Source organism: Papio anubis, chromosome 6 (assembly GCF_008728515.1).
Source record: "Papio anubis isolate 15944 chromosome 6, Panubis1.0, whole genome shotgun sequence".
NCBI classification, from domain to species: domain Eukaryota; kingdom Metazoa; phylum Chordata; class Mammalia; order Primates; family Cercopithecidae; genus Papio; species Papio anubis.
Genome location: NC_044981.1, coordinates 71,044,245 through 71,257,223, shown reverse-complemented (window position 1 = coordinate 71,257,223; position 212,979 = coordinate 71,044,245). Strand labels below are relative to the sequence as shown.

At 38.1% G+C, this 212,979-nt stretch overlaps 2 protein-coding genes and 1 non-coding gene across 3 annotated transcripts; all 3 read right to left on the bottom strand.

Annotated features, from left to right (window-relative positions):
* Positions 1-2,846: 2,846 nt before the first annotated feature.
* Positions 2,847-164,320, bottom strand: MYO6 (myosin VI). The gene is made up of 36 exons (XM_031667243.1): positions 164,078-164,320; positions 94,988-95,151; positions 89,809-89,878; positions 83,953-84,026; positions 81,993-82,122; positions 79,627-79,732; positions 76,284-76,339; positions 71,585-71,682; positions 70,891-71,055; positions 67,221-67,301; positions 63,647-63,827; positions 56,634-56,778; positions 54,679-54,836; positions 52,914-53,005; positions 50,787-50,859; positions 49,154-49,281; positions 45,315-45,410; positions 44,828-45,001; positions 41,527-41,565; positions 38,869-38,962; positions 32,564-32,694; positions 32,397-32,474; positions 30,715-30,844; positions 26,725-26,815; positions 25,818-25,968; positions 22,681-22,889; positions 21,647-21,725; positions 20,268-20,428; positions 18,115-18,141; positions 17,694-17,723; positions 14,267-14,305; positions 10,987-11,090; positions 10,085-10,216; positions 7,769-7,795; positions 5,183-5,401; positions 2,847-4,650 (listed from the first exon to the last, which is right to left on the bottom strand). Exons 2-36 carry the CDS (start codon positions 95,102-95,104, stop codon positions 4,451-4,453), a joined length of 3,885 nt encoding a protein of 1,294 aa, XP_031523103.1. The 5' UTR covers positions 95,105-95,151; positions 164,078-164,320; the 3' UTR covers positions 2,847-4,450.
* On the bottom strand, positions 45,864-45,966 carry LOC116275604. Its single transcript, XR_004184719.1, has one exon. It is a non-coding gene; the product is annotated as a small nucleolar RNA U13 (small nucleolar RNA).
* Positions 164,321-196,402: 32,082 nt separating the features above from the next.
* On the bottom strand, positions 196,403-205,840 carry LOC116268668 (sentrin-specific protease 6-like). Its single transcript, XM_031667241.1, has 5 exons — positions 205,066-205,840; positions 203,245-203,333; positions 201,065-201,133; positions 200,822-200,972; positions 196,403-199,250 (listed from the first exon to the last, which is right to left on the bottom strand). The coding sequence occupies exons 1-5, from the start codon at positions 205,219-205,221 to the stop codon at positions 199,041-199,043; spliced, it is 675 nt and encodes a 224-aa protein (XP_031523101.1). The 5' UTR covers positions 205,222-205,840; the 3' UTR covers positions 196,403-199,040.
* Between the last annotated feature and the right edge of the window lie 7,139 nt (positions 205,841-212,979).

Below are 212,979 nucleotides of genomic sequence, written 5' to 3'. Positions count from 1 at the left end.
AAAAGCTTTAGGGATGAAAAATTACCTATTGGGCACAATGTATGCTTATCTGAGTGTTAGGTACACTAAAAGCCCAGATTTTACCACTGTGCAATATACCCATGTAACAAAACTGCACTGGTACCCCCTAAATCTTTTTTTTTTTTTTTTTTTTTGCAGATGGCGACATTTCGGCTCACTGCAACATCTGCCTCCCACATTCAAGGGCTTCTCCTGCCTCAGTCTCCCGAGTAGTTGGGATTACAAGTACCCACTACCACACCTGGCTAATGTTTTGTATTTTTAGTAGAGACGGGGTGAAACAGGCTGGTCTCGAAGTCCTGACCTCGTGATCCACCCGCCTCGGCCTTCACCCAGGCTGGAGTGCAATGGCGCCATCTCGGCTCACTGCAACATCTGCCTCCCACATTCAAGGGCTTCTCCTGCCTCAGTCTCCCGAGTAGTTGGGATTACAAGTACCCACTACCACACCTGGCTAATGTTTTGTATTTTTAGTAGAGACGGGGTGAAACAGGCTGGTCTCGAAGTCCTGACCTCGTGATCCACCCGCCTCGGCCTTCCAAAGTGCTGGGATTACAGGTGTGAGCCACCACGCCCGGCCCTAAATCTATTTTTTAAAAAACGAATTAGTATTGAAGATTCTCTTTTGAATGTGTTTTAATTATTCCTGATTATCTCTTTAAAAACTTCTGAGGCAGCTAAGCTTGTTTCATATATTAGGTTAGCAATGGGGAAAGAATACACTGATTTGAATTGAACTAAAGCGTACTCAAAGATGCGGTCCCAGCAGAGTAGGCGCTACCTCTGCCAGTCTCTCCATCTTACCCTTCCATGAGGCTTATGAACGGAACGCCTATTTACTGCTGACCTTCTCCAGTGTGGCAGTGCCATTCCTATATGCTAAGAATGTATACACTGAGCATATCTTGATCCAAGTTTTAATAACCATAGGTTCTGATCCTATAAATTACACATTATTCATTCTGAAACTTAGTAGAGATCTACGAGTGCTCTGTGTCCTAAAATGTATCAGGGGTTCCAAACTAGGGGTGCAGAATCTTTAGGGGCACACAACCTGTCTCTTCCACTGCTGCTCTTCTCTTTCCTTATTGTTACAACTGCTCCCCCCACTCCAACATATTCTTATTCTCATGTTTAGATATTCTCTGTCCTTCTGTCCTTGTTAGTTTATCTTCTGGGAGAAATTTTAAAACTCTCAATACTTGTTATTATTGGTAATGATAAATAGGGAAGACCTGTCACACCTTCTCAATTTGTGGAATGTCAGAGAGGCAACCCTTTGTAAATCCACAGGGGCTACTAAAAAGTGTTTGTTTTGGTTCTTTTTATTACATATGATTGGAGCAAAGGCTTTGATATATTTTTCAGTCTAGAACTAAATTACTTGACCGCTCTGGATCTGTTACCTCTTCCATAAAAGGAGGCAGGTCTATCACTAACATGATATTAATTGGCTGACTGATTGACTCAATAAATATTTATTCTACTGATCCAAGTACTCTTAAGCTACTTCAGGTAAAAAAAAAAACAAAAAAAAAACCCAAAAAACAATGATCTTCATGTTTGGATACCCTGAGAACTATAGTAATAACTTGTGAATGAAAATGTCTTTTAAAAAATATCTAATTAATAAAGCTCTACAAACAATACCATTATTCTTGCCTGTGGATTGCTATTCTCTAAGTGTTCACAACCACCACTGATTTTCCACTTAAGATGATCTTTCCTCGGTTGCTTCCAAAACAAAATGGTTCACAAGAATGACCTATGAAAAGTCATGAGAGAAGCAGAATGAGCGTAACAATAGACTGCCTTTGTGTGGCCCTGTGCTCCTACATGCACTATTTTGTTTCTTCCTCATATTTTCACCTTTCTCTGAGAAGGTGCCATCTCCCCAACTTTACAACTAAGAAAACTCAGTATTCTCTTAACGTACGCGAATTAGAGTAACTTCCTTTTCCCAATGAGTTCCCATAACTCATAATACATATCTCAACTGTGTTACCAGAATTAGGAATTACATTATAATTGAATCAAATGTGAAAACATTCTGTCCTCTCATTTTAAATATTTTATGCATGCTGCCTTTGCAAAGCATATGCTATGGAAGGAACTGGTATTAAGAAAAGATTAGTTCTTTAGATACAGTGGTTTAAACTTCTAATTTTAAATCTCACTTAAAATGATTGATTAAAATATGAGTGAATTTACTTTTGACTTCCACAGTTTTAACCTGGCATGCATGGGCTTGACTGTGAACATGGTAAAGCAGCTGCATGAACACCATTTAGGACACCATTCCTGCTGTTTCCTTTAAAAGGCTGACAGGGTCCTAAGTTTCTCCAGCAAAGGGGCATCTCTGTGCATGTGCATCTATTGTACGTAGGTTACTGTAAGTCTATCTGCATTAGGGCAGTTGCCCTGCTGGCCAAAATTAACTCAGGAAACTATTTTAAATAGATAAGTTCTAGGACAGCTATGTGACATGATTAGAAACATTATCGCTTAAAATTAACTATAATTGTATTAATTATTAGAGTCAAAAACTAAGCACCTATAACAATGCTTTGCTGTGATACGTTTCTTACAAATTTCTTAAAACATTAGATTCTCTCATTTAAATAAGTTTAACTCTTTAATTTTCCATCTAGTGCCTATTAATGTACCTAAAAGATTTATAAAACTATTTCTGAAAAACGTACTAAAGAGACACGTCATTAAAAACCAATTTGGCTACTAAATTTTGTTCAAGAACTTTACTCACTACTGGTTAGGAACAAACCTTATATCCTACACAAATAAAAACACCAATTAAAGGCGAGAGATGGAAGAGAGAGAATAGGTCATTTATTTCAGTAGCTACACCTTCTGTCACCAATCACAGGGACTAAATGACCCAAGGGTGGGTGAATCTATGCAGTAATACAGCCTTCAAAAGATAATCACATTTGCATTCTCAATTAATAACACAGACACGACCATTTAACTCAAGACAATCATTTGCATGTATCATAATAAATAAACATTTCTATACTAAGACATTATGAGAGAATCAATTCTGAAGACAGTGTCTGTGGCTCACAAACACTAGTCAGCTGGGAAATACTTCTCTGAGGTAATCTTTCTAGGGAAAAAAGAAATCACTGGAATTTCATTTCAAAGGTTAGGGTCTCTAAAAACTGGAGAAAAAAGCAGTACAGAGAATAATTTTACTTTATAATTTTATTCTAAAATACAACAAAACTCCTTAGAATTATGTCAGCATAACTCCTTTATGTATTTTTGTCTTTAAATTCCTAATATGAAAGTCATAAATATTAGGCTTAAAGCTGCTGACATTTGAATCAATACTAACAGCACACAAATAAAACATTTTAAAATTATCAGTTATGTAAAACAAGCACTTACTAAATACAAGGACTTCTGAATTACAAAGCTTATGAAACAGGTCTACAGTTACCAAAACCTCAAAGGCCAAAAAAGACACTAGGAATTTCTTAAAAAGAAAGATGTAGGAAGCAGAACACTTGCTAAATCAATGAACAACTTGGACAAGATTCTTATACAAAAATCGCTATTGAGATGAAATTGAAAGAGTATTTGAATTCAGTCCAGTTAAGCCATTATGCCACCTAAAATCTATTTCCTTTCCTAATTGAAACAAAACTTATCTCAAAACTTTTAGGCATTTAAACAATCTGAATTTCCTTTATTTTTCCATGGAATATAAAAAGAATATTCTGACAGCAACACACATTTTGCTAGCAAAGAAAAGTAAATCTGTGCTGGATACTATTTAGTACCTCTTATCACAGAATACATCAAATACATTAAGGCTCTTTCTAGAATTGTAGAACTTAGAAGTGTTTCACTCAAACTAACACATTGCAAAGGAGTAAAATAATACATTTTCCACCTTTAATGGAAATTTCCAAAAATTTCTGAAAATGTCCATAACGAAAGTACACAGCTTTTCAGACCAAAACATTAGTGGCTGGATCATTTTAAGTGGCTTAGTTATTGTAAGACTGTAAGCTCATGTTTTATTACTCCAGTTATATGGTACTGTGCCATCCTTAAAAAGTATTTTGAATATTGAAAAAAGTTCTCTTTTCCTAGAGAACAATTATGATGGATTAAGGTAGTCTTCTGGCAAAGGATGAGAAACATGAGAATGTGCCCAAGTGTAATAGTTAGAGAATAATGAGAGTTTTAGGAGTTACAGTGGGATACAGAAAAATAATTTTTAGGTCCAAAATTTGCTACCATAATTAACCTTAAACAAATTCATCAAAAGCCATGATTAATAAAATCTGTTCACTTTATAGAAGTAACTCTAACATGATTATGGAATGGTTAAATCTGGGGGCACACACCCTACCTAAGTACCATGGCAAAGGTTCCCAGCTGTAAGGCTGGTGTGCAACATCTACTTTAACAGATTCTGCAGCATGGCTGTTGCATAGGTGGGCCGAGCCTGTCTGCTCTCAATCGCATTCTGAAGGTACTGGATGCCTCCACAGCGTTCCCAGATTTCTTCAAACTGTCTTGGCAAGATCTCAGCACCACGCTTCCGAGTCAGGCCAGTCTCCTCAAGATTCAGCTCACACATCTCCATGTCGTCCTTACCTGTATCCGTGAGATATCAGAAAATTACCATCTCTCTCTTCAGGACCATTTCTTACCAATTGTATTCCTGAAATACCTATTAATTCTCATAGATCTGAAAACTTCCTAAGACTTTATTTTTCTCTAAGATGGAAATCTGCTTAACAAAATCACTAGAAACAATTAAAATTTGTCCCCCATCAAGGACCCTTTCAATTTTAATAAACACTGCTATTGATCAAATTATCAGAGTTAATAAAAATGCTACATTTCTTCAAGCCATTACAAATCAATGGATATGATAAAACACAAATGGAAAGGTTTTTAGGATACAGACAAGTTTCTATGTGCTAAGAACATAATTTAATCCAAGCAATTTCACATTTATAAATGAGTTAATCCTCAATGAACTGGAAATATGACTTAACCACAAGACTCCATCCCTCAACCCAGAAATTTAATAAATCATTATATTATACATTAGAATGTTTCAGTCAGAGAGTTTATGATCTTTTTTGTTTAATAATTTATTTTTCATGTGAATCATACACACCAGCCACAAGTAGGATGGGTGGCTTGTCAGGATGGAGTTCCATTTGCCGGGCAATCCATGGTCCATCAAAATGGGCATACCACCAGCCTTTTTTCTTATTCTGAGGGTCTTTGTACTGGTCGGCAGGGCGGATGAATGGGATGCGGAAGAAGCGTTGCTGTCGGTTCATTTCAATCTCCTGCTGCCTGGCAGGAATCTGAGCTGCTGGGTTCTGCTGAGCTATTACACAGAACAAGGAAACTTATACCAGCAGCTTAAGGGAAAAGAAAAGAGCCTTTGATCCTAAAATATACCCCCAATAATTTTTTAAAAAGAAGAAAGGTCCCTAATAGTAAATTTAAAACAAAATGCAAATATTTATTGCCTACAAATTAATAAAATTCAGAGTGTTACTTCTTAGAATTGTCTTTCCCTTAAGAAGTTTCTTAGCATTGCAAACACACACACACGCACCCCACCACCACCACCAGCAACAAACCCCTATCAGATTCCCACAAATCACTGTAACAGTAACCTAAAATAAACTCATATATCAGGAAAACAAACTACTATTATTCACTAAATTTATATTCTTCCTCCAAAGAGTTCAAATTTGTCGAGTAACTTTTATTAGACTATTTATGATAGAACAAAGTAAACAGTAATTTCAAAAATCTGAAGGATGTAGACATTTGTCAATTTAATCACTATTTCCACAAAAAGTAGAAGTCATATAAAATTTTTTTCTTTTGCCAACAAATTTTAGGATTTAAAATGACCAAATAACACAGATATTAACAATATTTAGATAACCATATGACAAAAAAAAAAACCCACCTTATAACAGTAAGCATAAACTTTCCCTTAAAGATAATTACTTACTCTGAAATCAGATTTCTTTTGGAATAAAATCCAATGAAGTAAGTGCAAAGTATGTAACATTTGATTCTCCTTGTCAATAGAAAAGAAAAATCCTTGCTTTTCTACTAGTACTGGGCATTTCATTCATATCAATCTTTCATTCCTAGCTCAATTTTCATTACTTAACAATTAGGTTTTTACTTTATCTGCAAATGTAAACATTTCCCTGGGGCAATGACTTTACATCTTTAGCAGTATAAGTTTGGTTAGCCTGTTTAATATGTTTTATACTCACAGAACTTCAAAAGTGGACCAACCATTTACAGCAGCTCAATTAAGAGTCTCACTATGAAAATCTAAGTGTGTCAAAGAAATACTGTAAAATATACATATGATATAAAGTCGAGAACAGCTACATGGCTTCTGTAAGAATTTGCAAATACTGAAAGGATGAAAATACTCTTATTCTACTTTTTATACCAAGAAATAGCAAAAGCTTTATAGCAGTTGAATTTATTTCTTTGCAAACCAGAGAAAGGAAAAAGCAGTTAGCAAAGCTAAATATGCCTATGAAGGAACGAGAGGCCTGGTTTTGTTAGTAACTTTAAAAGTTGCATCACGTATTAACAGACATCTGCTTATCTATTCTTTCGCTCCTGTTTTCCCAGAGCTACTTACAGTTCAGTGTTTCTACTTTAAGTTTTTAAAACTCCCTACATTGTGGAAAATGTACTAATTCAAAAATAAGAATTTTAAAACCTTCCCTCCATCTTAAGTAGTGAATCAGAATTTAATGTCCAGTTTATGGGAAATTTACCATGATACTGATAGTCATTCATTAATTAACCTACTTTTTAATTTGAAGTAAGTCTCCTGTAAGTTAAGATACTGGATAAAATTAAGAAACTAAATAGAAAGTCTTTGATAGCTTCTCTTACTAATGGGAGAACTGAAATTTTGTTGGGGAAGACTAGAAATGAATACTTATCTGGAAAAACACAAAGATACAGACAGACATTAAAAGCTTGAAACTAATATTCTAAACAACTTTCCCTCATATTCAATTGTGTAATCTTCAAATGCAGCCCTATAAATTATAAGTAGCACTTCAAAACATAAGGTCCAATCAGCTGGAAAATGAATGTGACATTATATCCAAATCATTACTGCCCAACTAATTCTATAAGAGATTTACTGTACACTAAGGTGACTAAAAGCTTTTAAATTATCAAAGAATGTGTATCATAAGAAGCTATAAATGTAACAATAATCTCCTCTATTTAAGGAGGTATCATTATTAAACCTGTATACACTATCACATTATCTATAAAACTAAAATACCGTTAGACAGAAATGCAGACACCATCAGTGTTTGAAAATACAGTGACCAAAAACCAGCACCTAAAAGTTAGTCTTTATTCTAAAAGGTCAGCTGCTATGTTAAGAGTTTTGCTACAATAAGAATTGTATACTCTCTCAGCTTAAAATGGTAGTCATTTTCTTAATGCAAGTAATTTGATAAAACATTAATTTCATTAGATTTTTTGTAATACATATACATATTGGAGTGATCCAAATAAAGCATCATCTCAAATTAAAATATATCTTAGTATGGATATAGCAACTTTAACACACTACAATTCCACTTAAAATTGTAGCAAAACAACGTTTAATAGAAGTTAGTACTTTGTAAAGTGTTTTAACCCATCTTCCAGTTAGCTCATGAGTTACCACCCATTGACTTACGTGAACTGTTCAAAAATGGTGCAAAATCTGTGAACAAATATTTTATGTTGAAGAAAAGATAAAAATGCCAAAACTGTTAAATGAGCAGTTTTCTAATTTATAAAAGTCTTCCCATCAATTGAGGTGGTGACTGAAAAGTAAATATCCTATCCACAAGCCAAATATTCTCAGAATTACCTAAAAGCAGGTGCTGCTTTCTGATTTTTTTAAAAGGCTATTTTGACTGATTAGGCTTAGGAAATTTCTGAAAGCAGTAGTTACATTTGATAAAATATATCCTGAAAACGACTCATAATCAAGTTCTCTGAAGGCTTAATATGTATGTGTGGGGTTGTGTTCACATAAATTCCTAAATTTGTTCATAAACCTTATAGAACCCTTAGGAAATTTTCCTAATCTACTCTTTTGTTTTCCCAAATAATATATTACAAACAGAAACAGTAGTTGAACCGGCAAGGTGAGCCACATATTATTTGCATCTTTTTTGGGTAAAGCTAGATGAATAAGGTATCAAAGTTTGAGTCACAAATACAATAAATACGTGTATATTAATTTAAAATGTGTATGCCAAATATTACAAGAACCTCTCTTTGTTTTAAGAAGTGTGATCACTCAGATGTATTAATTTTGAAATACAATATAATGAAAGTCTGTCAAGCTAAAGGTAGTAATTATAACATTTACAGCTAAAAAGAACAGTCCATTGTCATTTTTTGCAAAACAAAGGTAATCTGTGGTCAGAACTCAGTACACAGACAGTGAACAGCTAACGTAATCATTTTGTTGTGTTCAATTCGAAGAGGAGAAACATGAAACTGGAGAAGAGAGTGGTGTCACAGTGTTTAGTGTGGCTTCCACCTGCCACTTCTTGGTTACAAGTGACCTCCCACTGCCCTTGCATAGTCCTATATTCCGACTGCCATCTCTTGAGCAATCACTGGCACTAATATTACCCTTATTAATAATAATATTGCCCTCACTCAATCTATTCTTTGCAACAACTTAGAAACGCTAAAATTCCACTATTAAATTGACTTTATTTAAACATTGCTTTTATTTACTTCGAAGGTAGTGAGGAAGCAAAATATAACCAAGAACTCATTTTTTAAGTCAACTTGGGTCCTGCATTGCTAAACTATGCTATCAACTGTTGGGAATACACCCCTTGGGGGAAAAAAAACCACAAAATATTAAATCTGTTGTCACCTTGATGTTAACCAGAATTAAGCTAATAAATTGTGCCAACTTAAACATAGTAAGTCCAATTATTGCTTTAAAGATTGAAATTACAACTCACATATCACACGTATTCTCAGTTAATGTTCAAGTTCATGCATGCTTTTACTAGGTTATATCTCTCCTGCTCTACTTTCCAATTTCAAGTATACACCTTGGCATTTTGCATAACAAAGTAACAAAATCCATGTTCAGGATCCCAATCAAAAAATCAAATCTTGATCTAGGCAAAACTGTAGTCAGAAGCAAGGTAGTATTTCTCACTTTCATATATTCACAGTATTGTAAAATAATGTTTGCAGTAAAATTCTTTTTGAAACAAAGGAATTAAGAGTGTAAATGGACAATGCATGAATCAATTCCTTTCTTTTTCCAGGCTATAACCCTATTCTGGGAGCAACAGAAAAGTACTTATACTGACATATAAAAAAGATAACAATATTGGGTATTTCAGGGAACTATTTCTAAAAACTGAGCTACATTCAATTTTAAAAATTAGAAAAAGGGGTGGGAGCAGTAGCTCATGCCTATAATCCCAGCACTTTGGGAGGCCAAGGCAGGAGGACTGCTTGAGCCCAGCAGTTTGAGACCAGCCTGGACAAAATAGCAAGACCTCATCTCTATTTATTTAAAAAATAAAAATTATAGAAAATTTAAAAATAAAAACTAACCATCATCCTATTTAGCAACTCATTTTCATATGTAAAATTCATTTCACATCTAAAGTAAAAGATGCATGGCAATCCTGACGTTTTCACATTTAATCTTGTGAGTGTGTGCATGTGTGTGTGTGGGTGTGTATGTGTGAAAATTATACATGCACACCCTCTTCAATACAGACAAGAAAATTATTGTCTGAATTATAGTAAATTCAATATATCTTAACAAGAAAGAGTTTAAAGACATACTCATAAAAATAATGCTATAAAAGGCCATCAAGGCTGTATTAGATTCAATGGCTCACAGTTCTACAGCAGGAGAAAATTTATATGGGACATTTTACCCAAATGTCTTAAGTACAGATACATGCATTTATATGTATATATTTTAAAACATTCAAAAGTACAGATTTGTTTTTACCATAATCAGTAACAGACTTTGGAGCACGTTGCTCTGTTTCAGTATTTCTCTTCTTGTTCTTAGATTTCCAAGCGTGGTACACCTTTAGTCTCCTATGAAATTCTTCTCTGCAAGCTGCCAGGAGCTCAATATCTATTGATTACACAGAGAAAAAAAAATGACATGTTAATTTATTCATCTAACATAATAATATAATTATTCTGTGGCATAAGATTTTTTTATTTTTAAATTAATGATACAAAATCAAAAGTAAGCTAGTTATTCATAAAGATAAGCATTTTATAATATTGTTCAAATTTACAGATCATTTCCTTATGTCATAATATCTTATATCATTTGCTCCACAGAACTCTGAACTAAACAGGTGTATAGGAAGGAATTGAATCAGAAACGTTAAACAACTTGTCGAAGCCCACAAGTCTTGACAATAGAGTAAAAAGTCACTGTGATAAAATACAAACTAGATTTATAAGCAAGACTTTTCTAATTATGTAGATATACTAAATGGAGGGAAAGAATATAGTGAGAAATTATGTACAATTATGATACTTTTGTTTCTAGTCATAGTTTCTGAATTCATCGTTCCTACTTATAGTTTTCTGAATTCAAACACTGTGATTTAAATAACACAACTATGTGGGATCCTCTGGATATAGTATTTTACTCTAATTGTTCTGTGGGAAGAAAAATAGCCTTGAAAAGAAACACTGGATTGTTATTTGTTACTTTGCATTCATGGACGAAAGATTCAGATAATATAGGTATTATATATACATATATATATTTATACACATATATTTATATATACATATATACATACACACACACCCCCATCCCAATCTATGTGTTTATCACCTATCACTATGAACATTTGCTATTATTGATCTTCTCCAAACACTTACCACAAGAAGTATTGATGGTATCACGTAGTTCTGCATATTTCCATTTACTAAGATCATATTTCTTGGTACCAGCAGCTGCTTTGGTAGCTTGTACAGCAGGACCTCTGTAATTATTATACATTTTTACATGTTTAAACCAGAAACATGAAGAAAACATTGACTAAAGAGGCAAGAAAGCATGCATAAGTTTGAAAACCGGAAACAGCTACTAGAAAAATATAATTTTTGTTTCTTTGACAGATGAGATTAAGAATGGCATACTAAAAGACAGCCAAATAAATTAAAATTTTCCAGCATGCCACTTGATAGTCATATTAGATTTTAAGTCCAAACTTTTGATTCTAATATTCTAGTTCCACAAACTTCCCCCAGACTTCAGTTTCAATGTTTTTACTAATGTATATATGAACTAAATTTAAAGTTTAAAAATATACTGACATATATTCCTCAAAATCAAAAAAGAAATCCTCAACACACTTGAAAGATCATTAAAAGCATATCGAAGTTTTGTTTATGAGCCATGAGGCTGCACAGTGCGACCACCCGGAGAGACTGCTGAAAGCTACAGACGGCCAAACTCCATTCACACACAGTGGCTCAGAATATCCCTGGGCCTCTGGATGTTTACGGAGTATATAGGTAAGTAGCCAGACCTGCAACCCACCACATTAGAGTCATTAAAGTCAGCTAAAAGAACGGATGGAATCTGGAAACTCTTACTTTTCTAGGCTTCACTGCTATAAGAACACTTAGAAAAGTCCTATAAGCAGACAAAATCCATACCCTCATAATAAGAAAACTAGTAAATTCAAGAGATTTTAGCTCATGAGGTAAATAACAGAGACTTCAAAGGGCACAAGTATTGTATTATGACCCATTTAGTAGGAACATTTGTATGAGGAAAGAGAAAAGAAATAAAATCCAAAGCACTCAATTAAATGAAATAAATTCAACTTTTTCAAAACAGGGCTACTCAGTACTTTAAGGCCTGCTTTTTTGTTTTTTTGTTGTTTGTTTAGGTTTTTTTTGTTTTGTTTTTTTTGTTTTTTTTTTTGTTTTGAGAAAGGGTCTGGCTCTGTCACCCAGGCTGGAGTGCAGTGGTACTCTTGGCTCACTGCAACCTCCACCACCGGGCTCAAGCAATTCTCCTGTTACATGAGTAGCCTGTTCTACTCTCTCAGTCGCCTAAATAGCTGGGACTACAGGCACCCACCAACCAGCCGGGCTAATTTTTGTATTTTTTGTAGAGATGGGGTCTCGCCATGTTGCCCAGGCTGGTCTCAAACTCCTGAGCTCAAGTGATCTGCCCACCTCAGTCTCCCAAAGTGCTGGGATTACAGGCGTGAGCCACCACACCTGGTCTTTAAGACTTTTATGCATATAATTTGAGATCATTAATCAGAAAATACGGGAACAATTTCTTTTCTGTAATAATACACTTATTTTTCAGCAAAAGATTACACTTGCAAATAGCAGACACGCAGAATAAGCTGCAAGACTTTAAGCTCAATGTAACAAAGGAAGAGTTTAAATACATCACATTTCAAGACATGAAAATAAGGTGGCACAAAATATTAAAATAAGTATTAAAAAACAAAAGTATTGCTTCTTATATATCACACAAGGAAATTCTCCATTATCATCTACTACCTGGAAGATACTTCCTCTTAAAGAGGGTTGATCAAAATATAATACCTGAAAATAAACATGTATTTCCTCAGTCTTTTACATTTTGAAAGATAACAGCCATCCTGGCAAGCAGTGAAGACACATACTTAATTGAAAAATGATGTCTGAGAATATGTTACTTTCTTCCTGAAGTAAAGGAAATTATTTTTTCAATATTAAGCTTAACAATGAAATAAATAAGGTGCCCTCGCTTCTTTAAAAGGCCTGCATATGCTTTCTTTCTAGAGAATAAAAAATGCCATTCTTCATCCTACATACTTAAAATTGTTTGACGTAGTGATTGTTAGTTACACATAAGACTAGCTAAAGAATAATGTGTGGCCATTAGTCCTTCCTGTATTTTTATGATTAAAATCTGTTTTAGCTTTGTTGCAGAATCTATACTTTTCATAAGCGGTGTAAGTGGCAATTTTCCATGTAGCTTTTTGGTCTTAATTGCTTTGCTCAAAAACGGCCAGCTGTGTATCAGCAAGGTCTCTCATTTCCTTAACAATAAATTATGCTTTTACATTTATTCAAATATTCTTTGTCTTTTGTACATCCCTAAACTACCAATCAATAAACCAAAAAAAAAAAAAAAAAAAAAAAATCCCTTTATTTTTAAGCTGTTCTGGGACTCTTTTCTAGGAGGACAGCTGAAAATTTGTTTTGTTCTTGTTGTTTTCTTTTGAAAGAAGAAGTAAACTGACATACAGACAGTTTTATAGATTGTCAATGTATATAAGGTATTAGAATACATGTAAAATGTGTTTTGATACTTTTAAAAATTACATTAAATTCAAATGATTATTGCTTAAAATATGGTTTTAATAACACTAACTTTTCATTCCTATTAACTGAAACAAAAGTACATCTACTAAAAAACATAGCATCCAAAGAAGTACATCAATGCAACACATTTAAAGGTTTCCCCACCTCCATTTCTGGAGTTACTAAAATAGTAAAGGGGTAATTTGCTGATTATTCAGACTTGCTATAAAGACAATCATGTAAAGAATACAACAGTAGCACACTGATTTTTTAAAATATATTAACACTATTAATTATCTTTATAACTTCAAAATTAAGAATTAACATGTTAGTGAATCATATCCATTTATAAAAGTAACGGACCAGATCCTGTTGGTGGCTCAATTTACACCAGTGGTTTTCAAACCATGTGCCATAGTGCAGAGCCCCTCAAGAGCCATGCTCTTCCTCTGCCTCCTCTTCAACGAGGCACAAATTACGGGCAGCACCACCCCAGGGAGAACTGCGAAATACTCATTTTGTCATGATGAGGGGAAGAAATCCCCTACTGAGACTAAGTTGGTGGCAGCCAGAGATAAGCAGTAGAGTTCCACTGCCAAGGGAACTGTCCCATTCAAAATGCCAATGGTATCCCCACGACTTTGAAGGAATACTGCTTTTTAACTTTTTCTTTGTTGGGTGGGGTGAGGGAGAAGTGATATTTCTTGTACAGAAATAAATATCACTTTACATAGAAAAAGCAGGCTACTCATGTAACAGGTTCTGGTCCAAATAATCAAAAGTAATTTTAAAATATGATTTTGAGGTGAACACTCATTTCCCCCAATTACACTGCACTAACCTACTCAAAAATTCTGACATTTCTTTGGCCATTTGTTCCCTACAAGAAAAATGATAACACAATATGGTTACATAAAAGGCATACTACATAAATTAATTAAAATATCTAAAAGTATAATTAAAATATATTTTTTCAATATTATTTAACAACTGTTTATAACTGTTTTACTTTGTCAATGCCTATGATATAGTTTTCAACAAATCCAGCCATAACACATAGCAATATTTTTATTTAAATCCAGTTAAAGTTATCTGAATGCCTCTCCATTTTTGCAGTAGCAACTTTTAGATAAAATCTCAGGAAAGCTTTTATGGTATTCTTTTACATACAGAATACAAATAACATGGTCTAAATCCATACAGGAAACTTGGCAAGATATAGATTCCATATGAGGATTTTTGCACCACAGTTGTTTAGTAAATATTAATTAGATAAGGCACAATGGTGGAAAACCACAAGCGGATGTATTTGACAGCGTCAGAGTTTAAAAAAAAATCTGATGTATTCAAAGCTCTAAAATTCCAAATCGAAGCATGCTCTTAAGAAAAAGAATATCAAAACAGGGACTAATGAAAGATCTGCCGGGCGCGGTGGCTCACGCCTGTAATCCCAGCACTTTGGGAGGCCGAGGCGGGCGGATCACAAGGTCAGGAGATCGAGACCACAGTGAAACCCCGTCTCTACTAAAAATACAAAAAATTAGCCGGGCGCGGTGGTGGGCGCCTGTAGTCCCAGCTACTCAGGAGGCTGAGGCAGGAGAATGGCGTGAACCCGGGAGGTGGAGCTTGCAGTGAGCCGAGATCGCGCCACTGCACTCCAGCCTGGGCGACAGCGCGAGACTCCGTCTCAAAAAAAAAAAAAAAAAAAAAAGAAAGATCTGAGGCATTCTGACCTTCCAAGGATAAACATTTGCCAAAGGCAAAAAACTTACTTTGCTTTTGTTACCCAAAAGAGTGTAACTTTTCTCAAAATTTGTTTAATTCTTTAAAAGGGAATGAAGTTTCATAGTGTTCATCAACACTTCTTTAACTTATTTCCCTGCTCTTTGCTCTTTTCCTTCATAATTATTTTCTCATTCATTCTACTCATCAAACTCTAGTAACCTCAAACCCTTCCAAATCAGTAAAATCATAAGAAAAGAGGATGGGTATATTTGCTTCGAGGTGCAATTTTCTGAACGCCTGCCAAGAGCTGGGACCCTGACTAAAGGAGCAGAAGACTCCTGTATTCCTCTTTTCTCATAATGAACACTGTCTACAATTATGTACGGATGGAGGTCTAAGAAAGCACAGTCAGAGAACAAGATATCCTTCAAAGCTGACAGTGAAGGACAGCAAAAACAAAATATAACACAAATACAATCTAATAAAAATTATCTTTTGAGCAATACATTTATCAATCTCTCTTTAAGCTAGTAGTTTCTCAGAATCTTCTCACTTTCAAATGCAGCATGATTTTGATAGGTATGTTTAATTGTATTATCACTGCACCTCAAGGTTTTTGTCTCAGGAATCAAGAGCATCTGTTTTTACCATCTTTTCCTCCTAAAGCTTCCTCCATTTCTTTTCCCATGGTTAGGTTTTAAGGGAGTCCATGGACTTTCAAATCTCTTTACCACTGGGTCTGTTGATCATACAGGTGTTTTTCTGCGTGCTTTGACAGTACAATGGATGGCAGTCTCTACTGATGCATTATCCTCCTTGACCCTACATCAAGATACACCTGACCTAGACCAATACACTACAACAAATTCACCAGACAGAAATGGTTCCTGCACCCAGGCGCTTTCTTCCTTCTGATTTTACCACACTATATGCAAATACAATTTCACCTTAGACATTGACTGCAGGACTTATTTAATTCAAGCTCAAATGGTTAACTATAAAGCAGTTACGGCAATGGAGGGCAAGAGTACCCACTCAGAGGTATTTTCAAAATTTGGGGCAGTATTGTGGTAACAACGATGTGTAAGTATACTCCTGTCATCTGCTGATGTAAGGGGAAAGGAATGCCAAATGTCCTACCCAAGGAAGAACTGCTCCATGCCCCATTTAACTTTAACATGTCCGTCAGACATACAGAGGTGAAAAACACATACAAACACATATTTTACATGTAAACAAAGTTTTACATGTAAACAATGTATTTTCTGCATGCCTTTAATATTCATAGAATTTTTCTAGGGATTACACAAATACTGTGTAATTGAGAGAATATTGTACTTGGCTCTGTTCAGAACTTCACAAAGGACTGTTCACAATTTCATGGCATGTGAATGCCCAACACAACATCTCTATATCAATTTGTATTTGTAGCTACAGCATTCATGATGATTCTATACATAAACAAAAACATCTGATCACTTATCATGTCTTCTACTGCAGTAATGCACAAGCACTTTCATATTAAATAAGTATGTTTTATTATAAATGACTATCCTTGTATTTCTACTTTATGTATATTGTTTGGACAGTTATTTACATAGGTTGCATAGTTTATTAAAAAAATTGTTATTGGGGCTGGAGTCTGATAGAGTTGAGAACCATCAACATAAATGTTAAGCTGGAGTCCTCAAAGCTATTAAAGATTTTATATATGTTCCAAAATCCTTATATGTAGTATACATAACATACATACAAAATATGTTTTATATTTTATATAACAAAATTTATACTCCAAATGTTACCTGGATTCTTTGTGGGTAGATTTTCATAAGAAAAAGATACATTAGCACCGAAGTTAGCATGACATATGTAATTTCAGATTATGAATTATTTTAGATGTAGCAGAATGAACTATCATATACACTGAAAATCAAATATTTTATTATTATTTATGCCTCCACACCTGCTTCTATAAAGAAGAAGGGGCAGTTTAAAAAAATACATAAAACAGGCCAGGTGCGGTGACTCATGCTTGTAATCCCAGTACTTTGGATCACGAGGTCAAGAGATTGAGACCATCCTGGCCAACATGGTGAAATCCCGTCTCTACTAAAAATACAAAATTAGCCAGGCGTGGTGGTGTGTGCCTGTAGTCCCAGCTACTTGGGAGGCTGAGGCAGGAGAATCGCTTGAACCTGAGAGGCAGAGGTTGCAGTGAGCCAAGATCACACCACTGAACTCTAGCCTGGGCAACAAGGGCGAAACTCTGTCTCAAAAAAAAAAAAAAAAGAAAACACAAAACAAAATGGGTGTTACACTATGGTTTAAGCAGACGATACAAAGAAGGAAACCAAATCATGAGCTACTGTGATTGAGCACCAAACAAGAGCATTCAACATTTTTCCTAGACAAGAAAAAGATGAAAAAGGTTATCGTATTGTCTTTCAACAGAAGAAAATAATTTAAAATTTACTCCAATGTGAAAACTACTCCCAAAAAATATCTACAACCTATTTTTAAAAAGGTAAAGGTAAGTGACATACGGTGTCATTTTGGGTCTTGTTCCATCATTTCTGTGAAAAGAATATATTTTAGTTAATATCGTAACCAATTGTGAACTGTGAAAATCTGGATTGTGCAAATTTGTGTTTCAATTACTTTACTCATTGATTTTAAAAACTCAATTGTTTCTAATCAACACATGAGATCACTCAGAATTTTAATATTTTTTAAGAATTCATTAAAAATGATTGGAAAATAAGGCATGCAGTGAAAATTAAAGAGCCAATACATTACATCTAGATTAGAAAATTCATACATTGTGAGGTTTGTTTTTAATAGAATCTGGATATTATTTTACAATTTTAGGTAATGTGAAACCATCTCTTTGCATCAAGGATCATATGTATAACTGATTGAAATTATATTTTAGAACATATGACATACATCGAAAACAATTCTTACTTAGAAGTTACTGGATAGGAATCCAAGCTGGAAAAGTAACTTAAAATTGCTTATTGAAGCAGAATCAATCTATAATATATATATTTTTTAACACAGCATAGAACCCAACAACATCATGCTATAGATTAAGAACAGTTTACTTGGTTCTTACTCATAAATTTGTTATAGAAAAAACTCAGTGCTAACAAAGGTAAAATAAATATTCAAAAACATTTAGCTACAGCGCATGGAGTAAGATTAAACTATCAAACATGCGATATCTGTACAGAATATCATTCATAATCAAGTGCTAATGCTTGTAGTTCAGAGTATAAAATCACCACGACGTCCAGAAGGGAAGGAGCTCATGAGGACCTGAGGGTCAGAGAAAGCTTCCCGGAGAGCTGACAGAAAGGATTTGGAGGGCATTCCTCATACCATCCCTAGGTCTGAACCACAGAACTAAAACTAGCTCTTCTGCCTTTCAAGTCATAATGATTTGAATACCTCCTCTTTACTTAATATGGTCCCATTATCTAGCTAATTCTGCTTAACTTAAATTACAGGTAATTTGTTTATGCCAAACAAATTTGAATGGTCCACTCTTTCTGAGAGACTACTCAACCTGGAAGAAGTGTACCTGTCTGAAGATGGGAAGGGTCCACATATGAGCCAGTATCTTGTATAGAGTATATGGAATGGCACTGGATATAGCTTGATATTTCAAGTGCATAAACATAAAGCTTGACAGTAAGTACCAATAATGACTACATTAACAAGTCCCTGAGAAATTGACTTCTGCCATAATAAAACCAACTCTGTCAACTGCAGTATTTCCTCACAGACATCAGGGATAGCAGCTGTAAAAGTTTGGTTCATTTAAGAGCCTGCCCTAGGCGGCTAGTCAGTTACACATAAAGGCTCCCAATCATGCTGACATAACACAGGTGGAAGGAATACAACAGCAGCTGAGCTGAGTCTGCATTTATAAAAGCCCTATCTGGGCTAAAATATTTTAATTATAGTGAAATCTTAAAAAGCCCAAATATTAGACTCAAACCCAAGAGCTTAATAATTATAACATCTTTTGTTCATACAGCCATATTCAGTTTATTCACAGTATAATGTATGTTAATATACAAGCAGTCCCAGAGCTCCCCAATACAATCACATACTATTTGGTTGATGCAAAAGTTATTGCAGCTTTACCCATGCCAAAAACCGCAATTACTTTCGCACCAACCTAACAGAAAAAACGTGAAGGCAACTCTATATGCCCCTTTCCTTCCCTGTCTTTTGTTTTTTTGCTAAATACTCCATTACATTGCAATTTGATCCTTTCACAAGGAAACATCGCCATCTAGTGGTTGTACTCTATATTTCGTCATAAACTGCTTTTAAGTTCTGAAAAGCATGCTTACGTGTCTATGTGCCTCTCAATATATACACAACATATATATACCTACATACAAAGGAACCTCACAAATTAGTTTTATTATAAATAATCAAAATAATTAATGCTTCTACATACTAATTTTTTTAAACAATGATTCTATAAAAGCTTTCTCCAAATTTTAATAAGAGCTTCCAAATTCCTACACACTCCACTATAGTGAAGTGCTTAGAGATAATTCAGAAACCCTAGAAGCCAAAATATTTCAATGAATTTAAGTCTCCCTTCTTGGAAAGGGAAACTCATTTATTCTGAGGCACTGCAGAGTGCATTTCTCATTTCAACTAACAGGATGTTTACCATATTAAATTTTTTTGCATTAGAAAAATCTCAACTACAAATACATTAAACTGCATTATATAACACAGTCACTTATTTCGATGCCAGTGTTTGATGACAGGTATTTAGAAATTAGGTGCCTACCTAATATACTACATTCTTAAACAATTTCAGGGTAAAAGTTAATATGTTTTCTTAACAGAGTACTCATTAGTGAAATTTTAGTCTTATTTTTCAATAGTTTATTAATTTGATGAAAAACCAATTATTTCATTCACTTGAGTATGAAAGCTGATACAAATAATTTTAACATTATTTTAGCTCAAATATACCAGGGCCTTCAGAATATGATTTTCTCCTATTCCCTTTTGCATGGAAATGAGAGGCAGAGGTAGAAAAAGCAAAGGAGAGAGCGCTATACCCCACCCAGGGGCCCCAGTACCTCCGCAGTGCCAGGTCGGCCTGGGCCTCATCACTGATGAGCTCGGCTTCACTCTGGGCAATCCTCAGGGCCAGCTCCCGGTCCCTGCGCTCCTGCTCCAGAACCGCTTGCTGCTGGGATTCCTCCTCCTTCTGTCGGGCCAGCTGTGCCTCCACTTCAGCCTGACAAGGGCAGAAAGCCATTTCACCAAGAGTTCTTCACTTGTTTACTTGATCGCTCCCCTTACTACTTAAAATAAAAGGGAAGGCATAACTGCCCCCATACAAGTTCTTTACTAAGGAATTGCTTAAGCACAGATCTCTTCAGTCTCTATTTTCTTCTTTATTATAATTAATGCTTCAAACACATCCCCATTTTGCCTCTTTCCCAAGACCAAGAGAAGGCAGAAGAACCACAGCTTCACAATTCTATGACTATAAATATTAGTGTCCCAAACATCATATGAGTATCTTAGGCATCCCATTAACACTAGCACCTACAGAGCAGATGTCAGGAATTTAAAGTTTGGGTTATGCTTAGGATATATTATGAAAGCCATGACAAACAGAAACTCAAATACATGAGCAATTTATTCTTAACAAGGGACTTTTTAAAAACTAGGGGTGGAGAGAGAATCTCAATCCTAATTTATTAATACCAGTATCTACAAAGTTGTATGATATTTTAAAACTTAACATTTTAAGTGAATTTTCATTTGACTCTCCACTAGGTACAATAACAATTATTAATATTTATTGAGGTACACAGTGTTCAAAATGCTTTAACATGTATTAACTATCAAATGCTCGCAACTATTATCTATCCACATTCTACAAAGAGAAAACTGTGACCCAAGTTACTCACTATAATCTGTACAATGTTACAATTTCTGTCAGTGACTGATCCTGGATTTGAACCCACTTCCCTAGTTCCAAAGTCCATTCCCACAACCACTTCAAAAACTGGCCTTTGGTCTCTGGGATAAACTAGTAACAGCTTATCTAGCGAATCAAGATCTCATTTACACTTCCTTTGTAGGTTCCATTTTATTTTATTTTATTTTATTTATTTATTTTTGAGACAGAGTCTCACTCTGTTGCCCAGGCTGGAGTGCAGTGGTGCCATCTCGGCTCACTGCAAGCTCCGCCTCCCAGGTTCACATCATTCTCCTGCCTCAACCTCCCAATTAGGTGGGACTACAAGTGCCCGTCACCACACCCAGCTAATTTGGTTTTTTTAGTGGAGATGGGGTTTCACCACGTTAGCCAGGATGGTCTCGATCTTCTGACCTCGTGATCCGTCCGCCTTGGCCTCCCAAAGAGCTGGGATTACAGGCATGAGCCACAGCGCCCGGCCTGTAGGTTTCATTTTAATAGAAATTCAATCCAGTAAGTACGTACTTGAATACGTTTTTCATCATCTTCCCTTTTCTTTCTCTCTTCTTCTTCTTGTTTTCTCTTTGCTTCCATCTCAAGTTTCCTAATAAAAAATAGAAAACTCTTCAAAAATTTAACAGAAAATAAGGAATCCTTCAGAAGACAATTTAACTATTATTTACTAATAAAGGCAACAGATTGGGAATGCAAATTAACCTCCTGGCCACATATATCAACTTATTTTGAATAAAATAAAATTTAACTCTATTGACAATAATTCTTAAATAAAACAAATGTAATTGTATTCTATAACTTTTAACATCTCTAGATTAATGTGATTACAAAGCCTGGCTGTAAGGTCCTGATTAAAGCTGCTTCCCTTTACTCCCTCTCCAACTCAACAACTCATCCATTCTCTCTACCCTATCATGGCAATCTTTCAAAATGTTACCAGTTTTAAAACTGCAGAAAAGTAGGAATGTCATTTACCTAGCTTAGAAAACAATAAACAAATCATAGCTTTAAAAAGAAGAAAATCCTCAGGTATAAGAGTCTAACTAAAATTCAGATTATAGTTAAAATTATTTTATGTTATCATTATTATAAAATGAGCTTATTTTCTCAATTTTCAAACTTATTACAAAATTAGTTCATTAAAATAAGAACACCGTTTTAAGAACTGTCAACTTCGCACGGTTGCTCACGCCTGTAATCCCAGCACTTTGGGAGGCCGAGGCGGGCGGATCCCCTGAGGTCAGGAGTTTGAGACCAGCCTAGCCAACACAGTGAAACCCCGTCTCTAATACAAATACAAAAATTAGCCAGGCGTGGTGGTGTGTGCCTGTAGTCCCATCTACTCAGGAGGTGAGGCAGGAGAATCAATTGAACCCGAGAGGCAGAGTGCAGTAAGCCGAGATCACGCCACTGCACTCCAGCCTGGGTGACAGAGCGAGACCCTGTCTCAAAAACAAAACAAAAAAAAGAACTGTCATTAACCACTGTGAATACCAATAATTCACTATTTAAGTCTCTTATTCAAAATAATATAAATGCCTCACATCCGCCTTTCCTCCTCTTCCTTTCTTCGACGTTTTTCATCTTCTTCACGTCTTTTTCTTTCCTTTTCCATTTCTTCTTGAATACGCCTCAGCCTTTCTGCTTCCTCTTCCTGCTGTTTTTTTTTCTGTAATGCACTGAGGAGTTGCTCTGAGCTTTTAACCAGTGCATCATATTCTTTCTGTATTTGTTCCCGTGTCATCATAGTGGACTTTAAAAAATAATAGGTACGTAAAAGCTTATTTCTTCTGTTGCACAACAATGTGAATATACTTAACAATACTGAACTATAAACTCAAAAATGGTTAAGATAAATTTTACGTTTTTATTTTTTTTTTACAATTTAAAATAAAAAACTACTCCAGTATGCAAATACAGCAAAAACTAGGTAAGATGGTAAGCAATATGTCCGTTATCTTTGCTATACTGTTTGTACATTAAATACTATTCAAAAAATCTTTTATGTTATCTCTGCACACAAGTATTAGACATCAATTAGACAGGTGTACTGTGGACAAGGTAATATATTGCAGTTAAAAATTATTTCTAGGCCGGGTATGGTGGCTCATGCCTGTAATCCCAGCCCTTTGGGAGGCCGAGGTGGGCAGATCACCTGAGGTCAGGAGTTCGAGACCAGCCTGGCCAACATAGTGAAATCCTGTCTCTAACAAAAAAAATACAAAAATTAGCCAGGCATGGTGGTACACACCTGTAGTCCCAGCTACTCGGGAGGCTGAGGCAGGAGAATTGCTTGAACCCAGGAGGCGGAGGTTACAGTGTACCAAGATCACGCCACTGCACTCCAGCCTGCACAACACAGCAAGACTCTTGTCTCAAAAAGAAAACAATATTTCTTAAGTAATGATCAGCTAATTTAGCAAGAGTTTACTACTACTTTATAACAATGTTCAAATAGTACCTAGAGAATACTTTTAAAATTACTAAATATATCCAAAATTATTAGATGATTTCGCCTTCAGAAAATGTGGGTGGGTTAATTTATAATACCACATAAACAAGGATGGCCCTTGACAGATTTATAAAATCAGCTGAGTCTATTTATAGCATTTTCATTTTCCTCCAGATCTTTTTTTCCTTTCTACCTCCAAGATTGCCATTGTTTACATAAAGTATCTGCAGAAAACATAAAATGCTCACATTAAGATATTTATTATATCCCACATACTTGCGCTGACCTATGAAACTGAGAAAAAGCATTAAAACTCTAAAATATAATTGAGGAAAAGATACAAAATGTAATTAATGAAATATGAAATATAATTAACAAACACAGAAAAGTCTTCAATTCCACTAGTAATCAAATAAATAAAAATCAAAACAAAAAAAGGGGTCCCATTTTTTTCCCACAAAATTGGAGAGGAAATTGCTATTTTCACAAAATTAAGTAAATTACATTATCGTATCTATGAAGATAATGTATTAACATGGACAAGTATATAACATAATGGTAGAGATAGAAATTGAAATGTGTATTATGATTAAGAACTACGTAAACATTTATGCATAAAATAGTGTAAGGTAAAGTAAAAACAAGTAAAATTATACTGTAAAAATAAAAGTAAAAATATGCTGTGATATACAACAGTATATTAACTGAATTTGTTAATGTGGAGGTATTAAGAGGTTTTCAGTGGTTTCTCCAATTTTTTTTTTTTTTTTTAAGCCACGGGTCTGTCACCCAGGTTGGAGTGCAGTGGTGCAATCTCTGCTCACTGCAACCTCCACCTCCTGGGCTCAAGCAATCCTGTAACCTCAGCCTCCTTGGGACCACAGGCTCATGCCACCATGCCTAACCAATTTTTTGTATTTTTGGTGGAGACAGGTTTTGGCCATGTTGACCAGGTTGGTCTCTAACTCCTGAGCTCAGGTGATCCATCTGCCTGGGCCTCCCAAAGTGCTGGGAATACAGGCACGAGCCATCACATCTGGCCTCCAAATTTGTTATAATATTATATTACTTTTATCATTTATTTATTTAATTATTTTTAGACAGAGTCTCGCTCTGTCGCCCAGGCTGGAGTGCAGTGGCACAATCTTGGCTCACTGCAACTTCTGCCTCCTGGGTTCAAGCAATTCTCCTGCCTCAGCCTCCCAAGTAGCTGCAACTACAGGCGCGTGTGACCACACCCCGCTAACTTTTGTATTTTTAGTAGAGAAGGGATTTCACCATGTTGGCCAGGCTGGTCTCAACCTCCTGACCTCAAGTAATCCACCCATCTCGGCCTCCCAAAGTTCTGGGATTACAGGCGGGAGCCACCGTGCCCTGTCACTTTTATAATGTAAAAATTAGTTTCTCAAAGTAGAAAAGCATGAAACAAATTAAATTATTTGCATTCATCCTCTCTAAGTCATGATTATGCAAGAGCTCACCAATAAAGTATGGTATTTTAGTTGCTCTTTTGTAGAAGAAACATCTGGTTTTTTTTTTAATATATGTGTTTTGTGTTTTCTTTTTGCTTCAACTTTAATTTTTTTTTTTTTTTTTTTTTGAGATGGAGTCTCACTCTGTCGCCAGGCTGGAGTGCAGTAGCATGATCTTGGCTCACTGCAATCTCTACCTCCTGGGTTCAAGCAATTCTCCTGCCTCAACCTCCCCAATAGCTGGAATTACAAGTGCACACGACCATGCCCAGCTAGTTTTTGTATTTTTAGTAGAGACAGGGTTTCACCATGTTGGCCAGGAAGGTCTTGATCTCCTGACCTCGTGATCCCAAAGTGCTGGGATTACAGGCATGAGCCACCGCGCACGGCCTTCAACTTTTATTTTAATTTCAGGGATGCATGTGCAGGATGTGCAGGTTTGTTACACAGGTGAACGTGTGCCATGGTGGGTTTGATGCACAGATCATCCCATCACCTACGTATAAAGTTGTGGGGAATATCTTTCTTAGCAACAGAACAAACGGCATAAAAATTATCTTCTTTAACTTTTTGCTATGAAATTTTTCAAACATAAAGAGTAGAGGTAATATGATGAGCATCTACTTGCCATCATTGGGTCTCAACACATTTTGTAATTTTGAAAAACTAAGGACCTTTTCTATACAATTTCAATACCAGTAACAAAATATATTAAATTATGTAAAAAGTCAAAGTCATTTGGGTTAAAATTACGTACCTTAATTTTGGCCATCAAAGCATCAATAGAAATTTCCAGATCTTTGATCTGTTTATTCATCTCCGGTTTTCCATCTTTCAACACACTGACTACCTCATTAAATTTATCAAGTCGTTTTTTTAGTGTGCCCACCTTAACCAGGCCATCAATGCTGTAAAAATAATACTTCATTAGAGCCTAATTTCATCATTTAGTACTTTTGGCAGATTTTTCATTTATAAAATGCTAAACGGGGTATTTCACTTCCGTTTTCAATATTATCTAGTATTCTCTTTTTCAGATCTTTTGTTGAAGGCTTAAAAAATCAAATATGAGTGTGAATGACACTGATGCCTGCCAACAGGATTAAAGCCTTCTACAACTTTGAGAATTCAAATCACAGAGGACCTTAAAGGAGTTATCTAAGTCTCTTTGAAAAGGTGTGATGGATCAATAGATATTCAGACTTCCAATTTTTAAGTCTAAATTTAAAATGAAAGATTCAAATAAGAAATAAAGACTAATTTATAATGGGACAATGTAATTCCTACAGATAATCTTGAAAATTTTGGTAAATATATTAGTGAGTTTTTTTTAAAAATGTCACCTTGACATTATCAAGAAACTCAAATAACTAAAATAGTCAGAATAAAAGAGCTTCTCTCAACACTTATTTCTTGTTTTATAATCTTTACACATTTTCGTATGCCACTTCAAATCCTTTTATAGAATGAGGCAAGTAATAAGGTAATAAATGAATTAACTAATTTCAAATAAATATTACAAATAGAAGACTAATATATCATCTTACGAAGAACGTGAGAAAACTCCTTGAGTATCCAAACTGCTTTTTATTATGACTTTATTATCATTTTGTATTACAGTAACTAGGTTTTGTAGAGTTATTTTTAGGGACTATTCATCTTACCGAGGTTTGTGTCTCCTCTTGCAAAGCCACATTCGAATAGTTTTTTGCATTTTAATGCAGGCTTCAGCTCGATATTTTATTTTGTTTTTCACTATGTGTAAGAGAAAATGATAGAAAATTATTCAGTTTAAATCTAACATATATTTTTAAAAACTCATTTTCATAAAGTAATTCTCAAGAAACATGAAATCTTGTATTATATATCAGATATCAAAACCAGAAAGTTTTAACATTTTTTTGTTTGTTTTCGTTTTGACAGAGTCTCAACCCAGGCTGGAGTGCAATGGCACGATCCTGGTTCACTGCAACCTCCACCCCCCGGGTTCAAGCGATTCTCATGCCTCAGCCTCCTGAGTAGGTGGGACTACAGGCACACACCACGCCAGGCTAATTTTTGTATTTTTATTTGAGCCAGGGTTTTGCCATGTTGGCCAGGTTGGTCTCAAATTCGTGACCTCAAGTGATTCTCCCACCTCAGCCTCCCAAAGGGCTAGGATTACAGGCGTGAGCCACCATGCCCAGCCAGTTTTAACATTTCTATAATTTCTTATTCTTCTTAAAATAAAAAGATATCGAAACCACCTGTGTAAAATTTACAATGAAGGAAATTATGTAAAAGAAATCTGACCTAACCAAGTCCACCTTGCTTCTAACCTCTAAGCTGTCCTTGTTCATTCCTGGGTGGGGGCCAAACTAGTCTTAGGAAGGAATTTAGTTTATATAGTTTAACTTTGAAACAAACACGTTAATAGCCCTTTCCCAAAATAAACCCACTTCTTGCCTGGGGAACCAGTCAGCCTTTGCAGGACTAACAAATTGGCTCCAAGATTAGTGACAGATTGGATTATGCACATGTACCCTACAACTTAAAGTATAATAATAATAAATAAATTAAAAAAAAAAAAAAAAGAAATTACTGTTTAGGAGCCACACAGCCACCTCCCCAAATTGCTCCCATATATAACATCACATTTGTAAATCCTAACATCAGTGCTTGAGATATTTTGCAGACCTTCCAATGCACCAGCTGATGCCACCCAGATAGGTAATCTGGCCCAGCCAGTTCTATGATCCCACTCAGGAACAGAAGAAAGCAAGAAAAACTCAACTTTGACCCCCTATGATTTCATCTCCAACCCAAGCCCCTACCTACCAAATTATCCTTAAAAACTCAGATCTCCGAGTTTTCAGAGAGACTGATTTGAGTAATCATAAAACTCCAGTCTCCCATACAGCCAGCTCTACGTGAATTACTCTTTCTCTACTGCAATTCCCATCTTGATAAATCAGCTCTGTCTAGGTAGTGGGCAAGGGGAACCCACTGCGTAGTTATAATATCATGTATCTGGTTAGGCTTACATTTTAAATGCATTATTTCCTTATTATGCTACACGGCTACCTCCTAAACTGTCTTAGGCAACATACTGAATAGGTATGTCCTGAAAAAAGGATTTACCTGTCAAATGAGTGTATGAAAAGCCGTACACTACACTTCTGTTTGGAGGTTCACAATGAACACACAGAGTGAAGCCTCTGAGAATCCTACAGCAAAGAAATCTACTTAACTTCAGTTACTCAGAATTTCCTAGGATGATCTGGCCTTCAACTTTTTTTTCAGAGCTTCCTATTAACATTCCGCAAAGATCCCTGCCCGGTTACTGACTTCAGTACCACTGTAGAACACAGTCCACAAATGAATGGTGTAACATATAATTTTATTATAATGTGTTTTCTATCATAATGCAATGTGTAAAGCTGAACGTATTAAACTACAGTAATATATTTATATTTGGAAAATGATGGGAAAAAGAGATTCTGCTTTTTTCTTTTTATATTAATAGTTCTCTTTTTATCTATGTTCACAATTGTCTAACAAAATATCTCAAAAATAATCTCTGTTTGCATGATTCTTTTTCATTAGGCCAAAATAATTTTCCTTTCCTACTAATAAGGAAAAATTTACTGAATCCTTTTCATGTGCCTAGCACTATTTCAGGTACTCTGATGAGTATGAGGGGCAACTGTAAATGTAATCAAGTTACTGATTCCCACACAGTTCCCAACAATTAAAGGTTTGCCACAGATCCTTAGGCAACCCCAAAATGTTCTGTCCTTCACTTTTGTTTTGGGCCAGCTATGTAACTGCTATGACCTGGCCAAACCACACACAAAAGCAGCTTAGCCCAGTATGTCAAAGGGGTTTGAAATCCTAATCCCAAAATCCATAATCTCAAATGTTGAAATCCCAAAAGGTCAAAATTCCTCGATTAAAATCCCTAACATCTAAAATCCCCAAAATCATAATCACAGGGATCATAGAAGAATTTCAAAAAGAGCAATCTCATGAAGAAAATGAATATGAACATATTCTCCAAGAAGAACCATGTCCTAAAAGAAAAAAAGCACCTATTATTCATGGTACAAGATTTCAAAATATAGTTAATGACTGAGAAAGACAGCCAGCTCTTATGGACTATCTCCATGCAACTGTGTATAATCTATTCCTATAATACACTTTTTTGTATGTCAAACTTTCTTTTTAGTTTTGGGGTTTTTTTTTTCTTTTTCTTTTCTTTGGTTTTATTTTCACTATCTTGAATTTTAGCATTTTTTAATTATGTAGAAATTTTTAGAGTTCTAATTTGCTGTATTCATATTTTGCAAATTTAACTCCACGAAAATGCATTATCACAACATTTACTTTCTGGGTAAACATTGCGTATGTATACAAAAACACTGAAACTTCCTCAATCAGTGAACAGATGTCCTCTATCACACATCTGCACTTGTAAAAGATAAAATTTCTCAAGATCTCAGTTCTCTGGGCAACTACAAATGCAGTAGTGACTCACCATCATTTTTGACTGATCTCATCAAAAGACAGCTTGTTCATCACAGTATTTCAGATGACTGCAGTAACAAAGCTGGGTGCACAATTACCAACCACAATAATATGTGTTTATGCATTTCACCTTTTGCCCTGCTTCTTTATGAACATGGTTTGTCTGCTCCTATTATACCCATGCAACTATTGTTAGTATATGTGTTTATACTTTCAAAAATATATATGTTGTTATTTCCAATTTTATTGTGTAAAGTGGCCTATGAAGAGTCCTATCATGTTTTTACATGTTTCTCAAATCCCCGTTTAAAAATGTAAATAAATATCTTTTAAAGAATGTTTTTATTATTTTTTACAGAATCCTAGTTTTGGGACTTTCATCTTTTGAGATTTCAACACTTAGGATTATGGTGTTCAAGACTGTGTCTTTCAGGATTATGATAGACTTCCTTTCAAAGAACAGGAATTAAGAGGGGATGGTAGGGGAAGAGACTGAAACAAAAAACTGACACACCATTTCACATGATTTTGAAAGACATTCAAATAATTCAGATTTCACCTTTTATGAAAGGAAAGTCATAAAAAGCTTCTAGTTTAGAGAGGTATCTCTAAGAAACCAGGAAAACCAGTCTGGAAGCTAATGAAATTATGCAAAAGGCGGAAAAGGACCTCACTAAGGCACTGGCAAGAAAAAGAAAGGAATGTACAGTATTTGGAGGAGGAATCAACAGGATCTGGTGACTGACAATATTTCAGGGATAAGAAAGGAAAGTCAATTACATTTGGAATTTTGGGAGTATGTGTATTGTAGATGCCATGCAGGCAGAAAGAAAAGTTCTGGTTTAAGTCTGAGAGATCAGGGGATGGTGAGGGTTGTGGGGACGAGAGAAAAGAATCAAGACAGTGAATTCCATTTTGTTAGGACACTATGACACTGACACTCTTATAACACATTTGAATAAAGAAAATAAGTATCATACACTCAAAAAACAAAAAAAGAAAGAACATATACAAATAGGAACCTGGGACCCAGTGTGAACAAGTCTCAGTCTCTGTTGCCCAGCATCACCTCTGAGACAGCTTTACAACACTCCACAAACCATCTTTGAACAATGAAAGACCCTATAGGTGTGAAGGAAAACACCTACATTTGATGACTGAGAGTGAGCACCACTGAACTTTCTTCCAGCGACTGCATGTGAGCCAGTGATTGACTCTTTTAACCAACTCTGCTAAGTGGTCAGGGTCAGACTTCATGATCTGATCAAATTCTGCAAACTAGGAAGTGAAATAATTTAATATCAGTATTAAAATATAAATGCATTTAAACACACAAAAGACATAAAATAGAATTCAAATCCAAAATCTAACTGTCGGAAAATGGTCACATGTTAATTACATAAGCCTTGGCAGAGAATACAACAAACCCAAACATACTTGGCCACATTTTGCTTCCTTTCTTTCTTCAGGAGCTTTTTTGGAGGTAAGGGAGGTTACTTAATGCTAGGCAGCATATTCAGTAACAAAAGTGAGGGGGAAATGACTTTTAAATTACAGATGGCTGGCAAGAAGACTTTATTGAGAAAAGAATGAAAAAGGACTACTGTATCTCTGAATTGGCTCACCCACATTCTCACATATCCTTATGGAGCTTTTGATAAGTGCATATTAGCTATATACTACCAGGTACCACCAAAATTATTCTGTCTCTCCTAACTCCCATTACCCACCCCCAACCTGTTTTACAGTGGCACAATCTTGGTTCGCTGCAGCCTCAACTTCCCAGGCTCAAGCAATCCTCCCACCTCAGCCTCCCAAGTAGCTGGGATAACAGGCACGTACCACCACACCCAGCTAATTTTTGTATTTTTTTTGTAGAGATGAGGTTTTGCCATGTTGCCCAAGCTGGTCTCAAACTCCTGGAACCAAGCAATCCCACTGCTTTAGCCTCCCAAAGTGCTGGGAGTATAGGCATGAGCCACAGCGCCCAACCCCCATTTCCATTTTGAACAGAGATGAGAAATTGCTACTAAGTGACAGACAACACAAATAAAACAGCTAATAGCTTCTGAACTAATAAAATACATTATTTCCACTATATACCACAAAATTCCATAATGATTTCAATCCTTTACCAAATATCCCACTGCAATATTAAGAATGTCAAAAACCCATCAACCAATATAATGGCTTCTTATAGTCAAAATTTAAATTAAAGGTAACATAACGAGACTAAAGATATTTAAATCTTTGTCTTAAGCTTTCAATAAATATTTCTAATTTTTCTGTAGTTTAAACAAGAAGAAGTGCTTTCTCTATGAGACTATTAGTTCTCAAATAATTATTAAAGCTCTAAAACAAGACTGTCCAAGCTGCAGTCCATGGGCCACATGTGGCCCAGAACAGCTTTGAATGAGGTCCAACACAAACTCATAAACTTTCTTAAAACATTATGAGACTTTTATTGCAATTGTTCTGTTTTTTTAGCTCATCGGCTATCATCAGTGTTAGTGTATTTTATGTGAGGCCCAGGACAATTGTTCTTCTTCCAATGTGGCTCAGGGAAGCCAAAAGACTGGACATCTGTGCTCTAAAAATAAATGTGGAGTTTAGAATAAATATGTATGATTAAAGCTAAACAAATTATGAACATTATATATTATCTTCAACTTTTTTTTCTTTTCTGGGAAATGGTATGGGAAATGGCAATTCACGTTGTTAGTGACCATATGATTCAAGAATAATATAAATTATTAAATACTTTAAGATATTCACTAACCCCAACTATTTGTTTTCATGATGTTACAGCTTAAAGTAAATGTGTATTTACCTTGCCAGGTCTAAAAAATACTTTGGTTAACCCAAACTTGTAGTCATTCTCATTTAAGCCCAAAGCTTTAAACAAAGCCTGAAAAATAAAAGTTAAAAAGTTAGTCAATTATTAATAGAAAAGACAAGTTTATAGCTAAGAAATTTCAATTTGGGTGGCATTTATACCTTACAAAATAGTCTTGGATCCAATCTTGCAAGTTTATCTGGCATATACTTTTTGTACATGTTGTAGAGTTCATGAAACGAAGCTCGTGATGGGAAACCACCCTGCATCAAGTCCAAAACAGACACCATCCCTAGATTCATGAACAAACACAAAGCACCGTCAATCACTGTTCGAAGTCCAAAGTAACTTGTGAATGATCAATTTTATAAGTTATTATTTAGAAATGGACAATTTATGAGAATTATCAGCAATTAAATATTATATAGGAAATATGTTTATACTCATTATGTCCCAACTTATCCACCACCTAAAACTACTGTAGTCAAATTTCCCCTAAACCCAGTAAGACTCTTTTCTAGAGGCAAATTATTGGTCTCTAGACAGATTTAACTGGGCACAGTGGCTCATGCCTATAATCCCAGCACTTTGGGAGGCCATGCCAGGCAAACTGCTCGAGCCCAAGAGTTAGAGACTAGCCTGGGAAACATGGCAAAACCCCATCTCTACAAAAAAAGAAAAAAATAGAAAAATTAGCCAGGCATGGTGGTGCGTGCCTGTAGTCTCAGCTACTCAGGGCGCTGAGACAGGAGGATCTGAGCCAAAGGAGGTGGATGCTGCAGTGAGCCTTGCAGGACACTGTATTCTAGCCTGGGTGACAAAGTGAGACACTGTATCAAAACAAAACTAAGGAAAGATCAAGTCTAGTTTGTATCTTTTTTTCTGTTAGAAGACTCTGTGTCACAAACGCAGTATATAAGGCAAAGCCCTGCATTAAACCACTTTCAAAGGCCTGAAGTTAATTTTAGAACAAAATTCCTGAAACAATCTCCAAAAAGTAGACACATTCCCAAGTTATCACCAGTGCATAAGGCAAACGGAAAAGAAAGAAGAGCTCACTGTTTCACTATAAAGACTGCCTTTCACTCACCTGTCAAAGCAACTAGACTACTGGGATGATTAATCTATTGGATAAATACCTATTTTCAGTATAACTCTAGTAAGTGGTTAATCTGAATCCGCAGTCAATGCGAGATTTTCAGGTCAGAAAGAGTGTAAAATAGGCAGGGAAAGGCTGAACAGCTATAAGTGATGCCAAGACTTTTATTTACAAGATCTAGATTTCAGTCTCTGGGACTATTCAAATCAACGGAGAAAATAAGATTATTCAATAAACAGTATTATAACAAACGGCAAGCCATGTGGAAAACAAAAACATTAGATCCTTGTCTCACTTCTTACACCAAAATAAATTACTGCTGGCCAAAAATTTAAATTAAAACAAACTCCAAGGCTTTTTAAACCAGTTAATTTTTATTTTAAAGTAATCTCACAGGAAAGATGGCCTTTCCAGGCAGTCAGATTGAATTTTAACCCATTTGACTGGCAAAGTTATAAGATATCAATTAGTACTCAGAGCTGATGACAGTGTAGGAAAACACACAGACGCATTCTTAGTAGCAAAGTAAGCCAGTGTAACAATTTTGGATGGCAATTTGGAAATATCCCTTTGGCTCAGTAAATCTATTCTATGATTTTTCACACTTGTGGGCAAAGATATGCATGTGGACAATGTCCAGATGTCCTCTGGGTCATTGTTGGCAACAGAAAAAAAATCAGAAAAAAACTAAAATATCAATTGATTATGTTACAACCATATGATGGGATGTGAAATATTGATTTAAAAGAATAGAGCAGAGCTTAATCTAACCAGTGTAAAAAAATATATCCAAGATGTAGAGTTAAGTGGTCACCCCTAAGAGCTGAGCTTTTTTGTTACTTATATTATTCTGTACTATTTAATTTGTTACTGTGAATTTTCAACATTAATGAAACACATACAAGAAATCATTCCTATGGGGGAAAAAAAAAAAATCTCCAAAACTAGATTTAGCTCTAGGCTTTGCCTGGAGAAAGAAAAGTAAAGTTTGGTTAGTATCATCACAGTTTTTGGCCATTTGTATCAAATAAACAAGTACCTTTGGAAATGTACGCATCTAAGTCTCCTGGCTTGCCCTGTAGCCACAAACTATAAACTGGCTCACAGTTCATTAAGAATTTCATGGTGCTTAACAAATTACCAAGCCTACAACTGCTTTCTCAGCACTTGAAACTAGTTTACTCTTAAGATGTTTTGAAGCTTAATTTTTTTTTAACCACTAAGGCGAATACTCTGCCTTCTAAACATTTCCATGAACTGGCTTTTACTCTTGGAGTTTGGTGAGTGGCTTCTTGGTGCAGAGCTGGCACCCCTCTTTGCTACAAGACAGGCAGCACAGCCCCAAGGTTACAGAAGAAGGAAACTTGACTTCTCTCAACCTCCCCTACTTTGCCCTGGTGTTTGCCAATCAGAAGATAGTAATTTTAGGCCGGGCATGGTGGTTCATGCCTGCAATCCCAGCACCTCAGGAGGCCGAGGCGGACAGATCACTCGAGGTCAGGAGTTTGACACCAGCCTGGCCAACATGGTGAAACTCAGTCTCTGCTAAAAATACAAGAACTAGTCGTGCATGGTGGTGGGCGCCTGTAATCCCACCTACTCAGGAGGCTGAGGCAGGAGAATCACTTGAACCTGGGTGGCAGAGGTTGCAGTGAGCCAAGACTGTACCACTGCACTCCAGCCCGGGTGACAGAGACTCTGTCTCAAAAAAAAAAAAAAAAAAGTAATAGTAATTTTAGTAAAAGGTGCCTTAAATTTATTAATTCTCTTTAAAATGAAAAAAAAAATGAAAATGGAAAGTTAAAATACAATCCAAATCTTAAATATTTAGAAAGCTTAATAAATATTTTTATTTCTACAACTTATTGATAATTTTTGCATATTCTCATCACCTAGCTACATGAGTGGAACAAATTCTATATCATTATTACTATTACAATATCTATTATTGGTACTTAAAAAAAATTAAAGTATAATGAATTGATATTATCTGTTAAAGTGCCAACATGTCTTAAGATGTTGAAATACACTGCTTATTGAAAGAGGAATCCTAGCTAAAGGATTCATCAGTAGCCCACACTCTCTCCACTAATCTAATAGCATATACAGCTAAACCTAAACAGGTGCAACTTGCCAGGACACTAGGTGTTCACTTAGGAAATAAAGAGGAATCCAAATGGGAAAAAAAATCGACTTGAAGAAAATATTACAAAAACACATCTCTACTTTATGGAAGAACACAAGAGACATGAATTACTTAATTTTCCAGTATTTGTTAGAATTAGTCACAAATAAATCTTCATATTTTCTACACTGTTCATTCCATTCAACAAATATATACTGAGTCTAGTATATGCCAGGGAAGTAGAAATGTATGTGTAAGCCAAAACAGATGCAGTTCCTGCCCTCATGGGGCTTATGGACTAAAGGAGGGGAAAAATAAATAATTATACAAGTATGTACAAAATTTGTAACTACAACTGTGAAATAAAGGCACTTGAGCTCAGCACCCCAAACTCAGGCTCCCCTCCAAGTCAGGAATATCAAGAAAAGCTCTCATAGGAAGTGATGACACAGCTGAGATGTGAAAGATAAAGGAAACGGCGTGGCAAGAACATCCCAAACAAAGGAGGCAGCATGTGCACAGGCCCTGTGCTGGGAAGAAATATTTAGGGAACTAAAATGAAAGTCAGGGTGATTTGAGGACAGAGGGGAGAGAGAGAGTGGAAAGAAATGAAGCTAGGGACACAAGGGCCAGGTTCTATGGGACCTCTTCACCCTAATACTAATCTGAAGCCATCAGAGCATTTTAAGCAATAAAAGGACATGATGATTAGAGATGAGCTGTGGAGTGATAATTCTGGATGTATGTGAAAAACAGAATGAAGAGATAGGAGAACACTTAGGAAGCTACAGCAAAAATCCAGGTAAGAGATGGTGACAGCTTGGATTAGAGACTATCAGGACTCACTGTTTAGGAGGTTACATCAGCAGGACTGGGGAGCCTACCTAAGGGAATATACATCTGTGCTGTTCAACTTGGCAGTCACTAGCCACATGCTCTATAGTGACACTAGCCACATGACTACTTAAATTTAAATCTTTTAAAATCAAAATTAAGGCCAGGCATGGTGGCTCACACCTATAATCCCATCGCTTTGGGAGGCTGAAGGAGGAAGATCACTTGAGCCCAGGAGCTTGAGACCAGCCTGGGCAACATAGTGAGATCCTGTCCCTACAAAAAAATTTTTTTTTAATTAGCTGGACATGGTGGCACACGCCTCTAGTTCCAGCTACTTGAGAGGCTGAAGCAGGAAGATCACTTGAGCCCAGGAGGTTGAGGCTGCAGTGAGCCATAATTGTGTCACTGCACTCCGGCTTGGGTAACAGAGTAAACCCTGCCCCTCCCAACCAAAAAAAAATTAAAATTAAACAAAATTTAAAATTTAGTAACTAACTCATTCCTAGCCACATTTCAAGTACTTAGGAGTCAAATGTGTCTCATGGCTACTAAATTGACAGATATGGAATATTTCCATCATTATGTAAAGGTCTTCTGGACAGTACTGACATAGAATGAGAAGAAAAACAGGTCTAACTTAAATCCTAAAAGATGGTAACAAATATCCAGGTAGAAGAAAATGGGCCTGCAGGGGAATCAAGAATGGTCAGAGAATTCAAAAGAAAAGCATGGGCATAGGTCATGTCAGGAACCTAGAAAGAGTCAAATGTGGCTATGAAGTCCACTAAAATAAGGACTGCAAAAGGGACATTTGCTTCAGAACAAGGCAATCACTGGTGACCTCATCAAGGTGGGAGCTAAATTATCCCGGGGTTAAAGAGTAAGTGGAATGCATGAAGCTGAAAAAGCAAGAATAACCTATTCTTGGAGAGAAAAGAAAAACAGTAAGGAGGAGGAGGTAGCTGTAAGGGAATGTGGCTCAGAGATGAGATTTCAGCATGTTTAAATGGTAATGGGAAAGACCATCTGAAAGGGAATAGTATGACAAACATAAACAATGCTGAAGATTCATGAAAAAGTAGGAAGAGATGGCTTTCAAGGAACTATAAGCCTCAACCAGGAAGAGAGGCAACCCCTACTTTCTTAACAGGAGGGACGGTAAAGTGGTAGGCAGAAGTGCTTGGTGGCAGACAAGAGAAGCTTTAGGATATTTAGTGAAGGAGGAAAGCCCATCTGCTAGCAGACGCGCAGAGATCTGAGGAAAGCAGGATGGGTCTGACCAATCTCTGATGAGAAACAGAACATGCTGACCAGGAAAACTTGGCAGGACAGGTTTGAGAGCCCTTTAAAGATCAGTGATGATGAATTTAACTGATGCCATCCTGTCTTGTCTATCAACCCTATGCAGATAAGAAGAAAAAACAGAATTAGATTCATCAATAGCTATGGTTTTGTGAGAAAGGTCAAGGGTAGATCCAGATTTGTGAGGCGGGGGCTGAAGCTTATACAGCTGGGGAGAGGCCTTTAGGGAAGCAGAAAATTACATGCAGGGCTTTGGAAGGGGTTTATTTAAATTAAGGACCCTGAAGCTTAAGTAACCTTAGCTTCATAGTAAATCTACCTCTCAAAGCAGCAAAATAAGGAGTCAGAGAAGAAGAACGTGTAAGAAGTATCAGGAAGCTGAGCTGGACCAAAAGGTAAAGAAGAAAGAAGGCTGATACCTTGGGAAAAATTAGGGGTAGTGTTGGTGAGGAGGGAGGATGGGCATGACATAAAACAAACAGGGCAAGCCTGGTGCCTGAGCAAGGTCAGACACGGCAGGGTGAGGGGTAGGAAGTGATAGTTTAAGCAAAGGCATGAAGTGTCACAGACACAGAGGGAATTGTGTTTTCTTTTTTTTTTTTTTTAAACAAGTGGTGGAATGGGAAGAAAGGACAACAAAACCTACCTTCTGACCGTCATGTGTGGAATGAGAAATGAACTACTGCTGGATTGAGAAAGCTGCCTACTTAAGGAAGATCCAGTTTTGCTGTTAGAGAGTTTTCATAAATGTTTAATGTGAAATTGTTTATTTCACAATATACAATATCTCAATATTGCTCAAATAATTTGCCATCCATGCTTTTCTTTTCTTTTCTAAAATAGATCTTGCTGTGTTGCCCAGGCTGGCCTTGAACTCAGGCTGAAACAGTCCTCTTGCCTCAGCCACCCAAGTAGCTGGGACTAAAGGTGTAGGCCACCCACATGTGGCTCTATACTTTTCTTACAATTAAAGAAAATAGATGAAAATTTTATTGCACTATAAAATAATCAAGATAATGGTGAATCATTTGAAAATATCCAACCTATTAAATTGTATTTGAGCTACAACTACTAACACACAGTGACAGAGATTATGAAAATACCTGAACACTGAAGCTGAGACAGAATTTGAGCACCTTCAAAGTGGTGACTTGTCATCTTTAAGTTAGGTTTGATGCAACGAATGAAGCTCGCTCCCTAGGAAAATAGAGGTACTTTTTGTTACAATACATATAGCATCCTTATTTTTCTGTTTCTATTAATACCTGCAACTTTCAAAGCATAGTAACATTAACATATGAACCTGTAAAAGTAATTACTAAAGAACTCAAGGCTGGGCGCAACGGCTCATGCTTGTAATCCAGCATTTTGGGAGGCTGAGATGAGCAGATCACCTGAGGTCAGGAATTCAAGACCAGCCTGGCCAACATGGTGAAACCCCGTCTCTACTAAAAATACAAAAATTAGCCAGGCGTGGTGGTGGGCGCCTGTAATCCCAGCTACCTGGGAGGCTTAGGTAGGAGAAATGCTTGAACCCAGGAGGTGGAGGTTGCAGTGAGCTGACATCACACCACTGCACTTTAGCCTGGGTGACAGAGTGAGACTCCATCTCAAAAATACATATATAATAACTCAAAATTTTATAAGCATACTTTTTCTGATTTAAAGTTTACAATGACTTTTTGCATTATTAATGTTACAAAAATGTTACATTTCAGATTTGAATGTCAAAAACTGTAAAATGAAAAGTCACTGTAAAGTTTAACACATTTAATTGTTTAACATATTTAAACAATACAATTTGCAGGATGACGTACATGTGATCTTTTCTATATTTAAATGTATTTATGTATGCCATATTTCTATAAGAAAATTTCCCTATGACAAAAGGAGTAAATAAAATTATGCCCCTTAAGATTTAAGCCAATGTGTAAAAGAAAACGAAACAATATTTTCAATCATTCTATTTCAAAAATACACAGTAGGTCTCTAAGTCACACTGTTGTACATTTTAACATTTTGTTAAACAATATTTTTAAAAGCTTAAAGGCATTCATTTGGAATCAGTATCATATTATGCTGAATGAGGTAAAAAGAATACTGATTATGTATACAATGAAATGTACTGTTGACTACTGAAATAATTAGATATCCAAATAACTGTTTCTCTTCAAAGTAGCTACCCTGCAAAACGGAAGAACTATTTCAACAATGATGCCCCCTACAAACACATTTATTTATTTTTTATTTATTTATTTATTTATTTATTTTTATTTATTTATTTTTATTTTTGAGAGCGAGTCTTGTTCTGTCATCCAGGTTGGAGTGCACTGGCGCGATCTTGGCTCACTGCAACCTCTGCCTCCTGGGTTCAAGTGATTCTTCTGCCTCAGCCTCCTAAGTAGCTAGGATTACAAGTGTGCCCCACCATGCCCAGCTAATTTTTGTATTTTTTAGCAGAGACGAGGGTTCACCATATTGGCCAGGCTGGTCTCAAACTCCTGACCTCAAGTGATCCACCCGCCTCAGACTTCCCAAAGTGCTGGGGATTATAAATGTAAGCCATGGCACCCAGCCCACAAACACTTTTAGAACACGTTTTAGAAATCCTTTTTTTCTATAAATCACAAAGTAATCTCATAATTTTAGAGCAGCACCCTATCTAAGAAATAAAAATAAAATACTCTCTTCATCAGTCTTGGATTTTAAAGATACATGGCCTTAAGAGATAGATATTTGCAGCCAAAGAGGATATTAAAAAGATTTTTAATGGTTCCAAAAATAAATCTGACAGTAAGTTAAGCAACAATAATACTGATATAATAAATGGCTATTCAAAACGACTATTTGAAAAAGCATACGCAAGTTCTAACCAGGTGCCGTGGCTCATGCCTGAAATGCCAGCACTTTGGGAGGTCAAGTCAGGCAGATCACTTGAGTCCAGGGGTTCAAGACCAGCCTGGCAAACATAGCAAAACCTCATATCTACAAAAAATACAAAAATGAGCCAGGACCGGTGGTATATGTCCATAGTCCCAGCTACTTGGGAGGCTGAGGTGGGAGGACCACTTGAACCTGAGAGGTGGAGGCTGCAGTGAGTTGTGATTACACCACTGTACTCCAGCCTGGGCGAGAGAATTGAGACTTTGTCTCAAACACAAAAACAAAATTTCAAGTTCTGTGGATTTCTGTAAAAAATAAGTCTTACTTTAGAATTATGCTTCATTTATATAAACCACATATGAAATTTCTATGATGTTTTTCTCATTTTAGAAAATGGGGTGAATTACTAAAATGTATAGTTAAAAAACAGGCTTCTAATAAATTTTGCCTCTATAGCGGAGCGCAAAAATATTTTGTCCATTTTTTCCACATCAACATTGCCATGTCTGGAGAATGTTACTGTAAGAGTAATAAAATGAGATTGAATTTCATGCCTAATCTTTAATTCTAAAAAAAAAATTCTTCTCCACAATTACTACTTATTTTCACCTTCCTGAAACTGTAAGATAATCTTAATTTTCAAACAGTCAAGAATTCTATATATTTATAAAATAATCTGATTTCACATATATGACATTTCTTCAGAAAAACCTAATCAAAACAATAACCATTTTTAAAACTAATTTTTTAAAATAAGGTAATAAAGTTTAAAACGTATTTTTAATTAGTACAGGGTTACTATGCCTACTTGCATAATTACTATTAATAGTTTTAGATGACCAATAAAAAAAAAAACCTGTTTTTTTAACCGTACTCACAGTACTTCGAAGTTTATCCAGAAGCAAATTTAACTGTGTCTGTGAAAGAAAGGAAATCAGTTTATTATTTCAAAAAGCCAAAGTACACAGTGTCATGAGTTAATATTAGCTTTCCAGTATTGGGATAAAATAACATGCAATAACATCCAAAATCAACACATTTCAGTTTAACAACCACCTGGTACACAAATTCTTTAACAGACAGTATCAGGCAAAATGACTAATGTAAAGCAAGGACAATAACTTATACAGAAGTTGTATAATTAAAAGACTGAAAATTAGCAGTCTAATTTAAAAACATACACTCATATTTGCAGATGGGATGAATGAGGAAAAAATGTACAGGCAATGAAGGAAGTAAATGAAAATACTGAGGATGCATTTAATAAGAGATCAATAGCACAGTATTTGAATGTGGCAAACTGCAGTTTGTGTCACACACATTAAGAATGAAGACATGTTTAAAATATACACTAAAAGTATATATTAGGATTGTTTTATGGAACACTTAGCGTAAACAAAATTGTCCTGCCTAGTTAGAGATATCCTCTTTAATGTTTTAAAACATTTTACATTTCAGTTATTTTTAAACGCTTGGACAATTTTCTCAAAAAAAATTGACAATGAACATTACAAGTTACTACGCTTTCTTGTTTTTATAACATCGATTATAATGTGGTATGGTGCAGTGTATTAAAATCATTTATTTGCCTTACTACTCTGCAAAATAAGTTAATAACGTAAAATTTTTCTATCTGGATTTTATACTGAGATATTTATTATACTACTTACAAAAGACAAACTAATATGTTATTTTTTAAACTAATATATTATATTCATCATAGCTATAATTAATAGTAAGTATAGTTTACCGAATGTCATCTATAAGTCAGGTACCGCTCAAAGCTTTTCACAGGCGTTACTATGTTTAATCTACTTAAGGACAGAACACGACAATCCTAATTAAGGATCTCATTTTACAGATGAAAACATCGAGATTCAAGGAAATAAATAACTTGCCTGAGATTACGGAGCTAATAATGGCAAACATGATTCCAACATCGGCCTGACACCAAATTTCATTCTCCTATGAGTGATACTATTACAGTATACATCACATATACTAAGAGGCTTAAGTTATTAAAATGGAATGGATTTATCATTGAATTACAGTAATACAGTTGTATCTCACTTATCTGGTTGACAGAGTTTTGACAACCTTAATCAATCTTAACCACCATGCCTGAGAAGTATTAAAGTGACTAATTTGTAAAGAAAGCAACTGTCACAAAGTCCAGACTCCTTCATCCACAGACTAAGCACAGTATTCTCCCAAAAAAAAAAAAAAAAAGGAGATAAAATCAGAATAGAAGCATCAAAATAAACTTTAGCAGCTGAGAAGAGAGGGAAGAACGTCAACTATCAAAGAACAGTCAAGGACCATAAGGCTTAAGAGTAAAAAGCCTCAGGCAACTCATGCTTTATTTGTATTTTATTTTTATTAGAAAACATACCAATATTCGTATAATAGAATTGTTTCCATAAAAAAGGATGACTTTTTCTAAAACACTGACAGTAAAGCGTTTATGTTTCAATAACCTGAAAAAGGCACTTCCCAGTAGAAAATTTCCAGTTTCCAGTGATGCTAGATAACTGAAGTACTGCTGTAAACGATAGCCTGTTTTGTGTTTATTGCCTTATATACTTTGATTTTAATTTAATGAGCTATTCTACTATATTTAAAATTAAGAATCTATTACTATTTTATTTCAAGGTATCTCAGAGGAAAATGTGAAATATTTTATTATTAGTATTCAGCTATAACTTTCAGAGGCTTAATGTAAAAAAAGTGTATTAAATATAAGCAATTATAAGAAGTTTCAAGGCTCAACCTAAAAGATTATGTAATACAAAGAAAAACTGTAAGAATTTATTTATATTGTCTAAAATTTCAAGTATGTTCTTATCAGCAATACTACAATAATACTACAGTAGGAAAATAGTGAATGACATCCGTTTCTTATAGGCAAATATACTATTTTTAAACCAACCTATCAAATGTCGATTCAGAAATAGAATATTCAAATAAGAAAAAAAGATTGTTCATTGAGAGAATCAGGAACTCATAATTAATGAATATAACTTATAACAAAATTCAAGGCTTTTTATTCAGTTACCTAAAAATGTATTATGTTTTCCCTATATTCATGTTTAAGCTTTAAAAGAAAACCTAGCTCTTATAAATATTTTATCAATTTAGTTATTTAGAGTCCATTTCAATCCAAAACAAATTTGGGGGGGGCTTATACTATCAGCACCATAACATTCTGACACTTAAATCTTTTTCCTAATTACATTATTTTAAATATTTAAAGTACATATAGTGAAAAGCAAATGTAGAGTTTTATTATAAATATAACAATAATACTTTGTGGAAATATATAATAAATTAATTCTCATATATATTTTTGTTCTACATACTAGTCATTCATTAAACTCATAACATCACACATTTTAACATTAATTTTTCTACACTAAATACTCAACAACTAGAACCAATTAGTAGTGTTTCTAAGACAAATCCTGTGCTATTCCTTGTCAGATCTTAAAGAATAAATTCCTGATCCAAAATTAATAAAACAAATGAAATATTCTTCCATGTTAAATAAGCAATTAGAAGAGTTTGCCACACCTAAGTGCTTATCTTTAACAGAAATTATTAAAAGCTTTAATCAAATTTTAGTGTAATATGCACACCCAAAATGCCACTGTGAGAGAAACACATTGAAAATGAATTACAAACTGAATCATTAACTTGAGATGGGCTCTTTTTAACATGGCAGCCACTTTATAAATAGGAGTCCATGAAGGCGATCATTTACCTGAAGCCCCTGGCTGTGCCTGCTTTCCTCTCTCAACTCAACTAGTCCTCTCTAGCCATCCCGAGCTGGACTACTCCAGCTAAAACAAAACTGCTGAATGAGGAAGGAAACAGAAAACACATGGGAAAGAGAAGGTTTGAAGGTCAACCAGACAGTATGCAGAAGCAAGAACATTAGGAGAAGCAATCAGATATGTTAAGAACCAAGAATGAACACATTCAGAAAATTACAAGCATTTCTGTATGTTCAATTGCTAGGCCTACATTATGATATTTTACATACAAATATCAACAATGCAGGGTCTGCTCTTGAACTTCACTGTGAGATTTCTGACAGTGATCTACATTATCCACTTTAAAATATAAAACAATAATTTCATTTTAAATGTAGTAAAAAAAATAAACAAATAACCTAAATACCTTAAACTTGTTTCCCACGCTGATGAAGCTAAGTTTTCCTGCTTTTTGTTTAGTATCTTTGTTGTTATTTGTGGATGATTCAAATAATTCCCGTATAAACTTATCTCTGGATTCACATATTAAGGATTCAAGAGACATATGTAAAGCATCATTATTTTTCTCCACAAACTGGGTCTGAAAAATAAATCAAACAGGAATGTTTCTGTCCATCTTGTGATAACATCACTTAACATAGCTCTGTCCAAAGGATCTTTCTGTCATGACAGAAATGTTCTATATCTGCACTGTCCAATGCAGTCACCACTAGTCAGTGTGGATGCTGGGCACCTGAAGTGTGGCTAGTGTACTGAGGAACTGAATTTGTAATTTTACTTAAATAATCACATGTGAAAAAATAAATAATCAACCACATGTGACTAGAATCTATCATACTGTACAGTGCAGCTTCAACATGAAATGGTTTTCTCCCTGTAAAAGTTATACTCACTGTTTCATAGCACACTGCCCCCGCAAAATGCCTGATAATGAAGCCTTCATCATCTCTGATGTTCCTATGAACTGCCAGCTTAGATTTTCTGGGAATCTGAAAAACAATACATATGTGAGTTATTAAATGATCAAAAATATATTACATAATCATTCTTTAGAAAACAACTGAGATGTAAAACACTTGAAATTATACAGGAAATTTTCACACTTTTCACAATTATACTGCTTTTATGCATTGAGTATGCCTTAAAGTATCAATAAAATCTAGCAAATATTTGGTATAATCTCTTAGGAAAGAAAATAGGAGTAAGACACACACACACACACACACACTCACACACACACACAGAGACAGAGACAGAGACCCCCCCAAAGAAAAACACACAATTTAAAAGTACATGGTTATAAAAAAAAAATTTTTTTTAAAGCACATGCAAAACACAGTTGACATTTTACAAAGTTAACCACCTATTTCTAAAGCAGTGGTTCTCAACCTTGGTGCTCTATTAGAATTACCTGGAGAACTTTGAAAAATCTATCTCTTTCACATCAGATGAGTAACGCGCCAACACATTAACAAGGCTGAGGGAGGAACATCTCACACATGGGCATGAAAATCCAATCAACAGGCTTATGAACTACAAAAGGATCAACCTGGAGAACTTTTAAACATCCCAAAGTCCATGCCATTTATATCAAATGATTTCCATGTGCAGCTAGTCAAAGAAACACCTGACATCAGCACAGGGACTCTCCTACTGTTTCAAATAATATAGCCTAACATATTTACACAAGGAGCCTGAATCTATTTCAAGAAAACTAAATCAGTTTAGGGTTGTACCATTGAATCATAACATCTCATATTTATATCATAAAGTTTCTAAAATGTTTTCACTTACAAGATCACATCTGACCCTTGAAATAACCTAAGGTTAAGAAAAGTGATGTTGGGCTAGGTGCGGTGGCTCACACCTATAATCCTAGCACTTCGAGAGGCTGAGGCAGGTGGAATGCTTGAGCTCAGGAGTTTGAGACCAGTCTGAGCAACATGGCAAAACCCCATCTCTATAAAAAATATGCAAAATTAGCCAGGCGTGGTGGAGCAGGCCTGTAGTCCCAACTATTCGAGAGGCTAAGGTGGAAGGATGGTTTGAGCCCGGGAGGCAGGGGTTACAGTGAGCCAAGAAAGTACCACTGCACTCCATCCAGAGCAACAGAGCCAGACCCTGTCTCAAAAAAAAAAAAAAACAAAAAAGATATCATTTAAAATTGAGGGTCTACCGCCATACTACCCTGAATGCGCCTGATCTCATCTGATCTCAAAAGCTAAGCAGGGTCAGGCCCAGTTAGTACTGTCCAGGCACGGTGGCTCCCGCCTATAATTCCAGCACTTTGGGAGGCTGTAGCAGGTGGGTCACTTGAGCTCAGTTCAAGACTAGCCTGGGCAACATGGCAAAATTCTGTCTCTACAAAAAAAAGAAAAACAAAAATCTAAAAAACTAAAACTGAGAAAACTGACTTGGGAACCTTAGAGGCTTGCTCAAGGTTGAAGAGGCAGCAGAACAGAGAGGCTCTTCCCTGTGGGAGGCAATACACCAGGACAAGTAAAGTGCAGGCTCCGCAGCCAAAGTGCCTAGCCTGACTCCCAACCTACCATTTCTTCACGTGCTATATTAGGCATGTCACTTAACCTCTCCTTGTATGTCTCCTCATCTGTAGCATACACATCTAACAGGATTAAATAATTCAGTAAAAACATTAGGATAGTGCCTGCCACATCTAAGTGTTTGACAAATGATTATTTTCGAAAAATACAACAAAAGGAATAACCTAAATAAAGTAGGATTTACTGCCTTATTCTTGTTCTTGGTTGACAAAAGCAGCCAAGGCCCATTCTTGATGCTTCAGTTTACCGTCCTTTAAGTCACATGCCTCTGAGACCCTCGTGAAAATTCTGTTGACTAGCAATCAGTGCCCCTGGTAAGTCATCTGCTTGTGACTCTAGGTGCCAACTCCTGGTAAAAGTAGCCACGCATCCACAGGCTGGTCATACAAAGACCAGTGAGCTATGAATGAATAGGATTGGATACGTATCTTCAATTTTAGCAAAAGTTTTGTTGAGGATGCATATTGTTTTATTTCTATCTCCACTGAAGTAACAGAAATAGGTTCCACATTACAAGAAATATTTAGGGATACAGAAGAATTGCAAGTCAATGCAGCAGGTGGTTGTGAGATTTTAGACTCTAGTGAAGGTTAACACAATTATATCAGCTTTTCAGGTAAATTCATTTAACCTATTTACCACTGATTTTGTTAATAATGAATGGAAACAAAACTACCTGTTACCATTCACTTAAGTTTCTGGATTCATCAAAGCAATAATCATTATACTATGTTACAATCTCAAAATAATATACAGTTTGTTTGGGAGGCAATTTTGCCTATTAGTTTCCTAATTCCACGAAGCAACTCTAAACAGCTTTTCTTTCTCACTCTCCTGTTTGTTGTTGTTGTTAATGATGTTATCTATGAGATGACGCAGCACCTATCTTTGTGGTTGAAACTGACATCCATTTGTGTGGCTAGCACATTGTCTGTACTAGCCAAGCTCTTGTGGGTACAAGGATGGAGTTGTGCTTTTATTACCTCAGGTGATGATGACTGAATGAAAAGACAGGCTCAGAAGAGGTGAACACAGGAAACATCTCAATAGCCACACAGTCCACCCCCATGGAGAATGGCTCTACTTTTCATTGCCACAAAGACTCAAGCACAGCTCTAGGACCTAACAGCCGTTCAGAAACCAAGTGTTCTGGGCCAGGCAAAGCGGCTCATGCTTGTAATCCCAGCACTTTGGGAGGTCAAGGTAGGGGGTTCATAAGGTCAAGAGATTGAGATTATCCTGGCCAACATGGTGAAACCCCCGTCTCTACTAAAAATACAAAAATTAGCTGGGCATGGTGGTGCATGCCTGTAATCCCAGCTATTCAGGAGGCTGAGGTAGGAGAATCACTTGACCCCAAGAGGCAAAGGTTGCAGTGAGCCAAGATCGCACCACTGCATTCCAGCCTGGGTGACGAGAGCGAAACTGTCTCAAAAAAAAATAAAATAAAATAAAATAAGAAACCAGGTCTTCTGGCCCTTTTAGAGTGCACCTCTCATTTATTTCTACTGCTGTCTGTGTCTGCTCTTCTCTTTACCTAATCTTTCTATTGCTTCAGATTCAATTTCCCTCTCTGAGTATATTTTCCACTCAAAACTCCTTAGGAAAGAGGGTCAAAATGATTGGCTGATCATTATCTAATATGTATTGCATGCACCAGTCAAGAGTTCTAAGCCACAACCTCAACTGCTGGTCTTACAAATGAGCAGACAGATGGCTGCTTGTGACTCCTGGAATGTGATATCCACTTAGCTCAGAAGGGAGACCATGAAGACAGCAGGTAATCCTCACTGTACTTTTAATTTTTTGACACAGGATCTTGCTCTTTTGCCCAGGCTGGAGTGCAGTGGCATGCTAACAACTCACTGTAGCCTCGACTCCCAGGCTCAAGCTATCCTCCCACCTCAGCCTCCCTAGTAGCTCAGACTACAGGCACATTGTACATATTAGACAGATGAAATGTACTTTTCATCAGAGAAAAAGTCCCTTGATTACATAAAAATCATATATAAATACCCATCTAAGGAAGATACTGTGCTGGATATAATATAGTTGCTCTACACACGCCATAATTTTTATTCTAATTATTTAATAATATCTAATAGCTAATGCACCCTTTTAATAATGTCTCATCCCACCACAGAGTCTCAGTTTCAGAATGGCAAACTCACAGTGAGTCGAAAATGATCCTTGTGCTTTTGGTGAACTGCAGATGTAAAGTGTTGATCACTTGGCTGGGGAAGGCGATTTTCCTCATCCAAAATATCCAGTATTCCCACTAATTTGGCTTCAATTAAATCTATTTCAAAAAATGAAACACTCACAATAGTGTAAAAACATAACATTTTAAAGATATGTGAACAATTCACTGATCACAGATTTCAAGGACTGATCAGAAACAAGATAGCATGTGATTCTATACGTGTTCTCTCAAAAGTTACAGAGAGCTGATGGATTTTTATTTCAAATCTGGCCATTTATAAAAAAGTAACAGTATATAATTAATATAGGTTTTAGAAAAACTATTACATAAAGACAGCAAATGACTATAATAACCATTCCATTTGTAAACCAGGAAAAGAGGCTAAGGAATTTGAAATTCCTCCTTTTCCAAATGATAGCTATATTCAAAGTAAAGTAAAACTACAGAAACTTCTGCATGCATAGCGTTTTAATAATACTTTTAGAAACTGATGTAAATGCTTTCAAACAAAATCTGTAACAACACATTTTTACACTCTTTCCATTCGTTTGAATTTCCTTCTTGTCCAAACTAACTATAAAATGTAAACTGCTTGAATACAGTATGTAACAATTATTGAGTGGAACAAAGCGGTAAGACATAGGAAGAGAAAGATTCTAACTACATTAGTGAGAAAATGATGCTTCTTGGGTAACTAGTGGTAGTGCAGGAGGGGCATGCTGAACTAAGCTACGAATGCGAGTATTTTGATAGATGTAGTAGCAGGTGAAAGTGGGCCAAAACACAAACTGAAGGGAAAGAGTTCCAGCCATATCAAACCACACAGTCAAAGACACAGAGGTTAGAAACGGTCAGTGTGTTAAGGAAACGTGGAGTGGACCAGATGAAATGTGAAAATGCTTTGAAAATTTATACTGAGGTAAAGTAATATTATTATTATACTATTTTTTTTTTTCAAATCTAGCCCATCAGTTACTTGTTGGATTGTCAAATTGTGTTTTAAAAACAAGGCTTGCCCAACGGTCTATTTTAGAGATGGGGTGGGGAAGAAACGAAAGACTGAAAACCGGCTGTGGGGCTACAGGGAAAGGTTTCTTTACCACTAAAATGAAAGCAGAGCCTCTATTCTCCTGCTGCACAGTGTTATCTGGCTGTGACACATGAAGTCAACTCACAACCAGTTAGAGGGTGCTGTCAATGCACAGAGTACAGCAGAACCAAGAGAATCACAGAAAAGCAGGGCAGACCCTGACAAACTTGCCTGGAGCCTGGCCTAACTATGGACTTCCTCAGGTGAATCAATCTCTTTGCTGACTAGGCAATTAAGTTTCCCCTTTAACCAATTCACATGCTAACTATTTAAGTAGGAAAACATCCTTCAAAATAAATAGAAGAGATTATAGAAAACTTCCAACAAAGACACCTTTGACGTCTTGGTAGGAAAAAATAACTTCCAAGCAGTAATAGAGAAGTAACCTTCTCTCAAACACCAGTTTCAAGTCATATAACAAGTCATGTCAATTACAAAGCACAGAAAAAGTACTGAACACATTCACTTCATCTTCCCGTATTTTTCAAAGGTGGAGTTAAAAAACACATACCTATACAGTCCTGATTATCCACATAATGTACTTCATTAACACCTAAACCTTCTTTTTGATAGAGTTCTTGTTCCTAAAAATGAAATAATCATAATCATAGATATGGAAATACAGAGCAATAGTAAATTTTGTGCTGTTTCTGAACATAACATTTACTAATTAGAATGCAAAGGTTTATACAAACTGGTATAGCCTTAAATGTTTTCCAAAAACATACCAGATTTTGAACATTTGCAGACAGGCACTAAAGGCAAGGAAATAGCAATTAACTGCAAATGGACTCTAGTATCAATACAGTGATTCCATACATACGAGGCATACATCACTTGGGGAAAATAAGCGTAATTTGGAAGAACAATATATGATCAAATTTGAGTCCTCAACCATGTCTTGTGTCTTCTTAAAATTTTTAAAGGGATTTTATCATAGATGGGTAAACTACGCAATGAATTTAAGTAAGTATGTTTTAATGTTGTTTCCTGAATGTTTAAATATTTCCTCCCATGAGAGATACTAGAAAAGGTTTCCAACATTCTAGAAGGCACTGTCCACTTTAACACATCTCAATTTGAAATTCACATTTATTTTAAAGGATATTAAAAAGGTGAACATAAATCAAAATACAGTCTCCTTTTTATAATGTTTCTAGATAAAGTTTTTCGGTAGGTTGGTGTAGAAGGGAAGGATTAGCTTATGTTAAATTAGAGGCCTGAAGGTAAAACTTCACATGGTAATAGAACTAATGTGACTGGATAAACATTTTCAGAGAAATTACCTTACTGGTAAATACTTGTTTTACCTGTTTGTTTATGCCAGAATTTATTTAACTATAGAATGTAAGTAAAATGTACAAAAGCTAGAATGTGCTGGGAAGCCCATAAAAACATAAACATAATAAAAATGTGGGAAAGATAGAAAGGATGGGAATAGGAAATAAAATACTGCACATTCCAGCCCAGATACAGTAGAAGCAGCTGACAGTCCACAAGGTGGCGTGACAAGGAAAGTACTGCCCAGAGGCACTCCAGGACAATCGACGCATCAAATCTGCTGACTTGGTGGCTTTGCTGCCAGACAGAGAAAGGTGAGCAGGCAGCAGAGTAGGCAGAAGCAGAGAGACCTGAAGAAGGGGAGGTACAGTAGGGCATGGTGACTCACGCCTTTAATCCCAGCACTTTGAGAGGCTGAGGCAGGCAGATTACCTGAGGTCAGGAGTTCAAGGCCAGCCTGGCCAACATGGTGAAACACCATCTCTACTAAAATTATAAAAATTAGCTGGCCATGGTGGCACGTGCCTGTAGTCCCAGCTACTCAGGAGACTGAGGGAGGAGAATCACCTGAACCCAAGAGGCAGAGGTTGCAGTGAGCCCAGATCGCACCACTGCACTTCAGCCTGGGCAAGACTTCATCTAAAAAACAAACAAACAAACAAACAAACAAAAAACAGAATGAGAGATGCCAAAGGCAGGGGTGAGGGTAGAAAGTTGTTTGGTGTGGTAGAAGTAGAGACAACAGACCAGGCGTGGTGGCTCACGCCTGTAAGCCCAGCATTTGGGAGGCTGAGGCAGGCGGATTACTTGAGGCCAGGAGTTCGAGACTAGCCTGGCCAAAATCGTGAAACCCCGTCTCTACTAAAAATACAAAAATCTGTTGGGTGTGGTAGCCCACGCCTGTGGTCCCAGCTACTGGAGAGGCTGAGGCAGGAGAATCGCTTGAACCCGGGAGACGGAGGCTGCAGTGAGCCAAGATCACACCACTGCACTCCAGCCTGAGCAACAGAGCGAGACTGTTTCAAAATAAAAATAAATTTAAAAATAAATTTTAAAAAAAGTAGAGACAACAAAATCATAAAAAGAAACAGAGCTTCAAGTCTATTAAAAGTCACTAATAAAAATAGATGTTCACTTCTGAGGAAGCCCCCATTAAGAGTTTTTATCAGGTCCCTAAACTTCAGCTGAACCATTAACACTTTTGATGTGCTTGAGCCCCGGGGCCTCTGCCAGGCTTCAGTCACCTTCCATTATACAACATCCGTCCCCACCAATCAGGGTAACTGCAACATATCTCTTCCTTGAAATTTAAAACAGCTTTATGCAGATCTTAAATTTAAGTTATAAGGGCAATTACCTCCTTCAGAATCCTTTCATTAAAAAATTGTTGAAGTTTTTCATTGCAATAGTTGATGCAAAATTGTTCATAACTGTTATGCTCAAAGTACTCTGAAAATATAAAACCAGAACCAAGAGTCATTATGAGATCAACTTCATATAAATTTATCATAGAATAAAATGTAATTGTAATAATGGCCTAATTTAAAATTAGGTTAAAAATATATATATACACATGTGTATATATATATATATATATTTGTTCTATACTTCCCAAATGTTCTCATTTCAAGACAAAACTTTATAGGTATTAAAAGTATTAAAAATACCCTGCTTCAGTTGACAAGGTTGTTTCTCAAATGAGATAAATGTTGTATACTAAAAGATATAAAACGTAAGTCACTTGTAACTATTTATTTATTTTTGAGACAGATTCCCTGTCACACAGGCTGGAGTGCAGTGGTACAATCTTGGCTCACTGCAACCTCCACCTCCCGGGTTCAAGTTATTCTCTTGCCTCAGCCTCCCGAGTAGCTGGAATTACAGACATGTGCCACCACACCCAGCTAATTTTTGTATTTTTAGTAGAGACAGGGTTTCACCATGTTACACAGGCTGGTCTTGAACTCCTGACCTCAAGTGATCTGCCGGCCTCAGCCTCCCAAAGTGCTGGGATTACAGGCATGAGCCACTGCACCCGGTCAACAATTCTTTAAAGCACAGGTATTAAAGCAATCTAAATTAAGCACAAAAATGACTTAAAATACAAGTGCTTTTGAAGATTTTTTTCTGCATAATCTATAAAATTACTTATCAAAAATGCTGTGGATACGAATTCATTTCTAAAATTAAGAGATTATATTACATGATGTCTAAGATACATTAGGCTTTACAATTTTATAATCCTTTGTGTGTTATGCTAAAACTGTTGTAAAAAAGGAAAAAATTAATAATAATAATAATTAATAATTCTCTACCTTTGAACCTAAGGTAGTTCAAAGGTAGAGAATTATAAAGTTTAAAATACATATTGCGTCAAAAGCAATACTCCATCCCTCCCCAAGTGTAAACACTCACACATTTCTTTGGCAAAAACCACAAAGAAGACACTACTCCTTCACAGCCAGAAACAATGCCCCGTCGATAAAGCCCAATACAAAACCCATTAGATTTACACTTCAAGATTTTTATATTTTTGTCATTCAGAGCAAAGCAGCATTTATATGCTGGTGACTCATTTCATTTCTGGTTGAACAGCTCTACAGCTATTTAATTACTTATCTTGATATCTTGTTTATTTGATGGAAAATACAGCTACTTGCTGACAGCAACAGCAATGAATTTCTAAACATACTAATGAGGTTGTCCTGTAAGTTAGGTCAACCTATCCCCAGCTCTACAAATTAGTCAATGGTTTTAGCAAGTCTATTTATCTTTTTTGTTATTTAATTAGTGAAAGTATTATCTTTATTAGTAGCACACAAGGATTTACCTTTATTCAGCTGTATTCCTTTTACAGTACAGAGATATCCTTAACTATAGCAGTTTCAATCAATGTTTTAATCTTAGCATTAGTATCATCAAAACTAATCCCCACGAGTCTTTCCTCTTCTCTTTAAAGTATCAGCTCCCTACCTAGGTCATATTACGAAATGTGAGTGTGGACATATAATTACACATACATCAAGTAAAATGAGTTACAAAGGAGAAAAGATTTAAGAACAAATTCTAATGTGTGAAAAAATATGAAACGAATATATATTCACAAAAGAAACTCTACTTACCAAAACCAGCAATATCTAGGACTCCAATAAAATAAGATGATGTTTCAAAAGGAAAACACTGATTTACTCTGTTTACCACATGATCAAAAAGATGGCTATACACCGTCTTTGCCAGGGCATCACGAGCGTTGTTTGCTTGCTCCACTTTCAGAGGTACCCTATAAAAGAAAACTATACTAGTAAAAATTATTTATGAGTGTATACTGTGAAAATGATACCACAGTCAGAGTGCACCTAAACATACCCACAGGGAGAACAAAATAAATACCAAAGGTCATGTGAGAATAGGACAAAATGGGGCTAAGTAGAAAACTGCTACAAGAGAACTAATGGAATTACCTAAAATTAGATCAAAAGTCTATTATCGGGTTAAAAAAAAGTTAGGCTTAAAAAATCATTTTGACCTTAATTTACATCCTGAATTATTCATCCAAAATTATTCAAAGGAATAACCTTCCTTTTGACTTTCCTTTAAAGCAAAGGAAACAGTGTTTAATTCAGGATAACTTTAAAGTTTGGTAACTTCTTTACACTGTTTAGGATAAAATGTTTACATCTTAAAATTTGAACTGTCCCATTCTACTATTTAATATAACTAACTATTCGGTATAACAGTATTAAATGTTGCAAGTACAGACACACAGCCATTGTCCTCAAGAAAACGATAGTCTGATGAAGAGACACTGCACAGAAGAGAATTTCCAAACACCATGCTAAATACTATCATAAAGATAAGCATGGGGTACCAAGAGAGCACCCAAAAAAAAAAAAAAAAAAGTCAAATTTGGAAGTAGAATTGTAAGTCATTCAGATCAACCTGACACTTGATACTTGAGCCTCTGTAAACAGTGATTTCTCACTTACGTTTTCTGCAATGGAACCCTTTCTTGAAGTGAGTTTCATGTGGACACGCTATACATAGAATACATAAAAGGAGCTGCTTTGGATTCTGGAATGGCATTGATTGAAAAGAAGAAACAACAACAAAAAACTGCTTTGGAACAAGGAGAAAATGGGAAAACGGAGGAAGCAACGCCTGAGAACCACCCACCTGCACGTGTATGGGCTTTCCCTTGGGCCACAGAGATATCTCTAAGGAACCAAATAACTGTAGGCTGTAGGGTGCTGCTCTACAAACTTCTTCCAGAGTTTTTCTTTATAAGAAGAACAATTTTGAATTTGCTTAGCAAAGAATCAGGCTAAGCATACCCTGCTAAAATTTTCAAAAGAGTAAGAGGTAGCCAATTTTCTGAGAGGCTAAAAGCTTTTACAAAAAATTTTTCCTGTTTAAATTTGTTGCAAATTTTTCTGAAATATGTCACTAGAGCTCACTGCCTGTCTTATTTAGTAAGAGATAAAGGGTCTTTTTCCCTTCACAAATGAAGATTCTGCAGTGCCTCAGAATGACAAGGCTGAATGTCAATTTTATTCTACATTACCAAAACCAAAAATATATAAAATACAGGACACGGAGACAAAAGTATACAAATATCCAGGTACAATCTAGAAGTTCTTGGTTACTGATTTTTAAAATCTTGGTTAAGCCCTTATTTCTTGTCATTTGTAATTTCTCCCAAATAAAGAATCCTAAACATAAGGAAAGTGTCATTTGCTGAGTATTTTGCTACAGTGAAATCTGCTTAATACAAGTTTTAGTAAACATTATTAGTAAAATGATCTGTTGCCTAAAACTGTCACATACTGATTTATATCATCAGCTCGTATTTTCATAGTTGTAGAAAAGTAAATCTCTCTTACCTTATAAATTCCAAATATCAACAAGGAACAACTTTAAGAGCTATGTTAACTCCATTTATTTATTTGATGGATCACTACACTGAGATGCACAGAATTTTGATCTATCAAGCTCAGGTTTTAAATGTAATGTAACTTATGTTTTTCCTTGACAAACTGCAAGGCAAAATTTTTGCTGCGCAATTAGTTAAGGAACTTACTTTATAACTGTTCCTTTGGTGCCCCCTGCTGTTGTTAGCATGACTCTTGTGGTCAAACTTACTCGAAGATCATCTTGGTCCAAACCCAGTAATTCAGCACAACATTCCAAAGACTGAGCAGATTTATTCTTCAGATTACAACCACCTAATGGAAATATATTTTAATTGAAATTAATAAGTGTTATATAAACGAGATTTTCAAGACCCATTTCTTACAATTATACTTCACTTACAAAAAACTATATAATGGGCAAGGCTTATCTGTAACTCTTAAATCCACCTCACTTTTTCACCATCCTTGTCAAACACTCATACTGCTAAGATCAACAGACGACCCTCCCTTGGGGAAGTCCATGGTATAATCCTTTAAGCACATCAATATTAAACTGCCACTGTTTCATTTTTTATGACCCTATAAGCAAACTACACTAATGATAGATTATAATCCTTCTTAATATATTAACTCTTTAGAGAAATATAGTATCTCATCATTAAAATTCATATGACTCCAATAAATTTCAAGGAGTAATTTTAGTGCAAACGCTGTAACGCACCTGGATAGATCAATTTGGACGTATATATCTGTCTATGGATGTGTTTATGCATACGTAATAAGCATGTACTCATATTGCTTTGAAGTGGGTTGAAGGGAGTGAAGAGACAATTACTATTACCTGTACAGGTAGAGTATCCCTTATCTGAAATGCTTGGGACCAAAAATGTTTCAGATTTTAGATTTTTTCCAATTCTGGAATATCTGCATGATGAGCTCACTTCTAAACACAAAATTCATTTATGTTTCATATACACATTAATATACATGTATACCACTGTCCAGTTTCTCCAACAGCTTGACTTTCTGTGCTAGAGATCAATACATACAAACGCTTCCTCTTTTACTTATTAATGTTACCCTTAGGGGTATCTGCAAGTCTTTTTGACATTTTCAGTATCTTTACACTGCAGAGCAGAAAATAGTAAAAAAAAAAAAAAAAAAAAAAAAAAAAGGGGGTGGGGGCAATGCAGTTAGGTCTTGACCCATGTGGGCATTTTGAGAAATCTGCCATTGGCACATCCAGCCTGCACATGTGCCATTTTATTTTTTGTGTGCTTGCACAGGGGCATGTGAGGAAAGGATATATTGCAGCAGAAGGCGGCCAGGCAGGTCATTTTTGCCTTAGTACATCATATCTATAGATTTCTATTTATAAGGGCTGTTTTAAAAAATACTATAAAGAAAGACAGTGCTTTAGTCTCAGGGCTGATCAGGCTCTACAACTACTAGCTATGTGACCTTGAATAAGTTACTTATTCTGTGCTCAGTTTCCTCGTCCATAAAACTGGGATAATTACTTTACCTACCTTATATGGTTGTTATTTAGATTAATAAGGTTATGTACGTGAAGTGCTTGGAATAGTGTCTGGTACACAGAAAGTACTAGATAAAGATTAACTATTCTTTGTATTTATTTATTTGCATTATAATAAAAGTAACATTTTCCAAATATTTTCAGATTAATATTAATAAATGATATATTCTAAGACTACCTAACTTAAAAACTACAAAGAATGTGTGAAAATCATGAGAATTTTATGACAAATTCATAAGTTACTTAACATACCAATCTCAGAATATGTATGAGAAAAAAATGTGAAAAATGAGACCTTATAAGAAGATGTTGTTGGGACAATTCATTGAGGAAAGAACAGCTTCTTTAATAAAGGTACTGGAACAACTGGATGTCCACATGCAAAAGAATGAAGCTGGACCCCTTCCTCACACCATACACAAAATTAACTCAAAATGGAATCAAAGACTTAAATATAAGAGTTAAAGCTATTCAACTGTTACAAAAAAACATAGGTATGAATCTTCATTTCTTTGCTATAATACCAAAATCACAAGCAATAAAAGAAAAAACAGATAAATTAGGCTTCACTGAAATAAAAATTTGAGTTTCAAAGAACACTACCAAATGAGTAAAGATAACAAACAGAATGGGAGAAAAGATTTGCAAATTATATATCTGATAAAGGACTTGTACCTAGAATATATTTTTAAAACTCTTACAACTTGGTAATAAAAAGAAAACCCAATTAATAAATGGGCAAAGAATCTCAACAGGCACTTCTCCAAAAAAGATATACAAATGGTCAGTAAGCACACAGAAAGATGCTCAGCATTTTGAGCCATCAGGAAAATGCAAATAAAAACCACAAAGAGATAACACTTCACACCCCCTATGATTGCTATAAGCATACACATAGTACTGGTGAGGATATGGAGAAAATGAAACCCTCATACACTTTTGATGGGAATAGCTCTGTAAAGTGGAAAAGCTACTTTGAAAAAGTCTGACAGTTCCTCAAAAGGTCAGAGTTTGCCATGATGTGATTCAGCAATTCCACTCCAAGGTATTTACTCAAGGGAAATGAAAACACATCCCAACACAAATTTGTCCACAAATGTTCTCGGCAGCATTACTCATAATAGCCAAAAAACAGAAACAACCCGAATGTCTAGAAACTGACATACTGCTAAATGCTATAACGTGGATTAACCTTGAAAACACTATGCTAAGTGAAAGAAGCCAATCACAAAAGACCACGTTATATAATTCCATTTATATGAAATGTCCAGAATAAATTTATAGACAGGAAGTAGATTAGTGGCTGAGAGAAGTGGGCAGTGAGGAGTGACTGTTAATGGGTATGGGGTTTCTTTGTGGGGTGATGAAATGTTCTAAATCTATGGTGGTGGTTGCACAACTCTGAAAATACTAAACACCACTGAAATGTACACTTCAATTGAGTGAACTGTATGGTATATTAATTAGATCTCAATAAAGCTCCTACCAAAAAAAAAAAGAAAGAAAAAAGAGAGATACTTTGAGAATATTTTGAATGTTTCATTCTATGAAAATGTGCTTATTACCCATGTGTAGGTTCTATACATATACATATTGCCTAAAATTATATAGCTCTCAAAAAACCAACCATCAAATAATTCATTTAAATATTTCTTCTTTTTTACTATATTGCAAAGTTTCTTACATAACTCCAAAAATTATGTAAGACTAAGAAAAAAAAACCCAGGATTTTTAATAAGTCTTAAAAGGCAAAATACTATCATGCAAAGTTTTCATATCATTTGTTTCCAAAAAAGAACTTCTTCAAACATTTTGAAAGTTTGTTGTTATAACATTTTATTTGTTATGTGGAATTTTAAAAACACAGGCAGTCCCAGTAAGTGTTCTCTGCATTTTCATCATGCAAAAACTTCTTTATGACAGTTAAAAGTCCTATAAGTGCTTATTGGAGAATAATCTTTCCAGTAGAATAATTATAAAAATACCAAATTTTTTTGGAGACAGGATCTCACTCTCCCAGGCTGGAGTGCAGTGGTGCAATCATGGCTCACTGCAGCCTCGACCTCCTGGGCTCAATCATTCCACCTCAGCCTTCCAAGTAGCTGGGACTACAGGCATGCACCACCATGCCAGCTAATTTATTTTGTGCGTGCGTGTGTGTGCGTGTCTGTGTGTGTGTGTGTTTTGGGGTTTTTTTGTTTTTGTTTTTTTGTTTTTTGTTTTGTTTTGTTTTATGGGGTCTCACTATGTCACCCAGACTGGTCTTAAAATTTCTGAGCTCAAGTAATTCTTCTGCCTCAGCCTCCCATAATGCTGGGATAACAGGCATGAACCACCATGCCCTGCCAAAACTAAGTCTTTTTCAAATTGCTAAGACATGCCAAATTAAGCTCCCTAGGGAAAAAAGAAATCACTTCTAATTAGAAAGAACCCATTTGGACCTATAGGAAGAGTCACAGGAAGGATGAAGACAAATATAAAATCTTAGCTTTTAAAATAATTAATTTAATCATGTATTAATCTTATTAATTCCCTGCCTCTTTTCAATCTTCCTTGATTTCTGTTCACTTTCCCTTCAACAGAAGGAAGTTAGAGAAGAAAAATAAGAGATAATGCAAAGAGCATTACCTTTTGAGCATTTCCTACTCTTCAACTAACGTGATCATGCAACACTTACAATACTCTATACAACTGCATCTTCTACCACAGGGTAATAATAAGAGGTGTGAAGATGCCATTTATCACTTCTAATAACATTTCTAAAGTGTGTATTAATTATTGTAAAGATTTTTGTGTGTGTTAGAATCTCCCACATGTGCTCCTTTGGTATAACAATGCTAGAGAGCAAATGAAATGTATGCTAACATTCATTATATTTTCAAAACAAATCTTCCAATCCTTCAAAAAACAATTAAAAATTTTAATGCACATTAAGAACATACCTAATTTTGCTTGAATTTTTTTTCATTTTAAATTGGGAGCAATCTGTATTTTAATTGTACTTACTCATTTAAAGCACTTATAATGATTACTATGTGCCAGACACAAGTATTCAAATCATTTTACAAATATTTAACTCAGGTATTCCTCTTTATAGCATGAGGTAGGGACTATTATCTTCAGTTTACAGTGAGGGAACTGAGACATGAAAAGGCTAAGTTCCCTGCCTAAGGTCACACAGATAGTATGTGGTAAAGCATCTGGATCAGGAGCACATGCTCCCATCCACTATGTTATGTTGCATCTCACATTATTGATTTCACAGCATTACGGAACATTAAATCAGAAAATCATTAAGACATCTATTTTAGTCTGTTCATTCATAGATCACAAATTTCAGTGGCCTGGGAGAAAGAAGGGACAATTAACACAAGCCTCTGAGTTAGTCAGACATGAGCAGAACCAGCTCTCACATCTACAACTTCATCAATAACCACATGCATCACTTCAATACAGGTTCCACTTTTGTAAAACGGAGATGATATCCCCTACCTCATTCTATTTATGATATACAGATTACAATTATGATGTTATGATGACATACAGAGTAAGAAGGGACCTGCATATAACACTTTTTTTAATCTTCTTTTTTTTCCTGTCTTCTTGTGCTCTTTCCCTGTATGCACACTATTGCTAGTGAGAGGAGGTGCCAGCTGGGCTTCCTGGGTGGAGTCGGGGCTCAGAAAGCTGTGAAACTCACTCATTTCCTGCATCAGGACTTACTTTGGTCCTGGATGAATAATATTAAAGATATGTGCTTAAAATATTCCTCACACCAGGATTTGTACACGTGTTTTCTTCCCCAAGAAAGCTATAAACAGCAAAAATTTTGCCGTAAGCTTCCCTATGTCCTCTCTCCTTCTCTCCCTTTCCCCTCCCCTGAAACTAAAAGAAATATTAAATGCCCATTTTTCTGTGACCAGCTGGCCTTATCTATGCTCCTAATTCCAATTCCTTCTAAACACACTTTGTAAAGTCCCATAAAATCCTGTCTCCTTTGCCATGCTGCGGCAAGGTCATAAAGTAAATAAAACCTAATTCCGGTTTTACTCAAAATCTAAAACATATCACAAAATAATTTACTGCCTTTGTTTCTCGCTCTGGTAACATTTTCCCACTGCACGTATTTCCCGCCTTAAAGAGTTTAAAAGGCAACTGCATAATCTAACTCTGGTTACCCACTCGGGACCCCTTCCACGCTGTGAAAGCTTTGTACTGTCACTCTGCTCAATAAAGTCTACAGCTTTTTTTTTTCTCTTGGTCCCTGTCTCCATCACTCACCGCAGGCAGCTGCCACACCAATTCTTTGGCGTGGCTAAGGCAAGAACCTTTAGCGTTACACTAGCTACTGATTGTACTTTAAAAGTCCTTCTCATGGTTTATTCAATTTTGCAACTGAAGAAACCAAGGCTCAGAGAGCCTCTGGGATCTAACACCAAAGCCCATTACTGACTACTACATTAAATGGTGCTGTAGGTTTCCCTTAACTCATCCTTGGTATAAGATCCTACAATAATGTCTTAACATAGGGGTTGACAATCTTTTTCTCTAAAGGGCCAGACAGTAAATAGTTTAGGCTTTGCAGGACATACAGCCTCTGTTGCAACTACTCAACTCTGACACTAGCACAAAAGCTGGTATAGACCACACATAAATGAGTGGGTGTGGCATTATTCCAATAAAATTTTACTTACAAAAAACAGGCAGTGTGCCAAATTTGGGCCATGGTTCATAGTTTGACATTCCCTGTATTCATAGATGAAATTTCGAATTATGTCAAGTCCTACTGTTTATGTATAGACTGAAACACTAGAGTTGAAAAGTTGCTTTTCTTTTCAATGTGCATAAGATTAAAATTTTCATTTATCATTAATAAAGTACATGGGCTTTTATATATTAAATTGCCCTAATTAATTTATCCAATGATCCTGAACATTTTCAAAAATGCCTTAATAGCTGGCCAGGCGTGGTGGCTCATGCTTGTAATCCCAGCACTTTGGGAGGCTGAGGTGGGCGGATCACGAGGTCAGGAGATCGAGACCATCCTGGCTAACACAGTGAAACTCCATCTCTACTAAAAAGACAAAAAATTAGCCGGGCATGGTGGCAGGCACCTGTAGTCCCAGCTACTTGGGAGGCTGAGGCAGGAGAATGGCGTGAACCCGGGAGGCGGAGCTTGCAGTGAGCCGAGATAACGCCACTGCACTCCAGCCTGGGTGACAGAGCGAGACTCTGCTTCAAAAAAAAAAAAATGCCTTAATAGATGATAGAGAATTAATTAATCTCCTCACCTATTAGGAAAAGTGTAATATAACTGGAAATTTTAAAAAGTGAATATAACTGGAAAATTTAACTAAAAATTACCCTAAATTTATCAGGATAAAATAATCAGTTGTTTATCCTTCAAAAATGAGAAGTTTATTCCTAAGTAGTATCACTGATTTGTTCACTGACTTGTTGATCAGAATTACTGATAATGAAACAGTCTTCATTTGGGAGATTCAACATGTAACCCAGTATATTTTAGATATTTCTTAAGCATTTTTTAAGCAGCTGCACATAAACAGATTCAATTTTCATATTACAAATAAATAACAGAAATTCTATTTAATTTTTTTCCTCTTAAAAAAATAAAAAACAAACCTGAAGTGCTGCCAGCTTCCTCAAAATCAATATTTCCAAGGTGCAGGACACCAGCTACTACCCGGAAGAGATCAAGCTTTTCTTCATCATCCAAACCAATTTTTTTCATAGCCGTGCACATTCTAATAAAATCACCATGGTCATCTAATAGAGGATCTTTCATAGAACCTGCCTTAAGGTACTACAAAACAAGAAGACACCAATTAACTGATTGTTACATTATTTAAGTACACTAAAACTACTACACCAGGTCAATTAATGCACTATATAACATGCAAAAATAAATTCTGTCAATGGGAAAATCTTCACTATTCTAACATTCAAAAACTAAATGACCAGGAAAGGTATACACAGGATCTCTCTGTTCTATTTCTCTATTTGCTACGTGTGAATCTACACTTACCAGCAAAAATTGCAATTAAAATAATGGAATTAGATGTTTTTTCAATTAAATTACAATTTTCACTCTAAAGTCTTATAATCCAAGGATATTAGAAAAAGATAAAAAATTCGGTGGAAAAGGAGGGAATATCAATACTTGTATCAACATTACAGATTTTTTAAAAATTAGGTAATGATAAATATATTCATTTAATTATTCCACAATGTATACATGTATCAAACATTACACTGTACTCCAATGTACAGTATAAATATATACTATTCTTGTCAATGAAAAAAAAGAAAAACTAAGTTAAAAAGTGCAATAAAAAATTTAAATGTGACAATTAGTATGACACTTCTTTAGATTAACTGCCACCAACTGCACCAATATTAAGTAGTAGTAAATAGTGAGCAGGCTGATACAATTTTCATACCTTAGAATTCTTTTTTAAAGTGTTTTATATGCATATATATATATATATATATGGTAAAGTATATTAGTAAGCACTATGCTTACTCTAATAATTTACACAATGACTTAAAACATTTCAGAAAAAATGAGAAGAAAATTTGTTTTCTCTCCTAAAAGAACTTGCATCTAATGTACTCATTTGTTAGACTCTATACCAACTCAGAAGAAAAAAAGAAGAAGAAAGTCAGGTCTGCAGAAACTAGAAGGAGAAACATAAAAGTTACTGGACATGAAAAGATTGTACTAGAAATTTTCCAGAACTTGAGAATACATAATTTAACATTAAGTAACAGGATCACGATTAACTGGTCATTAAAGATGCCTCCCGGAGACGGATTTTTTTTCCTCCCAGTAAACAAATGATTCCCAGCTCAAGCTGTAATTGTCTTTCCACAAAATTATTTAAAATGTTCAATTATGAATGTGCAACATTTCTGGAAAATATCTAAGACAATAAAATTCAATTTATTCTTAAAAGAAGCAAAGGAAACAATCACATGCAGCCAAAACTGTTCAGCAGAAAACACACATCATGCAGAATTTTTAGTCTTGCAGTAGAAGAATTGCTTCATTTAAAAACTGTTTCTAATCAAAAGTTAATGAACATATTTGCTGTATGGCAGACTAAAAATACTGCATTTTTCTAAAAATTACACACAACCTAAAGACACTCAGATGGAACTGGGCAAAGGGTTTAATTAGTCAAAATGATCACCTCATCCTCCTGATAAAGAAGACATAAAAAGTAATTTAAACATATTAATCCATTATTTAACTATACACATAAACACACACTCACTCAATGCGAATAAGATTTCTGACAGAGTATACTGACTCTAGAATAAAAGGGTAATTTTCTTCTTTGGAGAGTACATGCTACTCTTACTCTGAAGTAAACTTCAGTTTTCTTTTCTCTCTACTCCATTTTTTTCCATGGCAAATGATCAAATTTCTATCTTCCCCCCACCCTTCAGAACTGCTGCAATGTCCCACTAGGAAAGGTCTCCATTATCTTAGTGAAAAGAATATAACTACTATATTTTGATATCTCAGAAAAACATAGTCTTATCAAGACAAAGAAAGACACCATAATAAATATTAATGTTGCTTCTTAAAGTACCAACCATGGCTATAACAAAGTTTATAGTTTGTAATTCAGATTCTGTATCTATAATGATACATAAAATATCAAATTAAACAAAAATTAACTGTAGGGTTGTCTGCTTAGAATTTTAAATAAAGGAATATTTTATTTGCTTTCTATCCTTTTATATAAATATACTAAAAACATAAATCATCTCATCCATTTTAAGAGGAGTCAAAAATATCGGGCTTACAAATGTAGAAGCATTAAAAACTGACTATTATAAAAACTTGTTCGCTTACTCAATTTAAATTTTTAACAAAATTAATAAAAGTAACATTAACAAGTATCTATCATTAATCCTTAGTATTTCATAATTTAAGTCCCTTGAGTACATGCAACTTAGTACCACTTACTAAACACTGCATATTAAAATTTAGAAGGGTTGTAAATTTCTAGATTAAGAAAATGTTTTATAAATAATTAATGGTATAATTACATCTATTCTTAGAAATATAATTTACTGAAACCAATATATAAATTTTTCATATTACATAAATATGATGTTTTAAACAGAACTACAATAACATACAAGCTTTTTTTTTTTTTGAGACAGAGTCTCATTCTGTTGCCCAGGCTGGAGTACAGTGGCGCGATCTCTGCTTACTACAGCCTCCGTCTCCTGGGTTCAAGAGATTCTCCTGCCTCAGCCTCCCGAGTAGCTGGGATTACAGGCACATGCCAACACACTTGGCTAATTCTTGTAATTTTTTAGTAGAGACAGGGTCTCATCATGTTGGCCGACCTGGTCTCGAACTCCTGAACTCAAATGATCCACCCGCCTCAGCCTCCCAAAGTGCTGGGATTACAGGCGCGAGCCACTCCACCTGACCAGGTTTTTTTTGTTTTTAACTCTGTTGCCCAGGCTGGAGTACAATGGCATGATCACGGCTCACTGCAGCCTCCACCTCCAGCGTTCAAGCAATCTTCCCACTTCAGCCTCCCAAATAGCTAGAACTACAGGCATACATGACCTCACCCAGCGAATTTTTTTTATTTTTTGTAAAGATGGGGTTTCACTATGTTTCCCAGGCTGGTCTCGAACTCCTGGCTTCAAATGATCCTCCCGCCTTGGCCTCCCAAAGTGCTGGGATTACAGGTGTGAGCCACCACACCCAGCCTATAACATTTCTTCCCAAGAATGCTTAATCTATTTACTGTCTATATCAAGGCTCACTTCAGTCTTGAAATAGACAATAAATTATAAAAGACATATTCTTAAGCTCAAGTGCTAACATAAGAGTAAGTTTCAAAAATGCTAGAAAGAGACTGATTCTTACGCAATTTAATACCTTCATGCTTGAAAACAGAATGAGAGGAGAGCAGTGCAGTGATGCCCAACCAGAAAGAACAGAACCTGTTGCTTCACTAGATACCAACAAGAGGATACCAACAAGAGGTATAAAGCATTACACTGTGAAAGAGACTTAGATGAATATTTAGTTTTTTAAAATATAAGCCTAAAAGTCAGAACTCTTACTTGGGCTCCAAAATAAAAATTATAACACATCTTTCAGTACGTTTTTTTTTTTTTTTTTTACATTAAAGATTTTAAGAAAAATGGTCTACTATACCTCAGGACTTTTGCGGTTCTGTAAAATCTGTTTGTCCGTTTCTTTGTTAGCAAAGTATCTAGTGCAGCCTCGGTTTAAATACTATGAAAAAACAAATTAAATATAATTAACATATATGATCCACAGGGAAATAATACAGGAGAAAACACAACTTATAAAATAGTGCCAACCATGACGAATTTCTGAACACAACCTGAGTACTGTTTAATCTCACCATTAAAATCAATACTTCTATATTTTATAAACATTTTCTTCCTAATAATAAAACCAGGCATATTAAAAATCCTAATCTCTGAAAGGAGATTAAATAAAATGATTAAAATAAAGATCAATGACATAAAAGTTTTCTACTTTTAAAGGGCAACAATTTTATATCTTTTCAGTATCAAAAATCTAAATACAGTGCATAAAATCATGAAAATCAACTTCCTACTAAATATGTAGAATCGCAAGTAACGACCCATACTGTAGTTTAATTTTTCAAGCAGTATTTTAAATTCTGAAAAGTTAAGAAAGATAAATACTATCCTTGATTTTCTTAATTTTTTATTTTTAGAGTCAGTTTTTTAAAACATGCTTTTCACATTTATTGAAAACTAACAATGACTGTACATAAATTACAGTACTTGCTTTATGGATCAAATAATTTAAGGTTTTCTTATTTCAATGATTTACTTTGCTTACCAAAGGCTTTCAAAAGCTAAATGCTTCCAAAATATAAAACAAGAGGAGTAGTTCAAAAAAAGAACATATATCAGTATCAACAAGAATCTACTGCTCACATTTATTGGTCTTGCAACTGAAATCTTGCTTCATTTAAAAACTGTTTCTAATAAAAAGTGAATGGACATATTTGCTATATGGCAGACTAAAAATACTGCATTTTTTGGAAAATTACACACAGCCTAAAGACATTTAGATGGAATTGGGCAAATCTGATCAGGAAGGATGTACACAGAGAACAGGATGGACAAGTTTTTTAAACATCTCAGCTTGTAAACATCTCTTAAATCAGGTGACTATGATTTTATTGTACCATGGCATGAATTCCCAGATTAAATACACCACATCACACATACATCAAAAAAAAATTTATAATAAATTTGAATGATATGGGGATAAATTTAATATTTTAGACAATCAATGCATCTATTGTTCCTTCTCCATTATAATTAAATGCTAAAATACAGTAAAAACAAGACAACTATATACATGTTTTTTTTTTTCATTCTACCCTAGAATATTTGTGAATAAAAATAAAAGAGAAAAGAGGACAGACAATGTTGGTAAGCATTTTCAACGGACTGTTTCAAATAAGAGCTCTTTTACTTAGCAGAATAATAGCTTAAACACATAGAGCCAAAACAAATATGTTCTTTGCTACCAAGCATTTTGTCTCCTCACTCCAATTGTTTTGTCAAATACTTTGTTTCTGGACAGTGGGGCCTAATATTACAACCTTGGATAGAAATGTGTCCTTTTAGTTTTTCTGTAACTAGAACACTACCCCTGCCATCTATTCTTATTCTATCCACCCTTTCTTCACATTCAAGGATCTATCCATGATTACAGCAAATGGCTCCATAAAACATGTGCAGAAATATTTGAAATGTCTAAATAATGCGAACATTTTTAAACCTTTTACTTTTTAAAGTATATGTGTGATTAATACAAATGTTTTCAGACAGGTATACATCTACAATTCTTTACATACTAATTTTGATAGAGGAGTGACCAAAAACATTCAACAATTTTGGAAGTATTCAACCTATTGCATGTCTCCCCTTTGTTTTTAAAACCTGATCTCTCAATTATAACCAGAGGGCTAAACTACAGAAAAACCTGATGAAATCACTAACACACTTTTAAGTCACTTTAAGGCAGAATTATTTGGGAGAAGTGGATATAGTAGTGTGTGCGTGCCGGCATACAAGAGGAATATTCAAGATGGCAGATGTATGCAACGCTATTCCCCTACTTTCCCTCTTACCATCACAAGGGCTCTCCTGTAAGAAAGGAAATCAGGCCTCCTGGTTCACACTGCAGAATCAGGAAACCCTCTGACCAGAAAAATTTCAATAGCTGCCCTTTCAGGATGCCTGCCATTGTACCAGGAAAGGCTGTATATTCTGAAACCCAAAAATACTATGTTCCCAAGCCTCCAAGCAGGAAGAAAAGCTAGATTAAGGCCAGAATAGTCACATCACTTTATTGTCAAATAAGTATTGACAAAACCGTATCATCATTATTACATTTTATGTAGTTCCTAGTAATTTATTCCTTTTTTAAAAACCATAGTAAAAAGAAATGCTTTCTTTACTTTCATGAAAATAATGTGGGCAACTAACTTCAAATTCCAATTAATTTGGAGAGTTCTAGAAAAGACTGGACATTTTAGAAGTATATAGATACATTTATAAAGCGTTTTAAGACAACAGACTTTTAAAATTTGCAAATACACATTAAAAGAAATTGGTTGAAGTAAAAGAAAAGCTGTCTGCAAACACACACACACACACACACACACACACACACACACAACCACAGAGCAATAATTATGTGTGTTATGATTCTCAAATAGAGGGTTTCTGACCAAAAAAGACTATCGGAATCAGCTGGAGAACTCTATACAAATGACATTCCTTACTCACATTCCATTCCTTTGTATAAACAACATTCCCATACTCCATACAAGGACACTGTTTCCTAACCTGAGAATCTGAAAATTGTGTTAACCATCCCCAGTCACCGCTCCTAGAAACTCTACTCCCTTGGCTTGTAATGCTCGGGGATGGGGTGTGTGTGTGTGTGTGTGTGTGTGTGTGTGTGTGCGCGCGCGTATGCGTGTGCGTGTGCGTGCGCTCTTCCCACCACATTCTAAGTTGCTCAGGAGCAGGGACTGGGTATTATTTATCTTTTTAATCCTGGCCCAATGCCTGGCACCCAATGGGTAAGCAATAAATATTTGTTGTTGAAGTGAATTAAGAAATACAATCATCTGTCCTTTATTAATATTAATTCAGTGTTCAAACATTTTTACAGATAAGTCAAAGGTAACTTTAAAGCTAGTATTACAGAGCTATTATAAATTTCTAGTTGAGTTTAAATTGATAATAGGGTTTAACATCTATCCTTTTATCTATTCCATTATGTGCCTCCTCATATAGTAATATATTATAAACTCAGCAGTACACCTTAATAGTGATCTTCTCAGTACAGTGGTCATTCTAACATGTTATACTTGATCCAATGTAAGTTACATACACACAACAAGTAGATTTCAAAATCCACTAAAAAAAGTTTTAGGCCTGATGGCAATTCTGTTTTCAAAAATTGTACAAAAATTTTTTTTTTCTTTGGGACAGGGTCTCACTCTGTTGCCGAGGCTGGCGTGCAGTGGCACAATCATGGCTCACTGCAGTCTCAACCTCCTGGGCTCAGGAGATCCTCCCACCTCAGCCTCCGAGTAGCTGGAACTACAGGTGATTGCCACCATGCCAAGCTAATTTTTTGGTTTTTTTTTTTTGAGACAGGGTCTCGCTACATTGCCCAGGATGCTCTCGAACTCCTGGGCTCAAGCGATCCATCTGCCTCAGCCTCCCAAAGTGTTGGGATTACAGGAATGAGCCACTGCACCCGGCTATATGAAATTTCTTTTCTTCTGACCTACCCGAAAATTATCTGGTGAGCTCAAATGAAGTTTTTCTCTAATATCTTCAGAAGCACCAGCACACAACCTATAAAAGATATGATAATTTCTTTCCTCTTTGCCTTGAACACAGATTCTAGATTTCTCTAGGAGATAATGTGAAACAAATCCTCCAACAACTGAGTTCTAAAAAACAAAACACAGAGAAAATATGTTTTTGCATTTAAAGTCTTAAAAGTATTATTTGCCAATGTTAAATTATTTACCTTTTCTAATACATATTTGTCTATCAAAGAAGTTATAACATTCATCAAATAAAGGGGAAAAAACAACTAAATGTAAGCATAGAGTATTTATAATGGTCATCCTTCATTTTAAACATCCTCATTTAAGTCTCTACCCAAATCCTGCTAAGTTTTGAGCCAATGAAGAATCACAATTGATCCTGCACTGTACTTCAACACAGGTGCTAGAATATCTTACATGACTAGCTATACAGTAATACTCAATGCTGAAGTCAAAATCAGTATCTGGGCTTTAAATTGTGAAAGGAGCTTTTAGATGGTCGTAGTGGACACGTATATTCCTGCAACCATCTAAAGTAACAATAAAACTTAAAGGGATTTATCATTAAGTGCAAGTACAGCACCAACTGACCCTTGCATTTTTACGAACACTCCCCAAAAATATCATTCCAAAGCTTACTCTCACTTACCTTTTCATTGAAATGTATTTCTACAAATTTCCCAAATCGACTGCTATTATTGTTGCGAACAGTCTTTGCATTTCCAAAGGCTTCTAGGAGTGGGTTAGCTATTGAGAAAAAAAAAAAAAATCAATCAAAAAATTAGCATGATGGAACAAAACAAAACATGCATAGTATATCTCCATTTGTTAATGTATATGTCTAGAAAAAAATGTACTAAAAAATATTAACATGCATCAGGCGCAGTGGCTCACGCCTGTAATCCCAGCACTTTGGGAGGCCGAGGCAGGTGGATCACGAGGTCAGGAGTTCGAGACCAGCCTGGCCAAGAGGATGAAACCCCACCTCTACTAAAAAATACAAAAATTAGCCAGGAGTGGTGGCGCATGCCTGTAATCCCAGTTACTTGGAAGACTGAGGCAGGACAATTGCTTGAATCTGGGAGGCGGAGGTTGTGGTGAGCCGAGGTCACACCATTATACTACAGCCTGGGCGACAAGAGCAAGACTCCATCTCAAAAAATAAAAAATAAAATAACATGAAGGAATTCACATGTAATGCCAAATTCCACAAATATTTATTGACTACCCACTATGCTCAGGCACTATTCAAGTCCAGGAGATGTGAAAATTTCTCAAAAATATAAAAAGAAAATATAAATGTTATAGGACTAAATTTTTAAGCTACTATGTTACAAAATGTATAATTCGACTTTAAAATTTTTTCCCTAAGAATTTTACTGTTTTATCAAGTATATTAGGCCCACAAGAGTAATTAGATAAAACAGTAAACCTCTTGTGAGAAAATACAGACAAGGGTTGTATTACTTGACTTACTTTTCTAAAACATCTAAAACATTTTACATATTAATAGTCTCCATATTTAACATTTTTACATGTATATCCAGTGAAATTTAACATATTAAGAGTTTACAGAATTACCTAAGAAAGAGTCTCAGAATAAAAGGTTTTAAAATCCTAATGAACAAATATAACATTTTCACTGTTATTTTATAATCACCTATCCACATATCATGACTGGATAAGAGTTACTAGAGTCTACTCTTATACTCACCTAAGTCTCAATCATACACATACCAAATTAGTGTTAATCTTAGACACATATTCTCCTTCAACAAACTTAAAGTGCTTCATAATGTTTAGTGTTAAAATTTTTTTTATGAAGCATGTTCTTCCTATAATAAACATGAAGCCGGCCAGGCGCAGTGGCTCATGCCTATAATCCCAGCACTTTGGCAGGCCAAGGCAGGCAGATTTCGAGGTCAGAACATCGACACCAACCTGGCTAACATGGTGAAAACCTCATCTCTACTAAAAATATAAAAAAGTAGCCAGGCGTGGTGGCGGGTGCCTGTAGTCCCAGATACTTAGGAGGAGGCAGGAGAATGGCGTGAACCCAGGAGGCGGAGGTTGCAGTGAGCTGAGATCGTGCCACTGCACTCAAGCCTGGGTGACAGAGCGAGACTCCATCTCAAAAAATAAATAAATAAAATAAAAAATAAACATGAAGCCATATTTCTTATGAAGACTTTTCAGGTCAATTTCTCCTATTCTATCCACAGCAGAATGCTTAACTAGTCTCTAAACTCTTTTAAAGATCATTCCCCAGCCATTTCACGTGCCAAAATAAGAAAGAAAACATTAAAACTAAAAGAAATATTAGCATATATCTCTCATGTTTCAGATGCGACAAAAAAACTGAAGCCAACATGGTCAGCCGGGGCGCAGTGGCTCACACCTGTAATCCCAGCACTTTGGGAGGCCAAGGTGGGCGGATCATGAGGTCAGGAGTTTGAGACCAGCCTAACCAACATGGTGAAACCTCGTCGCTAATAAAAATACAAAAATTAGCCGGGTGTGGTGGCGGGCGCCTGTAGTCCTAGCTACTCAGGAGACTGAGGCAGGAGAATCACTTGAACCCGGGAGATGGAGGTTGAGGTGAGCCAAGATCATGCCACTGCACTCCAGCCTGGGTGAAAGAGTGAGACTCCATCTCAGGAAAAAAAAAAAAAAAATGGTCAACTCACTCTTCAAAGGCCACATAACTGTCTGCTGACAAAAAGGACTCAATTACAGGTCTCCCCAACTCCCTTATCGGCAATCTACTAGTTTTTGCTGAAGAACTTAATACAAGTAAAATATCCCAAAATAGGATAAGAACCTCTCCAACAGAAAATCATATTAATGCTACTAATAATATACTCATTCCAAAACCAGCAACCAAACTTCTATTAAGAATGGCATCAAAAGACTCTATGCCCTTCTAGTTACATTTACTATTATCCATTAAGAGGCTACAGAGCTGGGCACACTGGTTTACGCCTGTAATCCCAGCACTTTGGGAGGCTGAGACAAGTGGATCACCTGAGGTCAGGAGTTCAAGACCAGCCTGGCTAACATGGTGAAACCCCAACTCTATTAAAAAATACAAAAATCAGCCAGGCATGGTGGCACACACCTATAATCCCAGCTACTCAGGAGGCTGAAGCAGGGGTATCACTTGAACTCGGGAGACAGAGGTTGCAGCGAGCCAAGATCACACCACTGCACTCTAGTCTGGGTGACAAAGTGACTCCGTCTCAAAAAAAAAAAAAAAAAAAGCTATGGAAGCATTTGGAATAACAGACTTTGCAACTTATCTCCACTATAACACACTACATACTGTACAGCACATTACTGTGGAAGAAACTGGGCTTATATCCAATTGTCAAGTGAGTGTGCTCCTCAAGTGAGCAAATCACAATACTAATTAGTCTTTTACTGAGGTAGCCCATAATTTGTTCTTTTTTATTAATTTGTTCAGTTTTTAAGAATGACTCCCTCGCTAAAGTAAGGCACTTTACTGTGAATAAAGCATTACTTACGAGATAAGTACATATTTGGGTATGTTACAACACCACATAAAAACTATAAATGAAACTAGAAAATTCTTTATATTAAAAAAAACTTTATTGATGCTCAATTTTAAAAATGTTTATTAGAGTTGTATTTAGATTGATCGACATGCAGATTTTACATCATTGTGAAAAATGCACATATCATTTGCTATGATCTAGCAAAATGCATGAACATACAAGGCCCCATTAAGTTTTTGTTCAACTAACATTTTTCTTTAAAATGTCAAGAGCATGTGTGTTGCACTCGTAGAGTCCCAACTACTTATGAGGCTGAGGCAAGAGCACTGCTTGAGCCCAGGAGTTTGAGACCAGCCTCGGCAACATAGTGAGATGCTGTCTCTACTTTAAAAACAAAAAAGGCCAAGAGAGTGTAAAATATGCATTTACTATGGCATGTAGTTAAGATGTCTAGGTTTATACCCGAATTTCACAACTGATGAGCTATATGAGCTTCAGCATATTTAAATATTATCATCTTTAAAGTAGGGATAAAAGAGTTTCTAATTCATTCTGTGAAGATTTAAATTAGATAACAGATTTTTAAACAAATAGGATAATGCCTAATACATCCCATATATGTTATTATCACCATCATTATTAAAAAATGCTTACTGAGTACATAGTGGGGGAAAGTAAGGCAGGGAGAAGGAGAAAGAGTGTTCAGAGAAGCCTGTTTAAGACAGTTCAAAGAACTACAAGGAGCCCAATGTGATTAAAGCATAAGGAGTTAGAAGAAACATGACTCTAGGTGAGATCAGAAGAGGCAGGAGCCAGACCACACAGAGCACTGTGGGTGATGTTACACATCTGGCACATGATGTTAAGAGCAATATGAAGCCATCAGATGATTTAAAGCAAAAGAAATTGTTCTGGCCAGGTGCCGTGGCTCACCCCTATAATCCCAGCACTCTGGGAGGCTGAGGCAGGCGGATCACCTGAAGTCAAGAGTGCAAGACCAGTCTGGCCAACATGGTGAAACCCCGTCTCTACTAAAAATACGAAAATTAGCCAGGCGTGGTGGTGGGCGCCTATAAGCCCAGCTACTCGGGAGGCTGAGGCAGGAGAATCGCCTGAACCCAGGAGGTAGAGGTTGTAGTGAGCCGGGATCAAGCCACTGCACTCCAGCCTGGGTGACAGGTGAGACTCCGCCTCAAAAAAAAAAAAAAAAAAAGGAAAAGAAATTATTCCAACTTCCATACAGAGACTGGATTAAGGAGAAGTAAGAATCTAATTGAAGAGACCAAGCAGGAGTCTATGATGCAGGAGGGCATCATGCAGGAGATTCAACATAATGGTAGTCTAGGCCAGTAGTCTCCAAACTGAGCTACAAGAAGATTTTCTAAGGAGGTATACAAGCATGGATAGCTTAAGGAAATCAATTTACACACTACTGCCTTTGTTAAAAAATGACTTCCCTAAAAAAGCACCTAATGCCAAATAACCCTTCTTCCTCTTCCCTTTACACAAAACAGCTCCACAAAACAAACAGGAAGCTAAAGACATTCCTGTATTTCTTTCATTCATTCAGCAGATATTTACGCTCTGTATCAGTTACCATTCTAGGGGTTTGCAATATGAAACAAAAATCCCTGCCTTCTTAGTGTTTTCATGAGGTGGGCGTGGGGGCAGAAACAATTGATATTAGGTAAATAACAAGATGATATATGAGCAATGATTTGTAGGAGATAAGAGAGTCTTTTGCATCTCTGAGAGAAGAACATTCCAGACCACTGAAAGAAGTCTTGTAACTTAATTTCAGTACATGCATAACAACAGAAAAATTAGCAATACCTTCAACAATTCTGTCATCAATATCTTGACCTGTTCCATAGGATTCAGTCAGGTATCTGTTTAAAATATAGGATAAAAAATGTTGATGACAATAATATGGTATACAATTATTTATAATTTTATTATTTAGTACATATAAAACTGAAACCTAGATCATCGCTATAACAAATGTGTACTTAAATGCAACTATTCTGCGACAGCTTTTTAAATGTATTTAAAATTCTATTTGGGGCCAGGTGCAGTGGCTCATGCCTACAATCCTAGCATTTTGGGAGGTCAAGGCAGGTGGATCACCTGAGGTCAGGAGTTCGAGACCAGCCTGGCCAACATGGTAAAACCCCTTCTCTACTAAAATACAAAAATTAGCCAGGCATGGTGGCACATGCTTGTCATCCCAGCTACTCGGGAGGCTGGGGCAGGAGAATCGCTTGAACCTGGGAGGCAGAGGTTGTGGTGAGCCGAGACTGCACCACTGCACTCCAGCCTGGGTGACAGAGTGAGACTCCACCTCAAAAAAAAAAAAAAAAAAATTCTATTTGGTGGTGCTATGCTCATTACCTCAATGATGAGATCATTCACAACCCAAACGTCTATGTCACAAAATATATTCATAACAAACCTGCACATGTATGGCATGAATCTAAATGCTGAAATTATAAAAATGAAAAATAAATTCTATTTGTATTGCATTTAACATCTAACCTATTACATTTAACATCTAATCTAAAACATTATTTTTAAAATTGTTTTGGGAATGTTCTGATTTTATCCAACTATTTGATTTTAAATATATCATATTCATCAACTACAGGAGATTTCAAAGCCTTTTGTGAGAGCCTATTAATTCAATCTTCGGCTATGGAAAACAAGGCAATCTGCCTCTGAACAACTGGGAAGTTATCACTCTTCATGTTGTTTCACTGAAATATGAAACACAGACAAATAACTATTTGCCTGGCACATTCCAAAACAAAAAGCAATCCTTAATTTAAAATATAAGTTCATATTATAAGTTTATAATTCCTTAACTTTTTGTTCATTTTCATATATTAACCATAGACTCATATAGACTATTACATACAGGAAAGAAAGAAAAAGAAATTGAAACACTTAGAATCCAAGAATACTGGGAAGCATTCATTTAACCAGAATTTTGTGTGTGTGTGTGTGTGTGTGTGTGTGTGTGTGTGTGTATAAAATAGCTGTTAAACTCTTCAGTTGATTTTATATAGATAACTCTGAACAGCTTACATATTTACATAATGAATAGCAAAAGTTCCTAGTACCACTATGCAGCAAACAACTAAGAACTGTAATTCTGTGGGAGTAACACTGGTGAGTATGCTGCTCCTAGCAGTAGTTCAACCACTAGATCTAACCTCATGGGTATGTAAATTAAAAGAACTATACTACAATGAGTGTTACGATGCCTTCCACTTTTAAAATGCTATAATTCTAAACAAAGTGTAAGGCCAGGCATGGTGGCTCATGCCTGTAGTCCCAGCACTTTAGGAGGTCAAAGTGGGAGGGTCACTTGAGTGCAGGAGTTGGAGACCAGCCTGGACAACATAGCCTAACCTTGTCTCTACAAAAAAACAATTAGCCAGGCATGGTGGCACATGCCTGTGGTCCCAGTTACTTGGGAGGCTGAGGTAGGAGGATCATTTGGCTTGGAGGAGGTCGAGGCTGCAGTGAGCTATGATCACACCACTGCCCTACAGCCTGGGTGACGAGGCCACACAGCAAGACCCTGTTTTCAAAAAACAAACCAAACCAAACAAAAAAACACAATGCAGAGAGTTTAAGTTAATGTCAGCAAAGGGAACACGTTCAGAGGCAGGCTATAGGGAAATAGAAATAAGCAGGCCAATTATCATAAGCTTAAGGTAAAAAATGGTCTTTTTTTTTTTTTTCCCCCCCGAGACGGAGTCTCACTCTGTCTCCCAGGCTGGAGTGCAGTGGCCCGATCTTGGCTCACTACAACCTCCGCCTCCCGGGTTCAAGCGATTCTCCTGCCTCAGCCTCCTGAGTATCTGGGACTAGAGGCGTCCACCACCACCCCTGGCTAATTTTTGTATTTTTAGTAGAGACAGGGTTTCACCATATTGGCCAGGCTGGTCTCGAACTCCTGACATTGCGATCCGCCCGCCTCGGCCTCCCAAAGTGCTGGGATTACAGGCGTGAGCCACCACGCCCAGCCAAAAAATGGTCTTAACCATGCTAACAACAGAAATATAGACAGAATGTAAATGTTAGATTCTTAAGGAACATTTCTAGATCACCCTTTGTCTAACCAGTACTGGTCTCCTCCAAGATCCTCATGTGAATAACATGTCAGAGCAGGCTTTCAGTCATCTATAGACTAGCTTCCATATAAGGTGTCTGTATCTTAAAAGGGGTAGAGCCCACCATTCCAAACTATGTCATGAAGTATGCAAAGGTATTAAAAGTCAACCAGTTCAAATTCTCAAAGAAATATTTACACAGCCATGTTCATAACAGCACTATTCACAATAGCCAAGAGGTGGAAGTCACCTAAATATCCATTGACAAATGCATGGATAAACAAATGTACCATATATCTACAATAAAATATTATTCAGCCTTCAAAAGGAAGGATGGGATACAAAATACTAAAAAATAAAAATAAAAGGAAAGAAATTCTGACACATACTACAACATGGATGAATCTTAAGTTGAGCTAAATGACATAGGCCAGTCACAGAAAGACAAATACTGTGTAATTTCACTTACATGAGAGATAGCTATAGTAGTTAAATTCACAGAAAAACTGGAAAGTAGTATGGTGGTTACTAGGTGAGTGGATAAATGGAGTTGTTGAATCGGTCAAGTTTTAGTTTTCCAAGATGAAAGTTCTGGAGGTTGTACAGATTGGCTGCACAACAATGTGAATATACTTAATGCTACTATGCTATACACTTAGAAATGGTTGACAACTTTTACATATGTATTTTTTTTGCCAGAAAAAAGTCAACCTGGGCCAACCGAGCATGGTGGCTCATGCCTATAATCCCAGCATTTGGGGAGGCCAAGGCAGGAGGGTTGCTGGAGCCCAGAAATTCGCAATCAGCCTAGGCACCACAGTAAGACTTCATCTCTACAAAAAAATTAAAAGATTAGCAGGGCATGGTGTCATGTGCCTGCAGTCCCTGCTATTCAGGAGAATGCGGTGAGACAATCACTTGAGCCCAGGAGGTCAAGGCTACAGTGAGCTGTGGTGGTGACACTGCATTCCATCCTGGGTGACACAGTAAGACCCTATCTCAAGGGGGGAAAAATACGATCAACCTGCTCAAATATTTCAAGTTAGCTGAATACTCACCTTAGAACAAATTTTGTATTTTCTGTTTTACCAGCTCCTGATTCGCCAGATACAATGATAGACTGACTCATCTTGAGCACCTTCATGTCTCGAAAAGCTTTATCAGCTAGGGTCAAAATAAGACATTAATGATGGGCAATATATTAAATACAAAGTTAATAATAGAAAGTTCACTTTAGGAGCACTTACTCTTAAAGAAATCATAAACGTTCAACGTTAATGAAATTTTAAAATAAAGTCATTCAAAAGTGTTCAAATCATTTTAGAAGTATTTACTTTAAATATTCTATCTTATTATCCTAAAAGTTAAGTGATATGAAATCCAAACAAACAACTCTTAAGTTTCTGATACAATGTCTTGATATTATGGGCTATGGCTCATCTCTTCGCAATTCCAGAGCTGATCTGCAGAGGGATTTAGAAAATGGTCACTACACATAACTAATGAAGTCCCCAGCGAAAAGCAGGAATTAATGAGCTTCCAATTAAGAAATCTGGCAACCACAAATTCGGCTGGAGAAAACAAAATACATAATGGCAAAATAAATCTGTGGGTTTTTTTCCTATAATACAACTATTAAATTTATGAATCTTGTAGAATTTGTCAACATTTTACAACGACGCAAAATTAACAGCTTTAAGTTTCCTAGATTTGCCACTGTTTATACATATAATTTTTAACTATCTTCATTACACTCCAACAATTTAGGCTATAAACTGTATTAAATGTGAAGTCTACACAGACAAGTTGAAACAATTTAATGCTGTTAAAGCAGTCTCAAATTAAGACAACTGTAATTCAAAATTAGGTCATCACAATTTGGCTATATAAGACTATTTCTCACCTCAGACATGTGCCAAGAAGACTTTAGAAATGGCTTTTACTCTAAGGGGAGAATGCAAACCATATGCAAAAGTACACACGTCCCAATGCAAACCATATGCAAGAGTACACACATCCCTTTGTCCAATTTATCAGCAGCCTGTTCCCCTGTTCCACCCCCGACCCATTTTTGGTTTTTTGGTTTTTTTTTTGAGACATGGTCTCTCTCTGTCACCCAGGTTGAACGTGGTGGCACGATCTCAGCTCACTGCAGCCTCGATCTCCTAAGCTCAATCAATCCTCCCACCACTGCCTCCAGAGTAGCTGGGACTACAGGCAAGCACATGCCTGGCTAATTTTTTCATTTTTTTTATAGAGACAAGGTTTTGCATGTTTGCCCAGGTGGGCATTGACCTCCCAGGCTCAAGCAATCCGCCCTCCCAAGTGCCTGGATTACAGGCATGAGCCATAACACCCATCCTCCACATGTTTTTAAAGAATCATTCCAAACACTTGTTTTTTAGCAGTAAAAAGCTAAAAATAAAAGCTCATCGATTTACATTTTAAACATGTAACTTTTCTCCAGTGATAAGTTTGCACGTATTCAGGTTCTAAGGGATTTTGCAGGCTGAACACACGATGCCTGTCATAGCTTCTTTCAGCCAAAAGTAAATTTGCTGCTGCCCTGGTAGAGTAATTATGTCAGCCATATTTACCCTACTTAGTAGTACACAGCACACAGGTCAACCAAATCTGGAAGTGAAGTCTGGTTAGGCCAACACACAAGCATAAAGAGAAAGCCCAAAGAGAAACAGGCTGCACTACGAACTAGTTCCAACACATGTCACTTAGCTGCTTTATGTCTGAATGCAAAGGGTTAGCTAACACTTCCGTATTTGGTGGGAAGAGGGGTAACTGCTCATTCTGATCAAAAACCTCCACCCCCTAAGCCTCAGATCTGGAGGACTTCAAAATAAAAGAGAAGCTGAGAAAGGCAAAGAGACACTACTATCTTCCCACACAGGTTCTCCAGCAGTATGGAGCATATACTACTTTTAATCCTTTAATTTTATAAACCCCTGATGCAAGATGATGCCCAGAAGTCTGTTCTTATAGCTCAAATCTAGTCCAAGTAACACACTCACAAGGGATGAGCTGGGTAAGAAATGAAGGCCAGGACCTCAAAACTGAGAAGGAGGACACTTTTAAGATGCAGCTGATGGTATTAAAGAGCCTAAAGTACCATTAGGTCAGTTTTATTACATCCTACTTTCAACTGGGCAGACATCCCTTACAGGACACAGGCATTTAACACAGATAATGATGTACAGTATGCCTGCCCCATTAGTTGACTGCAAAAGTATTCTTCCCCACCCTGTGTAAAATACTTGCTCCTAACAATGTTGAGATATCCAAGAAGTATACAGTTCCTCCAAAATACATGTTCAATTTATGGTATCTTTTATTAATCTAAAAGAAAAATTGAGTAAATCTGTACAATATAAAGAAAGACAAGAATTAAAATACAATTAAAATCACTTACCAATTGCAAAGACATGAGGTGGTCTTGTCCCAAGAGATTTTCCTTGGTATGACTTTATTGTTTCTGAAGAATATATTTTAGGTATGTCAAAGTATGGATTCACTGCAATCAGAATGTTGGCGACATATGTCTAAATATGAAAAGCATAAACATAAAATTTTCCAATTACTATTTTCATTTAAAGATAAACAAAGCTCATAGAAGAAATAAAATACAAAAAAATCTCAATTATCTATATAACTAAGACTCCCAAATCAGTCCTAAATATTCCGAGTATTCCCTGATCTTTATAGGACCCATATTTCTCCAATTCTTAATAAATATTTGTATCTTACCAACCCATAGGCACCTCAAGTTCAGCATATCCAAACTCAAAATCATCTCTTCCCACCTACCTCTGCCTCAAAGAAAGTATTCTCCTTCCATGTGCTTCCCCAGGGACATGGCATCACCACCAAGTCACCACAGACAGAAATCTGAGGCTCTAGCTCTATCTCATTCAGCCTTCTTCTGTTGACTCTACTTACGAAATCTACTCCTACACCTAAGTTTTGGTCATTTGTATTCCTTACCTAGTGTATTCACCCTGCTACTGAGGAGTTTAATACAGCTCGTAGCACCTTCTAGGCCCATCCCTATCACTGAATGCCAAGGATTGATTTAGCTCTGTGGTGACCATTTGGTTCCAGATTTCTTCCAAACAATATATGCTAACCATTATCTATAATATTTATGGGTTAAATGTTTAATGAGCAACTTAAGCTTGCTTTTTATTTTGGAATTTAGCACATATTAGATGTTCAACATGAGTCAGTTGATTGAGTAAATTTTGCCTCTAAATATATTTCTAATCAAGAATAGCCACATGTAAACTTAAATATGTTCTTTATTTAGTTGATTTTGAAAAAAATCAGGGAGAGAAGTAAAGTCTTAAAACTATATATAACTAGAAGATGGCAAGTACACTCTTTTGGAATAGAATAAATAAGTCCTATTTCCCAGCTGTTACTACTTGGACAGATGGCAGAGACTAAATGTAATTTAGTCAGAATTAAGTAAGTACAATTAGGCAAACTGATAGTGATATAAAAGATTAAGACTGTCATTTGATCTAGTAAGTGTCAAAGAAGCCATGTGTTTTCTTCGTTCAAAAATAATGAAGAGCCCCATCTTTATAACAGGAGAACTACAATGGGGTAATTCATCTCCAGCTACCAAAGGACTATATGGTTAGGTCATATTGTAATAAAGTCTCATGCATGCCCAAAGAATAATTATAATTAAAACATACTAGGTGAAGTATCCATCTGAATGATTATTTCAGATCATTGTTTCATTCAGAATGAAGCCCTATTTACACTGAAAGCATTTTCTTTCATTTTTGAATATTCTGGACTTTCAAGGTAGAGTATCTAGGGTCTAATGAAATTCAGCAACTAAATATTTAGGTTCTATGGTCAGCATTCCTGTGTTCTTAATATTTCCTCAAATACTACCTTCTATTCTAATTTACATTTTTTTCCTCATTCAAATTTTTAATTTCAATATACATTCCTTACAGGCTGCCTTACATTGTCTTCCAAACAATGTGGAAAGTGAATCAAACATATCTACAGACATACCAAAAGTAAAAAATCAAAACCAAAAACCATTATAGTGCTTTCAAAAACACTCAAACTGGACATTTTTAAGTCCAAAAGATACTAAGCAACACTCTGAATTCGTAATTTCTTTCCACGAACACTGATTAAGTGCCTTCTATGTACCAGGCATATTTTAACCCCCGGAGTTCGAGTTGTAAATTAGAAAAAAATACTTGTCCTCACTAAGCTCATACTCTATTCAAGAGGCTCAGATCAAGCATGATTTTCTGTTAGAAAATTTCAAGTGTGACAAAATCAAAGAGTACCACTTGAAATAATTATCTCCACAAAAACTGACACCATAGGAAAATACTTACATAAATTCTGTCTTTACTATATCGAACTTTGATATTATGGAGCAGTGTGGCTTCATTTAGATACATTAGTGAACCTAAGACATAAAATTTATATATCATTAGAGAGTTGAAGAAAACAAAATAAAACAATACTATCTTAATCTGAATCACTTTGACTTATCCTAAAAATCAATTGTTAGGTTACATTTAACTCCATCTTTTTTAAAACCCAGGCTGATGTAAACCCTAGAAGCTGATTTAAAAGCGATCCAGTTTACATGTGTTACAGTGATATTTTTAAGTAATGAATTTTCAACTAAAGGAGTAAACCTAGTGAGTACCAAGTGAGTACTCATTAATGAAGGTTGATTAAAAAGTACAATTCAAGAGGGAAAAAAGTACTATAATAGATAGCTCTGATTTTAATATACTTCTGACACAACAAACTGATGACACTAATCCAATCTGATACTCAGAATTTCACAGATAAAACACAAAAGATAAAACTTTAGAATGGGAACACACCATCAAATCGTTCAGGGAGTCCCTCACAACTGACATAAGAAGAATCCTGGATAAATTATGTGTGTCTTAACCGAGAATATGAAGCTAATTAATAGCAGAGTTTGAACAGATAAATCTTGTTTCTGTGACATCTGCTCTACTAAAGTGTCAGGGTTGACTCCCAATCTATTCTCCAAGTCCTTCAATCTCCTGAGCTCCATTTCTATCCCATGCTAGAGCAGACAAAAACCACTCCTCTTCTCAGCCACCTTGTTTCTGTTATTAGCACCACCATTTTCTCTGTCACTGAAATTGTAAACCTTAGTCAACACTAAAATCATCTTCTCTCTCCCTCCTTATTCTAAACCAGTTTCCAAATCTTTATGCCATGTAAGAAAGTATAGCATAGTGCCAGTTCATGGCAGGTACTCAAAGCATAATCTGAATCTCTCAATGTATCTCCTTTCTTTCCATTTCTACCATTCCAATACCAGTTTAGTTCTCATTACCTCTTTTGTGATCATGGTAGCCTCTTATTTACCTATTGCCTCAGTCTCTCTCCTCTTTAATCCAGACTTCTCAGCACATTAACTAAAGTAGAGCCCTCATCAAATCTCTCTCCCCATAAAATCATCACTGGGTCTCTATCAACATCCATATTCACGTCTGATCAGGGCTCTTAAGAAACCTACATTCATGACCTTTTCACATAATTTTCCACAATTCACCTTAATACTAACTTACAGGCAGACTGAACTATTTATTAAATGCAGGTATCATTCATCTATCAGCTTCCATGTAGAATATCCTCTACATTTCTAGGTGTCAAAAATCTACCTATTCTTTAAGCTCAGTACAAAGGTTACCTCGCAAATGACACTTCCCCATTCTCACCACCACCACTAGAACTACTATCTTCTTTGTAATTTCTTTATGGCTCTTACCACACACTGCCAGTGTTATGATAATTTTACGTATCTGGTTTTGTCTACTATATCAGATCCTTGGGGGCAAGATGCTGCCTGATTCATTTGTTTGTCCCTCACTGAAATTGCTCATGTGCCTACACTGCATGTATGTTAGGTGTTGAACACACTATTCAACACCTAACCAATGCTGTCAGACAAGAGCCTCTTGCCATATACCTACCTCCACAGACTGCCCATGCATCTATAGTCATTTAATGCAGCCAATTCACTTTCACCTCACTCCTTTTTTTTTTTTTTGAGACGAACTCTCACTCTGTTGCCCAGGCAGGAGCGCAGTGGCACGATCTCAGCACACTGCAACCTACGCCTCCTGGGTTCAAGCGATTCTCCTGCCTCAGTCACCTTATTGCTTTCTAGTGCCACTTAGGGCAGAATAAAAGAGAGTAAGAAGTGGGTGGAGGCTCCTAACAGCTGAATGGCAGCTTTCCTTTGAATTGAGGAAGGATATAGAGAGGGTTAGGCAGCAGAGGTATTAACGTATCTCGTTTGGGTATGAGGTCACCTACCTTTCTATATCCCTAATCTTCTTCCATCCTTGTCCCCTGGAGCCTGGTCTTCATGTTCCTCTTTCTTTATCCAAAGCACTCTGTTGAACCACTCCCCATCTCTCTCACTTTCCTCTGAAATACCTGGTTGCATGATGTTGTCACTGCTTCCTCTAAGTAAAAAATCCTAATCCTACAGTATACTTCCCCTGTGAACGCTAATCATATAAGCCTACACAGACATGGGAATTACTACTTGCTCTCCTATCTTTACTCCTTCCACACTCGCCACCTACCTTTTCAGGGATGTGTGTTTATTAAACCAAATAAATCTCCAACTGATGAAATATCTGCTGAGTACAGTAAGAATTTGGACAGGAGGGTATTCCTCTGAAATCATGCCACACAGGCCATTCCATTTTCAAGAAGACACAGAAAAAGAGAGAGGGAGAGGAAAATATTTGCAACCCTTGTTTTGCCAGAATGTGAAATGCTAAGTCCCAACTGCCTACATCTCCCTAAAGGTATGACCTAGGGATGTTCACGAGGGCCTCTCAAATAGCTTCCTGCTCTACCGAATAATTCCTTCTTCCTTTCCTTTCCTAGTAGTCAGTCCTAGGATTACTTGGCTTGGCTATTTACATGCAACTCTTTATGTAAACTGTTTACCTTTTATGCCTAATTATTAACAGATTTAACTATACCCAAAAGAATATTAAAATGTTGAAACAATTTAACCTAAGACATGTAACAAAATATTTGAATAAACAATTAGTTTCTTTATAAACACTGTTTTAATAAATAAATATATAACAAATATATGTAAACGTTTCTAATGAAGATTAGGTATGACTTCATTATTAAATTTAGATATCTGACTAGAGAGTTGTCTCAGCATTTAAGATCCTGCTTAATCATTACAGCTCTGGCTCACTAAAAGAAAAAAGGAACCCACAAACAACTTCAGTACAGAAGTCAATCAATTCTAAATATATGTTGTTGTAGATGACATTGCACTACTGAAAAAGAGACTGAGGCAACTTTTAGAATTCTTTCCAATTGTATTTATTTATTATTTAGAGACAGAGTTTCACTCTTGTCACCCAGGCTGTAGTGCAATGGCATGATCTTGGCTCACTGCAATCTCTGCCTCCTGGGTTCAAGGGAGTCTCCTGCCTCGGCCCCCCGAGTACCTGGGATTACTGGCGCCCACCACCACGCTCAACTAATTTTTGTACTTTTAGTAGAGATAGGGTTTCACCATGTTGGCCAGGCTGGTCTCAAAGTCCTGACCTCAGGTGATCCACCCGCCTCAGTTTCCCAAAGTGCTGGGATTACAGGAGTGAGCCACTGCGCCCGGTTTCTTTCCAATTTTATGCTCTATACTTTATTATTCTCAAAATCTAATAGACAATAATTCACGAAGAACATTATGTGCCATGAAAGTCATAGTAGCTCAAAATCAGCAGGGAAAAATGCTATTATTTTCCTTTTAATTACTGACTTCACATGCCCAATTTTCCTATCAAGTAAAACAGCAAAATTAACATACTAATTTCTACATATAAAACCCTTCACATAGAAAACTCAGAGATATAGCTCGGTGCAGTGGCTCACACCTATAATCCCAGCACTTTGGGAGCCCGAGGCAGGCAGATCATCTGAGGTCAGGAGTTTGAGACCAACCTGGCCAACATAGTGAACCCCATCTCACTAAAAATATAAAAATTAGCTGGACATGGTGGCGCACACGTGTAGTCACAGCTACTCAGAAGACTGAGGCAGAAGAATTGCTGGAACCTGGGAGGCGAAGGTTGCAGTGAGCTGAGATCATGCCACTACACTCCAATCTGGGTGACAGAGCAAGACTGTCTCAAGAAAAAAAAAAAAAAACTTAGACCTAAAAGTAGGTAACAAATGTTGCTACATTGTTAGGGCACGATTAAAAGACAACACATGGTGGGGTGGGAGTGAAATATCCTCATCATTGTCCCCACTTCCTCCATTAAAAAAAAAAAAAAAAAGACTTAACATGCCTCTGTTTCAGTAGAACCTTCAACACGTACTTCAGAACACTCTCTACAGGCATCAATCATTTAATCTTCACATTATTACCATAATAGAAAGAAGAAAAGAATTTTAGAAATATGCACGTGAGACCCTGTGTGTGTGTGCATGTGTGTGTGTGTGCAAGTGTATAACACAAAGTTACCAGTATAGTAGTAGCTTTGTGTTACAGTGTGTCATTCAGCAGAGGACAGTGGTATGGTGGCATGCCTCAGATGAAAGTACTAAGTGATAGAACCACTGCAGTTGGAAACCCTATATTCTAAACTCAACAATCAAAGCTGTGTTAATGATGTGGTTTCAGAAAAGGGCCTTCAGTAGGGATGGGCTACTATCTTATGAGAATAGTTAACACCCACACATTAACATTGCTGCCATCTGGCATCACCAAGGAAACCACCTGCAAGAGGCAGCAAATACTGAGGTTGTGAAAATTTAAAAGTTAGACAAGTATAGCAAGACAAAGCAAATGGAGAATGTTTTAAAATATTAATTTAAGAAATGGATTAAAAACTATTCAAAACCACTTGTTACATTCAGAGACATACACATTAATATATGAATAGGATTGATTCCCAGTTCTGCATACCCAAGCAAGTTTTAACAGAAGAAAAAAAATTCCATTTTAGATATGGTAGAGTCTCATTCCTTATTATTTTATTCTGACTGCTATCCAAAAATGTATTATTTAATCAGACAAACTCTCCAGCAATTTTGGAAAGGAAGGGAATTCTACATTTTTTTCCTCAACGTCTTGCACCTAATAAAAACAGCTACCATTTATTAAGAGTCATTAGACGCTGTGCAAAGCACTTTATATCATCTCTAATCATACAATATACACATTACTTCGATTCTACAGATGAGAATTTCAGAAGAGAGATGAAATGCCCACGAGCACACAGCCTCCTAATAACATAGTCAGAGTCAGAATTACGCTTGCCTAACTCTACAGTTACAGTCCACGGCTCTCCCACTACTCCCACTATTCTATGCTGCCACCATTCTACATATGGGGGTTTCATAGGTTTACTCAAATGTGAATTCCAGAGAAAATCAATAATAACAAATCTATGCCTTTCTCTTACCTTTTCTTCTCAAATAGAGAGTTTGTAGTATGAGGTACCTTTAATGAAATCCATGACAACTGTACATAATTGTTAACACTACCTTTTTTTGTTAAATGGAGAGTTGTTAGTGTCAAGTACCTTTAATGAAATCCATGACAAGTGCACATAATTTTTAACACTGCTGCCCCCAATATGAAATGATTACTGCTTAATCTTAAAAATGTAAGAATAAACATTGGCCTGTTCCACAGAGAAAGGCTTTTTTCATCAAACATGCCAAGATGTTATAAGTCAAATTAATGCTGTTTTAATATAATCGTTCTGAAATTAATTTTTCAATTAGTAATTATATAAATTTTTTTAAATGCTTGTTTGCTTCAAATAGTGATGTTAAATGCCTCCTACCAACTGAACTTCCAAATTAGTGAACCACACATAGTACTATAAAAACCACCTGACTCTAGATAAGGTTCAATAACTTTCAAAACTGTTAAAAAGAGACCTTTAGCTCAAGCCTCACAGTAATTACCATTTCCCATATTTATACAACTCAAATAACACCAAAAGAATACCCAAGACTCTTTTGCAAATATGAGACAACATGGAGGACTCGAGTTCCTTCATTCACATGAACATTCGTGTCAAAAGACTAGATTGTTTCTGAACCAGCATAGTGTATTAGTAATATAACCACTAATTTATTTTTTTAAAAGAACAGTTTCCTTTTCTGTGCAGAGAGTTGATTTTTAACTTGGTACTTACAGTTATCTTCCACATCTTTTTTACTGTCCTCTTCTGCAGGAAACACTTGGTTTATGAGAGCCAAAAATGTCTAACAAGCAAAACAAATGCTCATTAAACTCAAGGCTTTTAAATAGTAAGAACAATAGAAGGGCTTAATTGGTTGCATACACTGTAATAGTGGCAAGAATATGTTCTATATTAAAATATAATACAGATCCTACTGTTTAACAAGTTATTAACCCCAAAACAGAACAACAACTTTACTCAAAAATATCATCTACTATTACTGTGGATGTGAAATCAACAATAAAAATCAGTAAGTAAGTATCCTAGGCTCTAACACCTAGAGAAGGACAAAAAGAGAGGTACATTAATATTAAATTTACATACATATGCTATTTAACAATTTTTTAAAACAAAATTTTGATGTGGTAGATACAGCAATTTTAGTGTTTTAAAAAAGGAAAAATTGGCCAGGCACAGAGGCTCATGCCTATAATCCCAACACTTTGGGAGGCTGAGGCAGGTGGATCACCTGAGGTCAGGAGTTTGAGACTAGCCTGACCAACATGGTAAAACTCCATCTCTACTAAAAACACCAAAATTAGCCGGGTGTGATGCGGCACACCTGTAATCCCGGCTACTCGGGAGGCTGATGCAGGAGAATCCCTTGAACCTGGGAGTTGGAGGTTGCAGTGAGCCGAGATCATGCCATTGCACTCCAGCCTGGATGACAAGAGTGAAATTCCATCTCAAAAAAAAAAAAAAATTAAAAATTAAAAAGTAACATTCAATCAGATATAACCAGAGGATTATATTAATAGCTATTGTTTCAGTAAAATATATTTGACACAAACTCCTGTACAAAAATCTGTCAGAAATACAAAAAGTACCCAAAAATATTTCGTCTGTAAAATTACAAGTATCCATGAATACTTATATTTATTTTATCACTTAAATGCTCTAGTAGACACTGTAGAATTAAGATAACATCTCATAAGAGAGAACAAATGATCTCAAATGACATCCAAAGAGAATTAAATTTTAATCTATGCCATTCTCACAGTTATTTAGAAGCTGACACAGTACTTCTCAAACAATTACAATTACTCTTGTGGTTGAAGTTTCTAATTGTATCAAAGAAAACTGCAGGGAAAAAATGGTTCAATTATTTCAAAATAATACTTATAGGGGTGTATGTAGTATGTGTTTGTGTGTGTGTGTGTGTGTGTGTGTGTGTGTGTAAAGCTACAACTATAAAGAGTAAAATCCACGCTGCTGGGACTACCTCAACTCTAAAGTCACCCTATGTAGAAAACTGTTATGCCATAAAAACTCTGGAAGTTAATTATTTGGAACCCAGTACACATGTTCTTAATGTTATAAATGTGGAAAAGTTTGTAGGACAGGCCACACAAAAGCAAAATTAACCCATAATGTACATTAAGTATATTAATGGTAATATAAAACAATACATAATAATGATTCTATAGGAAAATGCATTCAGAAATAACTGCTAATGTCATATATGTATGTGACCAACTTTCACAGCCATGGCAAGAGGGTTACGGGCTCCCCAGACTTCAGGGTTTAGTGCTAGCCTGGTAGGAGCCATGTCAAATTAAAAAGGTTCCAAGAAGTTAGATGATGAGGGGAGTGGGGCTGAGGGGAGGCCAATGACAAAGAGCTGCTGGAATGAGAAAGTTAAGAGCAGGCTAAAAGGCCAGTAAGGAGTCCTGAAAGGTGTTTTGTCTCCCTCCTGCTTTATTTCTTAAATTATCACCAGCCCCATCTTCCTCTCTCCTTAAAGAGAAAGTGTTTCATTAATTGTTTTCTCTTAGAGGAAGGAGGCTTTTTTCTGCTAAAAACATATCTTGATCACTCAGCATTAAACACCTACCACAAATCAAATACAGAGCATCAAGCTCTAATAACAGAATAAAATAGGCCCTGCACTTGAGATTACATAGTCTAGTAGGGAGGGGGAGACAAGGTAAACAATTCTCTCCAATAAAGATTAAAGAAGAGCTAAGAATTTATACCACTCCTCAAAGGAAAAAGTAGTCAAAGAGTCAATTCTACCAAATGGGGGGGAGGGAGAGATGGGTATTCATAGAAAAACTTCATCAACAAGGTGACCTCAATCTTAAAGTAAAATAAGTATTTTCTAAGCAAAAGGATATGGAGATTGGTCAGGTGCGGTGGCTCACACCTGTAATCCCTGCACTTTGGGAGCCCCCGGCAGGAGGATCACCTGAGGTCAGGAGTTTCAGACCAGGCTGGCCAACATGATGAAACCGCATCTCTACTAAAAATACAACAAATTAGCCAGACATGGTGAGCACCTGTAAGCCCAACTACTTGGGAGGCTGAGGCAGGAGAATTGCCTGAAACTGGGAGGCAGAGGTTACAGTGAGCCAAGATCATGCCACTGCACTGTTGTTGCCAGCCTGGGCAACAACAGCAAAACTCTGTCTCAAAAAAAAAGAGTGGGTATGGAGAGTGGCACTCCAGGCGGAGGCAATGTGAGCAATGACACAAAGCACATAACATCACCTGGGGCATAGTAAGGACTTAATACTTGCAGAAGAGAAGGAGAAAGAGGAACACAAGAGTAAGAGTATGAAGCGGAGACTTGGTTGACAAAACATAAGACCAGCAAAGCAGACAGGGAAAAGAAAATGCAGACCCTTCTATGCCATAAATTGAGGGCTTCTGCCTACAAGGCTTCAGAGCAGCTTCTTACGACTGCTGCAAATACAGAATATGAAACCAATTTAGTGGATTAAAATAGCTTTCTTTTTTTTGAGACAGGATCTCTCACTCTGTCACCCAGGCTAGAGTGCAGTGGACACAATCACAGCTCACTGCAGCCTTGACCTGCTGGCTTAAGTGCTACTATCACTTCAGCCACCAGAGTAGCTAAGATGGGCATGTACCACCATACCCAGCTAATTTTTTTAATTTTTTGTAGAGACGAGGTCTCACTATGTTGCCCAGTCTAGTCTCAAATTCCTGAGCTCAAGCAATCCTCCCTCCTTGGACTCCCAAAGTTCTAGGATTACAGGCATGAGCCACTGCACCTAGCCTAAAACAGCATTTTTAAAAGAATAAAAGTTATTACAAATTATCAGAATGCATAGCATGTGCTAAGAATGTTTCTTTTGACCAACTGTTTCATTTACAAGTAAACACACACAAACACTACATACACAGTTGTTGAAATGTAAAATTTATTTCTTATAAATTCACACACACACATACCTAATGCAATGTGAAATCTATTTTACTTTGGGTTGCAAACAAAAATCCTGAAAAGCCATTGCTATCATCAAGACATGTTCCTCACTCCCTCATCTACATTTCCACTGTACTTCCACTGCGTACACACTGCACAAAGGTGTGCATGACCAATCCACCCCTTTATGTACTTAATTCCTTAATTATATTTTGAAGCTGATGATCTCTAGGCAATGAATGAGCTAAGCAAAAGATTGCTTCTCTTAAGGATCTTTTTAACTGTCTGGTTATTATGGCAGTATGTTTATTAAGACCCTGATCAGAAAGTAGGGAGGAAAATCAAGATTAAAGGTAATCTCTGAGAACCTGTTAATCTTCAAAAAAATTTTTATGGAAAAAACATACACTTTAGTTCACAGAATTATCTACAGATCCATGAAATTTATATCACTTCCTAATGTAAACAGTTTTTATTGGTTCTACATATGTACCTGAATATTAATAAGGCACAGTATAAGCATATTAAAATATTTAAAATATGAAAAAGTATATCCCCTTAAATCAAGTTTCTTCTATAATTGAACTGAATTGTTCTGTCACCTGTGGATACAATGAAATATACATAACAACTATATATATACACCTAGGAAATACACTCTCAATTTCATTTTGGCCTTTTGATTTACTGTGCTTATAAAACATGTTAAACAAAAATCAAAAACCTTCAAATATGCAAAGTAATCGAGCTTATTTTTTTAAACATGTATTGTAAGTACAAATAGGTACTTGTTAATAAGAGGAAAAAACCTGAAATACTTTGTCTTTCCTGTCCTGAGGGTATCTTTAATTGGCCTCCTCTAACATGGCACATTATACATTATGCATTTCAGTTCCTGGGTTGTTTACAGTAACAGAATAGTTTTCTCTGTGAAAAGACCTCATGAGAGATCCACCTTGTTTTTCTAAGGTTCCCAGAAGGATGGTAGTCATATGGCATTAGTTAACCATGTATCGTACAATATAAATTATTCATGAACATTTTCAGTCTAAAGTAAACAGAAATGACATCTACAAATTTAATTTAGTCAGAAGAACGGTTTACCAGGCATACTTGTTAAACTAAAAATTGTGGACATCTATCATAGGAATACGTATTACTGTGCAAATATAGCTAAGAGTTGAAAAATAAATCAATGGTGGAACCAAAAGAATAAAAAGAGATTATTCCCTCTGGAAAACTTCCCCTCAGTCTCCGAGAATGGAGTGAATTTCCACAAAAACGACTGTATCAGTCTCCATGAAGACTAAAAGAGGTATTTACAATGATGCCTTCTCTGTAAACGATTCACAACTCCTAGTCACCTTTCCCTCAGACTTTCATTTTGTAATGCTGTCTAGTTTATGTCTACGCATACAAAGAAATAAATATCATGTGTACAGAACTAAAGCATCTATCACAAAAATGACAGCAATAACTTTAAGTGAACAAAAAATGTTTTAAAAAGACTTTATAATAGAAGCGAAGGCAAAAAAGCAAAATCTGATAACCTCACATTCACTTTTCATATTTTTACTTTGTGACATGTCGATCACAGACACACTAATAACTTTAGTAATGTGGTACAAGAAATAAAAATGTCATTATTGTTTATATTTTATCATATAGATAGTTCTTAAGAATGAAAGGCTCACTAAGAACTGGATGATCAAAGGGATGTGAAAAAAACAAAGAATGAAAGGCTCACTAAATTTCCATCTGATTTTATCATAGGACACCATTTTTCCCCTAGGGCACAGGCCTCTGATTTAATCAAAGAAGTCAGGAGAAAACAGACTCACTTACCAGAAATACGCTTTCCCAAATACCTACTTCATTAAGAAGACAGACCTATCTCTTGTGAAAAAAACACCTATTTTTGAAAGAAATCACACTTCAACATCTTTCTGAGAAACTCACCTTGCCTTTCTGATTCAAGGGTTCAATTGTTAAGCTGTCGGGGCCAATATCCACAATGTTGCCCATCTGAAATCCATCTGTAGGGTGTGGCGCCCAAACGGGCTTTCCATCCTCCATTTTTGAAGGAGGATCCACTATCTCCTGTTTCCACTCTCCACTGTCACCTGTTTCAAAGGAACAAATACAGCAACATGAAGCATTTTCGAAATATATATAAAACAAATAATGTATCTTTTTCAAAAGTTCACATGTAAATCCCAACTAACAAACACATCTACCCCTGCCACATAAAATCCCCACCTCCTCCCTTGCATCTTGCTGAACTCTGCCCGCCCCCGCCTGGCTTTTTTTTTTTTTTTTTTTTTTTGAGATGGAGTCTCGGTCTGTCACCCAGGCTGGAGTGCAGTGGCACAATCCTGGCTCACTGCAAACTCCGCCTCCCGGGCTCATGCCATTCTCCTGCCTCAGCCTTCCGAGTAGCTGGGATTATAGGTACCCACCACCACACCTGGCTAATTTTTTGTACTTTTAGCAGAGATGGGGTTTCATCGTGTTAGCCAGGATGGTCTCAATCTCCTGACCTCGTGATCCGCCTGCCTCGGCCTCCCAAAGTGCTGGGATTACAGGCATGAGCCACCGCGCCCAGCCGCCTTTATCTACTTTTAGATGAGGCCAAGCAGAGGTTGTTCAACCCTCAGGTACACCTGCTCTACTACTGCCTTCCTTCAGGTATGACTGCAGTAGAGTATAACCTTCTGGCTAGAACAGAAGCAAACAACCATAGTTTTTACCAGTTGAGTGTAATTTATAACAGCACTCCCTTTTGCTACCTAAAGTATTCTGCATTTGTACAATAAATTAAACGGTCATAGGAATAGATATTATTATGGGGAGATAGCTAAGAGTTGAAAAAAATAAATCTACTGCAGAAGTAAAAGGATAAAAAGAGAGAGTATTATCTCTGGGAAACTTTCCCTCACTCTCTGAGAATGAAGTGATGTGCTCCCGAAGCTCATCCTCATAGAACTACTCAGCAGGCCATTTTTGTCGTTTTCTTATTTTCCACTGAGGTAAAACTGACATACAGTGAAATGTACAAATCTAAGTATACAAGCTGATGAAAATGGACAAATGCATATAGCCATTTATGAAACACTCCAATCAAGGTCATGAGTGGCGGCTCACGCCTGGAATGCCAACACTTTGGGAGGCCAAGGCAGGAGGACTGCTTGAGGCTATAGTGAGCTATTACTGTATCACTGCAATCCATTCTGGGAGACAGAACGAGACCCTGTTTCTAAAACAAAACAGTTTTCTCATGATTCCTTTTGGTCAATAACCATCCCCCATGGACATCCCTACTGTTCTGTTAGTTTCTGCCTATTTTTGAACTTCATGTAAGTGACATCACACAGTATGTATTCTTTGGTATCTGGCTTCTTTCATTCAACAAAATGTTTTTGCTTTCAACATATTTAACTTTGTTATGTGTACTAGTCCAATGAATGACTATATCACATTTGTTCACCTGTTGCTCTGTTGATGAACATTTGGACTGTTTCCAGTTTTTGCCTATTGTGAATTCTAACCTAATTTTTCCATTATCCCTGTATGGTTTCTTTCATACTTAGCATTCTGAAATTTAACATTCATAATTCTGTCTATAAAGAGTAGCCAAAACAATCCATGACATGCAAAATACGTTGTTTTAATGAGCCTGGATGCTATGAGACTAATGTGTAACAATGAATCATCTAGTGAAAGATCCCAGATGTAGTTTCAGCATCTTCACAGGAACTTATTTCTTCACTACTTATCTGTATTTAAAAAGAAAAGCTGATTCATGTGCCATAATCCTCCTTTTGTGTGGCATTTTCAAATCTGGGATCCTCAGGTGGATGCTCTCGGGTGCAGTTTCACGCAAGTCAAGGACGTTCGGCATACAGTTCAGTCAAAAAGCAACTAACTATTGGCATGTTTGCAACTTGCTTGTTGGTTAATGTTATCTATGCAGTGGCTACAAAGTGAGTTGCTTTCCCTATTCAGCAAATGCTATCAGGTTTATATATAATTCCAAGTTGACAACTTAGATGAAGAGTCTCCATAGAAGTGAATCAATACCACTACTTCAGACTTACATCACCACACATACTCTTTCCCTAATCATATCTAGTCCCATGGCTTTAAATAACCATTTATATATGAGTCAGTGCTCAAAGTCGGTGCTCTAGACGAAACCTCCATTGAATTCCCAGATGTTTACTTGTCTACTGGACACCTCTTCACAAATGTATCTAATAGGTGTAATATAATTATTATGTTATTATTGCCATGGTCTACCACTCCAGCTTGTTCTTCCCTATATCAGTAAAGGCACTAACAACACTCATTCTAATCAAATCCGAAATCACCCCCAATCCTTGAGCTCCTTCCAAATTCATATCACTTCCTTAATGTTGTCAGCTTTACCTCCAAAAGGCATCACAAATCCACCTCCTTCTCTGCATCTCCTCTACCATCCTAGTTCAAATGAACATCATCTTTTACCCGGACTTCTGTAATCAACTCTACTCGTGCCACTTCATGCATATCACTAGTAATCCTACCAAAAGGTAAATCTAATCATTTAATTTGTTTCATCAGGACTTGGACTACTCCTCTGTGTCCCTAAGGCCCAGCACACAGTAAGCAACTCAATATTCACTGGTAAATGAATGAATTGTTCACACAGTTTGGGAAGAGTAAAAGTAGGTGTAGACTTAGAAGAGTTGAAATATCATTTTCTTTTTTTTTTTTCTGAGACTGGGTCTCTCTATCACCCAGGCTATAGTGCAGTGGTACAGTGATGCAATCATGGCTCACTGCAACCCTGACCTCCCACGTTTAAGACATTCTCCTAGTTCAGCTTCCCAAGTAGCTGGGACCACAGGTGCATGCAGCTAATTTTTGTAATTTTTATTTTTTTTATATACGAGGTCTCATTGTGTTGCCCAGGGAGGTCTTGAACTCCTGGGCTCAAGCAATCAACCTGCCTCAACCATACCAAGTGCTGGAATGACAGGCCTGAGCCACTGGGCTCAACCTGAAATATCTTCAAATCCTAGGCTCAGCCAGGCACAGTGGCTCACACTTGTAGTCAAAACACTTTAGGGGAAGGAGACAGAGCAAGATGGCTTAATAGAAGGCTCCAGCAATCATTTCCCCTTCAGGAACACCAAATTTAACAACTATTCACCCAAAAAAAGGCATCTGCATGAGAACAAAAAATCAGGTGAGCAATGTACCTGTTAAAACCAGTCCCCGGTTTTAACATCACATCAAAGAAAAAGGCACTGGAGAGGGTAGCAAAAACAGTCTTCAACTCTCAGCACCACCCTCTCTCTCCCCACCCCTTGGTAGCAGCAATGGTGGTGTGGTGAGAGAATCTACAGGCCTGTGGGAGGGAGAGTTCACAGAGCATTGAGAGAAGCCCTAGCCAGAGGCAAATAGTTCATCTCAGTAAGCCCCACTGCAGGCTAAATTGCTCTGGGATCCTAAATAAACTTGAAAAGCATTCTAGACCACAAGGACTGCATTTTCTGGGCAAGTCCTGGTGCTATGATAGGCTCAGAGCCACTGGGTTTGGGGAGCATGTGACCTAGTGAGAACACTAGCTGGGTGGCCAGGAGAGCAGCTCAGCGCTCTGTTAAAGACTCCTCCCCTCCACTTCAGAGGAGAAGAGGGAAGGGTAAAGCGGACTTCGTCTTGCAACCTGGATACCAACCAACTCAGTCATAGCAGAATAGAGAACAGGGCAGGTCCTGAGGCCCCCATTCCAGGCCCTAGTTCCCAGGCATTTCTAAACACACCCTAGGCAGAAGATAACTCACTGATTTGAAGGGAAGAACCCAGTCCCAGCAGAATTCATCACCTGCTGACTAAAGAGCCCCTGGGGCCTAAACAGTCAGCAGTGGTAGCCAGGCAATACTCACCATGGGTCACAGGTGAGACTGAGAGCTACGCTGGCTTCAGATGTGACCCAGCACATTCCCAGCTGTGGTGTCCATGGGGTGAGATTGCCTCTGACTGAGGAAAGGAAAAGGAAGAGTAAGGGGGACTTTCTCTGGCAGCCTGGGTACCAGCTCAGCCAGAGTGGGTTAATGAGCACCAAGCGGGCTCCTGGGGTCCCTGATCCCCGGCCTTGACTCTTGGGTGGCATTTCCGGATGTGCCCTGGGCCAGAGGGGAGGCCACTGTTCTAAAGGGGGAGACTGAGGACTGGCAGCATGCACCACGAACTGACTGAAGAACTCTCGGGCCTTGAGTGAACATTTTGGCAGTAGCCAGGCTGTACTTGCCATGGTGCCATGGTGGCCATGGAGAGAGACTCTTTGCTTGAGGAAAGAGGAGAAAGAGTGGGAAGAACTTTGTCTGTGGCTTGGGTGCCAGCTCAGCTTCAGAGAATACAGCAGCAGGTAGATTTCTAAGGTTCCTGACGCCAGGCCCTGCCTCCCAGGTGGCATCAACCCAAAAGAAAAGGACATTAATGAGCAACAAGAAATCATCTGAAGGTACAAAACTCACTGGTAATAGTTAAGTACACAGAATATTCTAAAACTGTAATTGTAAAACCATTTAATACAACTACTATGGAGAACAGTTTGGAGGTTCCTCAAAAAACTAAAAATATAAAGACCATATGATCCAGCAATCCTACTGTTAGGAATATACTCAAGAGAAAGGAATCAGTATATTGAAGAGATATCTGCACTCCCATTTTTACTGCAGCACTATTCTCAATAGCCAAGATCTGGAAGCAACCCAAGTGCCCATGAGCAGAAGAATGGATAAAGAAAACATGGTACATATATACAATAGAGTATTATTCAGCCATGAAAAAGAAAGATCCTGTCATTTACAACAACATGGGTGGAACTGGAGGTCATTACGTTAAATGAAACAAGCCAGGCGGAGAAAGGAAAACTTCACATGTTCTCACTATCTGCGGGAGCTAAAAAAAAAAAAAAAAAAGGAAACAATTGAACTCATGAAGACAGGGAGTAGAATGATAATTGAGGCTGGGAAGGTAGTGGGGTGGGGAGTAGGGATGGTTAATGGGTACAAAAATATAGTTAGAATGAATAAGATCTAGTATTTGATAGCACAAAAGGGTGACTAGTCAATAGTAACTTACTGTCATTTAAAAATAACTAAAATAGTACAATTGGATTGTTTGTGGCACAAAGAAAGAATAAATCCTTGAGTTGCTGGGTACTTCATTTACCACAATGTGACTATGGCACACTGTACACCTGTATCAAAATATCTCGTGTACCCCATAATATATACACCTACTATGTATAAACACACACAAAAAATTTAATTTTTAAAAAAAGCACTTTGGAGAGGCCGAAGTGGGAGGATCACTTGATCCTAGGAGTTCAAGACCAGCCTGAACAACACACCAAGACTTCACCTATACAAAAATCAAAAATTTTAAATATCAGCCAGGAATGATGGCATAGCCCTGTAGTCCTGGCTACTCAGGAGGCTGAGGCAGGAACATGACTTGAATCCAGGAGTTCAAAGTTGCAGTAAGCTATCATTGTGCCACTGCACTCCAGCCTGGCAGACAGAGTAAGACCCTGTCTCTGGGGAAAACAAAAAAAACCTAGGCTTGAAACTCCGCTCCACCACTTTCTGACAAGCTCTTAAGCAAGTTATTTAACCTCTTCGATTTTTATCTTTGTCCTTATCCATACGGTGGGATATCACTTACCTTTCAGAATTGCTGTGAGGATTAAGTGACAAAACTGAGATCACTGTTCTACTGGCACCCAATAGATACTAGTCACACCCCTCCCCCTTTCCCCTTTCCTTCCCCACTATATCCCTTGTTTGAAGCCACCAGTCAGTTTCAAGACAATAGTTGTGGTCATTTTAAATACAAAGAGAAATTACAGAATAGACAAGAGGGATCATTTAGGAAAAATCACCTGATGTCACTGTGTGTAAAATTTGTGACAGTGAAAAAAAAGAAAAGAAAAATCACAGCAAAGCAAAACTCCCAAAGTCCAAAAAAGAATGGCAAATTAAACTTCAAACTACTTTCCTATTTTCAACTGTTAACTACGACTTCCCAGTTAAGGTAACAAATTTAAAGGCACACAGCTAACGATGCTCATTCATCAAAGCCCTCTTTCTACAGTACAGGGATTCTTTACAAATACATCAGCCCACGAGGATGGAGAGAAGCAAAAAGCAGAAAACAGAAGCATTTTCTAATTTGGAAAGCAAATGGTTGAGAGGCAACCAACAGCAACCACAAAAGAGCTGAATTCCAAGGCATGAATTTGAAAATATGAAAACCAACCCAAATTATACTACAGAATCCTCAGAAGATACAAGAAATTCAGTACAAGGTTCCAGAACAAGGGTGAAATCTAGAATAAGGAAAACTAGGTGAAAGTTGTTTGAGAAAGAGATTTCCTAACACCAACCACACAAACGCCATATTAATGGACAAACTGACCCCCCCACCCCGCCCAATCCCCACCACCCCCACCAAGAAAAGTCTAGAGCCTATTCTCTGGAGAAGACTCTGGAATGAGAAACACTAAAAAAAATCATGGGTACGCCAAAAAAAAAAAAAAAAAAAAAAAAAAAAAAACTGCTTAGAAGATAGGATCTCACTTTTTCGCCCAGGCTGGAGTGCAATGGTACAATCACGGCTCACTGCAGCCTCGAACTCCTGGACTCAGGCAATCCTCCCACCTCAGCCTTCTGAGTAACTGGGATTACAGGCATAAGCCATTGCCCCTGGCCGAGACTCTCTCCTTGACCAACCAACTTTAATTAGGCTCCTCTGAAACCTCTCCTCAACAAGGCCTCAACCTTGGCCTTAACTCCATTCTATCCCTGCCAGGCCTGCACAGCCCAGTTTTAGCAAGAATCCTGCTAAATCAATTCAGAAAGACTCCCCAACCCTTGACACTTGATCCAATTCCAATCCCCCACCTTTCACGTCATAAACCAAAAATAAAATCCTAAGCCCCTAACCAACTGAATGGGGATCCCTCTAGGACGGGGGAAACCCAGAGGAACTTGAAAAACTGAATTCCCAGCCAAGACAGGAAGGGAGGTCAGACATGCCTCATTATACCCCCCTCCCTTTTGGAATTTAGGCACAACTGACCAATATTAACATTAAAATCGAGATCATAAGACTCACAAAACAGATGCTTTGCAGCAATAAGACACATTTCAACCTGACTCTGGTACAGTATCCACATGCCAGACAGCAGACCCTGAAGGGAATAAAAATATTTTACCCCAAAATATATTTGACGTATTTTGAAATGGCCCTACAAAGCCGTCTTCTGTGGGGGAAATTTGCATCTGCAGAGAATTTCATAGTAATTAACGCAGCCAGGCATTTCCAGGATGGATCTGGGCGAGATTAACTAAGTCTGACATCTTTTAAGGTCTGAAAAGAGACATTTACCATCATTCTCTCTGTAGCCTGCTACCTATGAAGCTTCCCTACATAACAAGAACCTCAACATCTACGGATCTTTTTTTTTTTTTTTTTTTTTTTTTCTGAGTCAGAGTCTCACTCTGTTGCCCAGGCTGCAGGGCAGTGGGGTAATCTGGGCTCACTGCAACCCCCGCCTCCAGGGTTCAACCAATTCTCCTGCCTCAGCCTCTGGAGTAGCTGGGATTACAGTCACCTGCCACCACGTCCAGCTAATTTTTGCTTTTCTTCTTTTTTTTTTTTTTTTTTTTTAGTAGAGACAAGGTTTCACCATGTTAGCCAGGCTGGTCTCGAACTCCTGACCTTAAGTGATCCACCTGGTTCGGCCTCCCAAAGTGCTAAGATTCACAAGCCTCAGCCAGCGCGCCCGACTGACGTCCCCCTTATCTTAACTCGAGCATTTCTTTCTACTGACTTCGAGTCTTTAGACAAAGCTTAACTCTTTCAACTGCCGATGAGAAAATCTCTGAATCCACCTAGGACCCATAAGCTCCCCATTCCGCCGTCCCCCAACTTCAAGATTTCCCAGTTTTCAGGCAGAACCAACATATACCTTCCATGTATTATGTCTTCGCCTGTAATTCCTGCCTTCCTAAAATGTATAAAACCAAATTGTAACCCAACCACCTCACACACACTTTCTCAGAACTTCCTGAGACTGTTCATCGGGCCATAGTCACTCATACTGGCTCCGAATAAACCTCTTTAAATATTTTACAGTTTGCTTTTTCCATTAACACTCTAAAGTCCCTGACCTGACTTCAGTAAAACTCCTGTTAAGTCAGTTTGGCAAGACTTTCCATGCCCTTGATGTCTTCATGTATAATTTTCCATCCACTGATCCACTCGCTCTATTCCTTGGCTGTAAATCCTGTGAAAAGAAAAAATTCTCGGAACCCCAACACTAAGCCAAGGAAAAAGTCAAGCTGGGGACTATGTCAGGCAGGCCTACCTCCCATTTTATTCCTAAACAAGAGAGCTACAAAGATTTTTTTTTAAAGCTACATACCTCCCTCACAATTTGCCCACAAGGAAACTCCTTGTGGATGAAGGACAGCCAGAACTCAAAGTCATCCCGCTGAGGCTCATGTGAGACAAATGCACATCTCATTGCTTTTTCTACCATATTGTTTCACTAAGCCAGACTAAGGCATAAGATTATTTCCTCTACCCTCCTCTCACATATAAATTGTGTACTCTGTGAAAGGTTAATCAGAGACTCAAAATAATGCAACAGTTTGTCTCTTTTCTACCTAAGATTTGGAAGTCCCCTCCCCCTGCCTCAAGTTTATCCGCCTTTCCGGACGAAATCAATGTACATCTTACACAAATTAATTGATGTCTCATGTCTACCTAAAATACATAAAACCAAGCTGTGCCCTGACCACCGTGGGTACATGTCCTCAGACCCTCCCGTGGCTGTGTCACAGGTGCATCCTTAACGTTGGCAAAATAAACTTTCTAAATTGGTTGAGACCTGTCTCAGATATTCTGGGTTCACAATCCCCAGCTGTCTTTGCCATATTCAGGACTTGAGGCCCATCTCACCACCGCTACTGCAATACCCCTTGATAAGAACTGAAAGTACTGCTATGGACTAAATTTTGTTCCCCCCAAATTCATATGTCTAAGCCTTAACCCTCAATGTCTCTGCATTTGGAGACAGGGCTTTTAGGAGGTAATTAAGATTAAATGAGGTCAGAAGGGTAGGGTTCTAATCAGATAGGATTGGTGGCCATATAGTAAGAGGAAGAGAGAAAAATAAATCTCTCTCCAAGTACATGCACCATGGAAAGGCCAAGTGAACACGCAGAGAAAAGGCAGCCACCTAGAAGCCAGGAAAAGTGCTCTTATCAAAACTCAACCGCGATGACACACTGACCTCAGATATCCAGGTTACAAAACTGTGAAAAAAAATTTCTGTTGTTAGAATACAAATGTTTGTGGTATTTTGTTATGGCAGCCTGAGCAGTCTACACTTCTATCAGACTAATACCACCCCTACCACAAGAGTCTTGAATAAAGTATTCCTTGCTGTTTTAACAAGGGTCAGAATAATTTTTCTTTAACAACATAATAATAGAAATGAAATATTCACTAGAAGCTATAGAAGATAAAGACAAGGGAATCTTTCAGAGAGTTAAAATAAAACGAAAGAGACAGAATCAGAGGCATGTGAACCACAGCAACTCCATCTTGAATAGGTGGTGGGTAAAATAAGGCTAAAACGTACTGGGTTTTAGACATTTAAGGCATCCTAAGTCACAGGATGAGAGAGGAGGTCAGCACAAGACACAAGTCATAAAGACCCTGCTGATGAAACAGGCAATAGTAAAGCAGCTGGCTAAAACCCATCAAAACCAAGATGGCAACAAGAGAGACCTCTGGTAGTATAATCAAGAAGTAAACATAAAAATGGGCAACCAGCAGCCTTCGGGGCTACTCCGTCTGTGGAGCAGCTATTCTTTATTCCCTTACTTTCTAAATAAACTTCCCTTCACTTTATGGACTCGTCTGAAATTCTTTCTTGCGTGAGATTCAAGACCCCTCTCTCTTGGGGTCTGGATCAGGACCCCTTTCCTGTAACAATAGAAAATTGGGGGATAAGAGAAAAAGGAAAATAAAATGTGAACATGAGACTAGTAAAAATAATCCAGCATCAAAATACCAGGAAAAAAAAATCCCTCCACACGCCCACTCCCCAAAAAGAGAGGAAGAAGGCTTTGAAATATCCAAAGAAAATACACCAGAACCAAAAGACATGATTTACTAGCGTCTAGTCAAAATTTCCAGGGAGCCCTCAACAATGTACTAGAAAACAGACACACAGAGACACCACTGTCAAATTTCAGAACACCAGAAATAAATAAAATGTGCTACATATTTCCAGAGAGATTAGTAAGAAGAAAAAAGAACGAGTCCTTCTAAGGATCATTAATCACAATGGCTTCAACAGCACTCAAAGCAGTAAGTAAATAAAACAATGTTTTTAAAATTCTGAAGGAAAGTTAATTCTAACCTAGAACTCTACTATACAGAGGCAAACTCCCAGTCCAGACTGGAACAATATGATCCAAAAGACAGCCACATTGAGCACTGTCATCAAAGACAGTCACTGCCCAAGTGACTGTGGCCCAGTTCAGTTTTTTATCTGTGGAGACCCTAACCCAGCGGTGCTAGAGGAATTAAAGACACACACACAGAAATACAGAGGTGTGAAGTGGGAAATCAGGGGTCTCACAGGCTTCAGAGCTGAGAGCCCAGAACAGAGATTTACCCACGTATTTATTAACAGCAAGTCAGTCATTAGCATTGTTTCTATAGATAAGGATTAACTAAAAGTATCCCTTATGGGAAACGAAGGGATAGGCCGAAATAAAGGGGTGGGTCTGGCTAGGTTATCTGCAGCAGGAACATGTCCTTATGGCACAGATCGCTCATGCTATTGTTTGTGGCTTAAGAATGCCTTTAAGAGGTTTTCCGCCCTGGGCAGGCCAGGTGTTCCTTGCCCTCATTCCAGTAAATCCACAACCTTCCAGCATGGGCATTATGGCCATCATGAACACGTCACAGTGCTGCAGAGATTTTGTTTATGGCCAGTTTTGGGGCCAGTTTACGGCCAGATTTTTGGGGGGCTTGTTCCCAACAATCTGAACATGTCTTATTCTATGTGATAATGATGTACTTCTGCCTGGAAGAAGCCATGGACACTCACTTCCCCCTTCTATTTTTTTTTTTTTTTTTTTTTTTAATGAGACAGAGTCTTGCTCTGTTGCCCAGGCTGGAGTGCAGTGGCATGATCTCAGCTCACTGCAACCTCTGCCTCCCAGTTTCAAGCAATTCTCATGCCTCAGCCTCCCAAATGGTTGGGAACTACAAGCATGTGCCACCACATCCAGCTAATCTTTTTGTATTTTTAGTAGAGAAGAGGTTTTGCCATGTTGCCCAGGCTTAAATTAAGTATTACTTTGTATCTAGTGCAAGGTTTTCACTAGAATAAACCTCTTTTTTTAATGTCTTCATTTAATTGTTTTTGGAATCCTAAATATTTAAACACAAATTATCCTTCATTAATGAAATCTGATTTATTCATCCCACCAAAGGTGACAAAATTCTTTCAGATATGTTAATATCTGTTCCCAGAAAACCTTTCAGAAAATCCATGTGGTCAATATTCATTCTAACTAAACATGTTTGGGTATGAAGAGTACCTAAAAAGACACTCACTATAAGGGAAATTTTTAAAAGACAGTCTCAATTCCCAGTGCTATTGTACTAAAAGTCTTAAACACATTCTAACTTTCTAACTACATATACTTCGCACGAATACTAAAAGAAAAAAATAATTATTATTGGGGTTAAGGAAATTTTAAATCTTGGAAATTCCTACTGTTATTCTAAGAGAGATGATTCCCCATCATTAACTGAAAATTATCTTACTTTTAGTACTTAATTGACAATTGATATGTATTTTTAATGTAAATGCTGTGGTAATGTGTAGAAGTAATCCACAGAAGCACTATGTAATCCACAGAAGGCAATCCGTGGCCTTTCAAGGCTACTACACTAATTTTTCATTTTTTCTGTATCAAAATGTTAAAAACATTCACCAGGAGGCTCCCTGGGGAGCAAACTTATTGCAGGCGAGAGTAACAAAAACATACACAACTATATGCTCTTTTATCTGCATCTCCAATAACTCCAGTAACACCTATGTATTAAATACTACAGGCAGAATAGGCAGATTCATATCACAAAATATGAGCCGTTGCCTGCCACGTCACCATTATCTTCAAAAGTTACCCTTTTAGAAATATAGTTAGGTTAAGGCCGGGCACCGTGGTTCGCACCTCCCAACACTTTGGGAGGCCAAGGCAGGCGAATCACTTGAGGTCAGCAGTTCGAGACTAGCCTGGCTAACATGGTGAAACCCCATTGCTACTAAAAATACAAAAATTAGCTGGGCATTCTGGCCGCACCTGTAATCCCAGCTACTTGGGCAGCTCAGGCACAAGAATCACTTGAACCCAGGAGGCAGAGCTTGCAGTGAGCCAAGATCATGCCACTGCACTCCAGCCTGGGTTGACAGAGTGAGACTCTGTCTGGAAAGAAAAAAAAAAACAATTATATATTTATGTTAGGGTATTAGACATTAAGTACCAGCTAAAAGTAATTTGGGTTTTGGCTGTAAGTGCTAGAATAAGATATCAAAAAGGAGAAAGCATATGGCAAACAGAACCCTTCCAAGACTGCCTTACAGAGTCATTTATTCTGTTAACTATTATTTATTTAGCCACCTACCATGTACCACATACTGCCAGGTGTTGGGGGTATAAAGATGAACAAAAAGAGACAAGGTATCGGGCCTCAGGGAGCCTTCTATCTAATAGGAAAACAATCAATTAGAATAGAAGAGTAAACAGAATTGGCAAAATCCCTGCCCTCAGGGATCTTAAATTCCAGTGGAGGGGAGTATGAAGGGGTAGGGTAGATATATCAAGTTAGCCTTTTAAAAAGATTACTCTTTCATCTGGCCAAGCCCTGGCCTTGCTGATCAAAACAATGTTATGTGCACCTTTGGCACACAAGTTTTAAACTGGCAACTCCTCTCACCTCTATCAGTGTATCCTAAGGCTATTAGCTTCCCTGGTATCCAGATACTGTGAGAAAATGGGGCACCAGGTAACAGCTGGCTGTGGCTAGTGAGTTTTGTGTGTACCTACCACAATCTTTTATCAAGCATTTTGGTTCCTGAACCAAAGTTCAGGAATTGAATCATTCTCAAAAACATTTCAGCAGGGTTCCCTTTAGTCACTAAATTACCTTGAAAAGGCCCAAGGCGGGAGGATTGCTTGAGTCCAAGAGTTCGAAGCCACTCTGGGCAACATAGTGAGACCTTGTCTCTATCAAAAGTACGAACATTAGTCGGGCATGACAGTACACACCTGTAGTCACAGCTACTTAAGAGGCTGAAGCGAACGAATAGCTTCAGCCCAGGTGGCCAAGGCTGCAGTGAGCCATGATCGCGCCATTGCACTCCAGCCTGGGTGACAGAGCAAGACCCTGTGTCAAAAATCAAAATCAAAAACCAAAAAGAAAAAGCCTCCCTGGAAAATTAATCCAAGTTAATCTTCAGCTAGTTGCACAAAATTTGGATATTTTATAGCTATAATACAGTATTAATTGAACATAAGTACTGAAACTTATTGTGAATATCTTGGTTTTATCAGCAATAAACTTTTATTAACAATGGAAAGAAAACACCCATCACTAAGTCCAAACTCAGGACAAAGAAGAAAATATCTGAACATTAACAATATCTAAAAATTAACTATCACAATTTAATTAAGAAGTAATTTTGATATTTATTTTCAATGAATATTTACTGAGTACCTGCCATGTGCCAGGCACTGCTTTAGGCTGAGATACTGATGACAAAATATGCAGATCAATTGTTTTTCAAAATAAGACTGTCTATTCCAGCTATGACACCCCTTCTGAAAGTCTAGTTAATCACGGCCCTGGTCCTGATGTATGACCTTTTTACAAAGTGACTTCCAAGTATAACCTAAGAAACTCCAATGCAGCAATCAATGCTTAAAGCTAAGTCCGCTATCACTTGATTCTTAGAAACAGCAACCACCACCACTAACTTAACTGATATAGCTAAGATTAATGTGCTAACAAAAAAAAAACAGGATTAAAAAAATAAAAGCAAGTATGTCATTAATAAGCTTACTATGAAATATTTTAAAATACATGATTTGGAAACTGATACCAGGAAAATTACTATAAATATTATACAATCTGAATTGTGAGAACTGATTATATAATATATATAATGATTATATAATGTTCTTACAGATTTTTAGGGAAGAAATCATAAACTATATTTCAAATATAAACGCCTACGTAAATTACCATCATAAGCCAGATCTGGATTTAGACATAATTCATATAATATATGCAATCTTTATTACGACACTATGGACAAAAAGCAGACTTTTTCAGAAAAAGCCCTATATTTTTAAGAGACTAAACATTCCAGTTTACCTAGATAATAAAAATTTCTTTCACAGATGTTAAAGTATCAGAATATAATATCAAGATATTCATCCCAGGTGATTAAATATTCCATATGCAGTGACTAATCTTGTTTATTATCCAATGATACACCCAGAAGTTACCTAGTTTTGTAATTTGTGCTAGGTTTAAGAGCTTTTTCCACCAGGTGCAGTGGCTCATGCCTGTAATCCCAGAACTTTGGGAGGCCAAGGTGGAGAGATTGCTTGAGCCTAAGAGTTCAAGACTAGCCTGGGCAACAAAATAAGACCCCTGTCTCTACAAAAAAATACAAAAACTAGCTGGGTGAAGTGCTGCATGCCTGTGGTCCCAGCTGGCGTGGCTGGGAGGGTGAAGTGGAAGGATCACTTCAGCCTGGGAGGTTGAGGCTAGTGAGTCATGATCACGCCACTATACTCCAGCCTGGGTGACAGAGCGAGAGACTGTCTCTTTTCAATGAGACTGAGTCTCTCGCTCTGTCACCCAGACTAGAGTCCAGTGGCATGGTCCCGGCGCACTGCAACCTCCGTCTCCTGGGTTCAAGCAATTTTCTTGACTCAGCCTCCGAAGTAGCTGGGATTACAGGCACGTGCTACTACACCCAGCTAATTTTTATATTTTTAGTAGAGACAGGGTTTCACCATGTTGGCCAGGCTGGACTCAAACTCTTGACCTCAGATGATCCGCCTACCTCGGCCTCCCAAAGTGCTAGGATTACAAGCACGAGCCACCATGCCCAGCCAAAAAAATAGTTTTAAAAGGTAAACATGCTTTATACAGGAAGCTAATTTTGTCTTCTGGTTAGTAGTGCATTTAAATGACTCACTGAGAATCAGAGAGACAATCAAAAGAACTGGAATTTTTCATTTCTTGAATCAATTATAAAATATATTATTCTTTCTTAACTGACATAAAAATTATGCAGTAAGTATATTCAGATATTCTATAAGATGAGAGTCAAAATTTTTTTTTTTTTGAGAGGAAGTCTTGCTCTGTCACCCAGGCTGGAGTACAATGGTGTGATCTCAGCTCACTGCAACCTCCACCTTCCAGGTTCAAGTGATTCTCCTGCCTCAGCCTCCTGAGTAGCTGGGATTACAGGCGCCCACCACCACACCCAGCTAATTTTTGTATTTTTAGTAGAGACAGGGTTTCACCAGGTTGACCAGGCTGGTGTTGAACTCCTGACTTCAGGTGATCCACTCACCTTGGCCTCCCAAAGTGCTGGGATTACAGGCGTGAGCCACTTGCCCAGCCCTCAAATTATTTTTCCAAATGTCCAAGGGCCGCTTTAACTTCCAACCCCACTCCACAACATGCTTTGAAGACAGTATTCTACTAAACTATCTCTGAAAATGCAAATACAAGTTTTCTCATTAAAAAAAAATTTTAAGCTCTCGCCATCACCTCTACATATCAATGTGCATCTGTACCCATACAGTCTTCCTTTCATCCTGTTACTAAGTCCATATTATTCTTACCCCTATCTAAAACCAGTCACTACTCACCCACCAGATCCTATTCCTTCTTAAGCCATGCAAGAACAATCCCTCCTCTCCTCTCGCCCCTCTCTTTCGCTCTTCTCCCCGCTCTTTTCTTTCTCCCTCCTCTTCCCCTCCTCCCTTCTGTGAAGCGCCTTGTGAAGAAGGTGCTTGCTTCCTCTTCGCTTTCTGCCATGATTGTAAATTTCCTGACACCTCCCCAGCCATACAAAACTGTGAGTCAATTAAACCTCTTTCCTTTATAAATGACCCAGTCTCAGGGAAGTTCTTTATAGCAGTGTGAAAACAAAGTAATACATCTAGTTTTAGGGCTTTAAACATTAACCATATGGCTAATGATGGCACCAATGTTATTAATATGCTAATGACACACCATGTGGCCAGGCATGGCGGCTCACACACCTGTAATGTCAGCACTCTGGAAGGCAGAGGCAAGTGGATAACTTGAGCTCAGGAGTTCGAGACCAGCCTGGCCAACATGGAGAAATCCCATCTCTACTAAAAATGCAAAAATTATCCCGGTATGGTGGCGCGCACCTGTAATTCCAGCTATTCAGGTGGCTGACACACGAGAACTGCTTGAACCTGGGGACAGAGATTGTAGTGAGTCAAGATTGTGCCACCACTGCACTTCAGCCTTGGTAACGGAGTGAGACCCTGTCTCAAAAAAATAGTAATAGTAATGCCCCATTTTTTATCTCTAACTGATACCTCTCTCCTAACTCCAGACATCTAGAGCTCATAGCCTATTCAATATCACTACTTAGGAAATCAACAGCCATCTCAAACTTTTCATATCCTAAACTAACCTCGTATCTCCCCGTTTAAATTTGTTTCTTTCACAATTATCTTCTTCTTACTAAATGACAATTTCTTTTTCTTTTTTTGAGACAGGGTCTCACTCTGTCACCCAGGCTGGGTGTTGCTCCAGTAAGAAATCTGATACCTTAGCCTACTTCAGCTTAATCATAGCAAATACAAACCTTCCATCAGGCTTTGTGAAATACTGAAAATACATTAAGGACATCCGCTTGTACGGCCCTTGAGATAGAAGCTTTGGTACTTCTCAGCAGCTCCCAGGTCCCGTCTCCTCTTAATTATGTTAGGGAACACACTGTATGGTGCTTCTGAGTGATTATGTTGACTCATTTACCTTTGTTCAGCCACATAACCAATTTTGAAATTTCTTTTGTGAAAGTAAGGGCTCACTCTTACGACAGGACTGTTTGGGGAGAGTAGAGTGTGGAGGGGGGTTGAACCATGAAGCGAAATTATTACAAATGCATTCTACAAACATTTATTGAATTCCCAATATGTGTCAGGCATAGTACCAGAAAAAAAATTAGTATTTTTCATCCTAAACAAAAAACAAAAGCACATTCTTTCTAAATAAAAAACAAAAGCACACATAGAAATAAGATCCTAGAAACTCCTAAAATTGTAAAGTTACCACCATTGTCATTAAAAGAATTGGAATTAATTATTGGGGGAAGGGGAATAACTAAAGTGATAATATCCCAGGTACTCAAATGCCTGGGGGAAAGCAGGAAATACTCAGAGAAGCAGTGCTATGCTTCTATCCCAAAGCACTATAGCATTGGTAAAGTTAGCCTACACCTACCTTCTCCTTCCTCATCTTCTCCCCATTTGAGAACGCTAACTTAGGCCCAAAAAAACAGGCAAAAATCAAGAAAACAAGAGCTATCTTGTTTCATTTCATTCCTTGAAGTGTAGGTTCAAACTCTAGCCTACACACAAACCGTACCTTGTAGTAAGTAAATTCAGACGGAAAAAAAGAAAGCAAATATTTTCTTGCTTTACAAACAAGTCTATATTTGCTTGCCTTATTGACTCCCTAGGGCTAATACTTTTTAAATATTAATTTTAAAATTTCAAATGTTGATGATAAATTACAAAAATGAGACGCTCTTGCCTATAAACATGTTTGTTCTCCCTTAACCTAGGTGTGCCACATACATAAAGGACCAAAGTAAAATACTTTTTTTTTTTTTGAGACAGTTTTGCTCTTGTCGCCCAGGGTGGAGTGCTATGGTAAGATCGAATCACCGCAACCTCCACCTCTTGAATTCAAGCGACTCTCCTGCCTCAGCCTCCGTAGTAGCTGGGATTACAGGGGCCCGCCACCATACCTGGCTAGTTTTCGTATTTTTAGTAGAGATGGGGTTTCACCATGTTGGCCAGGCTGATCTCGAACTCCTGACCTCCAGTGATCCACCCGCCTTGGCATCCCAAAGTGCTGGGATTACAGGCGTGAGCCACTGCATCTGGCCTTCTGATTTCTTTCAGAAGTGTTTTGTGGTTCTCCTTGTAGAGGTCTTTCACCTCCTTGGTCAGCTATATTTTTAAGTATTTCGTTTTGTCTGTGTGGCTATTGTAAACGGGACTGTGTTCTCGATTTGACTTTCGGCTTGAACGTCACTGCTGTTTAGAAATACTACTCATTTTTGTACGTTTATTTTGTGTCCTGAAACATTACTGAAGTCATTTATCAGTTCTTGGGATAAACTTTAGGGTTTTCCACATATAGAATGTATCATCAGCAAAGAGAGATAGTTTGACTTCTTTTTTCCTATTTGAATACCTTTTATTTATTCTCTTGCCTGATTGCTCTGGCTAGGACTTCCAATACTATGCTGAATAAGAGTCGTATGAGTGGGCATTCTTGCCTTGTTCCTGTTCTCAAGGAGAATAGTTTCAGCTTTTGCCTGTTCAGTAGAATGTTGGCTATGGGTTTATCACAGATAACTCATTATTTTCAGGTATGTTCCTTTGATGTCTAGTCTGTTGAAGGTTTTTATTATGAAGGGATGCTGGATTTTACGGAAAGCTTTTTCTGCCTCTATTGAGATGATCAGGTGATTTTCGCTTTTAATTCTGTCAATGTGGTGAATCACATTTATTGATTTGCATATGTTGAACCACCCTTACGTCCCAGTAATAAAAGACTATTAGATCATAGTGTATTCACACTACCCGACTTCAAACTATACGGAAGGCTACCGTAACCAAAACAGCATGGTAGTAGTACAAAAACAGACAGACCAATAGGACAGAATAGAGAACACAGAAATGAAGCCCCACACCTACAACCATCTGATTTTTGACAAAGTCAACAAAAACAAGCAATAGGAAAAGGACTCTCTATTCAATAAATAGTGCTGGGATAACTAGCTAGCCATATGCAGAAGAATGAAACTGGACCCCTACCTTTCACCATACAAAAAATCAACTCAAGATGGATTATAAAGATTCAAATGTAAGATCTCAAACTATAAAAATCTAGCAGAAAACCTAGGAAATATCCTTCTTGACACTGGCCTTGGTTAAGAATTTTTGGTTCCGTCCCCAAAAGCAACTGCAACAAAAAAATTGAGAAGTGGGACCTAGTTAAACTAAAGAGCTGCTGCAGGGCAAAAGCAACTATCAACAGAGCAAACAGACAAACCACACAAACTATTCACAAACCATGCATTCAACAAAGGATTGAGATCCAGAATCTATGAGGAACTTCAGCAAAATACAAATAATTCCATTAAAAAATGGGCAAAGGACATGAACAAACACTTATTAAAAAAAGACAAAAAAGCAGCCAACAAATATGAAAAAATAATCACTAACCATCAGAGAAATGCAAATCAAAACCACAATGAAATATCATCTCATACCTGTCAGAATGGTTTTTATTAAAAAGTTAAAAAAAAAAAAAACAGAAGCTGGCAAGCCTGCAGAGAAAAGAGAACGCTTATACACTGTTGGTTGGAATGTAAATTAATTCAACCACTGCGGAAAGCAGTTTGGAGATTTCTAAACTTAAAACAGAGTTACCAACCAGGCGCAGTGGCTCACACCTATAATCCCAGCATTTTGGAAAGCTGAGGCAGGCAGATCACTTGAGGTCAGGAGGTTGAGACCAGTCTGGCTAACATGGTGAAACCTCATCTCTACTAAAAATCCAAAAATTAGACAGGCGTGGTGGCAGGCACCTGTAGTCCCAGCTACTCAGGTTTCTAAGGCAGGAGAATGGCTTGAGCCTGGAAGGTGGAGGTTGCAGTGAGCCAAGATCATGCCACTGCACTCCAATCCGGGCAACAGAGTGAGACTCAGTCTCAAAAAAATAAAAATAAAAACTAAAAAATATATATATATATATTAGAGCTACTCTCTGACCCAGCAATCACATGACTGGGTATATACCCAAAGGAAAACAAATCATTCTACCAAAAAGACACATGCATTTTTTGAACATAATATGCCTGATTAAAAACAAATACACACACAGAAAAAGAAAAGACACATGCCCTTTGTATGTTCATCACAGCACTGTTCACAACAGACACGGAATCAACCTCAGTGTCCATAAACAATGGACTGGATAAAGAAAATGTAGTACACATACACCATGGAATACTATGCAGCCATTAAAAAGAATGAAATCATGCCCTTTGCAGCAACATGGAGGCAGCTGAAGGCTATTATCCCAAGTGAAATTAACACAGGAACAGAAAACCAAATACAGTATGTTAACACTTACAAGTGGGAACTAAACATTGAGCACACATGGACATAAAGATGGGAGCCGAAGCCAGGCATGATGGCTCATGCCTGTAATCCCAGCACTCTGGAAGGCCAAGGCAAGAGGACTGCTTGGAGTCCAGGAGTTCAAGACCAGTACAGGCAATATAGTGAGACTTCGTCTCGATTAAAAAAAAAGATGGGAGTCATAGACATTGGGGACTACAAGAGGCGGCAGAGAGGGAGGGGGAAAGGGCTAAAAAACTACCTATTGGGTACTGTCCTTACCACCTGAGTGATGAAATCATCCATACCCTAAACCTCGGCAGCACACAGTATACCCATGTAACAAACCTGTACATGTACTCCTGTATTTAAAATAAAAGGCGAAATTACAATTTTCTTAAAAAAAAAAAAGTCCAAAGATGTGAAACGAAAAGCTGAAATATTGGATATAAATGTTACTTAGTATGACTGGAGGGTGTACCAAGAGGGAGAAGGGGAAAAAAACGTGTGGTGGAAGACAAAGCCTGACAGATAAAGGCAGATCTATGCCAAGGTGTAAACAGACTTAACTCTGTTCTACAGGTAATTAAGGGTCATCTAATTAGATCTGGATATTAGAAAGGTCACTGACCATATTATAAAGGTCTCTGGTAGAAGACAGTGGTAGGCAATAATCCAATATGATGAGGGAAAAAAGCACCAAAAGCAGGGCACCAGATAATAGCAAACAATTAGTGAATTCATAAACAAGGAATTAAGTAATTAATAACTGACTGGGTATTTCAAACAAAATTAAAAGAAAACTTCATACATATGAGAGATTTAATTCTTTATGTATACAGATTGTTGAGTATCCACAGATCTTATGGGACTGTGTCATAAACCCATTAAAAAGCAAATTCAGTACAGCAATCATCGTTTAATAATGCTATTACTCAGCAACTAGATTTTTCTGATTATTTCCAATCTGCTGGAATGAAAATACCCTCAAATCAGATATATTCATCACTTGCCCTCCAATTTAGCATTTTGCACAAATGTGCTAGATTACTAATATTAAAGAAATACAGTAATAAAACAGAATCTCAAAACATGGACAAAAATACGTTTATCCAAACAGTTGGCAAAGTTTTGGTGGGAGTTAGGGTTTTTTTTAAAGTAGATTTCTGTAAAATTCTGCTAAGAAGCCAATAAATCAAACATTATAATGGGAATGTCTCCCAGTGGAATAATATGCCTGGATTTTTTTATTTTCAGACAAAGACTTGAGACAGACACAATTTATGCATTACTGAGATTCTCTATAAAACCTGGTAAAACCATAATGGTTTTGTCAAGGCACTTAAAAAGTTACTCAAACAGTTAACTTTTCACAAACAAAAATAATCGATCACACTGATTATATGATCCAAAGCTCCATATGCCTTCCCAGCTCATAAAGCATGGCAATATCTCAAAGGAATGTTCTTTATAGGGTTAAAAAGCTTCAGTTTCCCCAGAGTTAAAAGTAAGCAAACTTTTTGTTTTTTTTTTTTTAAAGTAGATCTCACAAGAAAAACTCTCTTCTCTACTGTGCTGTGGGCATTTTGCCTTGACTCCTAACCACCAACATACGATGATTTCTTTTAAAGCTGCTGCTTTCTGCCTATACCAAAATTCATTCTTGAGTCTTTACACTACCAACTTTAAGCCCGTAGGTATTTAAGATCAGATAAATCTCAAGTTTCAGAGTAGTACAAGTACTCAGTTGCTATTTTATAATCTCACTCATTCTCTGGAATTAATTACACAGTGATTATTCAACAATTAAAATTCAACTCAGCTACAATTTTGTCTCACTTCACAAGAATTACCATCCTGGAATAGAATCCATTAGAACTACTGAGTATTCTTCATGAAGGATGAATTTCTTTGCATTGAAGGCTTGAGCCTTTTTTTCTTCAGTTTAGTTGTTCACAATGAAGTAGTATTAATTACAATCTTCTCACAAGTCCCATTCAATATTAACAGTGATTCACAAAGATGCATTTTATATTAATTATCTTATTAAGGTAATAAAAGAGCACATTTTGGTTTTTTTGCTCATATAACCAACAACACTGCCTTCCGCCCCTCCTTCCCTTGTTTGGCTGCTCTCTGCAACTACTGCCAGCTATCACTCTGGGGCTTCCCTTCACTGCTCTCTCCTAAGAACATATTTGAGTCCTTTCATGTTCAAGAGGGTCTTTGTTCTACCTTTATACTTAAATTACTGATTGAAAACACACATATTATTGAGTTCTGGGTTGAAAGCCATTTTTCTTCAAGATTTTGAGAACATATATTTTAGCATCCAGAACTGCTATGCCTTTTAGGTTCCTGATTATTCATACCCCTTTTTATTTCTCCCCTATGACTTGAAAGCTTGAAGGATCTTGCCTTAATCCTGGGTGCCCTAAACTTCCACGATAATATGCCTCTGTGTTGCTTGAATTAATCGTGCTACATACACTAAGAACATGTTTAGTCGGGAAGCACAAATCATACAATGAGGAATGTTCTGATATTATTTCTATTTTTTAGATGTCTTCTTACTCAGTTCTTGCCTTCTGAGGTCTATAATTCAATGTTCTCCTTCTAGGAGATTTCCACTCTTACTCTTGCCTCTTTTCTCTTCTATTACCTATGTCTTTATCTCTTTATTCCACCGTCTTGGGAATGTCCTCCACTTGACTTTCTAACCCTTCTACAGAAAATTTTATTTCTGCAGTCACATTTTTATTTTCTCTCCATTGTCTCTGATTCCTTTTGGCTGCTTCTTTCCTTCTATTGCTTTTTTCTTTTTCGTGGAAAGGCTTTTCTCAACTTACTTTCCATTCATCTTTAGAAAGTCACTAAGTAGCTAACTAGCAGCTCTATGTAAGTACATGGAGACCTATGACTTCATTCTAGAGTAACTAGGCCCATCTAACTTTTTGGTAGGGATGTTCCCAACTATAGAACTTTTTTTTTAATTCCTACACTATCATTCTAACGATGTTTCAGAAGAAAAGAAGATATAAATGTACATAGACATTCTCCATGTTTATCAAGAAGTACAATGTTTAACAAGGAAAAACATCTTTATAGAATAATTTGGTGTTAATTATTTTCATCATTGCCTTAGGAATGTTTAATAAAGTTTATTAATCTGACAATTTTACATTTCTCATTTTAATTTTTTTTTTTTTTTAGAAGGAGTCTGTCGCCCAGGCTGGAGTGCAATGGTGTGATCTCGGCTCACTGCAACCTCCACCTCCCAGGTTCAAGTGATTCTCCTGCCTCAGCCTCCCAAGTAGCTGGGATTACAGGCGCCTGCCACTATATCTGGCTAATTTTTGTATTTTTAGTAGAGACGAGGTTTCACCATGTTGGCCAGAGTGATCTCAAACTCCTGACCTCAGGTGATCCACCTGCCTTGGCCTCCCAAAGTGCTGGGATTACAGGCTTGAGCCACGGCGCCCAGCACATTTTAAACATTTTTTAAGCCTCAATCCTTAGTAATATAATTGCCTTGTATAAGAATTGTAACTTAATCTTTAAAAGTTTGCTGTAAAATGCATTTCAGGTAAGTGGACTATGTTGTCACTGACTTGTATTCTAACTTTCACTATAAAATTGGAAATATTTTCCCTAAGGGGAAAGAGGACTAATCCCAGGGTACAGTAACATCTTTTGAGATCTCTGAAACTTTAAAATCATTATGCACAGTGGCTCATGCATATAATCCCAACACTTTGGGAGACTGAGGTGGGAGGATCACTTGGGGCCACGAGTTCAAGACCAACCTGGTCAACATGATGAGATCCTGTCTCTACAAAAAATTTTTTTAAAAAAATTTAGCTGGGTATGGTGATGTATACCTGTAATCCCAACCGTCTGAGAGGCTAAGACAGGTGAATCGCCTGAGCCCAAGAGTTCAAGGCTGCAGTGAGCTATGATCACACCACTACACTCTGGCCCAGGCAACAGAGCAAGACCCTGTCTCTAAAGAAAATAAATAAAATAATTATGAAAAGAAACTAAGTTTCACAGAAACGTTCAAATATATACAATAAAGAAAAAGCACAACAACATAAAAATATGAGTATCTGAAACTATCAGAACGATTACTACTGCTGATCGTTCCTCACATATTATACCCACCACCTAGTGGCAACCCCACAAAAAAAAAAAAAGTACTTTCTCAATATTTGCGAACGTTTTATTCTAAATGAAGAGTTCTACAGCTCGATAAAAGCGGAGGTAGAAATAGGAAACTTCAAAGAAGCTCTACCACTCTGAATAAGCCAGAGAGAAAACACTGTTGTTATTTTTTGGCATAATGACAAAAATAAATGGGATCTTTAGTTTCCACGGCACAAATTCCCCTTTTTTCCCTTTGTAGAAAATAAGTATACACTCCACCTCATATTCTTGAGAATAACTTAACAGCTTCTTTTGTTAACAAGATACTGATAACCCCATCTCATCATCCAGGGTAACTAATTAACATCTATAAAGTGCAATCATTTAAAATGTGCTGGATTGGATCAAGCCATGAAGTAAATCCATCTAAATCTAAAACTTAAAAACTTAGAACCAAGCAGCAACAGCAATTATAACTGACTGATGAACCAATTTTTCGGCAGAACATCAGAATTTAACTGTTTTTATAATATGAACAATCCATAACCAGTGTTATTGCTTTCACTTCCAAAACCGAAAACAGGCAGGAAATTTAAGTGACTCATCCATAGCCACATAACAGAGCACTAGGACAAGGCTCCTCTTTGTCCATCAACTGGCTGTCAACTAAACTGTGCCAACCCCTCTACTTTCTTTAAAAAATCTGTTTCTATCAGAGCTCATGGGTAGAAATATTTTGCCATAGAAAAATTCTGCATTTTAATAAATATTACTTAACATCCAATTTTCTGTTCCAAAAAAATGACTCAAGTATGCACTGTAATACATATTGCTGAAAGCCAGTTTAAAATAGCTAGAATGAGCGTAGCTCAGAAGTAACCAATTTTAAATTGTTCAATTTAAACAATTTTAAAACATTCACAAATAAATAGTAACAATTTTAAAATGTTCATGCCAAACGCTTCTGCTTCACAAGTATTCAAACAGATCCTTATGACACAAGATCAAGATACCTTTTTTCATTCTTACATCAGCTGAAGAAAGTCAAAGTCTCCTTGATCGAGTACTTTTTACTGATGGAATTAACTTAAGACAAAAGGAATACAGCAGAATCTTTGTTTTAAGTCTCGATTTTTTTAACCACTTGGAATAGCACATATTATTAAATTTTTAGCATATATGATTATAATTTTAATAATTTTCAGATAATCAAGTTCCACAACTTTACAATGGTTAGAAATCATGACAATTTTATCCCAGCATTAAAAAGACAAGAAACGTTATACATATTAAATCATAATTCTTTAAAACATTAAATCTCACCTTAAAAATCAACAACTAAGCAACAGATCAAAATTAGAAATTCATAGGACTCCAAAATTTTCTAATTGCATCAATTATTCTTTACAATTAAAAATACAGCTATTAGGCCGGACACGGTGGTTCACACCTGTAATCCCAACACTTTGGGAGGCCAAGTTGAGTGGATCACGAGATCAGGAGATCGAGACCACCCTGGTTAACACGGTGAAACCCCATCTCTACTAAAAATACAAAAACAAAATTAGCTGGGCGTGGTGGCAGGTGCCTGTAGTCCCACCTACTCGGGAGGCTGAGGCAGGAGAATGGCCTGAACCCAGGAGACGGAGCTTGCAGTGAGCCGACATCGTGCCACTGAACTCCAGCCTGGGCGACACAGTGAAACTCCGTCTCAAAAATATATATATATATATAGACACAACTATTACATTACTATGAGGGAAAAAATAAATCTCACAATTAAAAATGTCATTACATCTTCATAATCACATCTGTTCTTAATTTATAATTTACCTATAATCACAAAAAAATGCCAGAAACTTATACACCAACTATCTCCTACAAAAACTAATGTGATCAAATGTTCAATCTAATCAGTAATCCCAAAAATATATATTTAAATGAGATGTCACCATTCTTTTGACATGGTCCAAATAATGAGACACTATTTCTAGCCAGGCACAGTGGCTGACGCCTGTAATCCCAACACTTTGGGAGGCCGAGGCAGGAGGATCACTCGAGGTCAGGAGTTCAAAACTAGCCTGGCCAACATGGTGAAACCCCATCTCTACTAAAAATTTAAAAATTAGCCAGACTTGATGGCACACGCCTGTAATCCTAGCTACTCGGGAAGCTGAGGCAGGAGAACCACTTGAACCCAGAAGGCAGAGGTTGCAGTGAGCTGAGATCATGCCACTGCATTCCAGCCTGGGCAACAGAGCAAGACTCCATCTCAAAAAAAAAAAAAAAAAAAGAGATACTATTTCTGCCTGCAGAATTAGAAAAAAATTTTATTGTGATACTCTGCTAATGAAGGTGGAACTTACACATTTAAGTACTGTAAACAACTTAAATTGGTATAGTAGCTTTGAAAAGTAACATGACTATATGCATGTATATTAAGAGTCATAAGAAAGTTTAGACTTTTTGACCCAGTATTTTCACTTCCAGGCATCTATCCTTAAGAAAATAATCAAAAGTTTATGTATACAAGACTCAGTATCAACCTAAATGCCCATCTACAGGTAAATAGTAAATATTCCACCACAAAGCAGAATGAAATCCTGTCATTTGCAGCAACAAAGATGGACCTAGAAGACAAGACATTATGTTAAGTAAAATAAGCCAGGCACAGAAACACAAACACTGTAAGAACTCACTCATACATGGAACCTAAAAAAGTTGATTTCATAAAAGTAGAAAGTAGAATAGGGGGTGGAGGACAGGCGGAGGATCAGGAGAGGTTGTTCAATGGGTACGAAGTTACAGTTAGGAAGAATAAATTCTGGTATTCTGTTAACACAGTAGGGTGAATACAGCAAATAATAATGTAGGGTTTATTTCAAGATAGCTAAAAGAGATTTTGAATGTTGTTACCACAAAGAAATGACAAATGTTTAAAGTAATAAATATACTTTGATCATTATACTACATATACAAGCATTGAAATATCACATTGTACCCCATAAATATGTACAATTATGTGTCAATTACAAATAAAAATTAATTTTAAAAAAGCTTATATTCTCCGAAGTGGCAGTTAACAAAAAAAAGAGGAGGAGAGGGAGGGGCAGGTGAAAAACAAAACAAAGAAAAAAACTTGGAAATAAATATTTAACAATAAAAGGTAATTAACTAAATTACAATACAGTATAATTGGGCATTTGAAGAGTGAACAACCACAGGTTTGATTATTCAGTAAGAATTACCATGAGAAGCTATGACATACAGTGGATAATACGTACATGAAACCTGTTATGAGGATTAAATGAAAGACCATATATCTCCAATAGGCACTTTTTCACACATTAACATGTTTAAAATTAAGATGTATTTAGCATTTGATGATGTGTCGTTACTTAATTGGCAGTGACTTTCTTCTTTCTTAGCAGTATATAAAATATTAAGTGTGTACCTTAGAATTCATGGTATTTTAGATTCAATGAAACTTGGTACTGTAATGAATTGAAGACCTAAATTTGAAAGGTAGAAAGTACTCTGAGGTTGGTAACCTGAAACTAGACATCTAAATAGCAAGTGAGTCCAGAGACTGCTCAGCATCTCCCTTCATTTCATCAGTAAAACCTACTTGCAGCATACCAAATAATGTTCATTTTTGGGTTTTGTGAAGGGGTTACACTGCATATGAAGGAATATCATGTTGCCTTTGCTTTTCGAAAAATTTGTTTAATAGCATGACAAATGCTTATTTCTTTCCTTAATTCCTTTCTCCCACCTCCTTCCTCAGGTCCACACTCTCCAGCCCTCTCAACTGCTCCAAGTTCCTCCAAGTATTCCAGGTTTATCCCATCTCTACGCTTTAGCTCAAATGGCTTCTTCTGACAAAATCATTCCAAGCTGGAGGCAGTGGTTCATGCCTGTAATCTTAACACTTTGGGAGGTCAAGGTGGGAGGACCACTTGAGGTCAAGAGTTCAAGACCAGCCTGGCCAACATGGTGAAACCCCTTCTCTACTAAAAATACAAAAATCAGCTGGGTGTGGTGGCAGGTGCCTGTAGTCCCAGCTACTCGGGAAGCTGAGGCATAACAATCACTTGAACCTGGGAGGCAGAAGTTGCAGTGAGCCAAGATCGTGCCACTGAACTCCAGGCTGCACAACTGAGCAAGACTCCATCTCAAAACAAACCAACAAACAAACAGTCATTCCAGAACCACGTTCTGGCATCACCTTTCCCTGAGCTTCTCCTGCCTCGGCCCAATCTCCACCCACCAGCCTTTCTCACCTTTATTCCCACTGTGTCCCCCACACACTCTTCCACCAGATCCTGAAAAAAATGATATTGCTTGTATTTACTTACGTTCTTCCCACTAAACTGAAGCATCCTGATGGTGGGGATATCTGATTCATGTATGCATCTATCCCTCAAGCCAAGGACATAGTAAACCCTCTATAAATGCTGCATGCACCAAGGGGTTTAGAGTGCACCACAGACAACTTGCTGAACTAACTATATCCTAGATACTCCAGAAATATTCAAATAGGCATCAAAACCGAATTTTTAGTCCTACATATTTATGCCATAAAATGTGAATTCAACTTTACTTACATATTTTATTTACCCAATATTTTCCCAAAAGAAAATGGTAGAGTAATTAATATTACTATTTGTGTCCATTTTGCTGTATATAAGCTCAAGGGTTTTTAAAATCACAATTGCCTGCCGAATTTTATCAAACTTCTGCACTGTTTTGTTGTTGTCAAGTTTTTTGTTTGAGAGGAGGTCTCACTCTGTCACCCAGGTCAGACTGCATCAGCACAATCTGGGCTCACTGCAGCCTCCACTTCCCAGCCTCGAGCAATACTCCCACCTCAGCCTTCCAAGTAGCTGGGACCACAAGCACCCACCACCACACCCAGCTAATCTTTTGTATTTTTTTCTGCCATGTTTCCCAGGCTGGAAACTTTCGCACTGTTAATGTGCCAAATTCTAATGATTTTTTAAAGTCACATTTATTGAGGTATAATTTACATACAGTAAAATTCAACTTCTTAGGAGTACAGTTCAAGATACAAAATAGGCCAGGCATGGTGGCTCAAACTGTAATCTCACAAGTTTGGGAGGCCAAGGTAGGAGAATCACTTGAGCCCAGGAGTTCAAGACAATCCTGGGCAACATAGTGAGACTCCTATCTCTACAAAAAACCTTAAAATTAGCTGGGTATGGTGGTGCATACCTGTAGTCCCAGCTACTCAGGAAGCTGAAGTGGGAGGATCACTTAAGCCCAGAAGGTTAAGGCTGCAGTGAGCCATGACTCTGCAACTGCACTCCAGCCTGGGAAACAGAGCAAGACTGTTTCCAAAAAAAAAAAAAAAAGATATAGAATAGTTCCATTCCTCCAAAAAGTTCCGTCATGCTCCCTTTGTAGTCAATTTCATTTGCCTTTCTTGGCTCCTGGCCACCACTTATCTGATTTCTGTTATTATGGAGATTAGTTTTGCCCGTTCTAGAATTTCATATATATGGAATCATGTATTCCTGAGTTCTGGTGTCTTTCACTTAGCATAACGCTTGTGAGATTCATCCATGCTATTATGGCTATCAGTAGTTGGGTTCTATTTACTGCTGAGTAGTTTTCCACTGCATGGGGTTATTTGCTTATCTGTTGATTTGCTGATAGGTACTGGAATTGTTTCCAATTTGAGGCAATTATTAATAAAGCTGCTACAAATATTCACACGTAAGTCTCTGTGTAGACATTGCTCTTGGATAAACACCTGGGAGTACGATTCCCAGTAGTACGGTAAGCAGCATATGAGAGTTTCAATTGTTCTACATCCTTGCTAGCATTTAGTAGTGTAAGTGTAAAAAATTTTAGCCTTTCTAATGGGTGTGTAGCACCATGTAATTGAATAGGCATCTTTACAAAATAAATGGGCTGAACTCTTCAAAAATTTTAAGGTCGTGAAACACAAAGAAAGATAAATAACTATTCCAGATGACACGAGACTAAAGTACGTAACAAGTGAATGCAACGCATAATCTGGGACTTATCTTTGCTATGAATGACATGCTTCAGACAACCTGTGAACTCCGAATACAGTCTGCAGATTTTAAATTATAGTAGTGATAACTGTTACCTATGGTCAGGTGAGATGATGATTCTGCTATCAAGAAATACACACTGAAGTATTTAGGGGTAAAGGGGCAGCATGTCAACTTATAGTCAAAAAGTTCGGAAAAATACTTGTTCAAGACATGTATATATGTATGTATATATACAGAGAAAGAGAAAAAGATAAAGAAAATGTGGTAAGGGGTTCATCTGAGAAATCTGGGTAAAAGGTATGCAGGAATTCATTGTACAGTACAGCCCTTGCAGCCCTTCTGGAAATATGAAATTAAGAGCAAAATAAAAATAAGAAAAAATATATAAGAATACTACAAAGAAACTATAAAACATTATTAAATTAACAAAGACCTAAATAAAGTAACACACTATGATTTAAGGTGAGAAGACTCAATACTACTGAAAATGTCAATTCTCTCCAACATGATCTCCAGGTTAAATGCAATCCCGATTAAAATTTCAACAGATTTTCTTCGGGGAACTTGACAAGCTTATTCTAAAACGTACGCAGAAATGCAAAGGCCAAGAATAGCCAAGACATTCTTCAAGAAGACCTAGACAGGAAAAAAAGATTTACTATAAAGCTACAATAAAACAGTGTGGTAACAGTGCATGAATAGACAGACCAAGGAAAAAGAGCAAAGATTTATATATATAAATATGTAGGCTGGGCACAGTAGCTCAAACCTGTAATCTCAGCACTTTGGGAAGCCAAAGCAGGCAGATCACCTGAAGTCAGGAGTTCGAGACCAGCCCAGCCAACATGGTGAAACCCTGTCTCTACTAAACACACACACACACAAATTTAGCTGGGCATGGTGGCAGGTGCCTGTAATCTCAGCTACTCAGGAGGCTGAGGCAGAAGAATCGCTTGAACCTGGGAGACGGAGGTTGCAATGAGCCAGGATCGCACCACTACACTCCAGCCTGGGCAACAGAGCAAGACTCCATCTCAAAAAAAAAAAAAAAAAAGTGTTTTAATTTAAAAAATAAACATACAAATATTTAGTGGATTTAATTTACAACAAAAGTAGGCAATGCAGATAATGGGGAAAGACGAACTCTTCCATAAATGCTACAGAGACAACTGGATATCCACTTAGGGGTAAAAAATAAAATTTGAGTCCTATTGCACAACATATACAAAAATTATACATAGGTGGGTCATAAATTACATGTGAAAAGCAAACAATAAAGCTTCTATAAGTTTGTATAGGAGATCATCTTCATGACCTCACAACAGGAAAAAAAAAAATTAACACAGAACCCAAAAGCCAGGCAGTGGTAGCACGTGCCTATATTCCCAGCTCCACGGGAGGATTGCTTGAGCCCAGGATTTCCAGGCTGCAGTCATGCCTGTGAATAGCCACTGCAGTCTAGTGTGGACAACACAGTGATACCCAGTCTCAAAAAAAAAAAAAAAAAAAAAGACCAAAACACAAAACAAAACAAAAAACCAGGATCCAAAGCAACATTAATCACAAAGGAACCTTTGTATAAATTTGACAAATTAAGAACTTGTATTCTTAATTACTACACTATACTTCTTCCTCCAAAAGAATATATTTCAGCACAATTTCCAGCTATTCTTATGACTTTCTTTTTAAATAGGAGAAAGCTTGCTACTCTGTGCTTCAAAAGATTAGCCTGGGAAAAGCTACATATAAAACCAATGTAACTTGTACATTATACTGAATTCATTCCTCTGTTTGCCCAGCAATAGAACTGACAGCAATTAATATACATCCCTCTCTCTCCCTTTTCCTGAATTGTAAGAGCCTGACATACAGTTGATGCTCGATAAAATATCCCCTGAATAAATGACTAGATGAATAAATGAAAATTTACATTTACGTAATTAAAAACACTATATAAATCCACATTTGGAGAACAAATAAAAGTGCGCACTGAATACTAAAAGCATAATGAATTATAAAGTAACTACTTACATCATTACCCTGCGCCCCACCAATTCCAAGGATTAACAAAGTAAACCACAAATCACTTTCAGTTTCTAACACAGTTTCAAACTAAAGCTACACCCCTCAATCTTCAGCTGATACTTTATTCCTCTGCTCCACAGAGGAATCTTTTTCTTTGCTTTTTTTTTTTTTTTTTTTTAAGACGGAGTCTCGCTTTGTCGCCCAGGCTGGAATGCAGTGGCATGATCTTGGCTTACTGCAAGCTCCGTCTCCTGGGTTCACGCCATTCTCCTGCCTCAGCCTCCCGAGTAACTGGGACTACAGGTGACCACCACCACGCCCAACTAATTTTGTTTTTGTATTTTTTTTGGTAGAGATGGGGTTTCACCGTGTTAGCCAGGATGGTCTCGATCTCCTGATCTCGTGATCTGCCCGCCTCGGCCTCCCAAAGTGCTGGGATTACAGGCATGCGCCACCGCGCCCAGCAAACTTCTCTTTCACTTTGCTCTTCTCCATACTGCCACATCCTATGGAATGCAGGCTTTCCCCAGCCTGATTCTATTACACTCCTAATTCTGGCTTTCAACTTCACCTCCATTCTCTGTGTCCAATCCTATTTTTTTTTTCAAGCTTTCCTCCCAATTCCCAGCCCCTCAAATAAAGTCTCCCCCATTCAGGATCTCTCACGCCACTCATATAAAAAGTCTTGGTTGGGAGCGGTGGCTCACACCTGTAATCCCAGCACTTTGGGAGCCCGAGGTGGGCGGATCACGATGTCAGGAGATGGAGACCATCCTGGCTAACATGGTGAAACCCCGTTCTCTACTAAAAATACAAAAAATTAGCCGGTCACGGTGGCACGCGCCTGTGATTCGGGAGGCTGAGGCAGGATAATCACTTGAACCCGGGAGGCACAGGTTGTAGTGAGCAGAGATGGTGCCACCACACTCCAGCCTGGGTGACAGAGTGAGACTCTGTCTCAAAAATAAATAAATACATAAATAAATAATAATTAAAAAGTCCTTCCACCATGATCTCCCTTAAGGCAAACTCTGATAAACAAGAACTATATTCAAACTTCTTTCCTCATCCCATCAACCATAAGGCAGAAATCTGACCTCTTCCTAATACACAGCCTACCTTTTTGCTCCCCTCACCTTAAAAAATTCACAAATAAATTGTGGTCTAAATGATAAATTTCCAACTGTTTCACAATGCCTGCAAACACTAAATGATCATCAAAATGATAGGCATTAATCCTAGGCATTAATAAAGGAACCTTGACTTAATTGTCAAAATAATCAATGTTATTGACCTTTTAGACACAGCCCAAGGCCCTTACTAATGATAGTATGTGTCAGCACTACTGAAGCAAGTAGGATATTTTTAATGGCAAAAAAAAAAAAAAAAAAAAAAAAGATATCAAATGCCATCTCAGAGGTGGAAACTATCCCTTCTGGAAAATATTTCATTATTAAAATAAAGACCTCTACCCTGTGAGCCATCACCAAAATACCAGAAGAGAAAAAGGGAGAAATGCTGAAAGCCCCACTTAACAAGTCTACTTCAACGTCCTAATTTCCACAAGTTAGGTTACCGGTTCAGTGAACCCAACCAAGTGACCCAGGCAAAATTCCCCATTCAAAATCAAAACAAGACCTTGTACCTATAGGCTATTTTCCAAAGGATAGAGAAATTAAAACTTTAGGAGAAAACTAGAGGCACTCTGAGGAAAGAAAGACTAAAAATCTCTCTGGGAGGCCAGGCTAGGTGGTTAATACCTGTAATCCCAGAACTTTGAGAGGGCAAGGGAAGAGGATCGCTTGAGCCCAGGAGTTCAAGACCAGCTTGGGCAACATAGCAAGACCCCATCTTTAAAAAAAAAATTAAAAATTAGCTGGGCGTGGTGGCGCATGCCTGTAGTCCCAGCTACTCCAGAGACTGAGGTGGGGGGATCACTTGAGTCTAGGAGATCAAGGCTGCAGTGAGCTGCGATCATGCCACTGCACTCCAGCCTGGATGACAAAGCAAGACCTTGTCTTCTCAAAAAAAAAAAAAAAAAAAAGCTAACTAGCTAACTGAGGATTATCAAGGACTATCACATGTTCTTTTGTGAAAAGCTAAATTTGCAACAAGTAAATTTCAGAGAGGTCCCTCCACAAAGACAGTCAGAACCCTTGGCCAGACAGAATTTGTTTTCAGCTTAAGAGATAGTATGCACAGCAATAATAGATAAAGGGCAAGAAAACAAGGACACATGAAAACAGGCTAAAAAGGGAAAAGAGAAAGAAGAGAAAGGAAACTTGAATCTAGAGATGGGATAACAGAGCAACAATGAAAAGTGTAACAAACAGAGCAACAAACTGGTTAAGAGAACGGTAAGACATTCAGCACTGAAAACTAAATGAATAGCAGGCAAGGAAGAAATTAGAGATCTGTAATAATCACCACATGAAATGACTCAAGTATGAACCTTTTTCTTTCCAGTTTTCCTGTTAACCAGCTGTAAATAATTAAAAAACAAACAAACAAAAAAATACAGTCATGCTGCCCTGTCCCCTCCAAAAAAAAAAGAATTAAAAAAAAAATTCTGTGGAAGCAGCAGCAATAACAATCTTGAATATAAGGGTAAGAGAAGGTTTAAGACAGTATAAGGTGAATTTATCTTGGTATAAGAAACCAAGATAAATCCACAAAATCTATGACAATATAAAACTATTTTAAACTGATACACATTAAGGTAATTAATGTGTATTAAGGTAATGAATAGTAATTGCATTTCAGTCTATCACTAACTTCAAACAAAATCCCCAGCACAAGGTCAGATTCAAAATGCAAAGGAAAATTTTTTTGAAAATTTCATTAAGCCAAAGAACTGTGCAACCCATCCCAAAGTCATCTCAATTTCCTGCCCATACTTTATATGACTCACCTCACTATAATATTTAGAGTAAGGTTACTCAGAATAATTAGTTTCATTCTGAACTCCAGCACCAGTCCTCATCTATCCACGTGTGGTTTAGGTGACACGCTACTCCCCCATCCCTTTGTCTTACCTTTTTTTTTTTTGAAACAGAGTCTCACTCTGTCGCCCAGGCTGGAGTGCAGTGGCGCGACCTCGGCTCACTGCAAGCTCCGCCTCCCAGGTTCAAGTGATTCTTCTGCCTCAGCTGCTGGAATAGTTGGGACCACAGGTACCCACCACACCCAGCTAATTTTTGTATTTTTAGTAGAGACAGGGTTTCACCATATTGGCCAGGCCGGTCTCTAAACTCCTGACCTTGTGATCTGCCTGCCTCGGCCTCCCAAAGTGCTCGGATTACAACACGCATGAGCCACCTGCCGAGCCCCCTTTGTCTTGTCTTATCTTGAATAGAAAAAGTTTCTCCAAAACACTGGAGGAAACACACACAACCTTGAAAACCTGGAAAGCTGAGTTATCCCCAGCAGAGATCAACGTGTCAACTCCATGCTGGAGATGGAGGCACTCAAACAATATCCCTCTCACTGTTACAGAATGGGTCAAATTCTCCAAGGGTATCCTCTACACGTAGCATGTATGCTGTGCACAAACACCACTGAAGAGTCACCATTCCATGCACACAATTTGCACTCCTACCAGAAAGACCTCTCCCCTATTCTTCCTGTACTGTATTTCTACTCTCTGCTTCAAAAATTAAGCAAATCTCTCCTCCTCCCTGAAGTCATTCACCCTAACCCTTCTCAGGATTAGGTACCCCTTTCTATGAACCTACTTTTAACTTTACATAGCCATTAGTCTCTCTCTGCTTTGTTTTCTACTTTATTGTCAAAATAATCAATTTTACTGACCTTTTAGACATAGCCCAAGGTCCAATTTTGTTATTAAATTTTTCTCGGCTGGGCATGGTGGCTTATGCCTGTAATCCCAGCACTTTGGGAGGCTGAGGTAGGCAGATCACTTGAGGTCAGGAGTTTGAGACCAACCTGGCCAACATGGTGAAACCCTGTCTCTACTAAAAATACAAAAATTAGCCAGGCATGGTGGTGCACGCCTATAGTCCCAGCTACTCTACTCGGGAGGCTGGGGCAGGAGAATCACTGAACCTGGGAGGCGGAGGTTGCAGTGAGCTGAGATCAAGCCACTGCACTCCAGCCTGGGAGACAGAGCAAGACTCTATCTCTTAAAAAAAAAAAAAAAAAAAAGTTTAATCTCTCCTTAGAGTTTAAGGACCAGAATTACATACTGCTTATTCATAAGCAGCCAGTATCTAACATAGTATATCATATATAGGGAATTATTAAATATTTGTTGATTGAAGGGATGAGTAGTAAATGCCCTCTTTAACTCAAATGGCTAAACATAGCTCTATGTTCAGTTAAAACCTGAAACAAACAAAGTTTCAGAGAAGATTAAAGTTTCTGGGAGAACAGATATATATCATTATTCGTTTATCTTCATAAAACTTCAAATCCAGCATATACCTGACATTGTCTCTATAAAGAACAAAAAAAAATTAATATTAAGAAACATTTTCACATCACATATTTATTTATTTTATTTTATTTATTTTTGAAATAGAGTCTCGCTCTGTCACCCAGGCTGGAGCACAATGGCACGATCTCGACTCACTGCAATCTCCGCCTCCTGGGTTACAGTGATTCTTCTGCCTCGGCCTCCCAAGTAACTGGGATTACAGGCGTGCACCACCACACCCAGGTAATTTTTGTATTTTTTAGTAGAGACAAAGTTTTTGCCATGTTGGCCAGGCTGGTCTCCAACTCCTGACCTCAGATGATCCGTCCCACTCAGCTTCCCAAAGTGCTGGGATTACAGGCATGAGCCACCACGCCTGGCCACATCACATATTTAAAGTGTGCTACTTTAATAATGATCTTTGCCACTACCCATTTTTTTTTTCTAGACCTCCAGCCCCCATTACCCAATTATTTTGCAACAAGTAGATTTCAAAGAGGTCCATGAAGACAATCAGAATCCAGAATCCTTGGCCAAACAGAGAATTTGTTTCCAGCTTAAGAGAGAATACACACACCAATAACAGATACGAGGCAAGAAAACCAGTACACATGAAAACAGGCTTAAAAGGGAAAAGAGAAAGAAGAGAAAGGAAACTTGAATCTAGAGATGGGATAACAGAGCAAGAATGAAAAGTGTAACAAGCTACAGCAACAAACTGGTTAAGAAAAAGGTAAGTCATTTAGCATTGTAAACTAAACCAATAGGCAAGGGAGAAACGAAAGATCTGTAATAATTACCATATGAAATGACTAAAGCATAAAATCTTTTTCTTTCTACTTTTCTTTACAAACAGCCCTAGAAAAAGAATTTAAAAAAAGAAAACACTAAAGTTAATGAACACAATATATAGTTCCTGAAGTGAAAATGACACTTTACAATAAAGTATCAAAAATGAAAGACAACTCAGTCAATTAAAACAAATATGGTGTCTTAAAATGCATTTTTTTAAACAGCAATTTTTATTAAGAATTTTTTTTTTTTTTTTTTTTTTTTTTCAGACGGAATCTCACTTTGTCACCTAGACTGGAATGCAGTGGTGCAATCTTGGCTCACTACAACTTCCACCTCCTGGGTTCAAGTGATTCTCCTGCCTCAGCCTCCCAAGTAGCTGGGACCACAGGCACACGCCACCACACCTGGCTAATTTTTGCATTTTTAATGGAGATGGGGTTTCACCATGTTGGCCAGACTGTTCTCAAACTCCACTACGCCCACCTCATTTTTCATTAAGAATTTACACCAGGCACAGTGGCAAATGCCTGTAATCCCAGCACTCTGGGAAGCCAAGATGGAAGGATCACTTGAGGTCATGAGCTGGAGATCAGACTGAACAATGTAGCCAAACCCTATCTCTTTTTCTTTTTTCTTTTTTTTTTTTGGAGACAAAGTCTCACTCTGTCACCCAGCCTGGAATGCAGTGGCAGGATCATGGTTCACTGCAGCCTCAACCTCCCGGGCTCAAGCAATCTTCCCACCTCGGCCTCCCAAGGAGCTAGGACTACAGGCATGCGCCACTATACCCGGCTGATTTTTTTATTTTTTTATTTTTATTTTTGTAGAGATAGGATTTATGTTGCCCAGGCTGGTCTTGAACTCCTGGGCTCAAAGGATTCTCCTGTCTCAGCCTCTCAAAATACTGGGATTATAGGCGTGAGCCACCACAGCTGGCCTCTATTTTTTTTTTTTTTAATTAAATATTTTAAAAAAAGAAAAAAAGAGAATTTCATTAGCAAACGAACTCAAATGGCAACAGAAGTAATTAGGATAATAATAATTAGCTTATATTCTGGTTCACTTCCAATGCCTTTTGTTCCTCTTCGGGAAATTAGAAAAAGGCAGAATTTTTTTTTTTTTTTAAACGGAGTCTTGCTCCGTCACCCAGGCTGGAGTGCAGTGGCGCGAACACAGCTCACAGCAAGCTCTGCCTCCCGCGTTCAAGCCATTCTCCTGCCTCAGCCTCCCCAGTAGCTGGGACTACAAGTGCCCGCCATCACGCCCAGCTAAATTTTTTTTGTATTTTTTAGTAGAGGCGGGGTTTCACCGTGATAGCCAGGTGATCTCCTGACCTCATGATCCCCCCGCCTCAGCCTTCCAAAGTGCTGGGATTACAGGTGTGAGCCACCGCGCCTGGCCAAAAACTTTTTAGAATTATTTATTTTACTTATATTCACTAAGCCAGTACAAGACATATAAACGAAATACCATAAAACAATTAAACAAAACTGTTGACTTACTGCAAAATTCTTAAGAAACCATAAAATACCGAAGACAATATACTATATTCACTGGGTGTGGTGATGCACGTCTGTAATCCAGCTACTCAGGAGGGTGTAACAGGACGATCACTCAAGCCCAGGAGTTTAAGATCAGCTTGGACAATATAGCAAGACTCTGTCTCAATTTTTAAATAAAAAAAAATACCATATTGTACAGTATTTGTAAGGTGTCTTATACCTTGGCCATTATAAGTAACTAACAACCAAAATATCCATTTCTCTAAATCAGAATATAGTAAGTGTCTTGATTCCATGCTGTACTAAACAAACTTGTGTTTTCTTCAAGTTTGAAACTGCCTCCCAAGGTCTTGGCCTTCAAATAATTTCATTCTGGAAACTGAAGAACAAAGAACACTTTTTTCTTTGTATTATAAGTCAAATAAAGCTAAACTAAAATGAACTGGGGGGAGGGAATAAGTGTTTCTTCATATAAAATCACAAACTTGGCTGGGTGCAGTGGTTCGTGCCTGTAATTCTAGCAGTTTGGGAGGCCACGGTGGGCAGACTGCTTGAGCCCAGAAGTTTGAGACCAGCCTGGGCAACATGGCGAAACCTCGTCTCCACAAGAAAAATAATAATAATACAAAAATTAGCTGGGTGTGGTGGCACACACCTGTAGTCCCAGCTACTGGGAAGACTGAGGTGGCAGGATCATCTGAGCCCAGGAAGTCGAAGTTGCAGTGAACTGAAATTGTGCCACTGCACTCCAGTCCAGGTGACACAGTGAGACCCTGTTTCAAAAAAAAGAAAGAAAGAAAAGAAAAAGAAAAAAAAAGAAAGAAATCACAAACTCAACTTTTTAAAAAATCTTTTAAACACAAAGTCTGTGTTTCAAACAGCCAGTCACATTTGCGTAAAGAATTATGCCAGAAAACCATATTTTATCCATCTTTATCACTTGAGCTTGGGAGTACTAGGCCCTGAAGACACAAGCGTAAATTCTGATATTTACCCTTAAGAAAGATATTAATATATTTAACAATGAGATACTTTTCTCATCCATCATAGTTACGAAAATTAAAAACCTGTCACATTGAGTATGCTCACTTTGAGACTATAAACTGGTAAATCCTCTGAACCAGCATTTCTTAGTACACACCAAGGACATCTGCTGAAGCACTGTTAAGAGAGGAAAAACCACAAACGATCTGAATGCCTATCGGAAAAAAATAAAGGTTTCATAAACTATGCTGTATCTGGACAGAGTCATGCAATAATTTTTTAAAGTAAGGTGGGTCTTTATTTTCCAACATGAGCTATTGTTACATTAAAAATCAGAATTGTAAAACATTTTGTGGAGTACAAGATCTTTCATGTTAAAAAAACAAACAAACAAAAACACATACAAGGCCAGGCGCAGTGGCTCGGACCTAGAGTTTCAGCACTTTGGGAGGCCAAGGTGGGAGGAATGCTTGAGGCCAGGAATTTGAGACCAGCCTGGGAAACATAGCAAGACCCCATCTCTACCAAAACACACACACACACACACACACACACACACTGCGCTTTTCTACAAGACTAAAAATGTAAGTAATAGTAAAAGACAGACATATGCACACCAAAATGATAGTAGTGCTTAGTTTCTAAATAGAGAAGAACCACCAGGTGGTGGCCTAGGGGAATGCCAGCCGCTATATTATTTTGATTTCTGGTTGGCAAAAGGATGCATTCACTTTTTAGTTGATTAATTTAAAATGAACACAATGTAAACAGATGTTATTCAAAAAGATTTATGGGGCTTTCACCCTTTCTAACCATTGCTGCTAATATTCTTTTTTAAAAAATAATTATTATAAGTTCCCTGGCTCATTAAGTCCTTGACTAGCCCAATCTTACCACCTCTGAGAAATTTTATGTTGATGGGATGGCCTAGAATTTATATTTGGAGAAAACAATTTTTAAAAGAAGTGACAATATATTCACAGTGCACAGGATAAAATTATTTATTGAATAGACATTTGTGGAGCATCTATTATAACAGGGAAAATACTAGGCCCTGAAGACACAAGAATAAAATCAAGTGTTTACAACTTACAAAAGGAGAAAGACAAGTACACCACAATGTATGGCAATATTTATAGCACTGACATAAAGTAGGCATACAAATGGTGTTCGGTGGAGCAGTGAAGGACAAGGATCAGGACACAGGAACTCCATTTTGAACGGAGTATTAAAAGATGACTAGAATAAAATCTTAAAGAAATGATACGCTATGCATTCCACGAAAACAAAACAAAAAACACCAGTGTGCCTATCAGGATTCAAGCCACCTTGTAAATATCACTAATTACTCATATTAGGAACAGATTAGTCAACTCCATTAAAAAGCCACTTTCCATCCCTGCATAATGGTAGCTCTATGGATTTGTGATTCAGACCATATTCCCGCAAACCAACGCATTACTAAACTTTAACTAGACATCAGAATTGTTAAACAATAACAAAATAAAACTGAACAACTGAATAAAGCTGAAGCCCTGAGCAACCTAACTGGAAAAGGAGAAGACCCTTTTATAGGTCATAACACCTCCTGACCTGTATTTGGCAATCTGCTCCGCAACTGTCGACAGATAAGCAGCACAGCCCTCAAGGTTGGACACTGATCTTTGGTAAAGCAGGCATCCACCCCAGATGCTGCTGTCTCCCGTACACAGCCCTCAGAGCCAAGGGAGGCCTGGAACCTGAGAAGTTTATTTCCAATTTGGACAGCTGCCAATGCGTCTCATTTGAAGCATCCAGAGACAAGGGCCAGCCCAACCCACCATGCCAGGAGCCAAGGCAGCATTATCTTCTGTATGAGTTCCTGACCCAGAGGTGACCTGCACGATTTCTTCTGTGCCTGCTAAGGGCCATGGAAGAATTTGCTCAGCTCAGCTATTATGCAGACTCTAACCTCACCAGTGGCAACATGGCAACCACAAATCCCAAGTCCCGGGAGGATTATACTTAATAGAGAGAACTCACTGGTCTATTGGGACTATTGGCACTGCTGCAAAAACAGCACCTTCTTTACAATGTATAAATGATAATATCAAAGGATAATCCTGTATACATAAATAATTTCTCACCGGGCGTAGTGGCTCTCGCCTATAATCCCAACACTTTGGGAGGCTGAGGCGGGCAGATCATCTGAGGTCAGGAGTTCAGACAACCCTAGCCAACGTGGTGAAACCCCATCTCTACTAAAAATACAAAAATTAGCCAGGTGTGGTGGCGTGTGCCTGCAATGCCACTTACTCCGGAGGCTGAGGCAGGAGAATCACTTGAACCCAGGAGACAAGAGGTTGCAGTGAGCCGAGACCGTGCCATTGCACTCCAGTAAAACTCCGTCAAAAAAAAAAAAAAAAAAGTCATAATAATTTCTCAATAAACTCCCCCAGTTTTAAGCACCACTTCATAAAAGTAGGGGGAAGAGATTAAAAATAAAGCAAAGGGGAAGACTTCAATCCCTTGATTTTCCTCAATAAGGAAAATCTCTAACAAATATACCATAAAATGTTAACTATTATTTAAGAAGCTACTTTTTTAAAGGTAAGAAGACAATTGTTACATGAAAAGTAAAAATATCCCTGTTGCTTTAGTGTATTTCAATATTTAAAGGGCTAGATGGTCACATAAAACATTGAATTGCATTCATTCACTAATGGTAGCAAAAAAGATCCAGTGGAAAGTAAATGAATATCAGCAATTTAGTGGTAGAAAGACACAGAAATTCATGAAAAGAACATGTCAAAAATAAAGATAACTTTATTCAAACTACTGGATTATGGGAGGTCTATCAATTATTTAAATTTGTACAGGGCTATAATAAAAATCATTAACCCTATTTGGTAGAAAAATATTAACTATCATGCTGTTAAATTATTTTCACCTAGAAAAATAAATATATGCCATTTTATTATGTAAAAATAAATTCATTACCATTTTATTGTGTAAAAAAGCATTTATATTACCTGTTATATTTAACATCTCAAAAAACTATTTGCTTTGGACTATGAATGAACATTCATTTACATACTTCAAGCAATTATTAAGTGGGGCTATAGCAAGGTGTTACAGTAGTATCATTATAATTACTCTTCTTTATACAGCAGCATTAGTCAGAGAAACAACAACCATAAATTCCAGGTCTAGAAACAAAATTTCCCAGTCACCTTATAAAGATGAAAATGCATTTAATTTTTAAGGCCTTCTAAAAAACTAGTGATTATCTCTATGTAATAGAAGTATCGCTTCATTTTGGTTTTGTGGATTTTCAATAATGAACAAATGAATTGATTTTGAAATTTGGGAAGGGTGGATTTTTAAAGAGGCCTGATTAATTCACAGAGATCCGTCACCCTTCCTAATGTTTTGCCACCATCTTACACTGCTCTTTCTCACATCTTTCCTCTCTAATACGGTCTCATAGCACCCACAGAAATTCTCCACTGAAGCACAGCCATATGATAAAATGTTGTTTAATGTCCATCTCCCTACTGGAACATAAGCTTGATGATGGTGGAACTGTGTCTGTACTGCTCACAAATCCATCTCTCAATCCTGGCACAACTTTCAATGAATAAACTAACAAACTAGTCTAAAATCCCTCAGAGTGCAGCTGAAGATCAAGCCTTCTACTGTTCTCACCAAAAACTACTGATTGGTACATGAGCACTACCTTCTGCATTTGAAACATGTCTGAATCACCTCATTAGTCTTATTTATTTCAATGTACTCAATTCCAGTTTCCCAAAATCTTCTCTAACCATGTGGCTGCCATTCCGAACCTTAGTTTCTCCACAGTGGCTCAGCGGCAGAGTTCAGTGTTAAGTCAAACATTCCAGTTTTTATTTACTATTGATTACAATTGGATACTCATTATTTTATATAAAATTTGGAAAAATTCAATCAAGTGTTTAAAATATCCTCACATGTAATCAGCCTGCCCTACCAGAATATGAAATTTCAAATTGGGAAGAATCTGTTTCATTCTCACCACTGATAGTTTATCACTAGCACAGTATTTGCACCAATTGTATTATTTCACTTCTAATGGATTCTATGTCACAATTATGACAATTACTTCATCTTTTTTGACTATCAAAAACACATATAGATAAACCTATAGTCACTTTCCTACCTCACAGAATCAATTTAAACATTTTCTGAAAAGTCAAGTAAATACACTTAAAAATCCAATTATTTGAACAGGATAATTGAACAACATGCTTTAATAATAAGTAAATTTACTAAAATTATAAAGATCACCAATGCAGTTCAAATACTATCTCAAAACTTCAGCACTTCATTACGGGGCCCAATATTATCTCCAGCCTACAGAAAATCAAGATGGCCTAATGCTCACCTGACAGAAAAATACAACACAACAGGTATAAAATTCCTCAACACTCTGCCTCTCCAACTGAAAACACATCGGTAACTTCATCCATCTATACCTGAAGGTGATCCAAAACTCTCTTCAGAGCTGACTTCTCCACATGAGTTCTTAGTCCTGTCTGTTCTCAACCCTTGTAGAATCTGCATGCTCAATACTGTCTGAACTGGTTTTAGTCATTTCCTCATCACTATTTCTTTTTGTCAGTAAGGTTAGCAAAACAATGATTCCTCATGTAAAATGTTTCCTTTATATTAAAACCTAAACAAGCACTCAAAATGGAGAGTTTTCTAATTGAACTACGAAGAAATTTTATCTAAATTAGGCTATTCAGACTTACAAAACTATCTACGTGAATGAGAAGGCTTTAAACTGTGTGACAGGCGGGCGTGGGGGATAGTGTATGAGTGTGTATACTCACATCAATGATCAAATGGCCTACCTACATCTCCAAACATAGAATGTAAACAAAGCAATTTGGGTAAGACATGAAGAATCTTTGTGACAAACAGGAGACAACATGAGGTTACAGAAACTTCACCTCAGAAGCTCATTAAGATAAGGATAAAACAAGTGAATGACCTGTTTAGAGTGGTTTAGATACGGTAGGCCAGAAACAGAAAACCAGATTCAACAGTATTAGTTTCAACAGTAATTTCTACTTTCAAATTTTGTATCAAGTGTACCATTTTAATAATTTTAAATAATTCTTAAGTCTCCATTCCAGAGAGTATTCTACTTTTTTAACTCCTCCACAAGACACCATACATTTTAAAAATTAGTACACAAAAACTAAATTTTTTAAACATTCTGGTTACCAAGAGTTTCCTCAACACCTGACAAGAAAGTTTTTCTACTTACACAGATTTAATTTTTAAAAAAGATAAGTAATTGAACTGCAGATTGGAAGTACCTGGGGATCTTTGAAAAAGTACTGACAAATACCACCCTCCAAGATATGGGACTTAATGGTTTAGGTTGTAGCACAGGTATCTCAACCCTAGAATTCTATTATTTGACTTCTCACAGTATCAAATGTGAATTCTATCATTTTCCTGTAAATAATTATTTGGAAAATCAACCTCAATTTCATTTATACTGCAAACAGGGGTAAGGGAAAGACTTCATACTGTCTTATAAAATTCGGGAGGATTCTTAATTGTTTAGAATCTATCTTTGTGTAACTGATTTTTTCTCTCTAAACTCTATTTAGAGAGAAATACATTTAGCATCTGATATCTAAATATAGATACTGCAGTTTTGATGAGGAACAACTACAGATAAATGTACCTTGACTTAAAACACATATTCAATATTCATTCTTTTCCTTTTGTTTATTAATTAAACTCCTGGGAGTTATATACACAATTTAGTGGAGGCCACTAAAAAAGCCCTTTGAACAATCCTTTTTATTAAGAAAATTTCTGGGCTGGATGCAGTGGCTGGCACCTGTAGTTCCAGCACTTTGGGAGGCCGAGGCAGGCAGATCACTTGAGCTTAGGAGTTTGAGACAAGCCTGGACAACACGATGAAACCCGATCTCTACAAAAAATACAATGAGCCAGGCATGGTGGTGCGAGCCTATAGTCCCAGCTACTTGGGGGCTGAGGCGGGAGGATCACTTGAGCCCAGAAGTTGAGGCTGCAGTGAACTGTGTTTGCATCACTGCACTCCAGCCTAAGCAACAAAGTGAGACCATCTCAGGGGGGGAAAAAAAAAAAAAGTACTGCTATCTTATAGCTTATACATGTGTCTATCTTATAGCTTATACATGTGTCTTGGGGTAAGCTATCAATACTACTCTTGTCAACAACACCAAACTCTTTATACTGTTATCCATCAAGATTCAGCTAAATCGCCAATGTGACATCAAATAATCAGGAAAGATAAATCAGTTAAAAGACATCTAGCTTTCAGTTACACAAACAATGATCATTGGAAAATGCCTATAAAACTAAAAGAGGCCAAGGGCATTGGCTCACGCCTGTAATCCCAGCACTTTGGGAGGCCACAGCTGGTAGATCACCTGAGGTTGGGAGTTCAAGACCAGACTATTTAACACAGCGAAGCCCTGTGTCTACTAAATATATGAAAATTAGCCGGGCGTGGTGGTGCAAGCCTGTAATCCCAGCTACTCGGGAGGCTGAGGCAGAATTGCTTCAACTCAAGAGGCAGAGGTTGCAGTAAGTCGAGATCATGCCACTGCACTCCAGCCTGTGCAACAGAGTGAGACTCTGTCTCAAAATGAACAAACCTAAAGGGAGTTAGTTTAGAAGTTTCAATACCACATACACAGCAACAAATACTTTATATAACAACATGAGAACATTATTTCTGGCTGTTTTCAACTAGGTATCTCATTATGGAATCTCTCTTTGTATCTTTATGACAATCTTGCTATGAAGGAATACCTGACAGGATAATTTATAAAGAAAAGTTTCAACTGCTTCACAGTTCTGCAGGCTGTATAAGCAGGGCTGCAGCATCTGCTTCTGGAAAGGGCCTCATGAAGCTTACAATCATAGTGCAAGGCAAAGGGAGACTGGGTGGTGTTACATGGTGAGAGCAGAAGCAAGAAGATGAAGCAAGAGAAGCACTGACAGAGAAATCTACTAGGGTAGTGCGGAGGGGAAATGTGGGGTCAGAGCCCCCACACAGAGACCCCACCAGGGTACTGCCTAGTGGAGCTGTGAGAAGTGGGCCACTGCCCTCCAGAAGTGAGAATGGTAGAGCCACCAGTAGTTTGCATTCCTGAACCTGCAAAAGCCACAGACACTCAACTCTATTCTTTTTTTTTTTTTTTTGAGACAGAGTCTCACTGTGTAGCCCAGGCCGGAGTGCAATGGCACAATCTCGGCTCACTGCAACCTCTGCTTCCTGGGTTCAAGCGATTCTCCTGCCTCAACCTCCCGAGTAGCTGCGACTACAGGCATGTGCCACCACACCCAGCTAATTTTTCGTATTTTTAGTAGAGACGAGGTTTCACTGTGTTGGCCAGGATGGTTGCGATCTCCTGACCTTGTGATTCACCCACCTTGGCCTCCCAAAGTGCTGGGATTACAGGGATGAGCCACCGCGCCCGGCCCACTCAACTCTATTCTTGAGAGCAGCAGAGGCAGCAGAGCTGCCCAAGACCTTGGGAGCCCATGACTTGCACCAGTGTGCTCTGGATGTGGAATACAGAGTCGAAGGAGATTATTTTGAAGCTTTAAGATTTAATGACTGCCCTATTGGGTTTCAGGGGCCTGTAACCCCTTTCTCTCAGCCAATTCCTCTCTTTTGGAATGGGAATGTTTACCCAATGCCTGTCCCTCACTGTATCTTGGAAGTAAATAACTTGTTTTGATTTTACAGGCTCATGGGTGGAAGGAGATGAGTCTCAGATGAGACTTAGGACTTTGGTCTTGCTGGAACGAGTTAAGACTTTGGGGGACTTTTGGGAAGGGATGACTGTATTTTACAATGTGAAAAGAACACGAGATTTGGTGGAATTATATGGTTTGGGTATTTGTTCCCTCCAAATCTCATGTTGAAATGTGGCCTCCAATGTTAGAGATGGGACCTGATGGGAGGTGTTTCAGGCATGCAGGCAGACCCCTCATGAATGGGTTGGTGCCACCCCCACAAATGAGTGAGTGCTCCCTCTGAGTTCACAAGAAATCTAGTTGTTCAAAAGAGTGTGGCACTTCCCTCCTTTTTCTCTTGCTCCTGCTCTCACCATGTGACAACAACCACTCTCCCTTAGCCTTTCACTATGACTGCAAGCTTCCTGAGGCCCTCACCAGAGGCAGATGCTGGTACCATGCTTGTACATCCTGCAGAACACTGAGCCAATTAGACCTCTTTTCTTCATAAATTACTCAGTCTCAGACATTCCTTTAGAGTAACGCAAAACCAGACTAACAAATTCTCTATGGCAAAATAGTTCATATATAGTTCATGTATTTTACAGCAATAATTTGCTACTACCCTTCGCTTATTCCCAAACTCACTATCCCTTGAAGGTATTAAAATGAATTATTGGCCAGGCGCAGTGGCTCACACCTGTAATCTCAGCATTTTGGGAGTCAGAGGCTGGTGGATCACTTGAGGTCAGGAATTTGAGACCAGCCTGGCCAACATGGTGAAACCCCGTCTCTACTAAAAATACAAAAAATTAGCCAGCCGTGGTGATGGGCGCCAGTAGTCCCAGCTACTCAGGAGGCTGAGGCAGGAGAATCACATGAGCCCGGGAAGCGGAGGTTGTAGTGATCCGAGATCACACCACTGCATTCCAGCCTGGGTGATAGAGCGAGACTCCATCTCATAAAATAAAATAACATAAAATAAAATAAAATAAAATAAAACGAATTATTTACACTTGGGGGAAAATTCTTTTGTGAAATTTTTTTTAAATCTTGTATTTAAATTCAGGTGCAAAACAGATCAGATTATGAACATCCAAATATTCTAAAACTACAGGTAAAAAAAGTTATTTATGCATGCTGCAACACATACAGCCATAAAAACACTGAGAAGTGCTCACTTTGGCAGCACATATACTAAAACTGGAAGGACCCAAAGAAGATCACCATAGTTCCAGGGCAAATGCAAACTGGTGAAATGTTCCAGTTTCTTTTTTATTATTGCGGACACACTGGGCAGCTCTTCCAACATGTAATCCCAGCTACTTAGGAGGCTGAGGCAGGAGAATCACTTGATACCCAGAGTTAAGACCAACCCGGGCAACAAACCTTATTTCATTATTTTTAAAAATGGTGAAAGTGTTTTGGGAGGCAAAATATAATTTCTGTAGTAAATTCATTTATTTAAATCCAAGAAATTTCCACCAATTTAATTGTTTAAGAATAGAATTTGTGGCCAGGGGCAATGGTTCACACCTGAAGTCCCAGCACTTTGGGAGGCCAAGGCAAGCGGATGGCTTGAGCTCAGAAGTTAAGAGACCAGCCTGAGCAACATGGCAAAAGCCCAACTACAAAAATACAAAAATTAGCCGGGCGTGGTGGTGCGCACCTGTAGTCTCAGTTACTCAGAGGCTGAGGTGGGAGGATTGCTTAAGCCCAGAAGACAAAGACTGCAATGAGCTGAGATCATGCCACCACACTCCAGCCTGGGCAACAGTGAGACTCTGTCTCAAAAAAAAAAAAAAAAGGAATTTGTAAATCATGTGTATTTATGAACTATATACTATTTATAACTATTATAGTTTCTAATTTACATCACTTTCAATGAAACATTTTTTAATTTTACATTCATTCTAATTATTTATTTATATTTATTTATACGTATTATTATTCAGAATGTAAAAGCTTCAGTGTCTCACTTAAAGGCAGGAATGCAACACTCAAGAATAAATTGAGCACCAGACACAGTGGCTCACAGCTGTAATCCCAACACTCTGGGAGGCTGAGGTGGGCAGATCACTTGAGGCCAGGAGTTGGTGACCAGCCTAGTCAATATGGTAAAACTCGTCTCTACTAAAAATACAAAATCTTAGCTGGGCGTGGTGGTGCACGCCTGTAATCTCATTTACTCAGGTGGCTGAGGCAGGAGAATCGCTTGAACCTGGGGGCGGAGGTGGCAGTGCACCAAGGTTGTGCCACTGCATTCCAGCCTGGGCGACAGAGCAAGACTCCACCTCAAAAAGAAAAAAAAAAAAAAGAATGAATTGAGGAAGATGACACAAAAAATAAAAATACTGCAGCCAACACAAATGTCTGTGAGGATGCCACAAACTGATTCAGCCCCTGCGGGTACAGGCCAAGAACTTTTTATTTCAAATTTTCAAATTATTGTGATGCCACTAATGATGTATAGAAGGTAAAATGAACAGCAAATTCAGAGGAAAACATAGGTATGCCCAGAATCTAATCCAATATATGTACACATATATTCAAAATATTTTTGCATTGCTTTACTCACTGACTAAAAACCATACAATAACACATAAATTGAAAGAAGACTGTCCTTCATTTGGAACTTGACCAAAAGGTGTTCATCATGCTGGAAAAATCACATTATAGAGCAATACTAATAAAGATATTTGAGTCACCAATTACAACACTCGCATATTAGTCTAATTTACAGCTGCTGCATTCATGATTATTCTACATGTAGATGTTAGTAGCATCTGACTACTTTATTCTGCCTTGTAGTAGAGGAGTGCGTGCACCTTCACAAACTGAAATAAACAATATATTTAATGTAATTACTATAATTAATAGTTTAATAAATTTCCTTTATGTTAGAATACTGTATTAATTTTTAAATGTATAATCTATATTTATATATACATAAAATATACACACACATATGTGTAGGTAATACTGTCTACTAGTTTTTTTCTTTTTTTTGAGACAGAGTCTAGCTCTTTTGCCCACACTGGAGTGCAATGGTGGTGGTCTCTGCTCACTGCAACCTCCACCTCCTGGGTTCAGGTGATTCTCCTGCCTCAGCCCCCCAAGTAGCTGGGATTACAGGCACCCACCACCCCATCCAGCTAGTTTTTGTATTCTTCATAGAGACGGGGTTTTGCCATGTTGGCCAGGATAGTCTCGAGCTCCTGGCCTCAAGTGATCTGCCTGCCTCAGCCTCCAAAAGTGCTGGGATTACAGGTGTGAGTCACCATGCCCAGCCTGCTTTTTTCTTTGAGACAGGGTCTCACTCTGTTACCCAGGCTGAAGTTCAGTGGTGCGATTATATCACACTGCCATCTCAAACTCCCAGGCTCAAGCAATCCTCCCATTTTAGCCTCCAAAATAGCTGGAACTAGAGGCAGCACCACCACGCCCAGCTAACTTTTTTTTATTCTTAGGAGAGAGGAGGTTTTGCTGTGTTGTCCAGACTGGTCTTAAACTACTGAGCTCAAACAATCCTCCCACCTCAGCCTCCCAAAAGTGTTACATTACAGGTATAAATCACTGAGCCTAGCCTTTTCTTTTTTTTTGAAGTTCTTGCTGTATCGCCCAGTGCAGTGGCATGATCATAGTTCACCACAGCCTCAAACTCCTGAGTTCAAGCGATCCTCTCACCTCAGCCTCCTGAGTAGGTGGGACTAGATTCACGTGCCATCACTTCTGGTAATTTTTTTTTAAGAGGTGAAATAAATAGATGAAACTTGATTCTAGAGCACTGCATAAGAGTTCAGAAATATCTTCCCTACAGAATTTTATTATATTATAGCACAAAAAGAAACGTTTATTTTTGGCCAGATGCAGTGGCTCATGCCTGTAATCCCACCACTTTGGGAGGCTGAGGCAGGCAGATCACCTGAGGTCAGGAATTCAAGACCAGTCTGGCCAACATGGTGAAACCCTGTCTCTACTAAAAATACAAAAATAAGCCAGGAGTGGTAGTGTGCGCCTGTAGTCCCAGCTACTCGGGAAGCTGAGGCTCGAGAATCGCTTGAACCCAGGAGGTGGAGGTTGCAGTGAGCTGAGATCGCACCACTGCACTCCAGCCTGGGCAACAGAGCGAGACTCTGTCTCAAAAAAAAAAAAAAAAAAAGGAAAATTTTAAAAAGCTTATTATTTTAAGTCATAGCAGTATATGTGAAATTACCTTTAAATTTTTTAACTGCACAAAACTGACAGGAAAAATGAACTCCAAACTAAGAGACTTACGAATTAATTATCTTTCAGTTCTGCCAGTGGTTACCTATCTGATCTTTTTTTTTTTTTTTTGAACCCGGCCAAACCTTCAAGTTTTTTAAGCCCTCTAAACCAGTTTCCTCAAGTTCTTGTATGGAATTGGAATTAAATTAACTCTAGGATAATGTCCAATTCTAACATTCTAGGTTTCTACCTATCTAGTATTCATGAAACTTGCACACATTCACAACTCAGGAGGACAATTATTCAGACCAGCAGTTCTCTCTATGTATGACCAATGGACCCTTTCAGAGGGTATAAAAGGTCACAACTATTTTCATAATAATACTGAGACATTTGTCTTTTTCACTGTGGTTACGTTTACACCAAGGATGTAGAAGCAATGATGGGTAAAACTTCTAGAGCTTTAGCTAGTATCAAGGCAGTGGCACCAAAACATACCAGTAGTCACTGTACTTAAAGTTATAGCCTTCAAGTGAAAAGCACAAAAGTAGACCTTATATCTGCCCCAGTGGCTATAAAAGCCTTCCAATAATTAAAGAAGTTTATACTAAGAATATAATTGTTGGCCAGGCATGGTGGCTCAAGCCTGTACTCCCAGCACTTGGGGAGGCCGAGGGGGCCAGATCACGAGGTCAGGAGATCGAGACCATTCTGGCTAACACGGTGAAACCCCATCTCTATCAAAAACACAAAAGATTAGCTGGGCGTGGTGGTGGGCCCCTGTGGTCCCAGCTACTCGGGAAGCTGAGGTAGGAGAATAGTGTGAACTCGGGAGGCGGAGCTTGCAGTGAGCCGAGATCGCGCCACTGCACTCCAGCCTGGGCGACAGGGCGAGACTCCGTCTCAAAAAAAAAAAAAAAAGAATGTAATTGTTTAATATCATCTAAATTTGAAAGATCTGCTAATTTTTGTATTTTTAGTAGAGACGGGGTTTTACCATGTTGGCCAGGCTGGTCTTGAACTCATGGCCTCAAGTGATCTGCCTGCCTCAGCCTCTGAAAGTGCCTGGCCTGGATCAAATCATTTTAAAATTTCTAATACAGTGAATATTAATAGATATAATCCACATAAACAAAATCTTTATGCGGTCTTCTGTAATTTTTAAATGTGTAAAAAAATCCTGAGATCTCAGATCTCAGATCTCAGGATTTTTTTACACATTTAAAAATTACACTGATCAAACAAAACCTTACAAAGCCTCTTGCTAGGCAGTTCATACACTCTAGTAATTCACAATCTAGTTAGAGTAGACAAGAATGAAGGAAGATACACATACATCACATAACTTTTGATGTACATTATAATACCAGTATAATCCCAAACAGTAAATTTGTGGTGGCTACTTTCAAAGATTTAATTCAAGCAGGTACTGAAAGATGGGTAAGAATGACTAAAGAAAAGTGCACTCCAGACAAAGGGTTTGTTTGAACAAGACTAAGGAGAAAGGAGAATGGAGACATGTTTGGGGAAGAGGCCAACAGGGCTAGAGCGAAGGAGAATGGCAGAGTGTGATGAGTGCTATAGTGAAAAAGTGGGCCAAGATTAGGTCATGAAGGATTTTGAATCACACAATAAGAGTTTAGAGACCAGCCATGGTGGCCCACATCCATAATCCCAGCACTTTGGGAAGCTGAGGTGGAGGATCACTTGAGCCCAGGAGTTCGAGGCTGCCATGATCTATAATAGTGCAAATGCAGTCCAGCCTGGATGAGAGTGAGACTCTCTCTCTAAAAAACAAAAAAAGAAATAGCTGAAGAGGCTGGAAAAGAATAATGCTCTAAATGAGGCCACTGGATCTATTAATTAGGTTACAAAGTAGTCACTGTTGAGCGTTTACAGACAGAGCACAAATCACAATGAGTCTGGGATCAAGACCTCATTAACATTATATTAACTACAGGAAACAAATATTTTACCCAGGGTTACACAAAAATGTTTTTCCAAAGAGTAGTTTGTCTTTCAACTATAAATTTTTAAGTTATCACTCTAAAATTTTTTATTTTCAGATAATTTATTTCAGAATCATAAAACACTGATTCTAGCACTTAAGTAGAACTCTAGCATTTACCTAATGAATTATATAACAAAATAATATACTATGGTGTTACATACTGAACCTCAACCTACTGCCTAAAAGAATATTATTCTTACTGTAGATAAGCCTACCAAAGTACATTTTAGTGCAAATCCAACAAGTGACATTTATTCAAAGAAAAAAACTATTATTCAATCCTTTTTTGTTAGTAATATGAAGCACGATGTAAGATCAAATTTCATTTTGGCATGTTTATATCAAATATGTATTTAGCTAGAACTATGTTTATGCAAAAGTAATATGTGAAAAATCTATATTTTATTAATATAATCAAGAAAAACAATCATTTGTTTTATACAAAGATTCTTCTCTTTACAAAAGAAATTATCACTGGGATCCTTTAAATACGAAGCTTTCCCAGAATAATAAAAAAAATTATGCCAGGCATGGTGGCTCACACCTGTAATCCCAGCACTTTGGGAGGCCAAGAGGGGAGGATCATGAGGTTAGGAGTTCAAGACCAGCCTGGCCAACATGGTGAAATCCCGTCTCTACTAAAAAAATACAAAAATTAGCCAGGTGTGGCAGGTGCCTGTAATCCCAGCTGCTCAGGAGGCTGAGGCAGGAGAATCGCTTGATCTCGGAGGGTCGAGGTTGCAGTGAGCCAAGATCACGCCACTGCACTCCAGCCTGGGCAACAGAGTAAAACCCCATCTCAAAAAAAAAAAAAAATTACAGGTCAGATGCAGTGGCTCATGCCTATAATCCCAGCATTTTGGGAGGCCAAGGCAGGAGGATCACTTGAGGCCAGGAGTTCAAGACCAGCCTGGGCAACACAGTAAGATCTCCATCTCTACAAAAAAAAAAAAAAAATTTAAATTACAATTCAATTCATTATTTAATTTACACAAAACTTTACGGGAATACATTTGCTTAAAGCACATACATCAAGTATGTAATTATAACAGGTATATAACTAAAACAGGTGGTTGTTAAGAGATTTAAAAGACAAGAGCTGTAGACAACGGCTTAGATTTGGGTCTAGGAGTTCTCCCCTCTCTCATCCACTCAGGGAAGGCTGGAGAGCCCTGTGTAGAGCAGAAATCTGAGGGTGAGTCTGGCTCAGGAGGAAAGTGGGTATTACAGAAGAACTGTCTTCCCTGGACTTGAAAGTAGGCCATAGATGCACGATTGTCACCATTTTACTATTCTTTGTGTAGGGACATAAAAACAGAACAGATTAACCCTTAAGGGATTTTCAAAGCTCTGAGTGTTTAAAAGAGCACACAGAAAAAGCGAGCTTAGAATTCTAAATGGAGCAGAGACTCTGGAGCCAGACCATCTGAAAGCATCTTTTGACTCTACTCCTTACTACTTCTATCACCTTCTCAAATCACTTAGACCTCAGCTCTCTCAGCTATAAAATGGGATAATAAGAATAGTCACCTCATAGGGTCAATGTGAGAATTAAATGAGAAAATAACTGCAAAAGACTCAAAGAGACGGCCCTCAAGAACTGTTATAATCATGGCCAAGCGAGACTCCATCTCAAAAAGAAAAGAACTGTTATAATTATACTGTGCTAGGATGATTTTAGATCACTCATTCAGTCCATCATTACAATATACTGCCACCCCAACCCATCTGACATAAACCTTTCACTGCTCAATCATGCTGACCTACTCTGTTGTCCACATGTTCTGAAAATACTAATCTATATCAGTGTCATATACTAAACAGCAGAAACCTAGAAAACAGGACCAAAGTCCATGATATTCTGGGCCAGTTCCAGAAACACATCTTTAATAAATAATAGCTCTCTGTATACAGTTGCACATCTGGCAAAAAGGGGGAAAAAAATGTGTGTGTGTGTGTATGTGTGCGTGTGTGTATGTGTGTTTGTGTGTGTGTTTTAACAGCCCATTTTCCTAACATACTAGCATCACTGTACGCAGCCACCAGGCTATCTCCATTTTTACTAATGACTTACTAAATCACCAAATTGGTTTGTAAATTCCTAACTTATCCTCACTTTCCTTCAAAAAAAAAAAAAAAGGCTTATTAGTAGAATGCATCCCCATAAAATATAACATTAAATTCTGATTGAAATAAGTACTTTCTGGTTGCTAAAACATCTGTCGTGACAGCTGGTCATATGGTCAAACTCATTCAATTTCCATCCTTCTTTTCCCTCCTCCCATACATGAAAGAAAATCTTTCTTTAACATAAACCTCTTCAATTAGCTATTTGAATACGTGACGACTAGTTTTTCACTTTACATTCATCTGTTTTCTCCATCATCTCAGTGGCCAATACAAGCCACGGTTTTGTTTGAAATATCAAGCACAAGAATAATAAATACATGAAGTATTTTCTTCGTTCTTCTCATCTTAAAGCTCAACCATGATGAACAAGAGCAGAGAAACTAATACATTCCTCTTCAAAACACACACAGGTTCTTTGTTCTTCCCCCAGATACTAAGACCAAAAGGATAACAGACAGCAAATCATGCCCACAAACCAAAACACAGCTGGTTCATCTAATTTTAGAAAAAAAATAACAAGGAAGAAGAGAAAAGTTCTCTCTGGAATAACTCAATCCTCAAATCAAGGAAATTCAAAGAATACAACATGGAAAAACTAAGAGCCTCAAATATCTCCTGCGGGATACTAATTCCATCAATGTCAAATCCAAATAAACAATATGTTTTTAGAAGATCCCACAAAAGTCTGAAATCACTCCTTTAAAAAAAAAAAAAAAAAAAAGGGCCCACTTACAGAGAAAATATCTAAATGGTTGGTTTCCAACCACAGCTGTACAGGTGTTATTCAGTTGATTCCAAACCTGTTTCTCATTTTCACCATACGCTTTAAAAAAGACAAGCTGGGAAACATATTTGTTTGTTTGTTTAACTCAGTTATAACATTTATATCCAGAAATACACTTGATTTGTATGCTAAATTCTCACAGCCAGATGTTTATTAATTTGCTCAACCCTGCACAATATGGCTCTTCCTTTTCTGGAGGTCATGAACAAGGCCTTCTCTAGCTGCTTCTTAATCTGAGTAAGATCTTGTACTTCTTTTTAACTGGAATCCTCAAGAGAAGAAAGAAAATATAAGTCATAATCTAATTGTTTTGGGGGGAGTATTACTTATATCCCTAGAATCGTTCATACCATCTCTTTAAGAAGAGAAATCATTTTCTTTAGTAACCCCTAAGGAATCTATCCAAAATAAAGAGCACAAACTTTTCACCAGAACTAAGATTAACTAGGTAAAATTGGTGTTAGCAAAATATCAGCTACTGCATGATAACAGCAAATTGCAACAGATTTATACAGAAATTTGATGTGTCCTCAAAAGGACTTCGGAAGGATGAACAACTATTTCCCAATAGTCTTGTTTCTATTAACTATTACCATGTCAACACTATGTTCTAGTGTTCTTGTTGTCAAAAAAAATCCAGGTGAATACGAAGTATAAATTCCAGAAAAGCAAAAGACTTATTGCCAAAATATTTTTAATTTAGCCACTAAAGATTTTTAATGAATGACACACGTATTCCATTAAACCCAGACTGCCTAGTGAAGAAAATTTCAGAAAACCTCAGCAAAGTACAACAATATATTAACAAAAGTGCTTTGTGTTAACAGACATAGATTATGTTTCTTGTTGGGTTATATGGATCATCAAAAGTTCCTAAAATAATTGTTCGGTTAAATGAGAAAGTGATTAAACTATTTCTCAAAGTATGTATAAAACAATTAGTCCCAAGTATTTTGCAGATGTATCACAATGCTACAAGTTTTTTTAAATGTACCAAGGAAATGCTACAAATCCCGAAAGGTTCTAAATAATGTCCTAGTTAATCTCCATTTGCTCTCTTACATCCTCAATTCCTTCTCTGCTCTTGCACTGGAAGAATGAGCCTTAAAAAAAAAATAATAATTTGGGCTCCCCAGCTGGGTTCTAGTAAAGTAAGTCACTGGTGGAGACTCAGAGGAAGAGGGAGGAGAGATCAGGGAACCTCCCTTCATGCCCCTCCTGCTTCAAAACCGCAGCTCCCTCTAGCCCTCCTCCACAATGCCAGCTTTCTGCTCTGGTAATTTCTGGAGAACTAAGAGTTTCTTACTGTTTCTAATCCCTGAGCACTTTACCACACTTGTTCGTTCTCTAACCTCTGCAAATAGCCTCTTCATGTGAACCATCGGGGTAAAATCTCTTTCCTTTTGGGACTTTGCCTGATAAGACTAACAATACCAAGTCTGATTATTCAACAGTACACTATCTAAAGAAATCTAAGTTTTTAACAGTTTTTACAATCTATAGAAACGGCCAGGCACTGTGGCTCACTCCTGTAATCCCAGCACTTTGGGAGAGTGAGGCGGGTGGATCAGCTGAGGTCAGGAGATCGAGACCAGCCTGGCCAACATGGTGAAACCCCGTCTCCGTTAAAACTACAAAAATTAGAGGGGCATGGTGGCACATGCCTGTAATTCCAGCTACTCAGGAGGCTGAGGCAGAAGAATCACTTGAACCTGGGAGGGGGAGACTGCAGTGAGCTGAGATCATGCCACTGCACTCCAGCCTGGGCAACAGGGCGAGACTCCGTCTCAAAAAAAAAATTTAAAAAAAGATCTATACAAACATGTATTTATACATTTTTACTATATGTATAATTGTTAAAAATTAACAATTTTTAACTAATATTAACTAATCACCTCCAAATGAAGCTAGTTAAAAAGCTCAGGCCAGTGGCTCACACCTGTAATCCCAACACTTTGGGAGGCTGAGGCGGGCGGATCATGAGATCAGGAGATCGAGATCATCCTGGCTAACACAGTGAAACCCCGTTTCTATTAAAAATAAGAAAAATTAGCTGGGCATGGTGGCAGGCGCCTGTAGCCCGCTACTCCGGAGGCTGGGGCAGGAGAATAGCGTGAACCCAGGAAGCGGAGCTTGCAGACAGCCAAGATCACGCCACTGCACTTCAGTCTGGGCGACAGAGCAAGACTCCATCTCAAAAAAAAAAAAAAAAAAAAAAAAAGGCTGAAACAGTCATTACAATTTAATTTAGGTGCGAAATTTAACACTGCATTGTCTTCTCCATATAAATGCTATAAGCCCCAAATAAGCTTAAAAAAAAAAAAAAAAAGTCAATGGGCTGGACGTGGTGGCTCACACCTGTAATCCCAGCACTTTGGGAGGCCAAGACAGGGGAATCACAAGGTCAGGAGATCGAGACCATCCTGGCTAACATGGTGAAACCCCATCTCTACTAAAAATACAAAAAAAAATTAGCCGGGGGTAGTGGCGGGTGCCTGTAGTCCCAGATACTCGGGAGGCTGAGGCAGGAGAATGGCGTGAACCCGGGAGTCGGAGCTTGCAGTGAGCCGAGATTGCACCACCGCACTCCAGCCTGGGCGACTGAGCAAGACTCCGTCTCAAAAAAAAAAAGTCAATGAAGAGATTCTGGTAACATATTTCACTTCCCTCTACCACACACTGCCTGGTTAACCCAAACAAATTGTCGTTATTCTTGTTGAAGCCCTTCCTAACCATAAGATACAGAAAAAGTTTAAGCCAGTAGTTCTCTAATTCCAGTTTGCACATAAATCAAAAGGGAAGCTTGCAAACTTAGTGAAACCCCGTGTCTACTAAAAATATAAAAATTGGCTGGGCATGGTGGCATGCGCCTGCAGTCCCAGCTACTCGGGAGGCTGAGGCAGGAGAATTATTTGAACCCAGGAGGCGGAGGGTGTGGTGAGCCAAGATCGTGCCACTGCACTCCAGCCTGGGCAACAGAACGAGATTCCATCTCCAAAAAAAAAAAAAGCCAACTTCAAGATTCCAACCAAATCACTAATATATTGCTTTTCTTGCTTTTGTTTGAAAATTCCACATTAAATATGGCAAAAAAAAAAAACAGTAACAATAATAATGAATGTACAATATGTGCTAGCCAGTGTGATCTGTGTTTTACATGTATTATTATCTAATTCAATCCTCACAAGAACCACACCAGGTAGGTAATATTGTTACTTCCATTTTATAGATGAGAAAACTGAAGCCCAGATAAATAAAATAATTTGACCAAGTTAATAAGTGACAGGATTGCCTCAGGTCTGCCTATCCTCTTACCCAGGAGCTGGACAAGAAAGCATTGTGCTTAAATGCAACTCTGGAGCCCCAGGGCTGTCAGAGAGAGGATTAAGCCTGACAACCAAGTAGTCAGGCAAGCAATACTCTCCCATCTCCTCCCAACCCCAATTCCCACCGCTCACCCAACAAGAGACTCCCCACACCTATCACTCCCACCTTCGTGATGTGTCACACATCCTAATAGAACATCAGAAGTCTGTCTCTATATGTGTGTATGTGTATACATATATATACACACACAATGTATACACATATATACATATATATGTATACACACACACACATAAGTACCCTTCCACATTAGTATCTACTACATGCTTAGACCTAACAGAGACCCAAATTCCAGCACCACCAAATAAGCCTGAGGAAATTTAACAGCTCTGCCCCTCAGTTTTCTAATCTGTAAAATGAAGGTCATAACACCAACACCACTGAGGTGACAGTGATTGAGCTAATGTATACAAAAGTACTCACTTGGCATAGTATCTGACATGGTAGTAAAAGCTCAATAAAAAATAGCTGCTATCGGTCAGGCACGGTGGCTCACGCCTGTAATCCCAGCAGTTTGGGAGGCCAAGATGGGCAGATCACCTCAAGTTCGAGACCAGCCTGGCCAACATGGTGAAACCCCATCCCTACTAAAAATACAAAAATTAGCCGGGGATGGTCACGAGCACCTGTAATCCCAGCTACTTGGGAGGCTGAGGCAGGAGAATCTCTTGAACCCAGGAGACGGAGGTTGCAGTGAGCCAAGATCGTACCACTGCACTTCAGCCTGGGTGATAGAGCAAGTCTCTGTCTCAAAAAAAGAAAAAACAATAGCTGCTATTAAAATTATACTTTGCTAATCTCTTCTCTTACAACACCAACATATCAATCCTACTCCCATTTATTTTTTGCTTGCATGTTGTTGGTTTTTTTGAGACAGAATCTGGCTGCGTTGCCTAGGCTGGCCTGGAACACCTGGGCTCAAGCATTCCTCCCGCCTTAGCCTCCTGAGTAGCTGGGACTACAGGTATGCATCACCATGTCCAACTCTAGTTCCCACTTATTTTACCTCACTTTTCTTTGCTGAAAGTGTGACAAATGATGAAACATACTTACATTTATCAAAGCAGGTTGGTAACAGTGCCATAACCCAATAGTCTGGGAGTCTTTGACAGACGGGTTAGGAGTAGAATATTCCAGAGCAAATAAGTCATGCAGTAGCCCTCAAATTGCACCACTCTGACAACTGTCTATTTCCCAACTTTAGGGTCAGCCCTGTTGATTACATCCTAGTATGAAGAGTCTATAATTAACTTAACTCAAAACAACAATAAAATGTCAGTACAGGGGCTTGGTCTTAATTTAATCACTGTATCCCTAGCACTTAGAATAGTGCCTGGTCCGTGGTAGACACTCAAGTATGTTTTATATAAACGAAGACATAAAGGAACCAACACAGACACACACACAGTTCTTTAGTGAGTTTTACAAAGACAGTTGTAACTATCAGATCACTACCAATGCACAAAGTAACAAAAGTTATTTTCAAAATTCCCCCAGAATATTTTTCTCCTTCGTTTTAACTAATTGTTGGTTTTCTTTAAAAATTCTCCAACTAGAACAGCTAATTACCAATTTCAGTCTAGTAATCTATTAAAAATGTTAAAGTAGTTCCATCATGATGCATCATGCTCATCTTCTACCTTCCATTAAAAAAAAAACCTGTAACAATTTAACAATCACCATTTTAGTGACCCTAAGTTTTCAGAACTTCCTGAACCACCTGACTTGAAGCCATAAGGTGAGGTTAAATACATAAGCAATAGGGGGAAAGGGGAGGACTTACTACTTTGGGACTACACAGAGAAAGGTTCCATTCTCAATGATGCTTCTAAGTAGCCACACTGACCTTGAACAAGTTACTTAATTTTAAGTAATGTATTTATTTATTTAGAGACAGGATCTTGCTCTGTCACCTAGACTGGAGTGCAGTGGTGCAATCACGGCTCACTACAGCCTTGACCTATCAGGCTCAGGAGACCCTCCCACCTCAGCCTCCTACATAGCTAGGACTATAGGCGTGCACCACCACACCCAGTTAATTTTTGTACAATATTTTTTTGTGAAAGGGTTTCACCTCCAGGCTGTTCTCAAACTCCTGGGCTAAAGTGATCCTCCCACCTCAGCCTCCCAAAGTGCTGGGATTACCAGCGTGAGCCACCACAAGCAGTCAGTATTTTTAATTTTTTGAGTTTCCATTTCCTCACCTATAGAAAAGGAATAAATTTACTAAATCTACTTCATTGAGTTGTTTTAAGGACCAGATGCATATACAATTATATTAAAGCAATAAAATGCCATATGAATATAAGTTAATAGCTTTTGACATGTATGTCTTTGGATTTTAAATGGATGATTTCTATTTATTTTTTCCTATCTCTGCAACTCTTCCCATTTCCTGAATCCAAAGATATGCCAGGACAGGGAGGAATCAGTTCACACTTGACATATCTAAAACACAGTGGGCCCTCAGTAAATATCTGTTGAAAAAGATGTTCATCCACATATATTAGAAATCAAAAAATTCTGCCACACAAAATATATTACTTTGTAAAGGTTAGTCAGCAGCTTACTTTCTTTTTTTTTTTTTTTTTGACGGAGTCTCACTCAATCGCCCAGGCTGGATTGCAGTGGCACAGTCTCAGCACGCTGCAACTTCCACCTGCCGGGTTCAAGTGATTCTTGTGCCTTAGCCTCCCGAGTAGCTGGGATTACAGGCACCCACCACCATACCCAGCTAATTTTTGTATTTTTAGTAGAGATGGGGTTTCACCATGTTTCCCAGGCTGCTCTCAACTCCTGACCTCAGGTGATCTGCCCACCTTGCCCTCTCAAAACGCTGGGATTACAGGTGTGAGCCACCGTGCCCCAGCCAGGTTATTTTCAAATAAAATAACAAATGACCTAACATACTCAAAAGATGACTGTGTTTTTGTAGGAGTTTCCTTTGTGCACATTACTCAGCTTGATATTTACCCCATGTGAATATACACTGAAGGAATGTGCCTCGGTGTTTTGGTTTCACTTGAGACATGCCTTCTGTATAAAATATTATTTCCTCTCTCTTTAGCACCAGCAAGATTTCTAAAGATGCCAGATTTCTTCTTTAGGTTTCACTTTCTATGCTTCAGTACTCACAGAGAAAACTTTTGGTGGACTTATGGTCATTTCTCAAACCATTATGTCATTTGTACATTAATCAATAAGAAAAATAAGCTAATTTTTGAAAACAGTAACTAGAAAGACACTGCAAAATATTTACAGATTCCAGTCCACTCAAATTTGTCAAATAAATCAGAACCATTTTAAATGCAAAAGATCCTGGTTCCTCTGAACATTATATAATGCCAGCAAGGCATGGTACCTCATGCCTGTAATCCCAGTACTCTGGGAGTCCGAGACAGCACATCATCTGAGCTGAGGAGTTCAAGACCAGCCTGGGCAACATGGCAAATCCCCTCTCTACCAGAAATACAAAAAAGGTAGCCAGGTATGGTGACATATACCTGTGCTCCCAGCTACTCGGGAGACTGAGGTGGGAGTGTCACTTGAGCCTGGGAGATGGAGGCTGCAGTAAGCCAAGATCATGCCACTGCACTCCAACCTGGATGACAGAATGAGACCCTGTCTCCAAAAAAAAAAAAATATATATATATACACACACACACACACACACACACACACACACACACACACACACGCCATTTCCTGAATCCAAAGATACGCCAGGACAGGGAGGAATCATTTCACACTTGACATATCTAAAACATAGTGGGCCCTCAGTAAATATTTGTTGAAAAAGACGTTCATGGCCGGGCGCGGTGGCTCAAGCCTGTAATCCCAGCACTTTGGGAGGCCGAGGCGGGTGGATCACGAGGTCAGGAGATCGAGACTATCCTGGCTAACATGGTGAAACCCCGTCTCTACTAAAAATACAAAAAACTAGCCGGGCGTGGTGGCGGGCGCCTGTAGTCTCAGCTACTTGGGAGGCTGAGGCGGGAGAATGGCATGAACCCGGGAGGCAGAGCTTGCAGTGAGCCGAGATCACGCCACTGCACCCCAGCCTGGGAGCACAGCGAGACTCCGTCTCAAAAAAAAAAAAAAAAAAAAAAAGAAAAGAAAAAGACGTTCATCCATCTTTTTGGTCTTTTAGGACAAGACCATTAGCCCAGAAAATTATTTTGTAGATCAAGCCCCTCAATCTGTGATCTCTCCAATTATGCTAGATGCCTAATAAATATATAGATTATATATACACACACATATATATAATGCCTCCAAAAGAGAACTTAAGCTTATTTAACTCTAGTTCTTGATGTGGATGCCACAGATCATCTATTACCAATTTATATTAGTAATATTACTAATTTATATCAGGTGGTGGTTTCGTATTTATACTTGAATATGAATATCCTTGAGATAAAAAATTCCTAATAGTTCAAGGCAAATAATGAAAAAACCCGTAATGGTAGCCACCCAACTCAGCCTTCCTACCTTGCTTCTGCTCATTTACCCAACTACATCCTACTGCTGAAATGCATGATTCCTAGTTTGCTACAAAAAAAATGGACTTTACGTGCTCATTTTTGTCATTTATGTCTATTGCAGCTCAAGGGATATTCCACAGACCATAGAAAAGATTTGTCCTAATAGTTTCTAAGTGACAATTTAATCATAATCTAAAAACAAGTCCCCCTCTCAAGATTAGAGAATTAATTACATAATATTTAAAGGATAGCTACTGCATTTATGGGCAATAATCTATCTTTTTCATTAGGGGAAAATTTTACAGTTCTATCCTAACCAGGAACATTACAATCTAATTCTAGTTCTTATAAACCTATAAAAGTTAAACGCGCACAATACATATAATGTTCTAGAACTAGACGAAAAATGAGAAGGCAGCAGCATCACCGTTCAAGGCTGTCAACTTGAGAATGAAGACACAAAAAGAGGATTCTAAATTAGTTCCAGAACTACATTCATGGCCTATCACATCTACTCCTGGATGCTTTTGTCAAACCTTGAATTACATTCTTTGACATAATACCAGTTTTGCTGGTTTAAACAGTCCACCAAGTGAACTGAAACCAAGGCAAACTGTTCTGGTGGAAAAAACACGGGCTTCGTGGCCAAATGACTCAGGTGTGAATCCAGACTTTGCCCTTCTGGAGCAAGCATTTAATTCTTTGAGCCTAGACTTCCTCATCTGTGTAAGGACAAGACCATTAGCCTAGAAAATTATTTTGTAGATCAAGCCCCTCAATCTGTGATCTGTCCAATTATAGTAGATGCCTAATAAACGTGCAACAATCTGATAGTAGTAAAGGGCCGGTTCACAAATTACCATGAAATATCTCATTATGGGGATCATAACTAAACTCTATGAGACTGCAATCCCAGCACTTTGGGGGGCCAAGGCAGGAAAATCACTTGAGCTCAGGAGTTTGAGACCAACCTGGCCAACATGGTGAAACCCCATCTCTACTAATAATACAAAAATTGGCCAGGTGTCGTGATGGGCACCTGTAATCTCAGCTACTCAGGAGGCTGAGGCAGGAGAATCAGTTGAACCCAGGAGACTGAGGTTACAGAGACCCGAAATCGTGCCACTGCACAGCCTGGGTGACAGGGAAAGACTCTAACTGAGAGGAAAAAAAAAATGAATAAATAAACTCTGAGATGTATTTAAGTTATAACACTTTTAAATATTTTATTTTTAGATAAGATATTTTAATATATAAAAATGAAAACTACAGAGGTTAGTAAACTCTTCTTAAAAGTGATATTTTACATGTCAAAAATGGAGCTTCAACTATCAACAGAAAGTTAAAATGGGTTAGTTTTTTTCAAATGTTTGGATGTTTGTATCTATTCAGGCCTCACATGGTCAAAGTCTTTAAAATTTTCTAAAGAAAGCTACATTTTGGAACCCAGATACAGCCTGGTTGTCTAAACAATGGGCTACATGATACACCACAGACTCCAGGCAAAGTCACAACAGGATGAGAACAGAGCCTTCAGCCTCTCTCAGATTTCCTGGCCACTGTTATTTTAAAACTTGACCATGTAAACATAAACAGGGAAAAAAATCCATTTCAGATAATCCCTACTGGTTATGATTTACGATCTTTTGTTTTTAATACAATATTTAATTGCATTAATTTACGTTAAATATTGTAATTGTTCATTATATTTTTCTTGCTCATGTTTCTGGGCACTAACCGAGAATATACATGTATACCATACATAGTTTTATATATTTATACAGTTTTTAATCATGATCTTTCCTTAAATGTCATTCATACTTCTGTTACTGACATTTACAATGGTTTCTGAAAACAAAATTGTAACTTACAAAGATGAGAGAATGATAAAAAGTATGTCACACACACAAAATACAAAAGTAGTGGGTAAATGTACATAAGACTAAAATGACTTCTGTTTACCAATGTGGATGCAATTCCTGAGTAACGTAAAATACTCAAAATGAGCTGTATATATAAAAGTCGGTGAGCTATTTTGAACAGCGGCATGGTTTCAAGCTCTGGCTACAGCCCACTTTGTAACATTTGCGGCGGTTTCTACAATTAAGGGCAAAAGGCACAAAGGTAATTTTTTCACTAAACATTCTCCAGTTTGAAAACCACAACTCAAGACATCTAGGAAATTCAGTTAATTTGTACAGAAATGCTGTTTTGCCGCCAACCTTTGTACCATGACCACTACCAGTCCAAGTTCAAGATTCACGTTTTATGGTGTGAAGGTAAGTTTCAGCTAAACCTTAAGCGTGTTAATTTTTAGTCCAGGCGCGGGGGTTCACACCTGTAATCCCAGCACTTTGGGAGGCCGAGGCAAGTGGATCACTTGAGGTCAGGAGTTCGAGACCAGCCTGGCCAACATGGCAAAACCCCGTCCCTACTAAAAATACAAGAATTAGCTGAGCAGTGGCGTGAGCCTGCAGTCCCAGCCACTTGGGAGGCTGAGGCAGGGCAATCGCTTGAACTCGGGAGGTGGAGGTTGCAGTGAGCCGACAGAGCGAGACTCTGCCTCAAAAAAAAAAAGTTAATTTTTAAAACTCTCAAATTCTGACTTTATTTAGACTGCCTCTATACCACCAGAGCATTAAAAAAAAAAAAAAAAAAAAAAAAAAAAGTCTTGTTTAGCCCGTACAGTCTATTAAGTTAGGGCAGTGCTCCTCATTTCTCACTAATACTTGTAAATCAGGATTTAAGCATCCCTCCACCACATCACTTTATGCCAGATAAGATGTAATGAATTTTTGGCCAGGCGCAGTGGCTCACGCCTGTAATCCCAGCACTTTGGGAGGCCGAGGCGGGTGGATCATGAGGTCAGGATTTCAAGACCTGCCTGGCCAAGATGGTGAAACCTCGTCTCTACTAAAAATACAAAAAAAATTAGCCGGGCGTGGTGGTGGGCGCTTGTAATCCCAGTTACTCGGGAGGCTGTGGCAGAGAACTGCTTGAACCCGTGAGGTGGAGGTTGCAGTGAGCAGAGTTCGCGCCACTGCACTCCAGCCTAGGCGACAGAGTGAGGCTCCGTCTCAAAAAAAAAAAAAAAAAATGTAATGAATTTTTTAAACTGTGCGGAAATACTTTTAAACATGGATGTTCTAGTAATAACCCCATCAAATTATGTTCTACTTCAAATCCCAGAGTTTGCGCATTTTAATCTTTTTCGGGAGTTTTTGGAAATTAACAAAAAAAGTTCTTGTTCAGTAGCATATCCGTAAATTGACATACTCAAGGTACTGGACCACCTAGAGACTAAGAATAAGGCTTTAGAAAGTCTCAATCTGGTCTCCTACATGATTAGACTATTAATGGTATCCTTTGATCTTCACATCTCAGAACAAATTACGCTCTCCCTGCGCTGAATTTTAAGCGTGTTTACAAAAGAGAAAATAAAACTATCACGGAGTGTCCAAGTCCGAGTTAGGCACCTGAGTGCTCTGCTTCTACCTGGGAGCCAGGGAAGAAACACAAAGGGACCTTGGTGATGAGAACCCATGAAAGGAAACTGTCTCTCGGTGGAAACGAGAACCACCTCGGCCCCACCGCTGCCCAGGGCCCACCCATCACCTGCTTCTCCCACCCGCGTCCTCGGGCAGTGAACAGAAGCGTCGGCTCCGGAGCTGCTACAGGAGGCCCGGGAGCAAGGCCGGGCCGGGGACCGCGAGACCCCGGCGCCGACGCACCGCAGCGGGGGCTCCGGGACACTCACCGGTGCGGGCGCAAAGGCAGGTGCGCGGCGGCAGGGCTACCTGTGCGGGTGAAGCTGGAGGGCGCAGTGAGAAGTGATGAGGGCCAGTGAAGAGGGCGACGACGCTGACGGGCACCCGGACGGGGCGGCGACAGCAGCCGGGCTGCGGCTGGCTTCCTGCTCGGACAGATCCCGAGTCGGTCTCCGCCCGCCGGCCGGCGCCCCGCCGAGTCCCCGGCACTGCGGCGTGCACGTCACGGCTACGGAGCGCCCGAGGGGGCGGGGGCGCCGGGGCCGCGGCAGGCCGCCGGGCGCGCGCTCTGGGAGGGGGCGCGCTCCGGCAGAGGGCGCGCGACCCCCGGGGTCGCCCCGCCCGCGGCGCAGAGCCTCCGGGGCGGGGGAAGGCGCCCTGCGGCGCAGGGAGGGGCTGCCGCGGGACGAGCCTGGAGTTGTTGTTCTTCCCACGGCGAAACGGCCTCATTTGCCGCGGTAGTTGTTTCCAGACCCGACGAAGCAGGTCCTCTCCGGCTGGATGCTGTGACTGTGCAGTCTGCCAACAGCGAGAATCAGTTCAAGCAGGGAGAAAGTTGTTCGGAGAGGGGGCGAGGAGTCCGGAGCTCCGCGCGGGGGACCTAGGAACCAGGGGGACCCAGGAACCAGGTGTCCGCGCTTGGGCGGCAGCGAGGCTGCGTGGCGGTTGCGGCAAGAACCACTGTTCACTCGGCTCCGGATCGGGCCGTCTGCCCTTCCTAAGGAGGAACCTTCCTGCACAACTAGGTTGCCATTCGGTCTTTGTAGGAGGGAGTTTGGGATGGGAATTTCGCACCTGTTTGCCTCTTCCCCCTCCCACCTTCGCCACCGCATTCACTTTTTAGAGCCCCTACCTTCTCAGTCGTTTAAATGTTACTGTTTTTTTAAGTGACATATCTGTTAGTCACCTTTTAAAATATGAAGTACCTATGCAAATTTGAATTATGTGGTGAAAAAACACCTTTACGATGAAAACAGCTTCTTTTAAGGCAAGGAAATGACAATTGACTATAATGCTAAATGTATCCGCTGAAAAAAGAGCCTACTTACACATGAGAATTACACGTTTTTCTCCAACATTTATATGTAGCGGCTTGGAAACGTCTGGAAATCTAGAAGATTCTGACAAGGAGACAAATTTCTGATACTTAAAGGCTCCGCGGCTCTCTGGGTGGAGAAATTTAAAAACTAAGTTCTGATAAGATGTTTTAGCATTCAACTAAAACAATAAAATATTTAAAATAAAATAGGGAAGTAAGAAAGAGGAAGAGAAACAAAGAACGGAAATAATTTACAGCAATCTCAGAAATTTAATTCCAAATTGCCAGAAGGTAAGTCTTAGGTATATAAAACTAAATTTCAAAACAAACTGAAAAAAAGAGGGAGAAGATGAAGATGGCTGCCTCAGTTCGCTGTTCTGACTCAATTTTGGTTTTAATACTAAACTTCATTTGGCAAACCAATAGAAGTCAATACTTTTTTTTTATTTTCTTAAATTTTTTGTGTTGTTGTTGGTAAACAGGGGCTTGCTATGTTGCCTAGGCTGGTCTTGAACCTTGGCCTCAAGTGATTCTCCCACCTTGGCCTCCCAAAGTGCTGGGATTACAAGTGTGAGCCACCACTCCTAGAGAAATCAATACATTTTAAAGATTTTTTGTAGCTAATGACTTCCGTGATTTTTTTTCTCTCCTTTGCCCCACACTTCCAATCCATTACTGAGTGCCTTTGCTTCTGGCTCTATAATATCTCTCTAATGTATCAAATTCCTCTTTATAGCCACCACCATTATCTTGTTTCAGGCCACTATCATTTCAAGTATTGCATATTGCCTTAGTCACCTAACCAGTTTCCCAGGCCGCAGTTTTATCCCCTTCTAATCCAGTCTTTACAACGTCATCAGTTTGTCTTTTATGCACTCCACTCTTTAAGTTTATGTAATGGCACTCTCTGACTCTTGATGTAAAGTCCAAACCACTTAAGATATGTTGTAAGATCCTTCTTGATTTAGCCACTAGTCACAACTGGCTGTTTTTGTTTGCCTAACATAATGGGGATTTCCTTTTTTTCATCTTCTTTTTTTTTCTTTTCTATTTTTTTTTTTTTTTTTTTTTTTTTAGAAAGAGTCTCCCTCTGTCTCCCAGGGTGGAGTGCACAGGTGTGATCTTGGCTCGCTGCAACCTCTGCCTCTGGGGTTCAAGCGATTCTCCTGCCTCAGCCTCCCAAGTAACTGCGACTATAGGCGGGCACTACCACACCCGGCTAATTTTTATGTTTTTAGTAGTGACAGGTTTTTGCCATGTTGGCCAGGCTGGTCTCGAACTCCTGACCTCAAGTGATCTGCCTGCCTTGGCCTCCCAAAGTACTGGGATTACAGATGTGAACCACCACACCCCCCGATTTTCTTTTTGAGACAGGGCCTCGCTCTATCGCCCAGTCTGGGGTGCAGTGGTACAATCTAGTTCACTATAACCTCAAACTCTTGGGCTCAATGAATCTTCCCACCTCAGCCACCTGAATAGCTAGGACTATAGGCACATGCCACCATGCCAGGCAGTGTTTTTATTTTTTACTTTTTTATAGAGACAGGGGTGTTCTGGGTTGCCCAGGCTGATTTTGAACTCCTGGACCCAAGCGATCCTCCTGCCTTGGCCTCCCAAAGCACTGTGATTACAGGTGTGAGCCACTGTGCCTGACCATGTTTTTTTCTTCTAATTGAATGTGAATGTGTTTTCATTGGTTATGAGGTCCCCAATTCATTGCGGTCCAAAACTCACACAGCTGTCTGTCTTAAACCAGGCTTCCTCACACAGTGTTACCTGCCTGTCTTTGGAATGACTCGCATCCAGTGTCCTAGCCCTGCTTACCTCTCCAGTCTCATTTCTACCCACTCCCTTTCTCTATTTCTTGTCCTTTATATTCAGGCCATTCTGAAAGTACTTATGTGTCCCAGAACAGACGGCTATGCTATTTATTACATTGGAGCATTGCCAAGCTAAATCCAATTAATCCTTCAGAACAAAGCCTATTTGTTCCCTCCAAGAAGTTTTCCCTAAACCCCCTTGGTACAAATCCTAGGTGCTTTTTGATGCTCTTTCCCATTTCTCACTTAACACCCATTGCACATACCTCTTCAAACACATATTTCACTATTGCTACTTAAGTTTACTTATAAGTGTCCTCCAACTGGACTGTAAAACTCCTTGAGGTTATAGTGAGGGACTTAATCTTTGCATCCCTAATGCCAGGCAGAGTGGCTTTCACATGGTAGTCACTCATTAAGCAGTGCCTACCATAAGTATTACTATTGAATACATGGGACAGATGGATAACAACTGGCAAGAGAGTTGACACTTGTAAGAAACTGCATGCACTGGCAGGGCTCTGTCGCTTATGCCTGTAATCCCAGCACTTTGGGAGGCCAAGGTGGGCAGATCGCTTGAGCCCAGAGTTTGAGCATGGTGAAACCCCATCTCTACAAAAAAAAAAAAAAAAAAAAAAAAAATTAGCTGGGCTTGTATTCCTAACTACTCAGGAGGCTGAGGTGGGAGGATCCTTTGAGCCTGGCTTGGGGGGTTGAGACTGCAGGGAACCATGATCACACCACTGTACTCCAGCCTGGGTAACAGAGACCCTGTCTCAAAAAAGAAAAATTGCACGTGCTGTCGTTAAGCATGATGGATATAACTCATCTTATTTGTCGCAAAAACTTACCTTAACAAGTTATTCCATATCTCTACAGTCATGCATCACATAATCATGGGGATACATTCCGAGAAATTCATCATTGGATGATTTTGTCTTTGTGTGAACATCATAGAATGGACTTACACAAACCTAGAGAGTATAACCTACTCTCTGGGCTATTTGGTATAGCCTATTGCTCCTGGACTACAAACCTGTACTGCTTATTACTTTAGTGAATACTGTAGAAAACTGTAACACGATGGTAAGTATTTGCGTATCTAAACATAGAAAAAATACCATAAAAATATGATATTATAATCTATGGGACCAGTGTATATGCAATCTGTTATTAATCGAATGTCACTGTGCAGCACATGACTAAGTTTTTCAGCTTTGCTGTCACTCGTTAAATATTTGTAAGACCCTGGATCTTCTTGTGCCATCCCAGAAATTTCTAACTGAGACCCATGGATCCTTTATCACAGATAGGAACTCCACAAATCCCCCTGAAATCATGTGCAAAAATTTGTAGTTTCATTTCTCTTTTTTTGTGGGAGTAGATATCATAGGTATGTGAAGGGCTGTACACCCTCCCTGGCTGACATCTGCTTTAACAGCTTCAACTGCATCTATGTCACCAACTCTTTTTTATTATAGGCAAGCTTTACTGTGTATGAACTTGATTTCACATGCAAAGTTAGAATTACAATTTCACTGAAAATTAACTCATTAAAATATATAAACATCACAGTATAGATATGTTATCCAAAACTCCAAAAGGTAATGAAACTGGTAACAGATATTGCTACTCATTTTTGCTCAGATACAACAGTATTAATGAAACTGGTTCGCAGACAAGTACGTACCACTTGCTCCTGTGCCTTAAGGAGGAGAGGATGTTATAACACAGGCATTATTGATGCAGTGATTCATGGATAATTGCTCCTTATTAACACTGCTAAAATTAGGTTCACATTTTTTACTTTGTGTGGGAGCTGATGACTCTTGTGGAGCTGATGACTCTTGTCGTTTTGTTTTTGAGGGATGTCTTTCAGTGCATTGACATCAAACCCACTCATTGCAAAATGCATCACAGATGGAAATGTAAGCCTCTTCGCAAAGCAAACCACTGGAAATTCATAGGTAGTATCCAACATTGGTGTATAACTGATCTCCAAGAATATGGCAGCATCGTTTCTTTGGAACATAATTTTCTTAATCTCACAAGAAGTGACAAGAAAACTCAAATGACAACAGTCAGTTAAATGATAGGACAGTTATTTCCCAGGTGTATGTCCCCAATTGTAATGTCTGCGTTGTTATCAAAGGGCCTTATTTTCATCCTAACAACCAATCATCAGAAACTGTTGAAACTATTCAATAAACCAACCATTGAAATTATTGCTGGATTGAGTCCAGAAGAATTCCAAAACAATAAAGAAAAGAGGAAGGACCTGCCTAAGAGCACAGAGGTCTTCATTGCCCCAGACTCCAAGACATAACACAGGGACCCAGAAATGGCCATATGTCACCGACTTTTAAGTGAGGCAAGCTGAACACCCACAGGTCTAATATTTTTCTTCCTCACTGCCCCAGATAATCCCCTTTCCACAGACCTATTATGACTCTGTATAGTATTACCAGACACTGGTTCCTGGGTTTTAAGTCACCCAGGACTCCTTCCCTTCCTCAACTGTAGTTTTGGAGTCACCAAATCCAGTTCATTCTATATCATAAGGCATTTCCAAGTTGATGCCTTAATTCTCATCATCCCTTAGTACAGACCATCACCTTATTTTATCCAAACTCTTGACATTGCCTCTGCTCCTTCTAGTTCAGTCTCTCTACCACTCCTAGAGAGTTACCCCTCTCCCCAAAATCTGATTATGTCACCACCTTTACCAAGTTTTGATGCCTTTGGCTAAGAATATTTGCTTGACTAAACTTTAGTTAGGCTTGTGAACCTTCTCCTAGGTCCATCTGTGCCCTTCCTTATGAAATCCAGTTTTATCAAGAACTTTGCCAAGTCATTTTAGCAAGAACCCCCCATCCTCAATATCTGATCCCCTCTCTTGAAAGAAAGAGAGAAAGAAAAGAGAGAGAGAAAGGAAAGAAAGAAAAAGAAAGAGAAAGAAAAGAGAAAGGAAAGAAAGGAAAGGAAGGGAGGGAGGGAGGGAGGGAAGGAAAGAAAAGAAAAGAAAAGAAAAGAGTCTTGCTCTGTTACCCCAGCTGGAGTGCAGTGGTGCCATCATGTCTCAGTGCCGCCTCAACCTTCTGGGCTCAAGTGCCCTCCTGCTTCACCCCCACCTTTCCCAGTCACTGGGACTACAGGCGCATGCCACCACACCTGGCTAATTTTACTTTTTGTAGACGTGAGGTCTCACTATGTTGCCCTGGCTGGTCTTGAACTCCTGGGCTCAAGTGATTCTCCTACATCAGCCTCCCAAAGTGCTGGGATTACAGGCGTCAGCCACTGTGCCCAGCCATGTGGTTTTATACTTACATTTTTATATCTGTTTTTCTCTTTAATAACTCTCCAAAATACTGAGCTTTTAAATTTAAAAAAGGCCGGGCGCAGTGGCTCACACCTGTAATCCCAGCACTTTGGGAGGCTGAGGCGGGTGGATCACCTGAGGTCGGGAATTCGAGACCAGCCTGCCCAGCATGGCGAAACCCCATCTCTACTAAAAATACAAAAAATTAGTCGGGCCTGGTGGTGGGTGCTTGTAATCCCAGCTACTTGGGAGGCTGAGGCAGGAGAATCGCTTGAACCCAGGAGGAGGAGGTTGCAGTGAGCCGAGATAGCACCACTGCACTCTAGCCTGGCAGACAAGAGTGAAATCCATCTCAAAAAATAATAATAATAATTTTTAAAAATGGTCTATTATTTTCTTTTTCTTTTTTTTTTTTTTTTTTGAGACATCTACTGTGTCACACAGGCTGTAGTGCAGTAGCACTCAGCTCATTGCAGCTTCAACTTCTGGGCTCAGGTGATACCCCTACCTCAGCCTCCTGAGTAGCTGAGACTACAGGCTTGTGCTACCATGCCTGGCTAATTTACGCATCTTTTGTAGAGACCAGAGTTTCATCATGTTGCCCAGGCTGGTCTCAAACTCTTGGGCTTGAGCGATCTGCCTACCTTGGCCTCCCAAAATGTTGGGGCTACAAGCGTGAGCCACGGTGCTCAGCCTTTCTTATTATTTTCTTAGCACATTAGTTGGATTCGTACATTGCGTACCTCATTGAATTAATAAAAATAACAATGCTAAAATTTATTGAATGCATAGTATGTGCCAGAACTGTGCTAAGCACTTTACTCAAATCGTGTCATTAAATTTTCATAGCCCTATGAGGTAATATGGTAAGTATTTGCTTTTTGCCTACCTCACTTCTGTACTGCCATCTTACTTGTGGAGAATCCTTCATTCTGAGTCTTAGTGGAGGCAAAGCCCACCTCACACGTTGGAAACTGGTGCAGGCCAAAGTCCTTCACTTCGCAACCTGGCAGCTAGGGTATAGGCATGACATGGAACATAGGCTAAGCCAACTGGATGCTCTCACCTGAAACCTGGAATTTGGACAAAGAGATGCAAAGATGCCGTGATGGAGAGTGGTAATTCACAATGGTGTGCGTGGTTGTAGCAGCCAGGGTCTGCAACAGTGCCAACAGTGACATCCTAAAGGATGGCCCTGTACCTTTTACAAACCTGGTTCTCCACTGTTCCCAGAGATTCTGTGGGCTACATTATATTCTTTCAATATATTCGCTTTCTGGATAAGTTAATCAGAGTTCATTTCTGTTGCCTTCAACCAACAACTCCAATAGATTTGGAGAAGTTATATTGTTAGCTCCATTTTACATAAGAGGAATGAGTAGGTGCTTATGTGTTTATTTAATAAATAAATGAGATATCTACAATTCAGTAGCTTCTAACAGTTTTGGTTTTTTTCTCAGTTATTAACAAATCTGCACTAATGTTTATCATCTGGAATGTGCAGGGAATTAAGCAGGTTCCCTAGACTATATCTTAACTCATACCCATACACCATCAACATCTGCATCTACCATACTTTATCATGAAAAAAACCTAATGTTTAATAATTGTGAAAATCATAATTTTTTTTTTTTTTTTTTTTTGAAATGGAGTCTTGAGCTGTCACCCAAGCTGGAGTGCAGTGGTGCAGTCTCAGCTCACTGTAACCTCTAACTCCCGGGTTCAAGCTATTCCACCTCAACCTCCTGAGTAGCTGGGATTACAGGTACATGCCATCACACCTGGCTAATTTTTGTATTTTTTAGTAGAGATGGGGTGTTACCATATTGGCCAGGCTGGTCTCGAACTCCTGGCCTCAAGTGATCCACCAAGCTCAGCCTCCCAAAGTACTGAGATTACTGGCATGAGCCACTGTGCCTATCCCATAAATCATTTCCTTAAAAAGACTGAATAGTGTTTATCCTCCTGAATTTGCTCTAGAAAGAAAGTAGGCTGGCTGGGCGCGGTGGCTTATGCCTGCAATCCCAGCACTTTGGGAGGCTGAGGTGGGTGGATCACTTGAAGTCAGGAGTTTGAGACCAGCCTGGCCAACGTGGTGAAACCCCATCTCTACTAAAAATACAAAAATTAGCCAGCCTTGATGGTGGGCGCCTGTAATCCCAGCTACTCGGAAGGCTGAGGCGAGAGAATTGTTTGAACCTGGGAGGTGGAGGGTGCAGTGAGGCGAGATTGCGCCACTTCACTCCAGCCTGAGCAACAAGAGCGAAACTCCATCTAAAAAAAAAAAAAAAGAAGAAAGAAAGTAGGCTAATATATTTTAGAAAGACTTTCAATATAAAGACTAAAATTAAAGCAGAAATGTGTTTTATCAATAGATAATTTTTAAACCTTTCTTAACCAAATTACCACACATCTCTTAACATTCTAGCTTCTGGAGATTTCACTATAATTTCTCTAATTTTAATTCCTAGCTGGGCCAGGTGGGTGGCTCATGCCTGTAATCCCAGCACTTAGGGACTCTTAGGATCACTTCAGCCCAGGAGTTTGAGACCAGTCTGGGCAACATAGAAAGACCCTATCTCTATAAAAAATAAAAAATTAAAAAATAAATTTAAACTCCCAGCTAGTTTGGACTGTTCCAGCAGCATTATAATTCACAGTAAACTGAAAACAATAGCACATATAACCAGAGATTATCACCTCAAATATCTTAATTGAAATGTTAAATATTTTAATAATAGTATTTCATCTACTTCGTCTTATCTTATGACCTTAAGCTCAAGTGTGGTAATTTGATGAAAAGAGGAGAGTTGATCATTTTTTTCAAACTGAGCCAGATGTAACCTAAACAGGTTGTAGAAATGAAAAGAAAGCAAATAAGTGAAAGCCTGATATGGTTTGGCTGTTTCCCCACCCAGATCTCATCTTGAATTTCCACGTGTTGCAGGAGGGACCAGGTGGGACGTAACTGAATCAGAGAGGCAGGTCTTTCCCCTGCTGGTCTCATGACAGTGAATAAGTCTGATAAGATCTGACAGTTTGGAAAAACAGGAGTCACCCTGCACAAGCTCTCTCTTTGCCTGCTGCCATTCATGTAGGAGGTGACTTGCTCCTCCTTGCCTTCTGCCATGATTGTGAGACTTCCCCAGCCATGTGAAACTGTAAGTCCAATTAAACCTCTTCTTTTGTAAATTGCCTAGTCTCAGGTATGTCTTTTTTTAGCAGAGTGAATGGACTAATACAAAGCCATTCTAAAGGAGCAAAATTAGATTAGAATTTATTCTATTACTCAGTGAATAGTGTGAGAAGGAATGACAGCACTTGACACCAAGTGAGAAGCCACCAAGGTGAGGAACCTGCATCCAGGCCTGTCTTCAGAGGACTGTGACCTGGATAAATCATATAATCTCTCTGAGGTTCAGTTTACTCATCTATAAAATATGAGAATACCTCCTCCATAGGGTAATGATTAAATGATTAAATAACATAATCCAAAAATAAAAGCATTTTGCAAACTACCAAGAGGTCTACAAATAGCATATTATCAATGCCCATGTATAGATAATGTACACAATAATAAATCATTTAAAAGAATATGTTCATATGTAATCAAATGCTAGAACATTTTGTATATGTGTTTGAACAAGAAAAAAGTAGCTTTTTAAACATAAAACCGAGGCAGGAGGATCACTTGTGAGTAGGAGTTGAGACCAGCCTGGGTAACAAAGGGAGAATCCATCTCTACGAAAAAAAAAAAAAAAATTTAGCTGGGCACACCTGTGGTATCAGCTACTTAGGAGGCTAAGGTGGGAGGATGACTTGAGCCTGAGAGACTGAGCCACAGTGAGCCGTGATCATGCCACTTTCCTCTAGCCTGGGCCACAGAGCAAAACCCGGTGTCAAAAATAAATAAATAAATAAAACCAGCCCAGAGCAGTGGCTCATGCCTATAATCCCAGCATTTAGGGAGGCCAAGGCAGGAGGATCACTTGAGCCAAGGAGTTTCAAACCAGCATGGGCAACAGAGGGAGACCCTGCCTCTAAAAAAAAAAATGGCCGGGGGTGGCGATGCCAACTACTTGGAAGGGTAAGGTAGGAGAATCACTTGAGCCCAGGAGATTGAGGTTGCAGTGAGCCATTATCATGCCATTGCAATCCAGCTTGGGTGACAGAGTGAGACCCTGTCTCAAATATAAATAAATAAAATAAATACTAACATTTATCTGAAATTAGTTTTGTTTTAAATGCAGAGATTAATATGAGAAATCAGTTACAGAATTTCTTTGTTATATGCAGTTTTGATGAAATCTGAATGTTAAAAATGTATAGAACTGTGTGTAAGAAATATAACTTCTAAAATGTTTTCCTACTTTAAAGATGTCTCCCTACTATAGCGATGCTACTCCCAGGAACAAAATAAGAAAAGTAGAATAGAGCCGGGCGTGGTGGCTCATGCCTGGAATCCCAGCACTTTGGGAGGTCGAGGTGGGTGGATCATTTGAGGTCAGGAGTTCGAGACTGGCCTGGCCAACGTGGTGAAACCCTGTCTCTACTAAAAATACAAAAATTAGCCTGGTGTGGTGGTGGGTGCCTGTGATCCCATCTACTCGGGAGGCTGAGGCAGGAGAATAATATGAACTCGTGAGGTAGAGGTTGCAATGAGCTGAGACTGTACCATTGTGCTCTAGCCTGGAAAAAAAAAAAGTAGAATGGGCGAGGTGGCTCACTTCTGTAACTCTATCACTAGCCAGATGTGGCACACACCTGTAGTTTCAGTTACTCGGGGCTGAAATGAAAGGATCACTTGAAGCAACCCAAAAGTTTGAGGCTGCAGTAAGCTGTGATTATGCCACTGTGCTCCAGTCTTGGTGACAGAGGGAGACTCTGTCTCAAAAAAGAAAAGCAGTTGAATATATGTTATTGTTGTGTGTATATATACATATGTGTGTGTGTGTTGTGTGTGTGTGTGTATATATATATATATGTTTTTTTTTTAGGCAGTCTCACTCTTATCACCCAGGCTAGAGTGCAGTGGCGAGATCTGGGCTTACTGCAACCTCCGCCTCCTGGGTTCAAGTGATTCTCGTGCCTCAGCCTCTCGAGTAGCTGGGATTACAGTCATGCATCACCACGCCCCGCTAATTTTGTATTTTTAGTAGAGACAGGATTTCACAATGTTGGCCAGGCTGGTCTCAAACTCCTGATGCCACCTCAGCCACTCAAAGTGCTGGAATTACAGGCATTACTGTTGTATGACTAAATAACAACTGAATAAATGGATATTATTTAATTTAAAAAAACCGATGTCTGACTCAAAGAAGCTTTGAGAAGGTAGAGAAAATAGCTTAAATTAAATTTGAAAGAAGGAAACCATAAATATATATTTGCTATAGATAGATCTTCTGTATATATTAGGCATAAATACCTGGAAAAAAATGAAAAAAAATCTGGTAGCACAATTCTGAAAGGTAAATTTTCTACAGTCTACATATTTCTGAACATCCAGTCCAGAAAACACACCAAAAAATTTATGGTGTTTAAAATCTGTAAAATTGTGTTTTTATACATTAATCGTAAATAGGTCACAATTTAAGCATTTTCAATAATTAGTTGACCCTTATTTAGACATTAATATTATAAACATAATTCTACCCTCAGATTGAATTTAATGCCCACAGGAAATAATCTGTGTAATTCTCTATTTTAGCACACTTTGTATTATATTGAATGTTTTATTTATTTATTTATTTATTTTATTTTTTATTTTTTTGAGACAGAGTCTCGCTCTGTTGCCCAGGCTGGAGTGCAGTGGCCAGATCTCGGCTCACTGCAAGCTGCGCCTCCCGGGTTCACGCCATTCTCCTGCCTCAGCCTCCTGAGTAGCTGGGACTACAGGCGCCCGCCACCTCGTCCGGCTAGTTTTTTGTATTTTTTAGTAGAGACGGGGTTTCACCGTGTTATCAGGATGGTCTCGATCTCCTGACCTCGTGATCCGCCCGTCTCGGCCTCCCAAAGTGCTGGGATTACAGGCGTGAGCCACCGCGCCCAGCCTGAACGTTTTATTTATATGCCTATGATCTCACTGAGGTCTTGTTTCTCTTTGCATATACAGAGCCAGCTGGGACATAAAAGGCATATACTCAGTAAATATTTGTGGAATGAACTGAGCTGAATGAACTCTAGCTTTATCAGGTTCATACTCTTAACAGTGTAGGTCTTTCAGAAATGAACTTTTTTTTGGAGACAGAGTCTCGCTCTGTCACCAGGCTGGAGTGCAGTGGCGTGATCTCAGCTCACTACAACCTCCACCTCCTGGGTTCAAGCAATTCTCGTGCCTCAGCCTCCTGAGTAGCTGGGATTACAGACACGTGCCACCACACCCAGATAATTTTTGTATTTTTAGTAGAGACGGGGTTTCACCATGCTGGCCAGGATGGTCTTGATTTCCTGACCTCGTGATCCACCGGCCTTGGCCTCCCAACGTGCTGGGATTACAGGCGTGAGCCACTGTGCCCGACCAGAAATGAACATTTTTTTAAGAACTTTTTAGAGCTTTGCTATAGAAGAGAGGGGGGCTTTGCTCAATTCTCCACGGAGACATTAAATTGAAATAACTATTCCGCAGGTGATTCAATCTTTATAAAGTATATATAATTTTTTTTTCTTTAAAATGAATTTTCACTGTGCTTGTAACTTTTTTCTCACCCATGGACTTGGGTCACAGTACTTATTTTTATTTTTATTTTTTTGAGGCAGGGTCTTGTTCTGTCTCCCATCTGGAGTACAGTGGCCCAATCACGGCTCACTGTAGCCTCAACCTACTAGGCTCAAGCGATCCTCCTATCTCAGCCTCCCAAGTAGCTGGGACTGCAGGCGTGCACCACCACACATGGCTAATATTTTGTATTTTTTGTAGAAATGGGGTTTTGCCATGTTGCCCAGGCTGGTCTCAAACTCCTGAGCTCAAGCATTCCATACCCCCTCAGACTCCCAGAGTGCTGGGATTATAGGCATGCCTGGCCCAGAATTTGTGATTTTTAATTTCACCAATTATCCTTCAATTTTACACATGTAAAATATTCTATGATGTTGCTAGTTTACAAAAAAAAAAAAAACTGCAACTTTTCTCAAGGTTATGAATAAAACATTCAAAGTTGATACCGTGTACATAAGAAATTACTATATATGTAATATAAAAAGGCAAAAGAAAATATTGGGGGTGGGGAGTACTATTTAAATAAATTAGTGATACCTTGTATTCTTCTGAAAAATGTTTGTTAAATAAATTAAAAGTTTGTTAGTGGTTGGTTTCCTAGTCTTAAAAATAGTAGTATCTTGAAAGAGATCAAGGAAGTATTGAGTCATCACTGACCAGGAAGTTCCTAATTAAATATGTGTCAGAGTTAAATATTATCCTTCAGTTAATAATAAACGTAACTTGAAAGTGAACAAAGCATTAAATTGATGCACAAAGTTATAACTTGAATTCATTCACTTAGGCTTTTTTAAGATTTACCAAATAATTAGTATATTAGTTAGCCTTTGCTATGTAGCCAACAAAGTCTCAACAAAATCTCAGTGTATTTACAAAGAGCATTTGTTTCCTTCCTGGTAAGTATACAGGTCATCAAGGCAACTCTAGTTGTCTGCTAGTCAATTCAGTCTGTTAATGTGTCTGTTTCTGGGGTATAAGATGAAGGTCCAGTGACTACCTGAGGTATGTACTCCTGTTGTCTTAGGTCAGAAACATGTGGTGCCTCTTAAAGCCTAACATCAGAATTGGCATACTGCTACTTCTGTACACATTTTATTGTCAAAAAAAAGTCAGATGGCCTATCCTAGATCAATGAGGCAGGATGAATAGTCTTATAATGAATGTGTGGGAAGCACATGTTTGCTGAATAATAACCTAATCTAAATATATATATTATAGATACTTATATGTAATATAAATATGTAATATATATTTATAATATATAATATATTATATTTATATATTATATATTATATTTATATATTATATATTTTATAATATATTTATATATAATATAAACATATAATAAATATATATTATATATATTATAGAGAGACAGAGAGAGTACATTTCCAACAATCTGTAGGTCAAAGTGGTCTCTTAGAAAGTATTGAGGCCGGGTGTGGTGGCTAACACCTGTAATTCCAGCACTTTGGGAGGCCGAGGCGGGTGGATCACCTGAGGTCAGAAGTTTGAGAGTAGCCTGGCCAACATGGTGAAACTCCATCTCTACTAAAAATACAAAAATTAGCTGAGGATGGTGATGCACACCTGTAGTCTTGGCTACTCGGGAGGCTGAGGCAGCAGAATCACTTGAACCCAGGAGGCGGAGGATGCAGTGAGCTGAGATTGCACCACTGCACTCCAGCCTGGGCGACAGAGCAAAACTTCGTCTCAAAAAAAAAAAAAAAAAAAAAAGGATTGAAGCCCATTCAGTGATCCCAGCTACTTGGGAGGCTGAGGCAGGAGGATCCCTTGAGTTCAGGAGTTCAAATTGAATCCAGCCTAAGCAACATAGTGAAACTTCATTTGATATAGTTTGGACATTTATCACCACCCAGATCTTATGTTGGATTGTAATCCCCAATGGTAGCGGTGGGGTCTGATGGGAGGTGTTTGGGTCATGGGGGTAGATCCCTCATGGCTTATGCTTGGTGCTGTCTTTGTAACTGTGAGTTTTCATGAGCTCTGGTCATTTAAAAGTGTGTGGCACCTTCTCCCTCCCTCCACCTCTCCTCCTTTCCCTCCCACACGCCTCTCCATTCCCGTCTTTCATGCTCCTGCTTTCTATATGAATTGCCTGCTCCCACTTTGCCTTCTACCATGACTGAAAACTCCCTGAGGCTTCACCAGAAAATGAACAGAGGCCAATACCATGCTTCCTGTAAAGCCTGCAAAACTGTGAGCCAATTAAACCTCTTTTCTTTATAAATTAAAACTGTGAGCCAATTAAACCTCCAGTCTCAGGTATTTCTTTTTTCTTTTTTGAGACGGAGTTTTGCTGTGTTACCTAGACTGGAGTGTAGTGGTGTGATCTTGGCTCACTGCAGCCTCTGTCTCCCAGGTTCAAGCGATTCTCCTGCCTCAGCCTCCCGAGTAGCTGGGACTACAGGTGCGCACCACCACGCCCAGCTAATTTTTGTATTTGTAGTAGAGACGGGGTTTCACCATGTTGTCCAGGCTGGTCGAACTCCTGACCTCAGGTGATCCACTTACCTTGGCCTCCCAGAGTTCTGTGATTGCAGGCGTGAGCCACCACGCTCAGCCCAGTCTCAGGTATTTCTTTGTAGCAATGCAAGAACAGCCTAATACCTCATGTCTAAAAAGAAGGGTGAGGGTTTGGTAGATTAAGAAATGCATATGGGAGACTTTGGACATACTGGTAATTTTTTTTAACCTGGGTAATGAATATACAGATGGGTTATCTTAGTAATAATACATTGAGCTGTACATTCATTCACTACCTGTGCACTTTTTCTGTACATGTAAACCTATAAAAGGGAAACTGTTTCTCTATACACTCACAGAATACTTCTGACACCAAATGTATGTAGTAATTCTCCAGCTATACCAACAACTGGGTATCCTGCAATTTAATTCAATTCTGACACTGTCTACCTGGTGTCAGACTTCCCTGGTTAAGGGCTTAGTCCCTCAAGACTGCCACCACTTCAGATGACAGTCACAAGTCCCAGGTTGTCACCTGCACTTCCGACAGACCATCTATAAATTAGGGATTCCCACGACCCTCTCCTTAGGTTTGATAATTTGCAAAAGTAGCTCACAGAACTCAGGGAACATCTGTTTATGTTTACCAGTTTATTTTAAAGGATACAACTCAGGAATGGTCAGATAGAAGATATGCCTCGGGCAAGGTATATGTAGGAAGGGGCTCAGATCTATGCTCTTGCCAGATATACCATCTTCCTGACATGTGAATTCACTCACCAACCCAGAAGTTCTCTGAACACCATCATTTAGGATGTTTATGTAGACCTCATTATGTAAGCATGATTGATTAAGTCATTGGCCTTTGATAATTAAGGTAACCTCCAGCACTTCTGCCCTACCTGGAGGTCAGGGGTGGAGGCTGAAAGTTCCAACCCTCTAATGACATTGTTGGTTCCTCTGGCAGCCAGCCCTCCCATTCTAAGAGGTTTTACAAAAGTCACTTCATTAATATAAGCCAAAGAGTGGTTGAAAAAAAGCTTGTTCTGAATGAAAAAGACACTGTATAGAAGTATGTATTTTTGGGGCAGGGTGGGGTGGCAGGGTCTTGTTTTGTCATCCAGGCTAGAGTGCAGTGCTCTGATCATGGCTCACTACAGCCTCAACCTGGGCTCAAGCAATCCTACTACCTCGGCCTCCTGAGTAGCTGGGACTACAGACGCACACCACCACGCCTGGCTACTTTCTGTGTTTTTTTGGTGATATGGAATTTCACCATGTTGCCCAGGCTGGTCTCAACCTCCTGGGCTCCAGCTATCCACTTGCCTCAGCCTTCCAAAGTGCTGGGATTACATGCATGAGCTATTGTGCCTGGTTCTGTGTTACATTTTTTGAGCTAAAAGTTGATAATTTAAAAAATACAAGGCCGGGTGTGATGGGTCACAACTGTAATCTCAGCACTTTGGGAGGCTGACGCAGTTGGATCACCTGAGGTCAAAAGTCGAGACTAGCCAGCCGACATGGTAAAACCCTTTCTCTACTAAAAATACAAAACTTAACCGGGTATGGTGGCGCACATGTAGTCCCAGCTACTCAGGAGGCTACTCAGGAGGCTGAGGCAGGAGAAACGCTTGAACTTGGGAGGCAGAGGTTGCAGTGAGCTGACATTGCCCACTGCACTCCAGCCTGGGCGACAAGAGTGAAACTCCGTCTCAAACACACACACACACACACACACACACACACACACACACACACACACAAAACAGCTGAGCATGTGGTGCATGCCTGTAGTCCCCGGTATTTAGGTATTTAGGAGGCCAAAGGTGGGATGATCACTTGAGGCCAGGAGTTCCAGGGCAGCCTGGGCAACATAGGTAGATGTTGTCTCTAAAATAAATAAATAAAATTTTAAAAATAACTTTCATAATTTATTCAAGAGGTATATATCAATATATCCAAGTTGGCACTAGAAAAAATTTTTACTGTTGTGTATTTAAATCTTTTGAAGCATAAAATACTAAAACCTTAGTGTTATTACTCAAATTGTGGAGGATGATAATATCAAGTAGTGGACTTTAAGGAGCACCAGAAAAAAAATAAGATAGAAATTATCAGAACGAATCTGTTTAAAAAGGTTAAGAATTGTTTTCTGAAGCTTTTTAGTTGAGTGTATGTGCATGGAGGGAGCTGTACGGAGAACTGTATTTTACATAGGAATTTAATTGAAAATATCCTGTTAAGTCTGACAAAGGATAAAAAAAATCTGGCAGCCATTGCCTATCCCAGAAAAGATAGAATCTTCAGTTCATAAATCTGGTCTTGCTGTGGGATTTTTAGGTTATTTGGCAATTTGAGGAAATTATGACCAGTGCTGTATCTAGACTAGAACAATTTCTCCCTAGGAGGCTTATGATTATCTTTTTTATAGCCACCTTTCTCAAGATTTAAGGATTAAAAATAACTGACTGGGCTGGGCATGGTGGCTCATGCCTGAAATCCCAGCACTTTGGGAGCCCGAGGTGGGTGGACCACTTGAGGTCAGGAGTTCAAGACCAGCCTGGTCAACATGGTGAAACCCTGTCTCTACTAAAAATTCAAAAATTAGCCCAGCATGGTGGCAGGTGCCTGTTATCTCAGCTAATTGGGAGACTGAAGCAGGAGAATTGCTTGAGTCTGGGAGGCAGAGGTTGCAGTGAGCCAAGATCATGCCACTGTATTCTGGCCTGGGTGACAGAGCAAGACTCTGTCTCCAAATAGTAATAATAATAATGATAATGATAATAACTGTTATAATAATCTGTGAATTAGCATCTCAAACCCTGCTGGTAACAGACAGCAATTTTTTCAATTGTTCTAATGAATAATTAGATTTCTGGCTCACTTCAGTACTCATTATATTTCCCTTTTCACCCTTTGTGTGTTGTAGGTATGTCTTTTGCACATGGTCTTTCTCTGCCCCAGACAATTTCTTTAAACTCCTCTCATTTTCGTACTATCTTCCTCTCCAGATTCCATATTGATTTGTTTATAGTGACTTTGTCATACATTGAGATATTTTTTCTTTTTCTTTTTTTTTGAGATGGAGTCTTTCTCTGTCACCCAGGCTGGAGTGCAGTGGCATGATTTCGACTCATTGCAGCCTCTGCCTCCCTGGTTCAAGCGATTCTCATGCTTCAGCCTCACTGGGATGACAGGCGTGTACCACCACGCCAAGCTAATTTCTTGTATTTTTAGTAGAGATGGGGTTTTGCTATGCTGGCCAGATTGGTCTGGAACTCCTGGCCTTAAATGATCCACCCACCTCTGCCTCCCAAAGTGCTGGGATTACAGGCGTGAGCCACTGTGCCGGGCCATGCTGATATTTCTTTTCCTGGCTTCCCTGGGGAATTTTTCCTTTGATCTAAGCTTTGAGGAGTTTTTTGTTTGTTTTGTTTTTTGTTTTGTTTTGTTTTGTTTTCAAGAGACAGGGTCTTACTGTGTCATCCAGATTGAAGTGCAATGGTGCCATCATAGCTCACTACAACCTCAAACTCCTGGGCTCAAGCCATCCTCGTGCTGCAGTCTCCTAAAATGTTGGGATGATAGGCATAAGCCACAGCGCCTTGGCAAGTTTTTGAGAGGTTAAAAAAAATTTAAAACACCACCACTAACACTACTGGCATTATATAAAGTTGCATTATAGTAACAGAATACTAGAAAGGAATCAACATTTTATAGTGTTTTGCCTTCCCTTCTGAGAACATGATTATCTGTTTCTTTCTGTTCTTTGTAGGTCTTGTGCTCATGGATGAGGTTGTGTAGTTCTCTCATTTGCCTTTTTTCTTAGTTTTATTCCTAAGTATTTTAATAGTTGTTGGTTATTACGGTGAATTTTTTTTCAATTCCTTTCCTACATTCTCATTGTTAGAATTAGTTTTTTATCCAGGCATTGCCCAATTATCTTATTTGTTCCAGTGGTATTAAAAAAAAGTTTTCTGAGCTTTCTAGTTTGATAATAATCTAATAAACAGAAATGCTCCTTTTATTTATTTTTCCAAAGGTTATACCAGTTATTTCATTTTTCTAATGTTAGAATATTTGCTGTATGTGAAAAAACAATGAATAGTATTGTCTATTTCTTTATATTTAAATGGTTTTAAGTGTTTTACTATTTAATATATTGTTACTTTTTTCCATCTTTACTAGAATTTTTAAATTAAAGATATACTGGCTTTATAAATGATTTAGGATACCTTCACCGATTTGTATGCCCTAGAATAGTTCAAATTGCCTCAAATTTAGTATTTTTAATTATTTTTATTTTATTTACTTATTTTTAAATTGTATTTATATTTTTGGAGACAGGGTCTTGCTCTGTTACCCAGGTGGAGTGCAGTGGTGTGCTGATGGCTCACCGTAGCCTTCATCCTGGCCTCAAGTGATCCTCTTACCTCAGCCTACTGAGTAACTGGGACCACAGGCCTGTGCCATCATACCAGCTAATTTTAAAAATATTTTGTAGAGATGGGTTTGCCCAGGCTAGTCTCAAATTCCTGGGCTCAAGCAATCCTTGTGCTTTGGCCTCCCAGAGTACTGGGAATACAGGTGTGAGCTACCACACCCAGCCCAAATTTAATTAAAAAATTCAAATCTAAACAGTGTGGCGATTCCTCAAGGATCTAGAACTAGAAATACCATTTGACCCAGCCATCCTATTACTGGGTATATACCCAAAGGATTATAAATCATGCTGCTATAAAGACACATGCACACGTATGTTTATTGCAGCACTATTCACAATAGCAAACACTTGCAATCACCCCAAATGTCCATCAGTGACAGACTGGATTAAGAAAATGTGGCACATATACACCATGGAATACTATGCAGCCATAAAAAAGGATGAGTTTGTGTCCTTTGTAGGGACATGGATGCAGCTGGAAACCATCATTCTCAGCAAACTATCGCAAGAACAGAAAACCAAACACCACACGTTCTCACTCATAGGTGGGAACTGAACAATGAGAACACTTGGACACAGGAAGGGGAACATCACACACTAGGGCCTATTGTGGGGAGGGGCGGGGGGAGGGATAGCATTAGGAGATATACCTAATGTAAATGACAAGTTAATGGGTGCAGCACACCAACATGGCACACGTATACATATGTAACAAACCTGCACGTTGTGCACATGTATGCTAGAACTTAAAGTATAATAAAAAAAAAAAGAAGAGACCTTACAAAAAGGATATACTTTTTTGTACTTTTAAATTTTTATCAAATTTATCATAAGTTCACATGTTAGAGTCAAATGCTTATATTCTAATTTTTATGAAGCATAGTTTCTTACCATCACCCTACTTTCCCCTCCCAGAAGCAACATGCAACTCTTTCTGACTGATTCTTTCAGTGTTTTGTCGTCATTGTTGTTTTGTTTTGTTTTGAAGGTAGATGGTGCAAGAGAGTATTATTTAGGATCTAATAAAAGTTATAAGTAAATCTGAAAATAAATAAATGAATAATAAAAAATAAAAATTCAAATCTAGCTGGACACAGTGGCCCAGCCTCTGGAATGACCTGACCTCTGGGGAAAAAAAAAAAAAAAAATTAAATGCAATAACTGATCTTGTTATTTAACACATTAACACTTTGCCAGTATCTTCTAAGTGTACATAATCTAATCAAGTTGTTTACTTCTTGAATTAATTCTGATATTTTCTAACTCTTCAGAAATTTATGTAATTTTTTCAAGCTTTCAGATTGTAGTAGTATAATTACATGTTAAAGTCTTTTTTTTTTTTCTTGCTCTGTTGCCCAGGCTGCAATGGCACTATCTCGGCTCACTGCAACCTCTGCCTCCCAGGTTCAAGCGATTCTCTTGCCTCAGCCTCCCAAGTAGCTGGGACTACAGGTGCATGCCACCATACCCAGCTAATTTTTGTATTTGTAGTAGAGATGGAGTTTCACCATGTTAGCCAGGCTGGTCTCAAAGTCCTGACTTCAGGTGATCTGCCCACCTTGGCCTCCCAAAGTGCTGGGATTGCAAGCATGAGCCACCTCGCCGGGCCATGTTAAAGTCTTTTTTAAGCCTTTCTGTATCTGTGATATGTCTCCTTTCTCCTATTTTCCTTTTAAAATTTTCTCTCTCTCTTTTTTTTTTCCTATCAGTCTCAAGAATTTATCTAATTTATCTTTTCAAACAAATCGAATTGTGACTTTATTTTTGGACAGGGTATGGTAGTGTAGTAGGAAGTTCCAATCATTAATGTTAACTTCTGTCTCAATTTCCTTTCCCAATTTATTTGAAAAAAAAAAAATGTATTCACTGTTCTGTTCCTAATTTTATTTTTGTATTTTAAAATATTTTGTAATTTAATGGACACACAAAACTTCACTGATAAAAACAATTTCATAAATTAATAAGTGTTAGGAAGTTGGGGGAGTGGTCAAGGTAATAGGAAGAGGGAAACAGCCAGTGTTTTTGTACAGGTGCTGTTTCACAAATCACCAGATGTTCCTAATTTTTTTTTTTTTGAGATGAAGTCATCCAGGCCAGAGTACAGTGGTGTGATCTCAGCTCACTGCAACCTCCGCCTCCCGGGTTCAAGCGATTCTCCTGCCTCAGCTTCCCGAGTAGCTGGGATTACAGGCGCACACCACTACACCCGGCTAATTTTTTGTATTTTTAGTAGAGACAGGGTTTCACCCTGTTGGCCAGGCTGGCCTTGACCTCCTGACCTCAGGTAATCCACCCGCCTTGGCCTCCCAAAGTGCTAGGATTATAGGCATGAGCCACCGGGCCCAGCCCTGATTTTTAAACAAGAAGTTTTAGTTTCTTTAATTTTTGTGTTTAATAATGAAGATGTTTAAACCTATATATTTCCTCTGAGTTCAGCTTTCACTATGTTCTACAGTTAGACAATCAATATAGAAATTTCAGAAATAAACTTCAGTAATATAATAATTAAATATATGACACACATGGGAATTCACTTTAGTGTGAAACAGGATTTTTAATAAATAGTGCTGGCACAAATGACCATCTAGAAAAATATAAAGTTTTAAAGAGTATAGGCCAGGCAAGGTAGCTCACACCTATAATCCCAGCACTATGGAAGGCTGAGGCAACCAGATCGCTTGAGCCCAGGAGTTAGAGACCAGCTTAGGCAACATGGTGAAACCCCATCTCTACAAAAATACAAAAATTAGCCAGATATGGTGGCACATTCCTGTAGTCCCAGCCACTCAGGAGGCTGAGGTGAGAGGATTGTTGGAGCCTGGGAGGTCAAGGCTGCAGTGAGCCAAGATTGGGCCACTGTACTCCAGCCTGGGTAATGGAGTGAGACCTTGCCTCAAAAACCAAACCAAACCAAAACAAAACTGTGTATGACAAGAGATATGGTTATTATATTCTTTTTCTTTTTTTTCTTTTTGAGACAGAGTCTCAAAGGTTGGAGTGCAGTCACCCAGGTTGGAGTGCAGTGGCCCAATCTTGGCTCGCTGAAGCCTCAACCTCTGTGCTCAAGCGATCCTCCCACCTCAGCCTCTGGAGTGGCTGTGACTACAGCAACACACCAACACACTTGGCTAATTTTTAATTTTTTTGTAGAGATGAGATCTCATCACATTGCTCAGGCCAGTCTTAAACTCCTGGGACAAGCAATCCTACTGCCTCAGCCTCTCAAAGTGCTGGGGTTACAGGCATGAACCACCACACATGGCCATTTTTTTGTGTGTGTTTTTTAAGAGACAGGGTCTTGCTCTTTCACCAGACTGGAGTGCAGTGGCATGATCATAGTTCACTGTAACCTCAAAATTTCTGGGCTCAAGGGCTCCTCCCGCCTCAGCCTCCTCAGTAGCTAGAACTGCAGGTGTGTGTCTCACTATGTTGCCCAGGCTGGTCACAAACTCCTGGCCTTAAGCAATCCTTTTACCTTGGCCTCCCAAAGCACTAGGATTACAGGCATGAGCCAGTGCACTCAGCCTCTGTAGTTTTATTACTTATATTTTAAAAATTTCGCAAGAATCATGACAGTAAATGTACTATTCTGAGTCAAGAAGGAATGTCTTAATCAAGATTGAAAACTCAAAAGATACATAAAAAGAAAAACTTTGGTATGGAAAGTATATGACAAAGTCTACAGACAATAAATTAGGAAAAAATACATTTGTAACAAGATGGCAATGTTATATGCAGAAGGCTTAAATATTAATGAAAAAAAAGACCAGTGGAGAATGGACAAATGATGGGCACAGCTAAGTGGGGGGAAAAAAAAGGCTCAAATTTAAACTAATGATGGGCCGGTCATGGTGGCTCACACCTGTAATCCCAGCACTTTGGGAGGGTAAGGTGGGTGGATCACTTGAGGTCAGGAGTTCCAGATCAACATGGCCAATGTGGCAAAACCCCATCTCTACTAAAAATACAGAAATTAGCTGGACGTGGTGGCACATTCCTGTAATTCCAGCTATTTGGGAGGCTGAGGCAGGAGAATCCCTTGAACCCGGGAGGCGGAGGTTGCAGTGGGCACAAGCTACTGAGCTCCAGCCTGGGTGAGGGAGTGAGACTTCATCTCAAAAAAGAAAAAAAAAAAACCTAACTAATGATGAGGGAAATATGCAAATCAAAGTAATAATGAAAGATAGCCTTATATGCAAAAGGCTTGCAAAATTAAAAGAGCTATAATACCTATTGTTGATTAGGATTCAGGAAAAACTGTATTTTAATGGCTATAGAAAATTTAATATTACATCCTTTTGGAAAAGAAGCTGGTAATATCTACAAAAATTAAAAGTACATATGACCTTTGATCCTACAATCCTTGGGAAACTATTCTAAAGAAATAAAACTACCAGCATATAAAGAATCAGATAAATATTTTAGACAATGATGATTGCAAAAAACTGGAAACAAGTGAATGCCCATTAGCGTGGTAGTCACAAAATATTCCTCTCCTTTTGGAAATATGGTGAGAGTAAACTGATTTGTTCCTTGCGAAGTTAGGAGTGTCCACTGACTTCAGAGCAGTGCAGTGTGAATGGAAGTGATGTGACACTTCTGGGTAGAAGCTGGAGGACTCAATGTGCTGCTCACCAGTTTCCCGTCCCACCCTGGAGTAGCTATGGAAGTTTGTATCAACCTAGAGCTTCATCAGTCTGGGTAGGTGAGTAAATGATGAACAGAGCTCCCCTATTTTCCTCTTTGGAACATGCAGCATGACCAAAGAAAGGAAACTTTTTGGGGAGGGTAAGTTCTAAGATTTTGGAATTGTTGCTATTGCATAACAAGCCTATTGACACTGATAGAGCAAGGGAATAGCTAAATAAATTATGGTCCATCATAAAATAAACTTAATTATACCAGATGGCCTGGATTTCCACAAGATATGCTGAGACAAAAGAAAGATTCTGGAAAATGTTTTTATGCTTATCCTAGTTTTTACAAGAAAAACAATTTATAAATACACCTTTATACATGTATTAGTATGTATAGATGTATATAAGAGTATATGAATATAGGGAAAGATATGAAAGCATACAAAGTTAAAATAGGTTATAAAGGAAATTAAAATCCAGACTATAATAATTTAGAGAGCAAAGCTTTATGGGATGATCACATGACTCAAAGTTATTCACATTTAATTGTAATTACAAATAAAATACTGTCGGTAGATATGATAAAATAATTTCATACATGTTTCATTGAATCCTGATGCTTTGATGCTTGCTGCTTTCTTGGTCTTACCTGCATCAAGAGGTTTTCAAACACCTGGCTGAAAACACTACTAAGAAGCCATACATACATCCTTATGGTCTTGCCTGAGAACTTGTTGGAAATGTAAATTTGAAGGCCCTCCTGGATACTCCCTGAATCAGAAACTCTGGGGACAGGACCTAGTACTCTGCATTTTGTCGAGCCTTCCACGTGATTCTGATGCAAACCAAGGTGTAGCTTTATTCCAGAGATTAAAATATGAGGAAACAATGTCCGTCTTAGAAATAAGGTAATTTATCCGGGTGCAGTGGCTCACACCTGTAATCCCAGCACTTTGGGAGGCCGAGGTGGGCAGATTACAAAGTCAGGAGTTCGAGACCAGCCTGGCCAACATGGTGAAACCCCATCTCTATTAAAAATACAAAAATTAGCTGGGCATGGTGGTGTACTTGTAATCCCAGCTACTCAGGAGACTGAGACGGAGAATCGCTTGAATCTGGGAGGCTGCAGTGAGCTGAGATCATGCCACTGCACTCTAGCCTGGGCAACAGAGGAAGACTACGTCTCAGAAAAAAGTAAATAAAAAAGAAAGAAATAATTTATTAGACTATCATTTTAACACACCATCTTCTCTCTTCTTCCAATTTGCAAATTCATTCCTTATTTTCCATCTAAATTCCCAGTGATCAAATCTGATTGGCCTGTTTTTGGTCATATCACTAAACTAACCTTCCTTGAGATCAAGTATCTACCCTAAATACAGTTAGCTGTGACAGGAGGAGAATGGGATGGGGGAGAGCAAGTGATACAAAACATAACTAGCTATGTTACAAGAACTTTGGATGGTTTCGCTAAGAAACATTTGGAAATGTTGCCTGTTCAGATCAAGTATAGTAAACTGTTTTTATGTTGATAAAATCTTTTCCTCTGGGGTGTTGATATTCCATGCTAATTTTATATTTTTTATCTTTACATTTTAAAAATTGCAAAACTTTGGTGTTTTAGTGCTGGTTTTTTATTTGGTGGTATCACATGCTTTATGCACAGTTTTGCTTTTAAAATCAATTTTCTTGCTGGACGCAGTGGCTCACGCTCGTAATCCCAGCACTTTGGAAGTCTGAAGCAGGAGGATTGCTTGAGGCCAGGACTTCGAGGCTGCAGTGAGCTATGATGATGTCACTGCACTCCAGCTTGGCCAATAGAGCAAGACTGTCTCTTAAAAAAAAATTAAAACCAACTTTCTATAAATGTCTTCAGTTAGACATTTTCTGTCCATTTTTCCGCTGTATATATTTAGCTAATTCCTTTCTTTATAAAGAAAAAACAAAAGTCCTAAGACAAAACCAACCAACCAACCATTTCCTTTTTTTTTTTTTTTTTTTGAGACAGGGTCTTGCTCTGTTACCCAGACTGGAATGCATTAACTTGATCATAGCTCACTGCAGCCTTCAACTCCTGGGCTCAAGCAATCCTCCCATCTCAGACTCCCAAGTAGCTGAGATTTTAAAATTTTTTGTAGACCACGTGGCCTTGTTATGTTGCCCAGGCTGGTCTCGAACTCCTGGCCTCAAGCGGTCCTCCTGCCTTGACCCTTGCAAAGTGCTGGGATTACAAGTGTGTGCCACTGTGCCTGGCCTACTTCCTGTTTTTATTGCATGTTTCTAAAAGGAACATTTCAAATGAAATATCCAAATTATGTCTTACTATTTCAGCATTCCTATGATCATAGGCATAATTGTATCTGTTACCCTAACTACAGTACTTCATAATTAGTTTACTTATTAGAGTAGAGGTTTACACTCATTCTTGTCCCCAATAATGCTTTCATTACCATTGTGATATTTCTGACATTCACATTTGATGTTATTTCTCTGCTTGAAATGCTTCAATGGCTTTTTAGGATAATGACCAAAATCAATCTTTTTTGGGGGGACGGTGTCTCACTCTTGTCCCAGGCTGGAGCGCAGTGGTGTGATCTCGGCTCACTGCAGCCTCTGCCTCCCGGGCTCAAGCAATTCTCCTGCGTCAGCCTCCCAAGTAGCTGAGATTACAGGCGCCCGCCATGACGCTCAGCTAATTTTTTTTTTATTTTTAGTAGAGATGGGGTTTCACCATGTTGGCCAGGCTGGTCTTGAACTTCTGATTTCAGGTGATCCACCCACTTCAGCATCCCAAAGTGCTGGGATAGGTGACAGCCACTGTGCCCGGCCATGACCAAAATCTTGAACATAGCTTCAAAAGCCTGCATGATTCAGCCCCAGCCTACCTTTCTACTTCATTCTGAACTCGTATTACACATTTTCATTTTTAAAATTATGAAAATGTTTACTTATATTAAAAAAATAACAAACCCCTATACAATCAGTTTCAGTAATAAGCAAAATTATGCTACACTGCATCTCTAAAAAAAAAATAGGTATATCTTATTTATTTTCACTTACTTTTATCTAGTACAGGTTAACCTAGCCTCTAGGTAAGGTTGTGAATTCAAAACCCAGCCTTGCTATTCCTTTGGATTTCTTTGTCCTGGAAATTGGGAGTAATAGCAGTACATCTCTTATGTCGTTGTGAGGAATAAGTGAATTCATTGATTTAAAATGCTTAGACCAGTCAGGTGTGGTGGCTCACGCCTGTAATCCTAGCACTTTGGGAGGCTGAGGCAGACAATCACTTAAGGTTAGGAGTTCAAGACCAGCCTGGTCAACATGGTGAAACCCCGTCTCTACGAAAAATACAACAATTAACTGGGCACTGGCTGAGTGCAGTGGCTCACACCTGTAATCCCAGCACTTTGGGAGGCTGAGGCGGGCAGATCACGAAGTCAGGAGATTGAGACCATCCTGGCTAACACAGTGAAACCCCATCTCTACTAAAAATACAAAGAAAAATTTAGCCGGGCGTGGTGGCAAGTGCCTATAGTCCCAGCTACTCGGGAGGCTGAGGCTGGAGAATGGCGTGAACCCAGTAGTCAGAGCTTGCAGTAAGCCGAGATCGTGCCACTGCACTCCAACCTGGGTGACAGAGGGAGACTCTGTTTAAAAAAAAAAAAAAAAAAAAAAATAGCTGGGCATGGTGGCGCGCGCCTATAATCCCAGCTACTCGGAGGCTGAGGCAGGAGAATCGCTTGAATCCAGGAGGTGGAAGTTGTAGTGAGCCGAGATCGTGCCACTGCACTCCAGCCGGGGCAACAGAGTGATACTCCATCCCAAAAAAATAAAATAAGATAAAACATAAATAAAATGCTTAGACCAATGTTTGCTATCCTTAATAAATGAAGCCATTATCATTTAGAACAAATTACACATCTTCCTACCTCAGAGCCTTTGTACAGCCTAGAAACACTATCCTCTCTTCCCCTTCCAGAACTTCCAGACTTCCAGTTCAAATGTTACACCTTCAGGGAAGACTTCCTTAACCTCCCCAGATTAAGCTATCTTATCTTAATATACTCCATGAACTTCTTATCTTAATATACTCTATACTTACTTGAAATGATTAATTTGTGTGGCTGATTAACATGTCTTTTCCATGACACTATAAGAAAGCTCCAGGAAGGAAGATGGTAACTGTTTGGCTGCTCTGTCACCAGCACCCAGTACAAAGTAGACGCTCAAAACATTTATTCAAAAAATAAGAACTAATTTATTTTCACCTAACTTGTTTTTGATCAAATCTTCTGTTACCATGTATAAAGCTAATTATGATTATGTAATAATATATTCTCTAACAGGTTTGAACAACTTGTTTTCAGTTAAGGGGTTAAAAACACTGGAAATTAATAACAATAATTTCTAACTTACAGAATAGTTAAACGTTTTTTACGGAGACAATTTTTTTAAAGACACGAAGGTCTTGCTTTGTGGCTCAGGCTGGATTTGAACTCCTGGGCTCAAGTGATCCTCCCACCTCAGCCTCCCAAGTAGCTGGGTTTACAGATGTGTGTCACCATGCTGAGCTCCAAGAGTACTTTCTTGCACATATATATATATATATTTTTTGAGACGGAAGTCTCGCTCTGTCGCCCAGGCTGGAATGCAGTGGCGCGATCTCTGCTCACTGCAAGCTCCACCTCCCAGGTTCATGCCATTCTCCTGCTTCAGCCTCCCGAATAGCTGAGACTACAGGCGCCCGACACCACGCCTGGCTAATTTTTTGTATTTTTTAGTAGAGATGGGGTTTCACCGTGTTAGCTAGGATGGTCTCGATCTGCTGACCTCGTGATCCGCCTGCCTCAGCCTCCCAAAGTGCTGGGATTACAGGCGTGAGTCACTGCAACCAACTGGCGCACAGATTTCTTTAGAAGAAAAAAAAAATGCTTCTAGGTATAAACTTTGTCTATTGCAGTTTAATTCTAAAATAAAAGATAATTGAGTGGAAGTTGAGGGTTTAATCTAGCAGTTAAGTGGTTCAGATATAACAGAAGGAAAAGTCTCAAGATAACGTTTCGATCCACTTTCATATTTTTACACAATTGCTACTTGTATATGAGGAATTTAGGGGATTTGCTAACCTTTCAAAAGATTAGTATCACTAAATTTGCTTTTTTTCTAGAAGAATCCACTTGTATAAAAATATTTGTAATTTTTACACAATGGTTATTTTCATCATGATTAAAGAAAAATTCTCCTTATTAAACTTCATTTCCCTAAGACACTGGTCACATATTTTCAAGTTTCTGAATCATATATATACCCAACTATTAATAAAATGTAAAAAAAACAAACCTCAAATCAATTTTAAAAGCATCTTCTATCGAAGGTCAGTTCACAAAAACCCCCAATAGTTGAAACTATGTCTTCTGACGGGTAGCATTTATAAGGAAGTTTAGAAAGCCAGTCCAGGAGAGAAAGATATGGTCAAATTCTACAGTAATGCTGTGTTCTGCACATTAGCCTATTAGAGACTCCAAGAAGTCCCATGAGGAGACCTGCTTAAACTGTTTTCTAAATTTAAATGACCACATAATCTATTATCTATGAAAACAAAGTTATCAAACACACTTTAAAAATTCATGGTCTATCTGCATTCTACCGATTAACTGGTCCAGAATCCCGTTAAAAATATTAAACAGGCTGGGCACGGTGGCTCACGCCTGTAGTCCCAGCACTTTAGGAGGCTGAGGCAGTTGGATCACTTGAATCCAGGAGTTCGGGACCAGCCTGGGCAACATGATGAAACCCGGTCTCTACAAAAAAAAACCCCAAAAAAACAAAACATACACACACACACACACACACACAAATTAGCCAGGTGTGGTGCCACACACCTGTAGTCCCAGCTACTCAGGAGGCTAAGGCAGGACAATTGCTTGAGCCCAGGAGTTTGAGGCTGCAGTGAGCCAAGATCGTGCCACTGCGCTTCAGCCTGGGTGGCACAGCAGGATCTGGTCTCAAAAAACAAACAAACTATATATATATTGTTTGTTAGTGGTCCCATGATCCCATGATATGATCCTGGTGACCCCTGCTTTAGGAGTTCATAAACCAGTCTTTTGATAATTCATCTTAGAGTCTTATCAAGAACTACTTTATAATTTGCAGAATCTACTTTTTCCCTTTGAAAATCAGGACGTTTGCTAGTTTCTAACCTATGAGTAGTTTAATATAGGTTGAGCATCTCAAACCTGAACATCTGAAACATTTTGAGCACTGATATGACACAAAAGAAATGCTCCTTGGAGCATTTCAGATTTCAGATTTGGAATGCTCAACAGTATGAATACAAACACTCTAAAATACAAAAAAATCTGAAACACCTCTGGTCTGAAGCATTTCAGGTAAGACATACTCCGCCTGTACTTTAATTCCTCAAGGCTTAGTAACAGCACGACCTCATCAATCAGGTTCTCAATGGGAATTTGGGGGAAGCACTTAAAAGCGTATCTTTAAGCACTGGTGAGAAGAAAACGCAGATAAGCCTCACTACCTTTGGGACCAGCAACAAGAAAGCCACCAGAGACAAATACTGATCCTTTCAAATCAGTGGCTTGCCACAAGGAGGTGTGCACCAGAAATAACTGGGAAAGGCCGGGCGCGGTGGCTCAAGCCTGTAATCCCAGCACTTTGGGAGGCCGAGACGGGCGGATCACAAGGTCAGGAGATCAAGACCATCCTGGCTAACACGGTGAAACCCCGTCTCTACTAAAAAATACAAAAATCTAGCCGAGCGAGGTGGCGGGCGCCTGTAGTCCCAGCTACTCGGGAGGCTGAGGCAGGAGAATGGCGTGAACCCGGGAGGCGGAGCTTGCAGTGAGCTGAGATCCGGCCACTGCACTCCAGCCTGGGCGACAGAGGGAGACTCCGCCTCAAAAAAAAAAAAAAAAAAAAAAAAAAAAAAAAAAAAGAAATAACTGGGAAATTCTTAGTTTATAAAGCTCCTTGGATGATTTTAATACATGTTTAGATAAAAATCCTAGTTTTGTGGCATGCACCTGTAGTCCCAGCTACTTAGGAAGCTGAAGTGGGAGAATCGCTTGAGCCAGGGAGGTGGAAGTTGCAGTGAACCAAGATCGTGCCACTGTACTCTAGCCTGGGTGATAGAGTGAGACCCTGTCTCAAAAAAGAAAAAAAAAACCTATTTTTGGGTACCATCCTTCTCACTGTAATCATGTCCACTAAGTACAATTTAACCGTAATCATTTGTAATAAAGAGCTCTATGCTTTTAACTTTTATGAGTATTTTAGGCCATGAGTCGATGGTATCTTTCTCTAAGTACACTGTACTCTTGTTTCCTTAATAGTATTTTAGGAAACTCTAGCATTATTCTTTGATCTGGCTTCTAAGAATTAAGGTGGTAGGGCTGGGCTACTTTCCCCCATAATTCACATTGCTTTCACTTAACCAACCAATTCTCCCTCTACAGGTAGTAAGTTTTGGAATAGCAGTTTTCATAACCCTTTTTCTTCTTCCTGAGTAGGAAATGACAAATGTACCAGAAATCCCTGTGGAGTATTTTAGCACATTTCTTAGTAGATAGAGTCTGGTTTTGCCTCTCTGTACTTGGTGGTCTTCAACTATTTACTTACATCCACTTGACTAAACAGCCTGTAGTTCACCTTAACAATAATCTCCCTCTTCTTTTGTCCTTACAGTGATCTAAAGAGCAGCCTTGTTATCTGTATCTCTTCTAGACAAACAGCACTACACTGAGTCATGAGCTGTTTCTTCTGACCAAGTTATTCCCTTCCATTGTTATATTCCAGTCGCTTTGCTCCACCAAACTCTTGGTCATATTATATATTAAAATATGTTCTTTATTATTCCTGTTCAGTGAATTGTCTGAGATTTTAAGTACAATTATTGATTTTGGGGGAATTAAAACTTACTCTTTTTACATTGTCTTACAGTTTTCAGAGATTTTTTTTTTTTTAAATAAAAATTATTGAATTCATTTTGGTAGCTTAAAACAAGATGTAATTTAGAGAATCATTTATGCTTTCAAATAAAACCTCCTACATTTAATTGACTAAAAGTTTAAGCACAAGTTACTACACAAAGAAAAGCTGTTTTAGGGTTATGTGAACTTGAAATAACACCATTAAGTTTTCAGCTGTCTGAAAGTAGTACAGCAACATTAAAGGGAAGAGACTAAACACCACCTCTGCTCCTAAACTAACAAGAGCTGAGACACATACAAATTTTATGGCAAGTAATCTAAAACTCTTCTAAAAATGATTAACTGTTATTCTATCCAACAAGAAAACCAATACAACAGATCTATCTAATTAGTTAAGACACCAGATACTCATCATGCAGTTTCAGTGTCAAGTAACAAACCTCTATAAGTTGTTTCACAACTTCTAAGTACTCATAACATAACACATTTTAAAAGGCTGATCCCACTTTAAACTACATAGAGTACACAATTATCAAGTGAATGTGCATATACACCAAAGATTCTCAAGTCTAATTTTGAAGCTCAACCTGGCAGCCTCCAAAGATTTCAATATATTGCAATGTCACTAGCATAACTTCCAAAAATAAAATTTCACATGGGGTGGGAAAAATACCATCAAATAGCTGAGTATTCTACCTCTAGAAAGCTGACATACATTAATCTATATTTTTCATGTTAAAATGTGATTGACTTGAGTTGGTACAAGGGATAAATTATATGTTTATCTTATCAAACATTATCTAAGGGTGCAAAATGTAACCATTACAAATTAACACAAAAGTAGGCATTTTAGAATAGTTTTTCAGTACCTTCAGATTCTGACGAAATATAGTTCATTAAAAAAATTATGTGTGCCAATTTTGCTTATTGCTATTAGGTTTTTTAAAAAAACTTCAATTTTTTATCCCAGTTTTATTAGAGATTGCAAAGCATTTTGCCATGTTCAGAAAATAACAAAATTAAACTTGTTTTTCCTATCTGAGCTAATTAAGATATCTGAGCTAATAGCTCTAAGTTACTACTATAAAGAGATAATCAGAAATATAGTTCAAAGTAACAAACTACAATTGATAATCACTAATGGTGACCTTTCTTTCATTTTAATATTTCTCTTATTGAGACTCTATTGTGTCTCAATAGATATTTTTTGGTTGTTGTTAACATTCCCATTCACCCTGAAGACACCCATGGGACTTTATTAAATTCAAGAAAATACCCTAAGATATTGATTGCAATGTCAGAGGTGGCCAAATTAAAAATAAAATAATTGCTGATGATTAGGCCTTCTTTTTATTCTCAACTATTTTTGATATGTGTATTTAAAAACTCAATATTTAACAAAAAATGACTATGTTTCAAGTTTCAAAGTTCATTTGAAAGAAGTATATATCATTTCATTTGAAAAATAATGAAGTTTCTGCAGATATATGTAAGATCCCTATATGTGCTATAAATCTGTCATGGAAACCATCAAATTTTAGTACTTTTAAAGGGGAATTCAAAGATTTTTGCTGTATTATGCAATTTAATACAGTAATTTTACATGTAAAAAATAATTTACCCTGAAAAACTCAAGCAAAAAGTCTGATATTTTATCAAAATAATAACAAAATGAGCAATGAAAAAATAGCAAAAGTTTACCAAAAAATAGTAAATTCCTATTTAAATTCCTGTGTTTACTGTATGACACAGATTGTAGCATACTTCAAGCTGTAATATAAACACGGGATATTTGAAATTCAAGCTGCACTTACCAAAATAGTTTTAATCTGAGTCTTTGATGTCTTCAAAAATGCATTTGATAATATATGCCAGAATAGTTATTTTGTAGTAGTATAAGGTTACTTTTTTTGAATTGCTTTTAATACTCTTTCCTCTTAAATATTTGTGTAAAATTACAAATATTTATTACATTTCTTGGGTTCACTGAACACAAGGCAGTGTCTGAATTGAAAGGCTGTTACTTTGCTCCTGTTATACAAGCATATAAAGATGCTTAGTTCAAAATATCTTAGATTTAATATTATTTTCACATTTTGACTTATTTTAGAACAAATATAAAGGGTCAAAATATTACCATAGATATCTGAATATTCCCATGAAATATGTCACACCCACTGAGGAATTAAACAAGTTCACTAAAGAATATCAAATTAATCATTTCCTCCTATAAATATTTTCTTTTTATTTGTGTTTAGAAGTTGCAATTTTAGGTACTATTAACAGAAAATACATAACAAAAGCTTCCTAACAAGTGAAAAAAATAATTATAAATGTTGGAAAAATTGGCCTCATTAACATATTTACAGACTTTTACTTAATACATACGCCTTTGGAAATTAATTATGTGACATTTATACAAGCGTCAAAATTTCCAAATCACTGAGTAGTGAGCACTTCAGTTCTTTACTGTCTACACCCAAATTTGAAAGTCATTTTTAGTTTTTGAAGGTAGAACTGACAAGTAACAGAAATGGTCAATCTGAGATACTATTGACATATTGTTCTATTCCTTCGCCTAAAGGTGCTTCTGTTGAGTAAGTGTCCTTATGCTTTTTTTTCTCTTTGCTCTGATCTTCCTGTAGCTTCAGAATTATGTTTCGGATTTCTTCTCTTTTTGTTCTCATTCTTGGTGGAGGAAACCAGTTTGCCAAATTCATAGGTAGTTCAAAATTGAGAATTGGATTCTGAAAATAAAACAATTAAATGCATATTAGAAAATTGTAATAAATAACCTTTCATTTCAATCACAGAAACATTCCAAAGTTAAAAATAAGAAAACCCAGCAACTCATTCAATATGTATTTGTGTATTATCTATCACAAGTCAAGTACTGTGCTAGGTACTGGAGATACAAGACACAGTTTCTGTCACAGATCTTACAGTCTAGATCAGGGTTTGCCAGTGGACCAAATTCTGCCCACTGCCTGTTTCTGTAATAAAGTTTTATTGGAATACAGTCACACTAACTCATTTACATATGGTCTACAGATGCTTTCACTGGACAACAGCAGAACTAAGAGGCAATAGAGACCGTACAGTTGCAAAGTCTAACGTATTTACTACTTTATTAACGAGTTTGCTAGCTCCAGTTTAGAAAGACAGGTAATTCAACAATTAAAACAAGAAATATGGCAAGTATTATGACAGAAGTATAGAGTACTGTGAAAATACATATCTGAGGGTTTTATGCAATTCCAAGAGGAAGTGATATTTAGGCTAAGACCTGAAGAAAGAATATAGGTTAGACAGCCAAGGTATGATAGAAGCAACAAAAGAATATTCCAGGTTAGGAAATATGAATCAAGGCCCAGAGGCAAAAAAGAACACCAAACAATGGCATTCAGGTGGCTGGCTGTTATATTAAATGCTAGAGTGAAAATGGTGGGAAAATGAGGCTAGAAGCTTAAATTAGGGGTCATATCACATAGGTGTTTATCAATCATGTGAAAGATTTTGCTCTGTAAATCAACAGCCACCAGGAAGCCACTATAAGATTTAAAGTAGGAAAAGAACAGGATTAGATTTATGTTTTTGTAAAACAACCATGAAAAACAGAAGGCAGGAGGCACAGGAATCTGTTAGAGATTGGTATAGCAGTTCAGAATAGTGACACTTGCGGATAAAGAAGTAAACCTATCTGACATTAAGTGACAATTCACAGAACCTAGTGGTCATCCACTGTATGGTGGATGAAGATAGGAGTCAAGATCACTATAAAGAATATCCAAGAGAGGTATGTGTGGTACTGTACCTCTGAAGTCAAAGCCAAGAGAGTGAGGAAGAAATGGTTGACACTGTCGAAGGGTGCTGGAAAGTCAAAAGCAATTTTAACATAAGGATAAGGATGAAGCCAGATTTTAGAGATTACAAAGGTAGAATCTGTAGAATTAGAGTGTGAATATAAACACTTCTTAAGAAATATATCTATGAAGAGGAGAAAAGAGGCTAAAAGAGGCAGTGTGAATCATGGGAGAGATTTCTTAAGGTGGAAAGAGCTAGTAGAGAGGGCAGGTTGATTGCAGGTTGATTGCAGGTTGATAGAATGAGCTCAACAAGCCTTGGATTTGATGAACTGTAAATATACTATTTTTATGCCTTGAAGGTTCTTCCATTTAGAAGTTTTTGCTCCATGGGACAATTTTTGAAACAATAATTTTGAAACTCTGAAATATTTGCTTATTGTGTTTTTTACTAAGGTAAAGTCAAATGCACTATTTTATTATTTATTATATCAGATCCAACAATTGAAACCCACCTCAAAAAAGCTCTCTACATACTGCAATACATATACACCACAGTCACTGAAGTTGTTCTGCTGTGGTACTTTTGGATTAGAGCCCTTCATAACATCTTTGGAAAAACTTCTTTTGCTTCCTTTTTTAACTTCCCATTCCACTTCTAAATACCTGCAATAATTCATATATATTAAGAATATACATATATATAAATATACATAGTTCTTCACCCCATCAGAATACAAAATAAAGTGTGAACTTACTCTCTTAAAATTTTGACAACATTTGACCGAGAAGGGCCTCGGAGTGAGTCCATAAGTAAGATACAAGGTCTGCAGGGTAAAAATAACCAAAAGTCGAATACTTCATAATATTTCAAAGGCATACAGGGATTAAAAGTGGCATATTATAAACAATCAAATTTAAAACCTCCAAAATTCCCTTTGTATGACTCAGTACTAGTGACGGGAAAAAAATGAACCTTATAGACACATTTGAACTTTATAATCTAATAATACTTAAATATCTATGGATATATTAAATATTGAATTATAGAATATTAACCGTATCTTAGCTATATTTTATACTAAAATTCTGTAGTTGGTTTCTAAAAGTACTTCAAAATTAGGAAAAAGTCAAAACAATTCTGAAAATTTGAACATCCCCATATTCCAAATCAACAAAAGAAGGGCCATGAAAAGGTAGAAAGAAAATAATCCCCCCGACCCCAGGGTCTTACTCTTGTCACCATGTGAAGTGGCGTAATAACGGCTCACTGCAGCCTCAATGTCCTGAGCGCAGGTAATCCTCCCACCTCAGCCCACTGAGGAGTTGGAACTACAGGCATGTGTGACCACGCTCAGCTAATTTTTGTATGTTTTTTGTAGAGACAGGGTTTTTCCATGTTGCCCAGGCTGGTACAGAACTCCTGGGCTCAAGCTATCTGCCCACCTCAGCTTTCTAAAGTGCTGGGATTATAGGCATGTACTACTGCGCCCAGCCAAAAACCTCATTTTTAACTAAAATTTATTATAGATAAAACAGGTAATCATCATATAAAACAATTAGTTTAGAATGTGTGGTTTTTTTTTTTTTCAAGATTTAACTTCAGAACACACTGTATAACACTCTGTATAACTCTGTATATAAATGTTGATGGCTGATGATTCAACTTTCAATATTTTAATTCTATAAAGTTATGTTGTAAACTCAAGTAAGGAAGTCTAATGTAGAGCCCAAAGCCCTCAAATGTTAAAAAAATCGAGGTTATTTTTTAGCCACCACACTTGGTTCTTTTTTTTTTTTTTAAATTAACTTTTTCCAGAGATGGGGTCTCACTGTGTTGCCCAAGCTGGTCTTGAACTCCTGGCCTCACGCAATCCTCCTGCTTTGGCCTTCAAAAGTGCTAGGATTATAAGTGTGACCCACTGTGTCTCGAATTGATCTAGGTTCTTCCTGCTAAAATTTCATAAAGTTTGGAGCAGATTCTTTAACTACCCTAGGTCTCTATTTTTCTGTAAAATGATGCTTCATTTTCAAAGTCTCTTAATAGTTTCTGTCAACATTTTCTATAAAAAAAAGTCAAAGGAGATTAAACCTAGAAATAGGTAATACTTCATCTAAGAAGTTCAACATCGCTGGAGAGACCTCAGAATAAACATGTACTTCTGAAAACCAAAACTGACTCATTTATTTGGAGCTCTCAGTTGGAACATGTCTCTTACATGTGCCTTAGGTTACTCCACAGCCTTCATAAAGCAGCTAAGGAATCAGTGTAAACTCCAACCCCATGTTACTATTTTATTTGATATATAGTAATTTCTGCTCCAAAACACTGTTAAGTAAAAAGGAACAGTGGTTACTATCAGAACTTGTGGCCAGGCGCGATGGGTCATTCCTGTAATCTCAGCACTTTGGGAGTCTAAGGCAGGCAGATCGCTTGAGGCCAGGAGTTTGAGACCAGTCTTGCAAACATGGCAAAACCCCATCTCTACTAAAAATACAAAACTTAGCCAGGCATGGTGGTGCGCACCTGTAGTCCCAGCTATTCCTGAGGCTGAGTATGAGAATCGCTTGAACCTGGGAGGCGGAGGTTGTGGTGAGCTGGGATCGTGCCACTACACTCCAGCCTGGGTGACAGAGCAAGACTCTGTCTCAACAAATATATACAAAAAAAAAAGTAAACAAAACAAAACATTTGTGTGTGCACACGTGCATGCAGAGGCTGGGGAAACTGGCAAATGGAGGACTGAAATGATTATCCATTCTTCCCATTTTAATCCCTGGATAGCATGCCTCAAGTTTCCTCACTGACTCTGACAGCATTTATGAGTTTTGCTTAAGTATTTGTTTAAAAAAAAAAAAACTGTCCTGTTATGTTTTATTGTATGAGCATACTGAAATAAAAATTATGTAGTTTGCAAGATACACAGTTAATGCTTACTGTTTACAGATAGTAGGCTTTAAATGCCACTGTCCTATTTCTGAATTGCAGCTGTCATCAGCAAGGAATCCATCATCACTGCTATCATCCTATAAGAGACAGCCTACTGTTAATATTGAAAATATATAATCTAAATAACTAATAACCTAACAAAATAGCACATTGGAGACAAAATATTTGTAATGAATGTGAAAAATTTTTCTCTATTTAGGTGATTGGACAATAGAGATAAGATATGTTACTTAGTTCCAATTATCTAATGCTACAACATTGATATTTTAAGGAAAAGAAACTACCAAAGGTTTATAACAAATTGTTACATCTATTTACTCAATCTAGAATAAATCTTTAAGATTGAATATATTATGACCGATTCTTATCTCACCAAATATCACTGCTCTGATTTTAGTTTATTTTTACAAAAATTTAGTTTGTTGGCTAAGACAGCTATTTCACAATAGGATATAAATAACATGTTACTTTACATGATAATGTTTTCACACCAGAAATATTTAAAGGGTTTTTGGAAACACTGTTTTCCTTGAGAAACCCACATAACCATCTCACTTGAGAGAAGCTAACTTAAGGACACTGTGTCCTTATTCTGCAGATTCTCTTGAATGTAAAATAAACAAGGCTTTTTTGGTCATTGTTGTTCTTTGAGAAAGCTTCTAGCAACTTTATGAATGGAATAATCAATAGTAGGAATAATAGTAATAATAAAGCACAGTTACATTAGCTTGTTCACATCACAGGTAACTGTTATAATCAAAAGTACCTAAGTGCTCATTATAAATCATGAATGTAATTCCTATATATGTTGGATTGAAAAGCTGTATTTAGCTGTCATACATTGTAAACCAAGAGATATCATAACATGCCTTTTGTTCACAGAAAGATAAAGCAAAAGGAAAGATGGTACAGTATAAAGCTATCTTCACTACTATACAACTCAGTATGTCCTAACAACTAACGAAAGGTCAGAGAATTAACAAAATGGTATGCTGTAGGATTATTATAAACTTTTCTCAATATAAAATCCTCTTTAACAGAAGCTAAAAAGTATTTTCACAGATATACTTTATTCTTGCTGTTAATACTGTTTATTAACAGTATTTAATAAGAGACTCTAAGGAAATGTCAAATGAGACTCTAAGGAAAAGTCAGAATTCATCTATATTAACTTTAAATATTATCTGCTTCTGCCATGACATATATAAATTGAATCAGGCAGGAGAAAAAAAATCACTGGAAAAATGGGGAAACAATATAATTTTTTGGTACTCATGTACCACATAACTGAAGATTTAAACATTTGCTTCCTGAATGTCAAGTCAGGTTAAAGGTTAAGTATGACCCATAAATGCTTTGAAAGAGGAAAGTGGGTAGTGGTGGTGGTAGCTGAGTTAGGGTGGGATAATTAATATTATACTAAAGTTCAGTCCACACCATAGTAGCAGCAACAACAGCATGAATACATTTATCCTGGCAACTTCTGACTTGAAAGCTGAATTTGTTTTTTAAGATATGATCCAAATCCAGAAGCCATGATAAATTACTAGTTGAAGAAATTGCTTTACAAGACTTTATACAGTACAATTTTTTAATTTTTCTTTTTCTTTTCTTTTCTTTTTTTTTTTTTTTTAAAGAGATGGAGCTTCCTTATGTTGTCCAGGCTGAACTCAAACTCCTAGGCTCAAGAGATCTTTCTGCCTTAGCCTCCCAAGTCACTGGGACTACAGGTATGCACCGCCATGTTCAGCAAGAAAAACGTTTAATCAGATAGAACATTAGAACTTTTTGCCAAGCATTAAGTTTTACCTGGTTATCCTGATCTTCTGAGAAGTCAATAAGTTCATCTTCAAGCATTTTACCACCTTCAGGTGATTCATCGCTATAGTTTAGTCTGATATTGCTTAAGCCATCTGTACCAGTAAGAAACATTACATAATAAAAAAGGCCATGTCTATCACTCATGGTATATGAGGCTGAAATTAATGCTAGTAGTTAATTAAGGATATAGTAGTCAAGGACACAAAATCTGCCTTAGTCTGTAATATCACAAACATAAAGTGAGTTATTTTAAAAACCTGGATTGACATGTCAATTACAGTTGTTTCCACTACTCAGATGCTAAAATTCATTAAAATTTAAAAACTAAGTATCAGCTATATGATTAAGTATATATACACTTAAATACATATATATATGTATATGTGTAAAGAAGTAAGTACTTTTGTGCTAGGCAAGTCAGGTGTCTTTAGTAATGAAAGCTATGACAGTCTGAAAATAACCTATGTCCAATAACAGAAACAGCAAATCACAGAACATAAAAGAAAATGCAACTGCATAATAATTAAAATTTCAAAAATGTGGAAAATTATACAATTCAGGGCAAAAATGAACATTAATTACAAGTAAGTAATAGGTCTGTTTTTAGACAAATAATAACGAACTATTTTGCCGAAAGAAGCTAATCACGTTTCAAAGAAATGTAAGATTTACCACCATTTCAAAATTTTATTTTACTTATTTATTTATTTTTTATTTTTTTGAGACTGAGTCTTGCTGTTGCCCAGGCTGGAGGGCAGTGGCACAATCTCGGCTCACTGCAACCTCTGCCTTCTGGGTTCAAGTGATTCTCCTGCCTCAGCCTACTGAGTAGCTGGGATTACAGGTGCATACCACCATGCCTGGCATCTTTTTTCTTTTTGAGTCTTGCTCATTGCCCAGGCTGGAGTGCAGTGGCGCAATCTCGGCTCACTGCAAGCTCTGCTTCCCAGGTTCACGCCATTCTCCTGCCTCAGTCTCCCGAGTAGCTGGGACTACAGGCGCCTGCCACCACGCCCAGCTCCTTTTTTGTCTTTTTAGTAGAGACAGGGTTTCACCGTGTTAGCCAGGATGGTCTGGATCTCCTGATCTCGTGATCCACCCGCCTAGGCCTCCCAAAGTGCTGGGATTACAGGCGTGAGCCACTGCGCCTGGCCACATTTTTCTATTTTTAGTAGAGATGGGGTTTTGCCACGTTGACCAGGCTGGTCTTGAACTCCTGTCCTCAAGTGATCCACCTGCCTTGGCCTCCCAAAGTGTTGGGATTACAGGCATGAGCCACCATGCCTGGCCTTATTTTTTTAAGAGACAGGATTTCTCTCACTCTTTTGACCAGGTGGAGTCCAGTGATGCAATCATAACTCACTGTAACCTTAATCTCCCAGGCTCAAGCCATCCTCCTGCTTTGGCCTCCCAGAGTGCTGGGATTACAGGTGCACACCACTATGCCCAGCTGATTTTTATTTATTTATTTTCCTTTCAAAAACTTGAAAAGCATGACTCTTAGGTATTTTAGACAGGATAAAATTAATTTTGGTTTAAGTTACTAAAAAGGTGTTAAGATATTAACATAAACAAGATGGGATGAAAAGGAAGCAAAAAATCTGAAAAGATATATAATCCAGACTGGCTAACACAGTGAAACCCTGTCTCTACTAAAAAATACAAAAACTAGCCAGGTATGGTGGCATGTACTTGTAATCCCAGCTACTCGGGAGGCTGAGACAGGAGAATTGCTTGAACCTGGGATACAGGGGTTGCAGTAAGCCAAGATCGCACCACTGTACTCTGTCCGATCTCAGTGACAGAGTGAGACTCTGTCTCAAAAAAAGAGAAAAGATATGTATCTAACTGTTGTGTTCAGAAGCATACTATTTAAAATAGCCAATAAACCAATAAAGCACCATGGGGCCAGACACAGTGGCCTAGCACCTGTAATCCCAGCTAGCACTTCGGGAGGCTGAGGCAGGAGGATCACTTGAGTTCAGAAGGATCACCTGGGCAACACAGCGAGACCCTGTCTCTACAAACAAAATAAAATAATCATACAGGTGTAGTGGTGTGCACCTGTGGTCCCAGTTACTCAGGAAACTGAAGTGGGAGGATCACTTGAACATGGGAGGTTGAGATTACGGTGAACTGTGATTGCATCGCTGTACTCTTAACTCGTATGAAAGTGAGACTCTGTCTCGAAAAACAACAAAAATCCACCACCACAACAAAAAAACCACTATGAGCTGAGCGCAGTGGCTCACATCTGTAATCCCAACACTCTGGGAGGCTGAGATGGATGGATTGCTTTAACACAGAAGTTTGAGACCAGCCTGGGCAACATAGGGAGCCCCTGTCTCTACAGAAAATAAATTTTGCCGGGCAGGTGACACATGCCTATAGTCCCAGCTACTCGGGGGGTTGAGTTGGGAGGATTGCTTGAGTCCAGGAGGTAGGGACTTTAGTGAGCTGTGACTGTGCCACTGCATTCCAGCCTGGGCAACAGAGTGAGACCCTGTCTTTAAAAAAAAAAAAAAGAAAAAAGAAAAAAAAGAATTACCTCTTCAAGTTATCTTTTCCAAAAATCTGTATTTTTAAGTCTGTTTAAAGCTAAAACACCTGTATCTGAATAAAATTTGTCCAAAATCTTCAGGCAATTCAGAATTAGTTACAATTGGGTTACTTCTAGCAGCAAATCATTATTATCTATGTAAACTGTGGTCACATAAATATCTATCTACCTTAAACTAAACTACGAATGCCTTTCAAAAACAGGAGAAAAATAGCTTAAATGATGCAGTCAATTCCCTCCATAAACAAATGATCTGGAGTAAACTGAGAGGTGATGACTTGATCAGTGGTTCTCTCAATCAGTGTCAGTTCCTGAGAACTTCTCATATAATGAGACCATGTAAAGATGCTGAGTGTGATTCCAGAGTTTAAGCGTACACATATTTCATGCACCATGGCAAGCCAACTATTTCACAAGGTGTCAAGTGAAAAAACAGCAAGTGAAAGTAGTGATTCCACACATTGTTACTTCCCTAGTTTACGGTAAAAACCTAATTTCCACTTATTTACTACAGCCTGTTATCTGACATAGTCAACACTTGTTGACTATATGTGAAATCACTGTATGTGATTTTTTGTAAAACATTTGTTTCAGAGGAAGAGATAGCTGATATGGTATACACATACTAAAAACAAAACAAAAATGTACAAAGTATAATTCAAAAATGAGTAAATGGGATAAACAAGTATTAAGGCCGCAAACTACATAAAACAAGTTATTTTTGGCTTTGGTCTCCATTAGGATTTTTGAGGCTATTTACTCAAATTTAACTGGATGTTACTTGACCAGAAAATTAATTTGTAGGTGAGAGCACTAGAAATCTCTGGAGTTGGTGTATATGAAGTCCTAGGCTTTTGTCCCATTGCTTTAAGTCAAGCACCTTAATTCATCTGAATTTACATTAAAGTACGTAAGATTATTGGCCAAAAGGAGATTTAAAAAAAGAGCCATACTAAAATTTAATTCACATACCATATACACCCATTTAAAGTATACAATCTAATATTTTTTAGTATATGCACAGTCATCACAACCAATTTTTAAACCTTTTCATCATCTCAAAAAGAAACCACTTAGCTATCACTCTCTTCCTACATTCCCACCCACCTCACCTGACCACCCCCAAAAGCCCCAAGCAGCCACTAATCTACTCTAGATTTTCCTGCTCAGGAGATTTCTTACAAGAGCTCAACAGGTTGAGTGAGGTGGCACGCACCTCTAATCCCAGCTACTAGGGAGGCCGAGAAGACAATCACTTGAACCTGGGAAGGGGAGGTTGCAGTGAGCCAAGATTGTGCCACTGCACTCCAGCATGGGTGACTAAGAGAGACTCCATCTCAAAAAAAAAAAAAAAAAAAAAAAGGCTTAACTGTAACTTTCTAACTCACTAAAATAATATAAGCTGGTATAAGTGCCAAGAGTATGTTCCATATTCACAATTTTTGATAGGTTCTTTCTGAATTCACATAATTTATTCTATGTCCTATACCAATATTTTTCATCCAAAGAAAATTCATTAATTCCATGAGCAAGGTGTTAGGAAAAAAAGAAGAAAAATGTATTAGATCTATTCACAGTTTAAGAAGTTTGCAATATAGCATGTTATGGGTTTTTATGGTGAGGACTATTTTACTTATAGGTTGGAGAGGAAATTATACAATTGACTTGATATCAAATTTAAGAATTTGAACAGAAACTAGCTTTTTATTTATTTATTTACTTTTGAGACGGAGTCTCACTGTTGCCCAGCCTGAAGTGCAGTAGCACAATCTCAATTCACTGCAACCTCCGCCCCCGGGTTCAAGTGATTCTCCTGCCTCAGCCTCCTGAGTAGCTGGGATTACAGGCGCGTGCCACCATACCCAGCTAATTTTTGTATTTTTAGTAGAGATGGGGTTTTACCACGTTGGTCAGGCTGGTCTCAAACTCCTGACCTGGCGATCCACCTGCCTTGGCCTCCCAAAGTGCTGGATTTAACCACACCTGGCCACAACTAGATTTAACAGGTTCTACAACTACGGAACTGACTCAAGGACAAAAATCAATATATTAGAGCTGAAGAGAGATTTAAACAAGCAGAGATTGGACCAGTGCTCCTCTTCCCACTGAAAACAGTGAAGGAGAGTGAGGAATGAAGAACCAAACTTTAACTGGAATGTCCACAACTATTTTGAGGAGAAAACTTTAATTTCTGCCTTGGTCCATTTGATCTCAATTTACACATTGGTAAATTTGTGTTATACATCTAAGACTGCACAATTACTGTTAATGCTGAATACTGTAAATTTCCTATGAAATTAAATCCAAGTTCCAATAAATGGAAAATATAAACTTTGTTGTACAATTTCAAAATTGCCCTCTAGGGGTGACAGAAGAAACAGAATATAAAAAGGGCACAAGGGGATTTTTTTTTGGAGTGATGAAAAGTTCTCAATTTTTTTGTTTTTTTATTTTGAGATGGGGTTTCCCTCTGTCACCCGGGCTGGAGTGCAATGGCGCGATCTCCACTCACTGCAACTTCAGCCCCCTGAGCTCATGCAACCCTCCCTCCTCAACCTCTCAAGCAGCTGGGACCACAGATGTGCACCACCATGTCTGGCTAAGTTTTTGTATTTTTGGTAGAGACAGGGCTTCACCATGTTGCCCAGGCTAGTTTCAAACTTCTGAGCTCAAGTAATCTGCCAATCTTGGCCCCTCAAAGGGCTGGGATTACAGGTGTGAGCCACTGTGCCCTGGTCAGGTTCTCAATTTTGACTGCAGTAGTGATTACATGACGCTATATATACATTTATCAAAGTTCATTAAGCGACTTTCTTAGCAAGATGGCCGAATAGGAACAGCTCCAGTCTCCAACTCCCAGCGCCAGCAACACAGAAGACCGGTGATTTCTGCATTTTCAACTGAGGTACTGGGTTCATCTCACTGGGGAGTGCCGGACGATCAGTGCTGGTCAGCTGCTGCAGCCCGACCAGCGAGAGCTGAAGCAGGGCGAGGCATCGCCTCACCTGGGAAGCGCAAGGGGGAAGGGAATCCCTTTTCCTAGCCAGGGGAACTGAGACACACAACACCTGGAAAATCGGGTAACTCCCACCCCAATATTGCGCTTTAAGCAAACAGGCACACCAGGAGATCATATCCCACACCTGGCCGGGAGGGTCCCACGCCCACGGAGCCTCCCTCATTGCTAGCACAGCAGTCTGTGATCTACCGGCAAGGCAGCAGCGAGGCTGGGGTTGGGGCGCCCGCCATTGCTGAGGCTTAAGTAGGTAAACAAAGCTGCTGGGAAGCTCCAACTGGGTGGAGCTCACAGCAGCTCAAGGAAACCTGCCTGTCTCTGTAGACTCCACCTCTGGGGACAGGGCACAGCTACACAACAACAACAACAACAACAAAGCAGCAGAAACCTCTGCAGACGCAAACGACTCTGTCTGACAGCTTTGAAGAGAGCAGTGGATCTCCCAACACGGAGGCTGAGATCTGAGAACGGACAGACTGCCTGCTCAAGTGGGTCCCTGACCCCTGAGTAGCCTAACTGGGAGACATCCCCCACTAGGGGCAGTCTGACACCCCACACCTCACAGGGTGGAGTACACCCCTGAGAGGAAGCTTCCAAAGCAAGAATCAGACAGGTACACTCGCTGTTCAGAAATATTCTATCTTCTGCAGCCTCTGCTGCTGATACCCAGGCAAACAGGGTCAGGAGTGGACCTCAAGCAATCTCCAACAGACCTACAGCTGAGGGTCCTGACTGTTAGAAGGAAAACTATCAAACAGGAAGGACACCTACACCAAAACCCCATCAGTACATCACCATCATCAAAGACCAGAGGCAGATAAAACCACAAAGATGGGGAAAAAGCAGGGCAGAAAAGCTGGAAATTCAAAAAATAAGAGCACATCTCCCCCGGCAAAGGAGCGCAGCTCATCGCCAGCAACAGATCAAAGCTGGACGGAGAATGACTTTGACGAGATGAGAGAAGAAGGCTTCAGTCCATCAAATTTCTCAGAGCTAAAGGAGGAATTACGTACCCAGCGCAAAGAAACTAAAAATCTTGAAAAAAAAGTGGAAGAATTGACGGCTAGACTAATTAATGCAGAGAAGGTCATAAACGAAATGAAAGAGATGAAAAGCATGACACGAGAAATACGTGACAAATGCACAAGCTTCAGTAACCGACTCGATCAACTGGAAGAAAGAGTATCAGCGATTGAGGATCAAATGAATGAAATGAAGCGAGAAGAGAAACCAAAAGAAAAAAGAAGAAAAAGAAATGAACAAAGCCTGCAAGAAGTATGGGATTATGTAAAAAGACCAAATCTACGTCTGATTGGGGTGCCTGAAAGTGAGGGGGAAAATGGAACCAAGTTGGAAAACACTCTTCAGGATATCATCCAGGAGAACTTCCCCAACCTAGTAGGGCAGGCCAACATTCAAATCCAGGAAATACAGAGAACGCCACAAAGATACTCCTCGAGAAGAGCAACTCCAAGACACATAATTGCCAGATTCACCAAAGTTGAAATGAAGGAAAAAATCTTAAGGGCAGCCAGAGAGAAAGGTCGGGTTACCCACAAAGGGAAGCCCATCAGACTCACAGCAGATCTCTCGGCAGAAACTCTCCAAGCCAGAAGAGAGTGGGGGCCAATATTCAACATTCTTAAAGAAAAGAATTTTAAACCCAGAATTTCATATCCAGCCAAACTAAGTTTCATAAGTGAAGGAGAAATAAAATCCTTTACAGATAAGCAAATGCTTAGAGATTTTGTCACCACTAGGCCTGCCTTACAAGAGACCCTGAAGGAAGCACTCAACATGGAAAGGAACAACCGGTACCAGCCATTGCAAAAACATGCCAAAATGTAAAGACCATCGAGGCTAGGAAGACACTGCATCAACTAACGAGCAAAATAACCAGTTAATATCATAACGGCAGGATCAAGTTCACACATAACAATCTTAACCTTAAATGTAAATGGACTAAATGCTCCAATGAAAAGACACAGACTGGCAAACTGGATAAAGAGTCAAGACCCATCAGTCTGCTGTTTTCAGGAGACCCATCTCACACGCAGAGACATACATAGGCTCAAAATAAAGGGATGGAGGAAGATTTACCAAGCAAATGGAGAACAAAAAAAAGCAGGGGTTGCAATCCTAGTCTCTGATAAAACAGACTTTAAACCATCAAAGATCAAAAGAGACAAAGAAGGCCATTACATAATGGTAAAGGGATCAATTCAACAGGAAGAGCTAACTATCCTAAATATATATGCACCCAATATAGGAGCACCCAGATTCATAAAGCAAGTCCTTAGAGACTTACAAAGAGACTTAGACTCCC

Bases quoted from the DNA above. Each gene is read 5' to 3' on its own strand.
- LOC116268668 (XM_031667241.1), bottom strand. From the start codon at position 205,221: ATGAGTGATAGACATGGCCTTTTTTATTATGTAATGTTTCTTACTGGT. The intron at 203,334-205,065 runs GTAAAACTTAAT...TGTCTCTTATAG, and splicing joins CAGAAGATCAGGATAACCAG to GATGATAGCAGTGATGATGG. The intron at 201,134-203,244 runs GTAAGCATTAAC...TTTACCCTGCAG, and splicing joins AAGCCTACTATCTGTAAACA to ACCTTGTATCTTACTTATGG.
- MYO6 (XM_031667243.1), bottom strand. From the start codon at position 95,104: ATGGAGGATGGAAAGCCCGTTTGGGCGCCACACCCTACAGATGGATTT. The intron at 21,726-22,680 runs GTGAGGCATTTA...ATTTTTTATTAG, and splicing joins GAAGAGGAGGAAAGGCGGAT to GAAACTTGAGATGGAAGCAA. The intron at 17,724-18,114 runs GTAAGAATTGTT...TTCTTTTCACAG, and splicing joins TCCTATCCAGTAACTTCTAA to AAATGATGGAACAAGACCCA.